Source organism: Pleurodeles waltl, chromosome 11 (genome assembly GCF_031143425.1).
Source record: "Pleurodeles waltl isolate 20211129_DDA chromosome 11, aPleWal1.hap1.20221129, whole genome shotgun sequence".
Classification (NCBI taxonomy): domain Eukaryota; kingdom Metazoa; phylum Chordata; class Amphibia; order Caudata; family Salamandridae; genus Pleurodeles; species Pleurodeles waltl.
This window is the reverse complement of record NC_090450.1, coordinates 776,156,508-776,400,300: the sequence shown is the minus strand read 5'-3', so window position 1 is coordinate 776,400,300 and position 243,793 is coordinate 776,156,508. Positions and strand designations below refer to the sequence as shown.

Sequence of the window (243,793 nt, the reverse complement as noted above, 5' to 3'; positions counted from 1 at the left end):
ATAACAGAGGGCGACACTGCGCCAAAATTGGCAGCGCCACGCTCCGTCATTTTCACAACGCAGGGATGCACCATATTTAATTGAATACGTGGCACCCCTGTGTTGTCCCCTGGGCTGGTGCTAAATTGAGGTGCCTAGCGTAAACGCAGGCATCCTTGCACCGTTGTGCGTTGAGGGGTTTAATTGTTTATGTGTGAGAAGGTGTCCCTTCCTGCACATAAACAATCACTAATGGCGATTTGGCACTTCTGTGTGTGCTGCAGGATGCAGCACACACAGAAGCACCAAAGCGTCATTTTTAAATGATTGTTTATTTGCAGGAAGGGACACCATCCAGCACATAAACAATCATGTCTCGCATTTTGCTCTTTCTATGCGTGCTGCAGAATGCAGCACATAGAAAAAGCAAAAAATTAGGAAGAATAAAAGTATTCCTTCTTGTTGCGCCTTGTGAAAGCAACCCCACGGGTGGTATTAGATATTGGCACTGCCTCGGGACACCCACGGCAACACCCATTGCATGCCCCTTCCACGCAAAGAGCTGTGTGTGAAGGGGCTGTATTTGAGAAGGTGGTGTTAAGCCACAGAAAATGGCTTAACACCACATTGTAAATATGGTGCAGTGCTTAGCGCTGCCTTCGGTGGTGCTAGGGGCTCATAAATATGGCCCTTAATGTTTATGTAAGACAACTGAAGAACTTACAGAGGAGCAGGGCTGTTGCCGGGAGGTGATGCAGTGGCAGAACACAACTGGTGCTTGCAAAAAATCATAAGGGATACATGTTCGGAGGAGTAGACTGGTACTAAGCATTATGTTAACATCAGGGAATGGGATGGTATCCAGGCTTGGGAGGAGGTTTAGAGGAGACTCTATCACATAGGTGTTGAAAAAGGCCAGATATAATCTGTGGGTGAGCGCCATGGGAGGCCATGAAATGTAAAGAGCCATTCACCCCCCCCCCTCATCCAGTTCTCTGCCCCATAGCCAATGAACAACTGACAAGAGGTTCCTCAGTCAATCAATAACAAGAGTTCCTCCAAATCTAATTTAAAGTAATCACACTCCCTGAATACGAACAGAATATCTTCCCACATCCTGGGTTAGCTGTTATCCCCTCTCTCCGGATTCTAAACCATCTCCATTTCACCCTTTAGCAAGCCCCTCTAGCTAGTTCACAGAAGCAGTCTAAGAACCCCTCCCTTAAACTTTAGAAAACGAATATTAATAGCCCAGCTTTATCTGTGGATTCACACATATTTGTTGAGGTAATCAATCATTTCTCAGCGACGGTACCAATGCCATGTATTTCAAGGGCAATGGGGCACTGGAGTTTCTGCCAACAGCAGAATTACATTTGGTTTTGGAATAACTTCCAGGATTTAACATGTACAAACCACTAAAATTGAATATTCCTTTTGCCATTTTCCTACTCCAAGTTCCCATCTCTCATTTGTACTGGCTGTTTCAAGAATAAGAAGACTGAGGATACTATGTCCACAAAGAGAAATTTAGAATGTACAAGTAACTAGGACAGTTCCTGATCTTAATGGGTGAGACTTCAAAATTAACATGTGCAACATTATTTCGAATTTGAAGATTCTGCACAGGTAAATACAAAATGCATGCAAAAGGTTGAAAATTATGAGTGACATTAAAAAGCAAGGCAAAAACATGCCTCTCAACAGCGGCTCGGTGGCCGTAGGTGAATTAAAAACACACTAAAATTAAGACACATTTTTAGTCTTAATGTTTTATTATCTTTTATTCTTTACTTAATTCCCTTTACTTCTGTTTATTATTTTTTATTCGGGATGTTGTATATTTCTGTCTTTTGTTGCATTTTCTATATTCAGGTATGTATTTTTAGAAGGTACTTCAATTAAAAGATTTTAACTGAAGATAGTCTCTATTTTCACTATTCTAAGTAGACTGTTCTACTGACAGAAACACATTTGATAAATGTACACTACCAACATTTTCACAGCATGTTTTTGGACAAATGCAAGTTTAATTGGTGACTTGTTACTTTAACTCTTGAGAGAGCGTATTTGATATGACATACTATAGACGTGAAATGCTTATGTCTAACAATGCTGTATTAATAAAACATTCATTGAAAGCGTATTCATAAAAATGGAGAATCGTTTATGTATAAACTAATGTCAACTGTAAGGAATAATCGTTATAGTTTGCCTAACTGAGCACATTAAAACGTATAAACCTGCATTCATTAAAACTCGTATATCTTAAGTTAGCATGAGCCAAGCAGGAGCTGTGTAGCTCTCATATTAAAGGCGTATTTTTCCTGTCTCCTCAGTGTGCGGACTTGCAAACGACCATGACCCAGCTATTGTTCTTTCTGTATTAGTAGTTTGAAACATAGGGACATTTTCCCATCCGCATGCTAGCATCTTTTAGTATAAAATGATTGTGCTTCGAAAGATTTGTAGATACTTCCAAGGACAATGAGACGAGGGAAAGAGAACTTTTAACCTGAGACGTGTGCCAAGCTGATGAAGTAACCCCGGATATGCCACCTACGGAAAGCCGATTATGAAGACCAATCAGAAGACCAAATAATATCGAGAGATGACAAATGCATTACTTAATGTATAATTTGATAGGTTAAAAATTATGGGGTGTATTGACTAACCAATAGAATTTTGGGGGAATGAATTACTAGAAAGGGATAAAAACCCATGACACAGGAAATAATCGCCCATTAGGTAGGGAATGATATTGATTACATCCCGAAACTCTGTCACACTATTCTGTGATTTGAGACTTAGACAAACCATCCTTGCCCATACTGCTGCCCCTTACACTTTTCTCCTTACGAGGAGAGTGTCTTGCCTCTAACTTAGATAGACTGATGGCGATCTAACTGATGTCCTGAAGACGAAGACTGATCCTGAATGCTGACTTAATCAGAGGAGGGTAATTATAAAATTGCTAATGGAAATTAATTTTGCCTTTCTTTCTAGGTACCAACTGCTGTATGTTTTGATAGAGACCTTAGCTAGAAGTTTTCCAAATTGGTGTTCAAAATTGTTTTGCATGATACCCAACATGCTAATGCTAATTAGAGGTTAGACGAGGTATTCATTCTGACTGACAAACTGACGTGACTGACGTGGTGCTATGCTGAACTAGTATCTTAGAAGGTTTCATGTGTTATAATTCGCTTATATCTATCTGATTGTCTATGCTAGTGATCTTTGCATTATCGAAAGCTTATTGTGGTTGTCATCTTGTAATCGTGCTTATAAGTTTATTGACTTTGAGATTAATGCCTTTGCTACTAGATTGTAATCAATAGGGAATAAAACTTATTAACTCCATTAAGGTGTGGTTATTCATGACTGAAAGGTCATGGTTGCGCCGAATGTTTATTAATGTCTAAAGTAAGAGATATTTTGGTGTTAAACGTAGACAATGTTATTGACATATTGATTGATATTTTGATCAGTTATCTCGTCCTACGGTGTCTCACCACTGGGCCCAAAGATTCATTGGCCTAAAACAAGTCCTGATGTGTATAAATTGACATAGACGGACGCGTTAACAGTTCTGGTAGCAGAGTACGGTTTGGCCCTTGGGGGCCTTAGGACGGAGTTTTCACTGTTCAATTGTTTTCTTGTGATAATGCAAATTGGAAAGATGATGAGTTGCTAGATTTGCCATGGGCTTTCCTGGGATCTCGGAGCCTGCCTAAATGAGTTGGGAATGTTCTCGGCGCCATAGTATGTGTGGTTAGGGTCTTTTGCGCTTATTAAATCTTATGCACTTTGCAGGTGATTGTGAATACTTGAGTGTGATTAGGCCAAATTAAGTGTTGTTTAGAAGGAGTGGGCGTACTCCACAGCATGAGAGTAGGGAAGTCGGCGTACTTCATGTGAATGCAGCGCTTGTTGCTCAAAATTATCCACGTGGTTGGTTGTTGTATACGGGCCTATTGAGGTCTAAGACTCCGGAGTATGATGTTAAAATGGTTTATGTTGTAATCTGTGCGGTTTAATAGGTCAATCGGGCGTGGTTAGCAGATCGAGTTTCGAGATATGATGCATGTGTGTAACCTTCGATGGAGATTTGACAAGTTCTAAAGTGCACTAGAAGGAGTCATTGACAAGTCGAGAGTAGGATTTGCAGGACGAATTCTGCTTGCGTATGAGGGAACTGAGAAGGAGAGAGTAGCGGCCGAGGCTTCAAGTGAAATCTCTGTAAAGTTCTGAAGCGAATGTGTTACCCTTCCTGTAGTGAACCGGCAGATTTGTGTTGTCATTCAAAGTGCTAGCAATAATTCACATTTAGTTTGTATGAGTTGTAAGGAGTTAGTGAGGTGTGGACAAGCCGCAAGACTTTGTCAGCTGCAGTGTCTGTGAGTGTGACGTCAGTGGTGCCGCGCTGGGATAGGTCAGATGTCGAGAGGGGTCGCGCACGGATTGGCTGCCGTCTGTGAGAGGCAATAGGTTGAGCAAAGGCTAGGTGAAGAGTGTCCTGGGAACAAAGCCGTTTCTGAGTAAAAATAAAATAAAATGAATTTTGTTAAGGCATTTAATAGCGCATTGAAAGGAAATGTGTATATCGTTGCAACTGATGGGGAACCTACACCACCTGAGGGTACACCAGCTTACACGGTTATGGAGGAAAAGGGTGTTGCACCGTGTTTCTGGATAAAACAATGGCGCAAACTAACAGAGAAAGAAGGGTGTCTAGCGTTTCCCGAACATGGAACGTTTAATCAAAAGGTTTTAGAAAATCTGAGGTGGATGTTAAGTACGCAGCAACATCCTCCTCGACCAGCACAATATGAGGCTTTGGCAATTTGGGACCTGATGGCTCTTAAACACAGACAAGAAAGATTTCACAGGAGATTGACAAGAGCCGAAAAATCCTATGCAGAGGCTAGGTGGGATAATGAGAACAAAATGTGGCGACGAGGAATAGTGGATGGGTTGAAGCTGTTCCGGCAATAACCCAGGGAGAGGAAACACAGGGAAAGAAAGCTTCTTGCAAAACTGACAAAGAACCAGACAAACACAAAGAGAATAAAAGATCTTGGGAAGAAGAGGACGAATCAGATGATGAGGCGTTTATGGATAGGCTGTTAAATGATCGTCCACCACCTTACGCGGTGAACGACAGTGCTCCAAGTACTAGCTTGGATCCTGGGAACCAGACGAAAGAGAAGGGTGTTACTGATACAGTGCAGAATAGCGATACAGCTTTGATACAGAATGGTGTCAGTGTACCCACTGCTCCAGACCCGCCGATACAGTTACAGCCTCCACCACAGATAAAAAGAATTTATCCTGATGTTCCAGTGCTTGAGACTACTACGAACTTGGTGGTGCAGCCAGACCCGATATATACAAAGCCAAGGTTAATGCAGATTGAGTCAACTCCGCAGTTAGTGTCACAACCGCCAAAACTGATACCTGGGTATAACCCAGTAGCGGGTCCTTTAAAAGAACCTGCACCAGGATTATTAGATCAGACCTATGGTGTTGAAGCTCCAAGAAGCTTGGGAGCAGGCCAGACACCTGCCGCTATATCACTACCCATTACAGTTGGACCCCCGGTGCCGTTATATGCACAGGAGAAAACAAGAATGTGTGAACAGGGAGTCCTAACTCATGAAACGATAAGAGGAGGGCCTATTATAACTCCACAAATAATGACACAGAGAGGACAGGCTTGTGAACAATCAAGACCCTTAATGGACCTTAGTCCAATAGGGGCACCTCTTGAGGCAATGCGACAAGCAGGATTGGGAGTCTTGACTCCCCAAACTATGAGTACAAATACCTCATACACTCCAATGATACATGCAAGGAACATTTCACTGCAGGGTTTTACAGTACAACAGCTAAATGAGTGGTTAGAGAAAACCTGTACATCACAAAGGGCTACAGCAGCTGCAATCGAACCTGAGAAAGAGAAACACGATGAATACCTAAATCTAGTACGACTAGGAGCAGAAGCTGCTGAATTGGTGGATGGAACAATGGGAGTAAATAGGTTGGAGTCTTACACTGAGGCAGAATTAAGGTATTTATGCCCTAAAATCACCAAAGAGGTAGGCAAAGTACACCAGAAATTAACGAATTTGGCAGACAAATACAATATCGACATTGGGAACACAAAACATTTGAAACGGAGTTACAGATTAGATTTTGACTCAAAAGATTTTGAGCACATGAGATCTGCAGGCATGAAGATACATTTGAAAGAGCTGCTGCAAAGCGCACAAATTTGGGGAGCACTAGAGAAATGGGAAGGCCGATGGATGAAGAAAAGAGATAAGGGGAAAAGAGATAGTCCAGTATCTAATGAAACAACAGTCACACCAAACTTAGAGACAGTTAAAATCCTACCTATGAGAGAAACAGCTGGTGGTGTTTTAGTGCATGTGCCTTGGTCCAGGGGAGACATTTTGTCCTTTACGAATGATTATCCCAGGTTAAGAGAAAAAACGATCGAGTGGTATCAACAGACAGATAGATTCGTAAAGCTTGCGAAGTGTCTCTGGGAAGACTTAAATACCTTGTTTGAGATTATTGTTCCGCCAGACTTGTGGCTTGAGTGCAAGAGAGGGGTAGATTGGCCCACAAAGGAACCGGCAAGGGATAAAGTGACTGGAGCGCCTTGTGAAGAGGTGATGAAATATTATCATAAAGTAATTGAGTTTTTGAAACAAAAGGTGTCGCCGAAGGTGACTGATTGGCAGAAAATTGACCGGACCTCTCAAGAGGTTAAAGAGTCAATACATGCATATTATGAAAGATTGTTAAAGGCATTCAAACATTACAGTGGTACTGAAACAATTGAGCCGAAGGACATGAATAATCTTGTGTTCAGATTTGTCGAAGGGCTGAGACCAGAGGTCAGCCAAATGATTAAAAATCATTTGATTTGTTGGCAAGCTAAACCGATTGATGAAGTATTACAGTATGCGAAATACTGTAGTGACGAAATTGAGTTAAAGCAGAAAAAGTTGAAGGAGAAGGTGATGGTGATGCAGATAAGAGCTGCACAGGCTGGAATACAGGGAAATGGTGTTCAGCAAATGATACAGCAACAACCGCAATTGAATGGTGTGTTTCAGGCACAGCCGAGAGGTAGAGGTCGAGAGTTTGTGAACCGTGGTGCGGACATGAATAATGTTGTTGTTCAAGGTGATGGTCAAGGAGTGAAAAAGATGTCACCATGCCATGCGTGCGGGGGCGTGGGACATTGGAAACGGAATTGTCCAAATATAATGCAGGATGGTACAGTTCAGCAGAGTATCAATGCCGGTACATTGCAAAATTCACGAGGTTCAAGAATGAGACACCCGAATCAGAACTATCAAAATAATTTGGTACAAATGACAGGGGTGCAACCTATGCAGCAAATGCAAATGCCGCGTTTCCAAACAGTATCAGTACAACCGATGCAACAGCAGATCCCTATGGTGCCTAGACAGCAAATGCAGTTACCCCTAGCTCCGATGGGACAGCAACAGGTGATGCTTCCTCAACAGGTCACAGGACAAGTAACAAATCAAAACAACACTGTACAACAATTCCCATTACGAGGTGAAAATGAGATGAATGAGGATTGGTCAGATGATAGTTCAGACAGTGAAGAGTGCAGACTTGCCGCATCCTTAGAGGTAGACCAGAGAGGCCCATATGTGGAGGGAAAAGTAATGGGCTAGAAAGTCTCATTTTTAGTTGATACAGGAGCTACACGCTCTACTGTTCGCAGTGCAGAGGTACCAAGATTACCTCTCTCAGGGCGCACCATACGAGTGGTTGGTGTGGCTAACCAGTACCTGACTAATCCAATCACTGACCCAGTGCAGGTTGAAATTGGAAATTTCCAGGGCCTGCATAGATTTGTTGTATGCGATTCAAGTCCAGTATCCTTGTTAGGAAGAGACTTATTGTGCAAAACCAAATGTTCAATTACCTGATCCAATGGTGGAATAGAGGTTCAGACAAACAGTGATGACGAGGCAGATGAGGGTCAGCTCATGGAAGGAGGAGAGATGAATGAAGATTACCCTCTGATTACCCTTTTTCCAGTGTTCACTTTGATCGATCTACCTGCTGATCTGCAAGGATCGGTGATAGAGAAGGTGTGGGATTTGACTGGAAAGGAGGTTGGATTAATAAAGGGAGTAAAACCAATCAAGGTGCAGATAAAACCGAACGCAGTTTTCCCACAAGTGTCATAATATCACATGACTCAGGATGTCCTTATTGAAGTGACACAGATAATTGCAGATTTTCTCAGACAGGGAGTTTTGAAAGAAGTCCTGAGTAGTCCGTGTAACTCTCCAATTATGGGTTTGAGAAAGCCCTGTGGGAAAGTTCGAATTGTGCAGGATTTGAGAAAAATAAACAAAATCGTGGTAAAATGCTGCCCTGTGGTTCCCAACCCAGCAGTAATAATGTACCAGGTTCCTTGTGATGCTGAGTGGTTTACCGTAGTAGACCTATCACAAGCGTTTTTCTCGATTCCACTTCACGAGGACAGCCAGTTTTTGTTCAGTTTCAAGTTCCTGGATAAGGTATACAGTTGGTGCAGAATTCCTCAGGGGTTCTCTGAGTCACCATCCATCTTCAATCAGATATTGAAGAAGGATTTGGAACCTCTTGTGCTACCTTACAATTCGACTCTTGTGCAGTACATTGATGATTTGTTGATTGCATCCAAAACCAAAGACAGCTGCAAATATGATACCATTGCCTTATTGAATCATTTGGGAAAAAACGGACATAAGGTGTCACCTAAAAAGCTGCAGTACTGCCAAAAAGAAGTAAAATATTTGGGGCATCTGATTGAGAAAGGGTCTCGAAGAATATCAAAAGAGAGAATAACAGTTGTTTTACAAATGAATCCCCCAACAACAAAGAGAGATGTCAGAATGTTCTTGGGAATGGTGGGCTACTGTCGCCAGTGGATACCCAACTTCTCGATCATTTCAAAACCATTAACAAAACTGACAGGAAAGGAAGTTAAGGATGAACCATACACAATCACATTGACAAAAGAAGAGCTTGAGTCATTTCTAGAGCTGAAAGAATGCATGTGCAGGGCTCCAGCATTAGGAATGCCTGATTATGAGAAACCATTTTTGTTGTTCTGTCATGAACGTGATGCTTGTTCTTTGTCTGTTTTAACACAGGTCCATGGAGATGCAAATCGCCCTGTAGCATATTTTTTGGCTACTTTGGACCCTGTCGCAGCAGCCTTACCGGGTTGTTTGCGAGCAGTCGCAGCAGTTGGTCAAAGCCTTTCACAATGCGAGGGCATAGCCATGGGATATCCCCTGACAGTATTGGTTCCACATTGTGTTGAAATTCTGCTGACACGAACTAAGACACAACACATGACAAATGCCCGACTTACCAAATATGAGACAATTATTCTGGGGTCACCAAATGTCACATTGAAAAGGTGCACTGTACTGAACCCGGCAACTCTACTTCCCATTGAGAATACAGAAATAAAAGATGGGGAAGAGTTTGAGCATGATTGTCTGGAGGTAACTGAGCTCAGTACCAAACCTCGCTCAGATATAAAAGATACCCAATTAAAGGAAAACGATTACATTATGTTCGTTGATGGGTCCTGTCTAAGAGATTCATCAGGAACCTTGAGAGCTGGTTATGCAGTATGTACCATATCCGGTATAGTCGAAGCCTCCTGGCTCGAGAAGGTGTTTTCTGCACAGGTGGCAGAATTGATAGCTCTCACAAAAGCCTGCCATGCTGCTGTAAATCTAAAGGTCACAATCTATACAGACAGCAGATACGGATTTGGAATTGTACATGATTTTGGTCAACTCTGGTCACAAAGAGGGTTTATGACATCCTCTGGTTCACCAATGAAAAATGGAGAACAGATAAGAGATTTGTTACATGCGATTCAGTTGCCTCTTGAAATTGCTGTGGTAAAATGCAGTGCTCACACCAGATCCCAAGATTTTGTGTCAATGGGGAATGGTTATGCAGACCAAGTTGCCAGATTTTGTGCATTGAATTGTATATCTTTTAAAGAGCAATGGGAACTGTTACCACAACCTGAGAATGACACAACCTTAAGTCTAGCATTACGAGTGGTTGATACTTTAGACGAATTAAAGACACTACAAAGCCACGTTGGTAAGGAAGAAAAACGTTCTTGGCAGAAAATGCAGTGTGTACAGAGAGCAGACGATATTTGGGTATCAGGAGAGGGAAAACTAGTGTTGCCAAACAGTCTTCTGTCACAATTTGCCCGATTGTATCATGGGCAGGCCCATTTGGGAAGAGATGCCATGATCAGATCATTTAAGATTGATTGGTTCAATCCAAAATTCAGACATGCCGCAGAGATTACTTGTCACAGATGCGTCATTTGTCAACAGATGAACGCTGGAAAAGGAACTGTGGTAACTTTGAGCCACATTGGGAGAGCTGGTGGTCCATTTAATAAGATACAAATGGATTTCATTGAAATGCCTGTTTGCGGAGGTCTGAGATACGTGCTGGTGATTGTGTGTGTTTTTAGCCATTGGATTGAGGCATATCCCACCCGTAGGAATGACAGTCTTACAGTTGCAAAACTACTACTCAGAGAATTAATACCCAGGTTCGGGTTTCCGGTTTCTATAGAATCAGATGGGGGAAGACACTTCGACAATGAGGTGATTAAACTTCTGTGTGCCGCACTCAACATTGAACAAAAGCTGCATTGTAGCTATCGCCCTGAAGCATCAGGACTAGTCGAACAGATGAATGGTACTTTGAAATCAAGAATAGCAAAAATGTGTGCAGCAACAAACATGAAGTGGCCAGATGCATTACCTCTAGTGCTGATGTCTATGAGAAACACGCCAGATAAGAAACAGGATTGTCCCCACATGAAATCCTCATGGGCAGAGCAATGAGGTTACCAGCGGTACCTGCAAATGCACTAGTGAATATTACAGATGATATGGTGTTGGGTTACTGCAAAAGTTTGGCTGACGTGATTCGCTCTTTCTCTCACCAGGTGGAAGCTAACACGTTACCACCAATCGGCGAAACAGGACACTCTCTGCAAGCTGGAGATTGGGTGGTTGTCAAGAAGCACGTAAGAAAATCGTGTCTTGAGCTGCGTTGGAAAGGGCCATATCAAGTGATATTGACGACCACTACTGCTGTGAAGTGTGCCGGGGTTCCCAACTGGATACATGCCAGTCATACAAAAAGGGTAGCGTGTCCTGTTGAAGAGGAACTTGAAAATTCCGGTGCAGCAACCTCAAGAGGAGAAGTCTCAGAATCAGAGATCAGTCAAGAAGGATCTGAGACTACAGGAGAGCCCGCTGAGAACAGCCGTGTCCCTCAAACTATCAGTGAGTTCGAGAGAGGTGACGAAGTGCCAATCTCAGTGGAGGCAGCAGGAGAACAAAGTCAAGGAGAGGTTCTCCCAGAAGCAGACAAATACAATTCAGAATCTGAATACAGTGTCGAACAAAGAGAGAGAGACGAAGAAGTGGCAAATTTAAATCAGAACGAATCAAGATCTGCCGAACGAGTTCCAAGCCTATCAGGAGAAAACACCATATTATCAGAGGAGGGTGCTGTCCAAGGTACTGAAGGAAAACGCCGAAGTAAGACGAACAGAGGTGACAATTGGCCAGACAATTCACACTTTAGAATAAGAGAAATAGCAAACGAAACAATAATAGAGGAAAGCGATACCTCACGGGCAGACGATCTGAGTGAAGGAGAACAGCAAGGTGAACGAAGAATAAAAAGAAAAAGAATAGCAAACAGAAGATATACCGGTCCTGAATGGGCATACGCTACAACCTCTGAATGGCAACAAGAATTCTTAGCATTCTGTTTTGATCGAGAAATACCAGGCCAGTACTACGGTACCTGAAGAAAATACAACAAGAAAATTGAAGAGAAAGACATTGAAAATTGTGAAAGCTAAAAATAATAAACAAGAATCTTAGAGAAGAAATAAAACTACCGGAAAGTGACATTAAATCTGGATTTGACTTATAGAAACCTGATTACGACAAGCTGCTAACCTGAATTGACGAAAAGGGTCCTGGATTGAGTGAAGACGCTGTAAATTACGCAGGAAGAGTTTGCTACTCAGAGTTGATTGTTAAGCTGCTGTTTGATTCTATACAAACATGGCTTATAGTAACAAGGGAAGTAAAGTGTGTGGCTGGTTAGGACTTATGATAGGTGCTGTATGTGCAATAATGATTGTGGGAGTGATTGTAGGAATGCCATGGAAAGAGAGTGAAACTACTAATGCAACTTCAAAACCTGAGACTACTACTACAACTAATAAACTATCACCATGGGAGAAATTTGAGCAAGACACAAAACATCTGCATGAGGGAACTAATCCAAAAGGGGAGCTTTCTACTAATGTTTTCTATCGCCTACTAAATGAGTATGTGGAAACTATGAATGCGAAAGACTGTTATGTATGCACTAAAATTCCTTCATCTGTGCAGGAGGGAGTTACTTATCATAGCCTCCCTCTTACGTATGGGATTAGTTGTAGCCTGCTACTAACAAGATTTTATGATCAAGAGCATGTGCAATATATTTATTCAAATTTGGATGTTGTGTTTTCTTTTGTGCCTGTTATTGAATTCTTAAATAAGTTAGCTAAAGAACATGATATAAAATTAGTTAGAGGATTCTTTGAGCCAACACTAACATTTGGAACTGCTTATGCACATCGCAATAACTTGACATGCTTACTGTCTCCTGTAGAGAAAAGCTTTTTAGATCACACAGATGATAGACGCAAAGCATTAAAAGAAAGATTGGAAAAAGGTTTAGAAAAACGCACTTATGCAAATGATTATGCTTATACTGAAATTCAAACACAAGGCAAGTTAGCTATAGATGCATTACACGTAGGTAGACTCTGTATATATAGACCAAAATCTGATCAAGATAATTTGTTTGTGGGAACGAGTGAATGTAGGCATGTGTTTTTGTTTCAGAGCAAATGGACCTTTATGTGAAATGGACAAGACCCAGCGATTCCTGGAATCTATTACATCTGTGGGTTAAATGCGTATTACCATCTCCCTAAGGGATGGTATGGGACATGTTATTTGGGAATAATATTCCCAAAGATTTACCAGATTGATGACTTAAAACAACTACCTAAAACGTCTGAATTACAACATACCAGACAAAAACGAGAATCAGTGGCGGCTGTCATTGGTGATATATTTGGAGCTATAATCCCTTCAGTGGGGGTTGTCCTAAATTCTATGAAAATTCAAAAGTTGTCTACTATTGTGGATAACATGCTGACAAATTTTACAGGAGCTATACTTCTGATGGATACAGAACTTGCTGCAGAAAGAGCTATGACTCTTCAAAACCGGCTTGCTTTAGACATTCTTTTAGCAAAGAGCGGAGGTGTGTGCAAAATGCTTAATGAGCGACATTGTTGCTCGTATATACCTGACAATAGTAAGAAAATTAGAAGCATGCTTACTAACCTGACTAGAGATAGTACAGATTTGAAGGATCTAAAAGAACTTGGTGTTTGGGAGAAATTTGGAAAGGGAATTGCCCGAGTGGGAAGCTGGTTTACCAACATTTGGAATGGGGTACTTGCAAAAATCATGATGGGATTATTAATTGTTCTGATTTGTTTATTGGGATTTTGGGGAATATGCAAAATTAATGAAAAGGTGAAAAGAAATTTGGCTAACAGAACCAAAAGAAACGAAGAAAGTGAAAGAGAGAAAATGTTTAATGAAATATGGGAAAGCTCACATAAGGGAAAAGGTGTTGAAATGCACATTATGCGTAAAGTAAAAAATTCAAACCTGGAAGATTTGTGATGACGAGCGTCATCAGAGGAGGGACTGAGAGAGCGTATTTGATATTACATACTATAAACGTGAAATGCTTATGTCTAACAATGCTGTATTAATAAAACATTCATTGAAAGCGTATTCATAAAAATGGAGAATCGTTTATATGTATAAACTAATGTCAACTGTAAGGAATAATCGTTATAGTTTGCCTAACTGAGCACATTAAAACGTATAAAACTGCATTCATTAAAACTCGTATATCTTAAGTTAGCATGAGCCAAGCAGGAGCTGTGTAGCTCTCATATTAAAGGCGTATTTTTCCTGTCTCCTCAGTGTGCGGACTTGCAAACGACCATGACCCAGCTATTGTTCTTTCTGTATTAGTAGTTTGAAACATAGGGACATTTTCCCATCCGCATGCTAGCATCTTTTAGTATAAAATGATTGTGCTTCGAAAGATTTGTAGATACTTCCAAGGACAATGAGACGAGGGAAAGAGAACTTTTAACCTGAGACGTGTGCCAAGCTGATGAAGTAACCCCGGATATGCCACCTACGGAAAGCCGATTATGAAGACCAATCAGAAGACCAAATAATATCGAGAGATGACAAATGCATTACTTAATGTATAATTTGATAGGTTAAAAATGATGGGGTGTATTGACTAACCAATAGAATTTTGGGGGAATGAATTACTAGAAAGGGATAAAAACCCATGACACAGGAAATAATCGCCCATTAGGTAGGGAATGATATTGATTACATCCCAAAACTCTGTCACACTATTCTGTGATTTGAGACTTAGACAAACCATCCTTGCCCATACTGCTGCCCCTTACACTTTTCTCCTTACGAGGAGAGTGTCTTGCCTCTAACTTAGATAGACTGATGGCGATCTAACTGATGTCCTGAAGACGAAGACTGATCCTGAATGCTGACTTAATCAGAGGAGGGTAATTATAAAATTGCTAATGGAAATTCATTTTGCCTTTCTTTCTAGGTACCAACTGCTGTATGTTTTGATAGAGACCTTAGCTAGAAGTTTTCCAAATTGGTGTTCAAAATTGTTTTGCATGATACCCAACATGCTAATGCTAATTAGAGGTTAGACGAGGTATTCATTCTGACTGACAAACTGACGTGACTGACGTGGTGCTATGCTGAACTAGTATCTTAGAAGGTTTCATGTGTTATAATTCGCTTATATCTATCTGATTGTCTATGCTAGTGATCTTTGCATTATCGAAAGCTTATTGTGGTTGTCATCTTGTAATCGTGCTTATAAGTTTATTGACTTTGAGATTAATGCCTTTGCTACTAGATTGTAATCAATAGGGAATAAAACTTATTAACTCCATTAAGGTGTGGTTATTCATGACTGAAAGGTCATGGTTGCGCCGAATGTTTATTAATGTCTAAAGTAAGAGATATTTTGGTGTTAAACGTAGACAATGTTATTGACATATTGACTGATATTTTGTTCAGTTATCTCGTCCTACGGTGTCTCACCACTGGGCCCAAAGATTCATTGGCCTAAAACGAGTCCTGATGTGTATAAATTGACATAGACGGACGCGTTAACACTCTGAATCATACTACCGGTTGTTGTCGGAGGCTACTTTCCGGGAACATGAAACATAATCAAATAAAATAATGGTGCCTACTATACTCAAAACATATTATAATATGGAAAGAATATGCACTGTGATCATCCTATACATAGTCATGTGCCTGAGAGAGGAAAGCGCATTGCAAATTAACAGCACCAAAGATTAATTTCAGAAGGTTGTTCCAAAAGGAGGGCAATCTACCGTGCCACAGGATTATTAGTCCCAGGAATTAAAGGGTCGATCTACCATGCCATATAATTATTACTCTCAAGAAGTAGAATACAAAGAGGCGGTCATCGCAGGATTGATGATTGCAGTATGAGACTCGAGAGGTGAAGGACATTCAAGACTAACATGAAACGTAGGTTGTTTTCATACAGGTAATGGATCGTATTGATCTTTCTCCCACCATAAACCGTGAAGATAAAAACAGAAAAATAAATGTATTGCACAGGAAGCAGACAAAGGAGAGAAATAGTACTAAAACTCTAATAAATGTCTATGTAGTGTCAGTTCAAAGAGAGTAAGGAGGAGAATTCAAATCGGGTACGTCTGATGTTTTTAAACTGTCAAACCACAGTTGTGATTAGAGTATTGCCACGGGTGCCGTCTTGACCTTGTTTGGTTTTACTTGAAACCCGAATGCCAAGAACAGCCTCAGTTTAGAGAGGAGTCACATCCTGAATCCGCAGCTCCCACTGGAGCTGAGATATGAATGCTGGTTTACATCAGCTACACGCATAGGAAAGAACCAGCTGGTCAGGCCTCTTTGGCATAATTGCTGTTGGTATTGGCATCATTTGGGAGTCTGTAGAAACGTCAGTTCCGACTGCTGTGGTGCACTGTGGCAATTAAATATATGTTTTTAAATGACACTACAGGATTTTTAAATCCACTTTCTGGTATATGGTCAGAATGAGAGGCTGTACAGTGTTTCTTATTGTCAAGTCAAGGAGAACAAAGTCCATTTCATGTTACTTCAAGGCGAGGCATAACGATCATGTCTTATGATGTCACTTCAGCTGTTCCGATGATTCTGGTGAAATGGCTTCAGCGCTCAAACGGTGACCTAACTGGCCGAGTCGGTGGATAGGTCACAGGATTTGGGGCTGGTGCCGGGGCCGGTGGTGGCGGAGGTTTAATTTCTGAGAAAAATACAAAAATATCTTTAAACATTTTAATTTATAATTTTGAGCAGTTGCTTTGTATGAGTTTTACATACTACAAGCACAGTTGAATAAAATGATCTAGTTCAGTACTGAAAAAAATATGCAAGCAATGTCTTTTTAATACAGTTAAATGTTTGGATTAAATTTCTGTGTGATTGGCCATAAAATATTTCCTTTCTTACTATCCTCGCTGTTGATTCTTTTCTCTTCTCCTATCCTGGATCCTTCAGCTCTCTCGCTACCTCAGAGTTTGACTGTACTTGTGTACTTTAGCAACTTGATCACAGGAGAAAATCAGGATGAATTATAAGTGTTACTGTTTCCTCTACGTAGGTTACACATACATGCCTACATTTTAGGAAAGAGGGAGATAAAAAAAAAAATCAGGAGAAAGTATTTTCCACAATTGACTTCAGAGGACAGAATTGAGTCATTTTTGGATGAAAATGGGAGTCTCCCATCTGAATCGGGTCTATTGGCGTGTCTGGTTTCAAGTAGACATGCCAATAGACAATTCTCAGTTTGTTTTTGGACCACCAGCTTTCCTTTGAACTATGAATGCATTCTCTTACTATCCTTGTCACTTTTTTGGGGTCGTTTTCTGCTCATTACCTCATGCTCACTCTCTTCCTGGCTTTTCTTGTTCACTGATTTTTTACATCTTTTTCTTTACGGTGCATCTAATTTTCGTTCTCACACTACAAGCCTACTAAGCTTCAGAAACTTTCAAACATTTATTTTGTTTAGTCTTTCAATAATGGCATGGCACCTCCTCGAAATTTATTATCACAGTGACCCCCCCCGGATTCTCCTCCAATTACAGTAATTTTACATTCACCTAGTCTATAAAACATATTTTAGAGCAGCTCAAACCTTGACCACCATCATACTTAGGGGCAGATTTATGATTTTCTCAAGCAGCGCAACTCAGCAAGCCATCTTGGTGCTTTGTGCGAAAGGGAAAAGCCAGGGAATGTGCCATATTTATCATAATAGGGCGCATTTCTGTGCTTTCCTAGTGCGGATGCATTTTTGGCTGCCTAGTGTCAATGCAGGACCCCTTGCGTCATGTTGCAAGGGTGTATGTGTTGTAAACAGGATTGTTTTTGAGCTGGAAGGCACACCTTACTGACAAACGAATCTAGAGAGGCATTTTCCTCTTTCTACATGTGCTGCAGTATGCAGCACACTCAGAAAGAGGAAATAATGAGGAGAAATAAATATATTTCTTCTCCTTACACCTCACCTGCGGAGGCATAGCATTTTGACATATTCCCAGGTCTACCACTAATGGTAAATCTGGGAATGTGCCAATATCCATGGGTGGATATATGGGAACACCCAAGCTCCACCCAGGGAACACCTCCCTGCCACTGAGTAATGCAGAGCAACGCAGAGCAGCGATTTGTGCTGCCTTGCGTTACTCTAGATTTATGAAGCCATGTAGGGTCATGCAAGGTGGCCTTGCATGTTGATAAATCTCACTTAGGTTTTGTGTTGCCCTTTTTCTCCCCTGCGTGGTGCAAGGGCACAAAACATTGAGAAATATGCCCATAATTTATGAATCCTTCCTCTGGCATCAAGATTGTAGACCTCTGTTTCTCATGTGTAGTGGTCAAAATTATCTGAGAAACTCCCTAAATTACCTGACTACTTTATGTTCAGCTCATAACGTAGACCAGTGAGGTGACCCTGAAGATCTATGCATCATGATGCTATGCCAGGTCCAGTGGTGAGCTTTATGCTTTCTTCTCCCTTTAACTTCAACTCAGTAGCCACATAAGACATCAATAAAGAAGTACACAACTACTGATCTAATCTGATAAAAATTAAAATTATGAATGAAAAACTCGTAATCCAATCAGCCATTAACACTGTTACACCCTAAATAAAGTCCATCAAGGGAGGGGTGGCTCCTTCACGATGGCGAAGGAGCATCACCCCACTGGCTAAGAGCTGGCAGCTGAAAAATAAAATGATATTTACTTATCCTTTTATTTTTCAGCTGCTGGCTTGGCCAGCATGTGCAGGGAGGGGCAGGCCTGGGCAATGGGAGGAGGAGTGGAGTGAGTGCACTAAGTGCATATGTCAGTAAGGGCGCCGTCTTAGGCCTGCCAAAATAATATGGGCACGTAGGTTTCTCCAACCCGGCTGTGTTGCACAGCCAGGTTGGAGAAACTGCACAGGCTCCCATACAATGTCTGAGCAGCAGGCCAAGCTGCTCAAACCAATCCTGGCTAGGTATAGCATGAGAGCAGTGCCAGGATTGCGTGGGGAGTCTGTACTGGTGTCCCAGGGACATTACAGTGGAATACACAAATTGGTGCGGTCTACCCAAGCCGCACTTTGGTCTACATTGTACTGTTTCTGGTTACCACATCAATAATCATGGCCTGATTGCAGAGTTTTGGATGTTTGGCTCACAGAGTTTCTGCATACCATGAAAGGCTCAGGGGAGCTTTGATATTCAGTGAGACCTTCCTTGCACTACATAAGGGTCTTTCGGGGGTCATTTAAGTTATGCACTAAAGCTTTCAGAGAAGAGGCATCAGGCAGCAGATCCAGTTGATACCTCTTCCACCGCTCAATTTGAGAGAGATGGACACCAGAGTGGAAGACACTACCATGCAGAAGGTCACGAGCAAAGCACAAAAACACTTTGGAGCTACTGAAAGGAGAGGCAAAAGGATCCATTTATATGATTTTGTGTGGTTTATACATACAGGATACAGAAGGTCATAAAGCTTTCACATCTAGATCAGAGATTTCTTTCTAAAGCAGGAAGACAGGAACGCAGAGAAGCCACGAGCTAACACACCACCCTGCACTTTTCGAGCTGAAGGACAGTCGTGATGAGAAATGCATGTCCCCTGGTCAGTCATAAGAATTGGAAGAATGGAAGGGCGTACCTTTGGAAGTCACAAATTAAAGCCAAAAAGAGATGACGTGCACAGAAATAAAAGCCTGCAGAACCAATCAAACAGGAGCAGAATGTTTTGTAAGTATGGAAGCAAGGTGTATTTAAACAGAATAATATCTGCTACCCATGGTCATCTGAATAGATTGGAACGGATGCCGGTGAGGTAAAATAAGCAAAACAGGCTAAGGAAAGGTGTAGCTAAGGAGGTATGATATAGCCTTTCCAGGGGGCTAAGACGTTACCCATGAATCTCATTCATGGGAAAAGTGTTCCAAACCTCCGATTTAGATGTGACCATCTTCGTACACTGGTTTTTAAGAGACCCAAAAATGTTATAGATAGTATTTTTTACAAGCATAGCAAAACTAACCTTTAAACTTGGCAGGACCACTAATAACAATTATGGATATGTACAAAGGCAGAAGGGTCTGTGACAGAGATTTGTTCACGAGAGATACAACATGCATGTTGAAAAATAGAAACTGTTCTGCATTAGTCAAAAAATAGAGATTGCCGAGAACTGACCCTAGGTTATCCGAATAAACCAATTCAGAGGCGAGCCTTCTCACACAATGCTAGTTATTCAGGGACTCTTTTTGAAAGAAATAAGGAAGCTCATGAAAACTTTCACAACCCTGGGGAAGCAGTAACCTTTGATGAAGATGTTCAATGCTAGCTTTTTTGAAAATGGCTGTTGTGGAAAGGGCAGAAGGAGAGGATATTGGTCAGTTTCCTGAGAGTCTTCATGGGTCTAGAAGGAAAAGATTCAGCAACTTCTTTCCATCTAGAGAATGAGCTGTCTGTGACTGCTTTCAGAGAGGCTGGATCCAGCACAAATAACAGAACTGGAAGGAAGAATACAAAGGTTTTTTTTTCAAACCTGCAGCTACTGACCAGCGCCGGCCAGAGATGGCTCCCTCGCAGTGGCGAAGGAGCATCACCCCACAGGCTGAGCCAGCAGCTGAAAAATAAAACTATATTTTACTATTGTTTTTTTTTCCATTTTATTTTTCAGCTGCTGGCTTAGCCAGCTTGTGCAGGGAGGGGCAAGGCTGGGGCCATGGGGGATGGGGAGAGGAGAGGGAGAGTAGAGTTCACCTAAGTGTGCATGTTAGTTTGGCTCGCCGTCTTAAGCCTGCCAAACTGACATGCGCACTTAGGTTTCTCTAACCTCTGTGTATTGCACAGCCAGGTTGGAGAAACTGCACAGACTCCCATTCACTGTCTGAGCGGCAGACCAAGCCGCTCAGACCATTTCTGATGGTGCTCTCATGCTAAGTATAGCAAGAGAAAAGCACCAGGATTGCGTGGGGAGCCTGTACTGGTGTCCCAGGGACTGCTGGGAGCCAACACCATCAAGTGAAGAGGAGAGAGGTGGCCGGCGGTGGCGGCAGCAGCAAAGGTAAGTTTATTTTTCTTTTATTATTATTATTTTATTCCCCCCCAGTCCCCCTCATCCCTTGAGATCTGCAGTGGCAGCCGCTGGCATCGGCATTAGAGCACTGCACCGGGTGACCGGCTAGGAAGGCCTCTGGCCTAAATCATACGGCAGCAGCTGCATTTTCCTAAAGCTTCCTCTGCTGTGAGCACAGTTGTCCAGCTTTGATTTTTTGCATCACTGAAGTTAAAGACAGACAAAACCTGGCTGCTCGGCATGACTAGGATATGGAAGCATTGAAAGCTCCTGCCTGGGAATTGTCTATGCTGGCAGTGGCATAGCTGAGCTCTGCTTACCAACAGAGCATTTTGGGAAATTTGAAATTCTTTTAAGGACAAAGAAATTATGATTTTGGCCCTCATTAAAACCCTGGCCGTCAAAGCCTGCCAGGGCTGTTTCGTCGGTTGCACCGCCAACAGGCTGGCTGTGCAATCCTGTGTATTACGACAACAGTGGAAGCGCCGCGGTCTCACCGCCGGGACCGGCGGTTTTCCACCACAGTGGTCCTGGCGGATTTAAACCTCCAGGGCAGCGCTGCTTGCACCGCAGAAGTGCGGCTGCATTGGCGGTTGCCCCCCACCAAAGTTGTAATGAGGGCCTATGTCTCCTTAATTTCTGGCTGATATACTATGGGATATTCCAAACATGTTTTGTATGACAATCGGGAGGTAGGTCCGGTAATGTACGACTGATGAGGATATAACAAATGTGATTTTTTAGATTTTCTATTTTCAAAGCAGAAGAAGGAGCAATGCTGAAAAAAATATGCGAACAGAAAATACAAGGAAGAGGTACTGGAGTGCTGCAAAGAAAAAAGTTAAAATTGATTTGGGTTGGGACCTTGTCATTAGTTGCTTGCATCACAGATGTTTCTTTCATAATTCTTACTTCCTGACTGCTGTGAAATATAAGTGCTGTCCTTATGGATGTTTAATGTAGCTGCTGCTTTAAGGTAAAAAGAAAAGAAACTTTAATTCACAAATCAAAGTCCTTTACAGAATCTTTTAAAATGCAAGTTTTTCTCTATTTTGATTCCTAATGAAGCCATCTGTACCTTTTATATTTATGAGATTAGTAAAATGAGTACAGTTGAATTACACAATAAAATATCTATTGCTAAATCGGCAAAAGATAATTCAGTTCATTGTATGTGTTAATAAATCATTTAGGGTTATGATTATGCACATCATGATTTTGGTCTCTTGGTATAACAGAACCTCTCATCTGACTGGAGTGTTATGTTGTTACGTTATTATGATTATAATACACTTATTCATTCCCCAAAGGGATATCCTGCCACAGCCGATCATGGTCAGAGAACAATTACATGTTGGAAGGCCAGTAGAGATAGCCAGCATTAGAAGTGCTAGGTTTTAAGAAGTTTCCTAAACGCAGGTATGCTAGATGTTAAATGCAGATTCATGGAAAGGGTGTCCCACTGGAGGGCAGCAAAGTAGGTAAAGGAACACCCATACATTCTTACTAAAAGAATGCATCACATTTGAATGAGGACCTGCTTGGCCAATCTAAGGGGCATATTTAAGAAAGGTGGTGTTGCACACAGTATAGAACCGCTTTTTTTGCGCCTCCTACCACCACCATGTGTGTGCCATATTTAAAATACAGCGTACCATGGCGCAGGGTAGGGGGCAATAGTGCAATTTTTTTACACTATTGTTGTACTCTGCAGGAGTAGCGCCAATATTACTGCAGTGTACATAGGGGCCCATTGTATGGAATGCATGGCTCCTTTCAACACCTGCTCTGAGCAGGCGTTAAAAGTGGCGAAAAAAATGACACAGGGAAATCTGTTGGATTTCCTTGTGCTATTTTTTCGGCACCTCTAATAGGGGAACGTCCCCTTGCATACATAGGGGGTCATTCTGACCTCGGCGGTAAAAGTCGCTTACGGCCGGCCAGAAGGCCGCCATAACACCGCCGCGGTAAACCGCCACGGTCATTCTGACCCGCAACTGGCAAACCGCCAAAAACCCGACATCCACAAAAGTCCGCCACACCAAAGGTCAGCGGGAAACTGGCGATGACCAAACCTCCACCGTCACGCAAACAGAAATACGCCCATACCATTCCGACCCACAAATCCCTGCAGCGGTCTTTCAACCGCGGTATTCCATTGGCGGTACACACCGCCGCGGTCAAAATACACACACCTTTACAAAACACTACCACATTGGATAATTCAAAATACACACACCTGAGACACATACACACACCACTCCCACACACCCAATTAAATATAAAACACACACCCACATCACCCACAAACCCTTACGACCACAATTGCGAGTGAAGGACAGAGAGAGAGAGCACAGCATAGAGTAGACCATCACACAGAGGCAAATCACAACATCACCCACACAATTTCCACGCACAAAACACCATACACCACCACACTCACCACACTCTACAACACATACACCACCCCTCACCTCATCCACACCACCCCATGGCACCCCAAAGACACCCCAAGTTCTCTGACGCAGAACTCAGGGTCATGGTGGAGGAAATAGTTTGTGTAGAGCCCCAGCTCTTCGGGGCACAGGTGCAGCACACCACCATTGCCAGGAAGATGGAGCTATGGAGCAGAATAGTGGACAGGGTCAACGCAGTGGGACAGCATCCACGCAATCGGGACGACATCAGGAAGCGGTGGAACGACCTACGGGGGAAGGTGCGTTCCATGGTATCAAGGCACAACATTGCGGTGCAGAAGACTGGCGGCGGACCCCCACCTACTCCCCCAGAATTCACAGCATGGGAGGAGGAAGTCTTGCACATCCTGCATCCTGAGGGCCTCGCAGGAGTAGGCGGAGGAATGGACTCTGGTAAGTCAAATCTTCACTACTCCATTCCCCCCACCCCACCTGCATGCCAAATCATACCCCCACCCTCACCCCCACCCCCATCACACCAACTCCTTGCAAATGGCTCACCATCACATCCCACCCATCCCAAAACCTAGCCCTGCGTGCGTCCCCAAAGCATGGACACCCATCCCCAAAGCATGCCCACTGCACACACCCATCACCCCCACAAGCCACCGTCACAAAAGCCCCCACAAGGGAATGTCAGCACTGGGGGACACGGCCACCCACCCATTACACGAAATGCCAAACACAGAAGCAATAACCATACTCTTATACCCCTGCAGGACCCGAACGCCACCACACCGCACAGGAGGGTCTAGAGATGTCCATCCCACCCCCAGAAGAGGCCCCCAGTGACAACAGCAGCTCTGTCTCCCTGGACCCTGATGACCAGCCCGGCCCATCGGGGACCTCGGGACAGTCGGTTCCCCACAGACAGCCACAGGCTACACCAGACCCAACCCCCTCTGGGAACACCAGCACAGCTCCCACCCAGCGGGCCCATGCCTCTGTCCCCAGGATACGTCAATCAGCGGTGTGTCCACCACTACAGGGCACCCAGGTTGACCCACCACCCCAACAACAACAGGGATCTGGGGGCAGTGGTAGTGGGCACACCGTCCAGGGGACAGAGGCCCAGGAACACAGGGGACTGGGAGGGCTGCTGTGTGACAGGGGGGGGAACAGGCCCAGGGAACCGACTCTCCAAGAGGCCCTCTCCTCCATCATGGGAGCATACCACCGCTCCCAGGAGACGATGGCTACGGTACTGGCCAGGTTCCAGGAGATCCAGGTACTGCAGGAGGAACAGTACATGGGGTTCAGAGAGGAACTGAGGAACATTAGTTCCGCAATGGGGACCATCGTAGTGGGCCTCAACCAGATAGTCACCACATTGCGGGACCATGTGGCACCACAAAGGGCCCCTGTCACTAGCCTGGACCAGGAACAGCCTACCACCTCCGCCGGCGCTAGTGGACAGGAGGCCCCCACACAACGACAGGCCACCAGAACCCCACCTCCTGCAGAAGAAGAACCACCCCGCAAGCGGAACCTGAGATCTCACAAGAAGACAGAGTAGGATGCCAAGACCCCCGCAAGCAAACGATACCCCCTGATGTCATCCCACTGTCCCACATTGTCACCCTGTCCAACCTTGAACTGCCCCTGCTCCATCCTTCCACAGGCATATGGACAATGCACCTGTGCGACTGAGAACTGGACTCTGCCATGGACATTACTCCACCATCACCCATCCCCGTTTTACAATCATGTTCCTTAAATTTAGCACTTTAATTAAATCACTTCTTGCACTAAAAAAATCTGGAGTCTGCTTGAATTTTTAACAAATGTTTTGGACATAACGGTGCCAAAATGTTCAGTTACATTGTGATGATAACATACCACTGTCACACAGCTGTAGTCCATGGGCAAACAAAGCAGAGGTCACGCAGTGGGGCCCACAGCTCTGAAAACGGAAGGGAAAGTCACAACTCAGTTAACAGGAACTGGGGGGGAACTCAGACAGTAGAGAGGCAGGAGACTTTAAGTAAATGTTAAATGGCGTGGTTGATTCGTACCTGTGTGCTACTGAAAATACTGTTGTATCACTGTGTCCCTGTTGTCTGTGTCGTCCCCGTCGTCCTCCTCCTCTTCACTCTCCACAGGCTCCACAGCTGCTACAACACCACCATCTGGACCATCCTCCTGCAGGAAAGGCACCTGGCGTCGCAAAGCCAGGTTGTGAAGCATACAGCAGGCCTCGATGATATGGCACACCTTCTTTGGTGAGTATATTAGGGATCCCCCTGTCATATGCAGGCACCTAAACCTGGCCTTCAGGAGGCCGAAGGTTCTTTCTATAATCCTCCTAGTTCGCCCATGGGCCTCATTGTAGCATTCCTCTGCCCTTGTCCTGGGATTCCTCACTGCGGTAAGTAGCCACGACAGGTTGGGGTAACCAGAGTCACCTATTAGCCACACACGGTGTCTCTGTAGCTGTTCCATCACAGAAGAGATGCTGCTATTTCGCATGATGTACGCGTCATGCACTGACCCAGGGAACTTGGCATTTACATGGGAGATGTACTGGTCAGCCAAACAGACCACCTGGACATTCATAGAATGATAACTTTTTCTGTTCCTGTACACCTGCTCACTTCCACTGGGGGGAACCAAGGCCACATGGGTCCCATCAATGGCACCAATGATGTTGGGGATATGTCCAAGGGCATAGAAATCACCCTTCACTGTAGCCAAATCGGCCACCTCACGGAAAACAATGTAGCTCCGCATGTATTTCATCAGGGCAGACAACACTCTGGATAAAACCTTAGAAAACATAGGCTGAGACATCCCTGATGATATGGCCACTGTTGTTTGGAATGATCCACTTGCCAAAAAATGGAGTACTGACAGAACCTGCACCAGAGGGGGAATCCCTGTGGGTTGGCGAATGGGGGACATCAGGTCTGGCTCCAGCTGGGCACACAGTTCCTGTATAGTGGCTCGGTCAAGTCTGTATGTAAGTATGACATGTCTTTCTTCCATTGTCGACAGGTCCACCAGCGGTCTGTACACAGGAGGATTCCTCCATCTCCTCACAAGTCCCAGCGGACGGTGCCTAGGAAGGACAACATGGAGCACAGAGTCAAGCAACCCACAGGTACGTAACCACAGCTTGCACAGAACACGATTCGCTATGCATTGAATGGCTTGTATGAGTGGCAATGCAACGCCTAGGCCTGTGTGACGCAGTAGAAATTAAGCCATGTGGGCCCTTGAAATGGCGGCTGCCTGACCTGTGAAGTGTGACAATGGGATGTGAGGTCAATGCGCTGGCGTGGCACACCGTGGCGGTAGGCGGTCGAAGACCGCGGCGCAAAGCAACATTGGTTAACATTGAACCCTATGGGTCTCGGGAGCCAATGACGATGTGCGCCGGCGGTCGCGGTACGCACCGCCGCGGGCGTGACCGCCATTTTCTACTTGCTTAATCACTCGAGTCCTGATCATCCACACGAGAGGACCTATACTGCAAGTGCTGCTGTGAACTCGGTCTGGAAGAGACAATGGCTGCTGCGACTGGGGAAAGGGCCCCTGCCTTCACATCTGAGGAACTGGATAAACTTGTTGATGGGGTCCTCCCCCAGTATGCGCTACTCTACGGTCCTCCAGACCAACAGGTAAGTACACTGGGAGCACGTAGTATGGGCTATGCCTGTGTTGAGTGGGGTGGATGTAAGATGGTGGGGAGGGGAGCGAATGAGGAGTGCAAAGCACGACAGATGAGAGCATGTGCCACATGGCAAGGTTGGGGAGGGGGGGAGCGCACATCGACCATGCAGAAAAGTGATGATATTTATTTTTCAACCCTGTACATGTCACATAGGTCAGCGCCCATCAGAAGATCGACATTTGGCGTGCCATCGCCAACGACGTCCGGGCCCTGGGGGTCCACAACAGACGGGGCACCCACTGCCGCAAGAGGTGGGAGGACATCCGCCGCGGGAGCAGAAAGACCGCCGAGGCTCTGCTGGGGATGGCCTCCCAACGTAGGAGGGGTACCAGTCGTCAATTGACCCCCCTGATGTCCCGGATCCTGGCGGTGGCCTACCCCGATTTGGATGGGCGCGTGAGGAAATCACAGCAGACACAAGGGGGTGAGTATCAGCACATTCCGCTATATTAGCGCACAGTGGAGGCGTCTGGGTGGGGGAGGAGGGCTGTGGCTATCTCTAGGCCAGGGCAGTTTCTGTAGGCTAGGCCCCTCCGTTAGACATGGCCCTGTGCCCCCACCCCCCACCTCTGTAGGGTGCTAAGTACAGCTATCCATGGCCCGGGCTCACCTATGTGTGCATTTCTCGTCCATAGACTTGTAGGCCAAGTCACTATAATTGAGTAGTGTACCCCGAGTGCGCGGCGTAGTGCAGGGTGCTTCTGTGTCTGTCCTCTCCGCCAACGGTGCCACCAATGCATGCACTCAACATGTCTTTCCTTCTTCCCCCCCCCTTTTTTTTGGTTTTCCTGTTCATGTGTGCATTAGCATCATCAGGCGGAGAAGAAGTGGCATCGGAGCACGAGGGAGCTGCATCTCACATGGCCCCGGAGGGCCCTGCAACCGACTCGGAGTTAACCAGTGAGACGGAGGGCGAGGGGGGCTCCACAACCGGGACCCGTGGAGACGTCAGCGACACCGACACGTCCTCGGAAGGGAGCTCCCTTGGGGTGGCGGCAACATCCGTGCCCACCGCAACAACAGGTACAGCCGCCACCCAGCGCACCAGCTCCGCCCTCCCAGCAGCCCCTCAGCTTCCGCCCCGTGCCCGCTCGGGCAGGAAGCCGGCCATCTCCTTCGCCCCTGGCACCTCAGGTCCTGCCCCAGTTACCCCTGCTGCCCTCAGTGCGGAGATCATTGACCTCCTCCAGACGCTCATTGTTGGGCAGTCTACCCTTTTGAATGCCATCCAGGGGGTAGAAAGGGAGGTGCATCGGAGCAATGCATACCTGGCGGGCATTAATTCGGGTCAGGCTGCCCATCAGCGATCGTTCAACGCTCTGCCCTCAGCACTGACGGCAGCAATTGTCCCTGTCTCTAGCCTCCCCCCTCCAACTTCCTCAACCCAGTCCCACTCCCCTGTTCCTCTGCCTATCCCAGACACACCTACAGACCAGCCTGCACACACCTCAACACCCAAGGGCAGCTCATCCAGACATAAGCACCACAGATCACACAAGCATTCACCCAAGCAACATCCACATGCAGACATGCCAACAGCCACTGTCTCCTCTGTGTCCCCCTCCTCCTCGTCTCCCTCCTCCCTCCCTGTGACGTCTCCACTCACACCTGCATGCACACCACCATCAGCCAGTACGTCCATCACCAGCACACCCACCAGAACAGTCCGCAGACGTGCAGTCACCACCCCCACTGCCATTTACACAGCTCCTGTGTCCTCTCCCAGTGTGTCTGTCACTCCCTCTTCCAAGCCACACAAACGCCGGCAGCCACCCACCCAACAGCCATCCACCTCACCACAGCCTCCAGCAGAAGCACCTGAACCCAAAGACAGCACACTTGACTCTCCTACAACCACATCCTCTTCCTCCACTCCCATACCCACTGCACCTACCCTTCCCATTGCTCCTAAAAAGTTGTTCCTCTCCAAAATTAACCACTTTGCATCACCTGACCCACCCCCTCCATCTCGTAAGAGTCCAAACAGCACCTCAGCCACCACAAGCCCTGCACCTACTAGGACCATCGTTCAGGGCTATTGGAGTCCACCAGCTCCTAGGGCAGGAACATCGGCCAGCAGCAAGGGGACAGCCAGCCCACCCCCTGGGAAAAGAACCAAGAAAGGGAAGGGCCGGCGCGACAGGCCTGAGACGGCTGCCCCCAAGGACACCACCCTTGCACCGTCACCTGGCCCATCCACAAAGGGAGGCAAGGGCCCCAGAGATTCGGCCAAGGGGGGCAAGGGCAGCAGGGTGGACAAGTCCGGCAGCAGGCGAGCTGCCCAGGAGGGCCCCACCAGCCCCATTTGGGGTGTGACGGAGGACACCCACGGGCCCAGGAGTCCAGCACAGGAGGGCCCCGCAAGCGATAGGTCGGATGGCGACTGAGCGGGAATAATTGCCCAGATCTGGTTCACTAGGAACACAAGACAATCACCGCTGAACAGGGCCCCGCCGTGAGAAGCACCGCTGAACAGGGCCCCGCCGTGAAAAGCACCGCTGAACAGGGCCCCGCCGTGAGAAGCACCGCTGAAAAGGGCCCCGCCAAGAGAAGCACCGCTGAACAGGGCCCCGCCGTGAGAAGCACCGCTGAACAGGGCCCCGCCAAGAGAAGCACCACTGAACACGGCCACGCCGTCTCTGCACCGCTCCGCTGGGCCCTTCCTGTCAAGCACCGCTCCGCTGGGCCCTTCCTGTCAAGCACCGCTCCGCTGGGCCCTTCATCTCAAGCACCGCTCCACTGGGCCCTTCATCTCAAGCACCGCTCCGCTGGGCCCTTCCTGTGAAGCACCGCTCCGCTGGGCCCTTCCTGTCAAGCACCGCTCCGCTGGGCCCTTCATCTCAAGCACCGCTCCGCTGGGCCCTTACTGTCAAGCACCGCTCCACTGGGCCCTTCATCTCAAGCACCGCTCCGCTGGGCCCTTCCTGTCAAGCACCGCTCCGCTGGGCCCTTCATCTCAAGCACCGCTCCGCTGGGCCCTTCATCTCAAGCACCGCTCCGCTGGGCCCTTCCTGTCAAGCACCGCTCCGCTGGACCCTTCATCTCAAGCACCGCTCCGCTGGGCCCTTCCTGTCAAGCACTGCTCTGCTGGGCCCTTCATCTCAAGCACCGCTCCACTGGGCCCTTCCTGTCAAGCACCGCTCCGCTGGGCCCTTCCTGTCAAGCACCGCTCCGCTGGGCCCTTCATCTCAAGCACCGCTCCGCTGGGCCCTTCCTGTCAAGCACCGCTCCACTGGGCCCTTCATCTCAAGCAATGCTCCGCTGGGCCCTTCATCTCAAGCACCGCTCCGCTGGGCCCTTCATCTCAAGCACCGCTGGGCCCTTCCGGTCAAGCACCGCTCCGCTGGGCCCTTCATCTCAAGCACCGCTCCACTGGGCCCTTCATCTCAAGCACCGCTCAGCTGGGCCCTTCCTGTGAAGCACCGCTCCGCTGGGCCCTTCCTGTCAAGCACCGCTCCGCTGGGCCCTTCATCTCAAGCACCGCTCCGCAGGGCCCTTCCTGTCAAGCACCGCTCTGCTGGGCCCTTCCTGTCAAGCACCGCTCCGCTGGGCCCTTCATCTCAAGCACCGCTCCGCTGGGCCCTTCCTGTCAAGCACCGCTCCGCTGGGCCCTTCATCTCAAGCACCGCTCCGCTGGGCCCTTCATCTCAAGCACCGCTGGGCCCTTCCTGTCAAGCACCGCTCCGCTGGGCCCTTCCTGTCAAGCACCGCTCCGCTGGGCCCTTCCTGTCAAGCACCGCTTCGCTGGGCCCTTCATCTCAAGCACCGCTCCGCTGGGCCCTTCCTGTCAAGCACCGCTGGCCCATTGGCAGGGCCGGATCTGTGTCGGGCAGGGCTTCACGAAGCACTCTGGGCACCATGCCTCCTCCATAGCCAGTGGAGTCTGTAATCCACCTGATGGACTCTGGCTTTGCACTCCCCAGGATGGTACAGTGGGCAATGCACCCACTGTAGAGACTTGAGAGACTGTGGCTTTGCACTCCCCAGGATGGTACAGTGGGCATGGAGGCCCCTCGTGGATCTGGCGTCTGGGACTCATGTGGCTGAGGTGCCCCCCCTTCCCTTCCCCCTGAGGTGCCTGTGGTTTTATTATCTGATGCCCCAGCAGTGTTCTCTCCAATGGAATCGGGTCTCGTGTGTGGGCTTTGCCCATGTGTTTATGCACATTGGCCCACGAACAATGGCATGTAGCCAATATGTGCCGGACTTTTGGACTATGTATACATTGTTCATGTTGTGATTTATTTATTTTACAAATCTCATATTTCACTTAAGTTCAAATATGCTTTAATATACTTCTATTTTAATGATCATTTTATTTTGTCTTTGAATTATTCCGGGGGGTTTGGGGGGTGTAACTCTGACTTGTTGCTCTGCATTGGTGTGTGGGTATTTGGGGGGGGGGTGTTGCGTATGTGTGTGCCCGTAATCTTTTCTCCTCCCCCCTCCCCTGTGTCGTAGGTGCAGTACTCACCGTTGTCTCCTGCGGCAGCGTTCGTGCTCCTGGTAGAGGAGCAGGTAGACAATCAATGGTAGGATGTTTAATTCTGGTTCCATGCTGTCCAGATTCCTCGTGGAGTGTATAGAGGTGAGCGTTTTCACGTTCGTGGTCTGTTTCCGCCGTGTTTTTATCGGCGGGGCTCCCGCCCCGGAAAAGGTGGCGGATTGGTGGGTCGTGATAGGGTGGGCGGTACATTGTCTGCCGCCTGTCTGTTGGCGGTGACCGCCGCGCTGTTTGTTTGCCCCGCCGTGGCGGTCGGAGTGTTAAAGTGGCGGGCTGTGTTGGCGGTTCCCGCCAATGTCAGAATTCCATTTTTTTTACCACCTGCCTGTTGGCGGGTTGGCCGCCGCTTTAACACCGACCGCCAGGGTTGGAATGACCCCCATAATGCCTACAGCAGACATAATGTAGCACAAAGGGTTAAAGTGGCGCCATGCATGCATTCTGCCACTTTGTGAATATGGCACAGCATTTTTGGACTTCTAACGCCACACTAGCGTAAACAAATTACCCTAATGTGGCAGTAGAATGCAGCTAGGGGGCTGTTAAATATGCCCCAAAGAGTTCTAGATGGTCTGTAAACATATACTATGATGCAGGTAGTAGGGACTTTTTGCATAATGGGTTCTGTGGACATGACAAAGATGTTTGAGGATAGCACACTTGAGTATTGATTGGCAGCCAATGTAGTGACCTAAGAGTCGGGGAAGATGACGATAGCAGATGATATGGGCAGACAGTAGTCATGAGTGAAATACGTCCCGCAGAATGTTCTTCTCCAAACAGAAAGATAGCTGTGAGTTCATGAGTCTCTCAAAAACATTGCCTGGAAACAGTAGTAAAACGATCAGATAATAGTTTCAATTTTAAAGACAGCCCCAGGTTTCTTCAGCTCATGCTTCCAGCCATTGGGATAAGCAGCGATTTTAAGGGACATATTAAAAAGATCTGCTAAATAGGGACTAAATAAAGTTGCATTAGACAAAAAGATATAGTGGGGACACAGGTCTTCAGGTCAGACTGATCTGATCTTATGCATTGCTTCCTCCACTATGTGTATCATCATTGGTTTAAACAAATCCAGAGATGCAATTGATGTTGGATGGGGTGTGCCATTTAGCAGTACCGGATCTTCTGATTTTATTACTAGTCTCCAATGGTGCTATAATATCAACAGCTTTCACCATAGCACCATTGAACTCAGTGACAGCTTTATTAGTATTGTTATTTGTATTGTTTAAATAATACACCTGCGGTTCCTCAGCCAGATTGTTCCTTACTCACTGTGCTCAATGCAGTTTACCTGTGTTGTAAAGACACCTTAACTCTGGAAGTACTGCAACACTGTATTTCAATTAGGATCACTTTATGCCCCATACATTTTATTGTCAGCCAAAGGAAATCTTCAATAGTATCCAATTCATTTTAATAAGACATGGAGGCATGTCCCGTGATGTGCCCAGACATTTTGAATGGAGTTCATTCTTCATTGCACCCATAAGTATTGTTGGCAAGTGTGCCCTTGTCTGTCACTCTTTCCAAAGGATTTCAAACCATAGTCAAGACCTCACATTTAAATGCACACTTCGGAAATGGAGCATTTGTCTCACTCATCAGTTATTAATTCACTGGAAGATTCTATGTTTTTTGTTGCAATTAAAATTCTATGATCATATGAAGTCTGAAAAAAGTTGCATACAATTCTTAAGAAGCATCAGGCAACTATTGTATTAGTCAGACAAAATGTGATTTGTTAATACAAACATGACCATCAATTTTGAAAGAGTGATACCTTTATTTGGTAAAACACAAAGGGGCAGATTTATGAAAAGTGGTGCTGCACCTCGTGCAGCGCCACTTTTCTTGCACTCCTTAGCACCCCCCTAATGCCACCATGGTAGCGCCGTATTTACAGTATGGCGCACTATGCCGGTAATTAGGGTGACTAGCGTCATAATTTTTTATGCTAGTCCTGCGCTTTGCCAAGTCATCTTTTCTCACTTTGCACTCATGTTTTCTTTTGTTTTCGCTCCTGATTGCAGTTCTCAAAAGATTACTATTATCTTGTTATAAATATTGCAAAGAAAAATTGTTTCTTTATTATGTGTGATTTCTGAAATTATGCTTTGACACATAACTGTGCAGTACACCCCAATTCACCCCACTACAATCTGCACCACTACAATCTACCTCAATTCACCTCACACCACATCAATCCATCCCACCCCCCCACTTGAATCCAACCCACTCATCTCAATCCAATCCACTCCAAAACACCCCAATCCAATCCTTCCAACCCACCCCAATCTAATCTACCCCACTCCAGTTCACCCCACTCCAATCCAAAACAATCTGCCCCACTCGAATCTCCATCCAAAACAATATGCTTCACTCTAATGCAAAACAATCTGTCCCACTCCAATCTAAAAAAAACTGTCCCACTCAATTCTGTCCCACTGCAATCTGCTGCACTCCAATCCAAAATAATGTGCCCCACTCCAATCTTCCCTACCTCAATCCAAAACAGTCTGCCCCACTTCAATCCAAAACAAGCTGTCCCCCTCCAATCTGCTGTACTCCAATTTGCCCACTTTGATCCAAAACAATCTGTCACACTCCAATCTGCCCCACTCCAATCCAAAACAATCTGCCCTACTCCAATCCACTCCAAACCAACCTGACCCACTCTAATCTAAAACAATCTACCCCACTCCAATCCAAAACAATCTGCCCAAACTCCAATTTGCCCCACTCCAGTCTGCCCGACTCTATCCAAAAAAATCTGTCCCACTGCAATCTGTCCGACTCTAATCTGCCCCACTGCTATCTGCTGTACTCCATTCCAAAACAATCTGCCCCACTCCAATCTGCCCTAGCTCAATCCAAAATAGTCTGCCCCACTCCAATCCAAAACAACCTGCCCCCTCCAATCCGCCTCACTCCAATTTGCCCACTTCAATCCAAAACAATCTGCCCTACTCCAATCCACCCCACTCCAATCTGACCCACTGCAATCTAAAACACTCTACCCCACTCCAATCCAAAACAATCTGCCCCCTCTGATTTGCCCCACTCCATTCTGCCCCACACTAATCTAAAACAATCTACCCCACTCTAATCTGCCCCACTTCAATCCAACACATTCCACCCCACTACAATCCGCCCCACTCCTATCTTCACCACTTCAATACAAAACAATATGCCCCACTCCAATCCAAAACAATTTGCCACACTCCAATCCACCCTAATCCAATCCACCCCACTCCAACGCAATCCACTCCAATCCACCCCACTCCATCCCTATCCATCCCACTCCTATACATTCTACCTCACACCAACCCAGTCCACCCTTTCCAATCCAACACACCCCACTCCAATCCAACACACCCCACTCCAATCCAACACACCCCACTCCAATCCAATCCACACCACCCCAATCCAATCCAATCCATTCCACTGCAACCCACCACACCACACTCCATTCCAATCCACTCCACTCCAATCAAATTCACCCCACCCCACCCCACCCCACCCCACTCCAATCCACCCCACCCTGACCCATTCATTCCAATTCACCACACTCACTCCAATCCACCACACTCTATCCCAACCCAATTCACTGCATCCCATTCCAATTCAGTCCTCCCCACCCAACTCTAATCCATCCAGCCTACCAAACTACAAGCCAATCCACTGCACTCCAATCCAATCATCACCACCCCACTCCAAACCACCCAATCCAATCTGCTCCATTCCAAAACAATCCACCTCACTCCAACCCAAGCAACCCCACTCCAGTACAATCCACCCTACTCCGATCCAGTGAATCCAATCCACCTCACTCCAATTCAGTCCACTCCATTCCAATCCTATCCACCCTACCCCATCCCAGTTCAGTCTTCCCCACTTCAATCCAATCCATCCAGCCCACCCAACTCCAATCCAACCTACTCCAGTCCAATTCACCCCACTCAAATCCACCCCACTCCAATCCAATCCACTGCAATCCAATTCATTCCACGCACTGAAATCCAATCCACCCCATTCCAATCCAACCCCCCCACTTCAGTACAATCTACCCCACTCCAGTACAATCCACCCCACTCCAATCCAGTGTTTCCAATCTATCCCACTCCAATCCAATCGACGCCAGTCCAATCCAACCCATCCCACTCCAGTTCAATTCACCCGACCTCAGCCCTACCCTTCCTATCCAAACCACCCACCGCAATCCAATCTAATCCACCCCAAACTAATCCACCTCATCCTATTTCAATCCTCCACCCCACACCAATCCACCCCACTTCACTTCATACAAACCTCACTACCCAAATCCACCCTGCTCTACTCCAATCCACCCCACTACTTCAATCTATTCCAACCCATTAAACCCTATTCCATTTCACTCCACTCTACAACACTCTCTGCCACTGAACCACTAAACTCTACTCCCCTCTACTCAGCTTTACAGCACTGGACTCCCCCTAATGTACTCTACGACACTCCAAGAAATGCACTCTACGACACACTACTCCCCCACTCAACTCTGACACTTAAAGTCACTTTTAGCTATGCTGAACAGCACTCACAACATGGCAAAACACATAGCTAAAGTCAGTGGCTCTTGCATAGGCGAGACCTATTGGCTTTGCCAATGTTTGTTAAGTTTTACAGGTGGCCTGCATTTGCTGTTGCTATGGCAACGATTTCTTGTGTCAAAAAAGGAAAAAACTTGAAAAAGGGTCTTTTAGCCAACCCATTACTAACCATTTGTTGGCATCCTTTGGAGTCTTTTTTGTTGCCCTCTGTAGGATGTTGACCTTGTATCTACTATCTCAAAGTAAGAGATAGTGTGCACAGAGTCCAAGGGATCCCCTTAGAGGTAAGATAGTGGCAAAATTAGATAATTCTAATGACCTATTTTGTGGTAGTGTGGTCGAGCAGTAGGCTTATCAGAGGGTAGTGTTAAGCATTTGTTGTACACACACAGGCAATAATTGAGGAACACACACTCAAAGACTTAACTCCAGGCCAATAGTTTTTATATAGAAAAATATATTTTCTTAATTTCGTTTTAGAACCACAAGTTCAAGATTTGAAGTAAATACGTAAAATGCAAGGTACTCCACGCAGCTAAGTTAGGAACTTTGAATTAGAGCAATAGCATACACAGTTTTAGTAAAAATGGCAATAAGCTATTTTAAAAGATGACACAGTGCGAGAATCAACAGTGCCAGAGGGAGGTAAGTAATGGTTAGTTTTTCAGGTAAGTAAGACACTTACAAGTCTAAGTTCCTGGCCAGAGGCAGCCCACCGTTGAGGGTTCAAGGCAACCCCAAGGTTACGATACCAGCAGCACAGGGCCGGTCAGGTGCAGAGGTCAAAGAGGTGCCCAAAACACATAGGCGTCTATGAAGAACAGGGGTGCTCCGGGTTCAGTCTGCCTACAGGTAAGTACCTGCGTCTTCGGAGGGCAGACCAGGGGGGTTTTGTAGAGAACTGGGGGGGGGGCACAAGTTGGCACACAAAACACACCCTCAGCAGCACAGGTGCGGCTGGGTGCAGTGTGCAAAGCAGGCGTTGGGTTTTGTATTAGAAACAATGGAGGGACCCGGGGGTCACTCTAGCGGTGCAGGCAGGGCACAGGGGGGCTTCTCAGGCCAGCCACCAACTTGGCTAGGCAGAGGGTCGCCTGATGGTCACTCCTGCACTGAGGTTCAGTTCCTTCTGGTCCGGGGGGCTGTGGGTGCAGTGCTTGGTCCAGGCGTCAGATTCCTTGTTACAGGCAATCGCAGTCAGGGGGAGCCTCTGGATTCTCTCTGCATGCATCGCTGTGGGGGTCTAGGGGGGTCATCTCCGGCTACTCACGAGGTAGCAGTCGCCTGGGAGTCCTCCCTGTAGTGTTGGTTCTCTGGAGCTCGAGCAGGGGGCGTCGGGTGCAGATGGTGGAGTCTCACGCTTCTGGCGGGAAGAGTGAAGTCTTTAAAAGTTGCAAGAAAGTTGCAAAGTTGTTGCTGTTGTTGAGCAGAGCCACTGCTCACAGGCGTTTCTCAGTCCTTTGGTTCAGAGCAGTCCTCTGAGGCTTCAGAGGTCGCTGGTCCCTGTCGGATGCGTCGCTGTTGCAGTTTTCTTCGAGACAGGCCAGTAGGGCTGGGGCCAAAGCAGTTGTCATCTCCGTCGTCTCTGCAGGGCTTTCAGGTCAGCAGTCCTTCTTCTTGTTTCAGGTTGCAGGAATCTGATTTCCTGGGTTCTGGGGTGCCCACAAATATTGAATTTAGGGGTGTGTTTAGGTCAGGAGGGCAGTAGCCAATGGCTACTGTCCTGGAGGGTGGCTACACCCTCTTTGTGCCTCCTCCCTGAGAGGAGAGGGGCACATCCCTAATCCTATTGGGGGAATCCTCCAAAACCAAGATGGAGGATTTCTAAAGGCAGGGGTCACCTCAGCTCAGGGCACTTTAGGGGCTGTCCTGACTGGTGGGTGACTCCTCCTTGTTTTTCTCATTATTTCCTCTGGACTTGCTGCCAAAAGTGGGCTCTGTGTCCAGAGGGGTGGGCATCTCCACTAGCTGGGATGCCCTGGGGTGCTGTAACAAAAGGCATGAGCCTTTGAGGCTCACTGCCAGGTGTTACAGTTCCTGCAGGGAGAGGTGAGAAGCACCTCCACCCAGTGCCGGCTTTGCTTCTGTCCTCAGAGAGCACAAAGGCTCTCACCCCAGGGGGGCAGAAACTCGTCTCAGTGGCAGGCTAGCACAGACCAGTCAGTCCTGCACTGAAGGATTGGGTAAAATACAGGGGACATCTTCTAAGATGCCCTCTTTGTGCATTTTGTAATAAATCCAACACTGGCATCAGTGTGGGTTTATTATTCTGAGAAGTTTGATACCAAACTTCCCAGTATTCAGTGTAGCCATTATGGAGCTGTGGTGTTCGTTTTTGACAAACTCCCAGACCATCTACTTAATATGGCCACACTGGACTTACAATGTCTAAGAATGGACTCAGACCCTGTAGGGGCATATTGCTCATGCAGCTAAGCCCTCACATGTGGTATAGTGCACCCTGCATTAGGGCTGTAAGGCCTGCTAGAAGGGTGACTTACCTATGCCACAGGCAGTATTTTGTGTGCATGGCACCCTGAGGGGGATGCTGTGTCTACTTTGCCTTTTTCTCCCCACCAACACACACACAATCTGCAATGGCAGTGTGCATGTGTTAGGTGAGGGGTCCCTAAGGGTGGCACAACACATGCTGCAGCCCTTAGAGATCTTCCCGTGTCACAGGGCCCTTGGTACCACTGGTACTTTTTACAAGGGATTTATCTGTGTGCCAGGGGTGTGCCAATTGTGGAAACAATGGTACATTTTTAGTGAAAGAACACTGGTGCTGGGGCCTGGTTAGCAGGGTCCCAGCATACTTCTCAGTCAAGTCAGCATCAATAATAGGCAAAACGTGGGGGGTAACTGCAATAGGGATCCATTTTCCTACACAAGCCACCCACAGGCCAGGAGACTCAGCCAAAGCTGGGAGAGTCTCCCTAGTCTGTCAGGCGAGACAGAGCAGGGAAAATAGGCTGGTTTGTTGCAGGGCCTACTCTGCCTTACATCCTCTTGTTCAGGTCATTCCCTCTGGGGAACTGACCCACTTCCACAGTGATATGACCTAGTCTGAATTGCCACTTGTCTGTGTTTTTAATGTCTTCACACATTCTCTCTATTTTTGGGTTAGAGGTAGCCACCTCTGCTAATCTTATCTTAGCCAGAGTCACCCCTAGCTTACCCAAAGAGGTTACTCATAGCTGGAGTAACCCCAGCATGACCAACAGGGTCAGGGGGCCTAACTTGCTATTTGGCATGGGGTCAGACCACCATGCCATGGATAGTGCAGCAATAAAGGCTAACACCCAGCAGAGGCCACTGACAGCTGTCAGTGCCCAGAACCACAACTTTAGCTCTTCACCTACAAGGGAAGGGGCTTGGTTACAGGCTTCTTTGGGTTCAGGGTGCCTGTCTGCTCTGTTTGAGTGGGAGGTTACTACATCTTGTAGTAAACACCCTTCTTCCACTCTTTCTTCTGTTAGCTGAGGAGCTACCCACTCAGGTTTAACAGTTGCCTAACTAGCCAGGACTTCTTGTGGGTCAGGTTGGACTTTACCAGTGCCACTTTTGGAGTTCTCCCCTACTGGAGCAGACTCTCCTTGGCTTGCTGGAACCTTGGCTAAAGGTTGTCCACCTTTCCTACACTGTTTTCTTGTCTTTTTCTTCTGGGGCCTACTTGCAGTAACTGCAGGGGCAGCACCTCCAGAATCCTTGGGAGAGGACTGGCACTGGACCAGTTCCTCTCTTGGGCTCTGACTAACCTCTGGGTAGTCATTTCCAAGGAGACAGTCAAGGGGGAGGTCTGTACTGACTACCACCCTTCTCCAGCTAAAAGTCCCACCCACTTCTAGGGCACAAAAGCCACAGGACTATCAGTGACCCTGTCTGGGCTAACTCTTACTCTGGCAGTCTCACCTGGGATGTACTAGTTTGAGAACACCAGCCTGTCATGTACAATAGTGTGACTAGCACAAGTGTCTCTCAGGGCAGCGGCTGGGATTCCATTCACCAGTAGGTGGTGGAAGTGTCTACTTCCCTCTGGAATCTCCAACTCACCTGTTGGGCCCTTTTTCCAGTTGAAGGCTATGAAGACCTCCTCATCTGAGGAGTCATCCCCGATGGCTACACTGGTCACCCCTGGGATTTTGCTGGGGGTTTGTTTTTGGGACAAGAAGTGTCCTTGGTGTGGTGCCCTGTCTGTCTACAGTTTTGGTACCATGCCTTAGTGGCATCCCAGTTCTGAACCTTTTACCCACCTTTGTTTTGGGTTGTGTCTTGGGGCCCACCTACCTGGTCTGGTTTTTGGGGGCCTACACAAGACTCTTTTTCTTTGTTTCTGGTGTCACCCACTTTCTCCGGGGGGGGGGCTTTGTAGCCCCTTTCGTTTGGTCACCCCCAGTGGATGTTTTGGTTACCCTAGTCTTGACCCAGTGGTCTGCATTCTTTTCCAATTCTTGGGGAAAAATTGGACCTAGGTCTACCAGATACTGATGCAACTTTTCATTGAAGTAATTACTTAAAATGTGTTCTTTCATAAACAAATGATAAAGCCCAACATAGTCATGCAATTCATTTCCAGTTACCCAACCATCCAGTGTTTTCACTGAGTAGTCTACAAAATCAACCCAGGTCTGGCCTGAGGTTTTCTGAGCCCCCCTGAACCTAATCCTGTACTCCTCAGTTGAGAATCCAAAGCCCTCAATCCGGGTAGCCTTCATGAGGTCATAAGATTCTGCATCTTTACCAGAGAGTGTGAGGAGTATATCCCTAAACTTTCCAGTGAACATTTCCCAAAGGAGAGCTCCCCAGTAAGATCTGTTTACCTTTCTGGTTGCACAAGCCCTCTCAAAAGCTGTGAACCACTTGGTGAAGTCATCGCCATCTTCATATTTTGTTACAATCCCTTTGGGGATTTTTAGGATGTTAGTGTTTTCTCTGACCCTATTTAAGTTGCTGCCACCATTGATGGGAATTAAACCCATCTCTTGTCTTTCCATTTCTATGGCTAGGAGCTGCTGCTCCAAAGCCAATCTTTTGGCCATCCTGGCTAACAGGAGGTCATCTTCATTGATGCTGCCCTCAATGCTTCCAGAGGTACTGGTCCCCCCTGTGGACGAACCAGTCTCTTTGACTATGATTTGAGGAGTCAGGGTTTGAGAGACCCTGTTCTCCCTATTTAGGACAGGAGGGGGGGAGATCATCCTCCTGGTCACTAATTTTCCCATCTGAAGGATTACCCTCAGAGGGGTGGTCCCTTTTGAACTCTGCCAAAATCTCCTGGAGCTTTACTTTGGTAGGGTTGGACCCAGTTTTTATCTTTTTTTAGCTTATAGAGAGTCCTTAACTCTGACATCCTTAGATGCAGGTAAGGGGTGAGGTTAAGTTCCACCCCCATCTCATCTGTGCTAGACATTATTTCTCTAAAAGTTGGGATTACTTTTTAAGAATCTAAAAACTACTTCTAGAACTTTAATCCAAACTTTTACAAACTTTTAAACTCTAAAAGAAATGCTAACAGGGACTTACACAAGGCCCTAGCAGGACTTTTAAAAATTTAGAAAAAAAGCTCAAATTTAAAAAATCAGTTTCTAATGACAATTTTTGAAATTCGGTCGTTTGATCAGGTATTGGCTGAGTAGTCCAGCAAATGCAAAGTCTTAAACCCCACCACTGATCCACCAATGTAGGAAGTTGGCTCTGTATATACTATCTCAAAGTAAGAGATAGTGTGCACAGAGCCCCTTAGATGTAAGATAGTGGCAAAATTAGATAATTCTAATGCTCTATTTTGTGGTAGTGTGGTCGAGCAGTAGGCTTATCAGAGGGTAGTGTTAAGCATTTGTTGTACACACACAGGCAATACATGAGGAACACACTCTCAAAGACTTAACTTCAGGCCAATAGTTTTTATATAGACAAATATATTTTCTTAATCTATTTTTAGAACCACAAGTTCAAGATTTGAAGTAAATACATAAAATGCAAGGTACTCCACACAGGTAAGTTAGGAACTTTGAATTAGAGCAATAGCATACACAGTTTTAGTAAAAATGGCAATAAGCAATTTTAAAAGTGGACACAGTGCAAAAATCAACAGTTCCTGAGGGAGGTAAGTAAGGGTTAGTTTTTCAGGTAAATAAGACACTTACAAGTCTAAGTTCCTAGGCATAGGCAGCCCACGGTTGGGGGTTCAAGGCAACCCCAAAGATACCACACCACCAGCACAGGGCCGGTCAGGTGCAGGGGTCAAAGAGGTGCCCAAAACACATGGGCGCCTATGAAGAACAGGGGTGCTCTGGTTCCAGTCTGCCTACAGGTAAGTACCTGCGTCTTCGGAGGGCAGACCAGGGGGGTTTTGTAGAGCACTGGGGGGGACACAAGTAGGCACACAAAACATCAGCAGCACAGGGGCGGCCGGGTGCAGTGTGCAAAGCAGGCGTCAGGTTTTGTATTAGAAACAATGGAGGGACCTGGGGGTCACTCTAGCGGTGCAGGCAGGGCACGGGGGCTTCTCGGGCCAGTCACCAACTGGGCTAGGCAGAGGGTCACCTGATGGTCACTCCTGCACTGAGGTTCGGTTCCTTCTGGTTCTTTTGGTCTGCGGGTGCAGTGCTTGGTCCAGGCGTCGGGTTCCTTGTTACAGGCAGTCGCGGTCAGGGAGAGCCTCTGGATTCTCACTGCATGCATCGCTGTGAGGGTCTAGGGGGGTCATCTCCGGCTACTCACGAGGTCGCAGTCGCCTGGGAGTCCTCCCTGTAGTGTTGGTTCTCTGGAGCTCGAGCCGGGGGCGTCGGGTGCAGAGGGTGAAGTCTCACGCTTCCGGCGGGAAGAGTGAAGTCTTTGAAATTTGCAAAGTTGTTGCTGTTGTTGAGCAGAGCCACTGCTCACGGGAGTTTCTCGGTCCTTTGGTTCAGGGCAGTCCTCTGAGGCTTCAGAGGTCGCTGGTCCCTGTCGGATGCGTCACTGTTGCAGTTTTCATAGAGTCAGGAGACAGGCCAGTAAGGCTAGGGCCAAAGCAGTTGTCGTCTCCATCGTCTCTGCAGGGCTTTCAGGTCAGCAGTCCTTCTTCTTGTTTCAGGTTGCAGGAATCTGATTTCCTGGGTTCTGGGGTGCCCCTAAAAACTGAATTTAGGGGTGTGTTTAGGTCAGGAGGGCAGTAGCCAATGGCTACTGTCCTGGAGGGTGGCTACACCCTCTTTGTGCCTCCTCCCTGAGGGGAGGGGGCCACATCCCTAATCCTATTGGAGGAATCCTCCAAAACCAAGATGGAGGATTTCTAAAGGCAGGTGTCACCTCAGCTCAGCTGTCCTGACTGGTGGGTGACTCCTCCTTGTTTTTCTCATTATTTCCTCTGGACTGGCCGCCAAAGTGGGGCCTGTGTCCAGAGGGGTGGGCATCTCCACTAGCTGGGATGCCCTGGGGTGCTGTAACAAAAGGCATGAGCATTTGAGGCTCATTGCCAGGTGTTACAATTCCTGCAGAGAGAGGTGAGAAGCACCTCCACCCAGTGCCGGTTTTGTTTCTGTCCTCAGAGAGCACAAAGCCTCTCACCCCAGGGGGACAAAAACTCATCTCAGTGGCAGGCTGGCAGAGACCAGTCAGTCCTGCACTGAAGGATGGGGTAAAATAAAGGAGGCATCTTCTGTGTGCATTTTGTAAAAAAATCCAACACTGGCATCAGTGTGGGTTTATTATTCTGAGAAGTTTGATACCAAACTTCCCAGTATTCAGTGTACCCATTATGGAGCAGTGGAGTTTGTTTTTGACAAACTCCAATACCATGTACTTAATATGGCCACACTGTACTTACAATGTCTAAAAATGGACTTAGACCCTGTAGGGGCATATTGCTCATGCAGCTAAGCCCTCACCTGTGGTATAGTGCACCATGCCTTAGGCCTTTATGGCCTGCTAGAGGGGTGACTTACCTATGCCACTGGCAGTATTTTGTGTGCATGGCACCCTGAGGGGCATGCCATGTCGACTTTGCCTTTTTCTCCCCACCAACACGCACAAGCTGCAATGGCAGTGTGCATGTGTTAGGTGAGGGGACCCTAAGGGTGGCACAACACATGCTGCAGCCCTTAGAGACCTTCCCTGGTCACAGGGCCCTTGGTACCACTGGTACTTTTTACAAGGGACTTATCTGTGCACCAGGGGTGTGCCAATTGTGGAAACAATGGTACATTTTTAGTGAAAGAACACTGGTGCTGGGGCCTGGTTAGCAGGGCCCCAGCACACTTCTCAGTCCAGTCAGCATCAATATCAGGCAAATACTGGGGAGTAACTGCAACAGGGAGCCATTTTCCTACACCCTCTAATTATGCAGAATATGAGAGTTGTTACTTCCTTTTGTTTACAAGTGAATGGACTCAATACAGATTAATTTATACTAATTAATGTCCATCAGCAGCTCACACTTTGCAGTAATATTTTTTCTTTTTTGGGCTTTTTTATAATAGCTCAACCTCAACTCAAAGATATCCACACTTTATATAAGAACTAGGTACATTCCATAACTTCACAATCTTTATTGTTTGAAGGAATGGGGGATTAAATAGTTTGACCAGAATCACAGGAAATTGAGCCACGTCAGGAGTCGAACCTGCTTCCCCAACTCTGAAGATGGCAGCTCTGCAAGTAGCACCACACCCTGCTTCCCCTTCCATACAGTATCCTGCCTCCCTCATGTTTTTTTTAGCACTACAGTCCAACATGGCTAAAACCATAGCCATTCGAGGTATAGGCAACATCTATTGTCCTGTTTTGCCAATGCTTGTTTCCCTGTAGATACACCGAAGCTAATACTACTACCTCCTTGCAGCTCAGCTTTGGTCATTGTGTTGACCTAGGCCTGCTAAAATATTGCATTTTTTATTTTAGATGGAACATAAAGCAGCTATTTGACTCATTCTAGGGCTCAAGCATCAAGCGTCCTATCCACAAACAGAAACGGAAAGCTACAGCCAGGTATTTACGTCTGTGCCTCAGCATACTTTTCCATTGTTTTCAGTTCACAAACATTAAGAGAGTTTTGCCTGGAAAGCATTTACGCCTGTGCCTGAGCATACTTTGCAATTTTTTTCAATTCACAAACTAACAGAGTTTTGCCTGGAAAGCTGTGCCAAGCGCAAATGTCCAGGCGTTCTTCTAGGAATGTCATATGACTTTTTTAAAGGCTTTGATTCCTCCTAAGCAGAATTCTTCATAGTGTGGACTTCAACACAGGGAGGATGGAGGTTTTTTTTTCTTCTGAGGGGAAACATTTTTTCCTTGAAGCAAGGCATTTCCTTACATTATCACCAATATTGTGGGGAGGAAGGGGAAGTCCTTCCCATCGTGGAAGTGGAGATTTTGTAGCCATGGGCAGGAGTAAATCTCCAACTATTTTCAGGATGGAAATGCCCAAAAACTTGCACTTTTTTGGCCGCCCCCAAACTTTCAAAGCAAATTATGCCTTGTAGCATCCTCTTCCCACCCCTCGAGTGGGATTTACAAGTCTGGATTTCATAAACGCATTTATGTCGGCAAAAATCCCCCTATGAATTCCAGGAAAGCATAAAAATGGTCAATTTGGTCGAAAATGTATGTTTACAACCAAATTTACCTTTATGAATGGGCCCCAACGCTTCATGTTTGCTCACCTTAGCACACCACTATATTCCTGTGGCCCAAAATATAAGTTTAGGGGCACTGTATTGCTTTTCAAATTAAGGATCGGGTTTATTGCTTAGTTAGGATTAATGGAATAAATACATCCTTACATGTACTTTGCAAAAGGCCCTCTTACAAGTCCCTAAGTTGAGGCTACGGAAAACTGTGGCAGATTTTTTTCGGACCAATGCCCAAAATGTGAAATTCTTTTTCTTGTCATTTAGGTTCATGTCTGACTTCACGTAGTTTTACAAAGTAATCAAACCCAGTTTGATGGATGATTTTTAACGTACTTTGGGTAGGATCTACTTGACTAGAGACAATAGACTTGTTGGTTGCTTGTATAAGAAATTTTAACGCCCATCTTTATCGAGGGGAAACGTTCAGCTAATAGTTTCTGCTTTAGCGCTGTGGCCAACATTGAACACATCCTGTGCATCATTAGACAAACAGTGATAATGATTTTTGTTATTATTATTATTGTTATTATTATTTGACAGCGCATGTACACCAGTTACTTTGCACTTTGAGAATTTACAAGACATAAATGTTACAGGGCCCTTGGTACCACTGGTAGATCTGCTAAAAGCAATATTGAATAAAAAGTATGGTCTTAATTGTTTGCGGACGGCATGCAATTAAGGGAGAGTTTTAGTTCTGCAAATATGCAACATGAATTGATGAGAAGGCTACAGGGATCGTTTAGGGGAATATGAATGAATGTGAATTAAATGTGGCTGTCATAAATACTAGGAAAACCAGGTGGATAATTACACTTATTAATGAATTAAGACGTATACTTTTGCTGACGGCTAACCATTAAAACAGCCTTAAAATTGGAATAATGTGATCTGGTTTCTTTGAACCCCTTTACAATACTGGCAGGCATGGGCATACAAAACGGAAATTTGGAAATTTGGGTGTGAAGAAACTGGAATTCATCTCATGCACTATGCGAGTACAAAGAGAGGAAGGTGGGTTGGAGGGAAACCCGTAGGAATTAACCCCTTAGCTGCTGGGCCTTTCCCCCCCAGTGCTGAGCCCTTTTTTGGCTATTTGGGGTAGGTCGCGCTTAGGCCTTCATAACTTTTTGTCCACATAAGCTAACCACGCCAAATTTGCGTCCTTTTTTCCAACGTCCTAGGGATTCTAATGGTACCCAGAGTTTGTGGTTTCCCCTGGAGGAGACCAAGAAAATAGCCAAAATACAGTGAAAATTTCGTTTTTCCAAAAAAATTGAAAAAAAGGGCTGCCGAAGAAGGCTTGTGGTTTTTTCCCTGAAAATGCCATCAACAAAGTGTTTCTGGTGCTGAAATCACTATCTTCCCACCTTTCAGGAATGGGCAGACTTGAATCAGAAAACCACATTTTTCAACACAAATTCGGCATTTTACTGGGAAATACCCCATTTTTACTATTTTTGGTGCTTTCAGCCTCCTTCCAGTTAGTGACAGGAATTGGTGTGAAACCAATGCTGGATCCCGGAATGCTAAACATTTCTGAAAACTAGACAAAATTCTGAATTCAGCAAGGGGTCATTTGTGTAGATCCTACAAGGTTTTCCTACAGAAAATAACAGCTGAAATAAAGAAATATTGAAATTGAGCTGAAAACAACAGCCATTTTTCTTTATGTTTTACTCTGTAACTTTTTCCTGCGATGTCAGATTTCCAAAAGCAATATACCATTTTGTTTGCTGGACTCTTCTGCTTGCAGGGATATAAAGGGCTTGTAGGTTCATCAAGAACCCTACGTACCCAGAGCCAATAAATGAGCTGCACTCTGCAGTTGGTTTTCATTCTATACTGGGTATACAGCAATTCATTTGCTGAAATATGAAGAGTGAAAAATAGGTATCAAGAAAACCTTTGCATTTCCAAAATGGGCTCAAGATAAGGTTTTGAGGAGCAGTGGTTATTTGCACATCTCTGAATTCCGTGGTGCCCATACTAGCATGTGAATTGCAGAGCATTTCTCAAATAGATGTCTTTTTTACACACTCTATTATATTTGGAAGGAAATAATTTAGAGAAAGATAAGGGGCAATAACACTTGTTTTGCTAATCTATGTTCCCCCAAGTCTCCCGATAAAAATGATACCTCACTTGTGTGGGTAGGCCTAGCGCCCACAACAGGAAATGCCCCAAAACACAACGTGGACACATCCCATTTTTTAGACAGAAAACAGAGCTGTTTTTTGCAAAGTGCCAAGCTGTGGATTTTGGCCTCTAGCTCAGCCGGCACCTAGGGAAACCTACAAACCCTATGCATTTTTTAAAACTAGAGACCTAGGGGAATCCAAGATGGGGTGACTTGTGGGGCTCTGACCAGGTTCTGTTACCCAGAATCCTTTGCAAATCTCAAAACGTGGCTAAAAAAACACGTTTTCCTCACATTTCGGTGACAGAAAGTTCTGGAATCTGAGAGGAGCGACAAATTTCCTTCCACCCAACGTTCCCCCAAGTCTCCCGATAAAAATGATACCTCACTTGTGTGGGTAGGCCTAGCGCCCGCGACAGGAAATGCCCCAAAACACAACGTGGACACATCACATTTTTTGACAGAATACAGAGCTGTTTTTTGCAAAGTGCCTACCTGTGGATTTTGGCCTCTAGCTCAGCCAGCACATAGGGAAACCTACCAAACCTGTGCATTTTTGAAAACTAGAGACCTAGGGGAATCCAAGATGGGGTAACTTGTGGGGCTCTGACCAGGTTCTGTTACCCAGAATCCTTTGCAAACCTCAAAAAGTGGCTAAAAAAACAAGTTTTCCTCACATTTCGGTGACAGAAAGTTCTGGAATCTGAGAGGAGCCACAAATTTCCTTCCACCCAGCGTTCCCCCAAGTCTCCAGATAAAAATGATACCTCACTTGTGTGGGTAGGCCTAGTGCCCGCGACAGGAAATGCCTCAAAACACAACATGGACACATTCCATTTTTTGACAGAAAACACAGCTCTTTTTTCCAAAGTGCCTACCTGTAGATTTTGGCCTCTAGCTCAGCCGGCACATAGGGAAACATACCAAACCTGTGCATTTTTGAAAACTAGAGACCTAGGGGAATCCAAGATGGGGTGACTTGTGGGGCTCTGACCAGGTTCTGTTACCCAGAATCCTTTGCAAACCTCAAAAAGTGGCTAAAAAAACAAGTTTTCCTCACATTTCGGTGACAGAAAGTTCTGGAATCTGAGAGGAGCCACAAATTTCCTTCCACCCAGCGTTCCCCCAAGTCTCCCGATAAAAATGATACCTCACTTGTGTGGGTAGGCCTAGCGCCCGCGACAGGAAATGCCCCAAAACACAACGTGGACACATCACATTTTTTGACAGAATACAGAGCTGTTTTTTGCAAAGTGCCTACCTGTAGATTTTGGCCTCTAGCTCAGCCGGCACATAGGGAAACCTACCAAACCTGTGCATTTTTGAAAACTAGAGACCTAGGGGAATCCAAGATGGGGTGACTTGTGGTGCTCTGACCAGGTTCTGTTACCCAGAATCCTTTGCAAACCTCAAAAAGTGGATAAAAAAACAAGTTTTCCGCATATTTCGGTGACAGAAAGTTCTGGAATGTGAGAGGAGCCACAAATTTCCTTCCACCCAACGTTCCCCCAAGTCTCCCGATAAAAAGGATACCTCGTTTGTGTGGGTAGGCCTAGCACCCGCGACAGGAAATGCCCCAAAACACAACGTGGACACATCACATTTTTTGACAGAATACAGAGCTGTTTTTTGCAAAGTGCCTACCTGTAGATTTTGGCCTCTAGCTCAGCCGGCACATAGGGAAACCTACCAAACCCGTGCATTTTTGAAAACTAGAGACCTAGGGGAATCCAAGATGGGGTGACTTGTGGGGCTCTGACCAGGTTCTGTTACCCAGAATCCTTTGCAAACCTCAAAAAGTGGCTAAAAAAACTAGTTTTCCTCACATTATGGTGACAGAAAGTTCTAGAATCTGAGAGGAGCCACAAATTTCCTTCCACCCAGAGTTCCCCGAAGTCTCCTGATAAAAATTATACCTCACTTGTGCGGGTAGGCCTAGCGCCCGCGACAGGAAATGCCCCAAAACACAACGTGGACACATCAAATTTTTTCATAGAAAACAGTGCCTACCTGTGGATTTTGGCCTCTAGCTCAGCCGGCACCTGGGGAAACCTAGCAAACCAGCGCATTTTTGAAAACTAGAAACCCAGGGGAATCCAAGATGAGGTGACTTGTGGGGCTCTGACCAGGTTCTGTTACCCAGAATCCTTTGCAAATCTCAAAATGTGGCTAAAATAACACGTTTTCCTCACATTTCGGTGACAGAAAGTTCTGGAATCTGAGAGGAGCCACAAATTTCCTTCCACCCAGCGTTCCCCCAAGTCTCCAGATAAAAATGATACCTCACTTGTGTGGGTAGGCCTAGTGCCCGCGACAGGAAATGCCTCAAAACACAACATGGACACATTCCATTTTTTGACAGAAAACACAGCTGTTTTTTCCAAAGTGCCTACCTGTAGATTTTGGCCTCTAGCTCAGCCGGCACATAGGGAAACATACCAAACCTGTGCATTTTTGAAAACTAGAGACCTAGGGGAATCCAAGATGGGGTGACTTGTGGGGCTCTGACCAGGTTCTGTTACCCAGAATCCTTTGCAAACCTCAAAAAGTGGCTAAAAAAACAAGTTTTCCTCACATTTCGGTGACAGAAAGTTCTGGAATCTGAGAGGAGCCACAAATTTCCTTCCACCCAGCGTTCCCCCAAGTCTCCCGATAAAAAGGATACCTCGTTTGTGTGGGTAGGCCTAGCACCCGCGACAGGAAATGCCCCAAAACACAACGTGGACACATCACATTTTTTGACAGAATACAGAGCTGTTTTTTGCAAAGTGCCTACCTGTAGATTTTGGCCTCTAGCTCAGCCGGCACATAGGGAAACCTACCAAACCCGTGCATTTTTGAAAACTAGAGACCTAGGGGAATCCAAGATGGGGTGACTTGTGAGGCTCTGACCAGGTTCTGTTACCCAGAATCCTTTGCAAACCTCAAAAAGTGGCTAAAAAAACTAGTTTTCCTCACATTATGGTGACAGAAAGTTCTAGAATCTGAGAGGAGCCACAAATTTCCTTCCACCCAGAGTTCCCCCAAGTCTCCTGATAAAAATTATACCTCACTTGTGCGGGTAGGCCTAGCGCCCGCAACAGGAAATGCCCCAAAACACAACGTGGACACATCAAATTTTTTCATAGAAAACAGTGCCTACCTGTGGATTTTGGCCTCTAGCTCAGCCGGCACCTGGGGAAACCTAGCAAACCAGCGCATTTTTGAAAACTAGAAACCCAGGGGAATCCAAGATGAGGTGACTTGTGGGGCTCTGACCAGGTTCTGTTACCCAGAATCCTTTGCAAATCTCAAAATGTGGCTAAAATAACACGTTTTCCTCACATTTCGGTGACAGAAAGTTCTGGAATCTGAGAGGAGCCACAAATTTCCTTCCACCCAGCGTTCCCCCAAGTCTCCCGATAAATATGATACCTCACTTGTGTGGGTAGGCCTGGTGCCCGCGACAGGAATACACAACGGTCAATGTTGGTCCTTACGTGAGGCAGCTGTTGACCCTGCGGTGATCCATTCCTGACGCAGGCACTAGGTGTAGGCACTCAAGTGGGGTAATGTTTTTATCAGGACAGGTGAGGAGTCACTGGGTGGTAGGAATTTTGTGGATCCCAGCATATTCCTGTAGTTTGTGTGACAGAAATGCAAGAAAAATAGAGTTTTTATTCAACATTTCAGCTTTGCAGGGTATTCTGGGTAAGAAAACTATGGGGGAATCCACACAAGTCACACCTCTGTGGACTCCCCCGAATGTCTAGTTTCCAGAAATGTTTGGGTTTAGTGTGTTTCTCTATATGGCCGCCGAATCCAGGACCAAAAACACAGGTGCCTGCCTTACAAAACCAGTTTGTTTTGCCATAGATAATTTTGATGTCTCCACAATACGATTTGGGTGGTGGAATTTGGGGCTGAATTAAATTGGGGAGCTCCCAAGAAAGCACTCTCTCTCTCTCTGCTTGCCGCCGCATTCACCTGCTCTCTGGGTTGGGCTAACCCACTATTACCCAGTTGCACAAACAGCTTGCGAAGGGACAGCAGGACTGTCCTCATCACCTCCCTCATAATGTACTGGAAGAGGAGTTATCGAATGGGACTCCTCCGACTGAAAAATCACTCCCAGAGTCTGCGCCATTGTCCTATCCCTCAGATGCTGTCTCAGTATCTGATGTCTCAGTCTCTGATCCTATGTCAGAGCGGTCCTCTATAACCCGAGTGCAGGCAGCAGTCATCCATCAAGATGCCATCTCTGCTATTGGCTAAACTGTTGCTCTAAAACACTAGCCTACGTAGACAGTCACAAAATCGATGGTGTGTGTGAGATACGTGCAACAGTAGAGGCCACCTTACCTGCGCTTCTTCCCTCAATCAGCACGTTCTTTCAAGACACTCAAAAAACACCTTGTCACATACCATTCGTCACAGTCTTTAGCACCTCCTGGGCCCAGTCCAACAAACATTATTGGTGCTCCCACTCCCCCCTCCTAGGATTCCCTCATTACCACCCAGCAAAAGTGCCCTTCATCTCTCCATAGCCGTCCTCCACCCCGCACATACATTTCATTGGTATTATAGCGCAGGTAATGGCTGACTTTACTAATGTACTCAGCTATTTACATAAAATACAGATTTGCTCTTTGCAGTTGGCCTATAAACCTTCTGCGCTTCTTTATGGCACTAAAACTGCCACTAGACAAGTCTGATCCTTTTCCCCCCAGGGAAACCACACACATATTGACAAAAGTGATATATATATGACAGCCAACCACCTGAAACTCAACTCAAGCAAAACCGAAATAATCCTCTTTGGCCCACACAAAAACACCTGGGACCCCTCATGGTGGCCCACCATGCTATCCCCTGCACCCACCCCCGCCAACCACGCACGCAACCTCGGCATCATCCTAGACTCCTCCCTCTCGATGACCCAACAAATCAACGCTCTCACCTCCTCATGCTTCAACACACTCCGTATACTGAAAAAAACATTCAAATGGATCCCCACAGAGACCAGAAAAACTGTCACTCACGCACTCATCAGCAGCAGACTTGATTACGGTAACGCCCTCTACGCCGGCACCACTCTAAAACTCAAGCGCAAACTACACGCATCCAGAACTCAGCAGCACGACTCATCCTCAACCTCCCTGGACACGAACACATCTCTCCACACCTCAAATCCCTCCACTGGCTCCCCATTGACAAAAGGATCACCTTCAAGATCCTCATCCTTGCACACAAATCACTCCACAACACAGGCCCTGCCTACCTCAACAAGAGTCACCTTCCACACCCCTACACGAAACCTCCGTTCAGCTGACCTCTCTCTCGCCTCTGTCCCCTGCATCAAACACACCACCACCGGGGGCAGATCCTTCTCCTACCTTGCACCCAAAACCTGGAACGCCCTCCCAACCCACCTTCGCAAGACCCAAAACCTACTTCTTTTCAGGAAGGGCCTCAAAATCTGGCTTTTCGAACAGTGAACCTCCCAGCCCCTTTCCCTCCCCCGTCCCCCTCCCCCAGCGCCTTGAGACCCTCACGGGTGAGTAGCGCGCTTTATAAATCTCTTTGATTGTTTGATATATATAGATCTATCTATATATGTATATATATATATATATATATATATATATATATATCTACATAGATATATCTATAGATATATCCATGTACATAGATATATCTACATAGATATATCTATATATATATATAGATCTATATATAGTTCTATTTTTTGTTGTTGTTGTATGGTTACTTGGGGGCCAAAATGGCCCCCAGGAAACCCTACAACATCTAAAAAAAATATTGCCCCCACAGGGGGTCACCCTGCCCACGGGCGACCCCCTGTCTTTTGTTTGTGTTTTATTAATTTAAAAAAAACAAAAAAAAACATTTCCCCTGGGAGGGGGGGGGGCACCTACCTTTTTAATTTTTTTTCTGAAGGGGCCGACCCCCCCAAGTGAAATCCCTGGCGTCTAATGGTGTTTCCTGGCCCGAGTCTCTTACGAGGCCTTTTGAAAGCTTTCTTGGCCCCCCGATCGCAGCACAGCTGCGACCGGGGGCCAGGAAAGACGTTCGGGAAGGCCTCGTAAGAAAGGGGAGAGTCTTTCTTACGAGGCCTTCCTGAAAGTGTTTTCTGGGGAAGGCCGTTTTCCCCATCGAAGCAGGAAGCGGCCGCAAGGCTGCTTCCTGCTTTGATGGGGAAAACAACTTTGTAACGTCAGCGCCATCACAAAGGGGCGGGTGGGGGGTGGGGGGGAGATACGGAAGCTTCCGTGTCTACCGGGGAAAGGAAAAAAAAAATCCTCGGGAGCATCATACCCTTCCTGGTGTCGGCCACTGGTCGTGACCCGCAAAAGGGAGGGAGTGTGGGCGTCGGCCAGTGGCCGACGCCCGCACTAAAAAGGTTGAGCTTTTCTGATTTTCTGACTACATATAGAAAAACATGCCCACTCATGATCACACTTACTAGAATGACATAAGGAAGAGAAAATTATGTTCAGCTTCTTTTAATGAAGTTGAGAGAAGTACAGATGCCTTTTGGATATAGTACTATGGGCCGTATTTATACTCTGGTTGCGCCGAATTTGCGTCGTTTTTTTCGACGCAAATTCGACGCTAAACTAACGCCAACTAACGCCATATTTATACTATGGCGTTAGACGCTTCGGGCGCCAAAGTGCCCGGAGTGTGCGTCATTTTTTAGCGTGAACCCCTTCCTTGCGTTAATGATATGCAAGGGAGGCGTTCCCGTCTTAAAAAATGACTCCCAGGCCTTTACGTGGTATTTATACTCCCGGGCAAAAATGACGCCCGGGAGTGGGCGTGGCCAAAAACGGCGCATTTGCGCCGCTTTTTAACGCCTGGGTCAGGCATGGCGTTAAGGGACAAGTGGGCTCAAAATGAGCCCAGAGTGCCCTCCCCTGCCCCCAGGGACCCCCCCTGCCACCCTTGCCCACCCCAGGAGGACACCCAAGGACGGAGGGACCCATCCCATGGACATTAAGGTAAGTTCAGGTAAGTATATTTTTTTTTTTTTTTGTGGCATAGGGGGGCCTGATTTGTGCCCCCCTACATGCCACTATGCCCAATGACCATGCCCAGGGGACAGAAGTCCCCTGGGCATGGCCATTGGGCAAGGGGGCATGACTCCTATCTTTACAATGATAGGAGTCATGTTGATGGGGGATGGGCGTCGAAAAAAAATGGCGCAAGTCGGGTTACGACGATTTTTTCGACGTAACCTGACTTGCCCCATTTTAAGACGCCCATACGCCATTTTCCCCCTACGCCGGCGCTGTCTGGTGTACGTGGCTTTTTTCCACGCAAACCAGGCAGCGCCGGTCTGCTTGCGCCGGCTAACGCCATTCCATAAATACGGCGCCCGCATGGCGCTTCAGAATGGCGTTAGACGGCGCAAAATTTTTTGACGCTAAACTGCGTTAGCGCAGTTTAGCGTCAAAAAGTATAAATATGGGCCTATATTTTCTTTAAATTTAGGGGCTGATTTAAGAAAAGTGGCACTTCACCCAGTGCAGCGCCACTTTACTTGGGCCCATTAGCGCCCCCCTACCATCACCATGTATGCGCCGTATCTAAAATACATCGCACCATGGCACAGGGTAGGGGGCAATAGCGTAATTTGTTAGTGGCGCAGAATACATAGGGGCCCATTATATTCAATGGCATGCCCCCTTTTAACGGTTGCTCTGAGCAGGTGTTAAAAGTGGCCAGAAAAATGTCTCTCTTAGATTGCGTGGTGCAGGTATAATGTAGCGCAAAGGGTTACAAAGTGGGCCAATGCATGCATTGCGCCACTTTGTAAAAATGGCTCAGCGTTTTTGGCCATCTAACACCACATCAGTGTAAAACATATGATGCTAATGTGTCATTAGGATGGCGCTAGGGGCTCTTAAATCAGCCCATTAGTTTATTGGAAATTTGCAACAAGCAATAATAGACATCACAGCCCTGCATTACATAATCACAATAGGTGGCAGATAACAAATTGAAAATGACAGCAGACCCAACACATCGTAGACATCCCTCTCTCCCATCGAGGCTTCGACAGAGCCATTGAGTCCACAGACATTAGGGCACACCCCGAATTGTCATCCATGGCCACCATATCTTCTCATTTTTTGACAACCCCTACTTTCATAAATCTGCTTTTCTGCCAGGGTGCACAAGTCCATATCACATTTCCATTGTTTTAGTTCCAGTGGGGCACCATTCCTACCACTTCATAATATTCCTCCTGGCCACCAAGTGCCCTAATTCTATTCAGGATTTGGGGGTACTGTTGCAAAGCAACATCCCTCCAAATGTCCAGCACCTTTGGTCAAAGGTGGCACATGCAGGCTTGTAGCATTCTCAAGACACTCACAGACCCCTGTCCAAAAAATGTTCAACATCAGGCATCCTCAAATTCTGTGGAAGAAATGACATGTTCGCCCACACTGTGAGGACCGCAATCAGTCGTGATATTACTGATCGGGGCAAGGAAAGTTCTTGTGAGATATGCTCCATGCAATACTATTAATTGCACCAAATTAAAACCAGACCTTGTGCCCAAATCTTACCCCCCATTTCACTTTCAAATCCACCTATGGATCAGGCATGTTCTTATTATTCTTCCTATAGACTGAATAACGCCTTTCTATTGGATAATCTCAGATAGTAATCTCTCCCCCAGTGGTGAAGCGTCCATAATGGTCACTCCCTTCAGTATTTGTGTCGCCTGGGCATGGCACAGTTGTAGAGGTTTAGATGTTGTTGTAGGAAACATGAACTATGAATATGAAAACATATTGTAACAACAGGCACCGACCGAAAGCGCTACACAGCTGTACGTAGTGAAAGAGCATTGCAGGCCCGGATCTAATACTGACTGGAATATGGTGAAGACTTCACTTGAGGACATAATGGTATAAGTAACTAGAAAGGGTTGCAGTTAAAGGCCAACCCGTGTTTAGTAAGCATGAAGGAATTTGTTACTTAAGCACACAGGCTCACTGGCAGGTACCTTGTGTTTTCAAGCAGATTGATGACAATGATAAAGCAAACATACTATTAACACTTCGTTTACCACAATATGCATGCATTCAAGAACGAAGGATGGTTAGTTTGCCAAGCATTGTTAAAGCTACATTGAAGAATGTGTAGAGGATTAGGTCAGAGTTTGGGGTTATGGGGTCAGATGTGTTCTATTGTTTTTCTGTTTTCAATTTGTAACTGACAAGTCAATCATTATTTGCTGTTCTGCAATAAAGGATGTGTAATAATTTAGGTTAAAGTTTAGGGTCTTAGGGTCACAGATGGCATGATGTTTTCACAACTAATGCATAACTAATTAGTTAGTCATTATTTGTTGTTTTGTAATAAAGCATTGTGCAGTTGTGTATACAAGATGCTACCTGTGAAGCAGCAAATCGAGACTGGCTGTCAGTGTGAGGAGGATCAGTCTCCCTGTCACAACAATAAAGAGCTGACTTTACTTGCCAATGAGAAGTCTGTCTTTTTTCAATTTCTTGAGTTTTTGAATTGCCCAGCAACAATGGGGCATATTTATACTCTGTTTGCGCCGGATTTGCGTCGGTTTTTTTTTACGCAAATCCGACGCAAAACTAACTCCATATTTATACTTTGGCGTTAGACCCGTCTAGCGCCAAAGATCTTGGAGTTTGCGTCATTTTTTAGCGTGGACACCTTCCTTGCGTTAATGATATGCAAGGTAGGCGTTCCCTTCTAAAAAATGACTCCGAGGCATGTGCGCCGTATTTACACTCCCGGGCAAAAATGACGCCCGGGAGTGGGCGGGTCAAAAGAAATGACGTCCAGCCGCTTTTGTGTCATTTTTTAACGCCTGGTCAGGGCAGGCGTTAAGGGACCTGTGGGCTCGGAAGGAGCCCAGAGGTGCCCTCCCATGACCCCAGGGACACCCCCTGCCACCCTTGCCCACCCCAGGAGGATGCCCAAGGATGGAGGGACCCATCCCAGGGAACTTAAGGTAAGTTCAGGTTTTTTTGTTTTTGTTTGTTTTTTTGTGGCTTAGGGGGGCCTGATTTGTACCCCCCTACATGCCACTATGCCCAATGACCATGCCCAGGGGACATAAGTCCCCTGGGCATGGCCATTGGGCAAGGGGGCATGACTCCTGTCTGTGCTGAGACAGGAGTCATTTCAATGGGGGTTGGGAGTCAAAAAAAATGGGGCAAATCGGGTTGAGGCAAAAATTTTGCCTCAGCCTGACTTGCCCCATTTTTTGACGCCCAAGCTCCATTTTCCCCTACGCCGGCGCTGCCTGGTGTAAGTCATTTTTTTTTACGCACACCAGTCAGCTCCGCCGGCTAACGTCATTCCATAAATAAGGCGCCTGCATGGCGCTTTGGAATGGCGTTAGCCGGCGTTAAATCTTTTGACGCACAACTGCGTTGGCGCAGTTGTGCCCCAAAAAGTATAAATACGGCCCAATGTTTCTGAGTCTACAAGCTTAAATTCAGTTTTACCGACCTACAGTGACATGCATCTATCAATCCCCAAAACGTCAGCCAGATGATGCCAAAGACGTCTCATTTTCCAAAGCCCTGCAGTGTGCCCATGTCCCCTAGCATGTCTCTATCCCAAAGAGGAATTTTCTCAGTGTTATAGACCATTTTAAGTGTTGTATGGCCCAGTCCCAGGTCTCAATCACAGAGAAGATGTGGTTGGGGAGTGATAACCTGTTCCCACACCTTTAAAAAACAGCTGTGTAAGCCTGGGGACCCACTGCATGTCTGAAGTCCTTAGAAAGGGTTTGTCCAAAGGGGGGTAGGCCCATTCATTAATCATGACCAACTAAATGGCCCTATTGTAAACCTGTATGTCCGTAGAGTGATCCTCCCTGACCACCTTCCCAAGTCCAATTCTAGATGACTTCCCATTACAGTGCAGTGTTATTATTTCAGACTCAACTTTTTAAAAAAATACTCTGCTGGCAACCATTATGGTGTATTCTGCACTGCATAAATACAGTTGGGCAATACAACCAACTTGAACTTTTCAGCTCTGTCTATAATAGACAGTGACAGGCTCTGCCAGTTCCTGACATCTCTGAATTTATTAAGGACCTTGCCTAAGTTTTTATTTAGGAACTTTTTCAGATACTTTTGTTATGTAAATAATTATGTCCACAATGGAGGTTGAGCATTGGAGGGCCATTATTGGTGACCACACTTAGAGCTGACAAAGTACGGCCTTCCTCCAAATAATTGGGAAGATAGAATTTCCACAAAGAGGTCCAGTATCTGTATCAAATGATTGATATTTAGCAGAAAACGATGTAATTGCATATAGAGAACTGCACTCTTCCCATGTGTCATCCTATCTGAGCCCACATACCAAAGTACTGCTAAATAGCCATCAAGCAAAGGGCTCAAATGCCATGGTAAAAATCACTGGAGACAGCGGATATCCCATCTAGTCCTTCTTTCCAACTGGAAGGACTCTGAGTAGGTTCCATTTACCCTTACTAAATGGTTGGTTCATCAAAGAGTATCCCCATCTAGGACCTGTAGCTTGGGCAGAAGTCCATGTGGGACAAGACTTCAGACACAAATGTCCACTCTATCATATCAAGTGACTTAGTGGTATTTAAGGATAAGACTGATGTTGGTTTCAGCATATCTGTAGTATACCCCCAGACAGTCAAGAAATCATCTAAGATTGTGATGGGTACTGTGGCTTTCTATAAAGCTTTATTGGTCTGGGCGGATCACCATCAAGATGACCCTCTACAGGCATTGTGATAGTACTTTAGGTAAGACTTTTGTCTAAAAATTGAGAAACAAGTTTGGCTTGTATGATCCACTGTCATCCGTGAGGAAGCCTTTTTAATATGATCACTATTGGGGCCATACATACATCATATAGGAGCATCCTACCCGATGGGACTGCTGAAACTTGTGAAGATGTAGAGTCAACTTGTTGCTGAATTCTTTACAAAATTTCAGCGGCAGTCCATTGTAATATTTGCCTGGAGGGTTAGCAGTTTTAGCAGAGGAATATCCTCCAGAAAGTCCTGGATATCCACTCTCTTCATCTGTGTTTCAGTCTGATACAGAGTCCTGGGTATCTACTATCCTCATTGGTGTTTTGGTCTGATAGAGAGCCTTAAAGCATGTTGCAAATGTTGTGGCCACCTTATCATTGCCTTTTTTTACTTCCCCATGAGACCCTCTTAGCGCTGTCACCCAGTTGCAGCCCAGTTCGCTTTACTCTCTTGGTTATCAAATTCATATAGGTGTCTTTGGGTTGTCAGCAAAGGGCTTCCTACATCATTGGACATGAAGTCTTAAAAAGCTTTGTGTTTCATACATAGGGCATGTTCGATTTGAGAGTCTTTCCTAGCAGTGTATTGCTCTTCTGACCTAAGAATGTCTTCCTCTGCCCTGTGGCCCACTCTTTGGTGGCCCTTAGTGAGATTGCCTGTCCCATAATAACTGTCTTGTAGGCCTCCTATAGTATCACTTGGGATGCCCTGATTAGGTCCCTTCTAGAAGTTTCAACACAACCCTCCTGGCTTTTAATATTCAGTGGTACATTCTTCAAGTGTGGTAAGACTGTGCCTCCCAACCTATTAGATCTACCAACATTTGTGAATGGTCAGGTATCCCTCTTACTAGTTAGCACACATTATAAAAACCTACAAACATTATGTCTGTGTAGGATACACTGGTTGATAAGTGAGGAACTATGATGTGCCAGAGAGTGTCTGTCCACAGGATGCTGAATCTGCCCATCCTCCACCAGCTCAAAGTCCCCCATAAACATCCTAAGCTGTTCTCTCCTCCCCCTGTCCTCACAATGCGATCCATCAAGTTCAGGTCTTAGTGTCAGATTTAAATCCCCTGCTTAAACCAGTAACCCTTTTTTGAGCTGCAGTAGTAATAGTCCAATCTCCCCAAGCATGGAGAGCTGCTGTCTGGGAGGTAAGTATACACATACAAGGTTAAGATGCATGCTGTTCCATGTGCTGGACATTGCCACAAATCGTCCCTGCAGGTTGGTCTGGATATTCCTGCCGTAAATGGGACCGATTTCTTGATCACATTTGTTGCCACCCTAGAATCAGTCATGGCTCCCAAATGGGTCAACGATTTATTGCCTTTCCTGCTTAGCATTTTTTAAATATGCTCTTATAGGTGTGTCTCTGCAGAGGGACTATTTCAGTATAGATATTACAGAAACACTCCTCCTTTGATTTTATAGCCCATTCCATTAACGTTCAAAGACAGAATGCCCAGTTTCAAGTGCATGTGTGGAATAATTTGTGCTCAAGACATACGCCTGCTTTGGTACCCACCCCACCTCTCTCTACATAATGTCCTTCATGTTATTCAAGATCTCTATGTTCCTGTATATGCTACTAGTCTGCATATATAAGATAAACACTTTTACTGGAAACTTCCCAACATTCTCCCTCTCCTCACCCCGCATAGCCGGCTTTGACCTGCCATCCACCTCAATTCGCAGGAGCTTGTAAGCTGTTCCCTTCCACCGCTGCACGAAAGACTAACAAACTCGACGGAGAAAATAAGAAGAGGGAACCAGCAAAAGGAGTTATGCTTCTGGACTATAGAAGATTACCCCCTCCTCATGTATACCACCCATTTCTCCCCGGCCACATCCATCCTCCATATGAGTCTGAATGTCAATCCAGTTGTGTCTACTTATCTCAAAAGTAGAAAGCAGCTTAGGCCCCTACAAGACAGGGATAACCGCCAGGGCTGAGCGCCTACTCCAGTTCGCCCAGCAGTCTGCACTTTAAAGTAAACGGATGTCTGATGTTGAGGTCCCATTACATACATTGTAGCTTAATGAAGTGGCTAAGATTCTAGCAGAGCTTTTTTGTCAATTTTGGCTTCCCTACGTCTGTGACTCTTACAGCCAGTGTGATTGAGGGTTGAGTGTCTCAAAGGGAGTCCTGAGGTTCGCTGTCCATCTGGCACATGTTGATCCCTCCACATCTCCTGTTGGGTTACTTCCAGGCTGTTCTCCAGCCCTCCTTTGATTCACATGCCATATCAGGCATTAAGACGTTCCAGGCCTTGTTTTCTGTTATAATGCAGTGCTTTGCAGGAAATATCATCAGGTGTTTGATTTCTAGCCCCTCAATTCCTGTTTTACTGCATTAAAGGTTTGTCTCTATACTAGCATGGTGGGTTCGGAGAAGATCGGATAGCAGCATTTTCATATTGCAAGTGTCCTTTCCTCCTAGCTGCCTATAGTACCAATTCCCATTCAGGGTGCATTGATAGGGCTTAGTTTGGGTCATGGTCTCACGAGTGCCCTATGTGCCCTTTCCCCCGAGAAGAAGTTGTACAGTCACTTGGTCCACAGGGAACTGAGGATCCAGTTTTCAATAAGAGTTCCACACTAGGACCTTGTGCTTGTTCTGGCACACCCACAATATAGATAGTATTCCTCTGGGATCTGTTCACAGCATCTTCTATTCTTGCTTGTGTAACTATTAACAATGTCAATCTTTTTTTCTAACTTGTCTTTAGTGTCCCAAATGGCCATGATGATGTCTGGTCCTCACCAGGCTTGGTCGATGCAGCTTGTCTGAGTGGCTCCTCCTCCTTCGTGGCCCCTTCAGCTCCCTGATGTCTCAATTTGGGCATCTTCCCAGCATGTTGCCACTGCCGCAGGGGACACAGTTTCTCATTTAGCTGGACCGAATTCAACCACTCTCAGCAGCTCAACAACTCTACATCGACCGGGCAGTCCAACATCCAGAGCCCCATAGCTCAAACTGTGTCTCCAAAATTTAGTCTGTGACACAAATGGCAGTTTCTAGGCCCCATTGAACTCGTATCCGTGCAGCTCTCTCCCCTTCCTTTATCACTAGTCAGCAAGTCTCCTTACCAGCACTGGGAGGGATCAACCATCATCGGAATAAAAAGAGTGAGGTGGCAGGAGGCCCTCTGAAGTTTCCCTCCTTCAGCTCCAATTTACCAGCAATGGCAGCCCACACACTATGGACCCACCATCCAGCCAAGCCCCAATTGCAGTTTGTTGTGTCACAGTGGGCCGAAGGTGCTTACCTGGCTCAGCCCACCATCAGTTGAAATGAAGGGCCAAAGATCCCCAGGAGGGCCCACACCCTTGGAACAGCTGACCAGACCCGTGCACCCTCCACTGGCAACTGTACTGCAGAGACATGCATGCAACACCACTTCCCTCTGAGTCCTTAAGTCTCCTCTTGACCATGGCTGCTGATCTTGCCATCCTAAACAGCCGCAGGTTCCTAGGAGAGGAATCAATTTGAAGTATTTGTTACAAATGCTTTAGCAGGACTGCTGGGGAATTAGGCAGTTAGAAAGAGAGCTACTTTGCAATGCATCGATCTTTGCCAGCTCAAGTCACAACCTCAATGGAGCACAGTCTACTACATCACCGAGCTATGGACAGATTTTAAATAACTGCTTCTGGTGTGCCTAGATATAAAATTGATGATAGGCTTACACAAATGTGGCAGGTTTCTTCTTGATCCACAGGTGAGACAGGTGCCCTTAATCTGAGAGACAGAGAGACAGATTATTTTGGCCAGGAATTTATGAAAGCCTCTGCCTCCTTAACCGGTTCTGTGCCGCGGATGTAATGGTTACGTCATGCGGCACAGTACTGCTGTGCAGAGGACGTAACCATTACGTCCTCGGCACACAGCCCAGAGGGAGCGCTCTCGCTCCCTCTGTGTGCTTCTCCCCACCCCCCCAAAGGCAGGGTTGGAAGGGGAAGCCCTTCCCCTTCCACCCCCGCCCCCCCCACCCCACCCCCCATAATGACGTCTGCGCGTGATCACGCGCTGACTTCATTACAGGGTGCCGGTCGCACAGGAAGCCATTTTCTTCCTGTGTGGCGAAAGAGGAAGAGATGACTTTCTCTTCCCGGTGGGTGGGGGGGTTTGCAAAAAGAGGCACAGAGGGAAAGGAAAGGGTTTTCCTTTCCCCCGCTGTCTCTTTGAGCATTCCTGCTGCCCGATCGCATTGCGATCGGGCAGCAGGAATGCCCACTAGATGCCAGGGATTTTTTTTTTTGTTGTAATTGTGTGTTTTGAGTGTCAGGGAGCGGCCCCTTGGGCAAGGGTCGCTCCCCTTTGGGGGGCAAATTATTAACAGCCATTTCTGCCCCCCTTGGGGGCAGAAGCCACTTAGTCACCAGGGATTGTGTGTTTAGTGGATGGGGGGGCGGCCCCTTGGGCAAGGGTCGCTCCCCTTTGGGGGGGCATGTCTTTTAGGCCCATCTGCCCCCAAGGGGGGCAGAAGCCACTTAGACACCAGGGATAGTGTGTGTGTTAGTGGATGGGGGGGGCCCTTGTGCAAGGGTCACCTCCCCCTTTGGGGGCACATGTACCAAGGCCATTTCTGCACCCCTTGGAGACAGATCGGCCTATTATTTTTAGGCTGATCTGCCCCCAAGGGGGGCAGAAACCACTAGAACGCCAGGAATTATTTTTTATATGTTTATTTTTGTGGGGGGCGTCCCCTTGGGCAAGGGGCGCCCCCCCAAGGGGGGCATTGACCTGTTGGCCATTTCTGCCCCCCTTGGGGGTAGATGGGCCTATTTTTTTAGGCCCATCTGCCCCCAAGGGGGGCAGAAGCTACTTAGACACCAGGGATAGTGTGTGTGTGTGTTAGTGGATGGGGAGGGCCCTTGGGCAAGGGTCACCACCCCCCCTTTGGGGGCACATGTACCAAGGCCATTTCTGCACCCCTTGGGGACAGATCGGCCTATTATTTTTAGGCCCTTCTTCCCCAAGGGGGGCAGAAGCCACTTAGGCACCAGGGATAGTGTGTGTGTGTTTTTTTGTTTTGTTTTGTTTGGGGGCTGTCCCCTTGGGCAAGGGTCGCTCCCCATGGGGACACACTACTAAAGGTATTTTCTGCCCTCCTTGGGGCAGATAGGCCTATTTTTTTAGTAGGCCCATTTGCCCCTATGGCAGAATCTACTTAGGCACCAATTTCTAAATATTTGATGGTAGGATGTTTGTCAACTGATAAAGTATTTGAATTTGTGATAAAAAATTTTTCCTCATTTTTGTTCTAGATCAAAGCTTTTGCTTTATTTGCTGTGGCTCCTTGCGGTTTTGACGGTGGTTGACCGGCAGTTTCCATAGTTGCATGTTTTAGGTAAGTAAAAACAATTTACTCCAAAGGAGTATTGTTGCCATGTATGAAAGACATGTTTGTAGGGGTGTACTAAATGTAGGATTGTGTGTGAAATTGTCCTTAGATTTGTGCACAATGATATTTGTTTTGTCTTATTTCTAATTTGCTTTTCTTTCTTTCTTTTTAGTGGGATATCATTGGTGATTGCTGTGTCTGTGCAGAGTAGTTGCTGGTGATTCAAGCTTTTTCAGGCAAGTGAGCAGTATAGTTTTTGAGTTTATAACTCTTACTAATAAAGCTACACTTTGTTACTTATCTTACACAGTGCTGGTTGTTGGTGGTGAATTTGTCCAGTTAATTTTAGTAGGAAAGATCATGGCTTGCCGCAGGATGACCGCTCAGCAGGTGGTTGGTATGCTTTTTGAGTCATTGTCTGATCATAATTATGAGACGGACTCTGCATCTGAGGCAGAGGAGGAAGTGAAAGATTCTGGCAGTGATGTTTCTGTTGGAGAGGAATCTACTGATGAGGAAGCCACACTCAGTGCAGAAGAAGGGCCTGTTTTAGAGGAGGACATTGATGTGCCATTAGTGCAGCAACCTGGGGCTGAAAGGTTTCCCGTTATAAGACCTGATCTCTGGGTTGCCTCAAACATGGAGCAGCCAGAGTTGCCTGCCTTTACTGGTCTCCCTGGGTGTAGCGCCAATACAGAGAACTTTTTGCCTGTCAATTTCTTTGAGTTATTCATGGATGATGTGTTTTTGGAAGAGATTGTTGAGCAGACTAATTTGTATGCGGAGCAGCATTTGAGGGACAACACTGTTAGACTTAGGCCACACTCTAGAGCTGCCCAGTGGATTCCCACAAATTTGGAGGAGATAAAAAGGTTTTGCGTTTGACTTTTTTGATGGGGTTGATAAGGAAGCCGTCACTGGCTTCTTATTGGTCTACTACTCCCTTGATGGCAACAGCTATATTTCCTGCGACCATGAGTCGTAATTGGTATTTGCTTCTTCTTAGGATGCTGCATTTTGTTGACAATGCATTAGCCTTGCCACGAGATCACCCAGATTCTGACCATCTTTTTAAGATTAGGCCTGTTATTGATCATTTTGTAGATCGGTTTTTGGAGGTCTATGTTCCAGGTAAAGAGATAAGTGGGGACAAGTCTTTGGTCCTCTTCAAGGGTCGTTTGGTTTTTAGACAGTACATTCCTAGCAAAAGGGCACGATATGGAATTAAATTGTATATGCTGTCTGAAAGTAGTACAGGATATGTGTATAGTTTCCGTGTCTACACTGGTAGGGATTCCAATATTGGCCCCCCTAGTTGTCCTCCCACTTTTGGAGCCACTGAGAAAATTGTGTGGGATCTTGGTAGACGACTGTTCAACAAAGGTCACCATTTGTATGTAGATAACTTCTACACTGGAGTGCAGTTGTTCAAGGAATTGTTTAAAGTGGACACTGTTGCTTGTGGCACAATTCATTGTAACTGGAAAGGCTATCCAAGGGAGCTTGTTTGTAAAAAAACTTGAGAGGGGACAGTGCTGTGCCTTGCGGAATGATGAGCTGCTAGATTTGAAATTTTCAGACAAGAGGGATGTCTACATACTAAGTACCATCCATGATGAGAGTACTTCCCCCGTGACTGTTTGGGGCCAGGTTGCTGAAGTGCGCAAACCTGGGTTCATTTTAGATTATAATAAGCACATGGGAGGTGTAGATAGAGTTGATCAGAGGTTGGAACCTTATACTGCTATTCGTAAGTCTTATGTTTGGTATAAGAAGTTAGCAATTCACCTCTTCCACTTAGCAACCTTTAATGCTTTTATTGTGTTTAGGGATAGGTCTCCGGAGTCAAAGATGACATTTGTTACATTTCAGGAGTCAGTGATAGGGAGCCTTATTGTGGTGGAACAGGCCAGAGTTCCTAGAGGAGCAGTGGTGGAGGATGTGGCTAGATTGAAAGATCGCCACTTTGCTGAGCACATTCCTCCCACACCCAAAAAAGACTTTCCAGCTAAGAAATGTAGAGTGTGTTTTCGAAGAGGTATCTGGAGGGAGACTCGAATGTACTACCCAGATTGTCCTTCAAAGCCTGGGCTGTGTGTGGGTGGTTGTTTTAAGAATTACCACACCCAGAAGAATTACTGGGAACAACCATGAGTGTAAACTCATGTCTGTTTTGTATTTTCATGTGTTCAGTTTCATGGTTAGCATTTCTGTCATGTACTTAGTTATAGCTTTTGTGTTTGTAGTTTTGTAATTATTTCTACTTAGTTAGGGGGTTCCTCTGTTTAAAAAAAAAAAAAATGATGCGATTGTGTGTGGAGTGGGGCTTGGCTGAGGGTGTACATAGTGTACATATTGACTTGCTGTTGGCTACTGCAACACACTGCCAGCCAAACACCAGTCCACACACTCCCATCAGCTGGTATGATTGTTGTATCAGGCATGTGGGCGTATGTAAGTGATGGGCCCTTGAGTGGCGCTGTCTGTCGATGTGAGTGTTGTAATGTGCTGGGCCCGTGGCTGGCGGTGTGAATGGTCTTGTGCGTGTCATGTATAAAAGGTGTGTGAATGGATTGTAAAGCGGTTGGTGCCTTGTCGCGGCTTTACAGCTCACGAGCTATGAGTCATTGGTTCAGTTTTTTGCCTTTCAGTTATTAACAGTGCATTTCATTTTTGTGAAATCTCTTGTTAATAAACTTTGATCCACTGAACCTTCACTCACCCTCGTGCCAAATCCAACCAGTATGTGTGGTAAAAATGACAAAACCTGCTCCGCTGTAATCAGGCGTCGCAGCACACCTGTGACACGCTAAGAGCCTCGGGTGGGACCCCGATGATGAAGCATGTCACCAACTTGGTTGGTGGGTGAGGGGTCTTTTTCACATAACCTAAGTGCGTTTCTTTTCACAATTTTAGTGTTTGGCACATCACAGATGTATGTGGACACATCAAAATGATAGATTACAAAACTACCTGTGTTTGGGGGGGAGGGAGGGCCTATGTTTTTGGTCCTGGGTGCGGCCTTCATCTAGGGAAACCTACCAAACCCGGACATTTTTTTAAACTAGACACCCCAAGGAGTCCAGGGAGGTGTGGCTTGCGTGGATCCCCCAACATTTTCTTACCCAGACTCCTCTGTAAACCTCAAAATGTGCTTAAAAAAGCATATTTTCCTGACTTTTCTTAGTAGGATCACCGCTCCAGCACAAAATTCCTACTCCCCAGTGTTCCCCCCAGTCTCCCAAGTAAAATGTCACCTCACTTATGTGGGTCTCCAAAGCAGAGTCAGCCTAAAGATGTATAAAAGAAGAATATGTCATTATAAACTCGCTGTGCTATCCCCTCTATCTCTACAAGTTTGGGGCCTTATTCTGTTGCAGGCACCTGGCCCACCCACACAAGTGAGGTATAATTTTTACCGGGAGACTTGGCGGAAAGCTGGGTGGAAGGAAATTTGTGGCTCCTCTCAGATTGCAGAACTTTCTGTCACCGAAATGTGAGGAAAATGTGTTTTTTTAGCCAACTTTTGAGGTTTGCAAAGGATTCTGGGTAACAGAACCTGGTCAGAGCCCCACACGTCACCCCATCTTGGATTCCCCTAGGTCTCTAGTTTTAAAAAATGCACAGGTTTGGTTGGTTTCCCTAGGTGCCGGCTGAGCTAGAGGCCAAAATCTACAGGTAGGCACTTTGCAAAAAACAGCTCTGTTTGCTGTCAAAAAATGGGATGTGTCTACGTTGTGCTTTGGGGCATTTCCTGTCGCGGGCGCTAGGCCTACCCACACAAGTGAGGTATCATTTTTATCGGGAGACTTGGGGGAATGCTGGGTGGAAGGAAATTTGTGCCTCCTGTCAGATTCTAGAACTTTCTGTCACCAAAATGTGAGGAAAATTAGTTTTTTTAGCCAAATTTTGAGGTTTGCAAAGGATTCTGGGTAACAGAACCTGGCCAGAGCCCCACAAGTCACCCCATCTTGGATTCCCCTAGGTCTCTAGTTTTAAAAAATGCACAGGTTTGGTAGGTTTCCCTAGGTGCCGGCTGAGCTAGACGCCAAAATCTACAGGTAGGCACTTTGCAAAAAACAGCTCTGTTTTCTTTCTGAAAATGTGATGTGTCCACGTTGTGTTTTGGGGCATATCCTGTCGCGGGCGCTAGGCCTACCCACACAAGTGAGGTATCATTTTCATCAGAAGACTTGGGGGAACATAGAATAGCAAAACAAGTGTTATTGCCCCTTGTCTTTCTCTACATTTTTTCCTTCCAAATGTAAGACAGTGTGTAAAAAGGACGTCTATTTGAGAAATGCCCTGTAATTCACATGCTAGTGTGGGCACCCCGGAATTCAGAGATGTGCAAATAGCCACTGCTCCTCAACACCTTATCTTGACGTGGACGTGGAACGACCTACGGGGAAGGTACGTTCCATTGCAGCAAGACACCAACTCGCTATATAGAGGACTGGCGGTGGACCCCCACCTCCTCCCCCACAACCAACAACATGGGAGGAGCAAGTCTTGGCAATCATGCATCCTGAGGGCCTGGGCGGAGTAGGAGGAGGACTGGACTCTGGTAAGTCAACTCTATACTACTACTACCCCCTACCTGCATGCCATCAAATACCCCCACCATCACTCCCATCACTCTACTCCATCCCACACACCCCACCATCACATCTCACTCATCCCAATGCCAAGCCCTGTATGCACTAACAATGCATGGACACGACTCACAGACCTGCACGGACACCTATCACTAAAGCATGCACACTAGAGAGAATCAGCTAGCCCACCACATACCAAATTACACAAGTGAAAGCTGCCAGGGCAAATACAACCAAAGAGGGCAACCCACTGATTCACTATATGTCACACAGAGAAATAATAACACAGCATTTACATCCCCACAGGTATCCCAGCCAATGTCACCAGAGAGGAGGTGCCAGCAATATTCAGTCCCCCTACAGAAGAGGGCCACAGTGATGACAGTAACTCTGGTCGCCTGTATCTGGAAGACCAACCTGGCCCATCAGTGACCTCTGGACAGTCGGTTACTCTAGCCCAGTCCCAGACAACCACAGAGCCTCCCCCATCTGGAAACACCACCGCAGCACCCACCCAGTGTACCCACACCTCTGTCCCCAGGACACATCAATCAGCAGTGTGTCCACCTCTACAGGGACCCCAGGGCACACCTCATACCCAAGACAATCAGGGACCTGTGGTCAGTGGCAGTGGGCACACGGTTCAGGGGACAGAGGCACATGCCAGCAGGCAAACTAGGAGGAGTGCTGTGCGCCAGGGGGAGGACAGGCCCAGGGAACTGATTCTCCACGAGGCACTTGCAGAGATCCTGGGAGCATACCAACATTCCCAGGACACGGTGGACCAGATCCTGGACAATGAGCAGGAGAACAGGCAGCTGCAGGAGGGACAGCACCAGGGGATCAGGGGGGACTTGCAGGCCATCAACTCCACCCTGGTCTCCATAGCAGGGGTGCTGGCAGACATGGCCAAAATTATGAGGGAGGCAGTCACACAACAGCAGGCCCCTGCCACTAGCCAGACATCTGTATTGCCTTCCATCTCTGCTACCGCTAGTGGACAGGAGGCCTCTGCCACAGAACCAACAGGCCACCAGCACCCCTCCCCCCACAAACGTTCCCTGGGATCCAGGCAGAAGCCAGAGACTATTGCCAAGACCCCTGCCAGGAAATGAGACTCCTGATTGTCACCCTTATGTACCACTCTGTTACCCTGCCCACCTTGAACTGCCATTGCTCCCCTTCCTATGTCCCCATGAACAATGCACTTGTGCTACAGACTGGAACTCTACCCTGGAATTTCCTCCATCATCACCCTATCCCATTGCATTTGCCCTTCAATATCTTAGCACGTAAATAAACACCCTTGAAACAAATAGAAGTATGGAGTGTGTCATATTATTTAAGTATGTATATGTTTAACCATGTACAAACATTGCAAATCAACTGTACAGTAAATGAGCACATATGAAAGACCTGTAGTTGGCTGCAGTGATGAAACCAGGAGCTACTGTGAGGCACCACCATCTGTAAAATGAATTGCCAAAGGGTACAGTAAGTGGGCATAGAAGTGGGAAATAACAGCATGCTAGTGCCGAACAATTTCAAAATAATGACAATGAAATGTGAAGTAACACTGTCTTACCTGTGTGCCATTGGAAGTACTGTCTGATCACTGCTGTTCTGTTGTCCTCATCCTCATCCTCTGCCTCCTCATCCTCACTGTCCAGGGGGCCCACTGCTGCCACACAGGCATCTACAGCCTCCTCCTCCTGCAGAAAAGGTACATGGTGGCATATTCATACTCTATCTGTGCCAAATGTGCGTCAAAAACTTTTACGCACATTCGGCGCAAACCTTGCCCCATATTTAAACTTTGATGCCCGAGCCCACGGATCTCAAAATCCTGCCGTGTGTGTCATTTTCTGGATGTGGGAAACCACCTTGCATTAATGATATGCAAGGTATGCGTTCCCGTCCAAAAAGGGACTTAAACGCCCGTGTGTCATATTTATGCTACCGGGCAAAAATCCAGCACAGCCGGGAGGCGGAGTTGGAAAATGACGCACAGGCCAATTTGCGTCAAACATTAACACCTGGGTCAGGGCATGTGTTAAAATGGGGCAAACATACCTGTATTTAATCAGAACACACAGAAGCAACAGCAGAGCAGCAAAAGGAAGACATGGAGGTGCTTCTCATCCAGCGTGCACGCAGACGCAGAGCACAGCAACAACAGCAGCTTCCACAACACCAGCAGGGACCCCAAAGGCAATGCAGAAGGCAGGAGAGGATTTTCCGCACCAGGACAACCCTTCATGGCCTCAGGGAACATGACATCATCCAGTGGTACAGGTTGAGCTGGCAAGCCAATCAGCAGCTGCTGCGCAACATTGACCCACAGTTGGCACCCAGCTTGCTGACACCCCACACCATCCCAACAGAAAGCAAGCTGCTAGCTATACTACACATGTTGGCAAGTGGCTCCTTTCAAACCACTGGCGCCCTGGTTGCTGGGATCTCACAGCCATCATTCTCCTCCTTCCTGCCCAAGGTACTAGATGCCATCATCACACTCACAGCCCACCACATCTGCTTCCCAAACACACAGCAGAAGGAGCAGGAGACAAAACAGGGGTTTTACCTCATTAATGGATTCCCACACGTCCTTGGTGCCATTGACTCCACACATGTACGCCTTGTGCCACCTGCTGCAACTGAACATGTATACCGCAACAGGAAGCACACACACTCCATCAATGTGCAGGCCATTGTGGATCACCAAGGATTGATCACCAACATCGTGGCAAAGTATCCTGGGAGTGTCCATGACTCATTCATCTTCAGTCACTGTACCATCAATCAACACTTCCAGGATGGACGATATGGCAATGGACTACTTGTTGGTAAGTACAGAAACCTACTTATATACACACTGCACAGCAACCCTCTAGGACAAACAACACATACACCACGACAGCAACATGTGAACAGGAACACACTGAGGTCATGACACCGCTAGGCATGTTTGATAGGTCTGCAGTGAACCTGTCACACATCTGAAATTAGTGTACAGTCTAATGTTAAGAAGTCAATGATCACGACGTATGGAGAGGTTTGGCTAATTGGCACCTTGCAAAATGTAAAAGTCGCACTGATGTTTAAATGAATCCATTGCATATGTCTAAAAGTATGAGATGTCCAGGTACATAGATGCTAACGTGTTACCACCACTGTCAAATTGAATTTGTGTATGGAGCTATCATCTCACCCCAAGTGAAGACGTCACAATGCTAGGGAGTACACATCTTACTGCAAATCCCAAAAGATACTGCTGACAACCAGTCAGCAGGCAAACACTCGTTCAGCCAAGGAAACAACCCAATGCAGATTGTACATCCTAGAAGCCTAGGAATCAACACAATAACACAAAAGAGTCACAGACAACACAAGACAACTAATGCCATGCAAGGTGATATTAATGGGGCAAGCTACATCAACATGATCTCAATCATTTTCTCTACCAGCTGATCAGGGGTATGGGATCCAGCCATGGATGATGACACCATTTGGCAACCCAAGCACTGCAGCAGAGCGTGCCTACAATGAGGCACATAGGAGGACACGCACCATAGTCGAGAGGACCTTTGGCATTCTCAAGTCGAGATTCAGGTGCCTCGACATCACTGGTGGCAGACTCCTATACTCACCAGAAATAGTCTGCAAGATCATTTTAACATGTGCCATCCTGCACAACATTTGTGTACGAAGGAACATTCCCCTATTAGAACCAGAGCCACAAATGCCTGAAGAGGTGGAAGAGGAGGATGCTGGCCTGCAACATGAGGGGGACCAACAAAACACAGCTGCTGGATTGCGTAGGCGCCAACATATTGTGAACAATTTCTTTTGAAACAACTCACCATCACCACTGTATCAACATATGTGAATAAACACCTATAATAATCACTATATCATGGTCTGGGAAATCATTTTTGCTCACCTTTATCTCTAACTAGCAGAATAAGAGTGTAGCCTCATGGAGCATTGCTGAAATACCGATCAGGACACAGACATTTCCAAAGCAATTGAGATGCGTATTATACAACAGTCACATTCACACCCACTGTAAATGACATATATCCTGTACATTTCACCTTTGAAGGGCAGTGGCAGAGGACCACACCTATTTCACACATACATGTTCGCAACATGGTTCATCGCAGCATATGGCACACAAGTAAGACACCATCACTCAATAAGGGAAAAAAAAGCCTCATACATGAGCCAGTGGATGTGCTATTGCATTGGTAACAGGAATGTATGACCAGACCCTTGACAGCAGTAAGTCGTACAGCACCTATCTTTGCAAGGACTATCTGTGACTAGAATTCCATATAAGTAGAACATAGACAGTACAAGTGCCACACCTATGACAAGCATTGCGCACATGACATTCCATGTACATGTCACCTCATGTCCTAAGTCCTGACACAACCATGCTCCTGGTCTCACCCCACCTGTCTTAAGAGGTCCCTGGAATGGCAATATGTGTACCCAGATATTCCCTCCTCTACACACACACAGACTAACAATAGTAATCCAGTGTGCTTCACCCTTTAGTATGGTATGCCATAGTCATTGTACATCTGTCTGCATGGATGTCTGGTTAAATTATGCACTGGCTTGTAGTCTCTAAGCCCTGTTCCCACCTGTAGTTTGCTTCCCATGTGAAAGGTGCTGTTGGCCATTTGAACTCAAATCTCACCGACAGGACTTGTGAGAAACTGATGCAGAACACACCTGTGAGCACCTCCATGCAGACCAGCCATTTGAACATGCACTGCCCTTGCAGATGCTTGGAACAGCATAGAAGCTGCCATATTGTCGATTACACTGTTATACATTGCTAGAAAAATAAGCTGTGTAACACAGACCTTGGGTTTATGTGTCACCTTCCAAAACACAGGACAAACACAGGTTTCCATGTTAACTGTCTTGTTCTTCCTCCGACCAGTCTTAGTCAGACCACTAAGTATGTACCTTGTGAAATTGCTGGATCCTGATTGACCCTGCATCCTGTCAGCCTGACTGGCACCTGTCTGTGCGTTACCCTAAAGGTTCCTTGTGGCTATATATGTATCATACTTGCTTTCCCAACCCTCACATTCCTCCAGGGGTATTTTGTCAGGTGGTTCTTCAATGCATACTCAAATACATTGTATAGCAAAATCTGCTTATTTATCGTACCATAATTGGGAACTTGTCTCCAAATACCCAAATCATGGCCTATCCCTTGTCTGGGTCTCATGTATGCATGACCGACTAAGTGTGACAGTGTACCATGGCCGTATGCAGGGATTGGGTATGGTGCCTCCAGCAGAAGCAGCAACGTCAGATAATGTGCATGAAAAGTCCACACATGTTAGGACCCTGACAATTCACGCGCTGAATCACATTGCTCACAACATATTGATGGGCTGTGTGTGCTGAATAGCTGCAAGATTAATCAACCCAGAGGCTATGATGTTCCCAGATGCAGTGGGAACTTTACAGGCCAACCTGTGTACAAATGTTGCAATGACACCTGCCGGAACAAGACTCCTGAGATATGATCTCACTCAGCACACCAAGGTCGCCCTGTTGACAGTCTCATAACACGTCTGCAGTGATAGGATGGGACCATACCCATGTAGGTTCTTATATCCTCATTGGCTTTACTTCCATTGATCTCCGAAGGATACTCAGTAGACAACATAGACCCTGAAAAATATACAGGATCAACACTGTACCACACACATGAACCATACAACTCTGTGCAATTGATCACTGGAAATTTGTTGCCACATGCTGCTTCGTCTGCTGGTCCACCACTGCCACAGGAGAGCTGTGGCTCGGTCATATGACCACAAATGTGGAGTGATATTACATTTGTGGTTCACCTTTGGCTTTCCGTGTCAATAACATGGTACCCACTTAGTCTGTACAAGTGCCTGACTCATGGTGGGTTCACCAACAAGTGCCTAGGAAGCAGTATCCAAATGTCTAGGACATGTGATGGGCAAGTTTTGGACCATTGACATGAACAAGTGTCTGCAATCTATCCGGTGCATTCTTTGTCATTTGTGGTGTTTACGTTACCCAAAAACTAGGAAGTGCACACAACAGATGTTGCTACATGTATGACTAACACATGTCCTCTCTCATTTCCACACTGACTTGCATCTGAGGGTTGGACACATTGACTTCACATTCATACAAGCATATTTGCAATGATACATCTTGTGATGCTCACACAGTGGGCCAACAACTACATTAGTAGCCAATGCACACACGTTGAGCCATAGGCATTGAAGTATTGTACTTATGTGCGTCACCTTGCTATCCTCTCCTGAAGCCAAACATGCCCAATTTGTGCAATACAGATATGTAGGCCACAAGTTTGGCCATTTGGTGCGTCAGTCAAGAGGGAAAATCCTGTACCTGAAGTAGCTGATCATGGTCCGCAGTAGTATGATGTCTCACATGTGCCCATACACCGTCATGACCAAAGTGGGTGCAATCAGCCTATCTCAGTTTTGTCACAAATGTGATATAACATTAAAATGGTAAAATGACCCAAACCCAGTTAATGCCTGAAAATTTGACGCATACGCGTAAAAAAATGACGCTTATGCCTGAAAAACGACACATAATGCCCATAAATAACCATTGCCCCTGAGCTGTATCTTCCACACTGTACCTCAGAAAATTGGTTAAGTGTAAAACTATTTCCAAACATATAGAGGCGGGCTCAATTCTACTCCTGTGTGTTGAAAAAAATGACACGCAGACTGTATGCGTCAAAATAGTTTGACGCATAACGATAAAAACGCCCACCATTTTAGGCAGGAAGTGATGTAATAGGATATCCTGTTTACAGATTATGTACAGTGGGTGTACTTTCACTTTCACTTTGCAGTCTGTGATACTTCCTCACTGTGTGGCTGTGTTGAGAGTTTTGTCTGGTCAAATTGTGCTTTTGTCTCCTGTGTGGTCTATTTATTGTCTTTTGTGAAAAAAAACTTGTTGTTGTATCCTGTCTGAGTGTTTTTTGTGTACATTTGTGTTGTAAAGTATTGTCTTTGTTTTGTTGGGAGTCTGTTTTGAGTAGTGTTAGTTTGGGTATAGTTGGGCTGTGTTAGTTGTTTAGTTTTAGTATTTCCTGTTATACTTTCCCCCTATTCTCCTTTGTTTCCCTTTATCCCCTATTTCTCTGTTGCTGCAAAGATGTTGGGTAGGCCTCGTCTTGGCAAGATGGGTGAGGAGGAGCTGGGTGGATTTATATGGCTGGTGTGCCATTTCCTACCCCTAATGATTGAGGCAGGTGGGCGGGTGATACAGGGGTATCACACTGAGGCACGGAAGCTCAGATGGGCAAAGGTGTTGCATCATCTGCAACGGATTTATCGGACACCAAGGAACGACCACCAGCTGAAGCACTGCTGGGCTGACTTTATCTCCAGGGAGCAAGATCTACTGGACCACCTTGGGATTGTGATTGGTGGCCCTGTTGGTGAGTATAAATCATGTAAATGTGCACGTTTAAATGCTCTGTAGTGACATCAGATGATTTCTACAAAATCTGCCGGCAATGTTGTTGAGTGTGTGGAATGCTACTTTTATCATACAGGGTCATATATCTACTTTGTTAAGGACCACAATTGCTAGCTGTTAGGAAGCAAGAGCTCCGCAAACTTACTGAATACTTTTGCATTATGTAAGTTAGTGCCACCTTTGTGTCAAACTGCAACACAAATCAGGAGCCAATTATGTATAGATATAGGCGATAGTTGCCTGTGAGGTATAGAAATTTCCAAATAATTACCAACATTTGTTGACGCAACAGCTAGACTGACTTTTGAAACACTACATGAGGCTGAAAATTAGTGCAGGCTTCACGTTAATTGATGATAGCAATGTGGCCCGAACATATGTCTCATGTGTTTCTGGTGAGTGTGTAAGGAAACCGATCATGGAAATTCCAAAAATCTTAGGGATTATTGTGCCCCTCCTTCATTTCGGATACATGTCTGATCTGGATTTGGACACATACGGAACAAGTTCTAGCTGTGCTCAGCTAACATCTTAGACTGGTATTTGGAGTTTGTAGTGCCACATTTCGTTTAGGGATGGCTGGCCAAAGGTATGCACATGAGTTCATATCTATATGGTTGGCGCAACTCATCATAAATGGGCCTCATCAAATGAAGAAACTGTAACAACATGAGGGCTAACAACTGTCCCTGGCCCTCTGTACATTGTACCTGTGTGTCATAAATTTGTCATGGTCACAATGGCTGGTTGACTGGTAATGCAGTCCTCACGGAAAGTGGCTTTGGATGTCTCTCTTGGATACACATGATGAGACAAATACCCTCCATTATTATGTCTGCTCACTAATGAAGGAGCATGTTTGCCACCACTTGATAGTTAGGGCCACTGCATGTGTGCAGATATGTGTGGAACACTCACTGGAGACCCATGGTATATACATGTTAGCTGTGCTATATAGGATGCAGTATCATCTTGTCTGAGAGGCTTTACTTTCTTATGTAATCTTACACATACTATTTGTTTTTGGAATTGTTATACAGTGCACAGACATTGAGCACATTTCTCCCTTCCATGCCTTACAGGTGCACCGTCACCCTACACTGTTTGCGAGGTGGCTCGATTCAAGGACCCAGACAACTCCAGTAAGTGTTGATATGTCTGTTATGTGTTGTGTTTGCTGGTGATGTGTGATGGACTCCTGTGTGTTGGACACAAAGCAAGGTGTGATGCGCTGGCCAATCTTTTGTTTTGTTCCATGAGTGGAATATCATTTTATCACCCTCTTTGAGTTGGCCAATCCTTATCTTATTGCCTTATTTAGGGATTCAAGGTCAGTCCTGTAGACCCAGCAATGTGAATAGGGATGAGTCATGTGGATAACACTTGAATCAGAAAGAGTCTCATTGGACCTAATTTGTGATTTAGTCAGCCATTCAGACCCAAATTCTCCCAGAATGGGGCTGCCAAATGCTTACCCACATACTTCTGCTTCCCAATTCACTAATGTACTTATTAAACTGTAGGTTGAACTTCCTAGCAGCATTTAGCTCCACATGTAGTGCTACGAGTATGTGGCACTTGAGTGCAATGGCCTAGGTGTGCATGCAACTCATGGCCAGGGGTGTTCTTGCATCTCTGTGTTTGTTGTAAGTCATGGCTTACTGGTACTAAATGATGTGGACAAAGGTCTGCATTTCCAAACATGAGTGGCGCTGGGATTGGTCAAGGGTTTGCTGTCTCCTATTTGGAGATCCTCCTTACCTGTGGTATGTGTGTTGAGCCAAACACATGTCCAGCTTTACTAAGCTTCCTGGGTGTCCTTGTTGTTTGAAATTGTTAGTTGTTAGTCCACCCCTCCACCCTCAAACACAGGCATAAGTTTGTGAATAGTATACCTAGGACTGATGATACAAGTTTGGTACACCGACATGTAACTCAGTGAATCTTTTGTCTGAACCCAGTATACACACTCATGTTTCGCACATGAGTACTATACAAGCAAGTCCATTTACAACTTGCAGATCATGTGGCCCTAGATTTCCATCCTGTACAATGACATTTGTAGCCCTGGCAGTGGTGGAGGATGTGCAGCATGATTGTTAGCTGACAACTGGCAGAGCATAGATGCCAAAATCCTTCCAGTTGTTACCCATCTTGTAGGGTTTGGATGTGCTATGTGTGATAGGACCTTTGTAAGCTGGCTTGCCATGTACTTGTCAATGATCTGTATGATGATATGAGCTATTACAAGTACAATAGATGTATTGTCTGATTTATTTCTTGTGCCATTTCACACAATGCAGTACCTAATGGTAGATTTTCAGTTTGTCTTCACAGCTGCAAATATGACACCCATCCAGGTCAGGGAGTTTCTACGGTGGGCAATGAGGTATCAACACATACTTCAAGTTGAGTCTGGGTACCGAAAAATGTCCTGCAGATATCGGCATGAACGGGCCTCCGGAGCCTGGAGGGCATTTCCACAAGGCGGCCCTTCTTTGCTCACCACAACCACCACCAGCAGCACCACCACTACCACCCAGGTGGCACCACCAGCAGCTGGGACCGTTACAGGAACATCCTCAGCAAGTGCTCAGCACCACCTGCAGGGCAGCCCACAGCCATGGACACTGCTCGGCCCCACACTTCCTCGGCTGGCACCTAGACCACCCCATCTGCAGCCATTGACCCTGCTACTTTTGGACATATGCAGCGTAAATTGGACCGTGTCCTGCGGAAGATGAGTTGACTGCAGCAGGAGGTGCGACATGTCAACCGGTGGGTGCGGTCAATCAAGAGGACCCTCCAGAGGGCCAACCTGTAGCAGATTAGACGGACATGATTACCTCCCCTCCCTCCTCTTTCCTGGTTCTTATACTTTGTGGGTTTAGGGGGCTTAGTGTTAGGTTAGTATAGGATGTAAGTTTAGTTAGTGTTAGTGGGTGGGGGGTCCTGAATATTTCTGCTGTTTATTTCTACAGTATGTGTGTTTGAGCAATGTTGGGGTTCTTGTCTGTTTAAAAAAAGTATAGGATAGTATGTGTTTAGGTTAGTATCTTTTGTCCTCCATGTGTCCCGTCTCATAATTAGGGTGGGGGTTGATGTTTAGAACGTTTCTTTAAATGTGGTAAGCTTAGGTTAGTTAGGGATAGTTGTGGTTAATGAGTAGTTAGAGTAGATTAGGGTAGGTAAGGCTTTTCCCAGAGTTTTCACTTCTGTTTTTACTGTTTAATAAATATGTAGGTAACCCTTTACAGTATGTGTGGCATGCTTGTAGATCAGGGCCTTGGCATGAGTGTACAGTGTTTCTTTTGTATTACATTGTGTGTCCTATGCTGCTAACAAATCCCAACTGAGCAGTAACATTGGCAGCTACCCCAAAGCTACCTTGCAAAGATTAGGCCATTCATTGCAACCACCAATCACAGTTACTATGGATCCCAAAGTGGTTTTTTCTTTCATAATGTATGTTTTCAATGCCACATACAGTGCTTCCAGATTTATGATTGGGGACACTGTGTTATGTCTGACTGCAGTCTCATGTCCAATGAAACCCTTATAAGGTGAGTGGCAGTAAGCTCTCTTGTAGTATAGTATACATAACTCGCATAGATCATTTGTTACACTGTTCAGCATGATAACTTATTTGGATGTAAACTCATACACCTCCATTCATGCAGCTTGGTGACTGTTCGCTTATATTTGTGGGCAATGTTACATGTGTTAGTTTTGCATTGAAGCAACATTTTGTAGACACCATTTTATGGTTTAGATATCCCTTGCAGAAGGGTTGATCTGTCCAACACAGCATTATGGTGTATAGTTTATCTTTTCCTCAGATATTACCCTCAGGAAGGGCAGAGTATGGTAGAATCAAGGTCACTGTGCATAGTTATCAGCCTACATTATTTCAGGACAGTTGTATTGAGAAGCTATGATATTTGATAGGATGCAAAATTCAGTGATCTACTGCACGGTTGATGTATCACATTACACAGAGACAAAGTGGTTGTGTAAGTGCTATTTATTGAAAAGTGCTGTAGTGTTATATGTACATTGTCCATGATTGTGAGTCCATTATAGTGACATCTTCCATTGTGATCCTACACAAGTGCAAAAGGACATTTCATTGGACAAGCTGTGGTAAAGTGTCAGACGGTGCAGAGGGACAGAATTTGCCAATGAGTTAGTGAGAGACAATAAAAGGGCAGGCTGACAAGATAGACAGTGGTTTGCAGAACAGTGTTTGAGTACAGTTGTTGCAAGACTGGCATGTTAAGAAGCGCAGGACCTTGGTAATAGGTGGTCATGTGGCAGGGAATAGTGCTTCTGGGTACTTTTACAAGTGAAGGTGATCTGTTCCTGGTCTTCATCTTCTGATGTGTGTGTTGCCTCCTCTGCCCTTGTTGGTGGTGGTTGTGAAGGGCCAACACACACCTGAGTGTGTGTAGATGTGGAGTCAGACATCCCGCTAGCTGCTACCTGTGGGGGTCTTAAGGGCAGTACTGCTGCAAGGAGGATCTGCTGGTTCTTAAGAATAGCAGCCACATCACGATGGTAGGCTGCCAGGTCGGTCCTGAGGGGGTCATTATTGCATTTGTGCATGCAGTGGAAGGTTTGGGGTGCGAGATGTTGTGGCAACTCCCTTAATGCAGTGGTGAATTCCTTTACAGTTTGTTGTAGTCCTTGCAGGATGGATGTTAGCTCTTGCATGGCTGCTGCCTGATCTGCAGATGACATCATGTACGAACGCATCCCCTCAAGGCTGGCTGACATATTTTGCATCCCCACCCACACCTCCTTGGCCAGCTCCCGCTGTACTCCCACTACAGTTCTCTCAAAACTGGTGCCTGTGTCGTCAGAGTCCTTAGCTGTATTGGAGCTGGCAGGTTGTACAATTGGGGTGGTGGGTGGATCCTCTGTGATGGCTTCTTGTTCTGTGCTCCTCCTTGTGACTGAAGGTGGAGTCTGGAGGGATCCAAGGACATCTTGGAAGGTCTGCTGACTGATGTTTGTCAGCTCGTCATCCATGTCATCAGGGTAGTCCTCGACAGGCATATCCACAGGAGATCCATCGTCCTCATCAATGAAATAGGGTACAATTAGTGTGTCTGTGTTGTGGCATTTGTGATGGGACATGCCTGCCTTGTGATGATTTCACATTGTGATCTTGGTTCCTGTTCATTGATCCAGTCTTTCAAATGGGCATTCTCCCAGGCCTATGCCCCACCTGCATGTCACATGTATTGTGGTCAGTTAGTGGACTTGTCAGTATCACATCCTCTAGGTGTTGGTTTTGGCCAAATAGTGAATTGCCACCTTCTTGTCCTACTCAACCCTCCCCTACTTCCATTCTTATGGTGAGACCTTTCACTAGCTGTGGGTGCTCTGATGGCACTTGCAGCACACTTAACAATCTGGACCTGCCCCAGTCTCTGATCTTTCACATCCCCCTATATGTAGTTGAAATGTAGTGTATACTATGTATACCATTGTTAAGGCACGATATGGATGTCAGCATTGGTAATGTGTACAGCTGATGTTGGGGAATGTGTGGTACATTGGATTGCCCCGATAGTCGTAGCAGTGTCCTATTTCCTCCTCTGACTGTGCAGGTGTATTTCAGTGACCAGTTACATGTGTCCTCCCCCTCAATGCTGTTGTCTGAGAAGTATGGCATTTGGGATGTTGCATTGTGACCCAGGCACAGGGTGGACCCTGACATATGCAGCATGGGTATGACATTAGTGCTGTGTCCCCCCTTAATGTTGATGACATTGGCTGATGTTTGCGGCAGCTATGGGCATTTACGTTTGACAGGACTGGAACATTTGTCTTGTTTCAGGGGATTGTTAACGTTGTCATCCTAAACCCTCTAATTTAGGTGTGTATGATCCATGGGGACGTTACTGTCATTGGCTACTTGACCAGCAAACACAGCGGAGGTGGTAGTGGCAACAGTTGTCAATGTTACATTCCAGTTTTCGGTATGGCTAGAGGTTGTTAATTAGGCCCTAGTTAATGTAGGGGGTATATTGGCTGACGAGTGACGGGATGTCAGTTCGACATTGTGCCCTTCCCTCCTGGCATGGCTTTATCTTTGCAACATCGTTGGCACGGCAGCATACCCCCATAGAAAGGTTGTTGGTGTTGTGTTATGGTGTGCCCAAGCTTTTCTCTGAACGGGCCATGCCCCCGTGTCGTACCCCTTTACCCATGCCACTCCATGTATATGCTGACTTACATGCATTGTGTAGTAGGTATTCCCCCCCCCCGGTGGCAGTTAACATTAGTGCATGTTAGTTTCCCATGCGACTTACCCTGCATGTGCGTTGTCTCCTGGTAGTCTTCTCTGTCCTGTCCTTGAATCCCTGTGACGATCTCCTCAGGGATGACGGGTGCGACCATCTCCTCTATGTGGTCCAGGGGCTCCTGGTGTGCTGGACTCCCACCTCCAGTCTGCAGTGCTGGCTTTCTGTTCCTGCCCATCTTTTCCTTGGTCCTGCGCTTGCAGTCATGCCAGCGTTTCTTGCACTCGATGACTGTTCTGCGTACTTCTACCACACTGTTAATCTTGTCAACAATTTGTTGCCATATTGCCTCTCTCCTACTGATTGGCAACTTTGAGGTGACAAACAGTTGGTGCTGGTGTTCCGTCACCTCTTTCACCAGAATTTCCTGCTCCTCTGCACTGAGGCAACACTTTCTTTTCTTCTTCTCCCTGTCCTGGGTCTTGTGTGGGACCTCCTGGCTGGTTCCTGGTCTGTTGTCATCTTCCTGGGGTCTGTACAGGCATTTGGGATCCATTTTGACTCTCCTCTGCTGAAATGGCTGTGTTTGCGGCGAATTTTTACGCTATTGCGTAAAAAAACGCTGCATCTCTGGTTTGCGGTGTCGTAAATCGGCTCATGTCATTTCCGCCTCATTAACGTTGTTTTCCTTTACGACGTGATGCTGCGGTGTGCGTAAAAAAAATTACTCACACCTGTGGTTTGAGCTGCCATGCGTCAAAGTATAAATTTGACGCCCGCATAGCGCACAGAAATGGCGTTAGCCAGCAGTAATATTTTTTACACAAAATTGCGTTGCCGCAAAAGTATAAATATGGCCCATGTTGTCTCAAGGCAAAGTTGTGCAACATGCAGCATGCCACTATTATCTGGCAGATATTCTTGGGTGAGTAGCACAGGGATCCACCTGTCAGATGGAGGCACCAAAACCTGGCTTTCAGGAGGCCAAAAGTTATTTCTATGATCCTTATGGTTCACCCATGTGCCTCATTATAACGTTCTTCTGCCCTTGGCATTCCTCACAGAGATCAGTAGCCATGATAGGTTGGGGTAACCAGAGTCACCTGCAAATATTGAGGGACAACATTTAGCCACACCATACCCATACCCCAACATCTACTGGGTGGGAATCAGGGCTCACCTATTAGCCACACACCCTGCCTCTGTAGTTAGCCAATCACATTTGGGATGCTGCTATTCCTCAGGAAAAAGGCATCATGCACCAACCCAGGATACTTAGCATTGACATGGGAGATGTACTGGTCCGCCAAGCACACCATCTGTACATTCACATAGTGGAAACGCTTCCGATTTCGGTACACCTGTTCATTTTGACAGGGGGACACAAATGCAATATGTGTTCCATCAATAACACCAATTATGTTTGGGATATGTCCCATTGCATAGAAGTCAGCCTTCACTGTGGCCAAATCTTCCACCTGGGGAAATACAATGTAGCTGCACATGTGTTTAATCAGGGCAGACAACACTCTGGTCAGCACAATTGAGAACATTGGCTGTGACATTCCTGCTGCCAAGCCCACTGTCACTTGGAAAGAACCGTTGCCGGGAAATGGAGAACTGATAGAACTTGCACCCAGTGGGGTAACGGATAGCAGATATCAGGTCAGGCTCCAATTGGGCACACAGCTCTGTGACTGTGGCCCTGTCAAGTCTATTGGGGAGGATGATGTACCTGTCCTCCATTGTTGCCAAGTCCACTAGGGGTCTGTTCAGGGGGGTACGTCTCCATCTCCTATTCATCTGCAGCGGTAGCAATCTAAGGGACAAAAGAGTGAGGAGCCGGTCACAAACTGAACAATGGGGCTACAACAGTATAAGCATGCTGTCAAATTGTAATGGGTCAGTTAGAATTGTCCTATATGTCCAAAATTAAACAGTGACGCAGTAATTATCCAGGGCCTGCCCCTCCCCCCCCCCCCTGAAATGGCGTCTGCCTGTCCTGTGTGGAGGGGCAGGTGGAAGTGAGGTAATTCCACTGACGTGTGCCGTTGCGGGAGGCGGTCAGGAACTGCCGTGCAACTCCTCATTGGTTATAATTGAGCCCTATGGGGTACAGTGGGCAACGGTGATGTACACAGGTGGTGATGGTATGCACCACTGCGGTCGTGACCGCCATTTTCTATATGATTCCTCACTTGCTACCTGACCTTCAACAGGAGAGGAGCTACACTGCATGTGCTGCTGTGACCTGTGTCTGGAACCTACCATGGCCCCTGTGATTGGGGAAAGGGCCCCTGCCTTCACTTTGGTGGAGTTGGAGAGACTGGTGGATGGGGTCCTACCCCAGTACGGACTGCTGTATGGGCCTCCAGACCAACAGGTGAGTACACTGTGGGCAAGATGCATGTGGCATGAATGCATGGAGTGGGGTGTGAAGGGCTCGTGTAAGGGGGGTGGGTGGATGTCCCCTGGGCGGCATACAGGTTGTGTGCTGGGCCATGTGTGTGTAAATGGTGATGTGAAGGGGAATGGTGGGCCATATGTGTAACAGGCAAGACTATCTGACTAATACTATTTTCCTGTGTGTATTCCCTCTGCAGGTCAATGCCCATCAAAAGAAGGGTATATGGCGTGCCATCGCCAAGGAAGTGTGGATCCTGGGGGTCAATGGCAGGCGGAGCATCCACTGTCAGAAACGGTGGGAGGACCTGAGACGCTGGGCACGGAAGACTGCGGAGGCCCAGCTGGGGATGGCCTCCCAATGAGGAAGGGGTGCCCGGTGAAACCTGACCCCCTTTATGGCCTACATACTGTAAGTGGCCTATCCAGAGCTGGATGGCCACTTGAGGGCATCACAGCAGCCACAAGAGGGTGAGTTAAGTGTCCATCATTATAACTTACGCATGGTAGGGTGGTATCCGGGTGGGGGATGTGTATCAGTGGGTACCCCTTGGCCAGGCCTGACATTGCAGCATAAGTCCCCTGGTGGCTAGGGTCCAGAAGCAATAATCCTGCTACCTAGGTAGTAGACAAAGACTACTGGTCAAGGTTGCGTGGGTCCCAAGTGTGCTGGATTTGGCAGTGTGTTCCCTTCCCCATGCCTTGTTGGCTAGCAATATCACTGGTAGTGCAATGCATAGTGTGTAGGCCTGTCCCCTGTGTGTGAGTGTGCTGTGTACGCCAATGGTGGTGCAGCCATTGATCCAGTGTATTCTTTGTCTCTCTCTCTCCCCCTTTTTGTTTTGTCACCGTGTCCTTATGTGCACTAGCATCATCTGGCGGAGGAGCAGAGGCACCGGCGACGGAGGGAGCTGCATCCCACAGGACCCATGATGCGGAGTTCACCAACGGTTAGGACACCAGTGGGATGGAGGGTGAGGGGAGCACCATGGCGGAGACTGGAGGGGACAGTTCTGACACAGATACCTTCTCTGATGGAAGCTCACTGGTGGTGGCTTCACCTCTGTGACCACCCCACCTACAGGTACAGCCGCCACCCCTGTACCAGCACCGCCCTCCTGGCAGCCCCTCAGTCAGTTGCCCATGCCCACTCACCCAGGAGGGTGGGCATCTTCTTCACCCCAGGCACCTCAGGCCCTGCCCCAGTTAGCCCTGCTGCCCTGAGTGAGGAGGCTATTGACCTCCTGAGATCCATCTCTGCAGGGAAGTCAACCATTGTGAATGCCACTGGCAGCCCAGATGCAACAGACTAATGCATTTTTGGAGGGCATTCACACTGGCTTGGCGGCCCAACAGAGATCAATCCAGGCTGTGGCCCCCTCTCTGATCGCAGCCATTGTCCCTGTTTCCACCCTGCCCCCCCATCTTACTCTTCCCAATCCCATTGCCCTCAACCCTAACCTATCCCAAGCACACAGGCAGACGAGCATGCACAAAAGACAACACACAAGAGTGGCACAGGCAAACACAAGCACCACACATCATCCCACAGGCACTCACACAAACACCATCCAGATGCAGACATACCAACATCCACAATTTCCACTGTCTCCCTTTCCTCCTCCTCCTCCACCTACCTCCCAGTTCCATCTATACTCACACCTGCATGCACTACATTCTCATCCACCACCAGCATCACCACCACACCTAGCAGAACACACTCCTCACTAGCAGACACCTCCACAGCAGCCATCCACATATCCCCTGTGCCCTCTTCCACTGTGTCTGCCCCCCTCCTAAAGTACTCAAATGCAAGCACTCAGACACCCAACAGCCATCCACCTCACAACAGCATCCAGCCCATGCACCTGTACCCAAAATCAGCAGACAGCAACCTCCAACAACCACTCCCTCTTCCTCCACTCCAAAACCTTCTCCCTCTTCCTGCCCCAATGTCACTAAAAAGCTTTTCATATCCACCATTGACCTCTTCCCAATACCTTCCCCCATCCTGCACGTCTGGTCAGGGTTGCAAAAACCCAGCCAAGCACCACAGCCACCTAGTCCACAGGCCCAGCGGTCACCACACCCACTCATGGTGGGAAAGGATCCAGGGCACATGTCCTGAGGGTGAAGGAGCCTACACCAGGCAGCCTCAAGGGTAAGGGGCCTACCCCAACTGCTGCCAGGAAGAGCAAGGAGCCTGCCCCAGCTGCTGCCAGGAAGACCAAGGAACGAGCACCAGCAGGCAGGAAGGGAAAGGGGCCTGGGGCAGGAACTCTGACGGAACCCCCACCACCAACCATGGTTGTGCAGCCATCTGATGCTGCACGGGATGGGCTGGAGCTTCCCCCCACCAGCAACAGCAGCAGCAGTACCACCACCACCAGTGGGCAGCCATCTGAGGCTGCCGCGGTTGGGCTGGATCTTCTCCCCACCAGCAGCAGCAGCACCACCACCACCACCAGTGGGCAGTCAACTGAGGCTGCAGGGGATGGGCTGGAGCTTCCCCCCACCAGCAGCAGCACCACCACCCACCACCAGTGGGTAGCCATCTGAGGCTGCAGGGGTTGGGCTGGATCTTCGCCCCACCAGCAGCAGCAGCACCACCACCACCACCAGTGGGCAGCCAACTGAGGCTGCATGGATGGGCTGGAGCTTAACCCCACCAGCAGCAGCACCACCACCACCAGTGGGCAGCCATCTGAGGCTGCAGGGGATGGGCTGTAGCCTCCCCCCACCAGCAGCTGAAGTAGCACCAGTGAGCAGCAGTCACCACCGGCGGACGGTATGTAGTCCTTCCTCCATGGGCTGCTGTGCAGCCTGCCCCCTGCAAATCCAGTGGGTAACACACCCACCTGAGAGACTTTGACATTGCACTCCCCAGGACAAAGCACAGGGCACGATTCCCCCTCCAGAACCAGTGGGCAAGTCACCCACTTGAGAGACTGTGGCCTTGCACTCCCCAGGATCAAGAGCACAGGGCACAATGCCCCCTCCAGAACCAGTGGGTAAGACACCCACCAATGCCAGCTTCCCCAGGATCAAGCGCACAGAGCACGATGCTCATTCCAGAACCAGTGGGAAAGACACCCACCAACCCCAGCCTCCCCAGATTCAAGAACACAGGGCACGATGCCCCCTCCAGAACCAGTGGGTAAGACACCCACCAACCCCAGCCTACCCAGGATCAAGAGCACAGGGTACGATGCTCCCTCCAGAACCAGTGGGCAAGTCACCCACTTGAGAGATGGTGGCCTTGCACTTCCCAGGACCAAGCACAGGGCATGGTGCCCCCTCCAGAGCATGTGGGCAAGTCACCCACTTGAGAGACTGTGGTCTTGCACTCCTCAGGACCAAGTACAGGGCTTGTTGCCCCCTCCAGAACCAGTGATGTTGTTCCATCTCCCGGCTGAGGTGCCCCCCATCCCCCGTCCCCCTGACGTGCCTGCCTATTTACCAACTGATGCCCCTCCAGTGTCCTCTCTGTGTTGATGCAGGTGACAAGTGGGGCCTTGGACTTTGGCCTGTGGCCATGTGGGGCACGCAAAATGAGGACTGGGCAGCGTCCCTTGAACTGTACAATTGTAAATATCTGTAAAATTGGCTAATTTATTTTTATACTATGTTGATCTTATTACACTCACTTTAGTACATTCATTTTGTCCTTGCATTATTCAGCCAATTAAGGGGGAATAACTTGTTTTCTTTTGCATCTGATTGTGTGTATGGTGTTGGGGATGTGTGTGTGTGTTATGCGTGTGTGTGTCACTCTCTTTCTCCTCCCCCCTCCCTTGTGTGCTAGGCAGCTGTACTCACTGTTGTCGTCTTTGCCGTCATTCGTGTTCGTGGTGGAGCAGCATGTGGAAGAGCATGGGTAAGACATGCAGCTCGGGCTCCATAGCAGCATGGTTGTTCCCTGTGTTTCCAATGGTTAGTCCTTTCACTTCTGAGCTCTGTTTCCACCAGGCTTTTGATGTCATTGGTACCGCCCAGAAAAGGCGGCGGTTTCCTGTGTCTTAATACGGTGGGTGGAACATTGACTTCTGCCTGTTGTAGGCTGTTATTTCTGCCATGGCGGTCGGTGTGGTAAAGTGGTTGTCTCTCTGAGATCTTTCTGCCATGGTCATAATTTGTCGGTAATTACTGCCAGCCTGTTGGCAGTATTACCGCCACTTTTGCACCAACCGCCAGGGTTGTAATGAGCACCTTTATGTTTTTTGAAAATTATTGGAGCAATGTCAAACTGCAGTCCAATATTAGTTGAACTGTCTGTAAAGCCTATTATGTTTTTATTGAAACAGTGTTTTAAACTGCATAATTTGGTTTCATATGTTTTCAAATATGTTTTGAGCAGGAAACTCCCACAAACAACTGGAATAGTTGGGCATGATTAGAATACAATGAAGGTTTACAATACGTATGGCCTGAATTAGAGTTTGGCGGATGGGGTTAGTCCTTCACAAACGTGACAGATATTCCGTCCATTGTATAACAATGCCATTGTATCCTATGGGAATTGTAATACGGTGGATGGGATGTCCGTCCCATTTGTGAGAGTATTGCCAGAAAAAGGGTGTGTTCATAAGGGAGAGGTGGCGCATCAAGTATCCTGAATTATGTTAGTTAAACTCATATAACTCCAACGGTGCACTCCAGTAGGGATCACACCCTAAACCCCCTGCATTGATTAACTAATCAACCAATTTAACATATAACATTACTGTGCACACGTTTGACAAATTTAGACCATTTTGTTAAACATACATTATGTACATTGATTCAACATTGATATAATCAAAGTGAGGCATTATTCAAATATTATCAACTATAGAGAAAGTCCCACCAAATGAATCTTACATCCGTCTTTGTAAAGAAATGGCTCCCTGTTGCAGTTACCCCCCACTTTTTGCCTGATACTGATGCTGACTTGACTGAGAAGTGTGCTGGGACCCTGCTAACCAGGCCCCAGCACCAGTGTTCTTTCACCTAAAATGTACCATTGTTTCCACCATTGGCACACCCTGGCATCCAGATAAGTCCCTTGTAACTGGTACCTCTGGTACCAAGGGCCCTGATGCCAGGGAAGGTCTCTAAGGGCTGCAGCATGTATTATGCCACCCTAGAGACCCCTCACTCAGCACAGACACACTGCTTACAAGCCTGTGTGTGCTAGTGAGAACAAAATGAGTAAGTCGACAGGGCACTCCCCTCAGGGTGCCATGCCAGCCTCTCACTGCCTATGCAGTATAGGTAAGACACCCCTCTAGCAGGCCTTACAGCCCCAAGGCAGGGTGCACTATACCATAGGTGAGGGTACCAGTGCATGAGCACTGTACCCCTACAGTGTCTAAGCAAAACCTTAGACATTGTAAGTGCAGGGTAGCCATAAGAGTATATGGTCTGGGAGTCTGTTTTACACGAACTCCACAGCACCATAATGGCTACACTGAAAACTGGGAAGTTTGGTATCAAACTTCTCAGCACAATAAATGCACACTGATGCCAGTGTACATTTTACTGTAAAATACACCACAGAGGGCACCTTAGAGGTGCCCCCTGAAACTTAACCAACTATCTGTGTAGGCTGACTGGTTCCAGCAGCCTGCCACACTAGAGACATGTTGCTGGCCCCATGGGGAGAGTGCCTTTGTCACTCTGAGACCAGTAACAAAGCCTGCACTGGGTGGAGATGCTAACACCTCCCCCAGGCAGGAGCTGTAACACCTGGCGGTGAGCCTCAAAGGCTCACCCCTTTGTCACAGCCCAGCAGGGCACTCCAGCTTAGTGGAGTTGCCCGCCCCCTCTGGCCACGGCCCCCACTTTTGGCGGCAAGGCTGGAGGGAACAAAGAAAGCAACAAGGAGGAGTCACTGGCCAGTCAGGACAGCCCCTAAGGTGTCCTGAGCTGAGGTGACTCTAACTTTTAGAAATCCTCCATCTTGCAGATGGAGGATTCCCCCAATAGGGTTAGGATTGTGACCCCCCTCCCCTTGGGAGGAGGCACAAAGAGGGTGTACCCACCCTCAGGGCTAGTAGCCATTGGCTACTAACCCCCCAGACCTAAACACGCCCTTAAATTTAGTATTTAAGGGCTACCCTGAACCCTAGAAAATTAGATTCCTGCAACAACAACAAGAAGGACTGCCCAGCTGAAAACCCCTGCAGAGGAAGACCAGAAGACAACAACTGCCTTGGCTCCAGAAACTCACCGGCCTGTCTCCTGCCTTCCAAAGAACTCTGCTCCAGCGACGCCTTCCAAAGGGAACAGCGACCTCTGAATCCTCTGAGGACTGCCCTGCTTCGACGACGACAAGAAACTCCCGAGGACAGCGGACCTGCTCCAAAAAGACTGCAACTTTGTTTCAAGAAGCAGCTTTAAAGAACCCTGCAACTCCCCGCAAGAAGCGTGAGACTTGCAACACTGCACCCGGCGACCCCGACTCGGCTGGTGGAGAACCAACACCTCAGGGAGGACCCCTGGACTACTCTACGACTGTGAGTACCAAAACCTGTCCCCCCTGAGCCCCCACAGCGCCGCCTGCAGAGGGAATCCCGAGGCTTCCCCTGACCGCGACTCTCTGAAACCTAAGTCCCGACACCTGGAAAAGACCCTGCACCCTCAGCCCCCAGGACCTGAAGGACCGGACTTTCACTGCAGAAGTGACCCCCAGGAGTCCCTCTCCCTTGCCCAAGTGGAGGTTTCCCCGAGGAAGCCCCCCCTTGCCTGTCTGCAGCGCTGAAGAGATCCCTTGATCTCTCATAGACTAACATTGAAAACCCGACACTTGTTTCTACACTGAGCCCGGCCGTCCCCGCGCTGCTGAGGGTGAAATTTCTGTGTGGGCTTGTGTCCCCCCCGGTGCCCTACAAAACCCCCCTGGTCTGCCCTCCGAAGACGCGGGTACTTACCTGCAAGCAGACCGGAACCGGGGCACCCCCTTCTCTCCATTATAGCCTATGCGTTTTGGGCACCACTTTGAACTCTGCACCTGACCGGCCCTGAGCTGCTGGTGTGGTGACTTTGGGGTTGCTCTGAACCCCCAACGGTGGGCTACCTTGGACCAAGAACTGAACCCTGTAAGTGTCTTACTTACCTGGTAAAACTAACAAAAACTTACCTCCCCCAGGAACTGTGAAAATTGCACTGTGTCCACTTTTAAAGTAGCTATTTGTCAATAACTTGAAAAGTATACATGCAATTGAAATGATTCAAAGTTCCTAATGTACTTACCTGCAATACCTTTCAAACAAGATATTACATGTTAAATTTGAACCTGTGGTTCTTAAAATAAACTAAGAAAATATATTTTTCTATAACAAAACATATTGGCTGGATTTGTCTCTGAGTGTGTGTACCTCATTTATTGTCTATGTGTATGTACAACAAATGCTTAACACTACTCCTTGGATAAGCCTACTGCTCGACCACACTACCACAAAATAGAGCATTAGTATTATCTATTTTTACCACTATTTTACCTCTAAGGGGAACCCTTGGACTCTGTGCATGCTATTCCTTACTTTGAAATAGCACATACAGAGCCAACTTCCTACAGTCTTGAATTCAGAATTTTAATTAAAAAAATATATCCATCACATCTCCACGCTGCTGCGTTTATGCGGCGTTGAGCAAGGATTATAAAAAGTGAAAATGACAATGGAAAACTTTCGTTTGAAATAATGCTTGGCACTAATAAATGGATGTTCCCGCGCATAGACGAGGAGACCTAATTTCAGATACTTGTTAAACATTTATTAGGTAGCGACCAAACTTCGGCCCTGATGAAGTCATTTGACGAAACACGTGTTGGCTGTGAGGTCGTTATAAAAAAAGAGATGAATAATCTATAATTGGAATTTTATTACGGCAGTTAATTTGATTTAACAAAGAGGATGAACTATTAAGACTGGACTAGAAAATTTTATTTAACAACAAGGATGAACTAATAAGACTGGACTAGGAAGCCAATATGGAACTTGTTTTTTCTGTGGATCAATTTGGACTCACAATTTTGACCTGTTAAGGAACATACAGAGACATATGAATCATGAGTGGAGATGTGATGGATATATTTTTTTAATTAAAATTCTGAATTCAAGATGGATGTAAGATTCATTTGGTGGGACTTTCTCTATAGTTGATAATATTTGAATAATGCCTCGCTTTGATTATATCAATGTTGTATCACTGTACATAATGTATGTTTTAACAAAATTGTCTAAATTTTCAAACGTGTGCCACAGTAATGTTACATTTGTGAGAGTAACCCATCTACCAGACTCTATATCAGGCCCTTAATGAGTGCCCTTTAAAAACTGTTTGTGAAACTTCTGGATCTTTAAACTTCTGCTTTATAGCGTACCATTTGGACCAATGTTTTCCAAAATAATTCAAGAAGAGAAAACTTTCCCAGACAACTTTTGGATACCTCTAGCTTATTGCTCCTACTGTTTGCAACGAAATGAGGCCCCACTACTGTAACTCCTTCTGTACATATGTGGAATGTAAAAAAATAAAATCTGTACAATGTACTTTCCCTCAAGTACATGATCTCACGCCTGCCTCAAAGCATCTATGTAAATCAAAGTCAATCTCAACAGGAACCCACAAACTATGGTACATTAAATACACCACCACACTCTATCAGAAGTGCCAATTACAGTAAAAAAAAAAAAAAAAACATTCTAGACCACTTAGCTTCTCCTTGGAACAAGGCCCATGTTTTATAAAGTACATAACAATAGTGATAAATAAAGTAATGGCACATATGTAGGTAAGCTCTAGATTAGGTCTGGATTCAATACTGCATCCTTTTCAGCCAGTGGCAAAACACTATCTTGGTGAGAACAATTATTTTACATAGACATCTCAGGTAAATAAATTACAAGAATTCTTAGAGAAATAGGGACTTTTTTTATAAGGTTAATAGAGTACCTGAAACCCAGTATGCCCGGAAGTCTTACCTTGAGTGGCTGAGCAGACTCGCACTTCACTTGGAAGACTTCTTTCGCCACTCTCACAGAGAACAGACACTCTGAAACAATAGGGAGTATTAAGCTTCAGCCCATCTATGGAACTCTTGAGTGCTTTATCTGGAACTTTCTGCTCAATCCATTTCTCTTTCCCATCTTGACTGGCTTGTTCAGCTTGCTCCTTGTATTCAATCTTGTATTCAGAAAGACGGTAGCCAGTTGCAATGACTGCAGGTTCCAGCCAAGTGAGGGTGATAACTCCAGCTTTCTCCTTAACTTCCTCAACTTTTCTGGGTGTGCTAACAGGACGAGTAGTCAAGAAGCTGGTGCTGTCACTAGGAAAGCTGAACCACTCATTGTAAACTGCTGATTGTCTAAACTGATACACTGAATTTGCCACTAATCTGGTAACTATGACAGACTCCTTGCTCATGGTTGATGCTGCGACTGTCCAGTTATCTTCTTCCCTGCTCCTATATTCCACCCTGTATCCTTTGATTTCACTTGATGTAGGAATACTGAACAGTGCACCATCATGGGTCATTGTGTTGACAACTGGAGAGTTTGCTTTTGGTGGCTCAAATGCTCTGCTTTTTATCTTTGCTGCTTCATACCAGTAAATTGACACTCCTGGATTACTAGGATCCTGTACAGAAGAAACAGTGAACTGAAGCTTCCTATTTAGCACAGTTCGGTTCCATTTTTCAAAGTCAATGAATGCCTTCACAGTCACTCTGCTCTTCCTTATTATGTCTTCGTCACTGAACCACCTTTTAAGATTTTGGGGAATGACTGGTTTGGTTGGTGTTGTGTCAGGTGTATTTTTAAATTGCATTTGAAGCCATTGTTTTTGCTCACTAAGATAGGGCTCTTCATCCTGCAGTGAAGTAAAGGTGAATGAAAACACACAGTCAACCATGGGATCTATTTTTACCTGATTTAATTCACTGTTAGTTGGTGTCATTTTAATGCCTTGCAGCACTTTTAAGTAGGCATTCACAAAATTAATCTCTTCCTCTTTGGCCTCTAGGAACTCAGTCAACTGCAGTGTGCTGAAAGGGGACTGCTCCTTGGATGTTATTAGGTCCACTAGTGCGATTTCCTCCTCTCCGGCTCCACGTATGGCAGGCAAAAGTCTGGCCACCTCCTTCTGGAAAATTAAGCGAAAGTTCATGATATTCTTTTGAAAGGTTTTAATCTTTATCTTCACATCAGGGAAGGTGGTGGCAGCAGGCTCTTTAAGCAGGTCATTGCATTCCATATCAAAGTAGCTCAGTTCCTCCAGCACATCTTGGACATTGCCGATCAGCACAGCGCTAAGTGTGCGCAGCATCTGTGAAGGCTTAGAATCAAAGTCATTTATTGGGTGAAGCCAGACCTTTACTGGAATGGCATTTTTTTCAACAAGGGATGGAAGGGTTGAGAAAGCTTTGATAGCATCTTGGTAAGTCACAGGATTGAATGGAAGAGCAAAATCCCCACAGAAGGTGCAGGTGAATGTATCCATATTTTCCTTAATTGTATCATTCATTTGAAGTGATCCTTCCCCTTCAATTGAGAAGGTTGGTATGCTTTTTACAGCAATCTGTAAGGTCCCTTTCACATCTTGCATGCTCTCAGAGGCAGACACCTCACGATCAAACACAAAGAAAGCTTTTGCTCCATATAACACAGCAGTGACAACATGAGTCACATCCTTCTGATCAAACACACTCGGGTACTGAATATTCTTTGGTCCAAGATGATTCATAGATAGTTGTTCAAACTTTGTGGTGGCTGTGTACTGGAGGGTGACCCGGGCCTGGTTTCTGGATTTTTTTCTTTCATTCAGAAATTTAGCAGACCCACCAACTTCGATCAGACCACCAAGAAAACTTGCCTTCAGAGAAGCAGAAACATTGAGTGAGGAAGCCTTGTCCTCCATGGAATCAGAGGCCACAATTTTAAATTCTGTATTTGGCTGAAGTGATTCACGCACATCATTCTTTATGGCAGCTTTGTCCCACAGAGTCATTCCTGGAAAAATATAAAATAAAGTGTAAGAAACCTTAATAACACTTTACATTGATGTCACCACTTTCTGCAGTGATGAACAGAAAAGTGATTCAAATTAGAATGACTAAAAGGGCGCAGGAATCACATATTTCATTTAAAGAGCTATGTCAGGTGATTTAATGAAGTTGAAGACGAATCTGACTGAACAGCAAACAGCTATAATATTGAATATACATTGGTGATCAGTTGCTATTCAGTGTGTACAATGAAAGTGCACTGTAAACATTGGCAAGTATGGTCTTGAATTAACAGCTTATAACTGTTGTTGTGGTTGGTTTAACAAATTCATTGCTGAGTAAGAACAAAGCTTGAGTCCATCATTGGCTGATCAGGTGGCAAGATCTTGTGCAGTTACAAAGCAAGCTACATTAGAAATGATTCAATTGTGAGCAGGCTTTGAGAATGACACAGATGTACCATATGTTATCTTTCACACAGGAAATTAAATTGTACCGTTATAGAATATATTTACAAAGATGAGCCTATGCAGTCCCATGGCAAGGCAAAGAGCAACCACACCATTAATTGAAGTGTTGTATAGAAACATTTTTACAGCATCAGTGAACAAAAAAGTTGCAGAACGCTCAATGTGATTTTTCCCCCTGATTACTTAGGATTTGCAGTGAGACAGAGAGAATGTGCAAATATCAAGAAGCCCCCATTTCAAGATGACAGGACCTAGCTGCCACCAGACTTCTGAGGGCACCCGCAAGTCAAACTGGTTTTCCACCCTACTGTGACCAGAATAGGGCTGTCTAAGAGAGGAGCCCTGGTCTTCAGCTGCCTGTCCTTAAGAGCAGAGGGGCCACCCCTCCACCTTTTGTCGGACATGAAGTGTGTCTGTCCAGCTGAGCAAAGGTCAGCCTGACAGACACTCAATTTTTAGGTCACGCAGCTAGGAGCTAGACAGGTGCTAAATGTGCAGGAGCCTAGCTGCCTAAGCTGAACTTTGCCAGGCTGCAGATGTCACAGCCTGGTGGGCATAACCTTCTCAGGTTGGCAAAGTGCCTCTATGTCCTCCCCTCATGGTGAGGGCCAGCATCAATAATTTTAAGCCCTGAAGTGTCCAGAGCATAGTGTCTATCACTGACACCTCGTCAAAGGTTGGGGTGGGGACAGCAGTCTCACTGACTCCATTCCCACTCTGTGACAAGTGAGGGACTGCTGCCACTTCTCATCAACTAATGAGAGAAGGTGGCAGTCCCAGCCATGCTGGATCATCCAGGGCATCCCTTCAGAAGGTAAGTGCTACAATTGTATTTAATGCTTGGTGCATGTGTGTATGTATGAATGTATATGAATAAGTGAGTGCGTGATGTGAACTGGTATGAGTGAGTGTGAATGTGTGTGTGTGGCCCCTAGACATCCCATGTTCTAATTATCAGATGCCACTGGTCCTGGTAACGAAGAGGAGAAGCCCTCCCTGGCATACCAACTCAATTTCTCACTCTGGCCTACAAAGCTCTACACAATTAGGGACCGACCTACATCAACCACAGAATAAACCTCCACACCACTGCAAGACAGCTATGCTCCACAATACTAAACCTCGCACACATCCCCCGCATCCATCGCACCCATAGCGACAGCTGTTCCTTTTCCTACATCGTAGTCATGTCCTGAAACTACCTACCCTTGCACCTCTGAACAGCTCCATCCTTAGTGGTGTTCAAGAAATGGCTCAAGACATGGCTTTTCGACTGAGACACAGCACCCTCAGTGCCCAGAGACCCTTAGGGGTGACTGTTGCTACACTCTACAACTCTCTGCTTGATTGATTGTAGTGCTAAGGCTGCTCCTTGTTTTGCCAACTGTTCTTGTCCAATCCCTAAAACCTTATCCCTGCTAAGTGGTCAGCAGTCAATCGGCAAAGTGGTCAGCAGTAAACACCCATTGACCTTTCCTGGGCCCAGAGGCAAGCCGTTGTCCTCTGAGGCAGAATCATAAACTCACCTGGCCAAGGATGTGCATTCAAGCTCTGGAGGTTGGTGAGTGGCAGAACTAGCTGTGAAACATTCTGGCAGAGGCAGCCTATAGTGCATTTTTACAAAGTTATTTTTCTGCTTATGTGATCAAAAATATGGTTTCATGAATAAGTCAGATTTTAAACACTAAGCAGGAAATTACTTTGTAGCACTTCACTATCCCTTTCCTAAGCAGAGGTGGAAAACAAAGATTTTAATTCTACCAGGCCTATTAGAGGAGGATCTAGCCAGGACTACTAAGTGGAATAACATTTGGCTTTTATTTGACTGTGAGGCCACACTAACCCCAATGTGTAGTATACACTAGTTTTAAATATACAGTCCCTGCCCTATGGGCTTTCAAGGCATACTTTAGGCGTGACTTATAAATACATAAAAATAATAATCTGGCAAAAACAGTTGTCTCTGCCATGTGTTACTGTACTACATTTAAACTTCAACCTAGTCAGAGCATGGTGATGTTTTTGGTAGAAATATATTATAAGTTAGAGGTGTAAATACACACAGCAGCACATTTAACTTTCCAAGCTAAAGGCACACTCGAGGCTCCGTTTATAATGGATTTACAGGGAAGTTAGATGTGTCAAATAGAGAGTTCCAGTGTAGAGTACATGTTTTTGGGGGTCATAGGCATGTTACAACTGTTAAGCAGTGGTAAAGTGCAGAGCCTTAAAACAGCAAACACAAGCTCCAGAAAAAGGCAAAATAATTTGGGTGACCATTCTGCACAAAAGGCAAATTTGCTTAAGGTTGAAACAAAATTTGCTCTGTGTGAAATGTCACCATACTGATTGAACCAGAAGCAAAGATACAAAGTCAGGCACATCCTTTTCAACTACCTACTACTTATTCTCAAGAACCTTGTTCATGGACATTTTCATCTTTGGCAAGTCAGCAGATCTGAGGTTGTTTACATTGTATAGTAAGTGTACCCATACAGAAGAGACTTACTGGTGTTTCTTCTTGACATTGTCTCTTTCGCGAGGGCAGATTTAATTCCACTAAGTAGAAACATCTTTCCTCATTATATCACATTATAATTATGTATTGTTCAATTTGGTTGCAATTTCAGAGGTTTTACTCCATAATAAATGTTTGGTCATTTTCTTTCTCACTAGTCTCTCTTCGATCTGAGAGCATCTCATTCTCAGTCTAGTTGCTTTTTGAGCTAATACCATGGTAAGTAATTACCACTTGCGAGAAAAGGAATTTATGACAGACCCAATTTGCTCTACATTTTTGTTTTGTAGTTTAGCTTTGTTATCAGATGAATGCTGGCAAAAAAAAGCGTGAGTTCTTCAAAGGAAATGATTAGTTAATCCATTTTACATATTTGTTGGTCTTGTCTTCCAAGTTCTCAGTATCTTCGCCAAACATGAAGTCCTTTTTTTTTGTCCACCTCTTGGTCATCGGAATGTGTTGCCTTTTAATCTTGACATTACTGTGCTTCTAGGTTAGCTCATTTACAGACATCATGATATTCCACCACAGAAAGTAAGCATCCACTATTGTTAACATGTATGCAGATGTTCCACACAATTTCCAACACTATTAGTTTATTATGCCTAAAAATGGGCTCAAATGTAAGCATTTTGGCTCAGCATTTGCCAACTAGAGTTTCTCCTTTGGGCATATTCCTCTGTAGTGCAAAGCACATCTATGCTCTTAGTGTTAACAGTATATGGCCAGTTTCTGCTTATCACATTTCTAAGAACGTTCTAGAGCTCTTTTTTTTATAAGTTGCTCAATGCTGCTTTAACCATATTTAAATAGTTTCAGACAACCCAGATTTTGGCATTGTTTGCCATCATGGCAACTCGTTTTTCATGTAAGGCCTGTTTGTTAGAGCCCATCTCCTTATCACACTGTAATCTCAAAATGTATCTGCAGTGGAATCTGCTCTTTCGATATAACTTTAAGGTGTGTAATGTCCAATCTGCTGCTGAGGAATTGTTATTCCCCAAATATTGGAACTGCTTTATGTTTTCTCGAGGACATTCCCATATGCAGAATTTTCTGTTTGTTTTTTGACAATGTTAAGATTGTTTTCAATATTAACAGCAATCGGGGGAGTGTTTTAATCAATAGTGTTAGGGGCCGTTAGTCTTAGATTTCCCAACAACCATTATGGTGTAACTTCTAAAAAGGACGGAAAGCAGGCTGTACCAACAGACATGGGGTAACTGGCTGGAATATAGGCAATAGTTCTGAGTTATTTAGAAAATTACATTCTTGGCAACTTTAAAATATACTTACAGGCATAATACAAAATTTATTAGGGCAGCCACATGGATTGGAACTGTGCCGTGTGCCTGATGGTTCCTGCAGCTGAGTATAAAGTGTTCTGTTGCTGTAGGACAATGTGTGAGTTTAGCTCAATCTGGATGCGTTGCTGAGGAGGGAAATGTTTGGCTTGCTGAATGGTTTGAAGACGTTTGTGTGCACAATGGTGTCATGAATTATGTTGCAAATTTATCTTTGGTGTGGTTCAGCTGTTCTGTCAATGAAGATCTAACCAATGTAGGGTTGACAATGACAGAAAATTCAAACTCCATGGTTTCAAGTGCTGGTAATGTTCCAGAGAGGTCAGGACTTACAAAAAAGTTCCATATATAGAGTATAGAGAGTTGGGCTTAGCAGTGCCAGATAGCAACTCTGAAAGAGTATCACCCCACATAGACCGCAACTCCCTCTAATGACTAATGCCTGCCAGACCTCAGCATGATTCTGGGAGCTCACTAACATAAAATACCATCAACGTAAAGCTACCATATCAGACTACTAACCTGTCCATCATCTGTCATCTTCAATACCCAATGAACCAGGAGATGCTGTCTACAAATTGGCATCGGTGACGGGGAATACCCAAATCCAGCAGCTGCTCTCTATGTAACAGCTCCTACTGCCCCATTCTTGTTGATCATTCAGAGAATGTAATTTGTCCCAAGCACACAAATGTGGCAACCAGATATACTTTTCCAGAACACTTACCTTTTTAGAGATATCCTACATTTAGGAAATTGGGTACTAGTTGAGGGGGTGAAATCTTACTCAAGCAGCAACCACAGTTCTTGTTAGGGTGAAATACATGCAAACTCCAAATTAGCATGTGCTCAACCATCTAGTAGCTTAGCACAAAAGCAGTCAGACTTAACTTAGAGGCAATGTGTAAAGTATTTATGGAGCACTTCAAACAGTAATAAAGTGAAAACAAAAAACAAGAAAAAATCCATGCCAATTCGAAACATGGAGTAAAAGTCAATAAATTATTGGACCCCAAGACAAAAAATACATCCACTCAGTAGAACCAAAGATATACAGTTTTAAAGATTTCAGGTACGTAAAGCACATAAAAGCACAAAGCCCACTTGCAGTAAAACCAGGTGAAAGTCACCAGTTCATGATGACTGCAAGCCCGATACGGGGACCAGGTTAGTCCTGCTGTAAGAGCTACATTCGATAGTCTAGCATGAAGAGTCCAGTTCACATTGGAGGAGGCCACAAGGAGCAGGGAAAGCATCTTGGATGGTCATCAAAGAGCAGTCCGGGCATCACAGACAATCATCGCTGCAGTGCCAAGATCCTGTAGGGTGTCACGGATGGCAACTGCTGGAGATTCACATTGGTGGTTACCACAGGCTGTCTAAGCTGTAGCATGAAGTGCAAATCTAGCATTGCTAGTCATCGCTGGTAGTCACTGTAGCGCAAAGAGTCGGGTTCTATAGAGCTTTGAGTTGGCGGTCGACTCAGGTGGCAAGATCTTATGGGCCCCTTTGCAGACGCAAAGAAGACAAAACTTCAGGTGATGCCACACCAACTGTTTAGGACCTGGGGGGCACCTCTTGTGGATCAGGAACTTGCTCCACAGAGGCCAGCAGGGCTCAGGCAGTTCCAGTTACAGGTTGAGTTGCAGGTCCAGCCAGCACGTCAGCTCGGCAGATGCAAGAAGGTCACTGGAGCTTGCTATGTTCCTGTAGCTCTGAAAAAGAGGTCAGTCAGCTGACCTTTGGAGCCACTTCAGCCTGGGATGAAAAGTGCAGGTCCAGTAGTCTTTCTTCTCTGCAAGCAGGGCAGACCTCAAGCAGCAGGGAAGCAGAGTGTCCTTGTGTAGTATCCACAGGTCCAAGAGAGTACTGATCGGTTGGCTCTAAGGGCAAACATCCCCTTATCTCGAATTGCTGTTCTCCTTGCATGCTTGCTTTTCCCTCATTTCAGGGAAGACTGGAGGGTTACATGTGTATCCAGAAAAAACCTTTTTGTCCAGTACCCTTGGAATTGGGGGAATTGGTGGCAAGGCATAGGCAAACATTCTTAATCAGTCTAACAACAGGGACAAGTACTTTCTAATGATTTAGTACTTTCTAGTGATTTGATTTGATTTGATTTTGGAAGGACTGCTTTTCTGCTCTGCTGTCAAGCTCCCTGCTGCTCTCTGACCCTGATGAGGGAGAGCTGGACTCTTCTTTGCAACCCAAAGTAATCTCCAAGGACTTGTTGGCTTGCCTCCTGTTGCTAGACATTCAGGAATATCAAAGTCCCTACCCCTTCTCCTGTGCCTGGTTCACTGGAAGTGGACCTAGATACTTGCACCAGTGAAATCAACACATTGCTGGAAGCGGCAATCGACGCATTGACCCTGTTGCAGGAGTAAAATTGGTACATTGTACTTGAGGCCTGAGCAGCATTTGCTGGAAGCAGAATCCGGTGCATCAGCATCACCACCACTGCTGAAAGATGATCAATGCATCCCTTCAAAAGTGTGGAGAAACCTTGAGCATCAGCTTCAGAATCAAGGCATCGCTACTTCGATTCTCATCTTCAGAAACCAATGCATGGGAAAAATCAATGTGTTCCTCGACTGCGGGAGTGTCACTGATGCATCTACAGATGCACCGACCCCAGGAAATAGCCTTTACTATGCAATGGGAACCACGCAGTTCCTTAACAATGCAGTCTCAACAGTGAATGCATCTTTACCACACACTCCTCAACCACGCAGGCAACTTGTTTTAGGGAACGAATTGTTGGACTGGTGTTGGATTTTAAGTCCAACACTTTCCCTACTGTAGCGCAGACTGGAGTTGGAAGAGTAAATTATACTATTTCAAAGTCCAGGGCCGCCTAAAACAAGTAGTTGTAAAGATCTGCTTGGTTCAGGAATGCGTGGTAAGAATGCATCTGTTGTTTAAACTGAGTTGTAAAAGCATGCGTTAAAAAGGGCTGCGTGGTTCTGCCATACAACCATTGACCCCGCATCTTGTGTTTGCAACCAGGATCAAAGAACTCTGGGGCATATTTACTAGAAGTGGTGCAGTACGGCCGCTGTGCCAAAACTGGCTGCGCCGCACTGCATCACTTCTAAAATTTAGGGATGCGTCGTATTTAAAGGAATACGGCCCATCCCTGTGTTTCTCCCTGCCCTGGTGCTAAATTAGCTGCAGAGCACCAATGCAGCCACCCTTATGCCATGATACAAGGATAGCTGCGCTGTGGGGTAGATTGATTTTGTGCAGGAAGGGGCACATTCCTGCACAAAAACAATCTTTAATGACGATTCGCTCCTTCTATGTGTACTGCAGAATGCAGCACACATACAAAGAGCAAAAAACAAGGAGAAATTGAGAAATCATTAATGGTGATTTGCTCCTTCTATGTGTGCTACACACAGAAAGAGCAAAAAATGAGGAGAAACTGAAGCATTTCTCCTCGTTGCGCCATGCTAATTCCACCCCTCGGGTGGTGTTAGATTTTGATGCTGACTCAGGTTTACAAGATCTTGTAAATCTGGGGCGTCATCAAAATGCAATGGGTGTTGCTGTGGAACGCCCACAGCAACATTCATTGCACATCCCTTAGACGCAAAGTGCTGTGTGTTAAGGGGTAGTATTTACAAGGCGGCGATAAGCCACAAAAAGTGGCTTAACGCCGCCTCGTAAATACGGCCCAGTGTACAGCATCACCCAAACATCATAAAAAGTAATGGTCCGGTGGCACTAGAGGCTTGTAAATATGCCCCTCTGTTCCTCAGACCTGCATGGATCCTGTACCCGGCCCGCGCTCCAACGAGATTTTTGACTATTCTTCAGTGCTCCTCCAGTGTACTGACAGACTTTGAAAAATCTGAATATGGCATCCACAAAAAGGAACTTCCAGGGCCCCATCTGACATCACACAAGGGATCGTTTTACCACCAAATGGTGGTCAATGATGCACACTCACACCAAATAAATAAATAAATAAAATATAAAGAAACACAGAAAACGAACAAAGCATGTTTCCGTACCCAACCACAGCATGATGCACAGCATGTGAATCCAGAAAAGGATTCATGCCGCAAAAATGAATCTTCTAAAAATGTATTGCTAGCTGCCTGAACAATTAAATAAGACTTGCATTGTTGTTGCTGGCTGCAGTTTTCAGTTAGTGCACATCTCAATGAGCTATTTTACCAAGGTTGCCCATTGAAACCCATGGGTTACACAGGTCTCTGCAATAAAGGCATTAAAGCACTGAGCTATCCTACTTAAAATACACATCTGTGGCCTGGAATTAGTGCTCTGAATTCTTCAGTGCTTCTCCGGGGTGCTTACATACTCTGAGGAATCTGAATATGATATCCATCTACAGGAACTTCCAGGGCACCGTTTGACATCTCATGAGGGATGGACTTACCAACAAATGGTGGTAGACGACACTCACACACACCAAAAAAAGAAAAAGATAAATGAAGACAGAAAAAGAACAAACTACGATTCCGAACCCAACCACTAGATGGTGAAATAGATGTGCAGCATGTGAATACAGAAAAAGATTGATGCTGCAAAAATGAATCTTCTAGAAATATGTTGCTAGCTGCCCGAACAATGAAATAAACCATGAATGGTTCCTGCTGCAGTTTTCAGTTAATGCACATTTCACTGAACTATTTTAATAAACTTGGGGTTACACAATGTCTCCACAATTAAGGCATTAAAGCACTGAGCTATTTTGCCTAGAGTACACATCTGTGGCCTAGAATAAGTGCTCTGGAGCAGACACAGTAACCTGTAAGCTATTTGTTAAGGATTCTAACATAGCCAGAATACACACAGAAGTGACTCCAGCAAGTGCATTAATGCAGGGTGACAAGGAATCCTGGAATTTTTCACGTGATTTTCAGAGTTGGTTGACTGAACACAGAGGAAAGTAAGTTTCATGTGTTCCAATACAGAATTAGTTAGCAGCCATTATGAGAGAGAAACTTAATAAACATCAAAAATAATGTGTGTAAAAGTTAATTTGAAGCACTGTAGGAAGTTGACTCTGTATATACTATCTCAAAGTGAGAGATAGTGTACATAGAGTCCAAGGGTTCCTCTTAGAGGTTGATAGTGGCAAAATTAGATAATACCAATCGTCTATTTTGTGGTACTGTGGTGGAGCAGTAGGCTTATCAGAGGGTAGTGTTAAGCATTTGTTGAACACACACAGGCAATAAATGAGAACACACACTCAAAGACCTAACTCCAAGCAAATAGGTTTTTATATAGAAAAATATTATTTTCTTAATTTATGTTATAACCACAAGATTCAGAATTTAGATAAGTACATAAATTGTAAGGTACTTCACACAGGTAAGTATGCAACTTTGAATTAAAACAGTAATGTACACAGTTTTGGCATAAATGGCAATAAGGTATTTTAATAGTGGACACTGCAAAAATCAACATTTCCTGGGGGAGGTAAGTATTGGTTAGTTTCTCAGGTAAGTAAAGCACTTACAAGTTCAGTCTCCTGGGCATAGGCAGCCCACCGTTGGGGGTTCAAGTTAACCCCAAACACCCATCTTCAGCAACACAGGGCCAGTCAGTTGCAGAGGTCAAAGTAGGGCCCACATAGCATAGGTGCCTATGGAGAACAGGGGTGCTCCAGTTCCAGTCCGCTAGCAGGTAAGTACCTGAGTCCTCGGGGAGCAGACCAGCGGGGTTTTGTAGAGCACTGGGACACACACACACAGGCACACAAAATACACCCTCAGCGGCACAGGGGCGGCCAGGTGCAGTGTGCAAAGTAGGTGTCAGGTTTTGCGTTTAAAGCAATGGAGGGACCCGGGGGTCACTCTAGCAATGCAGGCAGGGCACAGGGGGGCTTCTCGGGTCAGCCACCGACTGGGCTAGGATGAGGACTGTCTGCTGGGCACTCCTGCACTGGTAGGTGGTTCCTCTCGGTCCTGGGGGCTGTGGGTGCAGTGCTTGGTCCAGGCGTCGGGTTCCTTTGTACCAGGCAGTCGCGATCAGGGGGAGTCTCTGGATTCTCTCTGCAGGCATCGCTGTGGAGGTGCAGGGAGGTCGACTCAGGGTGTCCACGTCATTGGAGTTGCCTGGGAGTCCTCTCTGAGGTGTTGATTCTCCTGAACTCGAGCTGGGGGCACTGGGTGTAGAGTGTGAAGACTCAAGCTTCCGGAGTGAGGCTAGAGTCTCTTTAAAGTTGGTTTATTGTTGCTGTTTGTCCTCGGGATGTTCTTCGTCCTTTAGGTGCAGGTCAGTCCTCTGAGTCCTCAGAGGTCGCTGGTCCCGAAGGATGCATCGCTGTGCAGGTTCTTTGAGTCTGGAGACAGGCCGGGAGGGCTGGGACCAAGTCAGTTGTCGTCTCTGTCGTCTCTGCGGGGCTTTCAGGTCAGCAGTCCCTCTTCTTTCTTCAGGTATGCGGAAATCTGATTTTCTGGGTTCAGGGTCGCCCCTAAATACTCAATTTAGGGGTGTGTTTAGGTCTGGGGGGCATTCGCCAATGGCTACTGACCTGGAGGGTGGCTACACCCTCTTTGTGCCTCCTCCCTGAGGGAAGGGGGGCACATCCCTATTCCGATTGGGGGAATCCTCCAAAACAAGATGGAGGAATTCTTAAGGCAGAGGTCACCTCAGCTCAGGACACCTTATGGGCTGTCCTGACTGGTGGGTGACTCCTCCTTGTTTTTCTCATTATCTCCTCCAGACTTCCTGCCAAAAGTGGGGGCTGTGTCCGAAGGGGCGAGCATCTCCACTAGCTGGAGTGCCCTCAGGAGCTGTAACAACAGGCTTGAGCCTTTGAGGCTCACCGCCAGGTGTTACAGTTCCAGCAGGGCGAGGTGAGAAGCACCTCCACCCAGTGCAGGCTTTGTTCCTGGCCACAGAGTGACAAAGGCACTCACCCCATGTGGCCAGAAGCCCATCTGGTTGTGGCAGATTGGCAGGAACTGGTCAGCCTAACACTATGAATTGGACTGGTATACAGAGGACATCTCTAAGAAGCCCTCTGTGTGTATTTTCCAATAAATCCCACCCTGGCATCAGTGTGGATTTATTATGCTGAGAACTTCCAAACGTCCCAGAATTCAGTGTAGCCATTATGGAACTGTGGAGTTTGTGTTTGACAGACTCCCAGACCATATACTCTTTATGGCTACCCTGCACTTACAATGTCTAAGATTGGGCTTAGACACTGTAGGGGCATAGTGCTCATGCAACTATACCCTCACCTGTGGTATAGTGCACCCTGCCTTAGGGCTGTAAGGCCTGCTAGAGGGGTGACTTACCTATGCCGCAGGCAGTGGGTTGTGGTCATGGCACTCTGAGGGGAGTGCCATGTTGACTTAGTCATTTTCTCCCCACCAGCACACACAAGCATGTGCTGAGTGAGGGGTCCCCAGGGTGGCATAATACACGCTGCAGCCCTTAGAAACCTTCCCTGGCCACAGGGCCCTAGGTACCAGGAGTACCAGTATACAAGGGACTTATCTGTGTGCATGGGCTGTGCCAGTTGTGGAAACAAAGGTACATTTTAGGGAAAGAACACTGGTGCTGGGGCCTGGTTAGCAGGGTCCCAGCACACTTTCAATCATAACTAGCATCAACTAAAGGCAAAAAGTTAGGGGGTAAACATGCCATGGGAGGCATTTTCCTACAATTACCTACTAATACATTTTTGTTTGTTTTCTATGTTGGTGGGGGCTGCGAACTTAGTAAATCTGTGCTCATGAATCAATTAAAAAATGTAGCCCTATCTGTTTGTGGAATGCTCCTATTTTTGCTTTTTAAAACCTGTTCCTCATACATTAACCACCCAGTTATACAGCACCAGTAACTCTCATCACGTTCGATGCTCCAGAAAACCACTCCAGTCCTTGCAGGACTACAAGTCCCAGAAAGCAAAGAAACAAGCATTTGCAATGCAATGGGTCTCACATTTGCTTGAGTTAGAGCTATTGGCATTGTGTATTCATAACTGGACTTCTCTTGCCAACTAAATTGGTCAACCCTGCCTCATAATTTGGTCTTTTGTGGCCACATAATTCCAGTGGCCCTGCATATAACTAAAGCACTTCCATTTACCTTTTTCCTCTATCTCCAGCCAAAAATGAAAATGTTGCCATTTAGCATCCTAATTTAAATCTGCCATGCTAATTCCTATAGAATACCATTTTCACCACTTCACCATCAGAGTTGCTGTCTGGCTAACAAACTCCCCACCCCTCCCAAAAAAAACACACAAAACAGCCACAAGTGATGGGCATGGTTAAAAGCCCACAGATTGATAACAACAGGTCGGAATGCGTTTGAGCAATTGACCTAAAAACGAACCTTTGCAATTATTAAATGACGCATCAAGCAGTTGTACCAAGTTATGCTGTGAGTCTGCACAGGTATTAGCCTGGCATTGGTTAATAAAAGCAAGTACAATCACTCAAAAGTACCTAATTTCTGTATGCTTCCATTTTTACAAATAAATGACAGTAAAACACAGTGGGGCAGATTTAAGAAAAGCGGCGCTGCACCCAGTGCAGCGCCATTTTTCTTGCACCCCTTAGAGCCCCCCCTACCGCCACAATGTGTGCGCCGTATTTAAAATACAGTGCACTCTGGCGCAGGGTAGGGTGATATAGTGTTAACATTTTTGACTCTATTGATGTACTGTTCAGGGTTAGCTCCAAAATATTGCAGCTAACCCTGAACAGTACATAGGGCCCCATTGAAACCAATGGTGTGCCCCCTTTTAACAGCTGCTCTGAGCAGGCGTTAAAAGTAGCCACAAAAAATCACGCAGTGGAATCTCTTAGATTCCACTGTGTCATTTTTGCTGTCCCCCTAACGGGGGAACGCCACTCTTGCATACATTATGCATGCTGCATGCATAATGCGGCACAAAGTGTTAAACTTTGTAAATATTGCGAAGCGATTTTTGAAGCCTACCGCCACATTAGTGTAAAAACAATTACACTAATGTGGCGCTAGAGCTTCATAAATCTGGGCCAATTGTTTTCTGTTTGTAATCATGTACAAAAATCAGTAGTTAGGATATTTGAACGTCTCCTTTGGAAGTTGTTTACCAGAGCGTCCAATAGTGCGAACATGGAAACTTCGGCTCATATTTATACTTTTTTAGCGCCGCATTTGCGTCGTTTTTTGACGCAAAATCGGCGCAAACTTACAAGGATTTTGTAAGTTTGCGCCGCTTTTTCGTCAAAAAACGACGCAAATGCGGCGCTAAAAAGTATAAATATGGGCGTTCGACTCTCTTCTCGTCGGAGTGCAGACCACTTGTATTACATATAGGTCCTACGCAAGCATCCACTAGCAATTCCAAACGGAAAACACCATTAATTTAAAAATAATCTCTGATGTATATACCGGCGTTCTGGATATTTACAAACAAGTCCCTTTCCTTTGACCCGATGTGAGAAGGTGTACCTAATCTGCTTACAAAAAATAAAGAAACATTAAACATTAAAGATTGTAAGGGCAAAATATGTAAGCGCCGTGGATTTCACGTTAAAATTGTAAACATTAGTGTGTGTGTGTATATATATATATATTTATATATATATAGAGAGAGAGAGAGAGAGAAGGAAATAGTATATTTAGTTATTTTAATCCTCTGCTGCCATCTAGTGATCAACGTAAGCATTGCTCAGTACTGCAGGCAGCTACTCGAATTTAATATACTGCTGACCTGTGTAAAACAGGAGGAACTGTCTCGGTGCGATTTAAGAGGAGGGGATTCATTAGAAAGACACGAGAAACGTTACAGAGGTTCTGCAGAGTTGTATCTTTGCCAGTGCGTTAGAGGGCTAGTGAATCTAACATGTTTTTCTAACAACCATTACAGCAAACCCAATTGAAACAAGCTGAAGCATTTCAGCTCTCCTGGTGCCATGGAGCGAGAAGGAAAGAAAAAGGAAAACAATGAGATGTAACCGGCACTCATGCAAAGCACTCCAATATCAGATCGAGTTCACGCTGTATCAAACTTTAAAGCGCCATAGAGTACGAAGGGGAGTGACAAAATAAACAAGCATCTGCAATGTAGTGGGAATCGCTTTTTCTCTAGAGTTATCCTTTTTGCTCTAGAGTTATTAGCGTTGTAAACTGCTAACCAGACTTTTCTTGCCACATAAACTGAAAATGAAAAGTAAAACAGTTTCACATAAGCGAGCCGACTGCTGCCATGAGCGTGAAGCAGACACACAAAAGGAAACAAAAGTTCACTTGCAGTCAAACGTATCGCCAAAAGTGCAATTATCCATATAACCGGCAAAAATGCAAGTATTCATGTAATCGGCAAAAGTGTGATTATCCATGTAACAGGGTCAATGTCATGCAAAGCCCACGAGAACTGCCAGACGAAATCGCGCTGCCTAAGAACAAAAAGAAAAAGCAGTCCAGAATCATCCTGAAAACACGGAGCCTCGTATGTTTTCAGTAAGTGGCTGGTGCGCATGAGGAGGGCTAAACATCGGAAAAGGCATGACGTATGCATGCCTTTCACTAATGAAATCAAGCAAATTTTAAAAGGCAAGCCCACAAACCAACCAAACTAGTGGGCGTGACATGGGCGTGGTTAAAATCCCACCGAGAGATTACAATAGGGACAGAGCGCTTTGTGCGCTCAACCCTAAAATGTAGTTCACCACACAAAAGCACATCAGCAAGGGTGAAATTATCCATGTAACAGGGTCAGGCTGCAAGGTAGTGACAAAATCGCCACAAGGCAGGACAAACTAAAGCACTTACCAATGACATTAAGGGAATTTGCATGGCAAGCCCAAGAACAAATGAAAGTGATGGGCGTCAGGTGGGCGTGGTTAGACCCCACAAATAGATTATAACACGCTCAACCTAAAAACCTGCAGAGCTGCAGCTAGCCACACATGGATCTGAGAAATGTGTCAGACCCTTGATGAAATGCTATTGTAGCAAGCGATCATTTATATAATTTCTGGCTAAACATGTACCGTTATCTAGGAGGAATCATAATCTTCTAAACTGCACTGAGATTGTTACAGCTGTGGCATCACCACACAGCCCCCTGACTCACTGTCAAATATTGTACAGATAGATGGGTGGCAAGCTGCGAGAAGGCCTGTCAAGAACCTGGCTGCACAGTGCTCTACAGATTCAGAATCTAACAGAAAATACCTGATTAAAGCTAAAAGCGTGTAGGATCTATATCTGTTTTCAGGTCTCGCCTAGGCAGCACATGCGCTGATACTTCGAGATATGCTGTTTCTACTGTGTGGGCTTTTGGCACGCCCCTTGCTTTTCATTAGTGCCTTTGTGTGTGTTTCTAAATCTGGTTCTTTTGTGAGGTGAATCGGTCACATTTGTCCCTTCTTTTGAAGTTTGGTTCATGCCCATGGTGACTGGCCCTCTTACGTGTCTTTCTCCTGAGACTTTTATGTCACTTGCGCCTGAATATTTTTTTTGTTTGCATAGCCTAGGGATTTTGGATTGTTATACACAAAAGCACTCACAGCCGTCTTCAAGCAATCTCCACTGTTCCCTCCGTGTCCCAACGACAACGGCTTCCCATCCTCCTCCTACGCCAACAAACTTTAGCAAATGCAGGAAAGCAGTGATGTTCTCTTGTTGTTCTCCTCGTAAGTTGGCAGTCTGTTTGCAGCACAGTTTCTGTCAGGCACATCTTTATTAACATTAAACCAAGGATTGGTTTTGAACTAATAGCTCGTATTCTCACAGATGCGGTGGATGGGTGCTCCTGCTCACCAAATGAAGTATACATTACCAGCTTTTGTGGTATTCGGCCTGCGCCTTTTACGATGATGGAATCATGGTATCCTTTACTTTGTTCCACAGATGCCAGCCTTCAAACCATGAATCATTGTCATGTGCCAAAATACTCTTTCACGAATAGTGCAATGATGTGTCCTAAACAGTTTTTTTTAATCTCTACAAGTACTGCTCTTTAAGGTTGCCTGCACATCCATCAGAAAGATGATTATACGTGTTTATCCACATTACAGTTAAATCGCATCATGCCAGAGGGCTACTTGGAATGGGAGTGCAAAGAGCAGGAGATTTGAAGGCTGAATCGCAGTAGAAGAATATGGAATTCCTTATAGGGTTACGTTTAAAAAAAATGTTATAAGATAGAAAAGAACACCGATGAATAGTTGTGTAAGCGGCGGGCTCCATTCCTACAAATGTACAGAACAACCCACACTTTCCACTTTTATATACCATAGTTTAGTCCATTTCTTACTTGGTTTCCAGCTCGGATGCCATTAAAAGTGCAGTGTATGGCTCTGTCTGGCATACTTTGACATATAACAATCCAGCATTTGTAAAGCACAGTAAATCATCCATGAGGGTCTCAAGATGCTTAATCGTAGGCACAGAAGATTTAGGGGCATATTTATACTCCGTTTGCGCCGGAATTGCGTCGTTTTTTTTTACGCAATTTCGACGCAAAACGAACTCCATATTTATACTTTGGCGTTAGACGCGTCTAGCGCCAAAGTCCATGGAGTTAGCGTCATTTTTTAGCGTGGACACCTACTTTGCGTTAATTATATGCAAGGTAGGCTTTCCCATCTAAAAAATCGACTCCGAGGCATGTGCGTCGGATTTATACTCCCGGGCAAAATTCATGCCCGGGAGTGGGCGGGTCAAAAAAAAATGACGTACGCCGCTTTTGCGCCTTTATTTAGCGCCTGTAAAAGGCAGGCATTAAGGGACCTGTGGGCTCTGAAGGAGCCCAGAGGTTCCCTCCCATGCCCCCAGGGACACCCCCTGTCACCCTTGACCACCCCAGGAGGACACCCAAGGCTGGAGGGACCCATCCCAGGGACATTAAGGTAAGTTCAGGTAAGTGTTTTTTTTAATTATTTTTTGTGGCATAGGGGGGCCTGATTTGTGCCCCCCTACATGCCACTATGCCCAATGACCATGCCCAGGGGACATAAGTCCCCTGGGCATGGCCATTGGGCAAGGGGGCATGACTCCTGTCTTTGCTAAGACAGGAGTCATTTCTATGGGGGTTGGAGTGGAAAAAAATGGCGCAAATCGGGTTGAGGCAAAAAAATTGCCTCAACCTGACTTGCCCCATTTCTTGACGCCCAAGCCCCATATCCCCCTACGCCGGCGCTGCCTGGTGTACATGGTTTTTTTTAACGCACACCAGATGGCGCCGGCGGCTAACGCCGGCTAACGTCATTCAATAAATACAGCGCCCGCATGGCGCTTCAGAATGGCGTTAGCCGGCGCTAATTTTTTTGACGCAAAACTGCGTTAACGCAGTTTTGCGTCAAAAAGTATAAATATGGGCCTTAGTGATTTGCTCAGAATCACAGAATGTGGAACCAACGCCGACACTCAAACCTGGCTCCCACAGCTTTGAAGTTAGGTGCCCAGGCCGTTACGCCACACTCTCTGATATATATGGGTCCATACATGAAGGAACACACAGCTCAAGTTCAACAAATGCTAGTTATTGTCTTTCTCTGACTCTGAATAATTAATACTCTATCAGTCATGTCACTTCTTTTTTCTAAAGTAGGTTTTATTTTTTTCAGTTAAGGGCAATCTGACAGAAACATTTCTGGTCTTTTGTGAGCATCCCGTTTCTAAAAATCCTTTCTGCATAGTTCTTGGTTCCCATGTGTTTCTCTGACTGGTAACTTTCATCTCCTTCACTGGGTGGTGAATGTGCAGGTACCTTCCACGAACTCTGAAATCGAATGAGAAGGTTCTTACCAGTAGCATCACGTCTGAAGCTTGACCACTGCATCACCAGATGCTTCACAAGCTTCTGCCCTCTGGATTTTCTTTAGATTTAAGAACCAAACTGGGGCTTCAAGAGACTGACACAGACCCTGGTGTCCTTAAAGAGAATCCCAGAATTCACCTTTATTTGACTCCATCTTCAGATATTTGGTTCCTCTCTGATAAATCGTTAACAGACTCCCACCTAAAAAGGTCATCTATTAAAAATATTTTAGATGTATTTTATAAACAACATATGTAAGGCAGTGTGTATCTCCGCACGCACCAGTGGGTCCTCTACTTTTCTTATCCCCTTCATAGCACTACTTTCTAAGAAGGGGAGGGCATCATTGAGCCCTCACTCAAGCAGCCTGAGAGGTGGGGGCTGTCACTGGGCTGTTCTGCATAATTAGAAATATTTAAATGGTTGTTTATGGCTCCTTTCATATTTTCAGAATCTAATCTCCAAGAAGCTCATAAGTATGACATTTTACAATAGAAGAATAGAAGGGGGAGTGTTGGAGAGGAGAGATGGATAGGAGAATGAAGGGACAAATGGAAAAAAGTCTGGCTGAAGGATGATAAAGAGTGAAAAGGAGGGAGAGAAGGAAGAATGGTTAAAAAGAGAACCATAGCGAGATGGAAGAGGAAGAAGGCAGAATGAAAGGATGGAAAGTAGAAAGGAAGGAAAACAAGAAGGAAATAGGATGAATGATGGAGAGAAAGAAGGACAAAAGACTGAAGGAGGGATGGAGAAAGGGAAGGTAGGAAATGTAAGAGTTTCAGAATTCCCTAAGGGGAGAAATCTCCTGAGCTACTGCCGGTTCTCTTGCCTCATCTGCCCGTTTAGAGCTCTTTGGGACATGATTTAAGGTGGGAGGTGGTTTATTTTTCTGGCTACTCCCTTGGTAAATAGTGGTTAATTATGCTGTTGTTGGTCCAAGAAACAGCATAGGAAAAATATTATTTTGTATTTTTTTCCTACTTTCAGTGCAATGGATTCCTAACGAATCCTGCCATCTTGTGGTTGTAGCTGCTAAGACTCCTCACTGTGTCTATGAGGATTCATGGCTCCCTATTTCATACTGGCTTCCTTTGTAAGACACACACTTTTTAGTTCTCAGTCTACCAGACACTAAAGACAATTTGGGGACATTCAGAAAGCTGACCTGAGACTGCATTCTGCCGTTGCTTGCCATTGGTTTATTGGTTTGTAACTCACATTTTCTTGATTTCCATTTGCTGGTTTTATTTGTTTTAGGCTGTCCAGCTTGAGTTCTTACCTTCACCGGTCTTTGCCCCCGCCGCCGGCATGGCGGTCCGAACTGCTGGGGTTCATAATGACCCCCTATATGTCTGGGCAAATGTATGGCCATTTCAACTGAAAATGTATTGTCTGTAATGGCGGTGTGCTATCACACCATGAATACTCCACTCTACTGTGCACCCCTCCACTTTACAGCGCTCCACGCCACTGCAGTCTGCAGCTTGCCACTCTACGTCACTGCACACTATGCGACTTCACATTACACCTTTCACCTCTAAACTGTACCACTCTACTCTATGCTAGTGCACTCTATGCGACTCTACACCACTGCACTCTTTACCACTGCACTCTACAGCACTCTACTCTACACCACTGCACTCTTTGCCACTGCACTATACACTACTCTAGTCTAGACCACACCAATCTACTCTGCACAGCTCCACTCTACACCACTGAATTCTACACCACTCTGTAATACTGCATTCTACACCACTGCACTCTATGCCAATACGCTCTACACCCATGCACTTCACTCCATGACACTCAACTCTATGCCCCTGTACTCTATGCCAATCAACTGCACACCACTCAAATCTACTCTGCACCATTGCACCCTGTGCCACTCTATGCAACTGCACTCTACCCTGCACCACTCCACTCTACGGCACTTCACTCTATTGTGAAACAATCTACTCTAAACCACTGCTCTCTATGCCACCGTGCCCCACTCTGTGCCACTCCACTCATTGCCACTGCACTCTATGGCACTCTACTCCTAATCACTGCAGTCTATGCCAATGCACTCTACACCACTGCACTATAATACTGAACTTTATTATTATTATGAGTGATTTGTAAAGCACATGGCTACCTAAAAAAGATTTCCCAGTGCAGAAGGAGTTCAACCCTACAAGCCATCAAAGAAGGACCATATTTAGCAGAATTCTGAATGTTGAAACAGCCATGTTTTTAAAGGTTTATGAAACATAGAGAGTGATTGGCACACCCTCAATCTATGAAGGAGATCATCCCAAAGACTCGGACAAAGGAGAAGGAAATCTCAACAAATTTGGCAAGATTTCCTGATTCTAGGAATTATGGCCAACCTAGATTCACTGGAGTGCAATGAGCGAGCAGGGATTTATGGAGACACAAATGTTCTAAGGTAGAAAGATCCTGAGTTTGAAAGGCATTTGTGCATGTAGCATAAAGCCTTAAAATGCACCAGCACTCAATGAGTAGCCAATGAATCATCCAAAGCATAGTGGCTGTGGAATTCAGTTTAGGAGGGTGGAGCAGAAGCCAGGCAGCAGCATTTTGAACAATCTGGAGGCATTTAAGTGGAGTTGTCCCACCCCCTGATATACCACATTCCCGTAGTTCAGTCTGGAAATAACCAAGGCCTGGACCATATTTCTCTGAGCCACAGTGGGGAGACATTATAGCATTTTTCTAAGCCATTTCAAAATTCCAAAGCAAGAGGTAGTGGCCTTATTTATTTGATGACTCCCAGTGAGTTTGTCATCAAGCCACATTCCTAGGTTTTTTATGACTGACATTGGCCTAGGAGGACTGCCCATAGTTGCAGGCCACAAGTGAGAGTCCAAAAGAATAGCCAGATTCTCCCCGAACAGGACCTTGGATTTATCACCATTTAATTTTAGGGAGTTGGTACACATACATGCTGACACTTGATGAAGATATGAGTTGAGAGCATGCACACTGTGATCATCCTTAGCTGATAGAGATGCAACAATTTGTGTATCATCCACATAGGGGAAAAGTGTGAGTCCACAATTCTCGACTACATCTGCCAAAGGCCTAATATACAGATTGAAAAGCAATGGACTCAAAGTCGATCCTGGGGCACACCAGAGACAAGTGGGAGAGATTTTGATCTGTGCTGGTACCTATGTACCTGGAAGGTGAATTCATGCAGAAAAGATCTTAACCAGGCTAGGGAGTGTTCTGGGATTCACCGTATCAAATGCTGCACTGAGATCTAAAATAATCAGTGCAGCAGCTCCTCCATTATTCAATAGATATCTTAGTAAATCGAGAATAGCTGTGACCTGCATGGAAACCAGATCTAGAGGGGCAGAGAAGTCTATTACCTTCTGTGAATTCTGCAAATTGTTGAGTCACATGTTTGTCTAACATCGTGGAAAAGGTGGCAGCAAGGAAATAGACCTGTAGTTAGACCAAATGAAAGGATCCAAATTGGGGTTTTTTCAGTAATGGAGTGACTAAAGCCGTCTTCCAGGTTTTAGAAACAATGCCTTCCAAGAAGGATAGATTCAATTAGTGGATGATGTGCTCCAGCACACAGCCCACATGTTTTCCCAGAACTGCAGGGGGACACAGGTCCAGAGGGGATCCTGATTTGATAGAGGCATGAGTGGAATTAAAAGAAGACAAATCTAAAAGCTGAAACTCCTCCAATCTTTTATTTAAGGGGGAGGGCAGTAAACCTTAGCGAAGGCAGCCTGAATGTCTACCACTTTTATTCTAGGAAGAACACCTCTATAGCCTCACATAGGGATTCTGAGATAGGAGTGACTGGTACAATCCCAATAGGGTCTGAGAGAGTTTTGACTACCTGAAGAAGAGTTTTAGGGCAGTTTTGAGTTGCAACAATTTTGTTTATGTAAAACAAAGCCTTGGCATTACAACACATTTTAATGAGATTTTAAGGCAGTTTCGTAGGTTTCTTCATTTTCATTATTATACATTTTGTGCCACTCCCTCTCAAGGTGTTTACATACAAAGAGTCATTGTACTACGGTGCAGGAGGAAGGACTCTGCAATACTTTTTGATGGAGATGGGAATTTTGGCATCCAGTGTCGATCTTAGCAAAAGGTCAATTGTAGGTGTATCTAACTCTACAGAATTTCACAATTAAGGAGAATTGTCTTCCAATGTTGTATGCCAGGAGGAAGTGTCCAGTTTAGACAAATTTATACTATAGGAAACTGAAAGATTCTTACCAGACAATGGACTTTTATTTGTCACAATCGAAAAAGGGACAGCGTAATGATCAGCCCGTACTATTGGGAGAGGGGAATTGAAATGAAGATTCTGTAAGTTAGTAAATACCGGATCAAGCAAATGGCTAGGTTTATATGTGGGTGAATTATTGAGTAACTGAATGTGCACAGCCTTAAAATCTTCAAGCAAGGAAGTAGTAACAATGCAAGAATTGTCCTCAAGATGAATGTGTAAGTCTCCCAAAATAGTAACATTAGTGTATTTAAAAACAGCGGGCGAAAGGGATTTAACAATGTTAGCACATCACTTATTAAAAGTCTGCGGTGGCCGATAGATTAATGCATCAGACAATGTGAACTTCGTCGATAATGTAAGTGAAAAGATCAAGGCTTCACAGTCTGCAACATTACGTTTTTCAGTTTGACATGAAAATCTCTGTTTAAAGATAATTACAATGCCTCTACCCTTTCTGTCTAGGTGATCCATATGTAAGATTCAGTCAGTGCACTCTACGCCACTGCTCTCTATGCCACTCAAATTCACTGTACACCACTGCACTCTGACACTCTACTCTGCAACACTGAACTAACTCTCCGCCACTGAACTTTTTATCACTCTACTCTGCACTGCTCAACTTTACACAACTTCACTGCACTCTATGCCCCTGCACTCTATATCACTGTACTCTACTCTGCACCGCTCTATGCTACTATACTCTGTACCACTCTATGCCACTGCCCTCTATGCCACTCCACTCTAGTCTGCACTCTATGCCACTACACTTTATGCCACTCAACTCTATTCTGTGCCACTAAGCTTGGCATCACTCCACTCTACGCCACCCTGCACCACTTTATGCCACTCTACTGCTTGCCCCTGCACTCTACGCTACTGCAATCTATGGAACTGCACTCCATGCCACTATACTCTGCACCACTGCACTCTGTGCCACTCTACTTTGCACCACTCCATTCTGTGCCACTGCACTATGCACCACTGTAATCCACTCACTGCATTCTACGACTCTGCATTGTATGCCACTGAATTCAATGCCACTGCATTCAACGCCACTATACTCCTCAACACTCTACATCAATACACTCCACACCATCCACTCCACTCTATGCCACTCCAGTATATGACACTCTGCACGACTCCACAATATGTCAGTCCAATATACAAAACTCTCTGCCACTACATTCCACAACTTTCTACTCCACTCTTTGCCATTCCACTCTATCACACTTCATGCCACTCTCCTGTCGCCACTAACTTTTAGCCATGGTGAACATCAGTCACGCCGGAGTACAACATGGCTAAAACACATTGACAAAGCCAATAGCTCTTGTACAGACGAGACCTATTGGGTTTGCCAATGCTTGTTTCATACATAGTGACGGCTGCAGGAGTGTACCCCGAGTTCTGACTGGGCACTTCTGTGACTATTGCTCCCTGTGAAGTTATCCAGGCATGTAACAAAGGCAGGTAGATTAAATCACCTGACCAATGCCTACATATCACACAAACTTCGGAGACTTCCATCCTCAGTCACAACAGCGATTTCACATGAGGACGATGACCTACCCCACTGTCAATGGATTGATAGAAAGCTGTTACGGGACTCTAAGAAATATTTGGTGGGTATTCCCTCCCATACACCCACCTTGAAGCTACGCCTCTGACAGTGATGTCAGTGATCCATTTTGAAGTGTGTTCTCTGCCTTGCCTATATGGTGTATTTTGATCACACTTGCCCAGCTGACATTCGGGATGGTTGTATATTTCATGCTTCCTTATTCTTCCACTTTCACCAATGGTAGGGCAGAGTTTGTGCTTTCCTCCTGCTGCCTGGCTCAAAGGTGGATATTTTATGTCCCGCTGTCTTATCCATTGATTGGGGGGGTGGGAGTAATTAAATCTGTTTCAAATACCCACTAAAGTTAGGGGAATGGACTGCTGCCAGTAAATGGAAACAATCCTGACTGGGGCGATTGTTGGCTATTCAGAGCCTCGTTCTCTCTCAATAAAATAGCATTGACAAAGCCAATATGTCTTGCCTATGCAAGAGCTATTAGTTTTGGCCATGTGTGGCTCTGTTCAGCATGGCTAAACGTTAGTGGCATGGAGTGGGATTGTGTGGGGTAGATTCTAGTGGGGTAGATAAGAGTAGAGTGGAATAGGGCATATTGAGGTAGAGTGGGGTGGGGTAGATTGGGGTAAAGTGGAGTGACATAGGCCCATATTTATACTTTTTTAGCACCGCCTTTGCGCTGCTTTTTGATGCAAAAGCAGCGCAAACTAACAAAATACAATTGTATTTTGTTAGTTTGCGCCGCTTTTGCATCAAAAAGGGGCACAAAGGCGGTGCTAAACAAGTATAAATATGGGCCATAGAGTGGGGTGGATTGGAAAGGGTTGGAGTTGGGTAGATTGGCATGGTAGCTTGGAGTGGGGTATATTGAACTGGGGTAGACTGGGGAGAATTGGGGAGGAGTTGGGTAGTCTGGGCTGGAGTGGGGTAGATTAGAGTGGAGTATATTGGGGTAGTTTGGAGTGTGGTAGATTGAAGTAGGGTTGATTGGTAGAGTGGAGTGGGATATATTGAGTGAGACTGCAGCAGAATGGGGTAGATTGGAGAACACTAGGGTGGAGTGGAGTAGGGTAGACTGGAGTGTGATAGATTGGAGTATAGTGGAGTGTGGTAGGCTGGGTGGATTATAGTAGGATAGACTAGAATGGAGTGAGGATAGATTGGAGTAGTTTGGGTGGGTAGATTGGGGTAGATTGGAATGGAGTGGAATGGAATTGATTGGGAAGTGGGGTAGATTGGAGTGGTGTGGGGCAGATTGCAATAGGGTGTGGTAGATTGGGGTAGACTGGGGTAGAGTAGGCTAGATTGACGTGGGGCGGTGGGGTAGATTGCACTTGGGTGGATTAGGGTGAGTAGGGTAGATTGGGGTGGAGTGCTGTAGATTGGAGTGGAGTGGCGTAGATTGGAGAGGGGTAGATTCGAGTAGAGAGGAGTGGCATATATTTGAGTACATAAGGAAAGAGTGGAGTGCAGTGGATTGGGGTAGACTGCAGAGGAGTGGAGTAGATTGGGGTGAAGTGAGGTAGACTGGAGTGAAGCAGATCAACATATACTGAGGTAGATTAGGGTGGAGTGGCGTAGAGTGGATTGGGTAGATTGGGTGGATTATAGCAGGGTAGATTGCAGTGAAGGGGTGGATTGCAGTGGAGAGGACAGATTGGAGTGGGATGGATAGGACTGGGGTATTTCGGAGAGGGGTAGATTGGAGTGGGGTAGACAGAAGTGGAGTATATTTGAGTGGATTTGGGTAGAGTAGTCTGGGGTAGGTTGGGATGGAGTGAGGTAGATTAGAATGGGGTGGAGTGGGGTAGATTGGAGTTGTGTTGATTGGGTTAGAGTGGGGTAGGTTACTGTAGAATGGGGTAGTTTGGAATGGAGTGGAGTAAGTGGTGTGGAGGGGCATAGAGTGGAGTTGTATGTTGTAGAGTGAGTGGCGTAGATTGGAGTGGCATGGAGTCAACTGGCGTAGCATGTTGTACAGTGTCTTAAAATAGAGAAGTGCAGAGTGGAGTGTCATGTCATAGAGTGGAGTGGAATAACGTAGAATGGAGCAGCGTGGCATAGAGTGGAAGGGCACAGAATGAAGTGGCATGGCGTAGTGTGGAGTATGCCTGATGTGGTAGTGCACTGCTGTAGGAAAGTACCATCTTGCCTGGCATGTTACCCCCATATTTCACTGTATTTATGTTGTTTTAGTTGTATGTGTCACTGGGACCCTGCCAGCCAGGGCCCCAGTGCTCATAAGTGTGCCTTGTATGTGTTACCTGTGTTATGACTAACTGTCTCACTGAGTCTCTGCTATCCAGAACCTCAGTGGTTATGCTCTCTCATTTTCTTTCCAAATTGTCACTAACAGGCTATTGACCAATTTCACCAATTTACATTGGCATACTGGAACCCCTTATAATTCCCTAGTATATGGTACTGAGGTACCCAGGGTATTGGGGTTCCAGGAGATCCCTATGGGCTGCAGCATTTCTTGTGCCACCCATAGGGAGATCTGACAATTCTTACACAGGCCTGCCAGTGCAGCCTGAGTGAAATAACGTCCACGTTATTTCACAGCCATTTTACACTGCACTTAAGTAACTTATAAGTCACCTATATGTCTAACCTTTACCTGGTAAAGGTTGGGTGCTAAGTTATTTAGTGTGTGGGCACCCTGGCACTAGCCAAGGTGCTCCCACATTGTTCAGGGCAAATTCCCCGGACTTTGTGAGTGTGGGGACACCATTACACGCGTGCACTATACATATGTCACGACATATGTATGGCGTCACAATGGTAACTCCGAACATGGCCATGTAACATGTCTAGGATCATAGAATTGTCACCCCAATGCCATTCTGGCATTGGGGAGACCATTCCATGATCCCCCGAGTCTCTAGCTCAGACCCGGGTACTGCCAAACTACCTTTCCCAGGGTTTCACTGCAGCTGCTGCCAACCCCTCAGACAGGTTTCTGCCCTCCTGGGGTCCAGCCAGGCCTGGCCCAGGAAGGCAGAACAAAGGAATTCCTCAGAGAGAGGGTGTTACACACTCTCCCTTTGGAAAAAGGTGTCAGGGCTGGGAGGAGTAGCCTCCCCCAGCCTCTGGAAATGCTTTGATGGGCACAGATGGTGCCCATCTCTGCATACGCCAGTCTGCACCGGTTCAGGGATCCCTCAGCCCTGCTCTGGCGCGAAACTGGACAAAGGAAAGGGGAGTGACCACTCCCCTGACCTGCACCTCCCCTGGGAGGTGCCCAGAGCTCCTCCAGTGTGCTCCAGACCTCTGCCATCTTGGAAACAGAGGTGCTGCTGGCACACTGGACTGCTCTGAGTGGCCAGTGCCAGCAGGTGACGTCAGAGACTCCTTCTGATAGGCTCCTTCAGGTGTTGCTAGCCTATCCTCTCTCCTAAGTAGCCAAACCTCCTTTTCTGGCTATTTAGGGTCTCTGCTTTGGGGAATTCCTTAGATAACGAATGCAAGAGCTCATCAGAGTTCCTCTGCATCTCTCTCTTCACCTTCTGCCAAGAAATCGACTGCTGACCGTGCTGGAAGCCTGCAAAACTGCAACAAAGTAGCAACGACGACTACTGCGACCTTGTAACGCTGATCCTGCCACCTTCTCGACTGTTTTCCTGGTGGTGCATGCTGTGGGGGTAGTCTGCCTCCTCTCTGCACTAGAAGCTCCGAAGATATCTCCCGTGGGTCGACGGAATCTTCCCCCTGCAACCGCAGGCACCAAAGAACTGCATCACTGGTCCTCTGGGTCTCCTCTCAGCACGACAGCTGCTGCCAACCCCTCAGACAGGTTTCTGCCCTCCTGGGGTCCAGCCAGGCCTGGCCCAGGAAGGCAGAACAAAGGAATTCCTCAGAGAGAGGGTGTTACACACTCTCCCTTTGGAAAAAGGTGTCAGGGCTGGGAGGAGTAGCCTCCCCCAGCCTCTGGAAATGCTTTGATGGGCACAGATGGTGCCCATCTCTGCATAAGCCAGTCTGCACCGGTTCAGGGATCCCTCAGCCCTGCTCTGGCGCGAAACTGGACAAAGGAAAGGGGAGTGACCACTCCCCTGACCTGCACCTCCCCTGGGAGGTGCCCAGAGCTCCTCCAGTGTGCTCCAGACCTCTGCCATCTTGGAAACAGAGGTGCTGCTGGCACACTGGACTGCTCTGAGTGGCCAGTGCCAGCAGGTGACGTCAGAGACTCCTTCTGATAGGCTCCTTCAGGTGTTGCTAGCCTATCCTCTCTCCTAAGTAGCCAAACCTCCTTTTCTGGCTATTTAGGGTCTCTGCTTTGGGGAATTCCTTAGATAACGAATGCAAGAGCTCATCAGAGTTCCTCTGCATCTCTCTCTTCACCTTCTGCCAAGAAATCGACTGCTGACCATGCTGGAAGCCTGCAAAACTGCAACAAAGTAGCAACGACGACTACTGCGACCTTGTAACGCTGATCCTGCCACCTTCTCGACTGTTTTCCTGGTGGTGCATGCTGTGGGGGTAGTCTGCCTCCTCTCTGCACTAGAAGCTCCGAAGATATCTCCCGTGGGTCGACGGAATCTTCCCCCTGCAACCGCAGGCACCAAAGAACTGCATCACTGGTCCTCTGGGTCTCCTCTCAGCACGACAGCTGCTGCCAACCCCTCAGACAGGTTTCTGCCCTCCTGGGGTCCAGCCAGGCCTGGCCCAGGAAGGCAGAACAAAGGAATTCCTCAGAGAGAGGGTGTTACACACTCTCCCTTTGGAAAAAGGTGTCAGGGCTGGGAGGAGTAGCCTCCCCCAGCCTCTGGAAATGCTTTGATGGGCACAGATGGTGCCCATCTCTGCATAAGCCAGTCTGCACCGGTTCAGGGATCCCTCAGCCCTGCTCTGGCGCGAAACTGGACAAAGGAAAGGGGAGTGACCACTCCCCTGACCTGCACCTCCCCTGGGAGGTGCCCAGAGCTCCTCCAGTGTGCTCCAGATCTCTGCCATCTTGGAAACAGAGGTGCTGCTGGCACACTGGACTGCTCTGAGTGGCCAGTGCCAGCAGGTGACGTCAGAGACTCCTTCTGATAGGCTCCTTCAGGTGTTGCTAGCCTATCCTCTCTCCTAAGTAGCCAAACCTCCTTTTCTGGCTATTTAGGGTCTCTGCTTTGGGGAATTCCTTAGATAACGAATGCAAGAGCTCATCAGAGTTCCTCTGCATCTCTCTCTTCACCTTCTGCCAAGAAATCGACTGCTGACCGTGCTGGAAGCCTGCAAAACTGCAACAAAGTAGCAACGACGACTACTGTGACCTTGTAACGCTGATCCTGCCACCTTCTCGACTGTTTTCCTGGTGGTGCATGCTGTGGGGGTAGTCTGCCTCCTCTCTGCACTAGAAGCTCCGAAGATATCTCCCGTGGGTCGACGGAATCTTCCCCCTGCAACCGCAGGCACCAAAGAACTGCATCACTGGTCCTCTGGGTCTCCTCTCAGCACGACGAGCGAGGTCCCTTGAACTCAGCAACTCTGTCCAAGTGACTCACACAGTCCAGTGACTCTTCAGTCCAAGTTTGGTGGAGGTAAGACCTTGCCTCCCCATGCTAGACTGCATTGCTGGGAACTGCCTTTTTTGCAGCTACTCCGGCTTCTGTGCAATCTCTGAGGAGTTCCTTTGTGCACAGCCAAGCCTGGGTCCCCGGCACTCTAACCTGCATTGCACAACCTCCTGAGTTGTGCTCCGGCGTCGTGGGACTCTCTTGTGCAACTTCGGGTGAGCACCAATTCACTCCACTTTGTAGTGCCTGTTCCAGCACTTCTGCGGGTGCTGCTTGCTTCTGAGTGCACTCTTTGTCTTGCTGGACGCCCCCTCTGTCTCCTCGCGCAATTGGTGACATCCTGGTCCCTCCTGGGCCACAGCAGCATCCAAAAACCCTAACCGCGACCCTTGCAGCTAGCAAGGCTTGTTTGTGGTCTTTCTGCGGGAAAACACTTCTGCACGACTCTTCACGACGTGGGACATCCATCCTCCAAAGGGGAAGTTCCTAGCCCTTGTCGTTCTTGCAGAATCCTCAGCTTCTACCATCCAGTGGCAGCTTCTTTGCACCCACAGCTGGCATTTCCTGGGCATCTGCCCACTCCCGACTTGATCGTGACTTTTGGACTTGGTCCCCTTGTTCCACAGGTACTCTTGTCTGGAAATCCATCGTTGTTGCATTGCTTTTGCTGGTCTTTCCTGCAGAAATTCCCCTATCACGACTTCTGTGCTCTTTGGGGAACTTAGGTGCACTTCGCACCCACTTTTCAGGGTCTTGGGGTGGGCTATTTTTCTAACCCTCACTGTTTCCTTACAGTCCCAGCGACCCTCTACAAGGTCACATAGGTTTGGGGTCCATTCGTGGTTCGCATTCCACTTCTAGAGTATATGGTTTGTGTTGCCCCTATCCCTATGTGCCCCCATTGCATTCTATTGTGACTATACATTGTTTGCACTGTTTTCTATTGCTATTACTGCATATTTTGGTATTGTGTACATATATCTTGTGTATATTTGCTATCCTCATACTGAGGGTACTCACTGAGATACTTTGGCATATTGTCATAAAAATAAAGTACCTTTATTTTTAGTATATCTGTGTATTGTGTTTTCTTATGATATTGTGCATATGACACTAGTGGTACTGTAGGAGCTACACTCGTCTCCTAGTTCAGCCTAAGCTGCTCTGCTAAGCTACCTTTTCTATCAGCCTAAGCTGCTAGACACCCCTCTACACTAATAACGGATACCTGGGCCTGGTGCAAGGTGTAAGTACCCCTTGGTACTCACTACAAGCCAGTCCAGCCTCCTACAACTGCCATTACAGACAACATATTTTCAATTGAAATTGCCACTATATTTGCACCAAAATATGGTTTTACTGTGCATAAATGAAAAAGTGTGCAAATGTCATCACTTAGTGTATTGATGGGTCTTGATTATATACAAATATTTGTTTTCACCACCTTCAGAATTACAAAAATACTGTGCCTTGTACTAATTCTAATATATTCTTAAACATCAGCGCAGTAGTTGTGTGCTAGGAAAAAAAAAAAAACATCCTAAACCTGCTCCTCTCACATGGCTACTCAGCAGGATTGTCACATAAATTCTCTGACCTTGAAGTAAGAGAAAGAAAAGTAAACACCAAGCTCCCTCGGTAGACACAGCCTTACATTTTACCTCCCTCTTTGAATGGACAGCAAATGTGACAAGATAAGAACAAGATTTAAAGACCTGTTTACAGAAAGCAAGTTCGTGGAATAATGCAGTAAACAAGGTTTGGGGAAGGAAGGGGGGTAAACTGAAGCTGAACATCCTAAAACAAGAAAAGCCAGCAAATAGAAAGCTAAAAAATGAGAGATACAAACCACAAAGCCAATGGTCAGCAATGGTCAGACTGTATTCCAGGGAAGCTTTCAGAATGTCCCCAAGACAATGTTAGCCAACCGGACAGCTGAGCTGTCTGATAGGCTTCGACTTAATGAGGATAAACCAGGTCTCTGACAGGTCACCCAGAATCACTGTTGACAGCCACCCTGCACCTCCTAGACACACATTTGATCCGCCAAGTAAAATGGAACAGATCCCAGCTGCCCACCCCAGTTTGTAGGTCTGCCTACATACAGTTGTAATGTCTAGCAGTTTCTCATGTCATTCCAAAAGAAACACACAGAGGGCACACAAAAAATACAGAAATTGCTTTAGGATGAGCTCTCTTCAGTCACTGACTAGTTTTATTGACCCCGGTTCAAGCATTAGTTTTCTGACTGCTTATGTTTAGGTATTAGCCCACACTATTTCATGCATATCTTCAATTTTGAACTGGTGATGGAGTACATCCTTTTCTCTTTTTTGCATTTGGTGTTGGTAGCATGATTTATTTTTGTTAAGAAAACCGTGTGGTTTCTTGAGTGCATTAGGTACTTTGACACAGTGTTTGTTTTTTCTTGATTTCTACTGCAATGCTTGTTTTTTCTTGATTTCTGCTACAAAGACAGTGCTGACAGCACCTGTCAGCAGTGATGTTCATGCTCAATGCAGAGCAGGTCATTCTCACTGATGGCACCCCCTCTCATAGGCCTTGCTCATCAGTCCCTTTTATAAATCACATCACATATGTGTCATGAGTGCAACAAGAGCCTCCCCTTTCAGAACTGACTGCAGTCTGCACCTCCTCAAATGCTGCCAGTTCTGCACCCAGAGCTTCCCATATTTTGCGACTCAACCTGCTCTTTTCCCAAAATTCCATCCTGGCCGTACTCTGCCTGTTACCTTTGCCAGGGAGCCAGCTCTTTCAAATACACAGCCTGCCTCACCAGGAAATTATACAAAACTGGCATTTAGCTATATTTCACTGCTGACACTTTCTTCTGTTATTGCAGCTGCTGTAGTTCTTTCTTACGCTTTAATTACAAAAGCTTGTAAGCAGGGCCACAAAATAATCTCAATACATAAGCTCATAGTGTGATGGAGTGTAGCTCAGCGTACAATGACCCAGAGGAATCTTCCCTGTACTTCGGTTAATAATGGGATTTGACCTTTGCAATGTAGTATTAAATGACTGAATTTGCATTTATCATCTAAGCTCTTGTAAATATAGCTGGAGACACATTATAGTTTTTTTACCTGGAATGATAGCGTCACGACGGATGTCATACAGCATTCCAAGTGCAAGGGGGCGCCCCAGAGTTAATCTCTCTATTGTTTTGTCAGAAGCCATTCTTTCACTCAGAGGGCACAATCTGAAATTAAAAGCAGAAATTTGGATGACATTTCCTCATATTTTCACATATAACAGTGATCAATAGTGCCGTTAGTTAGTGGGAAAAGGTTAATTGACCTCTATGGAAGCAACAATACTTCCCAGAATTTGAGATATCTAAAAGGTCAGTAGGGTTGAGGCTGAGTTGCTCAAATGTGTGGGAGGCCACTTTGACATGTGACTCATTGTATCCTATTAATATGGACCATTTCATGTAGGATAGTCTCAGGTGGGGATTTTACTTTGCCCAAGGCATGCTGTTGGGTAAGCCTGTTCATATACCAGACATAAGAATGAAACAGTATGTGTAATCAAACTTTTCCAGGAAGAGGTTGGTTACTAAGGCTCTTCTGAATTGTTGGTGACATTCCCTAGGATATGGCTGGGGCCAATAATGTTCATTGGGATATGGGCTTGAAAAGGTATATAAAACCTAGAATTATCGTTATTAGATTAGACCAGAATCAGATTGGCGGTACTTGGTAATTCTTCTGAAAGTGATTGCCAGATTCTGTACATCTTGGAATCAAGCATAATGGTTATGATGGGGATGGAGCAACAAAGAATTGATTTGGCTCCAACGTGAGGTGAAAGAAATGCCCTACAATTATTGACATCATCTTCAAATAGGGATGATCCACCGCTCTAATTTACATATAACAGAGCTCCCAATCCCAGAAGGTTCAACCCAAATGTCACAGGCTTCAAGGAGGTCTGGAAAGTACTACGTGAATAGCATCACAATTCAACACAATACAATAGTCAAAGTCAACAGTATCTTAAAGTTGGATACATCAAAGATATCTGTGTGTCTGGGGCAGAGATATCAAACCAAAAAGCTTTCACACACTTAGAAATTTCAGGACCAGTAAATAACTCTACAACCATACAAAGCAGTAGTTCAAAGTTCTTACCTGGATAAGAGCAGATGCTGCTCCAGAAGCATAAATTACAGTTGAGCTGATATACCTAAGGGGCTATTGATACATTGGTCCCTTTGCCTAATTACTCTGCAGCTTGAAAATCAAAGACAAAGGGGTTGCTCAATGTGCCTGAGCTCTTGCACAAACATTAAAGCTCATAAGCCTCCACGAGAAACAAGAAACAAGTGCCACAAAGCATTATGCTGTTAGATGGCAAATTGCACACTGAGCAGAGTCTTTACTTCTTGCATGTCCAGTGTACTAGGGCTGTATGTTGCAGAGCTAGTTACAGGGGTTATTAGACAAGAGTTCATGGCATGAGGGAAATCGAGAAACTGGTTTAGTCAATATTCAGGATATTGAAAGATGGATTGATACCTTGCAGCTGTCAGTTATGGAGTCACCAAACTATAGGGTTCTCTGTCTCCATAATAGCTGACAATGGCTGATGGTGGCGACACCTATGAGTATTGGGACACTCATTTGGGTCTGTGGCACTAACTGGAAACAAGTAGAGTATCTGTGATCAGTGCTAGGATGCATCCTCACTTTTAGACTATGAAATCTCCAGTACTGTACAATTTAGGATGGGGGTGCAAATAGTTATGTAATTAGGGCAACCACCCTGAAACTATAAACACAGTTGAGCAGCATGGGGTGCGTTCATTAAAGGACATGTTGACCCTTTGCCAAAGTCTATGAAGGATGCGTGGCATTGGGGTATCCCCAACACATTTATTTCTTCAGTTAATCCTTTATACCCCTTTTGTGATATAGATTGTGATCTCATTAGCAGGATTGTCCAAAACATGCTTATAGCTCCTTTGCAGTCTCTGGCACAAGGCATAGCTGAAGTGTTTCTCCAGGTACATAGGACTGTCCTAGCCGTCAGTGGGTCAGCAAGCCAACGTTCCAGTCTGATTAGATTCCTTCTGTGAGGTGGTGTAGCAGAGAACCTCCAAAGTTAATACAACCTATTAGCTTCAGGTGACTAGTATACATGGCAAACTGGGGTCATTGGCAGGGTGACAGGGCAAAAAACATGTGTGCCATGTCCAAAAACCATAACTTCATCCTACCTGTAGAGATCATATATTCCCAGAAATTGTCAAAAGACAGTTGATGTATGGAAGAGGTTCAGGGCAGACACTCTCAGCAGGGTCTCTCTATAGTTAGACAATGCACAGGGCAAAAGGAGTAGAAGGATAAGCAGTGGTCACTTTGTATTAAAGCTGGAAGAACTCATTTATTCCAAGTGTGGCGATGATGTTCATCAGTCCATCTGTGGAGTCAGCAGCTAATGCAGTCAAAACAGTAGTTCATTACTTTGTTCAATGCAGTTCTGTTCTGTTAGTAGGTAGATCTGCATTCTCCTAAACCTGCTAGAAAAGAAATATAATTGCTTTGTGGACATATATCGAGCCATCATGCTAAGGAGCATAAAGACAAACTTATGGGGAGCCTCCATTTTGATGTCTAGCCATCCTGTCCTCACACAGGTTATCATTTACACAAGACACAAACTCCCAGTCAGGTACACTATATTTCTACTACACAACACATCTACATATGTATTGGTGTGGACCTATTTCTTACAAGTTATTGGTGCAATAGGTAGGTACAGGCTAGAAAAGCATACCAAGCAATGGTGCAAAAATTTTCAGTTAAAGGAATTTATTCTTTGAATGTGTTCCACATAGAAAGATGATACATAGGTTAATTTTGATGAGATAAATCTGCAGATAAAAAGTTTTACTGTGCTTGTAATGTTTCTATGAACACATAGAGCAAATTCAATATGTAAAGCATTAATCATATTTAATGCAAAATATGGTTTTGCATTTCACATTATGTATGGAATCTTCATCAGTTATTGAGAATAGAACCCTGGCATTGTACAGTATTCATCCCAAGGAAGACAATAGGGGCTTTAGCAGAGAATACTCATTCTAATTTTATGACCCATATTTTTTTACACACAACAAAATCTTGTGAAATGTAGGTTGATCCAGTTGTTGTCTCACAGTCAGATCACAAGTTGATAAAGTTATTGCCTTTAATGAGAGAAAAAGCTTTTCATAGTTATACTGACTAACACTTGGTAGCCTGTCTGCAAGGAGACAGGCTTAACTTAAGACACAGGTGTGTAAAGCATTTAATATCATCAACACAGTAAATAGGTAAGACACAACACACAATAAAAATCCAACACCAATCCTTTATAAAAAATAGGTAATGTTTATATTGTTAAATGACACCAAAACAGCAAAAATCCAATGTACGGAACCAGAGATAATTATTTTTAAAGATTAAGGACCTGATTGCGAATTTGGCGGTCTGTGGACCACCACGGCGGGGGTGGTAGTCGGACCACCATCGGGTTGGTGGTCGACCACTATATTAAGATGCACGCGGTTCCATAGGCCAAAGACTGCCACAGTCCCGGCTGGACCGCCAGGCAGCACAGACCTCTATATTGGCGGTCTGGGAATTTCAGCTACCAAAGAGCGGTGCAGGTAAGGGGACCGGCGTCCAGATTACGAAGTGCCTTCTCATCAATTTGACTGTGGCAGTGGGCACCACCAGCCTTGAGAAGGTAGAATAGAGAGAAATGGGGTGTTTGTACTCACAATCCCATTTTTTCACGTCAGTCCCCGACGTGGACCTCTTCGTCCAGGCCTCACCATCTCATTAGGAACTCCACCCCCAAAACAGACAGGTAAAACCGTGCATGTACCTGTCACATTTCCTGCTATTGACTAGAATGGATGTGTGGTCCATTCTGCAGCAATGGCATTGGAGCATGTCTAGAATATTTTCCCACGTTTCCAGCATATGTGTATTTTTTTACACGAAATGTACACACCTGCACCAACACCTATGGAAAAATATAGATAGTTTACCTGACTGCCACTGCCGTCATCAACAACGCCAAAGGGCCAGTGGGAAAACCGTAATATGGAGGGTGTGGGAGCTCGGCAGACTTTCTGAGACCGCTGCCATGGGACTCTGCCAGTCGACCAGCAAACTTGTAATCAGGCCTTAAATGTGAAAATGTGCTTTCTAGCACCAAAAAGTGAAAAAAGCCAGCTGCAGCTCTTTGATTGCACCTGAACAGATCGAAGTCAAAAGTTAAGGTCAATAACGATAGAGCGCAGGCCAGCTACACTGAGCAGTAGGCCTCGGTCAAAATGTTACCTTCGGACTTTGGCACTTTCTTGGTTCTTTTTCTCTCATCGCATGAGGCCTCAGTAAATACTGGAGGTCTTGGTTCTCGCTGTCAATGGGCAGAGCTCCAGAGCTTCCAGCGGAGCAAACCTGAATTTCAGGCCGAGTTCAATTCGACCTCACCGGCTTGACTCTTGATGACGGGTGGGGACAATTATTGTACTTTTTCACAAATTTTCTCCAAATGTCTCCAAACTTCTGGATCCTTTTTTAGAAGGTTCTTTTGGGGTCTTGAAACATCCACAACACCAACCAAGGTTGGTTACAGAAGCTCTGAGGTGCTCCTTTGAGAGCTGGCACTACAATTCCTACAGTGCACCTGGTCAAATCCTTAAAAGTGCACTGGACGCTGGCCAGCTGGGCTCTTCTGGTAGGAGTTGATGCAGGTGACTCTTGGTAGCTCCTTTGTACTTGTTGCTTACAAGGAGTCCCCTTCTGAATCCAATAATGCAAGGCAAAGTCCTCCTTCCATGAAGCCCAGAGTGTGTAGCAGGTGCAGTCCTTATGAGTGCAGTCCTTCCTGGTGCAGACCAGGGGTTCCACAGAGCCGTCCTTCTTCTTCTTCTTGTTTCCAGACAGGGATCTGACCAGTAGGGTTTAGAGTGCCACCCTCTGAAATGAACACTTCCTGGTAAGTGTAGCATGTTTTAGTCCCAGAAAGCAGTGTTTCACAAAAAAATAAAATGGAGGAAATCTCTCCTGGAGGTTTAGGTCTGGCTAAGCCCACCCACAGGTGTGGATACCTTTCCCCTACACTCCCTTTTGAGCCCTTTCTTAATCTAATTAGAGAGGCTCCCACCTGGCTCGGGTTGCAAGAAAAGGGGGTGGACCTGTTTTTTGTCCCAACTGTCTTTCTCCCTTTGAAGACCAGTTTGGCCACCCAGCCCCCTTCCTGCCCTGGCATCTGTTGCTGCAGATCTCCTCCCACCAGATGTTTCCTTGGTCTCGTCCCAGTCCACTTCACACTTCATCAAAGCAGCCTGGCCAGGCTGTCAAAGGGTGACCAATCAGGAAATCCCACTACAGGGCTGATTTTAGGCACAGTTAGGTTAGCAGTTCTAAAACTACGTTACTGTAATTGTTATAATAAACCTAACCTTAGCAAGTTGTTGGGTGTTTTGTAACAATTAGTTTGACACATTGAATTACATTTTTAGCTCACTCCTATCAAAAGATAGACATTTAGTAATGTTAAATAAAGTCTTCCCAGTCTTAGCCTATGGAGCTAATGTACTACAATGGGGAAAAACAAAATTGGCAGTTTTTTCCCTCACCAGGGCTTATAATCCATCCTTTATAATGTCCCTGCTTATTATTATGCTGCACCCTACCCTTGGGATACCAAGGGTAAATCTTAGGGGTGACATATGTAAACATAAGGCAGTTTAAGACTTTGGAAATACTTTTTTAATTCCAAAATCAAATTTGGACATAGTTTTATTTTAAAAGCAGCCTGCAAGGCCAGTGCTGGCTTTTACAATGACAGCAGGCACCACAGCAGTGCACACTTTACGGCATTAGATTTACTGAGCCTCTAAAGCTACATGCCCTACCATATACTAGGGACTTACATGTCGGCTGGCAAAGCCAATTTTAATTATGCCTAACTGTCATATACCTTTTAAAGTGAGCACTGGCCCTGTGGCTTGTATAGCAGAGCCCCGGCACAGTCAGAGTCAGTAGCCACCAGTATCAGTCTAACAGTGATTTTATTACAGGGGTCGCTTCCAAAAAAAAGGAAACACTCATAAAGGTTATACCTGTTAGAGCACAAACCTGTCTAATCTAAGCCACCCATTTCAATGTTATTCCTATTGCCGTGACAAATCTGTTAATATGTGTCTTTTGTCTGTTTTCATAAAGATGTTCTCTTAGTAGTCTCTCTGTCTCAATAACATGCTCACTCTGTGTGTTAATATGCTCCATCTGTCATGTAATGGTTCAACCTAGGTATTTATTCACTATATGTGGCCCAAATGACTACAGTCCACACAAAACATGTTTGAACAAATTAGGAATCACGTGGACAGCATCATTTGCACAAAAAAATAAAATGTATCTTCTGGACGTAGAAAAGAAGTCAGTGATGATGATGATGAAAGTAACGTGTACCATGCACAACTACTCAATTGAGTGACTACAGAGGACTGGTGCATGCTGGTCGTTACTAACAGGTTAGGGAAACTGGAAAATAATACACTGCCCCAATCATTTCATCATCTGTTGTACGGTGGGCGGAGGGTTAATGATAAGCTGCAATTTAAAACAGACATAAAAATCTTTTGTCCACATCAGACAAATAAAAAGCAGTGGTGAGAGCAATAGGTACAATAATCTTATCAGTATCCTATTTTGGTTAACACAGTGAACAACCCAAATTGAGAGGCAGAGAGAGAGAGACAGACTGAATGAGTGGGTTTGAGAACAAGAGAAAGTGTAAGAGAATCAAAAACTGTGAGAGAATGAGAGAAAGAGTGAGCGTGTTGGTGAGTGAAATTGAGAGTTAGAGTGGCAGAGACAGACTTGTGCTCCCTGAAGTGTGATTTGAAGTGAGTTCTGTGTGTGAGGTTGAATATCAATCTTCTAGTGAGTCGTTTGGTGATCACAGCATAGAGGGTGTTACAGTAGTAAAACTTGCTGGTCTCTTAAGTGTGACTGATGATTTTTCTAATGTTACTTGGGTGCCATTTGAAGATCTTCCTCATCATTTTCAGAATATGAAAGCAGGATGCAATGACGGCATTGACTCTTGTGGTCAAATCCAGTCTGCTGTTGATGATGATTCCAAGGTCTCTGGCATGGTGCTGGGCATGGGTCCAAGTTATTGTAAGCATCCATCCATGAAATGTGACACATGGCATGTAAGGCAGAGTTAATCAATGTATGAAAGTATTACATGTGAGGTCTTGATGGATAAGATAATTTAATGTTGGAGCTCAGAACATGCATTTACTAAAAATTAAAAGCTAGCATGTCTAGTAAGAAAATGTTTTTTCATTAAATTGTTAAGCTTCAGTTTGTTTACATCAGGTTTATTTTTTCAAGAGCAAAAGCATGGATTTGAGAGAAAATGTATGTATTTTCCTAAAATCTTTGATCAAAAGTACTAATTCTCAAATATGTTTGTAAAGCAGATGGTTTTGAGTGGTAAGTAGTAATGCTGCTTAAACAATGCTCTATGAGCCATAAAATCACGGATTTTACTTTGCGAACCGTCTCAGATTGCGTAAACTTGGGGGAATATATACAAGCCCCGTGCGCAGCCAGTGCATCACTTCTCGTGATGTACTAGCAGCCCATTGTGCTGACCATATCTACAAGGCCATGCAAAGATACTTTATGTGGATTTTCATAGCCTTGTAGATATGATGTAAGACAATGCAGCACAAGTCACTGTGTTCCCTTACACTGCGCCAGGAAGGCGTTCAATGGCCGTTGCAGTGGGTTTTTTCAAACAAGACATATCGGTTTTGACACCTTCCCAGATTTACAAGGCATTGTAAACCTGGGAATGCGTCAAAATTATACGCCTTCCCAGGGGAGGCACAAGAGGAGAAATCATTACTTCTTCTAGTTATTTCCTCTTTATATGTGTGCTGCATTGTGGATTGTATTTTATGCAGAAAGGTTTCCCTTCCTGCAGAGAAACAATCTTGTCTGTGACGCAGGAATCCTTGCACCATGGTGCAAGGGTACCTGCATTGGCACTAGGCAGCCCACTGTGCACCTCCGCAGAGGGAGAGAACAGAAATGTGCTGTTTCTTCTAGATAGCACATTTCTGCCATTTCCCTGTGGCGCACGGCAGCGCAGCAAGGTCACTTGCTGCGCTGCCCTGCGCCACGGGTGTTGTAAATAAGCCCCTTGGTATTTTTTTTGACCTGTCGCATTTTAAATAGATTCTCAGTTGAAACATGTGACAGAGAATATACTTGAAATGGAAAAATGATAGGAAATTAAGTTAATTAAGCTAGCTGTAATGGTAAATGATAGGTCGTACAACATTGCATTTACTGAACGTGTTTCACTTATGATTTTTACATTTTATGGTACATTTTGCTGCACTATTTTACCGTCATTTTCTCAAACTAAATTTATATAAGACAAATCTACTGGAGTCAGTCAGGCTTAGTTGGCACACCATGAAAAGTACTGTAATATTCTCGCCGTTGGGAACTTATTGTGGTTGACAATTGGTTTAGCCATGCTGCACAGCATGGCTGACACTGTGTAACACAACTAATATACAGGGGGGAAAAGCCAGTGTGGCTATGGGGAAAAGAATGAAGGTAAAGAAAGCAACCTGGAGGGTGGAATCACACAACACAGGGAAGCAACACTGAGGGCACGTAGAAGCAACATATGGGTGCCCGGGGGGCAAAGGGGCAGTGGCGTAAGAAAGGACCCTGCAGCCCCTGCGGTGCCAGGGAGGGGTGAGCTCCAGGGGCCCACTCAGCACCGTACACTGTGCATGGGCGGCAGGACCCTGACAGAGTCTAGGAGGCACTCCAGGTACTTTGAGGGGGGGGGGGCTCAAGTTTCGTTACACCACTTCAGAGGGAATGGGGGGGACAACACGGAGGGCATGGTGAGAAAAACAATACAGATGGCACAGGGAGGGAAGCAAACTGACAGTGAAATGTCAAGGGGAGGTGGAAGTAAAGGAACAAGAATGTGCAATGTGGAGTTAAAACACATGGGAAAGCAGCTCGAAGGGCAAAGAGGGAAGTAGAGTGATATATAAGTGCCATATAACACACAAAAGCGCCCATAGAAGAATAACAAAATAGTTTATATGAAAATGTCAGAATTGATAGTAACAGGAGGGCATAGCATACATATTGTGTAAAACAATAGCACGTTTTTGATGCATTGAATGGAACAGGAATTCGGTATACTGCTTAGGCAAGGTGAGGTAAAATAATAATTGGTATGAAAGTAAGTGAAGTCGAGTGTGGCAGCTTAAAAATGCAGTAAGAATTTGTTTTCAGGATGGACACGAAGACCTGGAAGGAAGGAGCAGGTCGTATATATTTTGATCAATAATTGGAGTATCTGAGCGAAGTGAGAAGGCATCGTCATCACACGCTGCTGTTTGACAATTATCTAAATGATTTATGGTGTTCAGAAAGTTCTATGGAGAACCTTTACTCTAGTATTCTCTACTGTACCTGCCCGTGCAAGCTCTGATTAGAAAAAGTATGTCTGGTCTACCCATAGAAGTAACCACCTCTCATTCTCAGGTGAGCTCAGCCCCAGGTACACCAAGCAATCAAGTGCACGTGCATAAGAATAAGAATATCAATAAGAATAATTGTTAATATTTTTATTATAATTTATATTATTTGTATTATTAGTAATAGGTGTATAATAATAATAATAATAATAATGATTTGTTATTGATGTTATTGTTAGTATTATCATAGTCATTGTCATGATTATTGTTGTTATTATTAGTATTATTAGTATTATTATTATTGTTAGCATTATTATTATGTGTAGGAATTTTCTTCATTTCAAAAGACATCATATTACCATACCAGATCCAATGTGATTAGAATACAACCTACAAATGTGGATTTGAATCCGACAAGGGGCTGGTTAAGAGTTCATGTATGCGGAATCCATACAATATATCGATGACATTCTGATTATATGGAAGGGTCCTGTGCCAGATGCTGAACACTTCACTTCCTGGATCAATACCCTTGACCCTTTCCTTAGATTTACGTCTACTGTTTCAACATCTCAGTTACCTTTTCTCGACTTGATGATCACTATTAATAATGGCAAATTGTCTACTTCCATCTATCACAAGCCAACTGATCGTAATTCTTTGTTATTGTATGAAAGTCACCATCCAAAATCGTTACGAGATAATTTACCGGTTGGTCAATTTCTTAGACTCAGACGAAACTGTAGTTCCACTTCTGTATTTGACCACCAAGCCGGTGCACTACAAGATAAACTCCTGGAACGGCATTACCCCTCCAGAATTGTAAGCCAAGCACTCAAACGAGCGCGAAACAACAACAGGGAGTCTCTTCTTTCCACCTTTGAAAAGACGCCTCAATCAAGAATCACATGTGTCTCTACTTTCACTCCCTTATCTAATTCAATCAAGAAATTGATTAACAAACGATGGTCTATTTTGACCAGTGGTGGTTACGAGATTTCTCGACCTTTATTTGCTTTCAAACGTTCAACTAACATTAAAGATATGGTTATTCACACCCGTCCACGATTATTAACCGATACCCACACCCAGAAAACATTGTGGGACCTTCCTCCGGTGGTAGGACATCACCCTTGCGGTAACTGTAACGTTTGTGCTTTGACTAGAAATCTCACATCATTAGAGCTAGACCCTATAGGTACGTGGTACCTTAAAAAACATACTAATTGTAACACTAAGAATTGTGTTTACATGATCACCTGCCCTTGTAACCTTCACTACATTGGCATGACATCCAGACCAGTAAAGAATCGTATCAACGAACATCGTAGTAACATTAGGTGCAAAAGAATTACTACTAAACTTAGCACACATTTTTTAGAGGCTCAACACTCCCCTGATGATCTTTGGTGGTTGGTCTTGGAAGCACCTAAAATGAGACCCGATGATCACATACACCTTTTCAGAACAGAACAGAGATGGGTGTTCAAATTGGGTACGAATAGACGGGGCCTCAATGACGATATCCCTTGGACCACATTAGCATGATTTGAACTTACACACTCTAATGTGGATCAATGTATTGATTGCATCTTAGGTACATTAGACAGTTTGTACCATCAAAAAACAGATGAATATTTCTAACCTATAAGCTGGAGAAGACATTACTATATGTATAAAAATAAAAATAAAATTTACTTCCTTCTCCTTTTTGCTTTCCTCTTTGCCGGTTTTTATAAGGCTAATTGATGTATCTAACTATCAGGAGGACTTTGACATAATGGGTGTCCAGTAAATAAAAGTTTTACCTTTTCGATTTGGAGACACCTTTTTCTACTATTTATATAGTGGTAATATTCCCTCGAGTTTCTACACTGACTTGTTTATTTTTATCACAAAGAAATCTCATCCAAGATGGCCGCCAGTACTTGGCCTTCTTTTATTTTTATGATTCCATTCACCGAAGAAGCACTCCTTCCGGCATGCCGGGAACCGATTTCCGGGATCTCGCAACCCTCGCAACCTTTATAAACTCCGAGAACGTTTCACCGCGTCTTGATGCGGTTTCACGTCCCGGAGGGTAGGTCCGAAGTCCGGACCGACGGCACAAATGTGAGTAACTTTTTCGGAATATTAATCTTTAACTGGCGTGATGGAACAATCTTGTGGACGACCATACGAGTCTATTGGTGTCCTTGTTTACTTTCACGAACCCTTCTTTATAAATTCTTTGGCAATTTTTACAAAATTCTTCGACACCTTACCTTATTAGTGCAATTGAGCACCACTAGTGAAGATCGTCTGAATAACGCAAAGTACTGATATTGGGGTACTTCCTTTTTTTGACTGCCATAATGAGCACCAGTACATTTCTTCAGGACATCAACACCTTTTTAATAATTTTTACATCTTGACTAACGGATAGTAGTATTTATATATATACATTTTTGCTGAAAACATATAACAACCTTATTGCCTATGTGTTCTTAGACAAAACCTTGGGGCGTTTCTGTTGTGGTTTTGGTACTGACCTCTGATGAGAATTGTCTGACATACTTTTACACCTGACTATTGTTTCGCATTTATCAATGACTTATGCATATTATGTTTAGCTGATAGCCGAGTCCAGGGGACGTGCTTACTAAGGAGCCTGTTCCCGACTTGGGGGTGGTAAGCTACCTTATTGCCATCATTGCTCCTCCTATTATTTTTCTTCTTTTTGTATCTTGCTGTACTGCACAATGTTTGCATGTTGATTTTTATGACCATTTTGGGCACGATTCGGTGCTGTGTCTCTTATGTTTTCTAGGGCGACCTGACTGTGACCTAGCCTTTACTCCTCAATGTAAGTGACTGGCTTTGCTAACTAATTTGTCGAATTGGAGAAGAGCGTATTTTGAATATTTATAATTTTGGTCCTGATGAAGCGTCGCGGATCCGAGAGGACCACATGACGCGAAACATGTTGACCTTGTTTAATGAGGACTCCTAATGGGCTTCTCCTCTGAGTTTACTGCTCATTGAAAGTAATTTGAGCATTGACACTCATCACATTACTTTCTCTTGTTTTTAATCTTGGAGGCACCCCTGACTATTGATTAAAAGTATGATATACGTAGGGTTGCTATACCAATTTTAACTTTCTTTGCTTCTGTTCTCTCCTTTGGTTATAAGTGCTTGAATGGAAGTACTTACCTTGTTCAGTTAGTTATTATCCATCTACAACTATCAGAACAATACGGTTCAGTGCTCCTTCTTGTGGGGAGCCCGTCAGGCGTTGCACTGCCGGCCTGGCGTGGAGTATTACCCAATGATGATACCAGTCATCGATTATGATGCTTGAGGGTTCCACTCCTGATACCTCAGGTCTCTTTGGTTTTTTCGCCCTTCTTCTTTTTCTCTTATGGAACAGTGTACTATCATTGTGTTAGCATTATTGTAGGGAGAGTGTACACTGGACCAATTAATCTCCCGGTCCCTCCCCCCCTTCTTATAGAATCCATACAATAGCCACTTAGGAAATGGGTACTGTTGATAACAATTATTCACATTGATGTGGAGCTGCAAAATTAAAGCAGCAACAACTATTTATTATCATTATCATTGATACTATTATCATACGATATAGCGATATAGAATATTTTTGGGGGGTGGGCAATCCCTTTTTTAGCTCCTTTCAATATTAACATTTTCATGCTGACAATCAAATACCAATGAGAAACAAGATTGATTCCTTCAGCAATATATCAAAGACTTTCTGCTAATCACAAGGCCCCTTTTCACTTTTACAGCAAATTATTTTTTCAGTATCTATGTAGACAACAACTTCCGTTGCCTGTCACAGACCTCGTTGTATACAACTCTACACAATTGGGACAGCCCCTTGCTCTGTATTGGGTAGATTTCTTGTCTATCTGGGGCCTATCTTTTTTTTACAGTATGTAAGGAAATGCCTCCTTGGCATGGTTACCCCCTGACTTTTTGCCTTTGCTGATGCTATGTTTTGAATTGAAAGTGTGCTGAGGCCTGCTAACCAGGCCCCAGCACCAGTGTTCTTTCCCTAACCTGTACTTTTGATTCCACAATTGGCACACCCTGGCATCCAGATAAGTCCCTTGTAAGTGGTACCCCTGGTACCAAGGGCCCTGATGCCAAGGAAGGTCTCTAAGGGCTGCAGCATGTCTTATGCCACCCTGGAGACCCCTCACTCAGCACAGACACACTGCTTGCCAGCTTGTGTGTGCTGGTGAGAACAAAACGAGTAAGTCGACATGGCACTCCCCTCAGGGTGCCATGCCAGCCTCTCACTGCCTATGCAGGTATAGATAAGTCACCCCTCTAGTAGGCCTTACAGCCCTAAGGCAGGGTGCACTATACCATAGGTGAGGGCACCAGTGCATGAGCACTGTGCCCCTACAGTGTCTAAGCAATACCTTAGACATTGTAAGTGCAGGGTAGCCATAAGAGTATATGGTCTGGGAGTCTGTTTTACACGAACTCCACAGCACCATAATGGCTACACTGAAAACTGGGAAGTTTGGTATCAAACTTCTCAGCACAATAAATGCACACTGATGCCAGTGTACATTTTATTGTAAACTACACCCCAGAGGGCACCTTAGAGGTGCCCCCTGAAACCTTAACCGACTATCTGTGTAGGCTAACTGGTTCCAGCAGCCTGCCACACTAGAGACATGTTGCTGGCCCCATGGGGAGAGTGCCTTTGTCACTCTGAGGCCAGTAACAAAGCCTGCACTGGGTGGAGATGCTAACACCTCCCCCAGGCAGGAGCTGTAACACCTGGCGGTGAGCCTCAAAGGCTCACCCCTTTGTCACAGCACCGCAGGACACTCCAGCTAGTGGAGTTGCCCGCCCCCTCCGGCCACAGCCCCCACTTTTGGCGGCAAGGCCGGAGGAAACAAAGAAAACAACAAGGAGGAGTCACTGGCCAGTCAGGACAGCCCCTAAGGTGTCCTGAGCTGAGGTGACTCTAACTTTTAGAAATCCTCCATCTTGCAGATGGAGGATTCCCCCAATAGGATTAGGGATGTGACCCCCTCCCCTTGGGAGGAGGCACAAAGAGGGTGTACTCACCCTCAGGGCTAGTAGCCATTGGCTACTAACCCCCCAGACCTAAACACGCCCTTAAATTTAGTATTTAAGGGCTCCCCTGAACCTAAGAATTTAGATTCCTGCAACTTACCGAAGAAGAAGACTGCTGAGCTGAAAACCCCTGCAGAAGAAGAAAGAAGACACCAACTGCTTTGGCCCCAGTCCTACGGCCTGTCTCCTGCCTTCTAAAGAACCCTGCTCCAGCGACGCTTTCTCCAGGACCAGCGACCTCTGAATCCTCAGAGGACTGTCCTGCTTCCAAGAGACCAAGAAACTCCCGAGGACAGCGGCACTGCTCCAAAAGAACTGCGACTTTGTTTCAAGAAGCAGATTTAAAGACCCCTGCAACTCCCCGCAAGAAGCGTGAGACTTGCAACACTGCACCCGGTGACCCCGACGCGACTGGTGGAGAACCAACACCTCAGGGAGGACCCTCCGGCGACTCCGAGATCGTGAGTAACCAAAGTTGTCCCCCCTGAGCCCCCACAGCGACGCCTGCAGAGGGAATCCCGAGGCTCCCCCTGACCGCGACTGCCTGAAACTCCATTTCCCGACGGCTGGAAAAGACCCTGCACCCGCAGCCCCCAGCACCTAAAGGAACGGAACTCCTGTGCAGGAGTAACCCCCAGGAGGCCCTCTCCCTTGCCCAGGTGGTGGCTACCCCGAGGAGCCACCCCCTTGCCTGCCTGCAACGCTGAAGAGATCCCTTGATCTCTCATTGATTTCCACTGAAAACCTGACGCTTGTTTCTACACTGCACCCGGCCGCCCCAGTGCCGCTGAGGGTGTACTTTTTGTGTGGACTTGTGTCCCCCCCGGTGCCCTACAAAACCCCCCTGGTCTGCCCTCCGAAGACGCGGGTACTTACCTGCTGGCAGACCGGAACCGGGGCACCCCCTTCTCTCCATTGAAGCCTATGCGTTTTGGGCACCTCTTTGACCTCTGCACCTGACCGGCCCTGAGCTGCTGGTGTGGTAACTTTGGGGTTGCTCTGAACCCCCAACGGTGGGCTACCTTGGACCCAAACCTGAGACTTGTAAGTGATTTACTTACCTGACAAAAACTAACAAAAACTTACCTCCCCAGGAACTGCGAAAATTGCACTGTGTCCACTTTTAAAACAGCTTATTGTGTTTTATGTAAAAAGTATACATGCTAATGTAATAATTCAAAGTTCCTAAAGTACTTACCTGCAATACCTTTCAAATGAGATATTACATGTAGAATTTGAACCTGTGGTTCTTAAAATAAACTAAGAAAATATATTTTTCTATAACTAAACCTATTGGCTTGGATTTGTCTCTGAGTGTGTGTTCCTCATTTATTGCCTGTGTGTATCTACAACAAATGCTTAACACTACTCCTTTGATAAGCCTACTGCTCGACCACACTACCACAAAATAGAGCATTAGTATTATCTCTTTTTGCCACTATCTTACCTCTAAGGGGAACCCTTGGACTCTGTGCATACTATTCCTTACTTTGAAATAGTGCATACAGAGCCAACTTCCTACACAGTATTTCTAAATTATTGCAGTGAGCTGCACCCACAGGTCAGCACTTTCTGCCATTCACAATTATTACATTTCAACCATTCCTACAAAAAAATTGGGGAATGTTTGATTTTTCCCAAAACATAGCTACCAAGGTTTTAGGTTGCTATGTGTGACATTTTCATAATTTCAGTGTAATTATGAGTGACATTACAACCACTATGAGTGAAACTTTCTTGCCTGGAAAATCAAGCGATGAAGACGAGGGAACCAATAAGTATATTTGTAATATCTCGAGAATCCTATACCTCCCATTGTACACCAGCTCCACTTTCTGACCTTTGAGAAATACTACTCAGAGTTTACCTAGCAAAGTGAGAAACTGGAACAAGATGGTTTTACCGCACTTCAGGACATGTGTGTCAATCTCAGGCATTGTGGTAATGCGGGATGACAGGAAATGCGTTATTCTAGCGCGAGATGCGTGATACTTGGCAGGGCAGCCAAAATATTCCAAGGCTGGAATTGGAATACTAAATAAGCATCCTGGAATATTTGAGGGGGAGTTCATGTTTCCCTAAACGGTCAAGGCTTGGAGTAATTTTGACCATCCAATGTCCGCCACGCTCACTACTTCCCCGAGGGCACAGTTCTCGGCAAGAAACAGGCTTTCTCTCCCATTCTTGTAACCACAAACCATCGGCAAAGCGAGACTGATTGTCTTTGCAAAAGCTTTTTTAATTCCTTTGTTATCATAAAGAAAAGTCAGCAAAAGGATTTGTTTAATCGATCTTAGCAAGTGATCAATTGCAATCTGTACAGCTACACTTGTGGGGTTTTCTCTCTTACGCCTAAAAAATATGCACCGAGCTAGTAAACGGCACAAAAACGGAGTTAAGTCAAACTTTAAATAAGAAACGTATTTTCATTTTGACTGTTAACTGCGGCACAGTTTCGCGAATCTACAAAACATTTGGTGGAATGTTCGGCCCATCTATCAGATTCGTTACTTCAAAATTCGTGCAGACGGGTCAAGCTATTGAACGTTATTTGACGAAATACACAAATAAATATAATTACTCTTTTTGTGTCCTATATCAATTTTTGCTGTGTTACAGCTGAAGCTGCTGAGCGTGATTAAAATGAACAAAGCATGAAGGTAGAACTTCTAGCTAATGAAAGTCTGGGTCAAAAAAAATATCTAATTCCATTAAAATCCGTGTAGAAAAGTCTATATAGCTATAAATAAATAAAAAATATGAACTATGAGTGAATTACGGTGCTTTCCGAGGCAACAATGAACAACAACCATATCCAGGTTTATCAAAATATCATGTGAGGTTTCAGGGGAAATGTCCATGAAGGTGCAAGAGTAAAAGCGCTCCCATGCGACCCTATGTAACGATCATATAATCCTATGAGAGATAAACTCACCAAACAATACGTTAACTAGGGGTATTCTCCAGCAAAGTCCATGTAGGTCAATTTAGAACACTAAAAAGCGCAACGCTTGTTATTCGTCGTTCCTTGAGCAGAGGGAGAACGGAGCGGTGCTGCTTACCTGCGGTTGTACGGTGCTTTCTCGAGGCCTGGAACAGCAGACACCGGGGCCTCCTGAGGAAGACGAGCGAAAGCAGAAAAAACCTGGAAGAACGGATCCCCCCGAATTTTATTCACTGAGCAAGAGAGGTGCGTCCCAAGGAGACAGGCCGACACAGTTTCAACCACGCCCACCGCCCAAGGCTCTAAGCTTCGAGGGAGATGGATTCTGGTGTCGAGTCCCTCCTATCAGTAGAGCTGGCGAGTTAAAGACTTTACTCATCTGTCTCAGTTCTTTACTTTGAAAAATAGAAGTCAGGCTGTAGGATAGGGATGTCTCAATTGTAAGAAATATCATGTTTGAAATACCAGGACGTGCATGGTTGTGATTGATTAAATAGAATTTAGGGCTATGTTACGCCGTAAATTCAGGACGTGTTATGCCATATTAGAACAGCACAAGTTAGTTCGTGTCTTTCCATCGCATCATGTATGGTTAGCACGATATATTCGATCATGTTATGCCTTTAAACAATGACGGGTTATGGTAAGGTTATACCATTTTTGATGATGGTGGGTTACGTAATATAAACCCATGTAACGTTACGTTCTATCATCAACTGCATGTGTATTATGTCTCATAATCTTAAACCACTGACCTGATCCGTTTGGAGCTTGTTATGTAAAGCCACATACCTAGGGTCATGTTACGTGTTAGATCGTCCATGCAAAGTTAAGCTGAGTGGCTGTGCTCCTCTCCCTAGCATGAGGACAGGATGGTTTCAGCTCGTGGCTCTCCAGTCTGCGCCTCCACTTCCCCTCCCTTGTCTTACCTTCCCCCACATCATCACCCCCGGTCGCAGATGTAATCTAAGCTCTTGTCAACATAATTCAAGAGTGTTAAGGAATGCCTTTTCTTCTGGATGAAAGAATTGCATTCACCTTTATCCCGCCCCTCTATTTCCTTCCCTTCTTAAATTGTGTAACACACAACTTGGGGCCCACGGCCTTCAGGGGGCCTGGAGTGCTGTTAGGTTAAGAAATCGCTACCTGTGGTTCACCATGAAAGAAACTCACAGTGACCATGCAGTATTGCGCAGTTAACGCACCATTGTGAAAGGACTCTCTCATTCTGTTAAGTCCTCTTTCTTACATCACTTGAAATGCAGACAGCTCAATTAAAGGGCCCATTTCCTAAAACATGGCAGTCCTGATTCACAAACATTAACTCACACTTTTATGTAAGTTTACTATTTTTTTTTTGCTATTCAAAAACTGTGACTTAATAGTAAGTTTGCGACTGTTGACAACTCCGCAGTCGGGATGGAGAACTCCTCACATAAAAAAAGATAGGCCTGTCCTATATTTTTATGGGCGAAGTTCTCCACCCCAAAACGTGTAGTCTCCACAGTCATACACTTAATATTAATTCAGTACATATATATTTCTGCAGGTAATTATTTCCCACTTTAGACTATCACTCAGCCTCATACATTAAGGGCAGATTTACTATAGGAGGCTGGCCTGGTTTGTAGTGGGTACCAAAGGTACTTACACCTTATACCAGGTCTAGTTATCCCTTATTAGTGAAAGGTAGTCAGTGTCTAGAAGCCAGGTTGTCTAGAGGTAGCTGTAGGTAGAGCAGCCAAGGCTGAACTAGGAGACATGCAAAGCTCTTGCAATACCACTGTAGTCACACAGTGCTCACACAAATGAAAGACAATACTCAGTGTTACAAAATTAAGGTACTTTATTTTAGTGTCACAATGTCAAAAATACTTTGGACACTATACTCCCTTAGGAGGTAAGTGAATTACACAATATATACACTAGTAACCAAAAACAGGTAAGTACACAGTCAGAAAACAGGGCAAATAGTGAAAATCACAATAGGTTCCAATGGGCCTGGGGGAACACAAACCATGTACTAAAATAGTGGAATGCGAAAGTCAGTTTCCAACCTAGGCAAGTGTAGTGTGTAGAGGGGCACTGGGAGTTTAAGAGAACACCAATGGTAAGTAATAGACCCCACCCCAGAGCCCAGGAAAGCAGGAGTAAAACACTGCAAGTTTCCTAAAACACACAAGAAGTCGTGATAGAAGATAATGCACGAACCAGAAGAAGACTGCAAGACACCAACGATGGATTCTTGGAACTGAAGACCTGTGGAAGAAGGGGACAAAGTCCAAGAGGCACTGAAGAGTACAGGGAGAACAGGAGTCTCTGCTAACCCAGATGAAGGTGCAAAGGAAGAACCACCGGTGAGAAGGCAAAGTTAGTATTGCACCAAAGAAGGCAGATGCGGGTTCCTGGTTGGTGCAGAGGATGTCCCAGGCAGGATGGATTAATGCAGTCTGGTTTGCGTAGCTGGATTCCGCCAACAAGCGTTGGCATATGCGAAGCTCGCGGTTAGCAGAAAATGGCACTGCCCGGGACCAGGAGGAACCTGGTGGCCTCTACCAAGGAGGGGGAGACAGAGGGGGCTCTCAGCAACTCAGAGAGTTCTCAAAAGACCAGGCAGCATGCACAGGAGTCCCACAGCATGAGGACAAAAAAGGTGCAAATGGAGGTCCATGCAGCATGACACAAATGGATCCCACGTCGCCAGAGAACCACTCAGGAACCTGTGTGTTGCAGGATGGAGTGCTGGGGGCCTAAGCTGGGAACCTAAGCTGTGCTGTGCATGAAGAACTTCTTGGAAGGTCGCCTACAATTCTGGGCAGCTGCAAGTCGCGGGTGCACTGGGGTATTGTCTTGCGTTGGGGGGGGGGCAAACTCTTACCTCCACCAAAGTTGGACAGCTGGACGTTGAGACTGTCAGAGTCACTTTAGTCCATCACTCGTGTCGCTGGATCCAAGTCTGTCATCTGGTGAGGGGACCCAAGCCACTGGTCATTGCTGCAGAGAGGTTCCTTCGGTTCCTCTGGTGCAGGCTGAAGACAGGCAGTCCTCAGAGGATGCACAACCTGGAAACTGTTGCAGTTGCTGGCAGGAGCTGAAGATACAATGTTACAGAAGTCATCTTAGCTTCTTTGTTGCAGTTTTGTAGAGTTCCTGTAGTGGTTAGCGGCTGTTCCATTGGTAGAAGATGAAGTAAAGGATGCAGAGAATTCCTGCTGGAGTCCTGCAATCCGAATCTGAAGAAACATCCAGAGGAGAGACCCTAAATAGCCCTCAGAGGGGGATTGGTCACCTAACCAGGTAAGCACCTATCAGGAGGGGGTCTCTGACGTTACCTGCTGGCACAGGCCACTCAGGTGCTCCCAGAGTGCCCACCACCCTGGAATCCAAGATGGCAAAACCCAGGGACACTCTGGAGGAGCTCTGGGCGCCACCACTGGGGTGGTGATGGAAGGGGAGTGGTCACTCCCTTTCCCTTTGTCCAGTTTCATGCCAGAGCAGCGACTGGGGGTCCCTGAACTGGTGTAGACTAGACTATGCAAGGAGGACACCATCTGTGCCCTTCAAAGCATTTCCAGAGGCTCTGAGAGAATACCCCTCTCATGCCTGTAACACCGATTTCCAAAGGGAGAAAGTGTAACACCTCTCTCCTGAAAAAAATGCTTTGTTATCCCTTCCTGGGATTGAGCTGCTCAAACCCCAGGAGTGCAGACGCCTGTCTGTGAGGTGGCAGCAGCTGGGGCTGCCTGGAAAACCTCAGAAGGCTGGAATGGCAGTACTGGGGGTTCACTCTGGAGCCCCGGGAGTGCATGAGATTGTGCAACCAATACTGGAATCAGTATTGGGGTACAATTCCCAATTGTTAGACACCTTACATCACCATATTCGGGGTTAGCATTGTGAAGCTGGACAAAGGTATTGAACTGTGTCCAGTGCACACGTAAAATGGTGTCCCCGCACTCACGGATTCTGGGAAAATGGGCCTGGATGACGTGAGGGCACCTCTGTTAGTGCAGGGGTGCCCTCACACACAGATACTTTGCACCCAGCCTTCAGGGTTGGAAGACCTGATACATAGGTGACTTATAAGTGACCTGGTGCATTGAAAATGGCTGTGAAATGGTGCATGCACTATTTCAAACAGGCTGCAATGGCAGTCCTGTAGAAACCTTTGCATGGGCTCCCTATGCATGGCAAAATAAATGCTGCAACCCATAGGGATCCCCTGGTACCCCAATGCCCTGGATAACTATGTACCATATACTAGGGACTTATAAGGGGGTCCAGTATGGCAAGTTGGAGTGAAATACTGAGTTACCAGTATGTAGCGACACATTTGGAAAAAGAGAGACCATTAGCACTGGAGTTCTGATTAGCAGGACTCCAGTGACAATTTAGAAAACAGTGAAACACACTGACAAGCAGGCCATAAACCATAAGTACTGGGGTCCTGACCAGCAGGATCCCAGTGACAGTCAAAAACACACTGACATCAGGCAGAAATTGGGGGTAACATTCCAAAAAGAGGGTATTTTCCTACAATTACCAAAAGTAAACTTATACTTCTGTGTAAGTTTACATTGGTGTAGTAACTTTTTAACTGTTTTTGTATTCAAAAACATTCATTCCTATCAGCTTCCAGATGGCAGTATTCAGGAAAAACTAATCAGCAGCACATTGTTATCAAAGTCTTCATTGAACTTCTAAAGGTAGCCCAGTCTCCATCCTCCTTACTTCAGTAACTGAATCTCCACCATCCAGCTGTAGGAATCAGGCAAAACATTTCTACCATCCAACATGTATCCCACCGGTTTCATTACTCATACTCATACACACACAAAGTCCTACTACAACACATGCTCTACACACATTACAAAAGCACACACATTCCCCAAACACACTGGATGTAGGTGCCTGGATTTTCACATAACAGCAAACATTTTCGCAAGAGGGGCCATTCGGCCAGATTTTGAATAACACAGATAAAGAGGTCGGGTCAACTAAGGGAGATAATAAACATGATTTGCTGCCAAACCAGTTTTATGTACATTTTGAGGGTATGTGTGGTGTTCCCCACTAAGCATTGTGCCTGACTAAGGAGAGGTCCTGGACCTTGTGTTGTCAAACACAGGCCTAGGCTTCTGTGTGCATGCAAGATTAACATGACACCAGGGATGAAATAGAAGTCAGGATACCAGATACACATGCAGGATTCCAGTCAGAACAGAAATCAATTCCAATGGTGAATAGACTGTTTCACTTGATTTTAGTGCCTATCAAATGTTCTTTCTACAGTTTTATATCCTCAGATTGCATAATATCCCGAAAAAGCCTCCTTCTGCTATATTCTAAAACCCTGCATGAAAATGTTACTTTGACTTAAAACTTTCAATTGTTTCTTCATTTTTCTCCCTCTTTATCTCCATCTTCTTCATGCCACCTCTCTCTGAGTATCACCTAGTCTTAGCTCATGTGCATGTCTTGCTTAATCAACACCCCCCCTTCTTTGTAAACTATATCCCTGCAACCCAAAAATACCTATTCTCCGATAGCTTATCTATTCATTCCATCTACTACTGAGATTGCCTCACTAATGATCACACCAAACCCCTTCTAATATAATCCACCAAAACAAAACTAGAGCACAGGCATGGAAATAATTTCATAGGAGGACAAGACTAATTCCTATTACCAATCACCCAGCAGTAATTAAAACCACTGTACTAACCATTATACTTGGGTTCTGGAGTAGCCTGCTAGTTGTCATAAAGCACTTCTATGCCTTATCAGGGCTCGTAAGCGCTAAATAAATCCAAACACATTATAGAGCAGTCAAATGTCAGTGCAAAATGTTACTAAGACGGGGAAAAGTTGCTGTAGATGACCACAGACACATAGGGCCTGATTTATACCTTTTTAGTGCCGCATTTGCGTCATTTTTTGACGCATAAGTGGCACAGACTTACAAAATACATTTGCCACATTTTCCATCTTTGCATGTGTGCTGCATTGTACAGCATGTGCACAAAGTGGAAAACGTATTAAAGCATAGCTTCCTTGTACTGCAAAACACCTTTCAGTACAAAACGTATGCTTGACATCGCACATCATTATGCAAGGGTGTGTGCATTTGTGTAGGGCACCCTACGGTATACCAGCCCAGTGAGAAAGGGAAACAGCGACATATCTTGGTAAATATGATGATATTCTACTCGATTTCATGCAAAGTCGTGCAACAACGCTGGTTGTTATTGAGAAAATAAATTTTCAGTTCAGGAACTTGTTTTCTCACTGCAAAACACAAGTCGTCAGACATGCAAGGAGCTTTCTCCCAGCAGGTGGGGAGTATTGTACATTTTTCTTGTCAGTATGCACCATGCCTTGGACAGAGAAAATTAGTGATGGTAGCCCTGCACATATAAGGGTAAGACAACCATCATTGTGACTTGGCAGCCTGTGAGTGATGGTCTTCCAAGGCTCAGGTTTACCCCAGTAGATCCAAGAGAGAGTCTACTGGTGTAACTATGGTCCTTCTGCTAACGCTACATAAAACGTTGGAACAGAGAGTTTTGTGAGGCACCTCAGAGTTATGTTTGTGTTCTCGCTACTCCAAACTTTAAATGAGGCCCTTAGTTTTCACCTGTGTCTTTGCTCCTGGTTCTGTGAACCTGCCAGCACGCAGTATATACTGCTAAAGAAAACGTATAGGGCCTGATTATGAGCTAAGGTGTTCTTTATCGCCCCTGAGAGATAACATACCATGGGGTGTGGGTGCGATAAATAACACCTATTGCAAGTTCATGGAGAATAACTTGTGGATTTTGGTATTTAATGCACCAAAATCCTCATGATATGATGAATACCATATGTTTCCCCGTTAAATTTTGACAGGTTTGACGAAGGTTGAGTTATCTAATGCATTTGTTAATTATCAGATGTGTTGAATACCTTCAAACTCGTAATTCCGACCTGTACCTAAGCAGAAGTTTATGCATGGGTCGAGATATTGTGAGGAGCTTCTAATCTAGCCCTAAGAGTGGTTTGATAAGCAACAAAGCATTGTTCTTTAGCGAGTAGGACAAGGTACAGGTAGTTTAGGCATGTCCGGCAGAGGTCAGGGGAAGAGAAACAAGGCAGCGACCCACTCAACCTTTCAAATGTAAAATATATATAGCTTTGCATTAAGCAAAATAGAAACTTGTAGGTTCATGCACATAAACACTAGACTTTCACAGCACCGAATTAACATTTGTTCTGTACTGAGATTAAGACTGAGATTAAGACCTCTTTTATTTCAAATTCTATTTCTCAAGCCTCCAACTTCTCATGTACTCGATTCAAGGCAATCTTCTCAAGGCCTCTTTTCCAGGCAGTCTCACCAATCTGCCATGTGCAAAAATAACCTTTTCCCCTCTCAAGTTGTTTGTGACAATATGGCCTTTTTCCCTTTCAAAAGATCAAGAGTTCAAGGCCATTCATGAGTTATTTTTGTAACTCTTTTTATTATTTTATCATACATGGCCAATACATGACATCACCATATTTGGTGTGCTATTTTCGCATTACAACAATGGCATAAATTCGGACTGCATCAGATACATGAGATGTGTGCCAATAAAATAAGTTTCAATGTCCATAAATGTAAAAACGACATTGCGGCAATATAGAAATGATCCTGCACTGTGTAGTACAGAAACATAGCAATATTATGTATCGGTATTTATGCACTGGAGAGATCGGTTACGGCCACATCAGAGCCTGCAGACAGTTCTGCATCTTGGAGATTTAGGAGGTATGTGCGCAGTGGCTGCCAGAAATCCCTAGGGCGGGAAGTAGGTGGTTGCAAGGACACATACACTTCACTGGTTGTGTCGCTTGTGGCGCCCGGGAAGGCCCCAACAGCAACAACCCACCTCTGCAGCCGGCGCAATGTCAGATGTCCCCTGTGCCATCTGGGGTGTGACCCGCGTCGCCTGATGGTCAACATGGTGAGGCCAGCAAGCGGTGTAGGGCCTGTGCCATAGCCTCATTGCACGACTCCTTGACCCACGCCTCAAGCCCGCCCACAGCCCCTGTTGCTGTGGGGCTTCCGAGGCCTGGGGCCAGGCTGTAATGCTGCTGCAGCACGCCCTCGGTCCCTCAGGGAACACAGTATCACCACTGCCCTCCCCACCTGCCCAATGGTCAGTGGATGCATCAGCCAGATGTGTGAAGGTGTGTGTGGGTCACGGACTCTGACGTTTTAGGCCCCTGCTCAGCAGGAGCTCTAATGCCATGCACCCATTTTGGTCGCCAGCATAGCCACACCCTGATCAAGGCAATTTATGATTGCATTGCTCAGCTTCTGGTTTCACCCTGCCTCAGGCAGCATAATTACAAGCCTTCACCCTTTTTGTCACTCCTGTTATAGCTCTCCCAATGAATAAGGTTTACTCCTTGTTTATCTCCCTAAAGCCGGGCACCTCAGAGAATGTATGCCCAATGAGCACTCTAAAATCATTTCACCTGTTTTTATGTTCATCCTTAACAGTTGTTTCCATCTATCAATGTAAGCAGTGGATGGAAGAAAGGGGTCTATGAAAGCCCCTTTTAAAGAAGTTAAACTTGGGGTCCTTAGCAGAAGCTAACTGTATGCTCAACTTACTTTTACCGGTAGTCAGTACACCTGGTGAGAAGCTCTGGCTCATTGGCTTTACAAACATCTTGAAAAGCACCAGTTACTAGATGCTAACTTAATGAGTTAAAAATCTAGGGGCAGATTTGCATGACTGCATCACTTTTTTGGTGCAGCCATAACACAAAATGTTAGTATTGGTTTAGGAAGCCACCCAAGGGCCGAATTACTGTGCCTTGTAATGCAGGGCAGTGGATAGTGCTGTCTTGCATTATCTTGCATCGGGAAGCCATTCTATGGGTGGAGCATGGACTTAAATGGAATTCAAAATTTTCTAAGGTGAGTAAACCTAGGACTGTGCCAAAATGGTGCACCTCCTAGATCCAGGCGTAACAAGGATAAATATTTTTTTATCTACTTGTTACTTTCTTTTTATGGTTTGGCTTGACAGTGCAGCTGTCACCAGACAATTATGTGAGCATCACTAGAAAGGGTCTTTGGCTCTGCCCACATGTTGGTAACCAGACCTACATGTTTTGAATGAGCAAAAGTTATGTGCTTCCAAGCAACTGTGATAATTTTGTTCATTTCTCCAGCTGTCTGAGTTTGAACCTTCAGGAGCACACACAGGACATTCTAAAGCTATTAATGTGTCTTAGATAATTGATCGTTTATGGTATTTTTCTCTGGCAGCAGCACAGATGGGAATAGGGCAGTCATTAACCGAAAAGAATTTCTCGGTCTGCCTTCACAGTGCAAATGTCACCTGACCATTTAACCTACAGCAATACTATTCTACAGTTTTTTTGCTTCCACACAAATATATATATCCATTCTCAGGCTATCTACTTGCAATCAATCAATCAGAGTATTTGTAGAGCGCACCCATGAGAGTCTCAAGGCGCTGAGGAGGGGGCTGCTACTGCTCAAACAGCCATGTCTTAAGATGTCTCCTGAAGGTAAGTAGGTCCTTTGGCTGATGCAGGTGGGTGGGAAGAGTATTCCATGTCTTGGCGGTAAGGTGGGATGCGTGGGACGGTGGCGATGACAAGGTCGTCGGAGCAAATCTGTCAGGTCAGGGTGTAGAAGGAGAGCAGTCTGTTGAGGTATTCTGGTCCGGTGTTGTGCAGTGCCTTGTGAGCATGGGTGAGGAGTTTGAACGTGATTCTCTTGTTGACGGGGAGCCAGTGGGTCTCTCAGGTGGGCTGTGATGTGGCAGTGACGAGGGATGTCCAGGATGAGGCATGCAGAGGAGTTCTGTATGCATTGCAGTCTTTTCTGGAGTTTGGCCGTGGTTCCTGAGTAGAGGGCATTGCCGTAGTGCAATTTGCTGCTTACGAGGGCCTGGGTGACCGTCCTTCTGATTTCAGTGGGGATCCATTTGTAGATCTTCCGAAGCATGCGGAGGGTGTTGAAGCAGAAGGAGGAGATGATGTTGACTTGCTGGGTCATAGATAGTGAAGAGTCCACGATGAATCCCAGGTTGTGTACGTGGTCGGTGGGTGTCGGTGCGGTTCCCAGTGCGGCAGGCCACCAGGAGTCGTCCCATGTGGAGGGGATGGAGCTATGGATAGGGACCTCAGTCTTGTCAGAATTCAGTTTCAGGCAGCTGTTCTTCATCCATTTGGCGATGGCCTTCATTCCTTCGTGGAGGTTGGTCTTGGCAATGGCGGGGTCCTGGGTGAGGGAGCGGATCAGCTGGGTGTCATCGGCGTATGAGACGATCTTGAGGTTGTGAGATCGGGCGATGTTAGTGAGCTAAGCCATGTAGATGTCAAAGAGGATCGGGCTGAGGGACGATCCCTGGGGTACGCCACAGATGATTTTGGTGGCTTCAGAGTGGATTGGAGAGAGGCAGACTTTCTGAGTTCTGCTGGTGAGGAAGGAGGTGATCCAGTCCAGGGCGCTGTCATGGATTCCTGCGTCGTTGAGGCGTGTGCGTAGGGTGTGTTGGCAGACGGTGTCGAATGAGGCTGAGAGGTCCAGGTGGATGAGGGCTGCAGCTTTGCCATTGTCAAGTATGGTCCTGATATCATCGGTGGCAGCAATGAGGGGGCTTTCTGTGCTGTGGTTGCTGCGGAATCCAGAGTGGGATGGGTCCAGAGTGTTGTTCTCCTCAAGGAAATGGGTCAGTTGTTTTTTGACAATTTTCTCTATGACTTTTGCTGGGAAGGGGAGCGGGAAGATAGGCTGGAAGTTCTTGAGGTCCTTTGGGCCTGCCTTGGTTTCTTGAGGAGGATGTTGATCTCGGTGTATTTCCAGCTCTCCGTGAAGGTGGCGGTCTCGAGGGAACTGTTGATGATCTTCCGGAGTTGGGGTGTGATGACGGAGCTTTGTTGTATATGTCGTGAGGGCAGGGGTCGGATGGTGAGCCGGAGTGGATGGCATTCATGATTTCAATGGTGTCATTGTCATTGACGTAGGTCCAGGAGAGCAGGAGGCTGGTGGGTGGTGAGTCTATGGTGTTGGTGGTTGACGGGGGGGTCTGAGTACTGAAGCTGTCATGGATGTCTGCGATCTTTTGGTAGAAGAAGATGGCTAGGGAGTCGCAGAGGCCTTGTGATGGCGGGATGTTGTTGACTTTGGAGCCAGGGTTGGAGAGCTCCTTCATGACGTTGAAGAGCTCCTTGTGGCTGTGTGCATTGTTATCGATGTGTTCTTTGAAGGTGATTCTCTTGGCAGTTCGGATGAGTTGGTATTGTCTGGGATGGCGTTCTTAAAGGCTGTGTGGTTGTCCTGTGTTTGATCTTGGCGGCACTTCTTTTTGAGTCTTTGGCATGTTTGCTTAGATTCTTGGAGGTCAGCAGTGAACCAGAAGGCCTTTCTGTCAGTGAGTCTGTTGGAAGGTTTCTTGATTGGGGTGAGAGTGTTGGCACAGTCGTCAATCCATTGCCTGAAGTTGCGGGTTGCTGTGTCAGTGTTGGTGCTGTCGATAGGTGGGTTCCGGGAGAGGCTAGTGATCAGTTGGTCTTTGGTGACCTTGTTCCATCTGCTGTGGGAAATCTGTTGCGGTGATGGTGTGTTGTGGGATTCTCAAAGGAGAAGCGGATGCAGCGGTGGTCGGTCCAGTAGAGTTCGGTGGTGTGGCTGATGGAGACATGTTTGCTGGCCGGGAAAATGGGGTCAAGCGTGTGTCCTGCAGACTGGATGGGTGTTGTCACGAGCTGCTTGAGAATAAGGATGGCGAGGTTGTCAAGCAGGGTGGTAGAGTTGTTGTTGTTGGTGCTCTCCAGGTGGACGTCCAAGTCCCCGAGGAGTATGTAGTATGTGGATGAGAGGGCGTGCGTGCTGATGACATCGGTGATGGAGTCGCTAAACTGCTGTTGGGGGCCGGGGAGTCTGTAAAAGAGGGTCCCTCTAAGTGTGGTGTTTGGATCTAAAAGTGCAGGTGTTCGATGGTGTCGAGGGTATCTTCGGTGCTGGTCGTAATTCCGAGGGTATCGTTGTGGACGATGGCGATGCCTCCTCCTGGTCTGTTGGTGTGGTCCCTCTGGGTGATCTTGTAGCCGTCCGGGATTGCTATGGCGATGTCGTGCGCTGAGGAGGGGATCATCCAGGTCCCAGTAAGGAAGGCGACATCTAAGGAGGCTGAGTCGAGTAGATTCCAAAGTTTGACAGGGTTTTTGTGGACAGAGTGTTGAGTAGGATTCATCTGAGATGGTTGCATCCTGTCTTGGTGGGTGGGTCGTTGGCGTGGAGGCTAGTGAAGGTGCAGTTCCAGCAGGAGAAGGGTCCGTGGGTGAGCTGCGGGGTGGCTTGATGGCGTGTGGCTGAGCGGCCAGTGTTGAGTGTGTGGAGGGTGGTGGCGTCGTAAAGGCATTGGGTGTAGCAGTGGTGGGGGAGTGAGTGGTTCCGGCGCTGGCTATGGTCCAGCCGTGGACGGGCACAGAAGGGCTTGCTTTTGGTGCATCTCCGCGCAGCAGCCAACATTAAGTAGGGAAGGGGGTGAGAGAACAGCTGGGAGGTGGGAGCGGGGATGAAAATGGCAAAAAAAAAGGGGGTGGGACAGTGGGGGCAGCAGCGGCGGGAGTGCAGCGTGAGAGAGAAGAGGGGAGTGGGGCTGCAGGGGCAGAAGCGGGGGAGGAGAGACAGAGGGGGGAGAGCGAGAGTGAGAGAGAGAGCGGAGGGAAAAGCGAAGAAAGAGTGAAAGCGAAAGTCAAAAGAAGCACTGTGGGGAGGGAACGGCAAAAGGGGCACAATGGGCAGACACAGAGGGTGAAGCAGATAAAAGGAGGGGAGAGGTAGAGGGCAGGCTAGTAGGAAATCAGGGCTCTCGCACTAGACACCAGGGATGAAGGTCGATGTTTTGAATGTCATAATGTTTTAGAACACCTTGTTTGGTTTGACTGGACTTCAATGTTTCTCATTTTATGGATCACGTTGTCGATTTTAAATGGAATGTGTGTGCATGCTTGTCAATTAAAATGTTAAATAGCCGAGAATAATCGCTATTTACACAGCAGCCAGCTAAATAGCTGCTTCTTTAAAATACATTGAGGAAATCAGACCACTTAAAAGAAGTCAGAAGTCTGAAGCTAGCATGAAATGGACAAGATAGGGGACTGAGGACCAGCTTTATGGGGATTTGGTGTCTGGTAGTGCTGCAAGTCACCTTGCTGTGTTGCCCTGTGCCAAAGTGAAAGGGCAGCAATGCACTGTATTTATGCAATAGGGTGCATCATTGTCCTTTCCCCGCACTGGCTCCCTTTCGGCAGCCAATGGCCAAATTCAGGCACCCTTGCACCATGGTGCAACAGTGTCTGTGTTGTCAGCAGGATTGTTTATGTGCAGGAAGGGGCAACTTCCTGCACAAAAACAATCCATAGAGGCGTTATCCCCTTCCCATGTGTGCTGCAGAATGCACACATGGAAAGAGGAAAAAACAAGGAGAAATACAAATATTTTTCCTCATTACACCTTTCCTGGGAAGGTGTAAGGTTTTGATGCATTCCCAGGTTTACAAGTCCTTGCAAATCCGGGAATGCGTCAAAATCTGTGTGTGTTGCATGGGAAAACCCATTGGAAAGCCCATGGAAACCCTCCCTGGTGCAGAGTAAGGCAATGCAGTGACTTGTGCTGCCTTGGCTTGCCTTACTCCATATCTTTGAGGCCACTCACAGCCACGCAAAGGGGCTTTGTGTGGCCTTGTAGATATGGGTGAGAAGTCTGCACCGTCTCTGCATCATAAAAAGTGATGCAACGGTGGCACAAGCCTCTCATAAATATTGCCCTGGGTATCTTTATTTTTAACACTGCACAGCATCTGTAGTATAAATGATTTAGGGCCTGATTTAGATCCTGGCACAGGGAATACTCTGTCACAAATGTGATGGATATCCCATCTTCCGTAGTACAGTACGATCCTCATAGCTATAATAGGATTGCAATACGGCAGACGGGATATCCGTCATGTTTGTGATGGAGTAACCTCCTCCACCAGGATATAAATTAGGCCCTTAGTTTTTACCAGTAAATACCCCTCCTCGTGATAAGATATTCAATGCCCTACGTGGAACAGTGATGCTCTGAAAGACGGGTCATCTGGTTAAGTGTAATTAGCAGTGAAGACAGACCCTTTCAGTTGTTGTCGACGAGCCAATCTTTTCACATTTGCTAATTTGAGCACCGTAATCTAAGATACATTCTTGGCATACAGCAGCATGTTGCAGCATGCTGCAGGAAAACGAAGACATCCCGAGGAATCCCTCTGCACAATTAAGGAGAGCGGCCTCGGGGACTCAAGTACGTTTATTCAGCCACACTCTGCAGTATTTCAGACCAATTGTTCTCATGTTCACCTTGTCAGAACATGTACTGTAGCTATGATTCATCTTGCTTGTTTAGTCTTTCTCAAAAAAACAAGTCACATTTTCTAGGTAGGCATGTCTGAAGCCCACCTTACAGTTTGAGGGCTTAATTCCTATCCTTGAACAAATAAGAACTTACACACGGATCGGTATTGTGAGATGTGTGGTAAGTATGACAATTCCATGATTTTCGTCTGTAAAATTCAAGCAGGGCATTCCTGACGGAGTTTATCAGGACAAAAGGCCCGTTCAAAAGGCAATAAATGCGTGTTTCGGTGTGTTGAATAACCGTTCTGTATGGTATGCCTCATTTTAAAGTTGAGAAATCAGAATAGGAGATCTTATCTAATATGAAAAAAAGTTCCTTGTTTGAACATTTTTATGGTAATCCAAATTCCACAGTTATTTTAAAAGAGAGCCTCTGGCAGTCACTGCGCCACTGGTAGCGAATGTTCACCGGTTCTGTGGCAAAGAAGTCTAGCAATTCCTATTTCTTGTCGATTTTCAGGGTGCAGCAAGCTTCTCCTGGACACTTCTCTGAGGGAATTACATAGCCACTGTCTGCAAAGGTGGATGTTCTGCTGGTGCGTTGATAGTTATCATCTCTAGTCATCACACAGCATGCGCATATTGAGATAATTCTGGTCTTCCCAGTCTTTGCAGTGGTGAAACAGGGTTTGAGTTGCTTCTGTTCCGGTTCACATTGGAGCAGGGTAAAGAATAAATAGTATATGGCTGAATCGAAACTTAGGTGACATGGTGTGCAAAATAAGGATGGACTGGAATGCGGGCTGAGTGATTGCCAGTGGCCAAGGTTAATTCAAGGATTCCTTCCATCACTTTTTGTATACTTTAGTGTGTCACCCAGTCTCTTCTACTTTATAAGTCGTAGTCTGCATGGACAGGAACTATAGGTCAGGTACAAAGCCACTCAATTGTCAGAAAACTTTGCAGCAGATGTTTTAGAAGGGGGCATACGTTTTTCTATTTGGGGCTTGTGTTATGACATGATTATAATCAAAATCAAAAAGGTGCATTTTAAGTGTGTAAAGACTCTTCTCCCACGCAGGTGCAATCAGAAGTTACTATGGAAGTTCCGTGTTGGGTACTGTCATTGGCTCAGGGCCACGGGTATTATGGCACAATAGTTGGATATCTGAGTTTCTCACTTTATATACTTGACTTTCCAATTTTGACAAGACCGAGCGGCCAAAGTGCTTGTTCTTCTTGTAACCATTATGGCCCATATTTATACTTTTTGACGCAAAACTGCGCCAACGCAGTTTTGCGTCAAAAAAATTAGCGCCGGCTAACGCCATTCTGAAGCGCCATGCGGGCGCCGTATTTATTGAATGACGTTAGCCGGCATTAGCCGCCGGCGCTGTCTGGTGTGCGTTAAAAAAAACGACGTACACCAGGCAGCGCCGGCGTAGGGGGAAAATGGCGTATGGGCGTCCAGAAATGGTGCAAGTCAGGCTGAGGCAAAAAAATCGCCACAACCCGATTTGCGCCATTTTTTTACGATGCCCATCCCCCATTCAAATGACTCCTGTCTTAGCAAAGACAGGAGTCATGCCCCCTTGCCCAATGGCCATGCCCAGGGGTCTTTTGTCCCCTGGGCATGGTCATTGGGCATAGTGGCATGTAGGGGGGCACAAATCAGGCCCCCCTATGCCACAAAAAAAATAATAATAAATAACTTACCTGGACTTACCTTAATGTCCCTGGGGTGGGTCCCTCCATCCTTGGGTGTCCTCCTGGGGTGGGCAAGGGTGGCAGGGGGTGTCCCTGGGGGCTTGGGAGGGCACCTCTGGGCTCATTCTGAGCCCACAGGTCCCTTAACGCCTGCCCTGACCCAGGCGCTAAAATCCGGCGCAAATGCAGGTTTTTTAGTCCCGCCCACTCCCGGGCGTCATTTTTGCCCGGGAGTATAAATACGACGCATATGCATCGCAGTCATTTTTTAAGACGGGAACGCCTACCTTGCATATCATTAACGCAAGGAAGGTGTTCACGCAAAAAAAGGACGCTAACTCCATGAACTTTGGCGCTAGACGCGTCTAACGCCAAAGTATAAATATGGAGTTAGTTTTGCGTCGAAATTGCGTCGAAAAAAACGACGCAAATTCGGCGCAAACGGAGTATAAATATGCCCCTATACATCTCTAATTAGGGCACCTACTTTATTGCAAAAAAATATTATCATTCTTCTTGCTTGATGAACGTTTAGATTCAGCTTACAGGTGCGAGGAAAGCTGTGGTACCAATAATATTAACTATATTTATGTCCTAGCAGAGGTGTTCATTACTGACAAAATTCTAAGTATGACAGAACTAGGGGGAAATGGCAAGCCAAAATCATGTTTAATGGGTCGGATGGCACTGGATGCTTCGACAAAAATTGTGCTAAAATATTGAGGAGAAATTGTCTGCCCAGTAAAGAGCCAACAGGAAGACACAAATCATGGTTGACTCTCTAGACATCTTTCTTGTCCTGATGCAGTGAAGGTTATTGTGAAAACACTGAACTGAACCAATATGTCTGTCCATATTGGTTTAAAGTGGGTACATTGGTCAAGTGCCTTGGTCCTAAACGGCACCTGTGGTTCTTGATCTGCTAAAAATATCTATTCACACTTAGGGAGGGAGGACTGTTATCCCAACTAAGGGCCAGATGTAGGAATCCTTTTGCACATCGAAATCGATGCAGAGTCACATTTTGCGAGTCGGTACCGACTCGCAAAATGTGATTCCGACTCACATATAGGAAGGGGTGTTCCCTTCCTATTTGCGACCGCATCGCGATGTTGAGTTGCTTTGTGACCGCGAAAGCAGTCGCAAACCAACTCGCAGTTACCATCCACTTGAAGTGGATGGTAACTCATTTGCAAAAGGGAAGGGGTCCCCATGGGACCCCTTCCCCTTTGTGAATGCCACAAAAAAGTATTTTTCAGAGCAGGCAGTGGTCCTATGGACCACTGCCTACTCTGAAAAAACCGAAACTAAATGGTTTCGGTATTTTTTATTTTTGCAGCTCGTTTTCCTTTAAGGAAAACGTGCTGCAGAAAGAAAAAAAAAAAACTTCTTTATTTAAAAGCAGTCACAGACATGGTTGTCTGCTGTCTCCAGCAAACTGCGACCCACCTCATAAATATTCATAAATATTCATGAGGTGGGTCTTTGCGACCCCATAGCGAGTCGCAGAAGGTGTCGTAGTTCCATTTTACTGTCTTTGTGTCAATGTTTTATTTCACAAATAGTGAATAATATTATTCACTATTAGTGTAATAAAAAATTGAATTTAATTAGGTGGAATATGACTATCTGGCAGCTAAGGTAACTAAAACATGCTTTTAAATGTACGTTGCATGCGTGCCTGTCGGTGAGACTGTGTTTATGTGAGTGACAGTGTGTATGTGTAAGCATGTGTGTGTGTGCCCATTTAAAGATTAACTGGCGTGTGCTGTCACCTCCACTATCCCTGGTATTTTAGTGAATTGACGCCTATGAGCGTAATGTTAAGAACAACGTGGTAAATTGAGATATAAACAGAAAGAATGCACTGTATTTTAAGCACGCAGCTCCCTAATTAGCAAACGTATTTTCCCCATATTCCTGTCAGCTATTCAAAAGCAAATGGAGAGTTCCATGGTGGGTGATCACCAAGTCAATAAATGATGGCACAGCCTGTTCTAATTCCCAGCCTCAATCTATCACTTCATGGATACACATTAGGTATAATTTCTACATCTAGGGACACGAGCAACTGAAATACTTCAGAAGAACCCACAGGTTCAAGGAAAGAGAAGCAACATGAAGGAATGACGGCAACTATTAACTTTGCTGATTCTCCCGAGAAGGCGCTGCATGGCCATCCTCAAGATGGTACGCGATGACACGAGTACCGTTTTACAGCATATGTGGCTCGTATTGGATAGAAATGTGCCTGCGGTAATGTTTTCTCCTGCTCCACCAGAAGAGGGAAGGGTAGGACGAACCATGAGTGCCTTTCAACCAACTTAATTTAGATCCACCTCCATTTATGTTTCAGATGGACCATATGAGATCTTTAATAGGGGCAATTCACTGCGCATTTGAAATACTTTGAGGAGGTGAATGTCGTCATCTCAAGTGATACAGGGTTTGTGGAATCCCTAGTGTGAACCAAAAAGGGTAACACAGAGACAACCAGGATTTGTTCTGAGGCTAAGGAGCATGGTAGAACTAGGTGGGTCCACACTAGAGGCTGAGAAATCTAGGATTCATTATGTCAGAGATATAATTAAATAAGTACCCCATCTTGCTGCGGACCTCTCAAGCACAAACTGCCGCTAGCCCTGCTACCACTCGTAGAATGGGAGAATTACTAAGCAGGAGATTTGTCAATTCAAAGGGGCCCAATATCCATCTTATGGCTGACGGGCTATGTTTAAAGGTAAAGTATGACTGCTCCATGACATAAGATTAGTGACCAAGAGCAGTCATGGTATCATGGAAGGAAATGCTTAGTAAACTCCTTAGTGAGAAGCACTATTTGACCATCGGTGCCCCCAGATTCTGACATTAAATAAAATAAAATATGAATTTGACCAGAACTCCCATTGTTAGGTACTTCCTATCGAAATATATTGTTAAGCAATAGGTCTGATAAAGATGGGGGAATTTCAATGACTCAGCAACTATCAACTAAGGCCCAGATTTAAGAGTGTCTAGCTCCATTCCAACGTCACATTAGCGGCATTTTTTTTACACTAATATGACGGAAGGCAAAAAAATGCCACGCCATATTTACAAAGTGGAGCAATGCATTGTGCCACTTTGTAACCACATGTGCCAAACTATGCCTGCGCCAGGCATAATGTATGCAAGGGGGGCGTTCCGGTGCTAGGGGGGCCGAAAAAATGGCACAAAGAATTCTAAGAGACGTCTTTGCGTCATTTTTATCAGCATTTTTAACGCCTGCTAAGAGCAGGCGTTGAAGGCAGGCTCCCATTGTTTTCAATGGGCCTCTGGGTGATTTGCAGGATTAGTGTCAACATTTTTATGCCAATCCTGCAAAGCACTGGACTAGCATAACAAATAATGATGCTCGTACCCCTGACTACTGCCATGGTGTGCCGTATTTTAAATACAGAGCACACATGGCAGCGTTAGGAGGGCGCTAAGGGGCCCAAGAAAAGTGGCTTTGCACTGTGTGCAGCGCTACTTTTCATAAATCTGCCCCTAAATATGCTGCAGTGCAAAACGTCCCCCTCCATTACTAATTTTATAGCAATCATCATGCCATCTGCAAGCATTGCAGCATTATAACCACATCAATGAACAGAACAGCACATGACAGTATTCATTTGCATGTCCTGCTTCTTACCAAACCTGCCTCTCCAGGAGGGCCATTTACACTGGCACACATCATTGTATTAACGACTGTAAACCAGCACCCTGGAGTTATATTTGGGGTCAGGGCCTTTAACAAAAGGAATAGCCCTTGGCAGTGGTCTCTAAGGCTACAGTAGATACTATTTGCATACAGCCAGTATGTTTGTTTCTGATATATTTGACAGACTAAAACTACACTTAGCAAGTCCTAAACAAAAAAGCATAAAGGGGCATGCATGTACAGTTCATCTTGGTGAAACGTGGGACAGGTCAAAAGCATTTACCAGAAAAGAGAGCATCAAATAGGTCAAAATTGAGGAATTGGAGGGAGGAAGAGATGGGCCTTTCCATTAAGCTATGTGAGTTAAATATCTAGAACAGCAGTGGAGTGAAGAGTGCAGGATAACATTTCAAACATGAGGACAAGAAATGGGCTAGAAGGGAAGATGGTACAGGCAACAAAGCTGGTATAAACAGGTTTCTTATCCAAAGCTGTGACATAGACTGATGCTTCAAAGAATGGGTTGGCAAAGGATACGCTATAGTAGAGAGAGGTTCAGACAACACTAACAAGGACAGGGCAGGAGAAAGAATAGCTGGAATAAAGAGGTGTCCATAGATGGATATCACAACTATTTGGCTCCCATTTATTCCCATGTATGGAAGAACATATATGTGTTTGAAAAAATTGGTTTTTGGTTGACTAGAGTGTGAGCCCTGGTCAAGCAACAGCCACAGTCCTTTGTAGGGTGACCCACAAAAAGTCACTAAATTTACCTGTGCTTACTCCTGGGTAGCTTGGTACAAAAAGCAGTCAGGCTCAACTTAGAGGCAATGTGTAAAGTATTGATGCATCACACAAGCAGCAATAAATAAAAAATACAACACAAGAAACATCCCAAAGCAATTAAAAAAAAAGTGAGAACATTTAAATAAATGATTTGACGACAAAATGACAAAAATCCAATCAGCAAAACGGAGTTATGACTTTTTAAAGTTTAAGGTTAAATCTAGCACCTAAAGGATCAAAGCACCAACTGCGGACATCTCATCGTGCTAAAACGGGTCAAAGTCAAAATTTAAGGGCGACATTGATGGAGCACAGTTTGGATTCAAGAAGTAGAATGGATCTGGTCAGCTTTTACAAAAATAATGGTAAAAGTTCAGCGTGGCAAGGTCGCAGGAGTGTCCGAGAAGGAAACATCATTGTCTGATGGCTGTGGAACAAAGCCGAAGTGAAGAGATTTACCTCCGGTCTTAGTCGCCAAAATGGAAGTCCAACATCTTCAGCAGGACAAAGCAAAGGGCTGTAGCCAAAGACAGTTCCACGAGGTTGGATACTCCTTAGGGGAAGGACCGATAAAATGCATTTGCTGCTGCTTAGAAGAACGTAGCGAGAGAAGACATGAAGGCAATCCGACTGGCAATGCAACTCGGGCGGATAAGCGAGCGGGTTGGTCCAGGTCTTCTTCTGGTTTTTAGAGCACTTTTTGGCCAAACATTTTGTTCTCAGTTTTGCAAAGTGGCGATCTGGACACCTTTTCGCACCACAACTAAAGGTCCAGGAATGGATGGAGACTCTTGGAGATTCAAGACTCAATCAGGCTGGGTCCAAGTGTGGGTTCAAAATGGTGGAAGCCTCTTTGACCCTGTGGGTCTGAGCAGTTTGCTAGCAGACTAGCCTTTGGAGTCACTTCTGGTAGACCTGACTGCAGATGGAGATGCAGGGCTGAACAGCAGGGGTGGCCTCTAAAGGTTCTAGGCAGGCTCCAGGCAGCAAAGCAGTCCTTACAGGTACAACAGCAGTCTGGCAAAGTGCACAGCAGGTCACAGCAGCCGGCAGTCTTCTGAGAGTCCTTCCGCACACCCAGTAGTGAACTGAAGAGTGGGTTTGAAGGTTTAAGTTTTAAACCCTGGTGCATTTCTTGTGAAAGGTGGGAGAAGCTTCCTGAAAGGTTTTTAGAAGTGCATGGAATTTCCTGATCCCCCGCCTGCCCTGGCTCCAAGCTGGCTGCAGTGACAGTACAGTGTCTTTAGATCTTTTGTCTGGAGACAGGACACAGCCTATTCAGGTGCATGTTGGGCTGTGCTCAACTCTACCCCACATCCTGCCAGTTCATGGCCCATCATCTAGTCTAAGAGTCTGCTACACCCAGTCATGTGACCTAAAGCAGGCTACAGACACAAAGGGCTAAGGGCAGGAAAATGCCAACTTCCTAAAAGTGTCAGTTTCTAAATTGTAATGAAAAACCAGACATTACAATCAAAGAGGGTTTATCATTTCAATTTTAATAGGTAACAAACAGAACATATCTACCTCCTCTCAATTAGGAATTACAGCTTAGTCCCCACTGTTATCCTATGGGAGGGGTAGGCCTCACAGTAGTGAAAACAAATTTGGAAGCTGTTCACTACCAGGACATGTAAAACTTAAAACTACATGTCCAACCTTTATTACACTGTACCCTGCCCTATGGACTTCCTAGGGTCTACCTAAGGGGTGGCTTATGTGTAATAAAAGGGGGGGGTGTTAAAGCTTGGCAAGATGGTTTCAATGCCAAGCCGACATGCATTCAGTCTGCAATGGCAGACCTGGGACACGTTTTAGAGTGTGACTTAGGTGAATAGCACAACAAGTGCTGCAGGACCACTGGTAGGATTTCATTTACAGACCCTGGGTGTATGGTACACTAATCTACAAGGGACTTGTAAGAAAATTAAATATGTCAATTAAGTAAATGCCAATCAAACCATGTTTAGAGGCGAGAGCACAAACACTTTAGTGCTGGTTAGCAGTGGTAAAGTGCACAGAGTCCTGAAGCCAACAAAAAACAGATTCACAAAAAGTGGAGGGAAGTAGGCAAAATGTTTGGAGGCAACACTTCAGAGGGGGCTAGGTCCAACAATGGGTAACTTTTTGGTGGCTATCCACAAACTAATGCACAAGTGAAGAATAGAGTGGGATTGAAGGAAGAAGAAAGCAAACTTGTCTAGTGAACAAGGGTGCCACTAAACAAATGACTGTACATTAGCATGTGCTGTGTATGCCGGTGTCTGTTGCAAATGTATTTCAGATAGGAGGGTGGCTCTCTCTTTAACTACATGGAGGATATCCAAAATTGGAGATTAATTTAGTGCAAGGGTTAGAATAGGAAGGTACGAAGAATACTAACGGTACCTAGGGGACATCTTGTGTTTGGTGTGCTTTGAATATATATGAACCTGTGGTTTAATTTAATAAAACCATAGCTTCCCATCATACCACAAACAAATTGCCTGACCGCTTCTACTGCAAATTGATTTCTTGCTGGCCCATCTAAAGGATGCAACGTTCAATGAGGGTTAAAACCTTTTATGCCACCCTGGGGGAACAGAAAGACTTTTGTGTGTGGGGTAGGGTGAGCATAGGCCATCCTCATGGGGCCTGTTTCCACCCAAAAAAAGAAGTGCTGTTCTGATTCTGTGGTTGATAGTGGGCTTTCTGCCCCCTCTAGGGGGGTATATTATGGGTAAAAGCCCATATCTACTCTGCCTGGGGCTGCAGAGACTGTTGCAGCCAGCCAGATTTTGGGGGAGGGGGCACAGGTCCATGCACATAGGGGTCATCCCCCTAAAACAAAACAGTGCTGATTTGATTCCATGGTGTCTAGTAGATGTTCTGTCCCACCTTGTGGGAAAATTAGGGGTAAACAATCCCTACAGTCCCCCACATGTGGGGCACAAAAAAATGATATAATCAGGGGCAGGAGGGAACACAGGCCCATGCCCAGGGGCAACACTCTCATCCCCAAAAAGCAATGCAGTTTCAATTCCCTGGAGTCTATAGTTTGTCTATTATGGGTTAGACAGATTGGGGGTGAATACCCCATTTCCATCCCCCAAGGGGCCAAAAGTCTGTTGCTGCCATGTTTGGGGGTGAAGCAGAGGTCCAAGTCCACGGGAGGCACTCCCACTCAAAAAAGAAGTGCAGTTTTGAGATCCTCGTCTCCAGTGGGCTGCCTGCTTCCCCAGGGGTAGATTGGGAGTAACCCCCTATCCACCTGAGGAGTACAGAAAGGATGTTGTGCCTGGGTTGGAGGGGGAAGCATAGGCCCATGTCCCTGGGGGCAGCTCCCCACAAAAACAGTGTGTTCCGAATCATTGGTACCTAGTTACCTTTCTGCCTTCCGGAGGGACAAACTGGGGTTAAACACCCACTATCTGCCCCCACAGGGAATGCCAGAAAGTTGGTTGTCACTGGGTTTTAGGGACAGTACAGATGCCCAGGGAGGCCGCCCACCCCGAAAATAAATCAGCACCATTTGAATTCCCATTTGTCCGGTGGATGTTCTGTCCCATCTCTCCCGGGTCGGCAGATTGGGGTAAACACACCCTATCTGCCACTAAGGGGGGACAGAAGTACTGTTATGGCCATGTTTCATGGGGTAACACAAGCTAATGCCATGGACACCCAAATAAAGCAGTACCATTTTGAGTCCCTGTTGTTTAGTGGGCTTTTTGCCACCCAGGGGGAAGGGGGAGCAGATTTAACATAAATACTCCCTGTGTGATACCCAGAAGGCAGAAACATTGATATGGCTGGGTTGAGCAGAAGCCTATGTTCATAGGGCCTGCTCTGCCCCAATCAACATCCCTGGTGGCCAAGTGAAGCATATCTCTGGTTCGGGATTGCATGCCAGGCACAATCCCTAAACAGGGTTCCACTAGGATAGACAATGCTGGAAAAGGGATGAGAGAGCGTAGTTTAAATATTACATATTATAGACGTGAAATGCTTATGTTTTAACAATACCGCATTAACGATATCATTCATAAACGTGGAGAATTGTTCACATGTGTAAACTAATGTCAACTGTAAGAAATAATCGTTTATATTATGCTTAACTGAGCACATTAACACGTATAAAACTGCATTCATTAGAACTCGTATATCTTAAGTTAGCGTGAGTCGAGAACTAGCTGTGTAACTCTCATATTAAAGCGTATTTTTCTGTTTCTCCAGTGTGCTGACTTGTAAAAGACCATGACCCAGCGATTGTTCTTTTCCTTACTTGTTTGCAACAATGCTAGATTTTCTCATCCGCATGCTAGCAGCTTTTAGTATAAAATTAAGAACTTCGAAACAAATATGGAAACTTTCAAGGACGTTAAAGCGTGGAGAAGAGAACTTTTGACCTGATGTGTGCCAAGGAAATGAAGTAACCCCGGATGTGCCACCTACGAAAAACGTCAATTATGAAGACCAATTAGAAACTCGGGATATATCATGAAAAGACAAATGCATTACTTAATGTATAATTTGATAGGTTACCGATACTGGGGTGTAGTGACTGACCAATAGAATTTTGGGGGAATGTGTTACGAAAAAGGATAAAAACCCATGACACAAGAGACAAAGCGCATTAGGTAGGGAATGATATCGATTGCATCCAGAAACTCTGTCACTCTATTTGGTGATTTGAGACTTAGACAAAACCATCCTTTCCCATAGACTGCCCCATTAAACTTTCCTCCTTATGAGGAAAGTGTCCCTTGCCTTTAACTTAGATAGACTGATGGTGATCTAACTGATGCCCTGAAGACGAAGACTGATCCTGTATGCTGACCTATTCTGAGGAGGGTAATTATTGCTAATGGAAATACATTTATTTGCCTTTTCTTTCTAGGTAACAACTGCTGTGTGTTTTTGATTAGAGACCTTATTTAGATGTTTTCTAAATTGATGTTCTAAATTGTTTTGCATGAAGCCCAACATGCTAATGCTAATTTGAGGTTAGATGAGGTATTCATTACCACTGACGAAACTGACGTGACTGACATAGTGCTATGCTGAACTAAGACCTTTAGGAGGTTCTATGTATCGCGATCTGCTTATATTCACATGATTATCTTATGCTTCTGATCTTTGCATTATTGAAAGCTTATCATGGTTGTCGTCTTGTGATTATGTTCATTTACTTCTTGGTTTTGAGATTAATACATTTGCTATTAGATTGTAATCAATAGGGAATACAATTCACAAAAACTTCATTAAGGTGTGGTTATTCGTGACTGAAAGGTCATGGTTGCGCCGAAGGTTTATTGATGCCTAAAGTGAAATACATTGTGGTGATATATGTTGACAATGTTATTGACATATTGCTAGATATATTAATCAGTTATCTCATCTTACGGTGTCTCACCACTGGGTCTAAAGATTCATCGGCCTAAAACGAGTCCTGATGTGTATAAATTAACATAGACGGACGCGTTAACAGTTCTGGTAGCAGAGCGACTGTTTGGCCCTTGGGGGCCCTAGGACGGAGTTTCATTGTTTAATTTGTTTTTCTGTGATAATGCAATTTGGAGAGATGATGAGTTGCTAGGTTCGCCATGGTTTTCCCGGGATCTCGGAGCCTGCCTAAATGAGTTGGGAATGTTCTCGGCGCCATCGTATGCGTGGTTAGGGTCTTTGCGCTTACTAAATCTTATGCACCTTGCAGGTAATTGTGAATATTTGCGTGTGTCTAGGCCAAATTAAGTGTTGTTTAGAAGGAGTGGGCGTACTCCATAGTATGAGAGAAGGGAAGTCGGTGTACTTCATGTGAATGCAGCGCTTATTGCTCAAAATTATCCACATGGTTGGTTGTTGTATACGGACCTATTGAGGTCTAAGACTCCGGAGTATGATGATAAATGTGGTTTATGTTGTAATCTGTGCGGTTTAACCGCTTAGGTGCGGGCGTCGGCCACTGGCCGACACCCACACACCCTCCCTGGTGCGGGTCACGACCAATGGCCGACACCAGGAAGGGTATCAATAAATCCTCGGGTGCGTCGCACCCGAGGATTTATTATTTTTTTTAAACCCCCCCCGGGAGACACGGAAGCTTCCGTGTCTCCCCCCGCCCCCCACCCGCCCCTTTGTGACGTCAGCGCGCCTCGCGGCGCGCTGACGTTGCAAAGGTGTTTTCCCCATCAAAGCAGGAAGCAGCCTTGCGGCCGCTTCCTGCTTTGATGGGGAAAACGGCCTTTCTCACGTTCGGGAAGGCCTCGTAAGAAAGGGGAGTGTCTCAGTGTCTTTCAGGTTTCCTGGCCCCCCGATCGCAGCACAGCTGCGATCGGGGGGCCAGGAAACACTTTGAAAAGGCCTCGTAAGAAAGGGGAGACTCTCCCCTTTCTTACGAGGCCTTCTCAAAGTGTTTCCTGGCCCCCGATCGCAGCACAGCTGCGATCGGGGGCCAGGAAACACCACTAGACGCCAGGGATTTCACTTTGGGGGGGCGGCCCCCTCGGAAAACGGGCCTCCCCCCCCCGGGGGCATAATTAATAAAAAAAAAAAGGTAGGTCCCCCCCGATCGCGCACCCCCCCCCGGGATTGTTTTTTAAAAAAATTAATAATAATAATAAAAAAAAAAAATGACAGGGGGTCGCCCGTGGGCAGGGTGACCCCCTGTGGGGGCAATTTTTTTTTTAGATGTTGTAGGGTTTCCCTGGGGGCCATTTTGGCCCCCAAGGAAACCATACAACAACTAAAAAAAATAGATCTATATATAGATCTATATTTATATATCTATGTAGATAGATATATCTATGTACATGGATATATCTATAGATATATCTATGTACATAGATATATATATATATATATATATATATAGAGGTAGATCTATATATACCAAAGAGATTTATAAAGTGTGCTACTCACCTGTGAGGGTCTCAAGGCGCTTGGGGGGGGGCGGGGGGAGGGAAAGGGGCTGGGAGGTTCACTGTTCGAAAAGCCAGGTTTTGAGGCCCTTCCTGAAAAGAAGTAGGTTTTGGGTCTTGCGAAGGTGGGTTGTGAGGGCGTTCCAGGTTTTGGGTGCAAGGTAGGAGAAGGATCTGCCCCCGGTGGTGGTGTGTTTGATGCGGGGGACAGAGGCGAGAGAGAGGTCAGCTGAGCGGACGTTTCGTGTGGGGGTGTGGAAGGTGACTCTCGTTGAGGTAGGCAGGGCCTGTGTTGTGGAGTGATTTGTGTGCGAGGATGAGGATCTTGAAGGTGATCCTTTTGTCAATGGGGAGCCAGTGGAGGGATTTGAGGTGTGGAGAGATGTGTTCGTGTCGGCGGAGGTCGAGGATGAGTCGTGCTGCTGAGTTCTAGATGCGTGTAGTTTGCGCTTGAGTTTTAGAGTGGTGCCGGCGTAGAGGGCGTTTCCGTAATCAAGCCTGCTGCTGATGTGTGCGTGAGTGACAGTTTTTCTGGTCTCTGTGGGGATCCATTTGAATGTTTTTCAGTATACGGAGTGTGTTGAAGCATGAGGAGGTGAGAGCATTGATTTGTTGGGTCATCGAGAGGGAGGAGTCTAGGATGATGCTGAGGTTGCGTGCATGGTTGGCGGGGGTGGGTGCAGGGCCTAGCGTGGTGGGCCACCATGAGGGGTCCCAGGTGTTTTTGTGTGGGCCAAAGAGGATTATTTCGGTTTTGCTTGAGTTGAGTTTCAGGTGATTGGCTGTCATATATATATCACTTTTGTCAATATGTGTGTGGTTTCCCTGGGGGGAAAAGGGTCCGACTTGTCTAGTGGCAGTTTTAGTGCCATAAAGAAGCGCAGAAGGTTTATATGCCTACTGCAAAGAGCAAATCTGTATTTTATGTAAATAGCTGAGTACATTAGCAAAGTCTATGGAGAGATGAAGGGCACTTTTGCTGGGTGGTAATGAGGGAATCCGAGGAGGAGGGAGTGGGAGCACCAATAATGATTGTTGGACTGGGCGCAGGAGGTGCTAAAGACTGTGACGAATGGTATGTGACAAGGTGTTTTTTGAGTGTCTTGAAAGTACGTGCTGATTGAGGGAAGAAGCGCAGGTAAGGTGGCCTCTACTGTTGCACATATCTCACACACCATCGATTTTGTGACTGTCTACGTAGGCTAGTGTTTTAGAGCAACAGTTTAGCCAATAGCAGAGATGGCATCTTGATGGATGACTGCTGCCTACACTCGGGTTATAGAGGACCGCTCTGACATAGGATCAGAGACTGAGACATCAGATACTGAGACAGCATCTGAGGGATAGGACAATGGCGCAGACTCTGGGAGTGATTTTTCAGTCAGAGGAGTCCCATTCGATAACTCCTCTTCCAGTACATTATGAGGGAGGTGATGAGGACAGTCCTGCTGTCCCTTCGCAAGCTGTTTGTGCAACTGGGTAATAGTGGGTTAGGCCAACCCAGAGAGCAGGTGAATGCGGCGGCAAGCAGAGAGAGAGTGCTCTCTTGGGAGCTCCCCAATTTAGTTCAGCCCCAAATTCCACCACCCAAATCATATTGTGGAGACATCAAAATTATCCATGGCAAAACAAACTGGTTTTGTAAGGCAGGCACCTGTGTTTTTGGTCCTGGATTCGGCGGCCATATAGAGAAACACACTAAACCCAAACATTTCTGGAAACTAGACATTCATGGGAGTCCCCAGAGGTGTGACTTGTGTGGCTTCCCCAAAGTTTTCTTACCCAGAATACCCTGCAAAGCTGAAATGTTGAAAAAAACCTCAATTTTTCTCGCATTTCTGTCACACAAACTACAGGAATATGCTGGGATCCACAATATTCCTACCACCCAGTGACTCCTCACCTGTCCTGATAAAAACACTACCCCACTTGAGTGCCTACACCTAGTGTCTGTGTCAGGAATGGATCACCCCAGGGTCAACAGCTGCCTCACGTAAGGACCAACATTGACCGTTGTGTGATCTATTCCTGTCGCAGGCACCAGGCCTAACCACACAAGTGAGGTATCATTTTTATCGGGAGGCTTGGGGGAACGCTGGGTGGAAGGAAATTTGTGGCTCCTCTCAGATTCCAGAACTTTCTGTCACCGAAATGTAAGGAAAACTTGTTTTTTTAGCCACTTTTTGAGGTTTGCAAAGGATTCCGGGTAACAGAACCTGGTCCGAGCCCCGCAAGTCACCCCTCCTTGGATTCCCCTAGGTCTCTAGTTTTCAGAAATGCACAGGTTTGGTAGGTTTCCCTAGGTGCCGGCTGAGCTAGAGGCCAAAATCTACAGGTAGGCACTTTGCAAAAAACAGCTCTGTTTTCTGTGATGTGTCCACGTTGTGTTTTGGGGCATTTCCTGTCACGGGCGCTAGGCCTACCCACACAAGTGAGGTATCATTTTTATCGGGAGACTTGGGGGGACGCTGGGTGGAAGGAAATTTGAGGCTCCTCTCAGATTCCAGAACTTTCTGTCACCGAAATGTGAGGAAAACTTGTTTTTTTAGCCACTTTTTGAGGTTTGCAAAGGATTCTGGGTAACAGAACCTGGTCAGAGCCCCGCGAGTCACCCCATCTTGGATTCCCCCAGGTCTTTAGTTTTCAAAAATGTACAGGTTTGGTAGGTTTCCCTAGGTGCCGGCTGAGCTAGAGTCCAAAATATACAGGTAGGCACTTTGCAAAAAACAGCTCTGTTTTCTGTGATGTGTCCACGTTGTGTTTTGGGGCATTTCCTGTCGCGGGCGCTAGGCCTACCCACACAAGTGAGGTATCATTTTTATCGGGAGACTTGGGGGGACGCTGGGTGGAAGGAAATTTGAGGCTCCTCTCCGATTCCAGAACTTTCTGTCACCGAAATGGAGGGAAACTTGTTTTTTTAGCCACTTTTTGAGGTTTGCAAAGGATTCTGGGTAACAGAACCTGGTCAGAGCCCCGCGAGTCACCCCATCTTGGATTCCCCTAGGTCTCTAGTTTTCAAAAATGTACAGGTTTGGTAGGTTTCCCTAAGTGCCGGCTGAGCTAGAGGCCAAAATCTACAGGTAGGCACTTTGCAAAAAACAGCTCTGTTTTCTGTGATGTGTCCACGTTGTGTTTTGGGGCATTTCCTGTCGCGGGCGCTAGGCCTACCCACACAAGTGAGGTATCATTTTTATCGGGAGACTTGGGGGGACGCTGCGTGGAAGGAAATTTGAGGCTCCTCTCAGATTCCAGAACTTTCTGTCACCGAAATGTGAGGAAAACTTGTTTTTTTAGCCACTTTTTGAGGTTTGCAAAGGATTCTGGGTAACAGAACCTGGTCAGAGCCCCGCGAGTCACCCCATCTTGGATTCCCCTAGGTCTCTAGTTTTCAAAAATGTACAGGTTTGGTAGGTTTCCCTAGGTGCCGGCTGAGCTAGAGGCCAAAATCTACAGGTAGGCACTTTGCAAAAAACAGCTCTGTTTTCTGTGATGTGTCCACGTTGTGTTTTGGGGCATTTCCTGTCGCGGGCGCTAGGCCTACCCACACAAGTGAGGTATCATTTTTATCGGAAGACTTGGTGGGACGCTGGGTGGAAGGAAATTTGAGGCTCCTCTGCGATTCCAGAACTTTCTGTCACCGAAATGTGAGGAAAACTTGTTTTTTTAGCCACTTTTTGAGGTTTGCAAAGGATTCTGGGTAACAGAACCTGGTCAGAGCCCCGCGAGTCACCCCATCTTGGATTCCCCTAGGTCTCTAGTTTTCAAAAATGTACAGGTTTGGTAGGTTTCCCTAGGTGCCGGCTGAGCTAGAGGCCAAAATCTACAGGTAGGCACTTTGCAACAAACAGCTCTGTTTTCTGTGATGTGTCCACGTTGTGTTTTGGGGCATTTCCTGTCGCGGGCGCTAGGCCTACCCACACAAGTGAGGTATCATTTTTATCGGGAGACTTGGGGGGACGCTGGGTGGAAGGAAATTTGAGGCTCCTCTCAGGTTCCAGAACTTTCTGTCACCGAAATGTGAGGAAAACTTGTTTTTTCAGCCACTTTTTGAGGTTTGCAAAGGATTCTGGGTAACAGAACCTGGTCAGAGCCCCGCGAGTCACCCCATCTTGGATTCCCCTAGGTCTCTAGTTTTCAAAAATGTACAGGTTTGGTAGGTTTCCCTAGGTGCCGGCTGAGCTAGAGGCCAAAATCTACAGGTAGGCACTTTGCAAAAAACAGCTCTGTTTTCTGTGATGTGTCCACGTTGTGTTTTGGGGCATTTCCTGTCGCGGGCGCTATGCCTACCCACACAAGTGAGGTATCATTTTTATCGGGAGACTTGGGGGGACGCTGGGTGGAAGGAAATTTGAGGCTCCTCTCAGATTCCAGAACTTTCTGTCACCGAAATGTGAGGAAAACTTGTTTTTTTAGCCACTTTTTGAGGTTTGCAAAGGATTCTGGGTAACAGAACCTGGTCAGAGCCCCACAAGTCACCCCATCTTGGATTCCCCTATGTCTCTAGTTTTCAAAAATGTACAGGTTTGGTAGGTTTCCCTATGTGCCGGCTGAGCTAGAGGCCATAATCTACAGGTAGGCACTTTGCAAAAAAACAGCTCTGTATTTTGTGAAAAAATGGGATGTGTCCACGTTGTGTTTTGGGGCATTTCCTGTCGCGGGCGCTAGGCCTACCCACACAAGTGAGGTATCATTTTTATCGGGAGACTTGGGGGAACATAGAATAGCAAAACAAGTGTTATTGCCCCTTATCTTTCTCTACATTTTTTCCTTCCAAATATAAGAGAGTGTGTAAAAAAGACGTCTATTTGAGAAATGCCCTGCAATTCACATGCTAGTATGGGCACCTCGGAATTCAAAGATGTGCAAATAACCACTGCTCCTCAAAACCTTATCTTGATCCCATTTTGGAAATGCAAAGGTTTTCTTGATACCTCTTTTTCACTCCTCATATTTCAGCAAATGAATTGCTGTATACCCAGTATAGAATGAAAACCAACTGCACGTGCACCTCATTTATTGGCTCTGGGTACCTAGGGTTCTTGATGAACCTATAAGCCCTTTATATCCCCGCAACCAGAAGAGTCCAGCAGACAAAACGGTATATTGCTTTCAGAAATCTGACATCGCAGGAAAAAGTTACAGAGTAAAACATAAAGAAAAATGGCTGTTGTTTTCAGCTCAATTTCAATTTTTTTTTATTTCAGCTGTTATTTTCTGTAGGAAAACCTTGTAGGATCTACACAAATGACCCCTTGCTGAATTCAGAATTTTATCTAGTTTTCAGAAATGTTTAGCTTTCCGGGATCCAGCATTGGTTTCACACCCATTCCTGTCACTAACTGGAAGGAGGTTGAAAGCACCAAAAATAGTAAAAATGGGGTATGTCCCAGTAAAATGCCAAATTTGTGTTGGAAAATGTGGTTTTCTGATTCAAGTCTGCCCGTTCCTGAAAGGTGGGAAGATAGTGATTTCAGCACCAGAAACCCTTTGTTGATGGCATTTTCAGGGAAAAAACCACAAGCCTTCTTCGGCGGCCCTTTTTTCCCATTTTTTTGGAAAAAACTAAATTTTCACTGTATTTTGGCTATTTTCTTGGTCTCCTCCAGGGTAAACCACAAACTCTGGGTACCATTAGAATCCCTAGGATGTTGGAAAAAAAGGACGCAAATTTGGCGTGGTTAGCTTATGTGGACAAAAAGTTATGAAGCCCTAAGCGCGAACTACCCCAAATAGCCAAAAAAGGGCTCAGCACTGGGGGGGAAAAGGCCCAGCAGCTAAGGGGTTAATAGGTCAATCGGGCGTGGTTGACAAGTCAAGTTTCGAGTTATGATGTATGTGTGAAACCTTCGATGGAGATTTGACAAGTTCTAAAGTGCACTAGAAGGAGTCATTGACAAGTCGAGAGTAGGATTTGCAGGTCGAATTCTGCTTGCGTATGTGGGAACTGAGAAGGAGAAAGTAGCGGCCGAGGCGTCAATTGAAATCTCTGTAAAGTTCTGAAGCGAATGTGTTACCCTTCCTGTAGTAAACCGGCAGATTTGTGTTGTCATTTTAAATGCTTGCAATAATTCGCATTAGTTTGTATGAGTTGTAAAGAGTTAGTGAGGTGTGGACAAGCCGCAAGACTTTGTCAGCTGCAGTATGTGTGAGTGTGACGTCAGTGGTGCCGCGCTGAGATAGGTCAGATGCCGAGAGGGGTCGCGCACGGATTGGCTGCCGTCCGTGAAAGGCAATAGGTTGAGAAAAGGGTAGGTGAAGAGTGTCCTGGGAACTAAGCCATTTTTCTGATTAAATACGAAATAAAGAATTGCAAAAAATGAATTTTGTTAAGGCATTCAAAAGCGCTTTGAAGGGAGATGTATATATTGTTGCAACCGATGGGGAGCCTACACCACCTGAGGGTACTCCAGCTTATACAGTTATGGAGGGAAAGGGTGTTGCACCTTGTTTATGGATGAAACAATGGCGCAAATTAACAGAGAAAGAGGGGTGTCTAGCGTTCCCAGAACATGGGACATTCAATCCAAAGGTGTTAGAAAATTTGAGGTGGATGTTAAGTGTACAGAAACCACCTCCGAGACCGGCACAATACGAGGCTTTGGCGATTTGGGACCTGATGGCTCTTAAACATAGGCAAGAAAGGTTTCACAGAAGATTGACAAGAGCAGAAAAATCCTATGCAGAGGCTAAATGGGATAATGAGAACAAAATGTGGTGACGAGGAATAGTAGATGGGTTAAAGCTGTTTCCGGCAATAACACAGGGAGAAGAGACACAGGGAAAGAAAGCTTCTTGCAAAACCAACAAAGATTCAGGCAAAACCAAAGAAAATAAAAGATCCTGGGAAGAAGAAGATGATTCAGATGATGAGGCATTTATGGATAGATTGTTACATGATTGTCCGCCACCGTATGCGGTGAGCGACAGTGCTCCAAGTACTAGCTTGGATCCTGGGAACCAGACGAAGGAAAAGGGAGTTACTGATACGGTACAGACTAGCGATACAGCCTCGATACAGAATGGTGTCAGTGTACCCACTGCACCAGACTCGCCGATACAGTTGCAGCCTCCACCGCAGACAAAAAGAATTTACCCTGATGTTCCAGTGCTTGAGACTACTACGAACTTGGTGGTGCCGCCAGACCCGATATATACAAAGCCAAGGTTAATACAGATTGAGTCAACTCCAAAGCTAGTGTCACAACCGCCACAGCTGATACCTGGGTATAACCCCGTAGCGGGTCCACTGATAGAACCTGTACCAGGTACATTATAGCAGACTTATGGTGTTGAAGCTCCAAGAAGCTTGGGACCAGGTCAGACACCTGCCGCCATATCGCTACGTATTACTGTCGGTCCCCCGGTGCCGTTATATGCACAGGAGAAAAGGACGTGTGAACAGGGAATTATGACTCATGAAGCGATAAGAGGAGGGCCTATTAGAACTCCACAAATAATGGCCCAGGGAGAACAGGTATGCGAACAACCTAGACCCTTAATGGACCTTAGTCCAATAGGGGCACCTCTTGAAGCAATGCGTCAAGCAGGGTTGGGAGTCTTGACTACCCAAACTATGAGTACGAATACCTCCCACACTCCAATGATACATGCAGGGAACATTTCACTGCAAGGTTTTACAGTACAACAGTTAAATGAGTGGTTAGAGAAAACTTGTACTTCACAAAAGACTACAGTGACCACAATTGAACCTGAAAAAGAAAAACAAGATGAATATCTGAATCTTGTACGACTAGGAGCAGAAGCTGCTGAGTTGGTGGAAGGAACAATGGGAGTGAATAGGTTGGAATCATACACTGAGGCAGAATTTAGATACTTGTGCCCCAAGATTACCAAAGAGGTAGGCAAAGTGCACCAGAGATTAACGAATTTGGCAGACAAATACAATGTCGATATTGGAAACACTAAACATTTGAAAAGGAGCTACAGATAAAATTTTGACGCTAAAGATTTTGAACACATGAGATCTGCAGGCATGAAGGCACACCTGAAAGAGCTGTTGCAAAGTGCACAAATTTGGGGTGCACTAGAGAAATGGGAAGGTATGTGGGCAAAGAAAAGAGATAAGGGAAAAAGAGATAGCCCAGGGTCTAATGAAGCACCGACCACACCCAATTTAGACACAGTGAAAATCCTACCTATGAGAGAAACAGCTGGTGGTGTCTTAGTGCATGTGCCTTGGTCTAGGGGAGACATTTTGGGGGTGATTCTGATTCTGGCGGGCGGCGGAGGCCGCCCGCCAGAATTCCGCCCCCATTATACCGCTCCGCGGTCAGAAGACCGCGGAGGGTATTATGAGTTTTTCCCTGGGCTGGCGGGCGGTCTCCAAAAGACCGCCCGCCAGCCCAGGGAAAAACTCCCTTCCCACGAGGATGCCGGCTCGTAATCGAGCCGGCGGAGTGGGAAGGTGCGACGGGTGCAGTGGCACCCGTCGCGTATTTCAGTGTCTGCAAGGCAGACACTGAAATACTTTGCGGGGCCCTCTTACGGGGGCCCCTGCCGTGCCCATGCCATTGGCATGGGCACGGCAGGGGCCCCCAGGGGCCCCGCGACCCCCCCTACCGCCATCCTGTTCATGGCGGCTTTCCCGCCATGAACAGGATGGCGGTAGGGGGGGTCAGAATCCTCATGGCGGCGGAGCGCGCTCCGCCGCCATGAAGGATTCCCCCGAGCAGCGGTAAGTCGGCGGGAGCCCGCCGACTTGCCGCTTCTGACCGCGGCTGAACCGCCGCGGTCAGAATGCTTGTGGGAGCACCGCCAGCCTGTTGGCGGTGCTCCCGTGGTCCGTGGCCCTGGCGGCCACCGGCCGCCAGGGTCAGAATGACCCCCTTTGTCCTTTACGAATGATTATCCTAGGTTAAGATAAAAGCCGATCAAGTGGTATCAACAGACAGATAGGTTCGTGAAGCTTGGGAAGTGTCTCTGGGAAGACTTGAATACTTTGTTTGAGATCATTGTTCCGCCAGACTTGTGGCTCGAGTGCAAGAGAGGGGTAGATTGGCCCACGAAGGAGCCAGCAAGGGATAAGGTGACTGGAGGACCTTCTGAAGAGGTGATGACATTTTATCATAAAGTAATTGAGTTTTTGAAGCAAAAGGTGTCGCCGAAGGTGACCGATTGGCAGAAAATCGACCGGACCTCTCAAGAGGTTAAAGAGTCAATACATGCGTATTATGAGAGATTGTTGAAAGCGTTCAAACATTACAGTGGTACTGAGACTATCGAACCGAAGGACATGAACCATCTTGTGTTTAGGTTCGTCGATGGGCTGAGACCGGAGGTCAGCCAGATGATTAAGAATCATTTGATTTGTTGGCAAGCTAAACCGATTGATGAAGTGTTACAGTATGCGAAATAATGTAGTGATGAAATTGAGTTGAAGCAGAAAAAGTTGAAGGAGAAAGTGATGGTGATGCAGATAAGGGCTGCACAAGCTGGAATACAGGGAAATGGTGTTCAGCAAATGATACAGCAACAACCGCAAATGAATGGTGTGTTTCAGGCACAGCCGAGAGGCAGAGGTCGAGGTTTTGTGAACCGTAATTCGGATATGAATAATGCTGTTATCCAAAATGACGGTCAGGGAATGAAAAGGATGTCACCATGTCATGCGTGCGGCGGCATGGGGCATTGGAAACGGTATTGTCCGAATATTGTGCAGGATGGTGCAGTTCAGCAGAGCATTAATGTTGGCACATTACAAAATTCACGAGGTCCAAAAATGAGACACCAGAACCCAAATTTTCAGAATTATTTTGTGCAAATGCCAGGGGTACAACCCATGCAGCAGATGCAAATGCCACGGTTCCAAACAGTGTCAGTGCAACCAATGCAGCAGCAGATACCTATGGTGCCTAGACAGCAAATGCAGTTACCCATAGCCCCGATCGGACAGCAACAGGTGACGCTTCCTCAGCAGGTCACAGGACAGGTAACAAACCAAAACAACACTGTACAACAATTCCCATTTCGAGGTGAAAATGACATGAATGGGGATTGGTCAGATGACAGCTCAGACAGTGAAGAGTGCAGACTGGCAGCATCTTTAGAGGTAGATCAGAGAGGCCCATATGTAGAAGGAAAGGTAATGGGCTATAAGGTTTCATTTTTAGTTGACACAGGAGCTACACGCTCTACTGTTCGGAGTGCAGAAGTACCGAGATTACCTCTTTCAGGGCGCACCATACGAGTAGTCGGAGTGGCAAATCAGTACCTGACTAACCCAATTACTGACCCAGTACAGGTGGAAATTGGAAATTTCCAGGGTCTGCATAGATTTGTTGTATGCGATTCAAGCCCAGTGTCCTTACTAGGGAGAGACTTATTATGTAAGACCAAATGTTCGATTACCTGTTCCAATGGTGAATTAGAAGTACAGACAAACAGTGACGATGAAGGAGATGAGGGTCAATTAATAGAGGAAGGAGGAGAGACAAATGAGGATTACCCTTTAATCACTCTATTCCCAGTGTTTACCTTGATCGATCTACCTGCTGACCTGCAATGGTCTGTAACAGAGAAAGTGTGGGATTTGACTGGGAAAGAGGTTGGATTAATCAAGGGAGTAGGGCCAGTCAAGGTGCAGATAAAGCCAAATGCAGTGTTCCCACAAGTGCCACAATACCACATGACTCAGGATGTCCTCATTGAAGTAACACAGATAATTGCAGATTTTCTCAGACAGGGAGTTTTGAAAGAAGTTTTGAGCAGTCCGTGTAACTCTCCTATTATGGGTTTGAAGAAGCCCTGTGGGAAGGTTCGAATTGTGCAGGACTTGAGAAAAATAAACGAAATTGTGATAAAATGCTGCCCCGTGGTACCTAATCCAGCAGTAATAATGTTTCAGGTTCCATGTGATGCTGAATGGTTTACCGTGGTAGACCTATCACAAGCATTTTTCTCGATACCTCTTCACGAAGAAAGCCAATTTTTGTTCAGTTTCAAATTCCTGGATAAGGTGTACAGTTGGTGCAGAATTCCTCAGGGGTTTTCTGAGTCACCATCCATCTTTAATCAGATATTGAAGAAGGATTTGAAACCTCTTGTGCTGCCTTTCAATTCGACTCTTGTGCAGTACATTGATGATTTGTTGATTGCATCTAAAACCAGAGACAGTTGTAAATATGACACCATTGCATTGTTGAATGATTTGGGAAAGAATGGACACAAGGTGTCACCCAAGAAATTGCAATACTGTCAAAAAGAAGTGAAATATTTGGGACATCTGATTGAGAAAGGGTCCCGAAGAATATCAAAAGAGAGAATAACAGCTGTTTTGCAAATGAATCCCCCAACAACAAAAAGAGATGTCAGAATGTTCTTGGGAATGGTGGGCTACTGTCGCCAGTGGATACCCAACTTCTCGATCATTTCAAAACCCTTAATAAAATTGACAGGAAAAGAGGTCAAGGATGAACCATACACAATCACTTTGACAAAAGAAGAGCTTGAATCATTTTTAGAGTTGAAGGAGTGCATGTGCAGGGCTCCAGCATTGGGAATGCCTGATTATGAGAAACCTTTTCTGTTGTTCTGTCATGAACGTGATGCTTGTTCTTTATCTGTTTTAACACAGGTCCACGGAGATGCAAATCGCCCTGTAGCATATTTTTCAGCTACTTTGGACCCTGTCGCAGCAGCCTTACCGGGTTGTTTGCGAGCAGTCGCAGCAGTTGGTCAAAGCCTTTCACAATGTGAAGCCATAGTCATGGGATACCCTCTGACAGTAATGGTTCCACATTCTGTCGAAATTCTGTTGACACGAACAAAAACGCAACACATGACAAATGCACGACTTACCAAATATGAGACGATTAATCAGGGGTCACCAAATGTTACATTAAAAAGATGCACTGTGCTAAACCCGACAACTCTACTTCCCAATGAGAATACAGAAATCAAAGATGGGGAAGAATTTGAGCATGATTGTCTTGAGGTGACTGAGCTCTGTACCAAACCTCGCCCAGACATACAGGATACCCAGTTAAAAGAAAACGATTGCATTATATTCGTTGATGGGTCCTGTTTAAGAGATTCAGCAGGAACACTGAAAGCCGGTTACGCAGTATGTACCATAACTGGCATAGTCGAAGCCTCTTGGCTCGAGAAAGTGTTTTCTGCACAGGTGGCAGAATTAATAGCTCTTACAAAAGCCTGCCACGCTGCTGTGAATTTGAAAGTCACAATCTATACTGACAGCAGATATGGATTTGGAATTGTGCATGATTTTGGCCAACTCTGGTCACAGAGGGGTTTTATGACCTCCTCTGGTTCACCGGTGAAAAATGGAGAACAAATAAGAGATTTGTTACATGCGATTCAGTTACCTCTTGAAATTGCCGTGGTGAAGTGCAGTGCTCACACCAGATCACAAGATTTTGTATCAATGGGGAATGTTTATGCAGACCAAGTTGCAAGATTTTGTGCATTGAACTGTATATCATTTAAGGAGCAGTGGGAATTGTTACCACAACCTGAAAATGACAAGAGCTTAAGCCTCGCATTACGAGTGGTTGATACCTTAGACGAACTAAAGACATTACAAAGCTGTGCTAGCAAAGAAGAAAAACGTTCCTGGCAGAAAATGCAGTGTGTACAAAGAGCAGATGATATGTGGGTTTCAGAGGAAGGAAAATTGGTTCTGCCAAATAGTCTTGTGTCACAATTTGCCCGATTATATCATGGGCAGGCACATTTAGGAAGAGATGCCATGATCAGATCCTTTAAGATTGATTGGTTCAATCCAAAATTCAGACATGCCGCAGAAATTACTTGTCACAGGTGCGTCATCTGTCAACAGATGAATGCTGGAAAAGGAACTGTGGTAACTTTGAGCCACATTGGGAGAGCTGGAGGTCCATTTAACAAAATGCAAATGGATTTCATTGAAATGCCTGTTTGTGGAGGATTGAAGTACGTGTTGGTGATTGTGTGTGTTTTCAGTCATTGGATTGAGGCATATCCCACACGTAGGAATGACAGTCTTACAGTTGCAAAACTACTACTCAGAGAATTAATACCAAGGTTTGGGTTTCCGGTTTCTATAGAATCAGATAGGGGAAGACACTTCCACAATGAGGTGATTAAACTCCTGTGTGCCGCACTCAACATTGAAAAGAAGTTGCATTGTAGCTATCGCCCTGAAGCATCAGGACTAGTTGAACAGATGAATGGTACCTTAAAATCAAGAATAGCAAAGATGTGTGCAGCAACAAACATGAAGTGGCCAGACGCATTACCTCTAGTACTGATGTCTATGAGAAACACCCCAGATAAGAAAACGGGACTGTCCCCCCATGAAATCCTCATGGGCAGAGCAATGAGGTTACCGGCGGTACCTGCAAATGCACTAGTGAATATTACAGATGATATGGTGTTGGATTACTGCAAAGGTTTGGCTGATGTGATTCGCTCTTTCTCTCACCAGGTGGAAGCTAACACGTTGCCACCAATCGGCGAACCAGGACACTCTCTGCAAGCTGGAGATTGGGTGGTTGTCAAGAAGCACGTGAGGAAATCGTGTCTTGAGCCACGTTGGAAGGGGCCATATCAAGTAATATTGACGACCACTACTGCTGTCAAGTGTGCCGGGGTTCCCAACTGGATACATGCCAGTCACACAAAAAGGGTAACGTGTCCTGTTGATGAGGAACTTGAAGTTTCCGGTACAGCAGCTTCAGGAGGAGAAGTCTCAGAGTCGGAGATCAGTCAAGAAAGATCTGAGACTACAGGAGAGCCCACTGAGAACAGCCTTGTCCCTCAAGCTGATAGCGAGTTTGAGAGGGGTGACAGAGTGCCTATCTCAGTCGAGGCAGCAGGAGAACTAAGTCAAGGAGAGGTTCTCCCAGAAGTAGACGAATACAATTCAGAGCCCGAATTCAGTATAGAACCGGAAGACGACAGAGAAGGAGAAATTGTAAATTCAAATCAAAACGAGTCGGTCTCCCGAACCAGTTGCAAATCCGTCAGGAGAAAACACCATGGGGGTCATTACGACCCTGGCGGTCATGGACCGCCAGGGCCGGGGACCGTGGATGCACCGCCAACAGGCTGGCGGTGCATCCAGGCCTATTCTGACCGCGGCGGTAAAGCTGCGGTCAGAAAAGGGAAACCGGCGGTTTCCCGCCGGTTTTCCCCTGGCCTGAGGAATCCTCCATGGCGGCGCTGCAGGCAGCGCCGCCATGGGGATTCCGACCCCCTCACCGCCAGCCTGGTTCTGGCGGTTTTGACCGCCAGAACCTGGTTGGCGGTAACGGGTGTCATGGGGCCCCTGGGGGCCCCTGCAGTGCCCATGCCAATGGCATGGGCACTGCAGGGGCCCCCTAACAGGGCCCCACCAAGATGTTCAGTGTCTGCATAGCAGACACTGAAAATCGCGACGGGTGCAACTGCACCCGTCGCACCCTTTCCACTCCGCCGGCTCCATTCGGAGCCGGCATCCTCGTGGAAGGGGGTTTCCCGCTGGGCTGGCGGACGGCCTTCTGGCGGTCGCCCGCCAGCCCAGCGGGAAACTCAGAATTACCGCGGCGGTCTTTTGACCGCGCAGCAGTATTCTGACGGCGGTACGTTGGCGGGCGGCCTCCGCCGCCCGCCAAAGTCGTAATGACCCCCCATATCACAAGAGGAGGGTGCTGTCCAACGTCCTGAAAGAAAACACCAAAACAAGACACACAGAGGTGATAATTGGCCAGACAAGCCACATCTTTGAATAAGAGAGATACCAAACGAGACAATAATAGAAGAAAGCGATACTTCACAGGTAGATGATCTGAGTGAAGGGGAACAACAAGGTGAACGAAGGCTGAAAAGAAAAAGAATAGCAAACAGAAGATATACAGGTCCTGAATGGGCATATGCTACAACCTCTGAATGGCAACAAGAATTCTTAGCATTCTGCTTTGATCGAGAAGTACCAGGCCAATATTACGGTACCTGAAAATTATACAACAAGAAAACTTGGATAGAAAAAAAATTGAATTCGTGAAAGCTGAAAAGAGAAAGAGTCTTTAGAAACTACCGGAAAGTGACATTAAACCTGGATTTGACTTCAAGGAACCTGATTACGACAAGCTGCTAACCTGATTTGACGAAAAGGGTCCTGGAGTGAGTGAAGACGCTGTAAATTACGCAGAAAGAGTTTGCCTTCTTGAGTTGATTGTTGATCTGCTATTCTGATTCTATACAAACATGATGGTGGATACAAATACATCTTAGTCTTTGTAGATTCTTGTTCTAAATTCCTGTGGATATGGCCACAGTGGTTGGCTGATGCTCAAACTGTTATAAAAGACTTGCTGATCTTTATCTGTACATATGCGGTTGGAGCATTCCATTCGGGCCAGGGCCCTAGCTTTGCCTCTAAGGCATTCAGGGACACCATGAGGACGATGGGTGTTGAACTCCATCACGCCTCACCCTACCATCTCGCAGGTAATTCGGTTTTGGAGAGGAGGAATCAAGATCTAAAGCATTCCTTAATAGCTAGAGTATTAGGTTCTGGCCTCAGTTGTCTTCATCACCTATATGGGGTCCAGAGAGCACTGAATAATCTGCCAAGACCATCCTTGGGAGGATGCACTCCTTATGAGGTCCTCCTTGGGATACCTATGTATGTCCCAGATCTAGATGGCCCTGGTTTGGTGGCTATAGAAACAACTTTTGACAGAAATGAATGCCTCACTGTTTTACAGGAGCTTCAGCAATTTTGTAATGATAATTCATCCGCCAGTGCTGCCACTTTAGGAATAGGAGATTTGCCAACAACTTCTACAGGCTGGATTCCTAAAGTTGGAGATCTGGTTTGTGAGAAGATTGCTATGAAGAAGGAATTCGGCCCATCCAACAAAGCACCAGTCCCAGTACTAGGAATACAAGGCACCAGAACAATCATCTTACCACCGCTCCCAAGCTCTAAAGCAAACAAATTTGTCTCTATCAACAACAACACACTACACCATGTGGCTGATCCTGCACAGTAGATCCAGAGGTCCCTTCGGTAGATCCTGGTCCCCTCTCATTAACCTTCAGGGCATATTTCTTCAAAGAAAAAACAACAACTCTTCTGACTGTACCAACATGTACAATGATGCTACAAATGCCTCATCAAGCATGGGGAGGGTGGGAAATGAGTTTTTGCTAGTTCCTGTTACTACTTCATCAAAAACAACTGTCCAAGATGTGGCTGTTTTCTACTCCAACTCAAAACAAACTGACAACCGTCCACTATGAACCTCCACTCAAAATGGATCCATCAACCAGTAATGCACTGGCTCCTTTGTTTGCAGAGACTGCTTCTGGTAATTTCATCAATCTTGATGACTTCTCTTCAACTTCATCCTCACCTACAACTGAAACTGTTTCAAAGACATGTAAGCTGTGCCTATGGCTTAAAAAAGTTTGTCAATGGAATTTATCTGTGGATATTTCTGACATTGCTTGCCTTTCCATTACAGATTGATTTTCTGACTGTTTTCTTTCTCCTTATAAATGGTCATTATCTTCCTGACCACTCTTCTGTTGAGCCAGTGGATGACGTTCTAATTCCATATCTTGTCTCACATAACGTCCAAAGAGATTTGTCCCTTGCGAACATTTCAGCTGTACCAATTCTAGATGGGATTGTTTGGGATAACGTTCCATTTTATATATACGGGCCTACTGAGGTCATTCAAATTCCACATGTCTTTAAAATTTCAATGACTGATGTAATTACACCTGGAGTTGCTTCTGATGACTGGGATGTTCAGACAGTTGATTCAATGCCTGCTGAGCTGCAAGACTATACTGTATTTGAAAGTGATGATGTGTATACTAAAACAAATAATTATGCTGAAAGGTTCTGTTATAAAACGTGCTGGGAGATAGCGATATTAAAGAAGAGTGGGAGTTGCCCTTGAATATAAATGTCTGAACAGCGAAACAGAGGTCTTTCTCAGTGGAAGAGAATGTGAGACTGCTATTAGTCATTCAATAATTTGCAAACAGGTGTCCTTTCATGGCAATTGCAATGCGGGGGTCATGAACATGGCCTGTTTTCTGAAGGTTACTCCCATCCCTTTGATTTGTTCAGTATTTCATATACTTTCAGTGAACAGAACTGTTGTGGAATGAGACAAAGAATTGCCTAGCAATTTCAGTCTCTAAGATTGTAACTTGTGGACAAGTTCTATTCCCCCCAAACAAGAGATAAGAGTAACATAAATGTAGCCTCACATTGATAATACATTTGTAAATTATGAAAGCTGAGCAGACTAGAGGCGCTACTGTTCATGAAACAAGTTGCGTTGACATTGGCTAGAGAGTCGTATGCTCTCCATATAGCAAGTTCATCAGCCTAGATACAATCCCTATTAAACACCAACTTCCCCTAACACTTTGGAGAACTGGTATCCAGAATATTCAACGCTTCAAACATTACAGGGATTGTGCACATCTTTAAGGCTGTCGGGTCTGGATTAGTGTCCATCTTCCAGACTGTCTTCGGAGTTATTCCTTCAGCCGTACACTCACTCTTTTCAAGTGTGTCTGACGGCTTCCCTGTGACTTTGGCATTAGCTGGCGGGATACTGCTGTTGCTGTTCCTGATATGCAGTGGTTGTGCCTTCTCAGCTAAGTGGAGTAATGGAACTAATACCACCAGCCCAGGTGTACTCCGATCGCATGGTGCAGTTCTTTGGTGCTCCATTGCTGGAGGACTTGGAGCATGATTGATTATTGTCAGTCCGACCAATCCTGTGGTGAGTGCAACCTGTCTTCCATTGCACCTAGTGCCTCTTTTAGTGTCTACCTTTGGTGTGCGTTGCTGTTTCGCCAGTGCCTCCTGTGGACCGAGAACTGCTGGTGTTCTCGATGAGGGCTCATTTACAGTTGTGCCCCATGAGACTAAGGCTGATCCATGAGGCCACTTATGAGAGGCCTTGGAAAACTATCTGGCTTCCTACAGACACTTTGGATGGTGATGCCTTAGCAGGTGGTCCTGCGATTGAGGCTGCGGCGCACTTCTGCTCCGTGGACCCATCTGCCAATCCTGTCATCGATCTGACATCTGATGATGTGAATTCATTCCTGGATGCCCTTCCTATTGATGACTTTGGAGACATTCTTCAAGATCACAATTATTGTGAAGTGAATTCAACCATTGGCTTCATTCTAAAGTTTCAAAGTTCTGCTACAATTGCCTTTTGATAAAATTAACTTTGGCTTGCTGTGCTTGTCATGGTCGACATTGTGTCTCTTCGTATGTTTTAGCTGCTTTTAAATAGCTTTTAATATGATTTTAGCTCGTTTTAATTCAGAGCATTTTAGCCTGGGTTCAGGCACCTTCTCTGATGTCATCATTATGGCATCATATCTGTCCGGCAATGGGGGGATCCTATTTTGTTTTATTGGGAATCTGGAGTTTGCTTAGCCTTCAGGCTTGCAGTACTGTGCCCCCATCACCTAGTGACTTTTAACCAACTTAGCTGGCTCTGCTTTAGCACATTTATTTAATTATTTCTTCCAAAATGGCTGCTATGTTTATAGTTAGGAAGATGATTTGATTTCACGTAATCAGTGCCACTTTGTGAAGGCATTACTATCCACGTCAAAGACACATGCTATACGTAGGTATTCACATCATGTCCCTTTCCCACTTATGTGGGACAGGAACATAGTGTACTTTTAGAGGGAATTGTTTATATAATTACCGACCCCAAGCATGCCTTCTTATCTATTGTTTGGGAACATACTTGCGTCAGGGGCCCTACGAGATCTATATAAATACATCTCACGCAGACAAGGTTATCAGAGATATTCCTACCAGATGCCATCAACGCTATCTATGCTACACTTCTCCTTGATGCAGACCCAGCCTTCGTGTCACCACGGAGTCTGATCTAGAGACCTCATTCCAAGGATACAAGGGTTGGGGGTTGCTTCTCATGGACACGATACTGGCAGATTAGGTTTATGACATCTAGCACTCTTTAGGTTTGAGACTAGGTTCTCCATGCTAAGGTTTTTAGGGATATTTCACCTTTTATGTTATTCCAAGATGGTGGGGGTCTTTGTATTCATGACTCTCATTTTTACAATTCTGTTTCTTGCATTGTTCACTATCCTAAACCGGTCTCAGGATGCTTGTTTCTGGTCCAAGGAGGACCTGGCCTGGCAGTTCGGGCTGGACTGTTCCCAAGGGGAACAGGGTCAAGACTGATTTGCATATGGCTGGGTACAAACTGGAATGGCATGGTGAGCAAAAGATTTGATGGATTAAATCCAGATCTGTGACTTTGGGTGAATGTTTGATTGGTTTGGCATTCCATCCGTTTGTTTGCTTTTGTTGCCCTAAGTGCGCTGGGTATTCCCAGACGTGGGTCCCAGGCTCACTATGCCACTGAATTCAAGCTAGCCTGGCTGAAGAGGGGTGATACCCCAAAACTGGTCCCAGGATGCTTGTTTCTGGTCCAGGAAGGATGTAGCCTGGCAGTTCGGGCTGGACTGTTCCCAAGGGGAACAAGGTCAAGACTGATTTGCATATGTCTGGGTACAAACTGGAATGGCATGGTGAGCGTAAAAACTGATGGATTAAACCCAGATCTGTGACTGGGGGTGAATGTTTGATTTGGTCTACATTCCGTCCATCAACTGTTCTTTTTGCATTTGTGGCTCAAGTGGGGAGGGTATGCTCAGACGTGGGTCCCGTGCTCACTATGCCACCAGATTCAAGCTAGCCTGGCTGAAGAGGGATGAAACCCTGAAACCGGTCCCAGGATGCTTGCTTCTGGTTCACGGAGGACCTGGCCTGGCAGTTCGGGCTGGACTGTTCCCAAGTGGAACAGAGTCAAGGCTGACTTGTATATGGCTGGCTGCAAACTGGAATGGCATGGTGAGCAAAAAACTAATGGATTAAACCCAGACTGCGACTGGGGATGAATGTTTGATTTGGTCTACATTCTATCCATCAACTGTTATTTTTGTATTTGATGACAATGAGAAGCATGAAGAACTGGACGATGAGGAAGATGAGGAGCAAGCTCAAAATTCACCATCAGTAGCAGCAACATGGCTGATGTACCCTATACTAGAAAATCTGTGTGGCACAATGTCACAAGATTAAGACAAACTGAATCATTGAACCTATGTAAAACAACACATAGAAGACCAACCAGTATGTAGGCAACTTACCTGCCCAGTCACAGTGTGAGAAAGTCATCTTTTTAGCATGTTCACCCCTATTTTTATGACTGATACTGGTGGTAACTGACCCTGACTGTACTCTGGGTCTGCTAACCAGGCACCCATAGACCCAGTCCTCTGAAGAAAAGGTATGTGGTAAAGTGGTACAATTACAATTGCCAATGACAATCTCCTGCAAGCCCCTAGCAAATAAAAGAGCAAGGGTGATTTAAGCTACCTCTAAGTCCCTAGTATTTTATAGGCAGGGAAGTTTAGAGGCCAAGTAGATTTCCAGTACTGCGCTTGTACTGCTGTGTTGCCTGCTGTCCTTTTTGAAGGCAGCCTTACCTTGCAGACTGTTTTCAAAATGTTAAATGTGTGTCAAATCCAAATTGTACTTCCAAAGTCTTATTCTAACTTATTTTCACAGAAACGTCAACCGTAAGCTCTCCCCTAGGTGACCCAGGGGTGGGGTGCCATGTAACTATAGGCAGAATATTTCAAAAGATGTTTGATAGGCCCTGATGCAGGTAAAACTGCACATCTAGGGCCATATTTATACTTTTCGACGCACAACTGCGGCAACGCAGTTGTGCGTCAAAAAATTTTACGCAGGCTAACGCCATTCTGAAGCGCCATGCGGGCGCCGTATTTATTCAATGACATTAGCCGGCGTTAGCCGGCGGAGCTGCCTGGTGTGCGTGAAAAAAAATGACTTACACCAGGCAGCACCGGCGTAGGGGAAAATGGAGCTTGGGCGTAAAAAAATGGGCCAAGTCAGGCTGAGGCAAAATTTTCGCCTCAACCCGATTTGCGCCATTTTTTTTGACTCCCAAACCCCATTGAAATTACTCCTGTCTTAGCAAAGACAGGAGTCATGCCCTCTTGCCCAATGGCCATGCCCAGGGGACTTATGTCCCCTGGGCATGGTCATTGGGCATAGTGGCATGTAGGGGGGCACAAATCAGGCCCCCCTATGCCACAAAAAAAAAAATAAATACTTACCGGCACTTACCTTAATGTCCCAGGAGTGGGTCCCTCCATCCTTGGGTGTCCTCCTGGGGTGGGCAAGGGTGGCAGGGGGTGTCCCTGGGGGCATGGGAGGGCACCTCTGGGCTCCTTCCGAGCCCACAGGTCCCTTAAAGCCTGCCCTGACCAGGCGCTAAAAAATGACGCAAAAGCGGCTGGACGTCATTTTTTTTGACCCGCCCACTCCCGGGCGTCATTTTTGCCCGGGAGTATAAATACGGCGCACATGCCTCTGAGTAATTTTTTATACGGGAACGCCTACCTTGCATATCATTAACGCAAGGAAGGTGTCCACGCAAAAAAATGACGCAAACTCCATGAACTTTGGCGCTAGATGCTTCTAACGCCAAAGTATAAATATGGAGTTCGTTTTGCGTCGAATTTGCGTCCCAAAAAACGATGCAAATCCGGCGCAAACAGAGTATAAATATGGCCCCTATTGTTTTCCTCACTGTAGAAACTTAGGCCCTCAATATAACCTTGACGGGCGGCGGAGGCCGCCTGCCAATGTTGGACCGCCGACGGCCGCATATGTGGGCGCAATCCCGCCAGCCGCATTACAACATCCCCGCTGGGCCGGCGGGCAGAAACAGAGTTTCCACCCGCCGGCCCAGCGGGGATGTCGGCCGTAACATTGGAGCCGGCGCCTAATGGAGCCGGCGATGTTGCGGCCGTGCGACGGGTGCAGCTGCACCCGTCGTGCTTTTAACTGTCTGCTTTGCAGACAGTGAAAAGCAGGGTGGGGCTATGTCTGGGGGTCCCTGCACTGCCCATGCCAAGTGCATGGGCAGTGCAGGGGCCCACAGGGGCCCCGCAACTCCCCTTCCCGCCATCCTTCATGGACAGGTTGGGGGGAAGGGGAGTTATAATCCCCAGGGCAGCGCTGCAAGCAGCGCTGCCCTGACGGATTATAACCGCCGGGACAACGATGGCAGGAAACCGCCGGTCCCGGCAGTGCGACCACGGCAGTACCTCCGTGGTCATAATACGGTAAATTGTACCGCCAGCCTGTTGGCGGTACAAGTGCCAAAACAACCCTGGCGGTCTTTGACTGCCAGGGTTGTAATGAGGCCCTTAGTTCCATAGGCTAACATTGAAATATCTGACATAAGCACAAATATTGCTGGGAAGGAGCTAATGTATCATGAAAGGACTCCAAAGATTGGTAATAAGAAATCCAACAACTTGTCACTGTAGAAGTTATCATAACATATGCTGGAAAGAAGAAATAAGAATTCCTTTCCTGTAAACCAAATCCCAGGCTCAGAGTTGCCCTCTCCTAGGAAGCTACATCATACAGATATGAGACTAGGTAAAACACGAAGATGACACTGGTGTCACCACTTCCATGGACCATCTGGTGGAACAAGCCTCGCAACAATATTCATGAGTCCATGCAAAGTCTAGTTGTGTGAACTCATGGCTATGGAGTAACTGAACACACCCCAAGAGGCTCATGAGTATCACTCAGTGTAATGGTTGTATTACAGGGGCATTGTTAGTGCATCAGTGCCGGACAACCCATATGGGTAACATGGATGACCAATGAAAACATGTTTATGTCAACATGGTCTGTAGAGGAGGCTCACATATCCACACAATCTGCTGGCATTTTGTATCACAGTTCACTCAACACCTTCAGGTAACTGTAACATCCATGACCCAGTCCAACATTGCCAATGTGAGCTACAAAATGCAAGACACATTGAAACAGATGGGCCAAGGACACATCAATTGATACATCCTTCTGTATGATCTTCTGGGGATATCTGAGAAATTTGGGACTGAGCCTGGTCCATGTGAGTCCCAGTACCTGTCACAGTGTTAAACTACATGGGTATTGCCCGTGTACAATCACTGCTATACAAAAGCAACACCACCTTGATGCAGAGTGTAGTAGTGGTTTGATCTACGCTGCCTTGCTACCCTTAGTATGTCAGAGATCACACAAATGCATGCATGCTGTGGTAACATTGCAGCATGAGTGAAAATCATGTGCACCACAAATCATGTGAAATGGACTTGTCAGGGCAACTTCACATTCTCCCTCATTTAGAAATGGCACTTTAAGTGCAACAGTAGCCACACCAAGTTCTTTGTGGTATAAGTTCTGCAGGTGCGCAATAGCCATTTGCACTCCCTTTGTAGTCCCCTGGGGTTCCCCGGAAATGCCTGAAGGTGTTGCACATGTATGTGCTGACCTTCATGACAAAGTTGTGACATAGGGATACTTACAGTGGTTGTGTCATCAACAGAGGGTGCACCCTTTTGTGTAGGGGTGCACGCGCAACTGCCAATTAGAACCCCACTATGGTTTGGACTGTGTACTGTAAGTAGGATGTGATGCCAGGGGCAAAGTCATTTTCTTGAGGTGCAATGACAATGTGTCTTCTGATGGCAGCTCACTGGAGGGGGGAAATATGGGCATAGGGCACCATCCATATATCCCTTTAAATGTATGTCCAGGCTATCACACTTGTCTGTACCCTTCATGAAGTTGCCTGACAGCCTTCTGTCTGTACCTTGGGACCCAGCACAGATTGGTAAATGTCTGCGCTGTTCTAGATGTGGGTGTGCTGACCACATTCCAGGGCAAGTTTACAGTATCCCTGGAGGTAATCTAAGCAATGAAATAAGATGCCAATAAATAGTTGGCACATGGAGCAACCATTCTAACGTAGGATTGTGCCATATGTGTAGCCTGAGCCTAGTACTGCATACACTTTCACATATGTGTACTCCCAACAGGCACATTTGACACACAGGAAGGGTTGTATGATGGATTAACACATGCCTGAACCACTGATGCCTTAAGAACACAGTCACAACAACGACCACGTCTTTACCACACATGCCTTTACCACACATGCCTTCCCACAAAATTTCATTGTAAAAGCATGTTTATTAAAGGAACATGTGTGGTAAATTGTCCCTCGCCCTGCCCCCTTACACCTGATACCATACTCTGCAATCCACCCTGCCTCAGCACTTAAAACTGTCCCTTCCACCACCTGCTGTGAGCCCTACACCTCCCTGCCCTGAGACCTAAAAGTAACCCCACCCTGCCCTTCAAACTAACCCTACCCCCTGCCCTGAACCCTAAAACCTATCCCACCCTGTCCTAAAAACTTCCCGACCCTCCCGCCCTGATCCATACTCTACCCGAACTTGTCCTAAAAACAAACCCAAACCCCCACCCTGACCTAAAACCTAAACTGACCCCATTCCTGCCATGAACCCTAAAACCTGACCCACCATCTCCTACAAACTACCCCGACCCCACCCTGACTCCTAAAAAACCTACCATGTCCTGTCCTAGAAACTACCAAACCCCCGACCCTGAACCCTAAAACCTATCCCACCCTGTCCTAAAAACTTCCCCGACCCTCCCGCCCTGATCCCTACTCTACCCCAACCTGTCCTAAAAACAAACCCAAACTCCCACCCTGAACCCTAAAACCTACCCCGCCCTGCCCTAAAACCTACATTGACCCTATTCCTGCCATGAACCCTAAAACCTGACCCGCCCTGTCCTACAAACTACCCCGACCCCACCCTGACCCCTAAAACCTACCCTGCCCTGTCCTAAAACCTACCCCAACCCTCCAACCCCACACTGAACCCTAAAACCTACTATGCCCTGTCCTAGAACCTACCCAACCCCCCCTGAACCCTAAACCCTACCCCACCCTGTCCTAAAGACTACCGCAACCCACCACCCTGCCCTGAACACTAAAACCTACCCCACCCTGTCCTAAAAACTACTGCAACCCACCACCCTGAACTCTAAAACCTACCCCACCATGTCCTCAAATCTACCCCAACCCCCCACCCTCACCCTGAGCCTTAAAACCTACCCCACTGTGTCCTAAAAACTGCCCTGAACCCCCGGCCCCACCCGGCATGGGTATTGCTAGTCCTGGCTAAGTGTGGTCTGTGAGTTATTTAGGTGCAGAGTGCCATTGAACTCAGCTACCCTTGCAAAAGTTTGGGGTTGTGAGTCATATGAAATAGTTCAACAATTTGCCCAAGAGATGTATGTTAATTTTAATCATATGTGTGTACATGTAAACCTACCCTACCAAAGTATATCACTGAGCCATGTTAAATGAGTAATTTAAGATGTTAAAACAAGAAGTGTTCTATGGCCATTTGCAAGTCATGTGTAATGTTCAATATTTGATTACTGTGTTTTTTCAGCATTCACAGTGCTATGTCTCACGTTATGTCTTGCAGGTGGACCCGAGCCTTACACCACTGGAGAGGTTGAGAGCTTCAGAGACCACGATGCTATCAGTGAGTGCCGTCCTATATGTCTAGTGGGTAGTGCAAGGATTGTGTGTGATGTTGGATGCTTTTGTGCAATGCCATGTTGTTAGACCTGGCATCCTTGGTGTAGTCTCCCCTGTCTTTTTGCCTCTGCTTCCTGTGTTGTGACTGTGTACTGGACTTCGTTTTTGCTATCTTTTTGACACTCTGGGCGCTCTACCACTGCTTACTAGGGTTAAAGTACAAGTGCTCTCTGTGTAAACTGTATTGGTAATTGGCTTTTCCATGATTGGCGTATTTGATTTACTAGTACGTCTCTAGTAAAGTAGACTAGAGGTGCCCCCAACTGTAAATCAAATGCTACTAGTGGTCCTGTAGCACTGATTGTGCCACCCAAATGAGTAGCCCTGTAAACATGGCTCAGACCTGCCACTTCAGTGTCTGTGTGTGCCATTGTAAACTGCCAATTTGACCAAGAAAGTGTACCCACCTGCCAGCCCCAAACCTTCCCTTTCTGTACTTGTAAGTCACCCCTAGCATAGGCCCTAGGTAGCCCCATGGGCAGGGTGCAGTGTATATTAAAGGTAGGACATGTACTGATGTGTTTTACTTGTCCTGACAGTAAAATATGCCAACATTGTATTTCACTGTTGCAAGGCATATCTCTCTCGTAGGTTACAATGGGGACCACCTTTAAATATCTTTTGAGTGCAGTTTTCCATTGGGAGCAGATGGAGATGTGGAGTTTGGGGTCTCTGAACTCACAAATTAAAAATAAATATTTCGGTAAAGTTGTTTTTTAGATTGTAATTTTCAAAATGCCACATTTAGAAAGTGGGCATTGTCTTGTTTAACATTTCTGTGCCTCTACCTTTTTGTCTATTCGCACATCTGGGTCAGACTGACAGTTGGTCTGTTGTTAATTCCCTCTAGACAGTGACACAAAGGGAGCCTGCATAACCTGATGAGTCTCCCGGGCTTGAGTAGAGAGGGAGGAGCTGACACTTACACCTGAAAGGACTGCACCTGTCCTCACACAATGCAGTCTCCAACCCCCTGGTGTGTGTCTGAGGATAGGCAAGGGCAAATCAGGATCTTGTGAACAACAGAGACTTTCCTTTAAAGTTTGCCTACTTCTAAGGCAGAAAGGAGTATAAGTAGTGGACCCAAAGCCCCAGACCTTTAAAACACATCTGGATCAAAAGGAATCTCTGCAAAGGAGAAGACCTGAAGGGCTGGAGGAGGAGTACTGCCCCTTTGCTGTATGTGCTTTGCTCGGTTGGCCTGCAGTTGCTTCTTCCACCTTAAAGAGGGCAAAGACTGAACTTTGCTGTTTATACTGCTTGTGAAGTTTCTCCAAGGACTTGGACTGAACTTGCCTCCTATTAAGAAGTCACAGGGACAGCAAAGACTTCATCTACCAGCCTCTGGGGTCACTTGCTGTGGACTCTAACTCACCAGGCGGTGCCTATTCCAGTTTCTGCGCCCTTGGGAGTTACAGCTGATTAAAAATCAAGAAAAAACATGTGCACCGACCCCAGATGATGGCAGTACTGAAACTGCTGCCTGACCTCGCAACGCCACCTGCAACCAAAGCTGTGGTCACTGCTGGAGTACGACGACCCCGACCGATCCTGCAGGCCACAGCCTCACTGAAGTCAATGACTCAGTGAGTCCCAAAGTACTGTATCACCGATATCCATGACACCCAACTTCATTGCGGCACCTGCAGCCCTGCATGACTGCAACCCTGTGAGGTCGCCCAAAACATCTTGACTGCCAGACATTGACCCCACGGAGTGTAAGGAACAGACACTTCGCACCACCACCGCCTCATCTCCACTGCTCTGCACCAAGGACCCAATGCCTCACACCAATGCTTCCAGTACTGGCTTGTTTCCACATTTTTACAAGGTACTGTATCAGCGGGTCCATGCGACTCCGTGACCGGCCCCATTGGCGTTGGATTGTTGGGATCGACTCTGTCACGACACCGCGATAACACCAAATTGAATCATTTGTGTTTGTAAGGGCCATATTGAAGTTTAATCTTGGTAAATTCATATCTTTGCTTGTGCATGTTGGATTTGTTTTGTTCTGGTCTAGTTTTACTCAAATAAACATTGGCTATTGTTCTAAACTGGTGTTGAGTCCTTTGTGGTGGTTTCAGTAGGTTACTGTGTGTGATTGTACAAACACTTTGAAGTACTGGGTTTTTCAGAACCCAGTGGTGCCAGGGAACACACCCTAAGACTTCGAGTCCTTCCTGTTTCAGACTACAGAAACACAGAGGGCCTGATTCTAACTTTGGAGGACGGTGTTAAACCGTCCCAAAAGTGGCGGATATACCACCTACCGTATTACGAGTCCATTATATCCTATGGAACTCGTAATACGGTAGGTGGTATATCCGCCACTTTTGGGACGGTTTAACACTGTCCTCCAAAGTTAGAATCAGGCCCAGAGTCTTCTTGGTGAAGTCAAAGATCTTGTTTATTGGCTGCAGCCAGTAACAGGTATCCTAGAAGTACAACACAGTGTATATTCTCAGGAGACTGCCCCTCTTGCAAAGCTAACCTTCTCTTTTCTACAAAATATTATGCTTTGGGCAAACATTCCTTATTTTACAGTTGACCATTCACATATTTTCACTACAAAGAAATAGCAGGGTTATGATGACAAGCCCATATTTCAGTTTGTCCAGCCCTCAATCAATTACCCAGCAAGGCTCAGTACTTTCATCAGATATCAACGGACCCCCAATATAAACAGGCACCTCCTCCTTGTAAAGCAAGTCATAAAGAAAGAAACAGGGACAGGTGCATGTAAGATTAGGCATGGTTTGTGTGTGATGAAAGGTTTTATGATGTGTTGTGCCTTGATACTAATCTCATTCGGCCACTGGGAAAGAAACTGGCCAAACAGGTTTGGCTTCAGGCAGTGGAGTCAGCTTGCCCAGGTCACAGAGGAGTCAGCAAAGATGTACGTGTCCTTCAGACTCGTTTTTAGCATTAGACATTGGCCTATGTGAGGGCAATCACAAAATGGCTGTCGTTTAAATGGAACACGAGGGTTCAGGACGGAAACTCTGATATTCGGGTGATTTCGTTACCCGAATATGAATACAATGCTTGTGCATACTATTCTAATCATTCTCGGTCTGCTGATACCAAACTCGTTGTGATACGACGATGTTTATAACACGGGTCCAGAATTTCAGTACCACAGACCCTCCTTTTGCCCTTACATAGGCAATAACCTATACTCACGCTAATCTGAGTCGAGGTCTATATTCATAAAGTCGTTGAGATGTTGCTGTAGCATCATCCTATTACCTAGCTCGTCCCTTGATACAGGTTTCCTTACACACGATGTAGCACAGAGGCCACATATTGCAGGAGCACACTGTACACACAGACAGGACAGGAAAAGAATGGCTAAGATTATCCCAATGACTACTAAGATTATCCCAATGACTACCAGAGTCTTCCATCCCCAGGCGGATATCAGCTCCCAGAACCACCCCATCAATGACCAATCTCCTTTATCCACGTGAATAGACTCAGAGATCTTATGCAGTTTGGAAATGGCCTGGTAGACTGTCGGAGCGTTATCTGGGATGAAAACACAGCAACTTGATTGGATCACTTTACATACCCCACCTCGGTCTGCAAGTATGACGTCTAATGCGACCCTGTTCTGAAGAGTCATAAGGCGATCCGACTGGAGCTCAGCAGTCAAATTACTAAAGAGCACTGGCGGTTTCAACTACCGTGGATTCAACCACCTTTGTCAATTGCCTTATGTTCCTGCTGTTAACCATAGGACCCCAAAATGGCAGAATACCCTTTACGAAATCTCCAAATTCTTGTCCTGTAGTGTCTTCTTTACTTATGACACCTCTAACTATCCTTGTCTTATGGTAATCTGCCGCAGCCGTGTAGGTGGGAGGTAACAGGAACTAAACAAAACATGTGCCTGAGAAGTCAGGGGGCAACCATGTATAGGCTCTATTATGGCAGATGAAATAGGTACCCTTAGCTGCTAAGAACGAAGGAGAAGTCTGAGACGCAAAAACATATGTTTCAGTGCAGATACTTTTCCCTAACTGAGCTCTGGGATTCTTGCCATTACCTTGCAGACATAGGTAACCCTGATGGGGTACAATCCAAATCGGGAAGGGATCTCTTTGCTCGCTGGTTCCCACTCAGAGTAACTCCATATCCTGTTATGTTCCATCCAATATATGCTAGTGTCTCATCTCTCGGGATAGTCTCATAGGAAATATCTTCCATAATCATATCTACTATACCCTTAGCTAGAGTACTATTCTTAGGATTATCTTTCACAGAACGTAGGGGGTTGGTTTCATACGCGTATATGAACACCGTTCTATATGCCCATACAGAACCATTATGGCTGAAAGGCAGGACCAGATAAGGGATACCTTTATCAGTAGTATGAGGCATAAGACCACACACCCAACAGTTAGTTGTGTTCACTACTAATTGGTGTTGGTGTAGAAGCTGAATGAATGAATTGTTAACAAATTCTAATCTTCTGGCAGACTCGTGTTCAGGCAGGGGGTGAAAATAATGCAAGGAAACAGTAGAAGGAGGTATGGGCTGTGTAATGGGTGCAAATGTCACTTGAAAAGAGAATAAAACATATCCTATTAAAAACGTCATTACACTAAGCAACATGAAAATACATAATATCAAAAATCGTTTCTTTGTCATTATTATACACATTCTGGCTTTAAAGTCCATCTGTCTGGCTGGTCTCTCATTCTTGAAAAACTCCATCCTATCTAATTGCTGCTCGTGGTGGTAGGGTGTTCTATGCTAGGGAATGCTTCTGTCAGTCCAGGGCAACTCCCTTAGACCGACCAGAACTGTCGACCTAACGTCTTCAGCTGCACTCCAAAGACTTGGGCAAGCACGACCCTACAGCTGAACCCGGATGGCGGTTCGAAAAGAAAAAAAAAGAAAAATAAGAACGTTTCTCAGATGAGAGAGCCGCACTTTAAAAAAAAATATCAAAGGAACGGGAAAAAAATTATTTGTCCTTAGTTCTTGGTCTCAAATTATAACGGCTTTTTCCAGGTACTGTCTGGTTCTGGAACAAGAGTTCAGGCTCTGTAGTGTTCAATCGAATTGACGGTGGCACAGCTTCTTGCAAATTATTGTCACTTTCTCGTTCAGAAATTGTTCCTTTTACACGTGCATCGCTAAATGGCAAAAAACGAGGCACAGTCTCAGTCTCAGAGTCAGCGATCCCCTCCTGGTCCCACCGGTCGTACGGTAGAGGAAAAGGGACCCTCTTGCAGTGTACGCCGTGGATCCAGTTCTTTTTCCCTTCCACTCGAACAGCTGATCTTGTTGAGAGAAGGACAAGGTGGGGGCCGGTCCAACGGGGCTGGTCATTCTTTGTCCGCTGGAAGTTCTTGACCAGCACCCATCATCCAGGATCGATAAGATGTCCTGGAGCTTCAGAGACCTGAGGCAGAGTATCGTGAACCTGTTGGTGTAGACCACGCAATTTAGCCGTCAATTCATACAAATAATCAAGCAGTACAGGGTGTTCGATCTCACAGAATTTTGTTGGTCTTGGCACTCCCCATATGTTGGCCGGGCGGCCGAACACAATTTCATAGGGACTAAGTCCCACTCGCGAATGCACAGTCATTCTTGTTGATAGGAGTGCTAAAGGCAGAGCATCAGGCCATTTAAGACCAGAGCTCGCTTGTATCTTTGCCAACTTCAGTTTTAGCGTGCCATTATAGCACTCTACTAGTCCAGCTGATTGGGGGTGATTTGCAGCGTGGAATTTTTGCTGGATACCTAGCCCCTCACATACTTTTTTCATCACTCGACCCACAAATTCACTCCCATTATCACTCCAGACCATTCTCGGCATTCCAAACCTAGGGAAGAATTCTTTGGCAAGGGCTTTAGCTGTGAATAAGGCAGTGTTGTCTTTTAAGGGATATGCTTCTACCCATCTTGAAAAAGCACAAACAACAACGAGTACGTATTTCAGATTGTTGCACCGTTCCATGTGGATGAAATCTAGCTGCAAAACCTCGAACGGATACGTTGGAGGCGCAAAATGACCAGCTGGAGTTGGGGTTCCCCTACCAGGATTGTATTTCAGACACACCATGCAATTCTTGACTACATTCTCTGCACATTTAGGAATTCCAGCATTTTGCCATACTGGAGCCAACAACTTACAAATCCCTTTCACACTGATATGGGCCATTCCATGAGCCATTGTCACCACTGCAAGCACATACGCATCGGGTAACAACCATCGCTGATGTTCTGACAAGTCAACCCAACAACCATTTTCATCCAATTTACCCGTACTTTCTTTCCACACACTCAACTCTTTCTCTGAAGCTTCAGCTTGAAGAGACTTCACACCCTCTATCGTATCTTCACATATTCCAACGTCACCAACTCATCTTGCGGGGCCTGCAACATACATTCGATTCATCACATCTTTTGCTGTTTCTTTTGCGATTTCGTCAGCAAATGCATTGCCACGACCGACATCATCAGTAACCTTCTTGTGTGCACTGCATTTCACAATCGCAACTTGTAATGGCAAGGTCAGTGACTCAAGAAGCTCATTCACCAACTGACCATGCTGAATTTTAGCTCCATGCGAAGTCAGGAACCCACGTTCTTTCCACAATCGTCCAAAACTATGGGCCACACCAAACGCATACTGGCTGTCGGTATATATGGTCACTTTCATTCCTTTCGATAACACACACGCTCTCGTAAGTGCAATCAGCTCTGCTGCTTGAGCTGAATTATGTGGTATACGTGCAGCTTCAACAATCGTATTCAAAGTTGTGACAGCATATGCTGCAGTTGTATCACCATTCGGAAGCTTGAAGCATGAACCATCCACCCATAAGGTACCATCACACTTTACAAGAGGAGTATCTTTAAGATCTACTCTCCCTTTCGTTTCTTCTTCTGTCCTAAGAAAACAATCATGTTGTTCAGCATCATATGTCTCTACTGAAATCGGCAATAACGTGGCTGGATTCAACGTATTGCACCTCTTTATGTGCACATGACTCGCTAACAGTGTCAACTCGTAACCTGACAATCGAGCACTAGTTAAATGCTGTGTCTTGGTCCTGTTTAACAACGTGTCCACTGCATGTGGAACCATCACAATCAACATATTATTCATCACTAACCCAGCAGACTGTCGAATAGAAACAGTGGCTGTGGCTCTCAAGCAACTCGGCAATGCTTTAGCTACCGGATCCAAAGTTGACGAAAAATATGCGCATGGGCGCTGCTTGTCTCCAAAAGACTGTGTCAGCACTGACAATGCACACCCCTCTTTCGCATGGACATACAGGGTAAAGGGCTTCCTGTAGTCGGGGGTACCCAACACAGGAGCCGAACACAATGCATTACGCAATTCGGAAAAACTTTTCTGACAATCTTCAGACCACGGAACGGGGTTCGGTGTATCTTTATAGGTCAATGCTACCAAAGGTTTGGCCAGCAAAGAAAAATTCGGTATCCATTGTCTGCAGTATGATGTAATGCCCAAGAAAGCACGTACTTCTCTCTGTGTCCTTGGCACACTCAATTTTGCAATTGCCTGAATTCTTTCTGAGGTCAGTTTCCTTCCCTCCTTCGATAAGAGATGACCTAAGTAGGTCACTTCTTGTCGACAATATTGCAGTTTTGAAAGGGACACCTTGTGATGTAAATCAGACAAATGACGCAACAACGACAAGGTGGCTTCTTTACAAATCTCTTCAGTATCTGTAGCGACTAGCAAATCATCGACGTACTGAATAAGGGTAGCGCCGTCAGGTAAAACAATTGCATCAAGCTGTGTTTTTAAAGCCTGACTATATATTGATGGACTTTCACAGTAGCCTTGTGGAGCGCGTTTGAAACGGAAACTTCGGCCTCCTAAACTGAAGCCAAAAATATCCCTGCTCTCCTCTGCAATCGGGATGCTGAAGAAAGCATTCTTTAAGTCAATCACCGAGAACCAGGTGGCGGAAGCTGGAATCATAGTCAATAGGGCAGTGATATTAGGAACAACTGGAAACTGTGGCACAACTATTTTATTTACTTCTCTAAGATCAATCACGAGCCTGTAAACAGGTGGCTTAGAGGGGTCAGTACGTTTCAAAACAGGCAGAACAGGACTATTACAAACATTGCCTCTTGTCTCTTCAATTACATCTTTTTCAATTAAATCATAAATGATCGCTAGCAACGCCTTTTCACCTTCACTAGAGATCTTGTATTGTTGAATGCGTGGTAATTTAACATTGGCTTTCAATGTCACAACACAAGGCGGTATTTCCAACAGACCCACGTCATTAGGACCAGTAGCCCAAATGGTATCAGGAAGAAACGACAATTCGGTCGGAAGTTTATCCTTCGACAAATACATTGGAGAGACCAATTTCCTATCCAGTGTAAGTTGTACTCCTGAAGGAGAACAATATAATGTCGCATACAATCTTTTCAACAAATCCAATCCTAACAAGTTTTCACCACAACCTGTCGTCAGAATAAGGGGTGCTTCCAATTCACAAGGTCCAACAGAAAGGGACATAGGACTAGAAATCGGGTTCCTAACCGGGGCGCCAGAAAAACCTACTGAAACATTCATCTCGCCAGCCAAAGGTGCGCCAGGGAGTTTTGAGTGCATAATAGAACTCTTTGTAGCACCAGTATCCAACAGAAAAGGCTCTGACACACCTGATGTAATCACCTTAACATAAGGTCCATTCTGATCCACTGGAACTAAAAAAACTCCCTCTCTTCGTCTATGGCTGTCCTAGCAATTATTACCTTCCAAGTTCTCATCTTCTGCATAGTAGTCATCAGCATAGTACTGAGCCGTCCTACCAGACACGTTATGTTGCTGGTCAAAACTATTCATTGAGTTCTGAGACGGAAAGGAACGCGTGTTCTGGGGGAAACTTCCACGTCCTCTACCTCTAGGAGCTTGTTGAACACCTCGACCTCTTGCGCCAGAAGCACCATTCGTACGCTGTAACAAAATAGGACAACTGTACTTGAAATGACCCTCTTCTTTACAATATGAACACTGATTGGGTCCTATAGGAACACGTGGTTGAGAAAACTCGAACCTTTGCGAGTTTCTCTGGAACTGTTGAGGTTGCTGATAGTTACTCTGACCACCACGTGGCGGATACGCCTGTTGTAAAAGAACCTTCGTTTTTAATTCTTTAGTTTTCTTGTCTGCTCTATCCTTCTCATCTTTATCCCTATTTTCGTAGTACTATGCAGTAGCCAATATTTGTGCTGAAGAGGAAACGACCCAAGAACTCTCTGAATCCTTCAATTTCTTACACAGCTCGGCAAGCAAATTGTGCACAAACTTGTCGACGAACAACCGTTGACCACCTTCTGTACTCATATCTTGACCACTGTGGTCGATAAACGTTTCCTCAAACCTGGTGAAGAAATCAGACACTGTTTCATCTTTCTTCTGCTTACACGCAGACAATTTATCCCAATTCACACGCATCGCAGGCATTAAAGCCTTCATGTAAGTAATGATCCTAGCAGGCAGTTCTGCTACCAAAGGCTCAGGCTTGGCACCACCAACTTGTCTATCATTTGCAGCACTAATATTAGCCCATGAGTCACCTAACTCTTGCGCATGATCTGTATGGCGAATCAATCCCCACAAAGGCTGTGGAACAACATTCCCAAATAACATGTCTATGTCGGCTAAATTCATAATGCATGAGTCTGCAGTCTGTGATAATTCCTTATAATACCCTGCAGGGTTTTTACGGGGATAAGGCAAAGTCTGCTTAAGGGCTAAAACTTCAGCTCGCTTCCACGGAACATGTACCCAAAAACGCTGAAAATGAGCTGGGACAGCATCAATTTGATTAGCAACATCAGCCGCAACGGCGTCCTTCCATACCGGATGGACTTCTCTCATTGAGTACTGTCGCACCTTTTTTTTAACAGAGGAGTCATGTTGGAACAATGACTGAGAAGGATCCTTATTCCTAAAGGACAACAACGTCGCAACTGCTTTCTCAACATCGGGACCCACAATCGTGCCTTTTTCAAACTCAAACCGTACACGGCACAAATCAGGCGGATTTGTTTCCAAATCATTATCCTCCAATTCCTCACAAAGGAAAGCACACATTTTCTCAAAAACATATCTTTGTTTCGGTGCTCCCCATTGACGGAAGACATCCATAACAGACTCTACATCGTATCTTAAAGGGTAAACAACCCATTTACGCGCCATACGGTCAAACATTTCTCTCTCTTGAGAATTAGGCAGTTGACTACGCGACTGTTTACGCTCCGAATCTGGGGTCACACCAGACGAGCCAAAGAGAGGAAATATAAGGCTGGCAACAGTATCTGTCATTCTCTGTCGAACAGAAGGAGAAGTTGATGAAAGAACAGGAGGAAAAACAGAGGGAGGCAAGGCAGACGCAGAAGCAGGCGCAGAGGCAGTATCAGGAAGAACACCAGAAGAGGCAGTCGATGTAGTACATAAAGTCGTAGTAGGTACAGATGGAGCAGGTAGCGAAGTCGGCGGCCCTTGTAGGGGCTGCGCCATAGTAGTAGGAGCCAACTGAAGAGGAGCTGGTGGCTGTCGAAGAACCTGAGGCACAATAACCGGAGGTTGCACAGCTAAAGGTTGCGGAGGTGCTGTAGCATTCTGCGCATAAGGGGGTGGTGAACTCAACAAGTGTGACATTAAAGGATCTTTCTCTAGTTCTTTTGCTGCATCTTGCTGAAGAAGCGGAAAAACTGGATAACATTTATCGGTCACCATTTTACGTTGCCTGTGCAACTGCTCATTCATCTGTTCTTCTTCATCATCTTTAAACTGCATGGTAGCTTGCAGTATCGAGATACCCTCTTCCCTCTTATTTCTCTTTGCTAATTTAATTTCCTTCTGTTTGGCTTCCTTACGCCATAGGCGGAAAGAGTCAAACATCGCCGGACGGGCTTTCTTCTTGAAAAGTTTAACCTCCAGATTATTCAGAATCTCTGTGTCAAAACTACCATATTGGGGCCATTTTAAAACACCATCTTTCCTGGTGTATCGGATCCATACTTCATTATATGTGAGGGGGCCTATGCCATGTTTCACATATAGTTCATAGGTTGGAGTTCCAATCGGAGGAACCGGACATGAGTCCTCCAATCGGGAATCCCCATTATAACGAAGACAAAACAAATTTCCATGTCTGCTAAGACCAGGCATCTTCGCTCTCTAGTCTAGCTTCAAACTTCAAAGGATTATCGAATACGATAGTCTTGTGAATACATGAATCCCTCGGCTTTGGTACTTGCAAGTTCCAAATCAAAGATCCCAAGGGGATACCAAACTAAGAACCAAACTAAGGACTGGGAGACGCTCCACTTATACTTAACTGAGGTATCGATGACGTCACCAGAAGACTCGTTTATCGTTTCGCTCTACCAAATCATCAAGGGTCCAAAACAGGGCGATAGTCAGGGCAGCAGTCCCTCGTAGCCGTCGGGAAGCGGGGAACCTCGCAGCAAAGACTTTCGGACCACGTCGACATACAGGGGTCGATGAAGTGGCGGCCTCCCTCCAGAATTTTCACACAAAGCTCCCCACGAACCTCTGGCTTGGACTGGTACCACTGAAACCGCCCCACGTTGGGCGCCAACTGAAGTACTGGGTTTTTCAGAACCCAGTGGTGCCAGGGAACACACCCTAAGACTTCGAGTCCTTCCTGTTCCAGACTACAGAAACACAGAGTCTTCTTGGTGAAGTCAAAGATCTTGTTTATTGGCTGCAGCCAGTAACAGGTATCCTAGAAGTACAACACAGTGTATATTCTCAGGAGACTGCCCCTCTTGCAAAGCTAACCTTCTCTTTTATACAAAATATTATGCTTTGGGCAAACATTCCTTATTTTACAGTTGACCATTCACATATTTTCACTACAAAGAAATAGCAGGGTTATGATGACAAGCCCATATTTCAGTTTGTCCAGCCCTCAATCAATTACCCAGCAAGGCTCAGTACTTTCATCAGATATCAACGGACCCCCAATATAAACAGGCACCTCCTCCTTGTAAAGCAAGTCATAAAGAAAGAAACAGGGACAGGTGCGTGTAAGATTAGGCATGGTTTGTGTGTGATGAAAGGTTTTATGATGTGTTGTGCCTTGATACTAATCTCATTCGGCCACTGGGAAAGAAACTGGCCGAACAGGTTTGGCTTCAGGCAGTGGAGTCAGCTTGCCCAGGTCACAGAGGAGTCAGCAAAGATGTACGTGTCCTTCAGACTCGTTTTCAGCATTAGACATTGGCCTATGTGAGGGCAATCACAAAATGGCTGTCGTTTAAATGGAACACGAGGGTTCAGGATGGAAACTCTGATATTCGGGTGATTTCGTTACCCGAATATGAATACAATGCTTGTGCATACTATTCTAATCATTCTCGGTCTGCTGATACCAAAATCGTTGTGATACGACGATGTTTATAACACTGGTCCAGAATTTTCAGTACCACAACTTTTCACACTGCCTCTGAGATAAGCCTGACTGCTGATGCCAAGCTACCAAGGGGGTGAGCAGGAGTTATCCTAGGTGTGTATCTCCCTTACCCTAACTAGAGTGAGGGTCCCTGCTTGGACAGAGTGCCAACCAGAGGTCCCATTTCTAACACTGGTGATCAGCGGTTGGAATAGAACTTGTATTTGTGCTTGACATACAGTAATTGGTGTACACTACTGTTTTCATTGCAGACCATTACGTGATCACATACAACTTGTGTTTCTCTCTTTGGATTTTTCTGCTTTTTGTTTTTTTTTGTCCCTTGAGATCTCTCTGCCTTTTTGGAACTCTTGCATCTTTATTGAACCTCACCCACAAGCATGTGTCAGTCTGGGGATACACCAGCTGTTGCTACAAAAGCTGTGTTTGAGTTGGAGAAACTGGTGGAGTATACAGTGGCTCAGCTTAAACATTTTTGCAAAGAACTTTCCTGCTTAATCAAAAACTCTGGTAGGAAGGGGGAACTGCAAAAGTACTGAGGGCCTGGTTAGCAGCTAAGGAGGCTGGGGGACACACAGAGGAGAAGAATGGGATGAGGAGGTGCGGAGCATACATGATGTTGTGTTGGGTAACCCTGACCTGCCTGGGGGAAGGACCTCCAGAGGAGGCAGTAGTGTTACATCCAAAGGTCTGACCACTGAGGAGTTGCAGGACAGACAAGCAGAGAGAATGCAACTATTTGAGTTAGAGAAACTTAAAATGGAAGAGAAAAGATAAGCCATAGAAGAGAAAAATATACTTTTGGCTCATGAGCTAAGTTTGAGACAGCTGTACCAAAGGAGCCAGTCCAGCAGAGATGGTGGCAGCAATACCACAGTGCAGCCTGAAAGGAGGGTTCACATCCCAAAGGACTTACTGAAGGATTACAAGAGGGAGTATGACGTATACCTGTGATCTAAGGGGTACGAGTCAGCTCTCCACATGAACATGGCCCTTGAGTTGCACGGGGGGCTGAAATGTGGATGTACTTTGAGGTACAGGGGAGGGACACCCTAACATCCTCAGGGGATCCTCAGGGAGTCACCTATTCTATCATGAAGGATGCCCTACTCACTAGACATGGTCTCACACCAGAGGTGTGCAAAGAAAAGTTTAGAACCTATAAGAAAAAAAATCCCAAACTTGGTTGGAATATGTAGATTCTTTCTGGAGGTCACTGGATGGTTGGAGTGAAGCAGTAAGGTAACAACTTATGAGGGGCTGTACAATCGAATTGCATGGGAGCATGTGTATAGTCTTTGTTTTCCAGAGCTGCGCCAGCACATAATTGACAGCAAGCTGACTGACCCCAGGAAGCTTGCCCAGTAAGCGGACGGGTGGGAGATTACCAAGGTCCAAAAAAGGTATGGGAGAGACTTTGCCAAGGGTGGGCAGGGTGTCCCATCAAAAGAAGTGTGGGGGTAGGGTAAGAGTAAACAGTGGGAGTTCTCTAAAGGGACCCAAACTAGTTCCAGGGTAGGGACTCCCTGCCCCAGGTGAGAAGAAACCAAGGATCTCTACAGGGACACCTGCAGAGAAGGGTGCCCGCAAATGTAATGCATGTGATCAGGTGGGTCACATGAGGGGGGGACCCAAACGTCCCACGTGGACACAGGCACCAACTGGTGCTCAGTCACAGTGTTTGGCCAGTGTAGCGCTTGAGGAGGAGTTGGTTCCAGGAGAAGGGTGGTAGCCAGCTGAAATGACCCTTGTCTCACTAGGGGACAGTGAGATGGTCCAGAGGACCCTGTGTCTGAGAACACTAAGACGTACAGGTAGTGGGTGACCATCAATGGACAGAGGGTGGAGCCTCTAAGAGACACAGGAGCTAGTGTGACTACTTTGAGGTATCACCTGGTGTCTGAGGAGCAGGTAGTTCCCCATGTACTTCACCAAGTAGTTGCTGTGGACAACTCAGAGCATCTGTGTAAGGTGGCACAGGTTCCCTTTGAGTGGAAGGGTTCTCAGATTCCTTGAGGGTAGGTGTGAGTCCAACCATACCTGTTGATTGTCTGCTAGGCAATGACCTGGAGGATTTCCCTTGGACTGAGGTGAAACACCAGGCTCACTTGGGGATTTTGGGGCAGACTGTGCTGGTGGTACCCCAGTGCTTCAGAGCCTTCCTACCAGGTCTGGCTCCTGATGTGCCTTTAGCAGGACATTTGGGTCAGGACAAGACCTTTGAGAGGCTTATCTCCCACTTTTACTGGCCCCAAATGTTCATGCGCTCAGATGCTTATTGCAGGTCTTGCCAAACTTGTCAAGCAGGTGACAAGAATGGGGGAAATGTAAGGCTCCCCTCCAACTTTTTCCTGTGGTCATAACACCCTTTGAGCGGGTGGGGATTGACATTGTGGGGCCTCTGGATCTCAAGACAGCCATGGACAACAGGTTTATCCTGGTTTGGTGGACCAGGCCACCCAGTACCCAGTAGCCACCCCTCTAAAGTCAATTAAAGCCCCTGTGGCGGGATGGGTATTGATAGGGATTTTTACTCACATGGAGTTTCCAAGGAGGTGGTATCTAACAGGGGTACCAACTTCATATCTACTTATACAAAGTCTCTGTGAAAGGAATGTGGGGTGACCTACAAGTTCACCACTCCTTACCACCTCCAAGGAAATGGGCTGGTTGAGAGGTTCAACCAGACCCTTAAGGGCATGATTATGGGTCTGTCTGAACCCATAAGACGTAAGTGGGAATTTCTCTTATCATGCCTTCTTTTTGCTTACAGGGAGGTACCACAGAAGGGACTTGGTTTTGGCTTCTTTGAACTGTTGTATGGCCACCCTGTGAGGGGCCTTCTGAGTCTGGTGAATGAGGGCTCAGAGAAGACCTGCAGTAAGCCCCCCAGGATGTGTTTAGCTACATGCTGGCCTTTAGAAACCAGACAGCCCGCTTCAGGAGACTCTGTCAGCAGAACCTAGAAGCAAGCCAGGAGGACAAGAAACGGTTAGAAATCGGGTCTTTGGTTGGCAGTCAGGTTATTCTCCTGTCCAAGCAAGGACCCTCACTCTAGTCAGGGTAAGTCACACACAGTCCAAATGATCCTGTGCCCACCCTCTGGTAGCTTGGCACTGAGCAGTCAGGCTTAACTTAGAAGGCAATGTGCAAAGTATTTGTGCAATAAATCATACAATAATACAATATAGTACCACAAAAATACACCACACAGTGTTTAGAACAATATATAATATTTATCTGGATAAATGCAGGTCAAAAACGATCAAAGATGCAATAAGTAAATGTAAAGATATCACTGAAAAGTGATATAAAGTGTCTTAGGTCTTTTAGAAGCAAACAAAGGGGGTCATTCTGACCCCGGGTTGGCGGGAGCACCGCCAACAGGCTGGCGGTGCCCCGCAGGGCATTCTGACCGCGGCGGTTTTGCCGCGGTCAGGTGCGGAAAACCTGCAGTCTCCCGCTGGTTTTCCGCTGCCCTTTAGAATCCTCCATGGCGGCGCAACTCGCTGCGCCGCCATGGGGATTCTGACAGCCCATACCGCCATCCTGTTCCTGGCGGTTCTCCCGCCAGGAACAGGATGGCGGTATGGGTTGTCGTGGGGCCCCTGGGGGCCCCTGCAGTGCCCATGCCAATGGCATGGGCAATGCAGGGGCCCCCGTAAGATGGCCCCACTTTGTATTTCAGTGTCTGCTTTGCAGACACTGAAATACGCGACAGGTGCCACTGCACCCGTCGCACCTTCCCACTCCGCCGGCTCAATTCTGAGCCGGCGTCCTCGTGGGAAGGCTCTTTTGCACTGGGCTGGCGGGCGGCCTTTTGGCGGCCGCCCGCCAGCCCAGTGCAAAAGCCAGAATACCCTCAGCGGTCTCACGACCGCGGAGCGGTATTTTGGAGGGGTGAACTCTTGCGAGCGGCCTCTGCCGCCCACCAGGGTGAGAATCACCCCCAAAGTCTCTTTCAAGCACAAAGTACCTGGTTTGTGTGAAAAATCTCTGCAAAGAACCGCAGAGGAGGAGATGCGTGGAAACCAAGGGGTGTGCGTCGATTTCTAGGGTTACAGATGGCGATGCGTTGTTTACTTTTCACACAGGGGCGGCTGTGCATTGATTTCCGGCGCTTGGTCATGGATCCTCTTCGGTTTGTGGGGTTTTCAGACACCCCGTGGACAGTGCATGGATTTCCTGTGCTGGCAGGACAAAGTCATAGGAGCTGCATTGATCTGGTGGGCATTGCATCAAATTTTCTACCGTACGGCAGGCGCTGCGTCAATTCCTTTCTGGAAGTCGGGCTGCATCGTTCCAGCTCGGCTGTGCGTCGATTCGGTGGGCCGTGCAATGAATTTCCGGTCGCCATGCTAGTGCTGCGTCGATCTTCTCGCTGTGAAGTCAGGCTGCATTGTTCTGGTTCTGCGTGCAGTGAAATTTTCACTGCGGTGCAGGCTGTGCGTCATTTCTGGCAGGCTGTGCGTCGAATTTCGCCACACAGGGAGCCCTTCTTCAAGAGATGAAATCTTTTTGGTCCTGAGACTTCAGGGAACAGGAGCCAAGCTCTATCCAAGCCCTTGGAGAGCACTTCTTCAGCTCAGCCAGAGAGAAGCAAGGCAGCAGGGCAACAGCAAGGCGGCAGGCCTTCACAGAAAGCTGTCAGGTGAGTCCTTTGGGCAGCCAGACAGTTCTTCTTGGCAGTATGCAGGTTCTGGTTACAAGTTTCTTCTCCAGGAAGTGCCTGACTTGGTAGGGGCAGAGGCCCTGTTTAAATACTCAAATGTGACTTTGAAGTGGGGGAGACTTCAAAGAGTGGCTTAGAAGTGCACCAGGTCCCCTTTCAGTTCAATCCTGTCCGCCAGGGTCCCAGTAGGTGGTGTTGCAGTCCTTTGTTTTAGAGCGGATCCTCCACCCTCCCAGCCCAGGAAGACCCATTCAAAATGCAGATGTACGCAAGTGAGGCTGAGTATCCTGTGTTTGTGGTCTGTCTGAGTGAATGCACAAGGAGCTGTCAGCTAAACCCAGCCAGACGTGGATTGTAAGGCACAGAAAGATTTAAGTGCAGAGAAATGCTCACTTTCTAAAAGTGGCATTTCTAAAATAGTAATATTAAATCCAACTTCATCAGTCAGCAGGATTTTGAATCACCATTCTGGCCATACTAAATATGACCTTCCTACTCCTTTCAGATCAGCAGCTACCACTCAAGCAATGCATGAGGGCAACCCCAATGTTAGCCTATGAAGGGAGCAGGCCTCACAGCAGTGTAAAAACGAATTTAGGAGTTGTACACTACCAGGACATGTAAACTACATAGGTACATGTCCTGCCTGTTGCCTACCCAGCACCCTGCCCTATGGGTTACCTAGGGCATACCTTCAGGGTGTTTTATATGTGGAAAAAGGGGAGTTTTATGCTTGGCAAGTACTTTTAAATGCCAAGTCGAACTGGCAGTGAAATTGCACACACAGGCCTTGCAATGGCAGGCCTGAGACAAGGTTAAAGGGCTACTTAAGTGGGTGGCACAATCAGTACTGTAGGCCCACTAGTAGCATTTAATCTACATGCCCTGACACACATAGTGCACTCTACTAGGGACTTATAAGTAAATTAAATAGTCCAATTGGTTAAGATCCAATGTTACCATGTTTAAAAGGGAGAAATCGTATGCACTTTAGCACTGGTTAGCAGTGGTAAAGTATGCGAAGTCTAAAAACCAGCAAAAAAAGCATCTATAAAATGGAGGGAGGCAGGCAAAAAGTTAGGGGTGACCACCGTAAGGCTGGTATGACCAGAATACCAGTCTGGTCATTTTTCAGCCTGGTCAGAAAATATATGTCAAGTGGACTGGGATTTTTGAGATGGTGGAGCGGCAAGAGTGATATCACCTATTTGGTGAACTTGCAGACTCTTAGGAACTCTTTGAGGGTCCTGCATGTGAACTGCCTCAAACCTCACTTTGAGAAGTGGTGAAGGCTCTGCAGAAGGCAGGCCTCACTATTAAGGCTAGTAAATGCCTAATAGGGCAGGGATCTGTGGTTTACCTGAAACACTAGGTGGGGACTGGCCAGGTGGCACCCCTGCAACCAAAAATGTATACCATTCTGGCTTGGGAGCCTCTCAAGACCCAGAGCCTTTCTAGGTCTCACTGGGTACTACAAGAGGTTTGCCAAGGGGTATGGCACTATAGGTGCCCCATGACTGAGTTAACCTCTAAAAAGCAGCCTAAAAAGGTGATCTGGACTGAGGATTGCCAGACCACCTTTGATGCCCTGAAGGCAGTCATGTGCACGACATCAGTGCTGAAGGCACCCAACTTCTCCAAGGAATTTGTTGCGCAGACTGACGCTTCAGAGCATGGTGTGGGAGCAGTTCTTGCACAGCTAAATGAAGAGGTCCTTGACCAGCCTGTAGCCTTCATTAGTAGGAGGTTACTTCCCTGTGAACGGAGGTGGAGTGCAATTGAGCAAGAAGCTTTTGCTGTGGTCTGGGCACTGAAGAAGCTGAGGCATTACTTGTTTGGTACTCACAGACGGACCACAGGCCCCTCAGATGGTTAATGCAAATGAGGGGGAAGAACCCAAAACTGCTGAGGTGGTCCATCTCCTTACAGAAAATGGATTTTACGGTGGAACACCGCCCTGGTACAGAACAGGCTAATGCTGATGGCCTGTTCAGATTCTTCCACCTTAGTGATGAGAACTCCCATGTGGTTGGGTAGTTCTCCCCACTTTCAGCTGGGGGGACACGTGTTAGACCTGTCATCCTTGGCGTAGTCTCCCATCTCTTTTTGCCTCTGCTTTCTATGTTGTGACTGTGTGCTGGACTTTGTTTTTGCTGGCTTTTGAAACTCTGAGCACTTTACCACTGCTGACAAGTGCTAAAGTGCAAGTGTTCTCTGTTTAAACTGTATTTATAATTGGCCTTTCCATGATAGGCATATCTGATTTACTAGTAAGTCCCTAGTAAAGTGCAGTAGAGGTGCCCCGGCCTCTAAATCAAAGGCTACTAATGGGCCTGCAACACTGATTGTGCCCCCCACACGAGTAGCCTTGTAAACATGACTCAGATCTGCCACTGCAGTGCCTGTGTGTGCAGTTGTAAACTGCCAATTTGACCTGGAAATTGTACCCACTTGCCAGGCCCAAACCTTCCCTTTTTGTACTTGTAAGTCACCACTAAGATAGGCCCTACGTAGCCCCATGAGCAGGGTGCAGTGTATGTTAAAGGTAGGACATGTACTGATGTGTTTTACTTGTCCTGACAGTGAAATATGCCAACTTCATTTTTCACTGTTGCAAGGCCTATCCCTCTCATAGGTCACCATGGAGACTGCCTTTAAATATCTTTTAAGTGGAGTTTCCCTTTTGGAGCAGATAGAGATTTGGAGTTTGGGGTCTCTGAACTCACAATTAAAAAATATATCTTTTGGTAAAGTTGGTTTTTAGATTGTAAGTTTGAAAATGCCATTTTTAGAAAGTAGGCATTTTCTTGCTTAACCATTTTGTGCCTCTGCCTTCTTGTGTATTCCACATCTGGGTCAGACTGACAGTTGGGCTGTTGTTAATTCCCTCTAAACAGTGACACAAAGGGAGCTGGAGTGTAGCATGCATATCCTAATGACCTGACGAGTCTCCTGGGCTAGAGTAGGGAGGAGCTGACACTTACACCTGAAAGGGCTGTGCCTATCCTCACACAAATCAGTCTCTAACCCCCTGGTGAGTGTCTGGGGCCAGGCCTGGGCAAGGCAGGATCTTGTGAACAACAGCGACTTTCCTTTAAAGTTTGCCTACTTCAAAGACAGCAAGGCGTATGAAGAGTGGACCCAGAACCCCAGACTTTTAAAACACTTCTGAATCAAGAGGGACCTCTGCCAAAGGGAAGAGCTTAAGAGCTAGAGGAGGAGTATTACCCCTTTGCTGGGTGTGCTTTGCTGGGTTGGCCTGCAGTTGCTACTTCTGCCTTAGAGAGGGCAAGGACTGGAGTTTGCTGTGTATCCTGTTTGTGAAGTTTCTCCACGGTCTTGGACTGAGCTTGCCTCCTGTTAAGCGTTTGCAGGGACAGCAAAGACTTCACCTACCAGCCTCTGGGGTCATTTGCTGTGGACTCTAGATCACCAGGTGGTGCCTGTTCCAGTTTCTGGGCCCTTGGGAGTTAAAGCTGGTTACAAATCGAGAAAAACTGAAAACACCAGGACTGCTGCCTGACTCTGTGACACGGTCTGCAACCGATGCCATGGTCACCGCTAGAGTGCGATGACCCCGACCAACCCAGAAGGCCAGACGCTGATGCAGCCTCGCTGAAGTCAACGGCTTCATGAGTCCCGAAGTGCCAGGTCACCAAAGTCCATGACACCTGACTCTGCTCTGGTGCCAGCAGCCTTGTGGTGTGAATCTGTGAAGTCTCCCAACGCGTCTTGACCATTGGTCATCGACCCTGCTGGAGTGCAAGAGACCGACGCTTCACACCACTGCCGCCTCATCTCCACTGCTCCGCAGCAAGGACCCGATGCCTTGCACTGACGTCTTCACTCCTCTTCTCTGCAACACCGGAACTGACACTGCACCAGATCCAGCGACGTCTCGATCCTTGTCTCTGTGCACCAGCGTGTTTCCTCATTTTCACAAGGTACTGTACCTGGGGGGTACTTTACACATTGCCTCTGAGATAAGCCAGATTGCTTGTGCCGAGCTACCAACGGGGTGAGAAGGGGTTACCCTAGGTTTGTATCTCCTTTACGGTACATAGAGTGAGGGTCCCTGCTTGGACAGAGTGCAAACTGACTACCAACCAGAGACTAACACATGTTCAATATGCATCTATTCCAAATCAGACTCCATATGTTCCATTTGAATCTGGACAGGAAGGTAGAGGTTGTATTCTGGATGTGCAGGTGACTCTGACTAATGCTGAGGAGGAACAACTTGCTATCACTGATGGGCCATATGTTTGTTGGTATGACCAAAGAGCAATGACCACAGTGCCAGGATCTGTGAACATATGTGGTGGTGGATTCATAGGTGAACTTGGCGGGGATGGTAAACCTAACAAATGCATTTCAGATGCACAGATATGCTGTTGTTACCCACAGTGCAACCTATGTCCAATTAGTATGGCTAGCCCACACAGGGGGAGGGGATGAGTCACAGCACAGTACTGACAGTAAGGACACATGCCAGAATTACAGCGTCTCAACAAGCCATGGGGGGTGGCATCATGTAGTTTTCAAATTATGTTCCAGCTGTGTGTGCCACAAGTCCATCACAGAACATGATGTTGTTCTAGGACTGAGGGACTTGTGAATAAGGCCCTTAGTGTAGCAGGACAGAGGTCAACATTCCACACCTGGGACTGTATTCTAAGTGCTCACTCATGTGTTGTGACGCCCATACTCTATGTTGGATGGATCAACATTGCTATCACCTATCGTCTTCACAGATATGGCAATGTGTGTTGGAGCAGAGGATTGTCTGAACAGCATTGTTGTGCAACATGCCAATGCTCAATCCATCTTCAGAAAATGCTGGCCGTTGTAGTCTCCAAAATGTACTGCAAAAAGGATCTGTAGGCGGGCGTCGCTCGCCTCGCCTACGGACATCCAGAATTGGCGTTCGCCCGACGCCTTCCCCGACTTCCGCCCACGTCGTCAGGGAGACACGTGGGGGCGGAGACGGCAATCGGCACCCGACTTCCGGGTTGCCGGATTCTTAAAGAGGGAAGACGCCGCGAGAGGACGGAAGGCGGTGAAACCGGAGCCGAAGGAATTCCCTGCTGACGACAAACAAGGAGAACAGGAGCCGAGAGCGAACTCCGACGGAGAGAAGACAGCCGGAGCAACGAACCCCAGAGGACACGAAGTAGCCTGCCACGGCCCAGGAGGGTCGTGGCTAAACAAGGTACGGGCCTTTTTAGGGGCAACAACAGTAAGGGGAACGAAGGGAAGGGGGAGAGGGAAGGTGGGGAAAGAACAGGAGGTGGGAGCAGGGAAGGATACCCAGGGCACCCTCCCACTCCCTTCTAGATAAAGAGAAACCTCCCTCCCTCCTCCTCACAAAAAAACCCTGTTTTCTGCACTAAAAGAAGAACTCCATAATAAATAGAGTTTATTAACCCCTCACTACTTCCCTCACAACCACCCCTCTCCCCTCACTAATCACAGAAGCCAATAGACCAAGGGAGTATCGTCCCACTTACCTGCTGTATCCTCTGTTGTTCTTCCGAGGGAAACCGTGGACCAAGGGGAGGACCTCGGAAACTCGCCACCTGAAAGAGAGAAGGTTAAAGAAACCCTTAAGGACCTCGGGCCCCCCACAGAGTAGAAGAAGAAGAACAAAAAGGCGGAAAGAAAGGATACTCTCCTATACATGTGTTCACCCTCTTACAGAATCAAAAATAAAGCAAGAAAAACCCCTGTCAAAGGGTTACAAAACTCTGCGTTTACGTTCTCTGTATCCCAGGCCATAGCCGCAATCCCTCACAGTGATGTCAGAAGTGGGATTAAAGGGCCCCAATGGGGTACAGAGACAGTGAGACCATGGAGGATAAACCAGGTCTCGAGGATATGATTAAACAACTTGCAGAGGGCCAGCGCCACCTCCAGTTAGTGTGGGAAGCACAACAAGGAGAGGCCAAGGAGGACAGAGAGGCCCTGCAATCCGCTCTAAAAAGTCAGGCGACAATCATGGCCAGTAACCAATTGGTCCATGAGACGGCATTAAAAAAACTGACAGACACCATCGCTGCCAGCAAGGTGCATCCCAATGTACCAAGTTCGGTGCTACAAAAGTATCAGGAGGGGGAAGACCCTGATTCTTTTTTCACGAATTTCGAAAGAGTCGCTTCCTCCGCCCAGTGGCCTGAAGACAGGTGGGGCCAATACGTTGCCCCCCTCCTAACGGGCACGCTTCAATCCGCTTATCAGGCGGCCAACCCGGGTGGTGTCACCCCATACTCGGAGATAAAGAAAAGTATTTTGGAGCGTGTGGGACATGACACTGAGTATTACAGGGCTAAATTCCGAAAAGTAAAATGGGGGCCCAATGAAGACACACGGACATATTATTACCGGGTGAAGGACCTGGGATTAAAATGGCTGGGACCCATAGGGACTGGTCGTGAGGATGTTATCAAAGTAATAATCCTAGAACAGTACTTGGATTCCCTGCCGATCAGCACCCGAAACTGGATAAGGCAACACCCCGGAATAGAGACTGAGATGGCCGTCGAACTGGCATGCGCCTACCACAGATCCGGGGAGGCTAAACATCAGCCAACCCGACCCATGGGGAAATTGCCTATGCCTCCACCTCAATTTCCTCCCAGACGAATAACTGAAGAACCAGGCCCCTCACGAAGCGTGGAAAGAAGTCCCATGCATCAACCCCAATGCTTTAGTTGTGGGGAGTGGGGTCATATCGCCCGCGGATGTCCAAAAAAACATGAGGGGGTAGAACCGATGGAAATAGGCGTCACTCGGGGAAGAGTTCTGTGCCTGGGAAAAAGTGATGTGTCCTTTAAGTACCCCCTCAGGATAAATGGGACTCCGGTCCTGGCCTTGATCAACTCCGGATGCAGTCAGTCGGTAATCCGTCGTAGTCTCATACACCCGGCACCAAAGACTGATGACCAGTGGGTCACTGTATGTTGTATTCATGGGGACCGGGGTCAGTATCCCCTTGCAAGGGTAGAGGTTGAATGGAACACTCACCTCGACCCTCTCTCCGTGGGACTCATGGATCAATTAATAGAGGAGTGCGTTATCGGGACTGATTATCAGAGATTCGACGAGATTCTGGATCAAACCAGGAAACGTAACCCCATAGACGAATGGTGGGGTACAGCCCCTTTTTGGAAGGAGTCCATATGTAGCCCATCCACAAGAATAAAATTGACCCGGAAAGAAAGGAGAGCAGAGAAACAAAAATTTGCAACCAAACAGGAACGAGAAGGAAAAGAGAGACTGGTGGCCAATATAGACACTGCCCCCGTGTCCTTTAGAATGAGCCAACACGAAGACCCCACACTAGTGAACGCCTGGAAAACTGCCAAAACTGCCCCTACTGGGGAGGTAGGTCCTTACTTCTTGGTACACAAAGACTTGCTATATAGGGTACTCACCAGCGAAAATAGGGAAAAGAGACAACTCGTGGTCCCCGAGCCCTATAGGACACAGGTTCTCTTCCTAGCCCATAATCAACCAGGGGGGGGTCATTGTGGCCGGGAGAAAACCGAGGAATATTTACTGAGACGGTTTTACTGGCCCGGGGTATATGCACACATCAGGCGATACTGTGCCCAGTGTCCAAAATGTCAGTTGGTAGAACCAGGAGCCATAAGGAGAGCCCCCTTACGGCCACTACCAATTATTGATACTCCCTTTAAGCGTGTCGGTATGGACCTAGTAGGGCCTCTTCTGCCATCTAGTAAGGGACACACTCACATTCTCGTCTTGGTAGATTATGCGAGCAGATATCCAGAAGCTATTCCACTCACTAGGATCACCACTAGAGCGGTAGCACAAGAAATGATAGCGTTCTTTGCCCGAGTGGGGTTTCCTGAAGAACTTCTTACGGACCAGGGAACACCGTTTGTATCTGGATTAATGAAACAGATATGTAAGTCCCTAGGTGTTCTTCAAATCAAGACATCTGTATATCACCCACAAACAGATGGTTTAGTGGAACGATACAATCGTACGATTAAAACCCTTTTAAGGAAGACAGTAAGTGAAACTGGGAGGGACTGGGATCAAAAGCTTCCCCTAGTATTATATGCAATAAGAACACACGAGCAATCCTCTACCGGGCATAGCCCGTTCGAACTTGTGTTTGGGAGGCAACCTAGGAATCTATTGGATATGGCAGCAGAATTATGGGAGGAGGAAAATAGCGAGGAGCGACCCATCCTAGACTATATACACAAATTAAAGATCCATCTCCAGACAGTGTGGGAGGATGTGAGACAACATTTAGAAAAGGCACAAGACACTCAAAAGCATTACTATGATCAGGGTACTAAACTACGGGTTTTACAACCCGACGATAAGGTATTAATCCTCCGTCCCACCTCAGAGCATAAGTTGATAGCCAAATGGCAAGGGCCATATCGGATAATAAAAGCGGTCACACCGGTTACCTACTTGGTAGAATTAAACATCCAATCCAGACGGACCCAAATTTATCACATCAATTTATTTAAAAAATGGGAAGACCCAGAAAATGGAAACCCTACACCAGCACGGGCATGCCTGATCACCCCGAATCAACCACTAGCTTTAGAACTATGTCCCATCTCCCATCCAGAATCACAAAAACTCCCCAAGGTCAATGAGTCCCTGTCGGAGATGGAGACACAACAAATCATGAAGCTAATCCAAAATCATGCCCATTTCTTCTCCGAATTGCCAGGGAAAACTTCTTGGGTCCAACATCAAATACGAACTCCTGAGGGCAAAATTGTACGTCAATGTCCCTATCGCATCCCCGAAGCGAGAAAAATCCTTATAGAGGACGAAATAACAAAGAAGTTATCGCTAGGGGTTATTGAAACGTCCACCCATCCATGGTGCTCTCCTATAGTACTGGTGCCGAAACCGGATGGGTCGGTCCGTTTCTGCATCGACTTCCGAAAACTCAATGAGGTATCACTTTTTGATACCTATCCCATTCCCCGGGTGGATGAAGTGTTAGAAAAAATCGGACAAGCCCGCTTTATGACCACTATTGACTTGACGAAGGGATATTGGCAGATTCCCTTAGCTCCCTCAGACAAAGAGAAGACAGCGTTCGTGGCCCCTTCGGGGTTATATCAATTTACCGTCCTCCCCTTCGGCCTTCATGGTGCCCCGGCCACGTTCCAGCGATTGATGGATCGTCTTTTGAGACCCTTTCATGACTTTACGGCTGCATATCTCGATGACATTGTCATTTTTAGCTCCACTTTGTCAGACCATCTCCTACACCTAGAGAAAGTATTCTCAGCGTTAGCAGAAGCAGGCCTTACCGCCAACCCAAAAAAATGTGTCATAGGACAGACCCAGATATCCTATCTTGGCTATGTCATCGGTAAAGGAGTACTGAGTCCACAAAAAGATAAGGTAGCCACCATTAGGCAAATACCCCTTCCAAAGACTAAGAAAGAACTCCGTTCATTCCTGGGACTGGTAGGTTATTACCGACGGTTCATACCTCAATATTCGACCATTACAGCCCCCTTGACGGATTTATTTAAAAAACAGTACTCGAACATCCTCCCCCCTTTTTCCCCCGCGCAATTCCAGGGATTTCATTGGCTAAAGGAAGCCCTAGCTACGGAACCCATACTACGATGTCCCGATTTTTCCAGACCTTTCCATCTTTTTGCCGACGCCTCAAATGTCGGATTGGGAGCCGTATTAGCACAACCAGACGAACAAGAGTATGATCACCCCATTGTCTATATCAGCAGGAAGTTGTTGCCGAGAGAACTAAACTACCCTACCATTGAGAAGGAATGCCTGGCCATTAAATGGGCTATAGAGTGTTTACAATATTACCTTCTGGGGCGTCCTTTCATACTTTACACTGATCATGCCCCCTTAACATGGTTGTCGTCCCATAAGGATACCAATGCACGAGTATTACGCTGGTTCCTTGAATTGCAACCGTTTACATTTCAGGTCCGGCACATACCTGGGGCATGGCAGTGTCCCGCTGACTTTCTATCCCGATGTCCGGACTCCACGGTACTCAACCAGTCCCGTTCATGGGAAGGGGTGTGTAGGCGGGCGTCGCTCGCCTCGCCTACAGACATCCAGACTTGGCATTCGCCCGACGCCTTCCCCGACTTCCGCCCACGTCGTCAGGGAGACGCGTGGGGGCGGAGACGGCAATCGGCACCCGACTTCCGGGTTGCCGGATAAGAGGGAAGACGCCGCGAGAGGACGGAAGGCGGTGAAACCGGAGCCGAAGGAATTCCCTGCTGACGACAAACAAGGAGAACAGGAGCCGAGAGCGAACTCCGACGGCGAGAAGACGCCGGAGCAACGAACCCCAGAGGACACGAAGTAGCCTGTCACGGCCCAGGAGGGTCGTGGCTAAACAAGGTACGGGCCTTTTTAGAGGCAACAACAGTAAGGGGAACGAAGGGAAGGGGGAGAGGGAAGGTGGGGAAAGAACAGGAGGTGGGAGCAGGGAAGGATACCCAGGGCACCCTCCCACTCCCTTCTAGATAAAGAGAAACCTCCCTCCCTCCTCCTCACAAAAAAACCCCGTTTTCTGCACTAAAAGAAGAACTCCATAATAAATAGAGTTTATTAACCCCTCACTACTTCCCTCACAACCACCCCTCTCCCCTCACTAATCACAGAAGCCAATAGACCAAGGGAGTATCGTCCCACTTACCTGCTGTATCCTCTGTTGTTCTTCCGAGGGAAACCGTGGACCAAGGGGAGGACCTCGGAAACTCGCCACCTGAAAGAGAGAAGGTTAAAGAAACCCTTAAGGACCTCGGGCCTCCCACAGAGTAGAAGAAGAAGAACAAAAAGGCAGAAAGAAAGGATACTCTCCTATACATGTGTTCACCCTCTTACAGAATCAAAAATAAAGCAAGAAAAACCCCTGTCAAAGGGTTACAAAACTCTGCGTTTACGTTCTCTGTATCCCAGGCCATAGCCGCAATCCCTCACAGGATCATACAGGGAACATCATTAGCTATTGACATCCCAAGATCCCTGTGCGGGTAAGATTTAGGGCATGCATGCACACACACACACATAAGATTGTTGTGCTGAGTGCTGGTGTGCAGCAAGGTGACATAAATATCTGACACATATGTACAGGCAATGGGCTGCGTAGTGGTTCACATAAAGTTACTTGGGGAATATGCAAGAAGTTGTGGCACAGCCCACCATGTACTAACAGGCGTTGATATAGGATTAGTTTCATGCGTCTCTGCGTGATGTGAGTGAGCTACCCAACCTCCATTATCACATATGATACCTGGCACTTGGAGATTCTATGTAGCAATGTGTCCATTGCCATATCAGGCACCCAATGTTGTGACACAATACATGTAATCTGCAGTCCTTGTTCAACTTACTTTGGTGAATGCCAATGGAATTGAGGGCATTTCAGGATGCAGAAGGAACATTGCTGATCGACACAACATGAAGATTGTGCCTCACCATGGTCACAAAACGGCATTGTTCCTAAGCATACCCAATGCTAACATGGTCATGCATAAATGTTTTCAGATGGTACATTGCTATTATGCAACATTAGCTTAGCCTTGGTACTTTAACCATTGATTTGATTTTTGTGTGATGATGGATCTTGTGCAGTTGTATGAGCACTTTGAACTTCAAAATGTATTTCGGGTATGCAAAGTGCAAAATGTGATGTCTGAATGTAATATTTACATGGCTGGGCTGATGTTCAATTACCAAGTTGACCTTTGTATGACATGTTTTCTTTATGATTACACAGTAAACATGACCCCAGCCCAGAAAAAACAGCACCATTATAGGCACATTAGGGAAGTGCACAAGGCCTTCAAGAAGATGGGCAAGACCTTTAAGAAGGAGAAGACATCGGGGTCCTGGAGGGCCTGTTCCCATGGTGTGCCTACAATGGGACCAGCTACCACCAGCAAGGCTCGGGCTGCAGACAAGAGTAGGTCTATAGGACCATCACCTCCACTAGCAGTCACACTTACCAAACAGATTTCCATGGTCCAACACAAGTACTGTCCCATGACTTTTTGCAGGACACGTGCAAGGAATCTGCTGACTTAGGGTCCGATTTAAGAGCCCATAGCGCCTCCTTGACCGAAGGTCCAAATCTCTCTGCCAAATTTTCAAAGTGGCACAAAGCATGCATTGGGCCACTTTGTAACCCTTTGCGCTACATTATGCCTGAGCCAAGCATAACACATGCAAAGGGGGCGTTACTCCATTAGAGGGGCCATAAAAATGGCGCAAAGAAATCTAAAAGTTTTGTTTGCATAATTATTTTCAGCACTTTTAACACCTACATAGAGCTGGCGTTAATAGGAGGGTTACCATTGTTTACAGTGGGCCTAAATGGGCTTTGCAGGATTAGCGTCAACATTTTTTACGCTAATCCTACAAAGCTCAGAGCAAGCTTCAAAAATGTTGACGCTACTTCCCTAGCTACCACCATGGTGCACCATATCTTAGATACGGCGCACACATGGTGGTGTTAAGGAGGCACTAAGGGGGTGCAAAAAAGTGGCACTGCACTGGGTGCAGAGCCACTTTTCTTAAATCTGGCCCTTAAAGTTTTGTGTCTCCAGCCTGGAGCACAAGATGGATAGCATACACATCCTGTTCAGGGAAATCAAGCAGGCCGGGCAGAGACAACGAGGGGAAGGATGAGCCAAATGGACCCTTTCTTCCCTTTCGATGGTTGTTTTTATTGTAGGTGTTTTTAGATAGCTTAGTTTAGGTAGGTCAGGGTAGTGTAGGTTAGTTTTAGTACTTTGTAGATTTTACTAGGGGTGGGTACATTTTTAGGCGTTTGGTTTTATCAGGAGTTTTAGTGGGTGTTGGGTTGATGTGTAAGATATGTGTTTTGAAAAATATTTGTTTTTTGAAAAAAAGAATATTTAAAAAAAAAAGACACTGAAAAATATATATTTGTTTAGGCCTAGATGTTTATTTAGTTTATGTATAGCTATGGCTACTGTTCTCCTGTCTACATATGTTTTAAGGGGGGTATTTTTTTTATTGTAGCATTAAATGTATAGCATAAGTTAGGCTAAGATAGTTGTAGGTATTAATTAGTATGAGGTAGTGTAGATTAGATTAGGATAGTCAGTTTTTGTAGTTTAGTTATTTTTAGTGACATATATTTCATGTTTAATTAAATGTTGCTGTGTGCTACATGTAAGTCTCCATCATAAGTTACTTTATAGGAGTTAGCATGTCTGGTCAGATAATGTTAGATACATGCCTTTGGCTTTGCTAGTAATATTTAGCTACATGTGTGACTAGGTGAATTCCCATGGGCAGGTACCTATCCGGTTGGCCATCTAATCACATAAGCTATCAACAAACATAATTTAGCAGTGCATGTGACAATCTGGATGTGAATGGATACACATCTCAACACGGGTATTAAGATGCAGTTGATCTGTATAGGTAAGTCATGGGACATGTATTGGTGGGATGTTGCTTTTATTGCAGTCACCCTAATTAAAAGATTCTTTACTCACACACTGATGCCTGCCCCTTAGAGACTCACACTTGCATCATTTGGTTGTCACAGAAATGTTGTCCGGTTGCTAACATCAAAATAGACCATCCACCTGTGGTGTGAGCTACATCAGCTTTCATAATGATTGCATGATACCTGTTGCACTATAATGCTTGGGAGCCACAGAAACGGCTTTCTAGACAACATACATATCATATTCATCAAATATGTTTCACTCAGTCTGTGTGGCTTTGTCTCTGGCTCTAATTCACACATGGCCTTTTGGTAAGTAGTCAGTATATTTTCTTCACAAAATGCAAAATTTTGAAAATAGTCTGCTTTAGACACACATACAACACACATCTGTGGTGCAGCAGCGATGCATCATTTCTTGTAAATGAGGCCCTCAGTTTCACACCCAATAATTGCACTCCATCAATAGACTCTGGATTCTTGCATGCACAAATTAAGTTCACATGCGCACTACCAGGTATTGCACCCTTATTTACTTGCTGTAAATGTGCTCTCTCAGCAACGCCCTACACAATTAGCTACACACACTGAGACCACACACTTAGCAACACCAGATATTGCATACTTTGCTGCACACATTTAAGTTTAACACTTATTGCCAAACTTTGCACCACTAGATAAACATACTATGCTCACACACTCACTACTAGTCCTGGCATGCTAACCTGCACATACTTGAGTGCATGTTCAACATCATGCCCTCCTCATATAGCAGTCTAAGTTTAAGCACTGTTTAGCAGGGCTCTAGGAATAGCATTTGCATGTTATTGTTGCATAGGTTCTCATGAGGGTAATGAGGCTACTAGATTCGGGCAGTGGGATCACCTAGGTAGTGGGTACTGAGTACAATTCCACACCTGGTGACACCTGTCGGCCTAATCCAGGGTTTTTGGCTAATAAGCAGCGCCCCAGCTCTAATCGAGATGATTGTGGCAACCGAGCTCAAGGTAAAATAGATTCCCCAGGGAATCATGGTACATCAGATCGCATCCTGTTCCCTCAGTTCCCACGATCTCACTCAGGCAAAGACAACAGAGAGAGGATATATTTAAATAAGCATTTATTAAAATATCTGCATCCTGTATAGAAGCAGGTACATAGCAATAACGAGGATAATAACAGACAATCTGAGCAGGCAAGGAACTAAAAATGTAAAATGCAAGAACAGTCCTACCATGCTGCCTAAACAGGAGAGTGGATCTGTAACATAAGCACAGCATGCTTAGCCTAATCTGCCCTTTGGGTTTCTCCCATGGAGAACATCATCCCTCATACCTGAAGAAGAGGCCTGAGGTCTAAAAAGGCGCCGTCCCCATCTGGATCAGGGCTTTGTCGTCTAAGCAGGTAGTTGTTGCGAAGCTTCTGGCAATCAGCATACAGTTGTGGTCATCTGGCTGGAATCTCCCTCTAACATGTCTGGGACTAAGGAGTGTTTTATAATAACACAGCTGAAATTCTAAGAAATGGTCCCCATGTATGAGTGTGTGTGTTTCTGTGAATGCAGGAGACATAGCATATCACATTTATTGGCAACCCTATCTGACTGTAGCTTTGGAGAAAGCACAAAGTGAACTGTACATCCCACGAAGAACATGGTGCAGTCCTAGGCGAAAGGACAATAAGATAGAGAAAATAAAACAACACCGTAACAGAAGCTATTGCCAGAAAAATAATGCAACTCTGAATAAAAAGTAGGCAGGTGAAAGTGCACAGCTGCAAGCCTAGGTAGCTAAAACAACACACTCATAATATGGCTAAAATAGCTACACAACACCCTCCCCTTGCCGGCCAAAGGTGGTTCAAAGCTAATCGAAAACGAGGTACCAAATTCTAAACTTAAGGCAGCAACCGAAGCGTTAATAATGACAAGTTCAGTGAACACAAGCCACAGTAAAGGGCAAGTTCATAAACCACTATGTGGTATATGGAACCAATTCACAAGTCAAAGTCATTTTGGACATCACCAGTCGTATCCAGGACAATGAAAACCAGGAGATGGCCAGCTTTGGCAGGTGACAAAAATATCCAAGGCAGGTCCAGGAAAGACTACAGAGCACACGTGTTTCAGAGTCTGAGCCTCAGCGGAGGCAACAGCATTCCGTATCATGCCCACAGCAGAGCCATGACTTGTCGAATCCAGATAGGGCAGTTCAGATGCCGCCTCTTATATCATACGCACCCTCAATACACATCTGACGATGAGCCCTCATTGAGAACACCAACAAATCAGCATCCAGTGAAAGTAAACGCTGCGTAGAAAGTCAGACTTCCAGTGCACATTCAAAGTGGCACCAGAGGTATCAAAACACGGGCTGCACACAACTCAAGACTGGTCAGAATGACAAAGACCAATCACACTCCAGCAATTGCAGGAGAGGTGCTCCAAAATACTGCATCATGCGTTCACGACACAGTTGCGCCGGTGGTAGCACTTGCAGTCCTCCCTGTTGTGAAGGGACAGCCATTGTGCAGAAAAAGTAGCAACAGCAGGATGCCACCAATTATTGCCAAAGTGATCGAGAATCCCCCAAAAACACTAGAAAAAGTGAATGTATGGCTGAAGGTATCAAATCAAATATAGAGGAGAAGGTGTGAACGAAACCAGAACCAACAGCCTAAAAAAGTGGGCGAGCCCACTAGTACTAGACGCATTGAATATTCATCTCACAAGTTCACCAAAGTGTCTTGGAAAGTTGGTATTTAAAAGGGACTGAATTTCCGCTGATGACCGTGCACCTTGAAGCACAAAGGTTTCCCGGGCTGATGTAAGCGCCACATGTTTTTGGAACAATGAGGCCTTTAGTCTACTCAACTTGTCAAAATTAACATCAGAAGTAGCTATATGGGGCCAGATGTCTGTTACTCCTTCAAATTGTGTGGGGCGAAAAAGGACATTCCCGGAACATGTAACAATTTTTGAGACGGAAACAACGTCAGATATTCTGGCTCACATCCCACAACAGTTCTCACTGTTAAGGAGCACATAGCTGCCATTGGGGAGAACCTGGAAACCTGGTCTAATTAAGGATACTGGGACTCCCTTCAGATAACGGGCTAAATTTGCTGCAGAGGCATTGCATGCCCATGCAAGGACAGTTGTTTACAGACTATCAAATGGCCCACAGAAGTCTCACATTTGCTGCCGCTAAGAAAGACATCTTTCATGCCATTGAAGCATTTGTACAAAAAGGGTAGCTCCCACACCTCGTGTATGTAGTTATGTCCCAGCCTTTCATATCTGCCTACCGGAATGTGTTTCAAGCAGGATGTGAATTGGAGTGTTGAAATAGGCAGATTAATAAACCTATGTATTAACCATTCAGCAGAAGGTACCTCAGCCACAGTAAAAGGCAACTTTTCTAATTTCTTTATTTTCAACATAATATATGTTGCTTCCTTCTTAGCCATCATTTTCTGCTGTCTCGTTAAAATAAATGTTGAAACAAATCTCCCTTGCGCTAACATCTTGCCTGGGGATGCGAACTGCCTTCAATGTCTGTAGTGTCCAACCCAACTGCATAATGGATCGTAGCTGGCTTTGTCCATGTTCAAGAAATGACACGTCACTCTTTATTATATCTCTTAAGGAGGACACAATATCTTTTAGGGTGTAAATATAGTCGGACAGGGTGTTCATTCCATTACCTACGATAGCTAATGCTTTCTGTAAGTTTTCCTGATCTATTTGCAGCCTCCTCTTGGTGGGAAAGTTTCAAAATTTCAATATATGTTTCAAATATGAAGCATTTAATGCATTGTATTCTGGGGCCTAACGGGAAGTCCTGTAAATCTGTGTTATTGGGCAGGAGATCAAGATGTGTTTTAACAGCATCTAGTGTGGAGACCTTCATCCATTGCTGGCATAGTTTCCCTACATTACATGGTGTCACAATTCCCAAGTGCTCTGAGGATATATAGCGAGGGTCCTGCCTACTAGTTCTAAACCCCCCCGGGGAGTTTACAAAACGCGCATGGCACCCATTGGTGTCTACATGTTGTAGTTTAGCAGCGATTAGATTAAGCATTAGCAGAAGACATCTTGTATTTAGAAACTATTGTGAACATTTTACGGAATCCATTTTGTATTCATGGCAGCCATTTTCTCTGCCACATGCTGCCATGTGCTCACCATGTGCTCTGTCCTACCTTTCTGTTAACTACTCTGAAAATCTGCCTAGTGACAAGTTATATTTAGCATCTCCGACTTTCGCACATGCCCAGTAAGGTCTGCAGCTGTTAGTTCTTGAAAACTGTTAGCCCCTCCTACCTGTCGACTGTGCATTTCCACATGACCTTACATGTATGCAAGTCTTGCTTCTATAATTGTACCACCTCCTTTTAGCCCCTGCGTGGGTATAAAAGGACCATGCTCTCTCAGTTCAGTGTGCTACTTCAAACATTACCGAAGGGTGCTGTTTGAACTGTAGTACCACCTCATGAGGTTTAATAAACTTTGTCTTTTATTTCAGTTTCTGTGCCAACTTCTTTCTACATGGTCTGAGGACTTCGTGCAGAGAAAGGTGAACCCCTTGCACTAGTAGGCCTTGCTGAGGCTTACTTCAACAAATTGGTGCCCGAACAGGGACTCATCGGCGACTCGGATGCCCAACGGATTGGTCGCGATGAAGGATTGGGATCTTCCCGCAGACGATCAATGCCTGAGGAGACCCGAGTCTTGGCAACCACAGCCTTTTTCCCTTCTTTCTGATTTGACCATCCAGGTGGCGCCGGTCCTCGACTGAGATCCTTTTTGTTCATTCGTCATGCAGTGACCATTTGGTCGATTTTAGAACTTGGCAGTTGGAACCTGGACACCCTGTGATTGGTAAGAGCCGTTTTAAGGCACTTGCTGTGGGTTTTGATGCCTTTGTTTAGCAATGAAGTTTAGCACTTCTTACTGTGGCTCTCGTGTTTTGGGTGACTAGTCAATTTGTGTCCTTTGAATTGATATATAAATTGCAATTTATATAGGCAGGTAATGAGGAGAATTTTCTCCAATTTAATTTTGATTTGAACGGCACCTTAAGTGCTACTTTGATTATAATATTGCATATTCTGCACTATTTTTGGCATGCCTGTTTTTAGCGCACTTCGTAGGATGTGTTGCTTTTGAAATGGTACCAATTTGAGACTGGAAGAATCGCAACCGGCAGCCCCCGAGGGGACGCCTAATAGAGATATGTATGTAAAATATGGTCTTTGTTCTATAATGTACAGCACATTATGGAATAAATACAGTACACTTGTGCGGATCCTGAGTTATGTTGGCCTATGCATGGGTCATTTGATTTGCGAAAGATTGAGTATGTGGAACAATGTATGTGTAAGCGAAAGTCTAGGCAAGATATGTTTGACTGTGTATGAATGTGGGAGAAAGAAGTGCGTGGACGAGTGAAGCGTGAGCAAGCCTTGCTTGAGAAAGAGCAGTGGAAGAATGTATATGTGAAAGCATTGGAAATGAGAAAGAAAGAAATAAATGACTTAAAGGAACTAGAAGAGAAAGAACGTAAATTACAGGTAACTGGCCAATACACCGTTAGGCAACCTCTCTATCCTATCCTTAATAAACCACATGATGATTTATTGTTATTAGATCGCCCTCCACCTCCGTATGTCGTTCCTTCTGCCCCTCATGAGTTAGTTAAGGCCTCCAGTTCGGAGCAACAGAAGATGCGAGATAGTCGCTCTATGTTGCCTGCTGACCGTGCGTCTGAGCTTAGATCTATTGCTTGTAAAACAATTTGTAGCGTTGTCTCTGCTTCTGAACTTTTAGACAACATGAAAGGGTGGACGGAAAAGGAGCAGCTATATTTTACTGAGGCATTTGGCACAGAAGTTTTTGAACTATATCGGAAATATTCTGATGAGTTAGAGCCAGATGATGTAGCAGCTGATCATAAGCAAATGCGTGATGGTCTTTTTGTTTTCTCCCAGGTGGCTGATGCAATCAGGCGTTTGGTGAAATTATGTGTTGTGGCAGTCCGTTTGCAAGAGGAGAAAAGGGCTGTGGACGTAGTTGCACGGACATCTCAGACCGGCGGGGTGCAAGCTTCCATCTTCGGAACAGATAAGTCTATGATAGTTCACGCGAAACCAATGCGGGAGGCCGCACCTTTGTATGTTCCTACTAAAGGATTGGGTACAAGTGATGATAAAACTTCTGTTGATGCTAAGGGTTATTTTATTTATAATTGGGTGTATACTCCTTGGAATAGGGCAGATGTAATGGCACTTAAAATAGCATTACCTGACCCGCAGAAAAACACAGCCGCCTTTTATGAGAAAGTTGAGGGAGCAATTAGTTCTTGTACTATGACTTTGGACAACTTGATTCTTTTGTTTTGCCTGAATGTGTGGCTCTCATACAATATGTCGATGATATTTTGTTGGCAGCTGATACCACTGAGCAATGTGAAAAGTGCACTTTGTCCTTACTTTCTTTTCTTGCTTCACACCATCATAAAGTGTCACAAAAGAAATTGCAATATTGTAGACCAAAGGTAGCCTATTTAGGTCACCTTTTGTCTAAGGAGGGCCGTGCACTTACATCAGATCGTATTCAAGCAATTTTAGACACACCAGTACCCTCTACTCAGAAAGATGTTCGTGCATTCCTTGGTCTTACTTCTTTTTGTAGGCAATGGATATTAGGGTTTTCACACATTGTCAAACCTTTGCTAGCACTTTTGACTAAAGATACTCCAATGCCCCTCCCGGGGACAGATGAATGTGAGAATGCTTTCAGGCAGCTGCGACAAGCCCTTTGTTCAGCACCAGTGTTAGGTACTCCAGATTACATGAAGCCTTTTGCACTTTACGTACATGAGAAAGATGGATGTGCATTGTCAGTTTTAGTACAGACACATGGCGATAAGCAGCGTCCCTGTGCATATTTTTCAGCAGTACTTGATCCTGTCGCTCGAGCGTTGCCTGGGTGTTTTCGTTCAGTTGCCGCAACAGCTGTGTCAATACGTCAGAGTGAAGGGATAGTTTTGTCACATAAACTGTTGGTGTTAGTACCCCATGCGGTTGATGCTCTTTTAAATCAAACAAAGACACATTTAACTAGCGCTCGCATGACAGGATATGAGTTGACATTGCTGGCTCCTCACATTACACTGAAGAGATGTGCAACACTAAATCCAGCCACTTTGTTGCCATACCCGGTGACTCAGCCTCAGTCACAAGAAACACATGATTGTATATTCCTTACCGAAGAACAGACAAAGGGTCGTATTGATTTACAAGATACGCCCCTTCCAGATGTAGACGGGGAATTGTGGGTTGATGGGTCTTGTTTGAAGTTGCCAGACGGTACGACCTCAGCTGCATATGCAATCACCATGATACACACGGTAGTGGAGACAGCTCGTATACCACAGAAGTCAGCTCAAGCAGCTGAACTAATAGCTTTGACACGAACATGTGAGCTTAGTACTGACTTATGTGTGAACATTTATACAGACAGCTGCTATGCTTTTGGAGTGGCTCATGATTTTGGTTTGCTTTGGAAGGAGAGAGGCTTTCTCACATCCTACGGGATGCAGATAATGCACAGAGAATTAGTGCATAACCTCTTCACTGCATTGACATATCCAAAGAAACTAGCTATTGTGAAATGTAGTGCACATAAGAAAGTGATCGATAAGATAGGGCAAGGTAATGCTCTTGCGACCGCGTAGCACGTGAGACTGCGATGCAGCGAAGTACTACTTTTATGTATGTAGTGAACTCACAAGCTGAACGTTGGCATAATGCTAGACAAGACGTATTAAATATACAGAAATCTGCTTTTGTGAAAGAACGTGAACAATGGTCTGAAGAAGGAGAATTGGATGATGAGGGCTGTTGGCAGAATAAGCAGATGGATAAATGGAAATTGCCTATAGCTTTTGTACAACCTATGGTTCAGATGGCACATAGGCTGGCACATGTTGGAGCTTCAACAATAACGAAGTTGCTTACGCAAGTTTGGGAGCACCCAGAAATTTCCAGTACAGCTAAGAGAGTAGTACAGTCTTGTTTGATCTGTTTACAATACAATCCTGGAAAAGGGACACGTACTCCTGCGGGAGGGTTTGCTACACCAACTGCACCATTTGAAGTTCTACAAATGGATTATATTCAGCTTTAACGCTGCAACAATTTAAAGTATGTCTTGGTGGTGGTATGTGCCTTCAGTAAATGGATAGAGGCGTACCCCACAAAGGATAATACTGCCATTACCACAGCGAAGGTGCTTTTGAAAGAATTTTTCCCTAGGTTTGGTGTTTGCAGACTTTTATAGAATGATAACGGACCCCATTTTGTTGGGGAAGTTATTAAGCATATCCTGAAAGGCTTAGGGATCAAACAGAAGTTCCATGCGGTTTTCCAACCACAATCAGTAGGGTTGGTGGAAAGGTATAATGCTACTTTGAAGCTGAAGTTAGTGAAGATACAGGCTTCCACATCCTTAACTTGGCCGGATGCATTACCATCGGCATTATTGTCTATTAGGTCAGTGCCACACTCTCAAATTGGCCTTACTCCCTAAGAAGTGGTGTTTGGAAGGCCAATGAATATTTGGGGAGTTCCTAAGCCAAATTTTGTATATGATATACCTTCTGTCCTGATGAATGATTATTTGGCACAGTTAACCGACAATTTGGTTTCTATTCATCAACAGGTTCGAGAAGCACTTCCTGACAGATCTACAGGTGAAGGCCATGAACTCCGACCTGGTGACCAGGTGATGATTAAGTCCTTTGAAAGATCAAGCAGCTTGGAACCAAGGTGGCGATGCCCAGAACAGGTGCTCCTTGCAACAAGGACAGCAGTTCGAGTGACGAACCGAAAGAATTGGGTCCATAGTACTCACTGCAAGAGAGTGCTACCTACCTTGGTGGAACCTGCTGTGCTGACCGATCATCGAGAGATTTTGACTACGGAGAAAGGCCGTGTTATATCACCTGACGAATCTGCGGAGTTCTTCCCGGACCATACGACTTCTGGAGTGTCGCGATATAATTTGAGACTGAGGAAAGAATCTGAAATTTTTCGGAAAAAAACTGGTTGAGCTACCGCCCTGGGTTAGTGAAACGGAGAGCCAATGTGGCAAGGGGGGGTGGATCAGCCATGCATTAGAGTAGTGCCACCCGTCTTGGCCCGTGGTGAAGAAATCAGCGGCTGCCCAGGGATAAGAGCTCCAACGATTGTTTTTAGTTCATTTCTAAAAGGGTCGATTATCACTGTTGCTAAAATGAATAACAAACTGATCATTAGTACTATGGGGTTTGTTGTTGTTTTGGTGATTATAGCAATAATCACTTGGTTTGTTGAAAAGAAGGCTCCAGATCGTGAGTTTTTTGTTGCCACTACTCCAGTACCAGAAGATCACCATTACTTTACGCTTCCCTATCAGGAGCAGAAGCACCGTCAATCGTACTTCAATAATACTTTTATTCAGATGTTGCATCATACTCATAATGCTACAAATACTACTAACTGTTGGGTATGTGGAATGATACCTGCGCATCAAAAGAAAGGAGGAACCCCTTTCATTCCTCTTCCTTTTTCACACAATGGTTCTTGTCAAGCTTGGTACACGCTTTTGTTTGCATCTGGAAAACATACAGAGGGCGGACTTCTTTTTTGCCTTAATAAAGTATGCTACCAAGACAAAGATGGGTATCCCCAAGCCAAAGGAACTAAATGGGAATGTGAAGAGTATCAACCGGACAATGTTTCAATACCATATGTCTTCACAAATATAAGAGACTCTGACAAGAAAGAACAATTTGTCATTTCTGTTACAAAAACTAAAACAGATTTATGTATACGTAGCATTAGGTTCTTGTTTCCGCCTGGGGCTGGAAACTACTGACTATCCTGTGTGTAATGATTGCAATATTTTTCACTTGCTGTATCTGTATTCAGTGTGGTCCAATGTTCTGCTCAATGTGTATTACTGCTTGTATGCCTACCAAAAGAAATATTACAGAAATGAAAGCACAACACATGTTAGATAAGGAAATAGCTGAAATGATGAGCATAAATATACAAGATGAATATTTAGATTATCCTAGAAAGACTAATGTCTTCAGCTAATGCTGAAAGGGTTGTCTGTTGTAGTTTAGCAACGATTAGATTAAGCATTAGCAGAAGACATCTTGTATTTAGTAACTATTGTGAACATTTTACGGAATCCATTTTGTATTCATGATAGCCATTTTCTCTGCCACATGCTGCCATGTGCTCACCATGTGCTCTGTCCTACCTTTCTGTTAACTACTCTTGAAAATCTGCCTAGTGACAAGTTATATTTAGCATCTCCCACTTTCGCATATGCCCAGTAAGGTCTGCAGCTGTTAGTCCTTGAAAACTGTTAGCCCCTTCTACCTGTCGACTGTGCATTTCCACATGACCTTACATGTATGCAAGTCTTGCTTCTATAATTCTACCACCTCCTTTTAGCCCCTGCGTGGGTATAAAAGGACCATGCTCTCTCAGTTCAGTGTGCTACTTCAAACATTGCCCAAGGGTGCTGTTTGAACTGTAGTACCACCTCATGAGGTTTAATAAACTATGTCTTTTATTTCAGTTTCTGTGCCAACTTCTTCCTACATGGTCTGAGGACTTCGTGCAGAGAAACGTGAACCCCTTGCACTAGTAGGCTTTTCTGAGGCTTACTTCAACATACAGGCCACAATAACTACCTGCTAGGATGTGGTAATGACGTGTTATATGTTCCAGCCTGTACCCATTTATTAAGCTGGTCTTCAAATGCATTTATATACTTTTGCCAATTGTTAAATTTCGCAGGGGCGGGAATACTGGGTGCATTCAATTCTTTAATGTTTGAAAAGCCTAAACAGCTCGTTTGTTGTACTGTTTCATTTAAGAATATCTTCTGGACAGGAATCATGCAAGCTCCAAATAAACCTTCTATACCTCTAATTTGCCAATTTATTGTTCCCCACACACTTTTTACATCAATTGGATCAACCCAATGTTCACAGCCTTTTATGGCCAATCGGGAAACAAAGGAATCAGAATATATCAATTTTATATCAGTCAATAATGCATGCAAATCTTCCATCACTGGTAATTTGAAATAATATGACTCCACATTCTTGACATTATGTCCAGAAAAATATGCAAACTTTCAGTATATGTTCTTGAGCTGCCCACTGGTGGACTAGGGCAGTGTTCCCACTGTGCATTTTTAATAACAGTTTTCGGGTACTAGCACTGTGAATGAAATGATGTCCATAATAATTATAACAGAACATATCTCCATAATCCCTTTAAATTGGTAGACATCATAATTTTCAAAAAACGCATAATACTGTAGATCAGACATCATAGTACCAACTATTTTTACATCCCAATCATCAGAAATCACTCCAGGTATACTTACATCAGTCAATGAAAGTTTGAACACATAAGGAATTTGAATGATCTCTGTAGGACCATATGTGTCAAATAAGATTTTATCCCATACAATCTCATCGGGAATTTGCACTGCTGTAATGTTCAGTGGGGACAGGTCTCTGCGTATTTTATGTGAAGAAAATGTGGTTTTAAGACTTCATCCACCAGTTCAACTGTAGAACAATCAGGTAGGACATGACCATGCATAAGAAGAAAGAAACCAATGACAAACCCAATCCAAAGAGAAAAGGCAACCACAGTTAGTGAGAACCATAAATAGTTCCAAGGACGAGTAAGATAGTTAATTTTTAGCCAATGTATTAGCTTACGTGTTTTTGACAGTTCAGTCCCAGATGAGGCTGATGGGTCTGAAGAAAAGGCATCAGCATCGACGAAGTAACCATCATCTGGACAAACAAATGCTTGAGGTGTATTCGGAGAAGGAGAAACTGGTGAAGATTCCCTCGGTGGTGTGTAGTATGTTACGACATCTGTTTGTTTGGATTTTGTAGAAGGCTACTCTGTATCAGCAGAAATCGATGAAGTAGTACTCATCAGTGGAACCAATGAAAGTTCATTTTCCACTCTCCCCAAGTTCGGAGAGGTATCAACGTTGCTGTTGAAAACTTGCAGAGGGACTTCCTGGTTTGTAGGGGGAGGGATTTGGGCACTACTCAGGAGTCCTCTAGGTCTGCTGTGCAGGATCGGCCACATGGTGTAGCTTGACATTGTCAATGGAGACAAAGCGATTCTCTTTCGAACCAGGCAGCGGTGGTAGTATGACAGTTCTAGTACCGTGTAGTACCAGGACAGGGACCGGTGCACAATAAGAATGATCAAATTCCTTTTTCACAGCAATCGTTTCACATACTAGATCCCCCAGCTTGGGAAGCCAGCCGGTAGATGTTGCTGGTCTATCCCTAATTCCAGAGGAGGCAGCACTGGCAGTTGCGTTGTCATCACGGAATTGTTGTAACTCCTGCAAAACAGTGACACGTTCATTTATGTCAAAAGGTGTGTCTGCCGCCTCCATGCCAAGACCATCAAGATCTGGACCATACATCTGAGTTCCAAACAGGCACTCGTATGAAGTACACCCCCGAGACCTTCTAGGCAGATTATTAAGTGCTCTCTGAACTCCATACAGGTGTGTAAGCCAACGACGACCTGTGCCTAATACTCTAGCTGTAAAGGATTGCTTTAAATCATGGTTTCTTCGCTCCACAACACTATTTCCATCGGGATGAAATGGAGACGGGTAATGCAGTTGGACTCCTAATGAAGCCATGGTATTCCTGTAAGCCCTTGAGGCAAAAGCAGGGCCCCGGTCTGAATGGAAAGCCGCAACAGCATATGTACCGACAAAGACTTGCAAATCTTTCATTATTTTTTAAAAATCTTTTTATTAGTTTTGTTGATCCAATGAAGATTCTCTAATACAATCACATCATGCAATGACATTGTTCAGACGCGTATGCTGAGTACATTATCTATACACTTGTACTCCCTGCGGGAGAGTCAACAAAACGTTTTTGGTCTTATAAATGAACAATCATGTTGGCTAGCTGCACAGCAGTATTAGACGGACATATAGAGCAAATTGCACTCACGGTCAACATCATAATAATTGTAGCCCGGTGAATTCGGTGAATTACCTCTAGAGAAACAAGTGTCTACTTGAGCCTGGTACAAATTAAGGCCCTCATTTAAACTCTGGCGGTAACTGCTGCCTACTGCCACGGCGACGGGCGCCAACATACCGTTACAG

General features: G+C 45.8%; 1 protein-coding gene across 1 annotated transcript; it reads right to left on the bottom strand.

Annotated features, from left to right (window-relative positions):
• Nucleotides 1-1,748: 1,748 nt before the first annotated feature.
• On the bottom strand, nt 1,749-147,694 carry LOC138265144 (verrucotoxin subunit beta-like). Its single transcript, XM_069212689.1, has 5 exons — nt 147,685-147,694; nt 147,011-147,125; nt 129,385-129,500; nt 94,862-96,886; nt 1,749-16,590 (listed from the first exon to the last, which is right to left on the bottom strand). The coding sequence occupies exons 1-5, from the start codon at nt 147,692-147,694 to the stop codon at nt 16,496-16,498; spliced, it is 2,361 nt and encodes a 786-aa protein (XP_069068790.1). The 3' UTR covers nt 1,749-16,495.
• Between the last annotated feature and the right edge of the window lie 96,099 nt (nt 147,695-243,793).

Excerpts from the sequence above, each read along its gene's own strand:
- LOC138265144 (XM_069212689.1), bottom strand. Across the intron at positions 129,501-147,010 it reads AAAGCACCGTACAACCGCAG|ATTGTGCCCTCTGAGTGAAA; the intron begins GTAAGCAGCACC and ends TTTTAATTTCAG. Across the intron at positions 96,887-129,384 it reads TCGTGACGCTATCATTCCAG|GAATGACTCTGTGGGACAAA; the intron begins GTAAAAAAACTA and ends ATATTTTTCCAG.